This window comes from Diadema antillarum, unplaced genomic scaffold (genome assembly GCF_040938485.1).
Source record: "Diadema antillarum isolate AM-2024a unplaced genomic scaffold, OU_Dant_1.0 seq00000043_RagTag, whole genome shotgun sequence".
Taxonomy (NCBI): domain Eukaryota; kingdom Metazoa; phylum Echinodermata; class Echinoidea; order Diadematoida; family Diadematidae; genus Diadema; species Diadema antillarum.
In genome coordinates this window covers 353,008-641,365 of record NW_027271155.1, presented here as the reverse complement: position 1 = coordinate 641,365, position 288,358 = coordinate 353,008, and the positions used below count along the sequence as shown (strand labels likewise).

Genomic DNA, 288,358 nt, shown 5'->3' with positions numbered 1-288,358 from the left:
ATTCCATTTTATTTGATTACTCTTTTTTCTCCATTCCCTGGAGATGAATAACAAGTCTAGGCACAAGAATACACATAACTCACTGCCCAATGATTCGTAGAGAAAGATTTTTGCCATGGGGTCAAAGGTCAAGAGAAAATGTTCAAATGTCTCATTATGAACTTATTATGAAACTTTTTAAAGGGGGTGGCTAGTAACTGATCAGTGGGAATCAGTGAGAATGCTGGGGGATGATTGTTCCAATCGTGGTGGGATTCAATTTAGAGTATTTCATATATGTGTGAAAATTATTTGCTTCAGAATGGTCTCATATTCAAGTAATGTGCAGTTCAGTGTTTCCAGGTTAGCATGACTGTGCAGTGACGGGGTGATCGTTAATGATCACCCCGTCACTGCACAGTCATGCTAACCTGGAAACATTACTTGAATATGAGACCATTCTGGAGCAAATGATTTTCACACAATAGATCTATATAATGTACTCTTAAATGAATCCCACAAGGATTGAAACAATTATCCCCAGCATTCCCACTGATCAGTTACTAGCCATCCCCTTTATAAAGACATATATGTGTCAGTTTCCAGAATGTTTTATGATTATATCATAAAATTGTTTAGGCTACCAATACTTTGTACCTGTAGTTGCATACTTGTCAGTTGCCTCAGGAAATATATATAGCATATACAGCTGTATTGCCAGTGTAGGCCTACCAAATAACAATGTATATTATGTTGAATGATTCTGATGACTTATTATGTTTATTGGTAGAGGAATGTTAAGGGGGGGGGGGGGCTCATCCCCTGGCCTATAGATTTGGTTCATCTCGTGGCATTATTTCATCTGCTCAGTAAAGTAAGGGACCTTTTATGAACATTATGAACTTATTATGAACATTATTAAGACATATATATATATATATAACATAAATGTCAGAATGTTAAGAAGGGGGAGGGGGGTGGGCTGCTCCCCTGGCCTAGTTCTGGTTTGTCTCGTTGCATTATTTCATGTGCTCAGTGAAATAAGGGACCTTTTATGAACATTATGACCTTATTATGAACACTGTTAAGACATATATGTGTCAGTTTCCAGAATGTTTTATGATTATATCATGAAATTGTTTAGGCTACCAATACTTTGTACTTGTGGTTGCATACTTGCCAGTTGCCTCTGGGAAATATGTCCAGCATATAGGCCCCTACAGCTGTATTGCCAGTGTACCAAATAACAATGTATAATATTATGTTGAATGATTTTGGTGACTTATTATGTTAATTGATAGAGGCATTACATACTTGCCCAGCTCATTTAGGAAACACTTCCACTTAAATATGTATGTGATATTTGCCGCAGGAAATAAGTGACTTTCTGTGACAGCATATGTAGTGAAAACATGGTGTACTTGACAGTTGCATCTGAAAACACTCCAGGTATTCATTGTCTGTGTGCAAAATGCCATGTAACATCTTGATGAATCTTGCCAAATTCATTTTAATGAAGATCGTAGTTTTGAATAAAGAGAATATGAACCTTTTGGTTCAGATCATGTTAAATGAAGGTATGAATTTGTTTTCCTCTCTTTCATTTTCATTTTATGTATTTTACGAGTAAGTTCATGTGTATAATTATGTTGATTGTAAAGTTTTGGTCTCTCCCATATATCAAAAACGAGGCATAGACATCACTTTTCTGTCAATGGTGACATCAACAATTTGATGTACTCTTTCCATGAAATCTTTGAAGGTTTTTGCGGCGGTAAAACATTGGATCGTAGAAGGCTTGAAGGTGCACCGCATATTATATTTTCAAGATTATATGTTTGGCCCTGAAAAGGGCCTTCCCAGCCCGGATAAGACCTTTTCTAGAAAGAAGTGTTGCACCTTTAAGTCTTATACCACCCAATCTTCCTCCAATTTTCCACAACTTTGAGCTATTACCATAAATCCTCACACAACAGCTACATACTTAAACATGCCAGTCAAGTTCAAATATGAGTGATGTCTAACTAGGTCAAAGGTCAAAGTGAATGTGTCAGTGAAGTAGCCCTGATAAGCACTATACTCATAATATTGATGTATATTCTGTAACTTTCTACAGATCTTAGGCTTAGCTTTGACTACCAAACTCATCACAGGTGCATGACCTAAAGATACCAATCAAGTTCAAAATGTGGTTGTCAAAGTCGAACAAGTTCAAATGTCAGATGGTTGAAAAATTTTTCCTCATAGGCAAGGTACTCACAGTATTGAAGTTACATTGGTTGCCAGTAAGGCAGATAATTGCATTTAAGATTTTGTTATATGTAAAGTACTGCATGGTCAAGCACCTGGTTGTCTATCAGAATTAATATTAATAAAATCATATTCATATTCACATAATTTACGAAGTACACAAGAGTTTTAAGTTGCTTCTAAAGCAATCTCATGTAAAACAAAAGTAACTTTTGGGTATTGTACCTTTAGCTGTGCTGCTCCATAACTTTGGAATAAATTACCTGAGAAAATGAGGAAGGCCCCATCACTTGCTGTCTTCAAATCTTTGTTAAAGACTTACCTTTTTCAGAAGCATTTGATTAATTTGTTATTTATTTTTGTGTGTGTGTGTCTAATCAGTAACAATGTCAGGAGCTCTGTTACATCACAGCACAGTAGAGTATATTTACATAGTAGCTGCGCTATACAGATTTGTCTAATTATTATTATTATCATTATTATTATCATTATTGTTATTATTGAGGTGTACTCATCAATATTTTTTTTCAGATTTGAGCAATGACCACCAAACTCACAAATTAGGTAGGCTAAATAAATAAAAACTGCCAATCAAGTTGTATATGAGTGAAGTCCAACAAATTCAGAGGTCAAATTAATGGAATTAATGGTCGGTGAACTTACTTAATAAGCACTTGAAACAATATAAGGACACATTGTGGTGTACACTCAATAACTTTCCACATTGAGAGCTACGATAGCCACACATTAACACCACATGCATATCACCTGAAGATTCTGCTCAAGTTTGAATATTGGTAAATATTCTAGGAACTAGGTCAAAGGTCAGATGGTCTATGAACTTTCTCCGATTTAGTGTTATATATTGTTTGCTCTCAATAACGAATTTCCACAACTTCGAGCTATGTCCGCAAAACATGGGTACATCTGCTAAAGATATATGCCTGTCAAGTACTTGGTTAAATTGAACAATGTAAAAGGTCAGAAGTAAAACTCTAGAACTAATACACTTAAAAAACATTTTAATGACAGAGTGTAATATTTATGTGTGCGAGGACGATACATGGCTTGGTGTTTGTCTGAATTGTCATGAGTTACGTGTGAGTGGATGTTCATCTGTTATCTACAAAAACTTGTTTTTTGCGTGGAAGATGCAGTAAAATAAGGTTAAGATTTAAAAGCTTTGAAGTAGGATCCTGAAATATGTTGCCATTTTTCTCACTCTAGGGTGCAAGTCTAGTCAGTATTTGTAAGTATCAAGTTGACCTGACTATTATAAAGGTCAAAGGTCCCAAAATTGAATGATTATATACAGAAAACCAAGTATTTTTCAGTATATTTTGTAGAAATCCGTGGTTTTTTTTCTCCCCCTCCCTTCCCCCTTCTTCCCCTCTTTCCCCCTTCCTTTTTCCTTCTTTTTCCCCCTCCAAGCAGTCCATTATGCCCTGGTTCTGCTGGCAGATTGAGGGGATTGGACGGCACCCACTTTCCTAACACTTTCCTAACATTGCTAACGCTTTCCTAACACTTTCCTAACACTTTCCTAACATTCCTAACACTTTCCTAACGTTTCCGAACTTATGCCCCTGTGTCAAAACCTTATCTGCGCATGCGGATACGTCCGTCGCCCGTGAATGGCTGCATCACTGTACTGTATTTGCATATGTAAATTACAGTCTTCGTATCATCGTCGCTCTCTCTCGCGCAACCAACACGCGCGAGACTCGAAACCTGGAGCGAACTCTCGACAATCCTGGCCGCCGAGCGCCGGCCGGCGGCGCGGCGGCGGTTCCCGGCGGTGGTGGTGCACGGTGAGGCAGGTGGATCGGTCGAACCTCTGTCTGATGTTTCTTGCGAATGCCAGTTCGAGAAAAGTTACTTCCTTCTAAGGTAAAGGTGAGTAAGAATCTCATAATACTAATTGAACGTGTGTGGGGAAATACCCGGGTAATAATAGAGCATGTGTGAGGAAATGTTGATGTTGGAGTTACTTTCTCAAGCACGCGTCAACGCTTAATGTCGTGCTTTGCGTACATACAGTGGCAGTGCCAGTGCAGTGCCAGTGGCCAGGTTGTCTCTGCATTTCTTAATTTATTTCCCAAATCGGATATTGTAGAATCTAAACCACTCCGTCTTTCATCGAGTTAATCTACTGTGGTTATATTTACTGAAACTGAAACATGATTTAGTTTTGTCCTCACTACATTTCGAGGTTGATGACAAAATGTTACTCTAACGTTACTACCTAACCAAAATTCAAAAGTTTAATTTCATTAAATTCCCCTGCTAAATCTAATTTTCACGTATGTTTCTGCTGCTTGTTTAACTTAAAAATACCAGATCTAGAGTAACTGTACGTGTAACACTCCACAGTAACACAGCTAGATAGAGCACTGCACACTTTACAGTGACTAACCCATACCATGGGCATGCATTTTCCCTATTCTGTTCCCATAACTGGTTCTGTAGCGTAGTGGCCTACTTTTGTTTTGTTTTTTCAGTTGGCCTTGACAATGTTGTATTTGTTGTTTTACGTGGGCATTCATATCGCAAAATACAATGTAGGTCCCCCTCCATTCACCTCCAGTCATTTCGTCAAAGCCGGGGACTTCTTTCTTGTAGACTTTGCACATACAATTGTGTATAATTATGAACACACACGCAGAACGAGAGGGGACCGACATCACGATTTGGCCTTTACCTGTCATGTCAGACCAGAAATTTAACAATCTCTGAAAATTTGCTCGTGCAACAGTGGCCAGTGCAGTGTTTGCTGCGTTGTGATGTAAATGCAGCGTGTCTATGGCCAAGGCTTTTATATGGCATGCTGTCACTGTAAATGGAATTTTGGAGTAGGTGAAGTAAAGCAGATGATGGGTCTACCAATTTTGGGCACGTGGCAGTAACAACAACGAATTGTTGTCACTACTATCAATACTAATTTGACTTTTAGGTCAGGACAAGGGTGACGAGCTGGCTGATTGTCATTTAGCATTGCGCACAAAGTCACACAGTCTAGCCTCAACCAGTTCTCTATGACCGGTATATGACAAGTAGGGTTACTAATCTACAGACAATTTATATGTCACCGGAGTCTAATATTGTAGATTAAGTGTGGTTGATTGATGAATGTTACATTCTGTCCTTTGTCTCATTATAATGACGACAGAGGAGGAGAGCTGGGTCTGGGACCCTAGCTTTAGAAACTATTCCGAACAGATTAAGAACAGTTGTTAAAGGGAAATGTTATCACTAATAACAGAAATGCAGCAGAGAGAAGAACATTGGTGAAGAGAATTATGGTTGAGATGAAACAAGGCCAGGGTAATGTTAACAGAAATAGGAAGGATGATGAGGTAAAGGAAGTTATACAATTAGCCAGTTGGTGATCCCTTACAGTGACAAAATCAAATTGTTGTCACTTCAAATTTGAAGGTTGAGTATGGTCGTGGTAAGCTGGCTGATAGTCATCTGTCACCCAAAGTCATAATACAATCTAGCCTCTACTACATGTAGTTCTCTCTGTATGACAAGTATGTCTACAAGTATGTTTGTCAACACAGTTCTTTTCACATACAGTGTAACATCAATGTTCTGTTCTGTGTAAGGTAAACTTCCATTTCAGCATACCTTATACATAATTGTACATGTTTCTTCTTCTCTAGTCTTATTATTTCTTTTTTTGGTATCTCGTATGTTGTTCTTTGTTTCTCGTCTAGTCCCTCTCTCTCATGCCATGAATAGTAATTACAATGATGATGACGGTGATGATAATGATAGCAATAAATTGTTAAAACTATTATTATTGAATTCATTTAATTGATTGCGGCCAATTTAGGCTATTTATTCAGCAAAATAAAACACAAAAACATACAATATAATAATAGTGGCATTTACGATGAGAGCCAGGCAGCCTTCAAAGCATCTTGTGCTTATACAGTAGGATGCCTACACAGGAAAATATTTGGCTACATTACAAATAATTCTGTGTGAAATCGAGTAGATAAAACAAGACACCATCACATACACTCACACGCACAACACATACACTCACATGCAGTAAGACAGGATAGAAAGTATGTTGTCTAGTCAATCATGGGTAACTGTTAAAAAAAGGAGCACTTCAGTAAGCACTGAAATGTAGAAAGAGTTGAGCTGTATTTCAAAGCGGTACTTTTACACCTCCCCCCCCCCCCCCCCTTTATGGAATTCCTGGATCCGCTCCTGAGTAACTCAGGACAGTATAAGTATGCTATTAAAAAGGTCAAACCTTCTACCGTTTTCTCTTCTGTTGTCTACAGACTACTACAGTTCAGCATGCAAAATGACCAAGACTGGGAAGCCGTACAGCTGTTGAGACCATATTATGAGATTGTGTGCAAGAGGACAATATCGGTTTGGTGTAGGCCAATCACCAGGTGGAAAAAAAAAAGTGGAAGGAGGTGAAACAGAGGATTGACGCCTGCCACCTTCATGGTTCCATCTGAAGAAGCAAGCTGTTGGTGTGTTTGGAGCTGTGCTGGTCTGCAAACATCAATAGGCCCTACCACGAGGTGAGTTTTTTTTTTTGTTTTTTTTTTTGTTTTTTGTTACCTCCGCCAAGGGAGGAGGTTATGTTTTCGTTATGGTTTGTTTGTTTGTTAGTTTGTCCGTTTGCAACATAACTCAAAAAGTAGTTAACGGTTTGGATTAAACTTGCAGGAAAGGTTTAGAATGACACAAGTAACAAACGATTAACTTTTGGTAGTGATCCGAGAATTGTGGGGGAATTTATGAAGGATTTTTTATATTTTGACAGGTAGGGTCAATGAACTTGGGAGTTCAGGCTGCACGTATTTGAGGTTTACATGCGCGCACTAAAGTGCGTGGTCTAGTTTCTGCTAGGGCTAGGCTCGCCATGCAGCTGAGGGTTTATGACGTAACAAAGGCTTTTATATTGGGAAATCCGGCGACATTCAGCACACAATGCTATAAGTACATATGGGTGGATGGAAGAACAAGATCAGTGGTGGAAATGAGCTGCATGCTTTGCGGAGGTCTGCGCTCACAGTGCTTTTCTAGTTTTGTTTTGCTTTGTTTTTGTTTTTGTTTTGTTTTTGTTTTTGTTTTGTTTTGTTTTTGTTTTTGTTTTTGTTTTTGTTTTTGGGGGGGAATAACACCCAGAAAGTCCCCTGAGTTGTCAGATTAAATATTTCCATCCTCATGTTTTGCAAAACATAGCTGTACATGTGATGCAGAGTTCATACAGACTGTTGTAAATGTCCAATACATTATATATTAGGTTCAGAGATTGTTTGCTGGGGAATTTAAAGTGATGCAATATTGGAAAGAAGTGAAGAAAGTCTAATTTCAGCTGCAGCCTCTAGATCATATTATGTATGATGAAAAAGAATAGAAGTCAGTTAAAAAAGTCCAAATAAAACATATATTGAAATTGGTGAAATACTTTGTGCACACTAAACTGTACCAATTTTGAAGTCATTCATATTAGAAGTCATGCCTTAGACCTAATCTTTTTGTACCATCAAGTTCTTGTCCAAAATGTGTTATTGCGATTCTACATAATAAACTATTTGAATGTTGAAATTACAATTTGACTTTTGGTATGACTTTCAGCCCAGGACTGTAATAATGTATCAGAGAGATGAGAGTGATTGTACCTCGGAGTGGACATGAATTTAGTGTTAGTCTGTCTTTAAATGCTTTTTTTTTTCAGTTATGAACTAAGCTCCAAATATGCCTTTGAAATTAAATTCTGACCCTCAGCCTACAATTTCAAGCCTCCGCCACGAAGTGTCGCCGGAGGCATTATGTTTTCAGGTTGTCTGTCGTTCCGTCCGTCCGTCCGTCCTGTCCGTCATGAATTTTGTGGACAGCGTAACAAAAAAAAAAACCTTTGAGGCATCCTAATAAGACTTGGTATGTATATCATGCATGAGTGAACGAAGTTGTGCCTATTAACTTTTAGGTGCTCATGCTCAAGGTCAAAGGTCAAAAGGTCAAGGTCAAATGGCTCAAAAATTTCACTATTTTTCCCTTATGCAATGCCTGAAGGTTTTTCTTTAAACATGATGCAAACATGTGATACCAAATAAAGATTCTCCAGAGAGTTTGGAATTATGAGGTCAAAGTTCAAAGGTGAGAGGTCAAGTTAAAATGTTGAAATTTCACCCTTTTTTCTCCATATCTTGGAAATGGTTCACGGCATCTTCATAGAATGTAATTACATCTATGCATGTACTTACTAGCAGTGATCATCTAGGGAATGTAGGGATCATGGGTCAAAGGTCAGGGGTCAACGATCAAGGTCAAATCAAAATATCATTTGTTCCCTCATATTTCTGCAATATTTCCAAGATTTTTCTTGAAACTTGATATATTGCCCAATAGAGATTTTCTAGGAAGTTTCTTGCCCAAAGGTCAAGTGAAAGTGCTAAATTTCACTTCTTCTTTTTTTCCATATCTCGAAAGTGACTCAAGATATCATCATGAAACTTAGTACAGATTAATGCATGTTCTACCTGACGGTGATTCTTTCGGGAATTTTAGGGTCATAGGGCCTAAGGTCCAGGGTCAAAGGCCAAGTAAGAATGCAAAAATTGTAGTATTTAATACATGAATTACACTTTTTCTCCATACTTTGAAAGTTACTAAATGCATAGACTTATAAAAGTGTCAAAAGTCAAGTAAAGATTCTCAAATCCCCAAATACAATTGTACCTGCACTCTTAGGCAGTATAGCCATCCATCCAATTAAAGCTAGTTCAAGGAAAGTGAACATTCAACACATTTGTGACAAACCTGTCATTCTAATATTTTGCCAGTTATGTGAAACTGTAATCACACATTGTCAAGATGTTGTACTATAGACCTATTAGGAGAACGATGCATTATGGCAGAGGCATACCGGTCGCCATAGCGACATTTCTAGTTGTTGTTGTTTGTTTGTTTGTTTGTTTGGGGAAGTGAATTGTGTGCTGCAGTGTTCAGGTTTGTCCCATGGATTCAATTGAAGCTCTTTTCCTGTTAAATAGATATCAAGAAGTCCTTGTAATTTTCGACAAAGAATGAACCATCTGATTACATTAAATCAGCACAATAACAACAGTAACATACATAGCTATCAAAAATATTTTACCCATTTGAAAGATTTTTTTCTTCTTCTTTCCAGTTATCTAGGTCTAATGGTTTCAGCAGTTTGTTATTATCCTTCTTTAAATTTGAATTTTTATGGTCATGACAAGTATGTGGAGGTGTATTACATTGGAATTTACATTTATTTTTCTCACAAACAGCCGACTAAGAAAAGCAGTGAAGGCATTTTACCTGTGACAAGCATCTCATCATCTGCAGCAACAAGGCATCCAGCAACTGAGTCAGTGTCAGCATGTGCTCAGCCTCCATTACCTGCTCAACCTCAACAATCTGCTCGGCTTCAACAACCTGCATCTTCCGAGCAACAGTATTCAAACTAGGCAGCAAGAGAATGTTGCCTGTGTCACTGAAATATCTTAGTCAAAGACTTTGCAGAGCATCATGACTGTACCATGCACAGGTGTCTTGCCAGATATGTGGCAGAATGTGTCGTGTCCAAGTAGAAGAGACGCTTACTCAAGATATTGAAAAGCACACAACAACACAATCTTTGCCAGCTCTTCCAAGACATTCAGCAATGTATGGTTAGTATCATAATTGATGATTGTCTATTGGCTGATAAAGTTTGTAAAAAAGTTAAAAGTGAAACGTATCCAAATTCCAAATTTCTTTCCTCCATCGTAAATGAACATGCTTGAAATGCTTGTAGAATTGTGGGACAATATTGACATATAACAGCTACACAAATTTACCGTAAAACTTATGGAAGACAATTGATGCATCATTCATTTTGAACTAAGGTCACATGCTCATCATACAAGTGATAAACTGAATTATACTTCTAAGAACTATGTGAATTAGTGTTGACCAGATTCTTTGAGTGATGCTGTATTCAAATTCATGAACTTCCTTTGTCGAATTTTTTTTATGTGAATAATTATGCAGTACCCGCTGCATGCTATAAGGATTAGGACCACCACTTGCTGTCTTGCGTAAGCTCTGTAGTCTAGTGGAGATGATGCCTGTCAGAAAATCAGGAGGCCGTTGGTTCAAATCCTGCTTGAGTACATTATGCCCATGATTTCTATTATTATGGCTGCTGGCAAAACGCTGATCAGTTCAGACCTAGTGCTTATTTACGTCGGTGTAGGGCCATTTGTCTGTCAGTTGCAATGGAAGCATCTCGACGGAAGAATTTCATTAATTTGAATAATTGAGCAGTATCCGCTGCATGCCATAAGGATCAGAACCACCACTTGGTGGTCTAGTGGAGATGACGCCTGTCCGAAGATCAGAAGGTCATAGATTCAAATCCTGCTTGAGTACATATGCCCATAATGTCTTTTTGTCATGGCTACTACTAAAAGACACTGATTAGTTCAGTGCTTATTGAAATCAGTGTGGAGCAATATGTAAATCAATTGCAATGATGCTGAATTGTAATGTTGATAAGCAATGATTTCCCAGACATGGCTTTGTATGAATAAGTCTTAGAAGAGTGAACAAAATAGATTGTATTTTTTTTATACTTGTCAGCTGTGCGTGATACACATGAGATATTGAAATATGTGTCTGTGAAAATATTCTGCATTGTTTGTTTTGTCATGCAGGAAAGACACAGCCCCCTGCCACAGTATCCCAGCCCCCTGCGGAAGAATCTGTACCCACTGATGAAGAATCTGTGCCCCCTACTGAAGAATCTGTACCGCCTGCTGAAGATTTATTTTGACACCGCAGTTTTTCAAATTTATATTTCTTAGTACTATATAAAAAGTTAAGATAAAAAATTGCCCATTTAGAATTCATTCAAAAGTTTAGAGCTTAAAATCTGATACGCACACACACACACACAAAAGAAAAAATTATTGTATGTAACTAGCATAATGAACATAATTTAGAGAAAACAACCATGTTTTTGGAAAAAATGCCTCTTTATTCTTGGAGATTATGCGATAGGGAACATGCCTGGCAATTTTCGCCGCGATAGTTTGATGGATGGCCAAGATCTTAAGGAGGAGCCCAAACAACCCTCTCCCCCATTTTCCCCATGGTCGGGCGATTGGAGGTCAAGATCTGAGGAGGGGGACAAATAAGCTCCAACCCCACACTTGGATTAGGAAGGGTTAAATGTGAGTTGTGTATCACAGAATATTTGCATTTATATCTTATATGACAGTGACATGTTGTCATGATACCCTCATCATAAAAGATTTGGGGTTGTCTGTTCAAACTTGTTTTAGCACACTTGCATGAACTAGCAGTAATCTTTCATGATTAATATGATTAACCTGGGAAGATGAAACCTTGAGAAAGTTGACAATGGCTCTTGATATCTTTAAAGGTACTAAACTTTTTTTGATAATTTCAAGCAATAATATTCATTACCAGCAAAGTCGTGGGTTTTTCCATCAGGACAACATCATGCCAACTCGAAAGCACTGTACATGGTCTAGTGTATGAAAAAGGTCACATAATTTCACTCAGAATGTAAGGACTGATATATCCCTTAACACTTTAATTTGGTTGGGTTATTTTTCTGTAATGTATATTTGCAGATGACTTCAAGAGAGCAGAGCTCTCCCAGCCCCCCCCCCCCTTGCAATTCAGTATACAAAACTGTAAAGTTGGGTGTTTTTGTTTTTTAAAGGAAAAAAAAAACACTTTAAAAAACTGCACAAAAAGGCATATTTTTGGTAAATTTGGTTGATGAAAAAAATCATTTTTTTATGATGCCTCCACCACAAATTGTAACCAGAGACATTGTTTTGGGGTTGTCCATCCCTCCTTCCATCAGTCAGTAATCAGTTTTGTGGACAGCATTAAACTTAAAGGGAACCCAACCCAAAGAGCAATGTGGATTGAGTGATAGCAGCAACATTAGTAGAACACATCAGTGAAAGTTTGAGGAAAATTGGACAAGCGATGGAAAAGTTTTGAATTTTTAAAGTTTTGGTGTTGGAACCGCTGGATAAGGAGGCTAGAGGTTATAACGTATGTGTAGACAACAATTTAACAAATATTAAAGAAATTCCACCAAAATTCACTTTTCTAGCATAATGAAAGAGCACATGACTAACTGCTTTCAGAAAACAAGGGAATACTCAATTTACTCAGTCCACAATTCTCTTGATTCCCTTTAAGAACCATTTTAGGTATCCAAATGAAACTTGGCATAAACGGTGAGTATGAGAGAAGGGAGTTGTGCCTCTCAACTTTTGGTTGCACATGTTCAAGGTCAATGGCCATGGTCAATTGTTAAAAATTTGTCTGTATACATATTACCTGATAAAGTTGCTCTGGTAAAATTCTGGGCTATGGGATCAGAGGTCAAAGGTCAAATGAAAATGCTAAAATTCTATTTTTCCCATATCTCAGAAATGGCTCATGGTATCATCATGATATTTAGTGGATATGCATGTACTGCCTGACAGTTATTCTTTGGGATTTGGGCGACATTGAGTGAAAGGTCAAGGGTGAAAGGTCAGGTTCAGAGGCTAAAATTCCATTTTATTTGATTACTCTTTTTTCTCCATTCCCTGGAGATGAATAACAAGTCTAGGCACAAGAATACACATAACTCACTGCCCAATGATTCGTAGAGAAAGATTTTTGCCATGGGGTCAAAGGTCAAGAGAAAATGTTCAAATGTCTCATTATGAACTTATTATGAAACTTTTTAAAGGGGGTGGCTAGTAACTGATCAGTGGGAATCAGTGAGAATGCTGGGGGATGATTGTTCCAATCGTGGTGGGATTCAATTTAGAGTATTTCATATATGTGTGAAAATTATTTGCTTCAGAATGGTCTCATATTCAAGTAATGTGCAGTTCAGTGTTTCCAGGTTAGCATGACTGTGCAGTGACGGGGTGATCGTTAATGATCACCCCGTCACTGCACAGTCATGCTAACCTGGAAACATTACTTGAATATGAGACCATTCTGGAGCAAATGATTTTCACACAATAGATCTATATAATGTACTCTTAAATGAATCCCACAAGGATTGAAACAATTATCCCCAGCATTCCCACTGATCAGTTACTAGCCATCCCCTTTATAAAGACATATATGTGTCAGTTTCCAGAATGTTTTATGATTATATCATAAAATTGTTTAGGCTACCAATACTTTGTACCTGTAGTTGCATACTTGTCAGTTGCCTCAGGAAATATATATAGCATATACAGCTGTATTGCCAGTGTAGGCCTACCAAATAACAATGTATATTATGTTGAATGATTCTGATGACTTATTATGTTTATTGGTAGAGGAATGTTAAGGGGGGGGGGGGGCTCATCCCCTGGCCTATAGATTTGGTTCATCTCGTGGCATTATTTCATCTGCTCAGTAAAGTAAGGGACCTTTTATGAACATTATGAACTTATTATGAACATTATTAAGACATATATATATATATATAACATAAATGTCAGAATGTTAAGAAGGGGGAGGGGGGTGGGCTGCTCCCCTGGCCTAGTTCTGGTTTGTCTCGTTGCATTATTTCATGTGCTCAGTGAAATAAGGGACCTTTTATGAACATTATGACCTTATTATGAACACTGTTAAGACATATATGTGTCAGTTTCCAGAATGTTTTATGATTATATCATGAAATTGTTTAGGCTACCAATACTTTGTACTTGTGGTTGCATACTTGCCAGTTGCCTCTGGGAAATATGTCCAGCATATAGGCCCCTACAGCTGTATTGCCAGTGTACCAAATAACAATGTATAATATTATGTTGAATGATTTTGGTGACTTATTATGTTAATTGATAGAGGCATTACATACTTGCCCAGCTCATTTAGGAAACACTTCCACTTAAATATGTATGTGATATTTGCCGCAGGAAATAAGTGACTTTCTGTGACAGCATATGTAGTGAAAACATGGTGTACTTGACAGTTGCATCTGAAAACACTCCAGGTATTCATTGTCTGTGTGCAAAATGCCATGTAACATCTTGATGAATCTTGCCAAATTCATTTTAATGAAGATCGTAGTTTTGAATAAAGAGAATATGAACCTTTTGGTTCAGATCATGTTAAATGAAGGTATGAATTTGTTTTCCTCTCTTTCATTTTCATTTTATGTATTTTACGAGTAAGTTCATGTGTATAATTATGTTGATTGTAAAGTTTTGGTCTCTCCCATATATCAAAAACGAGGCATAGACATCACTTTTCTGTCAATGGTGACATCAACAATTTGATGTACTCTTTCCATGAAATCTTTGAAGGTTTTTGCGGCGGTAAAACATTGGATCGTAGAAGGCTTGAAGGTGCACCGCATATTATATTTTCAAGATTATATGTTTGGCCCTGAAAAGGGCCTTCCCAGCCCGGATAAGACCTTTTCTAGAAAGAAGTGTTGCACCTTTAAGTCTTATACCACCCAATCTTCCTCCAATTTTCCACAACTTTGAGCTATTACCATAAATCCTCACACAACAGCTACATACTTAAACATGCCAGTCAAGTTCAAATATGAGTGATGTCTAACTAGGTCAAAGGTCAAAGTGAATGTGTCAGTGAAGTAGCCCTGATAAGCACTATACTCATAATATTGATGTATATTCTGTAACTTTCTACAGATCTTAGGCTTAGCTTTGACTACCAAACTCATCACAGGTGCATGACCTAAAGATACCAATCAAGTTCAAAATGTGGTTGTCAAAGTCGAACAAGTTCAAATGTCAGATGGTTGAAAAATTTTTCCTCATAGGCAAGGTACTCACAGTATTGAAGTTACATTGGTTGCCAGTAAGGCAGATAATTGCATTTAAGATTTTGTTATATGTAAAGTACTGCATGGTCAAGCACCTGGTTGTCTATCAGAATTAATATTAATAAAATCATATTCATATTCACATAATTTACGAAGTACACAAGAGTTTTAAGTTGCTTCTAAAGCAATCTCATGTAAAACAAAAGTAACTTTTGGGTATTGTACCTTTAGCTGTGCTGCTCCATAACTTTGGAATAAATTACCTGAGAAAATGAGGAAGGCCCCATCACTTGCTGTCTTCAAATCTTTGTTGAAGACTTACCTTTTTCAGAAGCATTTGATTAATTTGTTATTTATTTTTGTGTGTGTGTGTCTAATCAGTAACAATGTCAGGAGCTCTGTTACATCACAGCACAGTAGAGTATATTTACATAGTAGCTGCGCTATACAGATTTGTCTAATTATTATTATTATCATTATTATTATCATTATTGTTATTATTGAGGTGTACTCATCAATATTTTTTTTTCAGATTTGAGCAATGACCACCAAACTCACAAATTAGGTAGGCTAAATAAATAAAAACTGCCAATCAAGTTGTATATGAGTGAAGTCCAACAAATTCAGAGGTCAAATTAATGGAATTAATGGTCGGTGAACTTACTTAATAAGCACTTGAAACAATATAAGGACACATTGTGGTGTACACTCAATAACTTTCCACATTGAGAGCTACGATAGCCACACATTAACACCACATGCATATCACCTGAAGATTCTGCTCAAGTTTGAATATTGGTAAATATTCTAGGAACTAGGTCAAAGGTCAGATGGTCTATGAACTTTCTCCGATTTAGTGTTATATATTGTTTGCTCTCAATAACGAATTTCCACAACTTCGAGCTATGTCCGCAAAACTCAAACAGGGGTACATCTGCTAAAGATATATGCCTGTCAAGTACTTGGTTAAATTGAACAATGTAAAAGGTCAGAAGTAAAACTCTAGAACTAATACACTTAAAAAACATTTTAATGACAGAGTGTAATATTTATGTGGGCGAGGACGATACATGGCTTGGTGTTTGTCTGAATTGTCATGAGTTACGTGTGAGTGGATGTTCATCTGTTATCTACAAAAACTTGTTTTTTGCGTGGAAGATGCAGTAAAATAAGGTTAAGATTTAAAAGCTTTGAAGTAGGATCCTGAAATATGTTGCCATTTTTCTCACTCTAGGGTGCAAGTCTAGTCAGTATTTGTAAGTATCAAGTTGACCTGACTATTATAAAGGTCAAAGGTCCCAAAATTGAATGATTATATACAGAAAACCAAGTATTTTTCAGTATATTTTGTAGAAATCCGTGGTTTTTTTTCTCCCCCCTCCCTTCCCCCTTCTTCCCCTCTTTCCCCCTTCCTTTTTCCTTCTTTTTCCCCCTCCAAGCAGTCCATTATGCCCTGGTTCGAGCGCAAGGAGAAGGTCACCAGCCTCCACACAGGATGTCATCGCTGCTATCAACCTGGCTATCTTGTAGTGAAGGGAAGTTGCTCATCGTGTGAGGGCGTGAAGGCGTGAGGAGGGTGCATAACAACGTGTCAAACATCAGGTGCGAATTCGAAAAGATTGAAGAGATCACATACGCCAGAACCTCGTGCTTTACTAAAGTGCAGTTTGAATGGCATAGTGGTACAGCGGATTGGGCTCTAAAACATGTAGTCACCGGTTCCAGCCATGCCTGCCCGGTCGCTGCCCGGTCACCTACACCCTTGGACACGTTGGACGAATTATTTTACCCAAAATGACGCTCATCGTAGAACGCGGATATGGGTTGTGTGTTAGAGGGATGGTAATAATGAAAGCAGGGCCTTATGGAAACGAGTGTTAACACGGACAAGGCCGCCCTGTGTAATTATAGGAAACCGTATCATATCATTATAGTATCAGCATTCACATATTGAGGCATTATTTCAAATAAGTATTGAAATACATTGCTTTTTAAAATGGTTTGAAAAAACTAGATATTAATATAAAAATAGTCTGTTTCCGACTTCATCCACTCACCCTCTCTCTCTCTCCCTTTTCCTCTCTTCTTTTTCCCTCGATATCTCTCACTCATACCTCTATTCTGACTGCTGCGTGAACTGTCTTTTTTCTGCCTATCCAATATGATTGTGCATATTATGACGTCTCGATGGAGGCAGTCCTGCTATAACCAATTAACCGATTTCCTATACAGGCTACACTGTGGCGATATTAGTAGAGGAAAATGCACACGGTAAGTACCGTAGTGGTATGTGGTTTGTGATGCTAATCATTGCATACTGGTGGATAATCGGATAATCTAAGGAAGATTATCCTTTCATTATATTATATCTTGCATCTCGTCCACATATACTATTTACTGGAAAAAAACCCAATAACAACAACCTGCTGGCAAAACCCAGATTTGAGAAAATTGTTTCATGGAGTATTGTTCAATGCTGTCTTCTGTTTTGTTTTGTTTTTTTCTTTCGATCTGCACTCAATTCGGCCATCTTTTGACCATGATATCACTTTAGAGGGACTTACAAGGGGGCGTGGTCAAAATGACCTGTCATATCGTCAGTTGATGACTGTGACTAGGAACAATCTAACTTGGGTTATTGTTCATCTACACGGTAATCTCTGCTGATCTGACAGCAGTGGTATTATACTACCTCAACAATTAGTTTGGAATGTTGGTTTCCTTTTTATTTTGTTACAGCGATTCCTGAGCTGATTCTGAACCACTAAGTGAATCTCGGGTAAATTTATCTAGATCACGTCGTAATGATAGTACCAACGATTATTACCCGTCTGACAGAGGATTGCTATGTCAGGCAAACTTAGATGACGTTAACATTACCTGCCTTACATATTAATCATGTTGGTTATCTGATACGGTATGATTACAATGCAAGTATAAACAGCATGGAGAAATCGTCATCAAAGAACCGAGAACTTCATTCTGCTTTTATGATCGTAATGAAAGAAGGCATCGTATAAACCATGCATACAAGTAAAGGTTATAGATGTCAAAAAAATCCTCGGATAGAAAAGTCTGAATATTAATTTACGGTAATGATCGGAGAAAATCCTATAACATCTTGGAATATCTATAATCGTATAGTACACTTTGTGGCGTGGAAGTTTTGTGATTTCATTTCAAATTTGCCTATTCAAACGATCAACCATCAATTATGTATGGGGTTTCGTTTTACCAACAGTTCAGAACAGAATTCACAAAACGGCAAGCTTGTCTTGGGGATGATTGAACATATTACCCCCAGAGAATCTCTCTCGATCCATGAGGACTTTAACCTCTCGTGGATGCAATGTTTCATTTTATTCATTGCACCATGAAGCACTCATTTGCGTTCGTGGCATCCGTACAAATATGATGTGAACCAAAGGTTGCCTTTTAGTAGATAATAAAAAAGTGCAACACAATAAAAACGTCAAAGATCAACAGGTATGTCTGCATCGCTGACGTATTTTGAAAATGCTTACCCAGGGTTCTGTACAAAGGCTATTTTCATGTCTAGAGATTGTATGACGTACTGACGAACACACAAGAATATACGCTTCAATTCTAAAGGTCATGAATCAAAAGTCGCATGAAGAATATACTGGCATTATACTTCCTTCAACAATAAGTGGCCGCCTCGCCCCTTCTCCTCTAAAAAAAGGCACCATGGTATAGAATCATTTAAGTCAGTTCAGCTTCAGTTGATGAACGTTACCCTTTATATTCAGATATCTTCTGGGATACATTTCAAATGTGAATCACCCAGTGGTCATCTTGACCTATCAACTGATTTTGTGTCACAAATCATCTGATATCAAATGACCTAACAACTTCCGTGGTTTCTCCGCATATCGGAGGCTCCCCGCGATCAACATATTTATAGTAACAGGTTGAAGGTGAGCTTATATAGTATCCAAATCGCGATTGTCGCAAGAACCACTGAAAATATCAAAGGATTCAAGACAAAACTACTTTATGGAAGAGCCTCTAAAATCAATGGGATGGACGAAATGGGATTTAAAAAATGACTCATCCTTGATTCACACTGCAATGATACCAGGTGTCCAAACACTTATCAAAGTCACGGGGTTCAGGTTACGTAAGAGAAGCGTATAGTTCAGTCCGGTTAGAGTCAAGAGGTACAATATATACTGAAGGAGATGAGCGGCTCTGAGACTGACAGATGCCGGGCAGAATATTAATCTCCGGTGTAGATATTGAGCATTGAAAGAACATCCCACTCCATGTTTAAGTTTACTTCATAAAAAACAAGAGTTTAAAAAAAAAGGAAAAACAGAGAAAATTTCGCTATAATTAGACAGGAATTTAGAAAATTATAGAATGTACATTTCTCGTGTTTTCAAGAAAAGGTAAATGTCGGTGAAAATCACGCATGCACTTTCGATGAGGCGATCATATCGCCTCAAAACTTGTTCGTTGGTTTGTACATCTTTTAAAGATATAGCACTTTTTTGTCAAGACTCAAGCAACTATACCTATTACTGCATATTTTTACCAGTGAATGATCAACGTCATCATCATCATCATCATCATCATCATCATCGTCATCATCATCATTTGTCCATTCTTCTTCTCTTCCACGCGTGGTGAACAAAGGTCCACCAAGGTGGAACCAAGGAGATTCAATGTGTTTCAAGCTCCTTGGTGGAACGGATTCATGCCCACTCACTTGTGAAAGCATCTGGTAGGCTTTTGGTATCCTGGCGGCACTTTCTCCTCGTATTTCTCGTTTGCAACGTTGTTGCAAGTATTTTCCATTTTCTGCACAAGATAAAGCAAAAGGGAAAAGACAGAAAGAACAGTAAAATATGTACCTAGCAAAAAATAACGACAACATTAGAGCACTGTGGAACAGCGAATGAAAATACCACTCTGAACTCGAAGAATGTGAATCTTCACAGAGTGTAAATATCGTGTAGGGTATATCGCCCATCCAAAATTCTTGACTTTGGTATGTAAATCATTTACGTGGGCAATGAAGTAAAAACCAATGGCAATCTTATTAGCATCACTCTTTACTCTGCACGGAACAAATTGAAGAGTCCAAACATGACGTGTAAATAGAATGTGTATTATAACCGGTGGTCTATATTGGTGATTTCTGACACAGCTCAGTCCGTGTGAGGCACATTTTTAAATTTTATACTGTAATTGAAACAGGCTGGCAAATGACAAAAATTTGATGGTAAGGCCATAACACGTTAACAGATCTCGGGACTCCCCCCTTTTCGGAATGAGTGTGTATATGGTATATGTTGTGCTTTCGATCGGATTAATAAGAGCTCACTCTGACACAAACAAGCGTAGAAGCTAACAGCGGCAAAAATTGACAGTAAATGAAACTGCAAGAAATCCGAAAAAAAAAAGGTATGCTCATCCAAGCACATTAGATATGTGTACTACCAGGGAGGTGACCTCCCTGGGTACTACCATTTAAACAGAAGACAAACCCAGTATCGTGCACTGTCTTTTAAAGGGATGGTATAGTTTTGGTTGAGATGGGGATTCAAGATTTATTTTTTTGCAAGATAATTAGAAACCACTTATATGAAATATGAAGGGGCATACAATTCAAAGAGGAAATGAAAGCTTATTTGATGAAAATCAGTTTTGAGATGGCTGAGATAAACAAGAAAAACAAAGAGGTTCTAATAAAAGGTAGGTCCCATCTTTTATCAAGACCACTTTGTTTTTCTTTGATTTTGATAATTTTGTTTGATAATGTAAAGAATATACGTATAAACAGATTTCACACTATCATGATATCCAATTAAGATATCAAAGTTTAAGAACATAATACATTTTATACTGTACATGGCATATTGCACAATCATTAAACGTCTCCGCCAACTGCTCGGTTCTCTTGACTTAAGCTTTTACTGGATTTTATTACATCATAGTTTATACCTCTTATCAATGAAATCATGTTTACTGATTGGTCTACATAGAGTCACATGTGACTCAAACATAGCATTGTTCTCTGTTCGAATTCTCGATCTGAATTCTCGAATTTCATAAAGATGAGGTGCATGGTACACGGAAGCTGCCAAAAAAAAGTACTGTAGGAGAATACTCAAAACGCAGAAAAAAAAAGAATCAGGAAAAAAAAAATGTTTTTGCTCAACATGATTCCTTTACGTCATGATTCCACATTCCTGTTTTGTCTGTCCCACTTTAACCAGAATAAATTAAGCGTGAAGGTGTCGCATTTGGTTGATGGACATGTCTCCTTGTTCGGTATATACCATTATACAAGCGCCTTTAAAAGAAATCAGATCAGTTTGATTACCTCTATTCTTACTCTTCCAGAGGGGGAAATCCCTTTTCACTCCCAACAACACAACTTCGGCTATCGACCCAGCCCCCCCCCCCCCCCCCATCAACTATTTAATGGGGTTTTGTCCTTTGTTATTTCCGACGAACATATAACCACGGATGAAAGCACACTGGGGACCCTCAATCGGTATTGAAGCACTGTAGTAGTGTTCAGCACTCTGGTGTTAAAGACGACAACAGTGGCGGATCCAGGGAGGACCGCATCGGGCCCGCAGCCCCTACCCCTTATTTTTTGTTGAAACAAAAGAAATAAAAAGAAAAAATGGGGGAGGGGTGCGTGCGCCCCCTGTAATTTTGTAAAGGCGCCCCCTGTTAACGGAATTCCTGGATCCGCCCCTGTTCATACAACATGTTCTTTTCAGTAATTTTGTTGGTATGGTGTGACGTAATGAGGGATGGGTAGAAGAGAAGAGAGAGGTTGAATATTGCCATCTCCTTGCGTTCCATGCAATGCTACACATGCACCGTATAACTATAAAACTTACTATTCGCTCATCAATTTCACGTGTAAGGCCGAGATACAGGTGTAACGAGCTACTCAATCCCACACATACAACATAGGGAGAAACTTATGGGGATGAGGCGGGTACCACCGTACTATACAGTGGCGGATCTAGGGGGGGGGTACAGCTCTTCATTTTTGGTTAAAACAAAAGAAAATGAAAAGAAAAAATGGGGTGCACCCCACCCCCCCCCCCCTTTAATTTTGCAAAGACGCCTCTCCTACGGAGAATTCCTGGATCCGTCCCTGATGAGTCTAAGAAACTACATAAACCTGACTTGTTTCGTGTATGGCAACTCCAGGACATTTCATCGCTAGAACTCTGTTCTCTGCAGGAAATGCTATCATTCTACTCCGCGATATCATTCACGTTCTTCGTGTGGACCCGAATGATATAGGCCTACTTTGAATTATTATCTGCTGGGTGACCTCGTGCTAATTTCCTGGCATAGGATATCCTCGAATACATATCCTGAATATCTTATGGAAATATCAAGAACTATACGTATTGAATATACTGATAGATTTTCAGAATATGCTTAAAGAGCAACAAAAAAGGCAAAAAGGTCCCATTTCCCCGTGAGGTTATAAGCGTGGTGGGCTTTACTGATTACAGTATAGATTCTTTAACAGTAAAAAGTATACATCTAATAACGCATAAGTAAAGCAAATTTCCTTTTCCCGTTTTTCTCCTTCGTTTCACGTGGTATAAGAATTATTCTCAGTATTCAAATTAGTAGGGGTCAGGTTCGGTATGAAGGATGCTGAATTGAAACCAAAGAATTAGAGTCAATTCTGAGAAATAACTTGATGGTTTGGTGTCAAATATCTTATCACACAAACAATCATATCAATTAAGAATGACTTTGTTCTAGTTGCGCTATTCAATTCTAATCTTAATTTCAATTCATTTCTGTAACTAATTGTTTTTTTCAAGAATACCATAAACATATAAAAATATGGAGAATTCTATGAAATTACATTTCCTACGGAAATTTATGTTTTACAAATTAAAGGAATCTTTTTTGATACAGACTGTAGTAGGCCTTAATTGTTGCATTTTCTCTTGCATGACGTGTTTTACGTTGCGGGGTTGTCACAAGGAACATTATCATCATTCCTATTACATTCAAACTCATTTTCTCCTTCGTTGTGTTATCTTGGAGTAATGATATTTTAATTCCAATTCCATGGAAGGTTTCAGCTCATTAAATTTGAGCCAGTAGATCGACGTACCGCCCAGCTCTCGTCCGTCCAGGCTGACGGGTTGCATATAGACTTGAACTGGATTTTGGTGACAGCCTCGTGAAGTATCTTACAGGCCTCACAGACGAGGATCCCCCATTCTTCGGATGCCCACACGGGAGAGTCCTGGCCTAGAAATGTGATGGAAAGGTAGGAATGGAATCATATTCAAAATGTGAACTTATACTAGTGAGTTCATTACAATAGGTTAAAAACTCATCTTCTGAAAAAAAATGCTACTTAGGTTTCAATTATGTGTGTCATAACAAATACTTTGCAATGCGGATACAGTAGAGTAATATAATAGAAGATCCGCAATATTAATATCCTTTATAATTATTATCATTATTATTATCATCATCATTATTTGTCATTATTATTATCAATATGGAATACAAATAGCAAAAAAAAAAGCCATATTGTATTAAATGAAAGCAAAAATATAAATGAATATTGTAGATCAGCAGTTGCGATCTTACAAATTTCACTTTTTTGTCAAATCAAATCAAATATTATTTTGGAAAACTTGACATTTTTAGCCGCTATGGCTTGGTAATTAAGACCAAGGCCTCTCAAACATGAGGCCACTGGTTCAAATCCCCTGGCAGCGGTGGTTCTGCACTTTTACTATAGGCAACGCAATTCATCCTCCTAGCCTGTACAGTCCTTTATAGGGAGGGCTTAAAGGTGTTGTGCCCAGTGGAAACTTGCTGAGAGGTCTCATTTACCATTTGCAGATGAAACAAAAACCCAAATTTAGTACTTCAAAATAGTTCTAAAATGTGAGCTAGGGATAGAAACAACCAATGTGAAAATTTGAATCAGTATAATCAATGTTAAGTATTGTTAAAAATACAAAATGTGAACAACAGTGTCATAATAACAATGTTTATACACTAAACCGTCTACAGTTATGGTTTATAGTTAGAAAAATTGTGATATCTCTTTTTATTTCAGGCTCTATTGTTAAATTTTTACATGGTATAGGATAATTTGTGATACAGCTGACCTACACATGAATCAAATGTGATATCTCGAACATTTCTAAAATCACTGCTCCCAATAGTAAACAGTACCCTTAATCTATGTACACTCCCCTAGTGGACACTTTTGATCTCATTCCTACTACTTCTTATAATTATTATTATTATCATTATAGTATGTTTATCATTGATGCTATTTTTTGTATGATTTTGATGATGTTAATGATTCTAATCAAATTGATAAACATGATGACCAACGTTAGGATGACGATTACTTCCGAAAGAATATACATTCAGAATACAATATATAAAATGTAAGGATTATGAAGAGAAAGAAGAAAACGAAGGAGTTTACTGGAGAGGTCAAGGCAAAAATGCGAGCCCTCAGTCTAGACAGGGAGGTGACACCTCCCTGGTCTAGATTAAAATGCCAAGACCAATCTGAAGCACTACAGTACGTTTTCCCCTTTCATTGCACTTCGTTTTTTTTTTGGTTTTTTTTTTTTTGCAAAATAACGCACACTCCGAACCATCATCGACGCTCTCGATCTTGATAACGATGACGGTTTTACGACAGTTTAAACAATATTAAAATCGCTTGTTTATGTGCAACCATGACTGTACTCTCTAAAAAAAATCGAGTGAAAATGTTTACTCTAAAAAGAGTGAATACAAAAAAGAGTGAATTTCGAGTGAAATTGGAGTGAATTTTGAGTGAAAATGTTCATTTTCACTCATTTTGGAGTGACGTCAGGGATCACTCCAAAAAATGTTCATTTTCACTCGTTTTGGAGTGACGTCAGGATCACTCCAAAATCTTCGAGTGATCCCTGACGTCACTCCAAAATGAGTGAAAATGAGCATTTTCACTCAAAATTCACTCCAATTTCACTCGAAATTCACTCTTTTTTGTATTCACTCTTTTTAGAGTGAAAATTTTCACTCGATTTTTTTCAGAGAGTAATTAAACAAAATGTAGCTTTCAATGACACGCTTATGGTTAACACTGTAATTTACATAATATTATTTCATCCACACATTGAGCGGGAGAAAGTTACCGCCATTTCTCACACATAACAATACAACGTGTATTATTCAATTTAATTCAATTCAGTACTAGTATATCTCAAGTCAATTAAATTCAGTTTCGGTTTTCTTGTACATATCAAATAAAGAACATAACAGTAAGACTAATATTGACACGCCTTACAGAGGCCATCAGATCGAATTTCATAGAAGTCGGAGGCTATTTTTTTAGACCTTGTATTAGCATCTATCACGTTCATGTTTCTTCCCGTATAGTCATAGCTTCATGTTCTTGAAAGAAATTTTTCCGTTCTATAGTGACGATACAACACTGACCAGGACAATGTCCTAAAAACTAATAAGAAGAAAATATTGTACGGAGAAATGTCTGTGGTATGAATGTAGTTTTACAATTAAATTTTTAGAAGTGATGACATTTCGAAGCAAACATTTAGAAAGTAGTTAGGAATTATTCTCTTCCATGCCTCGGTTGTATTTTTATTGAATGCTATAATCGTAAAGAAATAACAGTCGATTGTTTGACGTAAATGCTGTGCGCACGATGAACGTGCAGATACGATACAAAAATTAAACTATCAGATTACAAGTAAAAATAATTTAAAAAAATCAATTTTTACATGTGGTTTATAATAGTGTAGATCCTCATTAGTCCTCATCGAAATCTTCTAATGATGGAGAATAATATATTACATCTTGAGAACGGATGCTCCACATGTCCTTTATACTGTGGGGGGGGGGGGGCTCGGGGAAAAAGATCGCCTATTAGATTCATGTTTCACAATAGTCGTTAGCCTTGGGAATATCATACTTCTCTATATGGTCTCGACAAGTTAATGAGTGAGGCAGGATACAACGTTGAGTGTAATGTTGTGATGATTTTTTTTTATGAAATAGAATAATGAGGAGGGGAAAGTTCTCTTTTTGCTGCTGTGTTGTGAAGGGCAATGAAGTTCTCATGAGCACCTCTGCATTGCTTAAGGTGTTGCAATATTTGTTACCGAGCAACGCAAATCGGGCATGCAGATCATCTCAAGCTTATTTCTCATTACAGTAATTAGTATGGGGGTCCCAGACGAGGGGTATACCAGTGTTTTCAAGGTGGTGAATGACTCTCATAAAGCCATGCACAGTGTTAGCTGTACCACAGTGGCACCCATAGATGATTGTTCCGGTGTCAAAAGATTGAGTGACTTTCGTGGCGAATTCGTTTTCTGTCATTTTTGAGGAAGGGGGGAGGCAGTATTCAGGCATGTCATGAGTGTATCAATTCAAACGCCCATGGTAAGTATCAAATAGAAGGTACTCGTATATATGCATAGTGCTTCTCTACCACCCTAACCCGGGCTACCCCAACGCCCCCCCCCCCCCCCCCCCCGGAAAAAAAAAAATATTAAACTAAAAGTTATAATCGATTTTGAATTTTTTGACATAATTTTCAACACCAGAAAGAATAGAAGTCATGATAATAGAAGCCACTGGTAGCTTTGACCCAAGCAACACTACCGCACATATCATATAGCTATAAGAGCTTTTCGTAGCTTTTCACAAAGTGGTGAAGGAGCCACGCCTCTTGGTGCTTTTTGCCATTTGCATTCAAAACGTGGGGCCCAAAGCGAAAACGAAACCAGGAATAAGTGGTCGTCAAATTGGTGCAGACATTATGATAAGTGTGTGAAAACCATTGCAAACTTCTCTTTAAACCATTTGGGTTTAAGATGTTTTTGGTGTGTTTTTTTTTTCTTGCTTTCAGGTAATTCACCTCGTGAATCAATCATTTGGTCGGTTTTAGAATTATGTATATGTTATGTCTGTACAAAACATTAAATTTCTTTGCGCAACGATAAAAGTTACAGAAACGAAGCTCCGTTTGAATATAGCGTTTGAAGTAACTATATAAGACAAATGCTATATTTCTGCTCTATTTCTTCAGAAAAAAAAAATCACCTCACACACTGCAACAACGACAAAAATCTTCCAAACCATGATTCTGTTTATGACATCATCTGTCAATCACTTCTAGCTCAAGAGCAGATTAGGCCTAATTAAAGACATTGGAATGTACCTTCCCCTAGACGGAGCATAACTTCATGTTTCCATAATTATGAAATGTAGTTTGTCAATCCTAATCATTGGTTAATTATGGAAACAGGCAAGTTGTGCTTTATAGTTTATAGGGATGGTGCATTCCAGTGTCGTTTGTTAGTCATGCTGAGTTTAATAGTAATTTGACAGTGATTGACATAATGATGCAATCGACTTAATCTTGGTAGGAAGCTTTGTTGTGGGCGAATTCAAGTAATCTGAAGAAAACAGCAATATACATATATATATATATATATATATATATATATATATATATATGGCACGTATAGATATTCATTTGGCCATATAGGTGATGACCAGGCTTTGGGAATCATCACAAGTCAGCATGTATTTGAGTGGGCGGGTCCTTTAGATTCTGCTTGAATGAACATACACATGCATAAATTGTAGGGGAGACCCCTACGAAGCAAATCAACCTTAAAAACACACAATGGTATAGAATGGGCTCGTTGAAATCAAAGGAACAGAGCACAAACGATTTCACCAACTTCTCATAGATATAGTATTACGATTTTTTTTTTTGTTTCGATGCTCAGTGTGCAGTCTAAAGCGGTTGAGGAAAAATATTGTGTGAATTTCTTTCGTCATGTGAACTTGGCGCGCTCGATCGTTTATTTGGTATCATGTATCACGTATTATGTCTTTCCGCTGTGTTTTAAAGGAGAAATGGTACTTCCTAAGAAGGATGTTCGTGTGCATGCATGAGCAGGGCTTTGAAAAGATAGTTTAAAAAGAACTATAGCAACATATGCACAAGGAAGAGTTCACACAAACGGAGGAACAAGCATGAGAACATGAAGACTATAATCTACGGAGGTATTAACGAAAAACTTGTCGGTCATGTGTGTCATCATACAAGTCAAATGATCCTAAATTTCTTGTAATGTTTCTGCTTTAATTCAATTCTTCTATGAATCTACTGATTTTGTTTCTCTGAGTTTATGGACAAAAAAGTGCTCCTTTTTGGCATGTCAACGGTTCTAGGACAATTACCACTAGACAATTACCCCAGAAACTTCCCCTGACCCTAAGCCTAATCCTAATCCCGAATCCTAATTCTAACCCTAACTCCAACCCTTAACCTACCCTAACCCTAATCTTTACTCTAACCTTATCAATTTACCGGGGTAATTGTCCTGATACGATGCATATAACACCACCTTCCTTTCAATGAATATTCATGTGGGTACAAGAAAAGTTTTAGCGACGCATATCACCGACTCATTATCACCCCACGCAGGCCCACAGAATAGAGAGAATATAAGTTTTACATTATGTTATTAAATACATTCACACGAATAACTAGAAAGTCAGAGAGAAACATGCTGAAATCCATCTCACCTTCCATGGCACACTTTTGACAGTGGCAGGGAGTGCAATCGGAGCAGACATCGTTTCCCGGGAGCACCCGCAGACCTATGGCCTTCGAGTGGCGAGGGTTATTGTCTTCAGCCATGGTCAGCTATAGTAAGCAGCAAACCACCCACTGGCTGTAAAGGGTATGCTCTTATCGCAGCTAACTTCTTGTCGTCTGCTAATTTCAATAGAGACACATGAAACCAGAGTATTTTAGGAGAGAATGAGAATTTTACCGTCCAACAATTCTCTATTAAAGCAGCTCATACTGAGGCGCATCTAACGACTCTGTCCACCACTGTCCACACGGTTCGGCTCGGTGTGCAAATTAGCCAAATAAGTTTCCTATGGTAATTTATTTGCCACTTAGAGGGTTGCTCGGTGCACAACTTCATGATCGTCACAATTGTTGCTGAAGAAACTTGAAGACATAGTGAAGTCAGGTGGTTCAAACAGTGATGACAATTAAAAGACATTCGATATTCGATACCAGATTTTTGCGAGCTCGAAGGTTCTGGCGATGAAGAGTCGAGGCTATTCAATATACCGTGGTGATCTGTAAGCAAGAAGGGTGGGACGCAAAAGCCTTTAGCCGTTAACGTTGTCCGCTTCTCATGATAATCCACTGGTTGCAATCATCATCATCTTCTTCTTCCTCTTCTTCTTTGTTTCGAGTCACATGATACAATTTCCCTTGAGAGGGATATATTATCCAAGAACAAACGAAATTCTGATGTATGTTTCTCCTTTCCGCTGTGTTCGCAGGACAAGTTTTACGCCCAAACAAAATATATACCAAAGGGTGTTAAAGCTCCGTTGATGGGTCCAAGAATCGAAGGGTAGTTCCCCTTGCTCTGAGCACGTCGCTCTAAAGTGAATGCCACTGAACGGTAGGTAACGATTTACAGAGATAGGACCCGGACATACTCTGGCCAACTCAGTTTACAGCCTGACCGCTCATGTGCGTGGACAGAGCGAGTGAACATGCTTGGCTTGTGTGCAGGTAAACAGAGCTCTCAACACGGAAGTGCCGTGAAAATAACCCGACGATCGAGTAACAGTGTGTTTTCCAACGCTATCACGCGCCGCCGGCTGAGGAAACAACCACCAGACGAACGGTGTGCGCTCTTTCTTTCACCACGCATTTTGTCGCGAAGGGAGGCCTTTGTGAATTTCTGTCCTTGAAGCAGGAAGGATATGTTTTGCATGAAATGAATCATGCAATAGAATAACGATATAGAGATAGGTGAAAGGCCACCGATGTCTGTGGTGTTTGAATTTAAAAATCTCTTCGTAGCTTATAATGGCTGTTCCGGGGTCCCCACACTGGCGGAGAAATTGCCATAAAGATATTATATTCTAAAATCCACGCGACGTGTCTATCTCGTCAAGTGTTTCAGCAAATATTGACATGGTAGTAAACACTATTATACACCCTTACAATTTTTTTTTTTTGTCAACAAAAGTCAACAAAGTGTATCTGTTTTCTTTCTTTTTTCCAAGAGTTACTCAATATTTTGTTTCAATAACGTTTGGTAAAAGGGGGGAAATCTTTGCTGAATTTTCAATTGAGCTAAAGGTTGTGAGCGTAATGTTTAATGTACAAAATAAACATGTATTATCGAGTTCAGTTCAAACTGTGCCATGGTTAATCGACAGGGAACGAAAGCATCATTACTGGAATTCATCCATTGTTTTTATTAAACTGTATTTGTCTGTCCCACATCTTTCAAGGTAAGCAATATCACTGAGTAAAATGTCATATTTTGAAGATGATATTATCGTTTTGTAACCATATTATTATGAACATTGTTTTACATTGTGATCTGACTTGTTTTATTGAAGTTTCGCAGATGGGAAACTATTCCCTCAAATTGTTCTGTCCAGTAAAATATTTCCATCTCGCTTAAAAAGATACAAGCATATTAAAGGGACTGGAGGCAGTACTGGTTAAGGTGGGGATTCATGTTTTGAACATTCCTAAGTGAGATAATGAAAAGCCTCTTATGAAATATGAAAGAGCATGTAATTCTAAAAAGGATTCAACGTTTATTTGATGAAAATTGGTTTTCAAGTGGCTGAGATATCCAAAAAAGTGCTAATCATAAAAGACGACATGCCACAACTTTGGATCTCTTTGTTTCACCTTGTTTTTGGATATCTCAGCCATTTCAAAACCGATTTTTGTTGAATAAACTTTTGACACCCCTTAGAACTGCATGCTCTTTGACATCTCATAGAGAGGTTTCTGAATATCTCGCAAAACGTTAAAAGCTAAATCCTCACCTCTACCAGAACTGTACACACCTTTTAAGGTTCAACGCGCAGACATGTTCAAGATAATTATTGTCAAACATCAGTACAGCGCCTGTGTTAATATTTAATTTCAAAGTCAAATTTATCTGCATCAATTTTAATACTGTGTTTGTTTGCCATCAAGGTACATAATATTGGTAAAAGTATAGTTCCCATAACAGAGTTATAGGCCTACTGATCGTGAAATTATCATTAAGTAAACACTAACATTGTGCAAATTATGGACTTTTATAAACAGGTATGACGTTATGATCATGGTTCAGAATGATTTACTTTAACTCTCCTAATATACTTTGGTCGCTGATGATAATTGTGTGTAGAAGACAGTACAGTCATGTTAACTCTTTGATATTGTATATGGATATCCTAATGCAGTTCTACATAGCCGCCTACTAATTTCGATCTTTCGAATAGATAAAAGCTCTTGCTGATTGTGGTCTATGACCTGATACTACAATTCTTCATTCTTATCGCGTTCTTTCTCATATGGGTAAATGTTATATTATTGCTATTGGTTTTAATACGACCCTTCTGAAACGATGACAGACGCTTATCGCGGTGATCATAATTATTATCAATATTAGCCGAGAGTCATGTGACTTGTGGAGTCAACAAGCAGAGTATGCTCAGCCTTTCGTGGGAATGAACTCATAACCCATATAATAACACACACGCCCCGCTTTCGGTGAACATTAGTATATACTATTCTCGTGTTTTCGTAACAACACGGAGTTATAATGTAGCACTATGGTAATAAACATATCACTCAAAGACGATGCCTATAATAGGTCGTATCACTGCCATTAGTTACAGAATGTTTTGTGAAGCACTACTGTTGATACTGTATGTTATACGACGATGTTATAACATGTTATAACAAGGGTATATACAGCACATTCCCAGGCGGTCAGTGATGGACTTTGGAAGTATGTTCTGATGATCAACATGTATAAATATTGATAACCATTATATGAACGATCATTATAACCTTCATTGGAATATCATAGCTTTGAACAACAACAACAAAAGCGGAATCTCATATTCCGGTTGATAACTAATTAATACATATCGATACATACAAGTAAGTAGTATGACATATACCCTTTAATCGGAGTAATTATTCGTTTTCACAGGAGCTTCATTGAACGTGACATAGGAACTTATAAGCAAAAGCATGGGGGGGGCATGGATATTTGACAACTGTGCATGCTATATGAAGGACACAGCTTTGTGCGAAGAAGACAGCATATAAAGTATATACTATGATGATTCCAAAGCGGAAGTTGACACTTCATAAGTTGATAACACAATAGAATGGAAACTGCGATTTTCCAGTCCATGAATCTCTGGCGTGTCAATAGCCTAAACACCTCTGCTCGAAAATTCGTTCATACATAAAGATCGCCAGCTAGTGATTACTGCTCTTTATGCTTGCTGTCAGAGCGATACATAATAGGGCCTTCACGATATTCATGTTCACATCGTATCTTAAGTGAGCTGTCATACGATATCTCTATATCATACAGTCAAACCTGCCTTAGCGGCCACCTGTCTATAGCGGCCATTGAAAAATCCCCGAGAGAAAAACCCTGTTAAAGACCCTGTGTATAGTGGCCACCTGCCTATCGCGACAAGTGGGTGCATCCTTGCCTGGATCCACCAAAGTATAAAGACACAGATGGACCGACCGAGGCCTAGACTTTGTGATATAGACGTACAGTGCGATGTTTGTGATGATTGAATGTTATCATGTTCTACGATTCCCCCACACTACATTCTTTAAGTCTTGTTTACATAGGCCTATAGTTTCATGCACCTTCGAGCAATATAGGCCTACATCATTCCCATTCACTTTCACAGTAAAATTAACAAAATATTCTGTTGTGGAAACTCCAAAAGTCAAACGAAAATGAAAATGACTGCAATCAAATTGAACTGATATGTATTTTGTCCAATGCCGGAGGGACGATTTTCAATATTTCTGATGCATCAGTGCCGTAGAAGTCCCAGAGTTTGAAAAAAAAAAGAGAGAGAGAGAGAGAGAGGACCAAGCACGTGGGGGCGCTGTTTCGATTTGCATTTTGTCTTCGAAAGGGCGACATGGAGAAAATCGTAAAATTTGTAAGTTGCTTTAAATTTTTAATCCAGTATTTTTCCATTCAAGGATAATCCATGACATAACATACTTCCTCGAAGGCAACAATATAACAGGCATTACTTCATGTATTCGACAAAATACTGTAGTTCATAGCGAGTGGTGTTTGCATGAGTGGACTGAAAAAAAGACAAACAAGAAGTATTTTGATTTTATTTTCGAAGAAGATTTTGCAAACAAGGACTTCTTCCTCTCAGTCCCTCATAGAGCTGACAAAGTAAAAAAAAAAACACAGCTGACAATATCATAGCGAGAAAAAAAATGAGTGGGTATCTTCTTTATGTATTATACGACACTGTTATCCAGTAATTGCTGGATTATTCTTACAAGAATCTTGTGTCTAGACGTTTGCTGTTATCTAATATTGCAACACTGCCTGACTAGAACAGACAACTACAAGACTCCCAGTAAATACTATTTGTCAAGTTTTTTTGTTAGAATAATTCGTTGTCTTATTAAGAATTACCCACGATGTTCCTTTTTATACATGTTGTTTTGTTCTTATTTGTTTGCTGCTTTTGTTGTTTTTAAGGATAAGAGAGTGAGGGTGATATTTTCAAAACTATGGGATGAGTGTAAAATTCATATGGAGTGCATTTACATTATTCCTGCGTATACAACACTCATACACAAATACACAATTCACGCATACATACACACACACACATACACACACGCACACGCATATACAAACACACACAGCTCACTAATATCAGGATAAGAATATAAGCAGAAGTTATGAAATATAGATTTGTCTTTATTCAATGCATTAACCAACTGACCAAGTACTGCGAATCATACTGCTATAGCCGCTACAAAGTGGGTTGTTGCACTGCATGTTAAAAAGTGAATAAAACTGTGGTTGACCAGATCAAACCAAACCAATTTGTGTTCATGATATCTGTCATATAACTCTGTCAACATATTATCATAATCGTGAAAGTCTCCTGAGTATTCTTGGGGTGGTGAAAATAGTGAGGAAAATCCAACCACCCTGAGGGGTAGTACTTCCAAAGAATAGGGGGAACTGATCTGTCTTTCATGTTTCTAATGAGTTCATCTTGACTCAGCCCCCCTCCCCCCCCCCCCCACCCCGCCCCCCCCCCCCCCAAAAAAAAAAGAACAGTTGCAACGAAAATTTACACAAAGTCAATTTGAAAGCTAGAAGTAAAACAGAAGTTATGGAAAGTTACTGAAAGTTACACATAGTCGAAACTGAAATGGCAAGACACCATGAGAACCACTACAATTTAAGATCTTTACAAATTATCTGAAGTGACAAGACATTATGAAAACTGCCGGGTTTCCATGTCAGGCAATCTTCCCGCCATCGTGATCGTCTCCGGGATCCACTCCATATCTCACAGAGTTGTCCTTGGCGAAAGCCCAGGCCATACGCTGCGAACTGAAGCTTCTTGCAAGGTCTCCCGACGAACTGAGCACTATGGCCCCTCCTGCTCCACCCACCCGTCGATGCATGAAGCCAACCGCTTTGTCTGCCGCTTCTTGGGCTGATAGTCCTGCATGGAAAACAGGAAAATATTTCCAAAGTTTTCCTGACTTTGCACCAAAGAACATCGTCAATCTTGCTCACGTAGTGTCATGTCAAAATGTATCCTAAAAACTGTCATGTTTAAAATGAGTGAGGAGAATTTCTTAGATGACAGCAATTTCACATTGCTGGCACATCATTACTTCAGATTCTGAACGTTTTTGATTGGGTTTTATCCACGGCAGTCTCAAAAACAACGTCTGTGCTTGCTTTGCCGCTTGGTGGCGACACCCCGAGAATTTGCACGCCCGAAAAAAAAAAGAATAATAATATTAAAATAAAATTCTCGGGGTATCGCCACCAAGCGGCAAAGAAAGCACAGGCGTTGTGTGCGAGACTGCCGTGTGCGGTATACAGGGAGGATAAAACCCAATCAAAAACGTTCAGAATCTGAACTTAATCGCACATCATAAGCCCTAGCCTCATCTGACGTAAAGACATATCATAACTATTATCACTGTAATCACTGTCCTAATCACGCTCTGACTTTTGGAGATGTGTTGCCATATTTCAGACCTCTACAGACCTGGCCTTTGAAAACAATTTCCCTCTCAGAGTTATACAACAGAACAGTATTTCATAGAGCATCTCTCTGTTTCTCACTGCCAGCAGTGCTACAAATGGAGTGTAATACCAGCTGCTAAATGTGGGATCCCAGGCAGAACCTGCACCAACATTGCAAACTTTTCTTCTTTCCTTCAAGGATCTTCACAGATTTAGCTGAAAATAGAAATTGACTGCATAAATGCATATTTATTGATCAGAAAGCCTTTGTAATCCCTCTTACAAATATTTTTATCAAACATGCAGATAACCCCTGCACGAAATTCAGTCTGCTAAATGTTGTTGATGTGTTAACGAGGACCTCACGATAAATACGTGGATACAGTGAATGCATCAATCCGAGTTTAACACATCAGTGAAATTCAATCTCACTCTTTAGCTACCTCCTCTAATCGAAGTTCACTTTTTCGACACATAGTATGCATATGCAGGAACTTTTAACCCTGAATTTCGACATATTTTCTGAGAAAAGGCATGTTTCATTAATTCGGTTACATCCAGGCGTTAGGGTCTATTATGTTACAGGTTATAAGATCATCATTAATACTGAAAATGACAAGAAGGAAAATTGGAAAGTACAGTAAGTTTGCTTTAAAAATTAAGCGAACTGATTACTAAAGGACATAAACACCCCCTTCCGTCGGGTCACATATCCATTTTACCTCTCAGGCCCCAACAGTTTGAAAAATGCTTTTCTGCATTAGTTTGTATACTACTCCTATACCACTGGCAAGTTTAGCTTACAATTTTACTATGGTTTACAACATTAACATATCCGAAACTTTAATCAGGCAGTTAATCAATAATCTTCAGAAGTTTCCACCACGGACAACGTTATAACCTGTGGTATATTTTGCTCTCGACATTCTCATCTCTTTTTTTTTCTGACAAAGCTAAAAGTTCTGACACATGGACGTACCTTGATGCTCCATGTAGGAGAGAACTGTCTTGGATAGGTTGACTTTCATGATAGCCTCACCATGACCAGTAGTCCATACAGCGCCATATGCATTGTCACAGTAGGCCCCACTGCCTGTAAAATATTAACCAAAATCACACAAGAAACATTCAAAAGGACGAGATATATTAAAATGCAACAACAGCATGAACATTATATTTCAAATGAACATGTACTGCACTACTGTATACGCGGTACTTGTTGCTTTGCTGATATTTTTTCCCACGAATTTTGCAAGTAGACTGACCCCCCCCCCCCCCCCCGTGCCACAAATACACTGTCATCTCCAAATTATTTCCCATCAATTTTTCTCCTGAAAAAAAAAACCCTCATTCCATCACAGTGGATGTAAATATTAATTCCAAAAACGTCATACAAGCCCATTTACAAAATGAAATACTTGGTATGGCAAGTGACAGCATATTTCTCAACACTTTTACTGTAAAAAGTGAGATTAATGGCAACATTATTGACATAAAAATAGTAGATAGTAAAATCTAGCATCAACTCGTTCTGTGACTACAATTCTGAATCTTTTATGCACTGCACACTGCACCTAAGTTGCAACTGTGCAACATGAACACACACATAATGTGGTATTTGAATAGTTTAAGGTTAATACTTACCAATAACGGGTGTGTCTCCGACGCGACCAGCAAGCTTTCCTGTAATACCACCTGTTGACGTACCACACGCCACATTCCCCCACTTGTCAATAGCCACTGATCCGACCGTCTCGTGCTCGTGACCAAAGTCTGCTCTGTGAGGGAAAATACTCAGGCTATATGAGAGAAAAACTTTGTCTGATCATGGACCTACATTAATTTTGTTGTAGGTCCATGGTCTAATAGCACAAGGGTCAACGTGCGCGTACACTGACGATACCAACATACATTTGATGGAAAAGCACCACGGGCGGTATAAAAGAGAAAGAGGATAGATTTAGCATGAAATGCTGAAGAATTTGGTGAAGTGTGTTTATAGTGATGCAATTCCTGTTTTAACAAAGCCTCACACGGATGAAGAACTGAAAACACATTCACATCGATCTGGACTTTTATCATCGGGAAGATCCTAGCAGACAGCACACTTCTCAGTGAAGTTCAATTGAAGTCCAACAAACCCAAAGAGAAATTTGCTCTGTAAATGGTGCACACCTTCCGCTGATTGCAAAAGACAACTACTCATTACTAACTCTTCCAACACGCTGCAATCAATTTCGATTAATAAACTGCACTAATTGTGCTTTTTTATCATACTCAATTGAATCTTCAACAAGTCTATGTAATTTTACAACTTATTCATGATGTATGATAAAGTCAACAAGAAAAATGAGATACAAGTATTCCCAACCTATTTGTGTAGGAAACTTTAACATTCTTGTTGAATTCGCGATATTCCTCCCATTCTTTCCTCGCCATCTCAGTCACCAGTTCGCTCGGATCTACTTCATCAATTCCCATCTCCTTGGCGAATTGGTTGGCACCTTTTCCAGCAAGCAACAGATGATCTGTCTGAAGAAAAAAAAATGAACAAGAATTCTTAACAATGGATGATGTTCTTCTCTTCTTAAACAATCATTTAAAAGTTACTACCATTAATGACACAGAGGGACACGGTCGTTGTCTTCACACTTACAATTTGTGGTTATGAAAATTCGGCCTTTTATTTAAAGAGTTGAACACATAGTACTATCACCACTGTCCATAACACATTTGGAAACAGTTTCTATATGTTTACGTGAATATGACTTCATATTTCAAGTAACAATTTATTTGATACATTATTATGAAGGGTATTTATCTAAATGTTATATGTATATGATGCAGGCACCTGTAATGTATGCTCTTATCAAGAACGCCCCCTCTTGAGGGGACGTGAGAATAAAAGGCACTTCAGGTATTGAACCGTACGAAGTCGGATGATCTCTTTTTGTGCTTGTCACAAATCTTCATTAGAGAGACTTTACAGCACCTACTCATCCAGATCCAAGTTAGCCCTACGGCAATTGAACAATTTACTACTTAAGAAAGTCTGCTCTTGATGTTTCTGACGGATAAAAATGGTACCTCCATGATGTCCCACAATCCCATTGCTGACAGCTTTGACAGAAAAAAAAAATGTGGCACATAATAAAAAAATATATGCAAATATATTGAAATATATATATATATATATATACATATATATATATGAAATATATGCAAATATATTGAATATATTTCTCTCATAAATCTGACTACTACGTGTGTGCTACATGGAAATTCAAAGAGTTCCTTTAAAGGTCCTATCTACCTTTGGGAGCAGTGATTTTTTAAAAAAATGTTCAAAATATTGCTTTTGATGCATACGTGTAGGTCAGTTGTATCACAAAACATCCTACCATGTAAAATTTTTTGCAATGAAGCCTAGAAAATAAGGAAATATCATTATTTTTCTCATCAACTATTCTGGTTCAAATTTTTACATTGGTTAAATGTTTCTATCCCTAGCTCACATTTTAGAACTATTTTGAAGCGCTAAGGGTGGGTTTTTGTTTTATCTGGAAATGGTAAATCATGCCTTTAATTTTTTGTATCGCTTTTGAGGGAACAAGGTTCCTAAGAAGACAGCTTACTCTTTCCATGACCTTCCTGGCCAGTGAGATAGGATTCTTGATGTTCTGCACACAGGTCACTGCTCCTGACCTTAGCTCTTTGCCTTCCATGATGATGGCATCCAACTCGACCTCACCGTCATAGTTTAGATCCGCTCCAACCCTAGGAGGAAGTAATTGCTGGATAGATGTGTAAGTGATATACCGCAAGGGGTTTTTCCTTTACTCAGTTCACAGTTTCCTCACGCCTATTAAAACAACCTTGGATACCCAAAATGTATATTATAGACCCCTATCAGGATGACAGCTACCTATCCCATGTTTGCACTTCCTGAACTCAAATTTCAGACTCCTCATTCCTTAAAGGGGATGGCTAATAACTGATCAGTGGGAATCAGTGGGAATGCATGGCTGGGGGATGATTGTTCCAATCATTGTGGGATTCAGAGTACATTATAATGTTATATCTATTGTTGTGTGAAAATTATTTGCTTCAGAACGATTTCATAATCTCACTATATTCAAGTAATGTGCAGTTTAATGTTTCCAGGTTAACATGCCTGTACAGTGACGGGGCGATCGTTAACGGGCCGTTAACGATCGCCCCGTCATTGTACAGGCACGCTAACCTGGAAACATTAAACTGCACATTACTTGAATATAGTGAGACCATTCTGAAGCAAATAATTTTCGCACAACAATAGATCGCACAACAATAGATATATAATGTACTCTTAAATGAATCCCACAAGGATTGGAACAATCATCCCCCAGCATTCCCACTGATTCCCACTGATCAGTTACTACCCATCCCCTTAAAAAAAAAATCTAACCGTCCACAACTTGAAACAAAGGATTCTACAGACAGAAGTTAATTACTATGTACTGACTTGATAGCATTCAGGTTGTCCATTCTATTTTTAATAAATGCAACCCAGCCTGTGAACATAAAAACATGCACGGCCCTAAAACACAAAAGACCTGCATAGATTTTTCTTAATACCGGTACATGTTCAAAAGCTACTTATAATCCCTCTGTGACCACAACTCACCCGAACGATCCATGAAATGGTATTATAGAGGCAACTTCACGAACAATACAAGCACTTCAGTCACTATCTTTTTCCTGCAGAAAGTTTACCCAATCAGAAGTTCAATTAAACCAACTTAAAACTATTGCTTTTTCCCACAAAATTGTGATTTAGTATAATCACAGATGCAATCTGACATTTCAGTATTGGAACATACTGTGATAATTTCAATATTTTCCTTAAATCTGTAGTCCGATTAAAACTATTGTATTTCATTGATGTTGGAACATTTTGACTAGAGTATAACTATGCGAAAATAACCCAGAGAAGTTAGCAGTTGCCGCTCTTTTCTTCGTCGAAAACTAAATAAATTGTTGGGAAGTTTAAATTAAAAGGAGGTGTGTGTGGACGTGTAACGTTGTATAAAAGTGAGAAATGTTCGAAAATGGTATACCCACGATTTGCGTACTATCGTGGAAAACGGAGGGAAAATGACAAATTGTGTCTCCTGAATTCAATCTTTAATGTAAGGTTACTGGAATTTGAACACAGCTAGAATACCAACGCAGAATAACACCACAACACGATCGAACATTCTTCGTGCTTTTTCTGTTATTTAGGGCTTTGTAAATGTGGCGTCAGCATCAGCATGAATAACAATACTCTACAAAGTTGTAACATGCATCTGCGTACATGGACTTAATATCATTAAAGCTACACACAATAAAAGAGGATTGATTCATAATGAACAGCAATACCACTACAAAACCATGTCCGTTGTCATAATCTAGCGACGCAATCGTGTAGGCTGGCGTGACACTGTCCCGAAATTGGCACAGCATGGCCATACGAATATGGAATTTTCGATTCACGTGTTGTTGGCCCCGAACGTGGTAAAAAGCTTATCAATATAGCCAAAGCAAGCACGTTCCTTTTTTAACAGCCTAAGAAACTCCGACGGCGGTTATACGACTTAAGATGTCCTCACGAATAACCCGAAGTTTGTATCACCATCAGGGTCGAATTTAAACATTTCCTTTATGTGTCCATCTTTGCTCAACTTCGGGACAATGTGTGATGCCTCCAGAAAGGGTGGCGTCTCACTGTTTAGTTCCCGAAATTGATACAAGATGGCCATAAGAATGTGGACTTTTCAATTTCGCACGAAGTTGGCCCCGAACTCGATTAAAAGCCGCCAATCAACAGCTGAAGCAAATACGATACCTACAGAAGGTTTTACGATAACACCCGAACCACACTAGAAGGCTTCACGAAGATGTGAATCCTTGTTATAAATGAACCTTCGGGAGATCTTCGGGCTGATTTTTGGCTTGCCAAAGATTTTGCCGCCGCTCACGAAGTCGCTGCCGGATCCTGAGAAACTCCATCGGCGGTCCTACGATGGCTTGATAGGATACTCTCACGAATGACTCGAAGTTTATGCCACCAGAGCCGAATTTGAACATTTCCCTTATCGTGTGTCAATCTTTGCTCAATTTCGGAACAGTGTGACGCCAGCCTAATGAAATCCAACAACATGACGTTGTATACAGATATGTCGATGCTTCCAAAATGTAAAGGATCAGTGTGACGGACAAGCGCAGGGAAGACGATTACGAAGATGCGCATCAGGAAGGCACGCACGATCGGCGATCACGGGAAAGGAGTCAACTGGACGGAGCAGTGACGGGAAGGCCACAACGACGTCGGTGGTGAAAGACACCAAGCAAATGAACTTCGAAACTCGATGCAGCAATTAACGTCAAGTCAAGTGTCCCAAATGGAGTATAGCGTGGAAACAGGGACCAGTGTGAAGTGAATGATGTCCTCTCGTCATCTCACAAGCTCGAGGGTGTCTACACGTCGGGCTGTTACGGTGTTTATACGGTTATTTTGAAGTTATTAAGCCAAGAATAACGTTTATGTTTTACACCTAAAAAGCATTATGAATTGAATTTTCTTCAGTTTTTATACGCGATCGATGGAAACTTGCGAGGTGATGACATCATTAGTCCACTCATTTGCATATCTATATGTCAACTGTTTAAGAACTGATTTTTTTTTTATTAGTCAAACTTCACAATCTTATAGCTTCCGTATCTTTCTTCCAATTTTGATCATTTTTTTCTTTTTTACTGTTGTTATAATACAGTAACTCTTTCGTTTCAGACTAACGTACTTCTAACTGGTTGGGAATTTCCCCTTTAATTACGTGTTGTTAGTAGGCCTTCTCACGTGGTACTTGATACAATGTTGGTAGCAACATCATTATTAGGGGTTATCTTGTCACACCTGCATCAAAGACCGGGTCATCTTCCATCACTCTAATGGCAGCCTCCACAGCATCTAGAGCTGTACCTCCCTCCCTCAGGACACAGTAGCCCGCCCTCGCAGCTCGCTGGACCCCCTGGGAACGGGCTTCCTTCACCTCGTCTGGGATGGCCGAGGCACCCCCGTGGGTAGCGATGGCTGGCTGCATGTTAGGCCCACACTCTTCCATTCATTTCCAATGTCTTGAGTCCTTCCGATGAATGATCTATAGAAAATAATAATAGGAAAAAAGGAAAGACAGAATTCCTTTTTTTCTTTTACAGAAAATAACTTTTAAAGAAAAGGGTGATATTGACAACACAAAAACATAGGCGGAAAAGGTTATTTAGTTATTTATTTATTTATTTTTTGGGAGAGGGGGAAACGAGGAATCTATGCTATGAAAACTGGTGCAGTGTGGGCTATAGGCCTGCAGGTATTTTCAGCTACAACACATGCACAAAATTAATGCGTCATATATGTATCACACATATATTATCCCCCTTTAGACAAAGCTGGGGGAGCCCTTCATCAGATAGAGCAAAATTAAACCTTTTGAGTAATACCTCGATCACCTGTAACATATTAACATGGAATACATGTTCTCAGTAGAGGTTATGATTTTCTTGATTGTTTTTAGCAGCTTTGATCACAAACATCTCGACAAGAATGGATTTAGCTCGTTTTGGGATAAAATTCTACACACACACACACCCTTATATATATATATATATATATATATATATATATATATATATATATATATATATATATATACATATATATATATATATATATATATATATATATATATATATATATATAAATATATATATATATATATATATATACTGTGGCTTAGACCTCTAGTCAAAATCCAATTTATGCCATACCATCAAGCAAACTAATCACATTATGATGACAGCATGTCGACAGTTGAGTGGCTGATGCAAGTATGAAGTCACTATCATTCATTCAGTACAGTGTCACAGTCACTTTATACCCTGCAGTTTCCCAGTATCCGAATCCGTAACTTACCACCGTCCGTCTAGCCTGTTATAATAGCGTAGTCCCTTTAAATCACACAGACCGAGGGAAGGCGCAGTTCCTGTGACTGCGGGGAAACACACACACACACACACACGCTATAGACCACGCCCACTCGCTCATATATTTTACTAAACTCTGTTTTGTTTTTTCTCGGGTCGCGCGGTTTTCGGGGGTATCCTACGGAAGTGCTAGCTATACACTAGCACGAATTAGGTCTCACAACTCGCTATCGCTAGTTTTCCTGTCTTCCAGGGTAAAACAGGCTGGGTAAGGATGTCAGTTACGGTATCTTAACAATGACTAGCCGTGCTAACGAAATCAAAAATAAAATTCCACTTCATTTAGGAGCCTGCATTATATCATAACAATTTCTTCATGCCGAGTTATGTTCGACTGAAGTTTCCTGGGTTTCGACTAGTGCGAATGACCTTTAAGTTGGCATTGTTAAACAGACTGGGCCAGTACAGGGCGCTCCGGCCGTTACAACTTACACGATTATGATATAACGAAATTTCGTTACAACAAAGTAAAAATTCAGGTCCCAAAATTATCATCTTTAAAGTTTATGGTGCAAAACCCCCTTCGGTTAGAACGATATTTCCGATATGACGAAGGAAGACAGCCGGCCCCGAGGACTTCGTTATAACGGGAGAAGCCTGAATAGCATCATCGCCATCTCTTATGACGGGTATTAGACAGAAAAATCCATCACACCTCTGTTTGGAGGAGTTTTATATCTTTTTTGACGATAAATACAGACTAGTCTTTTGGTCTAGACCAGTATGTGCCAACGAAATATACCTCACTTGTCCTAGCTGAGTCTGGAAGTTAATTTGATCGCACACAATTGTTATATAACTGACGCTGCAATTGTAAACTCCAAAATATTTCAATACATTTGGAGTTCTTTTTGTTACACTTGGTGAATACGACGGTTTGTCGTGAATTGTGAATATTGTATCCTCCAAGAATACGCATCTTATTTTGATACGTGTTATGGCAATTGGAAGGACCCACTATCTACAAACTCAGCTTTTCAGTGTGACCCCCACCCCCATCTCTTAACAATTTCCACTTTGTGTGTCTTCCTTTAAACATATCTTTTATGTCATTTATGGTTGTTTATACAAGTTGTCATTGCAGATGTAGTTATGTTTGAGATGTAAAGTAATTTTAAATCTGAACTCTATTCTATTGCAGAATGATATATCACGATTGCCTAATTTTTCCAATGTGGAGCGGCTTGGACAAAGATAATAATGGTAATATTTCGACAAGTAATACATTTGTAGCTCGGCTAACGAAAAATGCTCCACCTGTCCCGGCCCAGTTAGAGTTGATGGTTATTCACATTAAAAGTACAATGATTCCCTTCATCATACTCTTCCTTTGACGAGAAATATGTTCAATTCACATCAAGAAAACCGCTAACACAATGAACAGAAACTCGGGCAAATTATTATTCTCTCACATGTATAAATCCCATTCTATCACGTCCAGCGTCATACCGCCATCTACGACGCAGTCTGAAGAAGCCACCAGTGGGAGGCGAAAGTGGAAGGCGAAGGTACACATTAATTTTCGTGATTGTGAAAGAAGAACATATTTCTATGAAATCCCCAATCAGATGAACCTCATTCAGGATCTTCTTTTCACTATTGGGGAAATGTTCCAGTGTGAATGCCCTTTAGTTTGCCAGTGTAAAACGGCCTGGGCCTGAATGTTAATGGTGCCATCCTGACTTGTACATAATAGCTTTATAGCTACCGAAAGATATCCCACTTGTCCTGGCCCACGGGGGAAAAGGTTTTTCGGTTACATGTAGCACACAAAATGCATGAAGTACATATTGCGGATTCTTATTCCAATAATCATTTTTTTTTTCCTGATGTGAAATGGTCCTAGACAAGATGGCTATACATGTACAGCTATAGTGCCATCTTGACAATCATGGGCTAATGAAAAATATCCTACTTGTCTTGGTCCTTTCATAACGATTACAAGGCGCCAAATAAATATCGACTATTAGTCACTTTCTTGAGATTCATTTGTTGTAATTTGTGTTGACTGTCCCTCGTATGATTCACTTTGGTCGTCCTGTTCAATAGATTTAGTTTGTTTTTTTAGGGAAAAGGATAGGTGACCATATTTTCAAATCTAAGGCAAGTTTGTAAAATTCATTGTGCCTTTACATGAACACTGTACTCTTATCTACTACATGCAGTATCCACCCATCATCATATGCAACCATAGAATGCACCCACGCACGCATGCACACATACGCACATACGCTAACTCAAAATCAGGACAAGAATATAGTATCGGCATAAATCTAAAATATAATTTTACCTTTATTAAGGCAAACTCAAGTACAGTACTGCCAATCATTCTGCTAGCCATTGCAATGTGGCTGCATTTTAAAAAGTGAATGAAAATACAGTATGCCTTACCTAATCAAACCAAGCCATTTTTTCACTCATGATACAGTGCACTCCCGTTATAACGAAATGCTCGGGACCGGCAGTTTTCTTTCGTTATAACGAAATTTCGTTATAACCGAACAAATACAATACATAACGAAAACAAGGAACCAGTATATACATCATATTATGTTTGCTGAATACTCATCATACACTGGAAAGCTATGTGAAATGTGATGGGATAACTGTATTACAATGATAAATGCAAGTTCCCCTCAGAAACTGCGCGTGACACAAGGAGCGAACACACAGTGGTGTGAAGCGTTCACCCATGCAGAGACGCTATTTTAAATGCTTGTTCCGCACGTATTTTCGAAAGCAATTCGCGCTTCGTTATAACGGAGCACATTTCTTTTGTTTTTCTTTGTCTGTGGAGCTCGGAAAAGACTTCGTTATAACGGAAATTTCGCTATAACCGTGTTCGTTATAATCGAATTTTGTACCATAGACTTTAATGGTGATAATTTTGGGACCAGAAAATTTACTTCGTTATAACGAAATTTCATAATAACCGTGTTCGTTGTAACGGGAGTGCACTGTATCCGTCACACAAAACTCTGCCAACATATCATAATTGATTGTGCGAGCATCTCGAGGTGATTCTTGAGGTAGTGGAAATACAATTGTACATGTAGAAGGAAACTCTTCAACCCTTACGAATAGTACTGCTGGAGGAGTAGGGGAAACTGTTCTGCTTTCTGCACTCTCGTGGCTTCATCTTGGCATACTTATTAAAGCTGCATGAGAGAACAGATTCAATCAAAACCTATTTCCTACAGTCAACCATGCTTAAGTTGACCTCGCATAAGTTGAATAATCGCCTAAGTCAAGGTCTTTTCCAAGTCCTTATCTCTTTATTCAGGGCTCCATATTGATCTTTATTTTTTGGTGACCCTAAAGTAAAATCTGGTGGCCCGAAAAAAAAAAATCAAGAAAAACATAAGAATAACTAAATCGGTCCTAATAAATATAGAAAAATAAATATTAAGTATTACGGAAGCGATACAGGTACCCATGTCTAAAATAAATGAATAGAAAATTCAATCATCTTACCGTTATTCTGAGTTCTAAGATTTAGCAAATAGGCTTATATATTGTAGATTATTATAAAAGTTGATGCCTATTTAGGTGGTCAAAACTCACATTTGAAATGATAAAGTGGGAGCATTTGCAGACATTTGTAAACATTCGACATTTGTTTTAGCATTGTAAAGAGCCGAAAGTTACCGTTATTCATTTCTGATTATAAAAGCAATCATCCAACATTTACTAGTATTTTAACACCTTATGGAGCCGAATGTTACCGTTAATCATTTTCAAATGTAAAAGCAAACAACTGGCATTCATTCTAGCATCTTACGGAGTTGAATGTTATCCTTATTCATTTCCGAACGTGAAAGCAAACATCCGCTATTTATTTTAGCATAATATTATAACTGAGCCGATTGATACCGTTGATTATTTCCAGATATAAAAGCAACAATCTGTTATTCATTTTAGCATCGTACGGAGCAGAATATTACCGTTTTTCATTTCCAAACTTAAAAGCAATCACCCGACATTTATTTTATTATCGTACGGAGCCAAATGTTATTGCTGTCCACTTCCGAAAGTGAAATGAATCATCTGGCAATTATTTCAGCATCGTACGGAGCCGAATGTTAGTTTTTCAATTTTTTAACGTCAAGGCAGACATCAGACATTCACTTTACCATCAAATGCAGCTGAATGTTATTGTTATTCATTTCGAAATGTAATAGCAAATATCCGACATTTATTTTAGCATTGTATGGAGCAGAATAATACGGCTATTCACTTCCGAACATAAAAGCAATCATCTGACATTTATTTTAGCATCTTCCGGAGCCGAATGTTATTGCTATTTACTTTCGAAAGTAAAAGCAAACATCAGACATTTATTTCATCATCGTACAGAGTTGAATATTATTGTTATTCATTTCCGAACGTCAAAGGGATCATTCGACATTTATTTTAGCATCTTCCGGAGCTGAATGTTAGTGCTATTTACTTTCGAGCGTGAGAGCGAACATCCGGCATTTATTTTATTATTGTGCGGAGTTGAATATTTTTAGTATTCATTTCCGAACGTCAAAGCAAACATTCGACATTTATTTCAGCATCTTCCGGAGCCGAATGTTATCCTTATTCATTTCCAAAATTAAAAGCAAACATCGGACATTTATTTTAGCATCTTACGGAGCCAATTGTTACCGCTGTCCATTTCCAAAAGTAAAGGCAAACATCCGACTTTTTTTTGGTAGCCCAGATCGGGCCACCAAAATCTTCATTTCTGAAATTTTGGTGACCCGACGTGCATTTTTGGTGGCCCCGGGCCACCGTTAGTGTCGAGCCCTGCTTTATCTGTTATTGATTTTAATCCCTTATAAGTCGAATTTTCTCTGAATCGAAGCTATTTCTTCAGTCCAAATAGATTTGACTTAGGCAAAGTTGACTGTACTTGAATACTTATGCTGGGCCCTGTTTAATCAAGCGAGAGTTATGATTAATTGTGACATCAATAACTCTGTTCCACCTATAATCCATTACAACTTTCAATCAACTATGAGTTTCTGTTTTACAAAGAGACTTATAATTGATTTGAACTTATACATGTAATTGATTGCCATGACTTATAACTGATTAAAACAAAATAACAACTGTTGGACGAGCCTAGTTTCCAGCACTGTTGGCATAAAGGACAATACAATACACACAAAACAAACCAAACATACAACATTAGGGTTGTTTACATTTAACTCTTGTATGCTGCATGCTGCGCTCTGGCTTTGCCATAGCGTAACGCTGCAGCCAATGCAACAGCAAGCCCATGCAGCATGTATATGTACACTGTAGTACATATCATATGCCGATGTACTGATGAACTTTACGAAGAAGAACCTCCAGAGAAATCTGCTTGATAGCGATAGAATATTCACATGGATAATCTGACAAAGAGAATTTCTCACAGGGACTGAAGGTGAAAGTCATGCTGGTTTGTTTACTGAAGAAAATGCTTAAATTTGAAATTTAAATGTGAAACACACATAGAACAAACTAAATGCATAATTTTCTGTCATACCTTTAGCTCTATCAGAAGTTGCATTAGCCCCAGAACACCATGTAAAACACCAAAACATTCAATTCATTGAAAAAATCAATAATATAAGGTACATGGACGTAAAATCTGTCCCAACTGAAATAATAAACAGAATAGTTGCAGTAATAAGAGAGCATGAAAGTTACACAAAGTCACTTCAACAAAACAAAACAAAAGTAAAATCAAACGGTACGACACCATGAGAACCACTACAATTTCAGATCCTTACAAATTATCTGAAGCAACAAGACATTATGAAAACTGCCGGGTTTCCATGTCAGGCAATCTTCCCACCATCAAGGTCATCTTTGGGATCCACTCCGTATCTCACAGAGTTGTCCTTGGCAAAAGCCCAGGCCATGCGTTGCGAGTTGAAGCTCCTCGCAAGGTCCCCCGACGAACTGACGACAATGGCACCACCTGCACCGCCCACCCGCCGATGCATGAAGCCAACCGCTTTGTCTGCCGCTTCTTTAGCCGACAGTCCTGAGAAAAAAGGAAAACATTTACTAAATATTTCTGAATTTGTATCAAAGAATATCACTAATACAGCTACGTAGTGACATGTCAAATTTTATTGTGAGAATATTGATATAATGTTTCATGAGGAGATTTCACATGTTAGGCATACACAATCAGTGGACGTAATGATACAACATAACTGCCAATTCTGTGATCACTAACCCCATCTTGTCATGACTTTTAAAGATTGTTGCCACATATCATAATTCTTATCATTACAGACTGGCTCTTTGAGAACAATTTCCTCATCAGAGGTATGCTATAAAATAGCAATTCATTCTAATACCTGTATCTCTCTCTTCCAAAGTGCAACTGCTAAAAAAAGAAATCTAATACTAGCTGCTAAATGTGTGCTCTTGTGTAGAGGTACATACATGTATATTGCAAACTCTGTAGATCTTTTCTTCTAACCGTGATCTTCATTTCTTATGGATTTAACTTTAGAAAGACAAGGCAAGTGCCATAATGTGTCTCGCCCATTCACGTACAAGAAACTGTACGCGAATGGGATATAACAGCTTAAAAAAAAGAGATACTAAAGGGTAAAAATTTATGGCAAAAAAGAAATGTGCCATAAAAACTTAACATCGGGCTCTTAAAATTTGTTGACCCCTGCCTGTGACCTTTGACCTTGTGGTGACCATCCACTCCCCAAGGGATATCTACCATCCAAGTTTGGTCCCAAACGGACCTATGGATCAAAAGTTATGACCCATAATAGAAACACGCCATAAAAACTTAACATTGGGCTCTAAAAGTTTGTTGACCCATGCTTGTGACCATTGACTTGTGGTGACCATCCACTCCCCAAGGGACATCTACCATCCAAGTTTAGTCACAAATGGAGTTATGGATCAAAAGTTATAACCCATAATAGAAACGCGCCATAAAAACTTAACATTGGGCTCTAAAAGTTTGTTGTCCCCTGTTGTAACCTTTGACCTTGTAGTAATCATCCAATCCCCAAGGGACATCTACCATCCAAGTTTAGTCACAAATGGACCTATGGATCAAAAGTTATGACCCATAATAGAAACGCGCCATAAAAAACTTAACATAGGGCCCTATAGTTCATTGACCCCTGCCTGTGAGCTTTGACCTTGAGGTGACCTTCATATATGGTAAAATGTGAAACTTTGTATGACCCCTCTTCCCTCGAAGTTTGATTGCAATCGAAGCCCAGAGTAAAGAGTTATTGAAGTTTTTGTAGCGTTACGGACAGACGACAGACGGACGACGGATGGACAGACGCCGCAGACGATCCCTTAGTCTCCCCTCACCTCCGGTGGGCTCGACAAAAATGGCTGTATTCATCTATGTTTATTGATTTGAAAGCTCTTTGAAGTCCCTCAGCAAGTTATGTTTATCATACAAACAATGTCTTCCATGAAGTTCCTTATGGCAAATGTTAATGAAAAATCACACTCAAGCTATGACGTACGATTTGTGTACATTTATCTGACTTCTAAGAAGGCTGGACATTCTCAATGGACTTTCCACGTGTGTATTTGACTTGTGCAAGGCACACTTCATGCAAGATTGACTGGTAACCTGACACTCATGTTTATGTAGTTCTGAGACATAGACCTACCTAGGTGCTCCATGTAGGAGAGAACTGTCTTGGACAGGTTGACTTTCATGATAGCCTCACCATGCCCGGTAGTCGACACAGCACCATATGCATTGTCACAATAGGCCCCACTGCCTGTAATATATGAACCAAAATCACACAAGAACATAAAGAGGAGTTATAGTGTATTTCATATGAACCAGGACTGTATTAAAATGTACACATGTATACTCTTTTTCCACAATGATTTCATTACATGTACTACTTTTTTTTCTGTTTTCTTTTTTGTGCAAATTTTGCCAGCAGATTGGCCTTCAAAATTCAGAACTTGCAAAATTTCACCTCCTGCCACACAATTGCACAGTATACACTCCCCAAGGTGGAAAATCATGAATTTTTATCTTGAAAAAAGAAGAAGAAGAAGTTAAATAATTGTAATTCAATGAATCAGCAGATTCTGGCATCTTTTGGTCGACTTGCTGCAATTCTGATTCTTGATTACATGTCTACAGAGTTAAATTGCAGCAGTACAAGATGATATCACATCTATGAAACGTTTGAAGATTTGAGGGCTGATACCTACCAATTATGGGTGTGTCTCCGACGCGCCCAACTCGCTTTCCTGTAATACCACCTGTTGACGTACCACACGCCACATTCCCCCACTTGTCAACAGCCACTGACCCGACCGTCTCATGACCAAATTCTGCTCTGTAAGGGAGAAAACATTGCTTTATGAGAGGAAAGGCTTTTGTTTACTTGGTAATAACACAAGAGTCAACTTGTGCCACACTAAAGATACAAATAGATATTTGGAAATCCCTTCAACGGGGAAAAAGAACTGAAAGACATTCACATTGGGACTTTTTCAAAATATAACAACCTGAAAGGCATTACATTCTCAAGGATGTCCATGTAAAATCAAATACTCTCAGAAGGAATTTGCTCTTCAAAATGTGGCACATCTTTTGATTATCAGAACTGTGACAGGCAACAACTCATCAATGAATCTAAATTGCATTACAAGCTCCTTTTCAATTGAACAGCACCATTAATTGAGTGACTTTGGTATACTCCACTAGATTATCCACAAGTCTATACAATATCATGGCTTAGTCACAATGTTCGATTTAGTAAACAAGACAGAGTAAAGATGCCAAACCTATTTGAGAAGAAAACATCAACGTTCTTGTTGAATTTGCGATATTCCTCCCACATTTTCCTTGCCTCCTCAGTAACTAGTTCGCTTGGATCGACTTCATCAATTCCCACCTCCTTGGCGAACTGGTTGGCACCTTTGCCAGCAAGCAACAGATGATCTGTCTGAAGAGAATGATGTGATATCATACCTTTAACAAAAAAAAATTCAGAAGTATGGTGTTATTTGCAATTTTAGTTATAACCACACATGATTTACAGCAAATGACACGGAACATTACCAGGTACAATACTTCACACTCACAATTAGCGGAAACAAAATCTTTCGCCTTTAATTTTCATAAGTGCTTGATGACTTCAACACATAGCATTGTCCATAACATAGTTGGAAGTAATCTCTGTATCTATTTGAATCAAACTACAGATGTCACCAAATATCAAGTCACAATTCAATTAATACATTTAAAGGAATTCTATCTAAATATCATGTATTCTAGTTTATGTTGATGATATACTCAGCCTTTCTAGTTAGCATCTACAGCAACTGAAAAATATACTTCATGGACTATGAAACAATAATCCTTTTATTGATGTTTCTGAAGTCGTGACTAACCTGTACAATCATGCGAAGATATCACCTACAATTAGAGTAAGCTGTCATGCCTACACATTCCAAATCTCAAATAGCAAAGTAAACTGTCATCAAACCTTAAAGTTTATGTGCCAGGGACTTTGTATAGCATGTACAATGCTATGAGGTTTTCTGTGCCAACCAGCAAAACACACAAAGGGTCTAAGTTGCTGCCCTCAAGAAAATCAATTTATACAGGAGAGTTGAATCTCAATGGAAGCTGCCATAAAACCGTGCTCCCCTCTCATATCAGATTTAATCTTATATCAAGGATTGAGTGCTCTTATAGGAGTCATATGTCAATATGTTCCCCTGAAACATACCAGTATACACATTCAGATATAAGTTAAGTAAACATAATTCCCTGAAAGTAGGGCACACTTGTTTGAAGTGTTCATTTTTTTATGTCAAAAGTGATAACTACAGTTACCAAGACAGTGATATAAACATTTAGCCTCTGTGCAAGGTGGCAATGTGTAAACAACCACCCTCCCAAACCTCATAGCTTTGATAAACCAAAGACTAAGATATTACTCTATGATTTGGACTTCAATGTAATGTGTTCCAGAGAAATCTAAAGTCTTCTTTACTCTTTTCTAGTTATTGTGGGGACAAAAATCAACTAAAAAACTTTTGATTCCCTGAAATACAAAAAGCATCAGCTCACTTTTTCCATGACCTTCCTGGCCAGTGAGATAGGATTCTTGATGTTCTGCACACAGGTCACTGCTCCTGACCTTAACTCTTTGCCTTCCATGATGATGGAATCCAACTCAACCTCACCGTCATAGTTCAGCACAGCTCCAGTCCCTAGATGAAAACATGAATGAACAATTTTATGCTGACATTTTATTATCAGTACCCAGTGTGATACTGTATGTTGTATCACACAACTTTGGAATTCTATTCCATCTTACTCAAATGACTGAGCCACAAATTCAAAGTTTAAAACTGTACTAAAAACATATTTCAAAATCAATTCAAATGAGTTAATTGTACATTTGCTATCAAAACTCTAGTGAAAACGTATTTCAGAAAGATTTCAAAAGAGTTAATTGTCATAATTAGTAGTATAATTTTTTTTTCAACCTTAAAGCACATACAGACGCAATCAGTGGCAGTCTTATGGACTTTTAAAGCACGATATTATCATTACTATATAGGCCTATCACAGGGCTACACACTAACCCATTTTTTCTACTGGTCCAACCCGTCTGTAAGACTAGTAGGTACACAGTTTTTCAATTTTTTACTGGTCTATTCCTGAAAAAGTTACTGGTCTGACAGTGATTTTTACTGGTCCTGGACAGTCGGACCAGTGCCAGTGTGCAGCATTGCCTATAATTATTTATACATTTCCCCACACCTACAGGACGAGAAAAAAAAATCATTTTGCTAAAACTTCACATCACAGTTTCTTGACTACGAGTATTATACAAATAGTATTCACCCAAGTCTCACAAGTAATCAGCAATGCTTGAGTTTCTTTGGGGAATACGGTAACGCGAATGCAAATTGTCACATTGGTATCCAAATTTACAACAGCCACTGTCACACTGGCAAAACTTCTCGAGTTTGACTTCGAGAACTCTTTGCAAAGTTTGCTCACACGCCATCCAACAGGAATTGGACTGGTTACGTGACAAACTTCACAAAGTTTCGGCTACATGCATTCTGACTGCACAAACCTTGAATTGCTTTGTGGGGTTCTTGAAATTTCACGAGTTTCAGTGGGAAGTTTTGAAAGAAGTGTTGCGAGAAGTTTTCTGTAAGTTTGCCTTCACACTGGGAAAACTTTGAGAACTAAAACTTCAAAAAGCTTTGCCAGTGTGACCACAGATAGTGTATGCATTTCTTTTTGGTATCTTGCTTCAGTTCAGAATATCAAGCAATTATCTTATCATATCAACATCATCATCATGGGTTATCTTGTCACACCTGCATCAAAGACAGGGTCGTCTTCCAGCACTCTAATGGCAGCCTCCACAGCGTCTAGTGCTGTACCTCCGTCCCTCAGGACACAGTAGCCCGCCCTCACAGCTCGCTGGACCCCCTGGGCACTGGCGTCCTTCATGTGATCTGGAATGGCCCAGGCACCCCCATGGGTGGCAATGGCTGGCTGAATCTTGGACTCACACTTTTCCATTCTTGACATCTGTAGCCCTCTAGGTAAAGATCTAGAAAAACATAGGAAGGAGGAAAGATAACAAAACTTGAAAGAAAAAATGAAAGCAACATAATTAAAAAGGTTCAATTTGACAACACAAATGAAACAAAGAAAATGGGTGATACAGGCAAAAAAAAAAACTATGTTGTAGAAACTGTTCCAGTATATTCAGCTACTATTCTCAGTTACAACACTTGCACAATGTTCATCTGCTGTATATATTTTTTCATACATCTAATAGATATTCATGTACATATAATTTCAGGATAGCTGAATATAATTGGATTTTATTCTCCTCCCAGTTCAAAGAGGCTGAGGGGGTGTGTCACACATATAACTTGTCTGTACAAGGTTCTGTCAATCTAATTCAAGGCACACCATTATACCCCCTACTGCAAGAAAGGATCTATCATATAGTAGCAATCACATACATGTACAATGTATAATATGACAATTTCTGGAAAAAATTGAATGCAATTTCTGGAAAAAATTGAATGGGCATTGCAGGTATGGATTTAAGTTAGGTGTGAAATTTAAAAAAAAAAGTGTTTTTATTATCACAACTCACCAGTTCCCCAGTTCCAGAATCAGTTACAACTTGCAAAACTCTACCAAAGACCGCACAGTAGTGAACACAGCCTGTTGTGTGTCTGGCCCGTCTTAGTGAACAGCTTCGCGATACACTGACAGTTTGAGGAAGAAAGAGATGGAATAATAAATATTATTTTATTGTGTATTTATAACAATGCTTCCCTAAGACTAAGTTTACAGAATGGATTGGGACTTCCACGAAGAGCTTATCACAATGTTGATTTAGTCCGACCTGTTACGACTTGCTGTGCAGCAACAGGGATGTGTAGAGTTACCAGGTAATCACAAATTTTTTACCTATAGTGCAGCCCCCTGTAGGATCCATGACTGATGTTATTAATAGTCTAGATCGACCCACCCGCTAACTGGTTTTTACTTGCACCCAGCAACTTTTTATCCAAGTTGTAAATTGATCATATTACTATTTGCAATATACACATCACTCCGACTCCGTCAGTTGGCCTTTGATGTCACCATGTATATCATGGTATTACCGGGTACTGGACAGCGTGGTAATACCAGAGGCGCACATTTTTGCATACTAATGACACTCAATATGTGTGGGACTTCATAGATAAGCCTCACAGAACGTTGTATGGACCAAAGTCGAAAAAACACAACATAAAAATGTAAAAGCTCTAAGAAATTCACATTTCACCTCATATTTAGGAGAAGATGTTGATTTATCAGAAGGTTTTATCACCTGAACTGTTCGAAATGTTCAAGTTAGACATTTTACCATAAAATATGAAATTTGAGCCTCATTTGCCAATAATTTTTTCTTTGCTGTCCACTCGGTAAGAATGTGTGCAGTGACTCGTGTTTATGAATTATGATTCCGGTGCAAGGACAAGGCGCGAAAGACGTCGATTATTCCATTACGAAAATCGTGTCTGGAATTAGATTTATAAATTACTGCGATTTTACACCGCCCACAAAGACAACTTTTTGGAGAGGGGTATAGATCCGACCTAGATCTATTTAAAGTCTATTTTCCAAAATAAAAAATCGGAGTGAATAATTTTTTATAATTTTGCCAATTTCATAATTTTCAGGACTTTCACTGGTGCTATTTTTGGCCGAAACTTCATCCTCTAGATTCTTTATTTCTAGTCTAAGTAAACGGAATTCAGAGCCATGGGAAAAAAAAAAAAAAAAAGGTCCGGTGATATTATAATATTCCCGATCCACTCTCCGACTGAATCTATCCCAGACCAGAGACCAGAGTCAGAGAAGGACCTACCAGACAAGCTACACCCATCATGGGTGCTGTTTGTTATTCCGAAGGTTCGCTATTCCGAAGGTTCGTTATTCCGAAGGGTCGTTAATCCGAAACACGCAAATTCCCTATACCTACAGGTTCGTTGATCCGAAAATGAAAAAGGGTTCGTTAATCCGAAAATTTGTGGCGTTATTCCGAAGGTTCGTTATTCCGAAGATTGGTTAATCCGAAAATGAAATTCGGAACAATGAACCTTCGGAATAACGAATCTTAGGAATAAAGAGCCTTCGGAATAACGACCCTTCGGAATAACGAGCTGTAACCCCCATCATTGCCCTCTGCTTGTAAATGTTAACTCTTAACGTGCCATGGTCGCCGAACGGCGACCTTAGTCCTGACGTGCCATGGTCGCCGATCCGCGACTAAGAAGAGCGAGAAAAGCATTGATCATTTAAGTTATTGTGGTACCGTAATGTGTTACACCAAGAAACTGCCAATGATATGTACTGGTAGCTGATTAGTATAACCATCGTTTCCACTGAAAATATGACCATGTTTACATTGGAAATTTTTGAGTAAATACATGATTTTTCAGCTAGATGTATTTTTTTCGCGTCGGGAAAATCCGCAGTGAGCGCACCCTCCGCAAGATGTGTATGGACCAAAAGTCTCATTGGTAAACCACGCGTGTGTATGCTATTGAATCAGCGTGTATTGTCTATGCGGTTCCACTCGCATTGTTCCACTTGGATGCTGTCCCGCGGGAAGCTGCTTTGATTTTGTCCCTGAAAGAGGGTCAGCTTTCGTTCGTCGGTCAAGTCTTTCATCCTTTTGTTTTGGTAAACGTCACTAATCGTCCCCCACGCTAGCATAGGAATTACGCGCGGACAAAGGCCAGCCGATTTCAATAGAATACGCCCGCCCCCCGTCCGCCCCCCCGTCCGCTTAGACAAAAGGAGGATTAGTAGGTTCTTCCTTCTCAATTGGACAAAAGACACTCTTCCAGGGCCAGGGACATTACTTCAGTTGCAAATACAGGATCTGGGACTAAAGAAGTCACATTTGGGAATGAATTACTGAGGCAGAAAGAGAAATTGCTAAGACAAAATAAACTGCTAGTATCTTTGGAATCATACAATTCTAGAAGGCAATTTTGTTATCATTTGAAAGAGGAGATGTTGCTCTAAAACTTTCTTACAGAGTCAAGGGAGCGTTCTATTGAAGAAAAACCGCGACTGACTCTTTTTTTTCCATACTACACAAAAATTTCTAATAATTTTTTAAAGATGTATCAATTATTTCTGCAATATTTCAGGTTCAGATAGAAATTATGGCAAACTGACTACATGACATGAAAGAACAAACATTTCTTGATATATGTTGTGTAGAACTCAATTCAAAACAGTCAATAGTTTCAGAGATATGGCGGTTTTAAATTTCATTGTCGGTCCAATTTCGAAACGTTCTAGCTTTAGGTAAAAACCTCTGGCACGTTAGGGGTTTTGGGCCGGGCACATTAAGAGTTAAAAGATGCAACAGGGGTTAGACCAGGGAGGTGTCTCACCTCCCTGCCTGGTTAGACCTACTTCTTTAAGGCTCAAGGGTAATTACAATGGTCATTCACATCACCTGCAGGCAGCTGCATCTCGTCTCGTACGATTCCACGCACGGCCGTTGAGCTTGTGCCTGAGGCTTGAGCTCTGACTCTGAGAGGGTAGCTCGCTGTAGGCCCTACACACCTACGGCAGGGAGTCGGGAGACGAGCACTTTACTTGCCACTACTGCACTGTCTGTAGTCAGTGTCGTTGAGCGTTACCATGCATGAATGTGATAATGGGATAAAGCTAGTAATAGCTCCTGAGGGGCTGGGAATTTATGGTGAGCAGACCAAATGGTCGCTACTCTGTGTCTTCAAGAAGGTCGAAGGTTGAGAGACACCACACCTGATGACCAACGTCCACATGATCGATAGCCTTGCCACGCGAACTAGCTAGCTAAGAGTCACTATGGTCACCTGTTTGGTCACATGATCCGCAAGCTGGGCAAAAGGGATTTCCCCTTTTTTTTGCACCCCACCCCGCCCCCTCTCCAACACTGACATTTGTTTGGTATACTGTATTCCATAATAGTCACTGGCTTTCACTTGCAAGGAAAGAAAGGGAAGGGGTTGATGTGTGAACATCTTTGGACTTTGAAAATGGTACTTGCTCTGCACTTCAGTGCAATATGTTTTAGTAGTTTTTATCTTTTAGTAATTTTACTACATACTATACATGTAGTAAAATTACTAAAATATTGAACATATTGCACTGAAATGCAGAGCAAGTACTATTTTCAAAGTCAAATAATGTTGGTAAATTTAACAAAATACACATCATCCCCTTCCCTTTTTTTTTTTCCTTGCAAGTGAAAGCCAGCGACTATTATGGAATGTACCAAACAAATCTCAGTTGTCGGGTTGTCAGTATTGAGATCCCAGCCGGGGCGCTCCTACATCCGCACAGATCGCGTTCGGGGCTGATCGCAGTTCTGTTGCGCGCAAATTATTTATGAGTTGTGTACACAAATGCAAGACCCTAAAAAAGTTCTGTCATTTTTTTCATTCCTCTTGGTCTATCTTACCTGATTTATCCAATAGTCACAGTCAATTATTTGCTTTATTCACATTTTGCTATGTGTTTATCAGTGCATACTACCTATAACATACTATATTACAACCACACAGACATATCACATATATATTTATCAGGTGAAGCGGGCTTGGCTATTAGTGAACATGCTGCAACGTCTGCGAGCAGTCATTCCTCCGTCACACCTATATATATATATATATATATATATATATATATATAGCGAAAACTTTGAGCAAAGAAAATGGGTTTTCATCGGGATTCGAACCCGAGACCTCCGATGAAAACCCATTTTCTTTGCTCAAAGTTTTCGCTATTTATTATTACAATTGTTTCTGGTCAGTTTTTCCTTCCTTGTTTCAAAATATATTACAAAAAGCTGCATCGCTTCGGCGATCCCTCACATTTATTCCAAAGTTGATTTTTATGTCAGGTTAATGTGTGTGTGGCACACATACACACACTATAGCTTCTGACCACACGAGCAAAGAGAGTTAAGGGTTTGGGACGAACACCGATCTAGGGCTTTCAATAGCTCAGTCGGTAAAGCACCGGTCTAGTAATCCGGAGGTCTCGGGTTCGAATCCCGATGAAAACCCATTTTCTTTGCTCAAAGTTTTCGCTATTTATTATTACAATTGTTTCTGGTCAGTTTTTCTTTCCTTGTTTCAAAAAAAAAAAAAAATATATATATATATATATATATATATGTATATGTGTGTGTGTGTGTGTATGTATGTATAAAGCTATATATGTATATATGTATATATAATATGTATATATATATATATATATATATATATATATATATATATATATATATATATATACATATCTACTCTTACTCTCTTAAGTTGATTGGTAAACAGGAAATAAAGAATATGAGAGAATTTAAGAGGTACACTTTATAAAAGATTCAGATGCAAGTGCGAGTTTTAATCAGCACATCAACATGACATTAATTGATTTTGGAAGACAATGTCACTAATATAACTTCATGTACTGTCCAATTCTAAATACTTGTATCTAAATTTGTGTCACAATGAGATTACTGGTATGAAAATAAACTGTTTCACAGGTAGAATGTTCTCTTCAGATTCAAAATTTAAGACAATAATGGTTTGCATCTCTCATTATCCTTAACATTCAAACACTCAAAGCCACACTTCAGATAGTCGGATTTCATCATCAACACACACAGTTAACAAACTTATTTCTAGTACTATATATTTCATAATTGCACAAGATATACTGGTTAAAAACAATTGTTGTAAACTTGTTTATAGATATTCATAAAACTCCAGAGTTTCTAGATGTTTGTATCCTTCACAAAGTCCCATTCACTTCAAAATCGTCTATTTCTAGCAGCAGTTTTGATGTCCAGAGACTGTATGTGGAGACTGCTGTTACAGGTCAAAATTCATAGTGTATGTACTGTATACACCATATTTTACAAGCATAATATTTCACAAAACAGAGCATAGAGGATGATTCCGCCAATATTTCATGCGGCGATGGAAAAGCAAAACAAGGGATTGAGAAACAAGAATGATTCCTTTGCAGGAGAAGTGTTAACAATTTCCTATGGTGGAGATGATGCATAAGGTACTGTGTGATGAGAGGCAATAACTTTGCATGTTCTGTATTTCCATTTCAAAGGTTGACTCGCAAAATTTGCAAAAGGACACAGCAAAATACACAGCATATACAGTAAATAATAAAATGCCAAGGCTGCCTTAGCCAATCTTGAAACTACAAACCTAGCGACGAACAAGTCTTCTGTTTGACATTAGTCATGCTGCTTTCTTCGGATTCAACAGTTTTTTATACATTTACATGATTGTCTACATACATGTATATCCTTATTTTTCTTTGGATTGTCACATTGTTTAACTTGTGAGGGTTTTGGCTGGTTGATTGGTTGTTTGGTTGGTTGGTTTTTATGGTAGCCCTGACATGAAACACATTTGCCCCACTAAATATGTATTATTGTGATGTTAATGAAGGTGGATGACTATAATATGTGACCCGCTACAACAAAAAGATCCAAAAGTCGGGGGAGGACAATTTTCTAAAAATTGCATGACATGATTACCTTACTCTTCTACTTCAATTTCATATATAGCACATCTCATAATAGTACTCAGTTGCCGAGATATCGATGATTTTTATTACTGCATGTCAAGTGGTTGAGGAAATCAGAGTTTCAAGAAAAACGCCTTCAAAGTTATCCTTCTCGACACTATCATGATCAGGGAGAGGCGAGACATTTTTCACCGCTTGACAATAGAAGGTATGCTCCTAGCAACCTCCGCGATGTTCATTCAAGCTTAGTGCCAGCAGTCTACGCACGACGAATCAGTAATCAGGATGCCACGCACTGACCAATAAGATCACTCCCTCGTTGCTAGGGGCAGAGTCTAGCTGCGGCGCTAAATCCAAATCTTCGTAAATGTTTCTGTTACGTTGAAAGTCGGAAAATCATGGCCCAGAAAAACGCTAATGTCTTGCTTTTCCTTTGATCATTTAGCTTTGAAATTTCGGCAGATGATAGACAAAACCTTGTACTGGGTCACACACGGTAGACGAAATAAAAGATGTAGTGTGATATTAGTTTAGGTGGGGAGTTATATTAGTACATGTATACATATTATCCATTCCAAAGCTTAGGTATCTTCATGGATAAGCAATGAATGTAATGAGGGCCCACATGGATCTGCTCATGTGTCGACATGTGCTAGATAAATCAACAAAGGTTCAAAATGGATTTGTCATACTTGTAAACAAAGACAAAATAAAGGCATTCCAAAATGATTATCTAAACTCCGGTCAAATGACAAGGTTTTATGAGACTTCACTTGTCACATGCTACATGACGGTGATACATTGAATGTTGACAGATGTATGACGGATGAGTGTGTTAATGCTCATAACATAGTATTGCACAATGATCACCTCCTGACTGATCCTTTAAATTGCCATGGCAACAATGAAAACACTGACTAGAACTATTATCTCCTTAAATCTATCTGCTCTAAAATATCAAGTGGTAGTTATTAGTTACCTCTCTCCACTTTGGAATGCATTTCCCCCCCCCCCCCCCCCTTGGTAGGAAAAATTAATTTCCAATTTCATTTAAAAGTCACCCTTTACCTTATATATAAGGCCAGTGCATCGTGCATTTTACAACAAGCACTCACTTTGCCATATCACACTTTCATACTCGCAACCAGGCTTATTTGTTCAATCACGCCTTGGTTGACAGATGAAATATGAATGTAGTTTTGCAATACACTTGTGTCATACATGGTTCAAATTATGTTCCCTTTCATACTGCCAATTCCTTTGGTACTCTGCATGGAAACTGATTTTTAAACTACTCCATAATATACAGTGATGCAAGTAAATATACACATCAGATGATCAAAATGTTTGCATATATCATTGATGCTATGTCAAAGACATACTAAGATGACTTTGAGGGTAAGGCATATATTGGGTAGATATAAAAGGAAAAAGACTGAAGAAATACATGTATCTCCTTGAAAGTGAAAGTGACTACTTAAATTGTTCACTTAAAAGCACTGCATTCATTACCACTTTTAAAAACAAACGCAAAATTTGAAATGCTTATCAATACATGCATTTTGAATTTGATAGTCCAACTTTGCGGCAGATGAGGATGCAAGATTTTTGCAATATCATTCAATAAAGACTGATTTTTAAAATTCTGTCATAGAAAATATACATCCTGACTATTATGAGGTATATGGACTCTAGGATTGCAAATTTGAGTACACAAGCATAAAGTAGTATACAAATAATGACTGCTATGAGGGGCACAGTTAAAATTATGGGCCCAAGGTGATGTGAAAACCGTAACTATGGTTTATGGTTATGGTTTTCACATCACCGAGGGCCTACATAATTTTAACTGTACCCCGAATATCAAGCAGTCATTATTTGTTTTATAAACCGAAAATATAGATTCCGAAATATAGATACCGAAAATATAGATTCTAGTCTCTTTTACAGCACTCGTAATCAACGCTGATCGACAGCGCGGCGGTCGTATCATTGGTGCCTACATGAGTGATCATCTATGTGTACAGTGTACGCGCGGGGTTCGACTGTCTCGAAACCAGTCCACTAGTCTCTTTTACAGCACCGGCGGTCGTATCATTGGTGCGTACATTATGAGCGATCTATGTGTACGGGGTCGCGACTGTCTCCAAACCTATTTACTAACTGTGCCCAGGCCCCGGTCACAGTAACTCAAAAACAGGGCACAGCTATTTTCATGACTCCCCTTTTAACCAATCAGATGAGAGGATTCTAGAAATGAGGTATATAATAGTGTACAATGCATGAGGATAAACTTAAGCTCACGCCAACTCATTCATCACTAAAATAGAAGTCTGTCAACTCCCTTGATTTGTTCTGTCGCATGATTAATTGAAGGGCTCCCTCTACAGCCAGGCTTCAGGTCCATGTTTGTCCTTGATGAGTGTGAATTGATCGATGACAGCACCATCCTGTATTAACAGTTCACATGAGTTGATATCAACCATTTAGCTCAAATCTTCCAATCAATTAGATTTTTCAACACAAAACAACCATTTGTAATGGCTTTAAATCATACTAAATTGTGCTAGTATTAGACATTTAGATCATGCAAAAGGCAAATAATTCTTATTTTGAAATTAGAATTTAACATTAAAATATTAATACATATCTTATTTGCATTTTTTGACATGTGATACATACTGACAAATCTAAATGTACACAGACAGACCAAAGCTTAGCACAAATCTACCATCTCTGTAGGTACATGCACATATACACACATACAAGTCAGTTTGTAGACTTGTACACTACAATTGACTCAGTTTTGACATCTTTACAAACAAGCTCAAAATGCATGAAATGCAGAAAGGAGACATTACAATAAATAATTGATGTAACTTTCTTGGACATTCAGTAAGACAAAACAGATATTGATTTTCTTTTAGTTTCTTAGAAATTATCTAACAATTTCACTTGAAATGGAAACACCTCCCTCCCGAGCCTTTGTCCTTTCTTGACTTCATAAATTCGCCATCTTCTTCAATTCCAATGTGTTTCTGAAAAACTGTCATTTTGTCCATCCCTTTCTTTTAACCCATTCCTTCCGCAAATTCTCCAAGATCCTCCAATGCCCCCAAATGAGATTCTTTTTGCCCATCGACAGAGAAAGGACATGTTGGTAATTCACATGTGCGAAAGCAGTCAAGCAGTACATGTACCTCCTTTTCACGGTCAAATGCTTGGGCCATCGAACAATGGAAATATTGATCGAGTGTGAGGTATGAATAGAGCGGGCACTGATGGGTTCACAGAATATTTTGTTATACACAAAACAATCGAGGCCCGAATGAGGTCAGCGATAACTGAAATCTACTGATCTAAGCCTTGATTGCTATTTACATCTTCATACGAGTTTCAGAGTAAAACAAGCACAAACTACATTGGTAAAAGGGTAAATAATACTGTGATATACACTGTTTTCCTACAAAAAGAAAACAAAAGCTGATAGAAGGAGCTCTAATTTTTCTATCAAAGCCATTTTTCAGGGCAGTATAGGAAAAATAAACATGAATTTAGGCCACGAATGCAGGCACTCTTGTCTACATTTTGGGAACCTGGCATGTTCCCTTATATCAGTTGCCTTCACGGGAGCCTGGTTTACCAGGTTCCCATAAGGAACGAGTTAATATAATTTTATTTTTTCCACTTCCTTATTATGTAACCTGCATATCATCATCCCATGCATCACTCTATCCTATCCTCCCAACTGCTTTCTTGCTCATACCTTATAATCACATTCTCTTCTTCATTATCCCACTTTGGTCACTTTCTCACTCTCACCATTTATCATGAAACTCTCACCTTCTCATCAGACACCTGCTCAAAGTTGATGTGCGTCGAGTTGATGATCTTCATTCGTGTGTAGCCATAGTCGTCAGATCTGAAGGCATCCCATGGTTCTATGTGCCCAAATGTGTCATGCTTCTCTCGACAGCCCTGTTCAGACACAAAATTCCAATACTACTTATTTGAGGGGAAAAAAATGTTAGAAATTGAAGGCTGACTACTTGAGCATCATCAGTATGAGGCTGTTTCGTTTTAATATACTGTAAAACATGATAATTCTCGCGAATTGGAGCCGACAGCCCTTTTCATGGCATGAAATTTTCGCGAATTGCCACTGATGTTCAATGCATGTAGTGTAGACAAAAACTTTCGCGTGCATTTTAATTTTGCGAATTTTGGCGCTCGCGAAATTCGCGAAATTAAGATGCATGCGAAAATTTCTCGTTTTACAGTATCCTTCTGGCATTCCCGGTAATCTAGAATGTATTTACTGGATAACTCTGCTATCACTTTGACACATTCAAATGAGTAAGCACGATTCTCTGCAAGTGCTTGGATCTTAATTCCTTTATAGATAACGAAAAATTACTAGAAATGGTAAAAGGCATTGTCAAATTCCACTACAGACACATGCTTATACACTCTCTCTCTCTTTCTCTTCCTTCTTTTAAATCTCTTTCTCTATCTCCCTATCTTTCCTTTTTTTCTCTCTCTCTCTTTCTTACTCTTAACCTTTCTCATCTCTCTCAAGCTATCTCTATCTTTCTATTTTTATATCTTTCTATTTCCTCTTTCTCCATCTCTCCCAAACACACACACACACACACACACACACACACACACACACACACTCAAGTCACACATAGATAAAATGTATACTAGCAGTAAATGATGTCAAGAGAAGAAGGCCATGGAACTCACTGCAGATCCAGTGACAATGTGCACAGGGGCTTTAGGGTTCGTGTAGGGCTCGCTCACACTGCCGTTATACACCGTCCTGTTGTACAGGGGCCACATGCGTTCGTAACTATGCTCATGGGCCCAGAACTCCACATCCACTCCTGTTGAAAGATTAAAATAATGTGTGGTTCCAGAAGCATACACTATCTGAAGGCCGAGTTGCATCAACAATTACTAAATTCCCTCCACTTGCTAAGCAAATAGACACAGCTGCACACTAACCCATTTTTTCTACTGGTCCAACCTGTTTTTGTCGGACTAGTAGATACCCAGTTTCTCCATTTTTTACTGGTCCAAACCTAAAATTTATTGGTCCTGGGCCCTGTTTCATAAAGCTGTTCGTAAAGTTACGAACAGCTTACGAGCGACTGGTGATCAGTTCTGATGTGCTGTACTTATCAGAATTTCCATAATTCAGCACAAGAACTGATCACCAGTCGCTCGTAAGTCACTTGTAACTTTACGAGCAGCTTTATGAAACACCCCCCTGGTCTTTTTTTTTTGACTGGCCCTGATAATGTTATTATCATATTCTTTCTTTTTTTTACTGGTCATGTTGGACCAGTAAACCTGGCAATTCCTGAAGTTACTGGCCCGACAGAGATTTTTACTGGTCTGGACCGTCGGACCGGTGCCAGAGTTATGTGTTAAATTAGAAATATTACAAAACTAGAAATATCGCTATGGCGACTGGTATGCCTCCGCCATAATGCATGATTCTCCTTATAGGTCCATACAGTAGTTCATGTAAACAATGTGTGACTATATTTTCAAAAAATTGGCAAAATATTAAAATGACATGTTTGTTACAAATGTGTTGAATGTTGACCTTCCTTGACCTAGGTTTAATTGGATGAATGGGAGAGCATGAATTTGGGGATTTAAGGACTTAAACTTGCCTTTGACCCTTTCATAAGCTTATGCATTGAGTAATTTTCAAGGTATAAAGAAAAAGTGCAATATCTGTATTGAATAGTAAATTGTTACCATCTTCATCTGGCCTTTGACCCTAAAATTCATAAGAGAATAACTGTCAGGCAGAACATGCATAAATGTGTGCTAAGTTTCAAGATAGCTTGAGCCACTTCCGAGATACGGAGGAAGAAGTAAGTTCAGCTTGATCTTTGACCTTTTGACCTTTGAACTAACTGGGAAAAAAAAAACTTCCCAGAGAATCTCTATTGGGTTATACATGCATACACCAAGTTAAAAAAAATAATCCTGCTGGCATTGCATAAATATGAGGGAATTAAAAATTTTGAAGTGTTGCCCTTGACCTTTGACTCATGACCTTTGACCCCATGAACCCCAAATTCCATAGCTAATCTCTGCCAGTCACTACATGCATATATACTATGTTCCATGAAGATACCTTGAACAATTCCAAGATACGGAGAAAAAAGTGAAATTTTAACATTTTTACTTGACCTTTTGACCTTTAACCTCATGACCCCAAACTTTCACCAGAGAATCTTAACTTGGTAATACATGTATACACTAAGTTTCAAGAAAATATCTTCAGGCATTACATAGATATGGGGAAAATAGTGAAATTTTACACATTTGACCTTGACCTTTTGACCTTTGACCTTGAGCATGTGCACCCAAAAGTTGATAGGCACAACTTCATCCCCTAATCGAAGGCATGCCAAGTTTCATTAGGATACCTCAAAAGGTTTTTTAGTTACGTTGTCCACAAAATTCATTACGGACGGACGGAAGGACCGACGGACGGAAGGAAGGACGGACGGAAGGACGGACGGACAACCCGAAAACATAATGCCTCTGGCACCACTTCGTGGCGGAGGCATAAAAAAAACAGACTTCAAGAATCAAGGATGCCTGTTTCTCTCCTAACCCTTTGTGTACCTTGAGTGCAGATAAACACACAAAACCCCATAGTATACGCACACTGTCCAAAGTCCCTGGCACTGTAAGGGTGAATAGATACATTATTCTGTGATATTTAAATCTGTACATCATTACTCCACAACCTCCGAGAGCTTGCTCCACCTTGGAAACTACAGACAACTAATGTGACATTGGATCAAGGTTGTATACGATGCTTTCTCACACTACTAGACCATCACATGATGAATGTTTACACTGTGACTGATCTTGTATAAACGCTCCTCTCAGGTAAAGCCATCCAAGTGCAAAACGGAATACTTCACTAAACACCAAATGGCTCCTCTCTAAGCTAATCAAGCTGCAATTTCTACATACATGTAGGAACAGGTTTCAGCAAGTTGTATCCTTTCTGGTTATGCCACATAACTAAAGAGAAAATATACATCAAAGAAATACAAATAAATAAGGAAAGGGTGGACCAGTATAAGTTGATAATTTACAGTGCTGTGGCCATTCTCAGAATGGGACGTCCAACATAATAGAACTCTGAATGAATTTGATGTATTATCCTTTATCATATCCATTCATGTGCTCTTAGAATGCAATAATGTCACATTTGTGTATGTGTGTAATCATGAAAAATGTTTCAATATCTATTCCATTGTGATACTTCTTATGCCAAATTTCACATATCCCATTTCTAGTTCAAATTGTACATTATCCTATATCCTGTAATATCTTCCTCAGTATGACTGCAAATGGAAGAGAAAATTTCTCCCTCATTCGCATGGAACATGTTATGAGAATATTATTCTGATATCAAAACACTTTGGCCTAATTAGTTAAACAACTTGATTATGCATGTACATGAAATACACAGCTAACAAGATAGAATATCCAAAAAAAAAAAATGATAAGCAAGGTACATCAAAGTCTAAAATACATTATCAGTCAACAGAATGTATTTCATATCATTCAATTTGAAACAGTTATCCTAATAATCTTTCTAATGGACAGATAAGGAAGATACAATCTTATTTTCCTGGACTGTGATATTAACACAGTAGGTTCATCTCAGATTTATCTGTTGATAGTGAGTCATTATTTTTTTTTTTATCTTGGTTGAAGTCCACCAGATTGAACTCTGGCCAGCAGGTCCATGATTACTGATACTGAACTAGCATGTCAAGAAGTTGTGAAACAACTCAAAAAACATTTGTAAGAGCACAAAACAAACATAATTATTGTATTGTATAAATGTGAATTCACTGCATATCTATTTCCCAGCCAACAATGGCAACTACATAAGTGTAAACATCTAATCCCTCATGTCACCGAATATATCTTTTTTTTCAACAGGTTTTACTATGCTTATTTTCTAAGTTATTCATATCATGAGATGATACTAACAAGATAGCGCTTGATATTATTTCGCTAGCATTTCTCCCAGCACCAGCCATAAATCAAATTCAAATGAAATTGAAATTTCATTCTAGTTGATCAAATAAAGTTTGCATTGTAAACACGAATGGCCTTGAGGCATTCTTTGTATCCCTGAATGTACGTCCTATCCTAGCCGATTTCCACAGATACAAACTCTGAAAGCTTTGTTGCTGTAGCTATATGTATTTGAAGAACTCACCATTTTGGTAGAAGATATCTTCAAAGGCCTTCCGGATCTGGTTGGATTAAAAAACAGACAGGAAGTGAAAGCGCAAAGTTAATGATAAAACTTTGAAAGAATTTGGATCTTGAAAGAAAGAGAGTAAAAATGAGTAGCTTGGGATCGGGCAAGATTAACCAATAGAAAAGCAGTACCCCCATCCAACTTCATAAAAGAAGGAAATATATGCTGTAGTGCATATATGTATTACCATTGAGTGGACAGAATTATGTGAACTCATTCCAACTTAATTCAGGCACTTTCACCATGTCTTTCATTATGTTGTGTCAATTGTACGTTGGCTGCCCACAATCAGTGATTTTAGGAGATTTTGACCACTTTCTTTTAATTGCAGAATTGGAACAGTGCATTTTTTTCAAATGTAAGCCAAAAATCATACTAATTCTAACATCAGCAGAAAACAATTATGCAAATCTTTCAAATCCTGCAGTTCAAAAGAAAATGGTCAAAATACCCTTAAACACCTTATGCAGGCAGCCAATGTTCGTATTTCCTGCAGGTTCTTATATAATTACATGCACCTTTTATAGCTACAAAAAGAAGAACAATCAAAATGGGCTTTGGCACAAATCCAAACAGCCTACCATATTTCCTATCTTTAAAAATTAGCAGCAGAGTCATCTCAACCTTAACTATTTTGCAGTCATCTTCATAAAGATAGATACAAGAATTATTTTACACTGGAGAACAAGAGCAAATATATGAGAGCATAAAAACTGACTTACGATGCTTTCATTCCCAGTACAATCATCAGCGTCTTCATTAGTGCAGTAGGCTGGACGATGACCCATAGTGATGATCCATGGTCGGACAGCACGGTTCTCTGGTTTACTCGCTTCCTGTAATGATAGGGATGACCATCAACTACCTGATATCCTACAATGGCATGACTCATAACAAACAGTCAAATGCCATCAGTAGTGGTAAAATCTATGGCATAGGCAAATTGGTTCCAATAGGATAGAAAAGTTGCACTCGATTTTACAGCTACTTGCATTAATGTTGTTGGGTTTTTTTCTCCATGTTTCCACTGAGAACGTTTCAAAGCCACGAAGCATGAAGTCATTAAGAGCAAGCAAGTAAATATGAGGACTGCCAGAAAGCTCAATAAATGATCTGTGTCATTAGAAATGACATGTAGGAACTAGCCTTCTTTTCCGTAATAACACACAGCAAGCATGTGATCTCATTCACAGACAGTAATAGCAAAAAGGAAACCTCTGTAACTACAAACTCTCAACAAAGCCAAATTCCTACTTCCTTATAATATTCTTAGTCTTTACTATGAATCTTTAAACAACAAAAAGGGTATGACAAATATTCATATTTGACAGTTACGGTAACAAAAAAATAATTCACAGATAAAACTTACCTCCAGATCTTTCTCCAGCCATGACAACTGCTCAAATATCTGATGGAACCCAAACTCAAGAAAGAAGTAAACCTCAGTAGAGAGGGAGACAATATGCGCTGGGCCAATGTTCCAGCTATATCATTGACATGAAGAAAACACATGATGCATGGTCAAGAGAAACAAAGATACAAGTATCCTTCACAAACTGTAATCCATAGTATCTTGAATTTGTCACTCATCTTAATCACACAATTGTGCTTTCGCTTGCTCAGAAATGCTATGCAACCAAAGGAAAACTGATCAGAAATATTTTCACATAAGGAACATGTTTGATTTGTATGGAAGAATCAGCTTTTGCTGAGTATGCTAAGTCAAATGATAGCTTTCATATGTTTTGATCTGATCACATTACAAAATTCTTCTTTATTCTTTTTTTCTTTTTTTCTTTTTGTTTTGATGGGTTCCTAAAGAGGAAAGTAAAGCTTGTGATTCTATTCAGCAATGTGCAAAAGCAGCATAACATTCATGAATTGTAACAAACATGGTATCAAACAATAATTTCAAGCATAAAAAAGTTCACAAGTACTGCAAAAGGATTCGCATAACATAAAAACTCTGAATTTCCCTAAATACTCTTCTACTTGGGCTTGGGCTTTGGTGAGTGAAACATGATATAAATTCACTGACCTGTACCACAGGTTCTCGCTCTTCTCATAGTTGGGCATGGTGAAGCGATTCTTGTAGTTTGAAAAGTTGCTGAAACATGGAGGAGAAAATCCACATTGTTAGTCTTCTACCATATTTGCTAATAGTCTGCATCTTAAGAATAAAAAATGTACATTAGGATTCTTTTTTCATTTGATACCAGGTACTCATCTGATCATTTGTATTTCTTAAGCTGCTGATTTTCAAAAGATCAATCAGTCTGTTGTAGCACTTATTACAATCAAATTAAAACACATACAAGTGTAGCAGTTTTCATATAAGTCTCTGAAACATAACATAACTGGTATGTTTAGATATATATTCAGTGTACATCTAGACACTTGACATGATTTACAGTCTCTCACAAAAAATAGTATGACAGAATATGCAAGTAAACAAGCATGCATGTAAACAAGCACGTGATAAGATCATGGCACAGTAGGACTGGGCTACCTTGGTGACACAAGCAGCATTAGGCTTATCTCAAAGCTTTATTCATTTTTTTTTTCAAGCAATCTATGTATGCCCAGCAGCACTGAGTGGCTGATGCAGCAGCAGACTTGGATAGAAAAATAGCTTTGTACACACATACACAGACATTGTGTTTTTTCTGATCTTTATTTTTTGTTTGATTGACTAGGACAATGTCCTGGTATAATCACACACACTTCATCCAACATTACAAAAACCATTACATTTCTTGCTTTGGGTTCAATATCTCAACTCTTGGCACAGAGACTATCCTTCAACTACGCAGTGAAACTTCCCTATTGTGAACTTACTAATGGTACTCATGGTTTCCGGGGCAGGTCATATAAGGAAGATATCCTGCCACTGGCTGGATCTGACGCATGAAGCTGTCTCCAGTTTCAGCGTTGTTGTCTGCGAAGTCGTAGGCAAAGTCTCCTGAAATGAGTAAAACAAGAGTTTGAAGGATGAGACTGGGAGAGAGACCAATAGGTGGAGAAAGAAGTAAGAGCACATGATGATGACGATGACGATGACGATGATGACGATGATGATGGTGACGGTGACGATGATGATGACGATGATGATGATGATGATGATGGTGACAATGACGATGATGATATGATGATGATGATGATGATGATGATGATGATGACGATGATGACGATGATGACGATGATGATGATGATGATGATGATGATGATGATGATGATGATTAACAGCATTGGTATGGCACCATAAAACTGTTTAAAAACATTCACAGGTGCAGACTCCTCCAAGAGAGTTAGCAATTAAAGGCATGGTGTGTGAGTCTTGAGAGAGGCTTTGAAGTGCTCCAACTTGTCAATTTCACAGAGAAATAATGTCAATAGAGTCTTCAAGTATACAATCATTCACAAGTCTTGTTTGCATCAAAGATTAAGATCAACACGTTAATATATCAGTTGGAAGCAGGTTTTCTCACTCTCAATATGTATAAGAATAAGTTTATTTGTTGTGAAATTGTTTATATTGATGGGTTATTCACTCGGGGCTAAACTGACATGGTTTATGAATATATCGAAAAGGTACCGATGGCGAAGTTTCACGAAATTCCTCCAAACTCAGTATAAATACACGTGAGTATTTGCTGCAACTAAAATCAACTTCTGTGTGTTATTGTATGTGGGTGTTTTGTCTTGGCATTTAGCTACGTCACCTACTTCTCTCCCTTACAAATATTTCTCCACTGACAAACACCTTTCCTTTTTCTAGATGGGGAAGGGGGTTGTGTAGGTGGAAGAAGATTCAGTACCTACAGGTCCAAATTCACAAACCTGTCTAGGAATAGGTATGGTGATATTCTCTATAACCCTGTATGCTATGCAATCTACTGTGCATGAAATGCATACAAAGCTGGAGAGTGAGAGAATTAAAAAAAAACACACAACAAAACAAGAGAATTTCGGTGGTATGAAGTCAGATAATGCATTGAATAGGTTCTGACAAAATCTGAAAGCTTAACAAAATATGAAGAAAAAAGACTGGAAAAAGACCTATGTTGATTGGATGGCGGCAAACTCGGTCAGAATCTGTTACCATCACATATTATAATTTGTGGTGTTGATTATAAATGAATGACAAGCAACTGCTAATGTCAGCCAGAAATATGAGAGAAAGCATTCCCATATCCCATGCCTAAATGATTGAAAGACATAAATATATGCTTCCACTTCACATCTCTCAGCATTTAAAGACCCTGATTTATAGCGAGACTGAAAGTAATCAAAGTAGTAACCACGAGAAGTGCCATTATAAATCTTATTCAGAGTCTATGTACAGCCATCATGCTTTGCAAGTTTTGTCCAGTTATCAATTCCGCATGGTTGTTGATAACGATGATAAAAAACTGAAAGTGTACTTTTAATTGCATTAAATATGACGGGGTTGTCACTTCTCAAGTTTTAAATATATTGAGCACCTACAGGGCATAATAGTGTGAAGTTTGCCATTGAAACATTGACACATAAATCTATCCTTGAAACTCATTCACAGAAAGTGCTTGAGAGATGAAGAGGTGCTTAAGAAAAGAAGAGTAGGAGTGACGACACGACAGATGATATGACCATAAAAAGAGTAGGAAAGTGTCTTGATACATACTTTATTATATAAACAATTTTCTGCAATTCACATTTAGTGAATTAAGCCCATTACTCAACCTGTCCAACAATGATAGGCATGCAACAAACAAGTAAAAGATCAACACCTAGCAGTGATCTGTACTTTACAAGCACTTAGAAAGTTAATCAAATCATATGGATTATGAAGATAACCTTAGTATTTCAGTTATGCAACTAATGGAGGGAATTTTTATATATTAATCATGTGTCATAATCAAATCTTAACAAATGAAAACTCACTGTCAAATAAAAATTGCAAAGGCTATCAAGGCCAAAGTTGTTTGACCCCCTATGTCTAGATGACAGGCTGGTTTAATCAACCAATACAGGGGGCAGCATTTAGTGGTCAAGACACGTCACTGTTTTTTCTCCAGACATGAGCTTGTCTGGTTTTAATGGTAATGAAGGATACTAGGACACTATTAAGTGGTGCTAGGCGTGGTTATCGTCCACATTCAATATGTTGCATAGCATTGCTTTGTAAAAGAGATATCAACATCCTGTCCACGTGTGTGATACAGTTTGGGGAGTGGAAATCTCATGCAATTTATATAGCTGTAGGAAAAGCACCAGAAGGGGAGAGAACTAGCTTCCAGAGAGCTTAGGCCCATCATCAAGTTGGCATTGGCATACTCAAAACTGGAATGTGTCATAATGTCTGTGTACAGCAATACTGTCATTAAACTTAAATACTTAGACAGTATATCCTCTGTTCTTGCCCTTTCGGTTGTCTCGGAGTTCCTTATACATTGGCCTAAAACAGAAATCAAGGCTGCATAGATTATGCCACACTCACCGACATGTAGAATGGCATCATACATGCCAGCCTGAGTCTCCTTCTGAAGACGACCAAGGGATCGTGCGTTCTCGTTGCCCATGTCACCGAAAACGGCAAATTGTGGCGACCAGTCGGTACCAGCTGTGATGGCATTGAAGGCAAAGAGATCACTCCATCCATCCTCACTCCCACAGTGGTAGGCTGCAGACAAAGATGCCAAAAAAAAAAATCAAAACTGGTGGAAGATTTGCTGCACACTGGCACTGACCGGATGGTTCAGGACCATTAAAAAAAAAAAATGGTTTAGTGTGCAGCCCTGAATTAAGGAACAAAATGTCAAATTTTAAGCAAAACATAGAACATTAGCAGAGCAAGCATATATAATACCAACACAAAATCCATACTCATCTCTTAAATGATAGCATCTGCAAACATTGACATCATGAAGTTGACTTAATGAGATCAGTTTAATGATAAATGTGGAAAACAATCATATCTTTATCCTTGAGTCTTCAATTAAGTTCCATCTTCCAGCTTATATACTGCATAGACAAACACTAAGTCCTTCATCTAAAGAGTAAAATTGAGTCTTTATTTCTATTCAATCTATTCAATTTTAATATCAATAGGGTATCGCATGGACTAAACCTAATTCTTTCAATTTGAATAGCAAAACTGAGTCAAAGGTCCAATGATACTATTCAAAGGGTAATATGTTATGTTACTAGTAATAGTAACAGACATTATATGTGCAACTGTGCAGTTGGCTTATCTCCTTTTTTGGGATTTCTCCAGGCAAAATCTCTCATTAAGCAGGAGCATTACATACAGCAAAAACATTTCTTTATTATACGGACAGAAGGGCTCTCCTAAACTTGATTTAAGGATTCAGCCATCTGTTCGTAATCTTACTGTATTGCTCCCCCGGCTTGAGTCCAGTCAGCTTCACTCGGTGGATGTACTGTGTGTGCTTCAGTTCTCCTCCATCCACAAATTTTGTAGCCGTTCCCATGGCGACCAGTGAGAGTTTTCCTGCCAGGCCGAACTCCACAGTCGACGTGTTTGTTGGGGAAAAGGTGCTCCAAGTCACCATCATTTCAGTGATGTTGCCTGTTTGACAAGGTATCGGAACGAGAGCAGGACAGGCCCTGCTGATTTCACTCCTTTCAATACTTACAAGTCATGCCTAAGCTCAGAATGCAGCTTTCAAAATACTGTACAAGTGGAAATTTTCGCGGTGTTGAAATTTCCGCGCATTTCACGCAACCAGAAACTAGTGCAAAAACAAAAGCACACGAATATTTTCACATGCCATATGTTCCAGTAGCTGATGATGCTAAACTCTTCTCACTCAGTCAAGCGCAAACAAAAATTTGTCAAGCGAAAATATCCACTTTTACAGTATGTTTCAACTGTATCAAATATAGAGTGATTCCGATCCCTGAATCCCACTTGTTTTGCTCATCTTACAGAACTTTACATTTATATCAGTGATCAAGTCTTGATTAATAACTTGCATAATTTCAATCATGAAGAACTGTCAAAAGGTTAAAAAAGTTCATAGTGGTCAGCAATGTGCACATATCAATTTATAAGTTTATAAGTGTTTCACCATCTGACTTTATCACAATCAAAGATTAGTAAATCTCTGATTATTTAGAAGAACTGCTCTAGATTGAAAAATGAGAGAGAGAGAAATTACAAATCAGATCTAATTTCATTTTCATATTGGCACACACTGCATTTATGATTTTATGATTATCTCAGTTTAGCTGTTATCACCATGATCTCAGCAAATGTGGACATTTCCTTGCATTCTTCCATCATTTGAAACAATGATAACAATAATGATAATGGTAATATAATTTGCATGTTTACAAGAAACAGACAGAAATAACATTTAGACTATTACTAATGGACAAAAAAATGCACAGCTCACATGCGTGCCTAATTACTGGAATAGGCCTTAAACAATAGCCAAAAAATAAGATACTATTTACTGCACAGAATCTCTCAATTATTCAAGACTGGGAGACAGCTAGATCAATTGCTACAACAATAGTACAAAAGTGTACAATACAATTAGATGACTACAATGACAAAGCTTCAAACTCGAGTGATGTGAAAACATCTCTACAATACAAAACAAAATGACAAAATATGATCTGGCTGTATGCAAAACGATAAAGCTTCATGCTATGTAAAGGTCGAAGTGAGTTTATAATAACATGAATTAACGCGTTGGACTCAAGAGTCAGATCTACCTGTGGCGGATATATGAATTTGTTGTGGCTGTGTATGAACGACACTTTCCCCCGTGACTGAGGTACTCGGGTTCATGTAGATCACTGCCGCTGATTCGACACGCATCACAAAGAGGAAAGTCGAAAAGGATCCGACAAGCACGGCAAAAGAAACTGCAGAATTCATTTTGTCTTCCTCTTCCCTTTTGGTAGCTAGATGTGCTAGTGCAGCGCGATCGATATCGATTACTAGTATACAGTACTCAGGTCAGCAGTCTCGCCTGCACTGCGGCGGGGGCTTCACTCCAACTGGATGGCCAAAGCTACGGAGGCAAGGGTAAGGCCCGTGGGTGCAAGTCTAGAGATGGCTGCGCTGCGCTGGCTCGATTCGGCTCCCCTTTGCGGTTGTTGTAGTTGCCGGAGGAGTCATAAAGTCATAGGTGGGAATTGGAAAGATTTTCTGCGATACCTGGACTTGAGAATAAAGTGTGGACAGGTCCTTTCACTATATTGCTGGCTGTCATCCAAAACAGGAACGCGAAATCGTAGCAGATATCTATCTAGATCGACCTACTCCGCTTGTCGTACGCCTAACTGTTTGTACGTGAACACAACAGTTTCCTACAGATCGTTACCTCATCTCTGTTTTCTACTCTGTTTCTTAGTCTTTAAAAAGCAGACTATAAACGTCTGCTTACATCTTTATTTTTCAAAATAGCATACTTTCATCGGAAACATTTCTTTGTTCATTGTAGCAAAATAATAAAAGAAAACAGTTATTATGATGCTGTATTTTGTTTTAAAAAGTAAATAAAATAACTTATAATCAAGATTGAGAGGGTCTTTTAGCAAAGTCTAGCAATGTTGTGCGAGAGCGGCTGATGGTCACATGGTTGTTGTTTGAGTTGTGTGTTGTGGTGTTGTGTCTGTGTGTGATGTGTGCATTACAGTTTGTGTTTTGTATCGCATACTGGTAATATATCATTTTGTTTTGTTTTGTTTTGTTTTGTTTGCAGCGGCGGATACGGGGGGGGGGGGGGGGGGGGGGCCGCACCGGGCGCGCGCCCCGTCAAAAGAAATAAAAAGAAAAACAATGAAATGAAACCCGGAAGTAGCAACAGAAAATATTTTTGCGCCCCCCCCCCCCCCCTTTACGGAAATTCCTGGATCCGCCCCTGCTTTGGGTGACTAAACATAGACCCGATCTGGCAGATGTACCAAATTGTGTTGTCATAGCAATTCATCGCCATGGAAAATGGCTCTAAACATCCTCACTTGGCCCAGCTGGTTCCAGACAAGGAGGTACAAAATATGCCCCTGATGTCTTGGAGGGGTGGCCACTGGCTGGTGAAGAACGCTTTGTAACGGCAACAATTAACATGTAATACAATTTTTTTTTTTTGGAAGATTGGTTCATCATCTCAATTTCATTGTTCAAAATATATTTCCATAATGTAAGCTGCTATGTATACATAGGTTAGATTTTTCTTCGTTGTCGTTTCCAGGATTGAAGCCGTGGGTTGAAATAATAATAGCTCCTGTGATAAATTAAACTTCGAAAGTGTACTCTCTTGAAAAAAATTGAGTGAAATGTTCACTCTTGAAGGAGTGAATTACAGAAAAGAGTGAAATTGGAGTGAATTTTGAGTGAAAATGTTCATTTTCACTAATTTTGGAGTGGCCTCAGGGATCATTCCTAAATCTTCGAGTGATCCCTGAGGTCAATCTAAAATGATTGAAAATGAACATTTTCACTCCAAATTCACTCCAATTTCACTCTTAATTCATTCTGTTATTCACTCCTTCAAGAGCGAACATTTTCACTCGATGTTTTTTTAAGAGAGCAGGGAGGGAGATGAGGGGGAGGAGAGGGAGACAGACAAATAAATAGACCAAGATTGAGAGACTGGGGAAAATGTACTTAGTTCGAATTAAAAAAAAAAAAACAAAACTGATCTAGTATAGAGAGATGAGTACATAGAATTGGTCATCGGTGAATCTTGGCTTGCAGCAATCAAAAGCAGATCATAGATGGCGCGCTTGCATTGTGTTTCATGTGTTTCACATTGAGTGTGTATACTATGTAATCTGTATTTTTATTTACTACATTTTTATGCCTCCGCCACGAAGTGGTGCCGGAGGCATTATGTTTTCGGGTTGTCCGTCCGTCCGTCCGTCCGTCCGTCCGTCCGTCCGTCCGTCCGTCCGTCCTTCCGTCCGTCCTTCCGTCCGTCCTTCCGTCCGTCCTTCCGTCCGTCCTTCCGTCCGTCCTTCCGTCCGTAATGAATTTTGTGGACAGCGTAACTAAAAAACCTTTTGAGGTATCCTAATGAAACTTGGCATGTATGTGTATTAGGGGGTGAAGTTGTGCCTATCAACTTTTGGGTGCACATGCTCAAGGTCAAAGGTCAAAAGTTCGAGGTCAAATACATAAAATTTCACTATTTCCACCATATCTATGCAATGCCTGAAGATGTCTTCTTGAAACTTAGTGTATACATGTATTACCCAAATTAAGATTCTCTGGTGAAAGTTTGGGGTCATGAGGTCAAAGGTCAAAAGGTCAAGTAAATATATTAAAACTTCACTTTTTTCTCCGTATCTTTGAAATTGTTCAAGGTATCTTCATGGAACATAGTATATATACATGTACTGACTGCCAGTGATTATCTAGAGAATTCAGGGTTCATGGGTCAAAGGTCAGGGGTCAAAGGTCAAGGGTAACACTTCAAAATTTTGCTATTTCCCTCATATTCATGCAATGCCAGCAGGATTATTCTTTTTTTTTACACTTGGTGTATGCATGTACATGTATAACCTAATAGAGATTCTCTTGAAGCTTTCTTTTTTCTTCTTCTTTTTTGTTTGCCTCAAAGGTCAAAAGGTCAAAGATCAAGGGAAAGTGCTGAACTAACCTTTTCCTCCATATCTCAGAAGTCGCTCAAGTTATCTTGAAACTTACTACATATTTATGCATGTTGTGCCTGACAGTGATGAATTTTAGGGTCAAAGACCAGATGAAAATGGTAACAATGAACTTTTCAATACAGAAATTGCACTTTTACTCCATACCTTGAAAATTACTCAATGCATAAACTTATGAATGAGTCAAAGTCAAGTTAAAGTCCTTAGATCCCCAAATACATGCTCTCCTATTCATCCAATTAAACCTAGGTCAAGGAAGGTGAACATTCAACACATTTGTGACAAACTTGTCATTTTAATATTTTGCCAATTTTGTCAAAATGTAAGCACACATTGTCTACATGTATAACCTATTAGGAGAATCATGCATTAGTATGGCGGAGGCATACCAGTCGCCTTAGCGACATTTCTAGTTTATTTTATACGGCACTGCTCCTTCAAATTACATGTAGGGTCCCTTTATAAAGGGACTCTACTCAAAATTAGAGTCCATTTATATATGGAAGATCTTTGCCTCCCATCAGAGATCCTTCCGATTCACATTAGAGTACCTAACTTATTAAGCTCTACCTCACATAGCAATATATTGCATTAGCACAGAGATACCATGGGATTAAACAAAATATAGGGCCTACGCATCTGTGACGGCATTTGAACTATCAACCCCATAATGTACCTTTTGAATTTAACAGTCTAGCACGTCCAGAAAGCGATCGCACATGCAAGTGACAGGTAGGCCCACCGAGTGTAGATGCCCGAGCAATAAATGATGTGTATTATATGTTTTATAAAATAATAAGATGAAAAGATGATCCTTGTCATCACTCACCCTCATCGCTATCAAATAAAACGGTCACAATCTCGATGTGAAAGTGAAAGGGAGGCAGATCCTGTAATCCTATATAAATGATTGGTTGAGAAGGTACAAGTGTGACCACCCGCAGGCATTTTATTTGCCTAATACGTAATTTTGCTTATGAGATATTATATGACCGGTCTTTAGTAAAGTATAACTGTATATAATGACCGAAATATTATCACTTCACGTCGCGATGGTGACCGGGCGAGATTTCATCGTTTTATCGAGGAGCTTTACACTGTTTATTGGTTTTATTTACTTGCAAATTTAATGGCCTTCATTTAAAATTCTTTCGACAATAAGGATCTGCTTCGTCATCAAAATATAGGTGTGCGCCATGAGAGGTAGCCCCAAACTGCTGTTCTGTGTTATGGTGGAGTTTGCTCTCTCATTCTGAGTGTGTTCGTGCCGTAAACAATTGCCAAACTGTTGTTTTTAGTCTCATTTATACCTTATTTTCTCATTTTCATGAATATACTGTTCTGTTCTGTTTGATATATTGAGTTGTGTTAATGTCATTTATTGTGATTGTTATCCTGCATGTATGTATTTACAGGGCCCCTGGAAAACAGGACATGATTTTTTACTGACGGTGCCACACTGTATAAATAAAACGAAATGATAATAATAATTATCATTAAACAAAAATTACACATCATTTTGTTCGGAAATGCACACTAATTATAAGCCATTGCAGACTCCATGCATGCCTTCTATAAGCATTCAAAACGCCCCAAAGGCAATCGCCTCGGATGTGTTACAATGATCCAAAGGTATACATTGTGTGGTCACACTGCAATGTTCTATAGGTGCATGTCACGAGTCCGACATCCACGAGTTGTACACCTGTGGCCTACGAGTTGATTCATACAACCCACGACTGAGCTTCATACCCTATAGGCAATAAGGTCCTTGAGTCCGACACTATAGGCAAGTAAGCCCCACGAGTCCGACACTATTATACGTAGGCACAAAAGCCATGCATGAGTCTATGACCAGGCAAATGGCCTAGACAAGACATCAAGGCTTATAGTGTATAGGCCTACTTTTTTTCCCTATAGTGTCGGACTCGTGGACCTTGTTTGTCTATACATTTGGACACATTAATGGACTTTATTTGCCTATAATGCAGTGTCAGACGCATGGGACTCGTGGATTGTACATGTACTGTGATTGATTGATTTTTTTCCAACGTTGAGCTCGTGGACCGTATGACTCGTATAGGTGTCGGTCTTCTTTGGATGACCCCGTGTTACTGAGGTATTCGACCCGCCATAAGCAAGGCATAAAGGAGCCCAATACCAGTGAATAGACCGTTTCTGTAACTTATTACTATTAATGGATGTTTCTTTTCCTACAAAATACAGTAACGAAACATTTCATTAACCTGCTCCCTCCCATATTGTGTTGGTAGGTAGGGCAAGCCTCCATTACAGTGCACATTACTTGAATATGAGACCGTTTTGAAGCAAATAATTTTCACACAACAATAGATAATTATAATGTACTCTTAAATGAATCTCACAAGAATTGGAACAATCATCCCCCAGCATTTGCACTGATTCCCACTGATCAGTTACTAGCCTTCCCCTTTAAGGGCAACTTTTGTGGGGAAAAAAAACCACCCATGCATTAAAGGCAAAATTATAAATGCCTTTAATTGTCACGTGCATAAAGTATTATAGCCTATAACTACTATAATCTATACGCTCTCACGATAACCCGCAATCAAGGATTTATTTCATAGATAAATATATAAAGACAGTCGCTTTGACCGTTCATTCATCATAGTCATTATTAAAGGGTGATAGTTTTGTTTGAGACCTATAACTTCAGGTTTTTAATATTTTGGGTGAGATAATGAGAAACCTCTCATGAAATATGAAAGAGTAGTAATTCCAAGAGGGATTCAACGTTTATATGATGAAAATCTTTTTTAAAGTAGCTGAGATATCCAAAAAAGAGCATCAAAAGCAGGACCCAGCTTTTATTAGGATCACTTTGTTTTACTTTGTTTTTGGATGTCTTAGCAATACTCCAAAACCGATTTTGATTTAAAAAAGAACTTTGAATTCCTCTTAAAGTGGTATAATGATTATGCTTTGTACTATTTCATAAGTGGTTTGTTGGTATCTCACAAACGGTTAATCCCCCAATAGGCCCCTACTATACAATCCCTTTAATGTGTGCTCAATAAAAAGAACGATCTTTAAAAAATGCTCACCCGAGTGGACTCAAACCGATAAGAATGATAGACATATTGGTTTATCAGACGGGTAGTAACCGATATAGAGGATCCGTCTAACCGGGAAAACAGGACTCCTATATCAGCACTTACATCTATACGCAAACACAGTATGCGAGGCGTTCGAGAAGAAAACGAAGTGACAAGCAATATACGCCGTTTTCGAAATGTATTCAAATCTATAGGTTATACTGTTTCATTCCCGGGAACATGACTTCTCGTCTTAAGTGAAATTCAATTGCTGGTATTCAATTGCTGGAATTCAGTTTGCATGTATACTTGTTGCTATGTCGCACAAACCTCGGACTAGCTCTCAAGTTGTCAAGAACACGCAGCCTTCGTTTAAAATTTGAAAATTCGAATATGTTATGAAAAACGTCTATCCTACATTAATTCAACGTGTATTTTGCCCATGAAAAACGTCAAAACAGACACCTACAGATAGGATGCAAATATGTTGATATCCGTTTAACACACGCAAGATATAGAACAATAATACTTTCGGATGGGACTCTATAACTTGTTGGGAATCGTGTGAAATACTAGTATATATAAACTATGACGAAAGGAAACGTCTCTGCTCTGTCGCCTTTTAATTTACTACACCCATATAACACGTTTGTTTTTTAAGGGTATGGAGGATAGTGCCATTGTGGTGACCACTTGCAACAGCATGCTTTTCAAAAGGCCTAAAAGCTGTGGATGGTACATGTCCGCATCCACATTGCGCTGCCAAAGAGTATTATACTGGTAATCGATATGCCCGCCACACTATAGCTTCAGAAGAATTATATTATTATTATATCCTATAGTAAGTATAGTTTGCAACTGTAGGCCTGCAGTCAGTTTTATCTATCAACTTGTGATATGCTGACATGAACATGCATTATCTTTTTTTCGCACGGATGATGTAGCCTCATCATCATCAGTCGGCATCTTCTCGATGTCAATTGGCAAAATGAACCATCCCAGACGTCTGATTACGCAATGATGGTTCAAACTTGTAACCGTGTCAGACCTACCGACACTCGGCCACCTTGATTTTGGCCTCGCCCCTAGCCTAGCCTCATAAGCACAACCCACTACTTCTGCACTGCACTGGTGGCGATCCCGGAGCCAATCTGAACGAACAACACGTATTGTACAAATTGTACGGTACGTCGGGTGGTGATTGATGATATTTTACTGCAGCATCAACAGTTGACCGAAAGATCGGTCTGTATCTGTCCGTCGGGGAATGTTCCGCGGAGACTACGTGTGGCTTCACGGATCCCCTCCGTATACAGACCGAAGTCAATGATGCCAGCTCCTGTGTGGCAATAGCGCACAGATCAAACGTTACGATTAACCAAATTTCAGGCAGCTATTTTACATTCAAACAAGTTTGACATGACATGACACATTATGCAGCAATATTTGGGGTTAATTTCTCACATTGTGCAATCGAAATACTCACAGTTACTCGGTTATAACGCAGAAATTTTATCGATATCGCAACATCGCCGTTCGCAAGCAGTAAGTCGCCATTTTTAATCTGTAAGCCATTGAAAGCCAATCACATGCGAGGTACGTGTTTTAGTAAAACAAACACGTAGAAGCTACCTCGCATGTGATTGGCTAAGAGATTCATAGTGTGTGTTTCTGCAGTTTGAACGTGACGACGCGACAGGCTGTGTTTTACGTTGAAAATTCTACTAAAATATTGGATTATTCATTAATCTGGTGAGTGTAGTCTATTCTTGAATAGTTGATTTAACTATTCAAGCTTAAATTTGCCGACCTAGGGCCGTGAATTAGACGCAATCGAGAAGGGTGAGGTACCTCACCCAATTTTCCATAGAGACAGTGGTTAAGAACATCCACACAGCAATGGGTACTACAACCTTCCGTCTGTCTACGGAGGACAGCGTTAATGGCAAAATATAAAAGAGTCCTCCGGACAGACGGATCTTTCTGTCTACATCAACAGCAGAGCGGAAGCGAAGTAAATTTAGTGGCGTTTCATTCGGCATTTTGGTCATCAACGGTGAACTCTGGTGCATCGCGATCTGTCAGAAGGTGCCATGTCCGACAAAAAGGGTTTGTTCCATCTCAACTTCTGTGTTATTATTCATGTGTACAAATATAAACCATAGACAAACTGGCGTAGTATTCTGCTTGGTTACTACTCTACTAGCTGGGTATAATCGCTGGCAGACTGATAAGTGATACTCAGTACACGTACAGTAGGGTAGGGTGGCGCTGGCTCGACCCGTCTATTCTCGGTCGGCTTTTAGCCCCGCTCTCCCCGGTATCCGCCCTGGCCCTGAGCCTGGCCTGATGAGGTGCTTTCCTATCATCAGTGTTAAAATTTCTAAAGACCAACATAACACAGCAGGGCCCAGGGTGGAAAGCAGAGCAGGACATGCAGGACATCTGATAGTATTCTTTTCCATTCACATTGCTTGGTTCAGACTTGTTTGTCAATCAGAACAAAAGTAAACAAAGATGAAAGAAAGAGATGGCATTGGGCTTGACCGAAAGATTGGTCTGTCAGTAGGCCTATCTGGTCACCGAGGATAATATTATTAGAGTCTACCTCTGCCAAGGGATCAGGTTATGTTTTTGTTAATAGTAATACCATTGATTTGTGTGTTTGTTTGTTAGGGTTAGTTTGTCCGTGTGCAAAATAACTAAAAAAGTAGTTAACGAGATTGGGATGAAACTTGCAGGAAAGGTTGAGAATGACACAAGTAACAAACGATTAACTTTTGGTACCGGTAGTGATCTGAGAATTTTTTTGGGAATGTATAAAGGATTTTAGATATTTTGGCAGGTTGGGTCAATGAACTTGGGAGTTCAGGCTGCGTGTATGGTTTGCATGCACGCACTAAAGCGCGAGCTCTAGTTTCTGCTAGGGAGGCCAGCCGCGCCGTTTAGCAGCTGAAGGTCTATGACATAAAATAGTTCATGCTTTTATATCATCCCGACTTGACTTTGGTAATGCACTCATTTTTCAGCTACCACAATCTCAACTTTCACGGTTACAAAAATTGTGAAATTCAGCAGCCCGCATTGTTACCCTTGCCAGGAGAAATACTCACATTATCCCTGTTTTGTCCTCATTGCATTGGCCCATTGGTTACCTGTTGAATCTCGCATTGTATTTAAACTATTACTATTTGTTTTTCATTACATACACGGATCTGCCCCAGAGTACAATGTTAATTTGCTGACATTTTATAATCCTCCCAGATGTTTAAGGTCATCCGATTGTAGATTGCTTGTTGTTCCAAAAACAAAGAAATCATGGGGGGATCGGTCATTTGCACGTGCTGGACCTTACCTGTGGAATCAGTTGCCTCAAGCTATCTGTTACATTTCGATTGTTGCCTCCTTTAAAGTTGCCCTCAAGCTCATTTGTTCACAACCATTTTCCAGTAGAATTGTTATTATGATTTTTTTTTTCATCATCATTATTGTGTCATTCATTTTCATGTGCATGTTTGTGTAAGGATTTTTGTATTTCATAAGTTACTTCTTCTACTGCACCTTGAGCACGTTAGCTATGTGGAATTGGCGCATTATAAGTACCCTGTATTATTATTATTATTATTATTATTATTATTATTATTATTATTATTATCATCATTATTATTATTAATATTATCATTATTATTATAACAAAAGCTTCTATATTGGGAAATCAGATGGCTTTCAGCACACAGTGGTATGGTGGTGTATCCAATTACCGGACGCTTTTTTTGTGGCTTTAAAATCTGTACTTATACGGATAAGTACGGATGAAGTTTTGGCTAAAGGATGAAATTTCGGCTAAAAATAACATCACTTATTCACAGACTCCTGGAAATTACGAATTCACCCAACTTATGTCAATTGCTCGCTCCAGTTTTTAGAAAATATGCTTCAAACATATCCCTCTAAAAAAGTTGTCTTTTGGCGCGGTGCATAATCGCATTGTATTACTGGACGCGATGTTCGTAATCGAATAATTCTCGCTATCGCCAATGACGTAAAAAGTACCCGGATGTTGATTTAAGCGTCATTTACGGTGCATTATGGGATAGTCCGGTAGCAAAGTCACTTCCGTTCGTACGCGCGTGATACGTGACTAATGCTATTTACACACACAACCGACTGTATTCTACGTGTACTTCCGGTTTTCTCGACTTGAATTACAGCTTTAATATGATTTGAAATTTCTCCATTCTTAAGAAATTGCTGTTAATACGACTATTGGTTGTTGCTGCGAAGCTGCCATGTGTTGTTCGCACGACAATAAATGAAAAAAATCTGCAGAAATAGGACCCTTACTGGCATGCGAGACGTGACGTGGCCGCGTGGGTGAAGTTTGCGGGTGACTCCACAGCGCAGTATGTGCACGCGCGACTTACTAGTAGTGGTAGTATTATAGTAGCACTAAGTAGGCCTAGTGCCTACGTACATTTGTACGTACATTGTACTTACTTGGAAGAAATTGCTTCGGAGACAGGATAAGTTCGAGATCACTGTTCGTCCCGATTGTGTTCGCGACAATTCAACAGAGAACAAATAAAAAAAAAGATGGGCATTCCATGACGATATACTGTATATCCAGGTGGGTGAATATTTTCCAGCATATTTTCAGCGTATGCTGAGATGACTGATTTGTGATGTACGCCGTACCGGTATGTGTTAGCTTATGCGCTGCGCGTGCAGTAGTGGTGCATGCTAGCAAGGCCGGCCGCTGGCGGGGACTACATACAGTGTACGAGTATGACAGGCCTGGCCACTCGCTGGCTCGGGCGGTACAGCGGCCTACTGTACTAGTATCCGTGGTCGGCGCTGCGCTATAGGTAAGGTACACGTACGCGCACGCTAGCGTTGTGCAAATTATGACCCGCGCCGGAAGTGCCCTTGCTACCAAGTGCACTAAATCTTGACGAAAAAGCCACATCCGGGTACTTTTTACGTCATTGGCGATAGCGAGAATTGACATCTTTCGCACCTAGTCCTTGCACCAGAATCACAATTCATCCCACAAATTACCATACACATTCTCATTGAGTGGATGACATAGAAAAAATGGGCAAATGAGGCTCAAATTTTGTATTTTACGGTAAAATGTCTGTCTTGAACATTTCGAACAGTTCACGCAATAAAACCTTGTGAGAAATCAACAACTGGTCATAGACTCTACTTCAGTTTACGTGCTTTGTCTATGGGAGCTGCACGCGCGGGTGATGAGTTGCGGGCCCCTTAGCGCCCAACTATTCCGTGCATCGTTCGCGTTTGAGGACGATAGCTACAAATTTCCGATATCGATATGCATCTGGCTCCCAGGAATCCCCTGAGCTCTTATACACGTATGGGACTCGATTCCGTTTTTCTACAGAGGAGAGCAGATAAAGTAAATTTAAAAGAATGATTCAAGATAATATAAAGTTTTGGTACCGGTACCGTACCTCAAAAGTTTCCCTGAGTTTCCTTGTCTTAGTTTGTGTTTCAGGTTAAAGTACCTTTCATATTTAACTAACACTGTGAGACTTATTCGGCCCAAAGTGCTCTCATGTCTTAGTAATCATGCAATAATGGTTTCGTACATACGTGTATATTGATTGTCGCGGTACCGCGTCGAGTCAAACTAACGGCTCGTTCGAATTTTTCAGAGCCCGCTCTGCTCAGGTACGAAACCATTATTGCATGATGACTGAGACATGAGAGCACTTTGGGGCTAGTAAGTCTCACAGTGTTAGTTATATGAAAGGTACTTTAACCTGAAACACAAACTAAGACAAGGAAACTCAGGGAAACTTTTGAGGCACCAAAACTTTATATTATCTTTAAAGAATCCTCCAGACAGACACATTTTTCTGTCTAGCATTGGGCATAGCATCTTTGACCGTACCCAATGGTGGCTTCTGCAGCTATAGATTTTTTCTAGGCTAGGGTCTGACATAACATGTGAGAGGCTACTCTAGACACTATATGGGGAGACCGAGAGTGTTTTGGATGGCCCAACGTCTAGACAGTGTATTGTTGATAATAAGTTTAAATGTTAAATTGTTTAGTGGAAAAATGAGCAAAAAAGAAATGGGATTCCATTGGGAATCGAACCAGAGACCCCTGAATCCCGATGGAATCCCATTTTCTTTGCTCATTTTTCCACTGATAAATTATATTCATTTCTGGTCAGTTTTCTTCTGTTTGCATTTGGTATTTAAGTTTCACTGTTACATATAAAGAATACCTTGTACGTTTGGAGGTACATGTACATGCACCACCCCACCTTTGCGCAAAACACTCGGCCTATCTGATCTGGTCTTTAGCTTTGCCTTTGGAATAATATGGTACTCAATGATTGATCTACCCCAGTTTATCTGCATTCAGGCTAAGACCTAAACACCTCCTTATCCTATGTTGATTAACAATAGTAGGTCACAAGTACTAGTATGGTACAAGATTTTGCACAAGGTGAAAAATAGAGGTGCTCTATTCAATGAGGTGAAGCCAAGTGGAGTAGTGCACCTCATCTTTCATTGAGTAGCAACATGGAACTTAACTAGTCTTATTTCCTTTTTAGAGTCCCCCAAAACATGTCACAACCTTCAAAGGTGGTGCTGTGTTTACCTCAGACGATAGAGACTTTAAACCTACACTTGTACATGACACAAAGCATGGGTTTGGAATGAGTTTGGTATGAGTCTGAGGTAAATATGCTTAAAAAGAAAAAAAAGTCATATTTGATCTAATTATGGGCCTAGAAAAATCTTGTTGGAGCCAAAGTGGGCCTTAAAAGTAAAAAGATGTTTCAAGAGAAGCACGGTGGTAGAGTGTATTAAATGCTTTATAATCTAAAGCATCATTTACTATGAAATAAGAAAACTGAGACACCTTTTCTCTACTTTTAATGACAGAAGAAACAGCAGGAGTGCAAGGAGATGAAAGTGAGGAATCTGGAGCATCTCAGAGTAAGTAGAAACCTGTAGATTCTCTCAATGGATGGGGGAGAAAGGGTTTTTTATTTCTTGTTATGGTGCATATTAATGTGTTGTGATTTTTTTAGTTTTTTTTTAGTAGCCTTTTCTGTGGTCTTATTGTAATTTGAGATGTTGTTGCACAAGAATTATGAAACGATATATTATTTTTGATCATTGCAAGCTCAATTTCTCAAGAATAAGTGATTGTATTATCATAGTCAAAAGTTGTTGAGAATGGTGATGCTGTTACATATGTTCCTGTCAATTTCTTTGCATCAGCATCTCACAGAATTCTGAGGTTACTTTGCTTCTTATTTCCTGTTCATTCATATATCTGATGGAATCATGTGGTTACAAGCTCATGATTTATGCCATTTATGATTCATGATACTTCATGCAGTGAAATACAATGCACAGAAAGTGAATACAGAAATGACATTTTTCAATTTCATTAATGATAGAATGATAATTGCTCAACTCTTGACATAGATGTGAGTCACTTCACACTCAAGAAAGATCCCCCCTCCCCCAATTTAAAAATCTTCAGTAAAGATTCTGATCTAGGTAAACGGGCTAAAGTTGTGACTTACCATCTAGTATCTACATTGACTTTCTTCATTTTTATTTGTCGTTTTGCTTATTTTTATTAGCTCTTGCATAGAGTCTGTGTATACACACATGTACAATATGTTCATCAGAGGAGACAAAAATGGCATATTGTGAGCATATTATCAATGATAACTTCATACAGTGGACAATCAAGCTACATAAAAATTTCAGTAAGGTACACCATGTCACTGACAGTTCTGGTCTCAGTGTAACAAACCCATATTATGATATATCCCCCATTATCTGTGATGTTTTTGTTGGTGTGTTACAGTGGATGCATTGAGAGAGCTGTTTGGTAGGTTTGCCCTGTATGGTCGGGATATCGGTGACCCTGCCGCAGAGCCAGAGTCCAAGCCCAAGCCAGAGCAGCTGCTGAAAGAACTAACTGCACAGGGTGTAGCAGACTACATCAAGGAAGGAAAATGTGAGTTAATGATGGTTACCATCGTAACTACTAAATAGATCACATACATCTCTATCAACCCACAAAGTTAAAAAATATCACATTCCTGTAGTTTGGCACTGTTTTGTTTGTTTTGAATCATATACTTTTAAGTATATGTATCGCTAGAGTTTCATAAGATTAAGTAAAATATTCCCTTTCATTTCAGCCATGGTCCTTCATGTACAATTTTTTGTTTCAGCAGCAGATTTTTAAAGCCTCTTAATTGCTGAACTTATAGTTTGGGGTTTTTTTCTCACAAAATTGCATATTTTGTACATTCATTTCTGAGTTTGTGCAGGTTTAATGACTCTAGCCAGTTCCATACAATTTTCCTCCAATGTAGGATATGCAGTAAAAATTTGAGGGCATGATGATAACTTCTGCAGCAATTACCCTAAGACTTAGTTATTATTCAATAAATGTCTAGTGGCAACTGATGGCAGATCGATACTGCTTGTTAGCAGGGCAAGATCTGGAACTTACAGGTGGGATAATGATATGAATAATGCTGCATGCCAGCTTCCCAGCAAGGGTGATTCAATAGCTTTCGGTGATGTCACCCCTAAGAAAGTGCAATGAAATCTTGAAGGTAGGCATCTGTATGGCTCATGATGGTGTTCTGCCCACAGACTAATAACCCGTTGAGGACAAGTCCCAAGTATACTCGGGCAAATGTCTATGGGAAATGCGTGTTGTAGCAAAATCAGCCGGTCCTCAGCGAGTTAGGTTAATTCAGAAAGAACATAAAGAACAATTACTTTTAATTGTTTTGAATTCTTAGTGAAGATTACAGGTTATTTAGCTCTTGGTAGTGTATTAATGTGTAAATGTAATCCTACATTTCATTTCTTGTAATCTATAATATACAGTGCATTCCCGTTATAACGAAATGCTCAGGACTGGCAGTTTTCTTTCGTTATAACAAAATTTTGTTATAACCGAACAAATACAATATATAACGAAAACAAGCAAGCCACACATATATGATATTCAGTTTGTTGAACACTCGTCATACACTGGAGAGCTTTGTGAACAATAAAACAAATAGTTATTCAATTTCAGATTATTGTATTACAATAATGCAAGTTCAACTTGGAAACTGTGCGTGACACACCAAGCGAACACACAGTGATGTGACGCGTTCGCCCATGCAGAGGCGCTACAAATGCTTGTTCTGCTATAATGTATTTTCGAAAGCGATCCTCAATTCGTTATAACGGAGTACATTTCTTTTGTTTTTCTTTGTTAGTGGTGCTCGGAAAAGACTTCGTTATAGCGAAAATTTTGCTATAACCGTGTTCGTTGTAAGCAAATTTTGTACCATAGACTTTAATGCCGATAATTTTGGGACCAGAAGTTTTACTTCGTTATAACGAAATGTCATTATAACCGTGTTCGTTGTAATGGGAGTGCACTGTATAGATTTTACATTTATCAAAGTAATGTTTCTGTTTTTAATGATATCATCATTACAGGCAAGAATATCATTGTCATGAGCGGTGCAGGAATCTCTACATGTAAGTATATCAGTGCAAGATTGAAATTATTATGTAGATTGTCTGTTTTGCTTTTTATACTAACATATGCATTACTCTGTTTATATCCACCTTGTGTGCATAATGAAAGGACTGCCCTTGTGTGATAAAGCATTTTTCTCTACAGAAATAGTTTAAATATATGCAATGTATATTTTGCCCCATTGTGCTTTCCAATGCAATACATTTGACAAACCTGTAAAGTGAAAACAGGCTGATAAAATTGTCTTATCAATACAGTATTTCATATTCAGATTATTTTTCCTGGTGATGATGGTCCTGATGGTTATAGTTAGTGATGGATATGTATTACCTAGCGTTATCATTACTATCACTTTTCACCCTTTGTAGTCACAGAATAGTCTTCATCATCATAAGTATTTCTAAAATTACATTAAAAAAAATTACTATGAATAGTATTTCAATGATAATTATGTTACTCCAGGGCCCTGTTTCATAAAACTTGTTATCAGTGACAAGTTGTGATAGTTCTTACAAGCTACTGAAATCCTTGCGTCTGATTGGCTGAGAGCAAATTTGTCACAGAAATGTGGCAGTTGTCACTGAAAACAAGTTTTATGAAAAGGAACCCAAGACAGGAGAATGGCCCATATCACACTAAATTCTTTCCCTCTGTTGGTTGCATTAGATTTGTTTGTGTGTTTGATGTTTGTATTCATGTATGTTTTGACCTAGAAATGCTTTTTATTTCTTGCTCTCTGACCATGCTCCGTAATTAATAGCTGCTGGGATCCCAGACTTTAGGAGCCCGGGGACTGGTCTCTATGACAACCTACAAAAGTATAACCTTCCCAATCCACAGGCAATATTTGAGATTGGCTTTTTCCAGGTAAGGAGATGTGGACTGGTGTATTCTACTCAAAGTAATTGGGATTAAATGAAGAAAAAGATGATTTTAATGGTCAACATGTCATATTGTAAATTGAGAATGTGTGTTGTCAATAAGTTCATGGAATGAGAACAGTTCTGGATAAAATTTCGTATGTGTAAATGTAAACAAAATTTTGTAGAGTGTTGGACCTTAAATGTTTAGTGAAGTGTAGACTCTTTCTGAATTCAGAGAAACCTGTCCTCTTGTTGTGTTTCTTTGATTTCTTTAGGGTTTTGTTCAGCAAATAAAGACTATTGTATCATCTTTTGAATTTGCATTCATAATCCATGCACCACTTTTTCATCATCTCTTTGTGAAACTACACAGACATGTCTTGTGTTTGCACAGTATCACATAAATGAAAATCAACCTAAAATTATGATTTATGTGTGTGTGTGTGTGTGTGTGTGTGTGTGTGTGTGTGTGTGTGTGTGTGTGTGTGTATTTTATGTGTTTGTCTTTTTATTCCTGAATTGAAACAGGAAAATCCAGAACCTTTCTTCACGCTGAGTAAGGAGCTGTTTCCTGGCAAGTTTCATCCAACACCTTGCCATTTCTTCATTCGTCTCCTCCACGAAAAGGGGCTCTTACTACGACACTTTACGCAGGTTTGTGCAACTCAGCTGTTCCATCTTCCCCCCTTAACTCTACATTCCTCATGTTTGACCAGATAGATCTGTTGTATTACATACCTGTACTCCCATTTCATGCAAACATTTGTCTCGGGTACTGGTACTGTTCCTAATAACGCTTACTAGATGCTTTTCCAATGTTGCATCATCACAAGTATTGAAATGGAATGAAAGTCAGTAGAAACACATGATTTTAATAGCTTGCTAAAAAAAAAGGGGGGGGGGAGGTATCCAACCCCTGCATACTTTAGTAAATTTAGATATTGTGGATCCGGATCCAAGCAATTGTCTTCCCCTCAATTACAGAGAAGACAACTTCCATGCCTACAAATAGAGGAGACGATGTCATTGCTTTGTCTGTATTAAAGCTTACCTTCATTTGAAAGCAGTGTAAGATTTTAAACTTGTTTAACCCATCCCAGGTTATATGGATATATATGAATAAAATGAAATGAATAAATAAATAGATAAATAGATGAATATTATGATTATTAGTTATGTCAATGTCGTTATTAGCTTTGATACACATCTGCTAATTACCGGTAGGTAAATTTTTATCTGTTGAGGATGAGCTGATTTTGCTGTAGCGCATGTTTCCCTTAGACATTTGCCTGAGTATACTTGGGACTATGCTTGATCAGGTTAAGGGACCACTTGGGGAAATCATTTAGCAGTCAACATTCAATGTTGCAGTAGTTACATAAAACATCCTTGAAAAAAAAAATTGAATCTATTTTTCAAATTTTTTCTTCAGCGCTTAGAAACGTTGTAATAAGCGCTTTATAAATGATATTTATTATTATTTATTAATGGGGCTTCAATATACAGGCACACCCATTCTGATTCAGTTGGCTTGCTGCAATATGAAGTCAGCATCTTAAAACGCAAGACTGCTACCATTGCTGCTTCATGCTCGTACTGTATTATATTCTCATCACCAGTGAAAAAAAAAAATATATATGAGCTAGCAGTTTCCATATGAATCTACATTTTTCCAACATTTGGCTCGTTTTTGTGTATTGTCTAGAACATTGACACTCTAGACAGGGTCGCGGGGGTGCCAGATGAGAAGATAATGGAGGCACACGGTTCTTTCCATGTGGGACACTGTTTGAACGCCGACTGCAGGAAGGAGTACTCAGAGGAATGGATGAGAGGTAGGAAATTGAAAACAGATGCGGACTTTGTGTCATGTTCAGTTAAAGCCCAAGGATATTTTGTTTATGAACTTGTAATCATGATGAATGGACAGAAAATTGATTTGAATTGTTGTTTTGCAGAAATATAAATTCCCATATATCATATTGGCAGTTCCTTGACCAAACTTGGGTACAAATATCGAAGAAACTTGAAACGTTAATGTTGATCTAATAACTACCAACATAAAAATGGGTATTGTAGGTTCAGAAAAATTGAGAATAAAGAAAATGTTTGATAAAAATGGGGAACTTTTCCATCACCCTTGGGCTGCGTGGCCTTAACAGCCATCTCCATGTGAGTCACTCAAAACATTTGACACATCATACAGGTCCTTGCGTGATGTTTTAAAACTAACCTCAGTGTTACTCTTAATCTTAAAATCTGAATTAGATAATTGTAAAAGAATTGTGGGCCATTATGTGGGAGTGTAATCCCATGTTGGATGTGTGTGTGAGTATATGTTTGTCTGTCTGTTGTGTGTATGTGTGTGTGTCCGCATGGCTTTGTGCTCCCTCTTTAGCTCCTTGAAAAGGGAGACAATGAGAAAACTGCAAAAGGAAAAAAAAAAATCTGATGTCTAGAGAAGAAATTTTTGTGTAAGTATGGACTGTCTCACATACATGAAGACATGATCACACATTGGTTTTGGCGTAATTCATGTAATTTAATCGTCCTGCAGACATTTTGCATTTTCTTGTCAAAGTTCCTTCTTATACAGGGTGATGTTGCTGTTCGGAGGGTAGTAACAAGTATGATTTGTACAAGAACCAGCAAGCTGTATACTACATGAATGTACACCATACGTTGTGAATTGTCTTTTGATTTTAAGTGCCTATTTCCATAATGTCTGCCATGTAAAATGTATGGAATAGGAAATATATGAATTTTCTAATCAGATTGATGTTTTTGTTTTTTTTTCTTTCAGAAAAAATCATGGCGGACTTGGTGCCAAAGTGCAAGGCATGTGAAACCGGTGGTGTAGTAAAGCCAGGTGAGTTACCACCATGAAGTCCATGCCCCTATATCAATCTATGGAATGGGTAGGGGTCATACTCATAAGCAGTGAAACTACCGTGTCCAACACCTCATTCATATGTAACATTTAAATCTCAGTGTAATTCATGGTACCCCATAGAAACCACAAACACCCCTGAATAGGTTAAGTGATTAACAAACTGCTAAACAGATACTGTATATTATGTAACTTTGTGCATGCCATATTCAAGCAAATATTAATCTTCATGACACATAGGTGGTTTGTGTGAGGTTCTCCCACAGCTTTTTCTGAACTGGCAAACACTGATAAATGTAAAACAGAGTGAAGATGAGAAAAGAATTGGAAAAGGTGAATAGTTTTTAACCATATAAGTGCATGTATAAGTAACCTGATTTTATAGTTTTGTGTCAAATGTAGCAGATATACATACTTGATATGTGATTTCACAGTTCTATGCAGAACATTTATATAATGTGGATTGGCCTTGAGGGGGATACAACATTTATTGCCTGACTAGAATTCTATCGCTTGAGTTGAAGACTAGGGAAATACAATTCTAGTGAGGGCAATTCATGTTGAATCCCCTGAAAGTAGACAGTCCATATCATTGTTATTACCAATTTTACGCATCTTGAGCGGTAACTTCGATCATTACAATGTAAACTTTCTGATTTACGGTAACAAATTTCCACTCGGCGCCAGGTCGAACCCTACACCACTGCGCTCAACTACACCAACATGCGCCTGCGTGCACACAATCCTATGCCTAATTCAGGTATGCAGTGAACGTAACAGCCGGCTCACCAAAGTGATTTTCAGCTCTCACAGTCGCAGCGATCATCCTCTATTTTTACGTGCTAACGTATGGGAATTTGCCCTCTGTCGCAAAACTCAGGTATGCTGTGCGCATAACAGCCAGCGCACACAGTCAGACGCATGCCTACATACGGTGCAGCGATCGTCCTCTAATTTTACGCGTTAACGTATGGGAATTTGCTCTACATTGCAAAACCTTTGTGTGAGAAACTCTCGTCAACAGCAAATTTTCATCACCGGGAGCTCAAGTGCCCAGATGTTAGTGGTTTGTGCATACCTTGGTGATTGACCGGAATGTTTACATGTAAAGTTAATGGTGAAACCTGCAAGAAGAAAAATACCCACTAATATTGCCCGCCGGAAACTGGTGGTTTCCTGATCAATCAAAATACCAACTACAATTGCCCAGTAAAACTACCTTGTATAGGTAATAATCATATTTATCTATGTTGGAAATGTAAAACATGGAAATACTAAGGAATACATCAAAATGAGTTTGAGAAGTTATTATTTCTAGTTTCGAGTGTTTTGTATTACAATTGTAAGTTGTGAATTTATAGTCAATTTGAGATGAGAATCACATGGATTTTATTTGATTCTGCCAACCATTTCCATAGTAGAATAATCTTGGTTTCTTATAATCTTTTTGTTTCTCCACAACACTATTTTATAGTTTAATTTATATTATGAAGAGTTTGATCACAAAATGCATCAAGCAACATTCTAAATTAAGTCAATTATCAAATAGGGCAAAATAAAACCTTTCCAGTGGTACACCATGTACCTCTTTTCTAATATAACGAGGAATATTCTCATATTTCTGATTAAAATTGCCCTTTATTTTCTTATTATTTAATATTTCTGTTAGCACTTCTAATTTGCAAATATCTCAAATCGACAAAAATGGAGTTAACTCAATTTGCAACCAAACTCTTCATATGTCTTTCTGCTTTTCATGTTCTTTGAGTAGACATCGTCTTCTTCGGTGAGTCCCTCCCGGTCAAGTTCTTCCCACTTGTGATGCAGGTAAGTCTTCCTTTAAAGTCACAACATACCATTAAAAGTGGAAATTTTTGCGCAATGATATTTTGCGCTCGGCTGCATAAGTTGAATTATGCTTGTTTTTAATTTCGCAGACAACATGGCAGTTGAGTGACTGCTTCAAGCAAGTCACTGCTGCCATACAATTGTAGCTGTTAAAGGCTTTGGCAGCATATGCTGTAAAAGGTAACTGGTCTGCATTACAACAGCATATTCACACACTATACAGGACTAGTGAACATAAAGAAAACTTCAAATAACATATTGGTAACAGTTATCCCCTACAAACTTTTAAAGTTTATGCAGTCAATGTTGCAACTACCGGTATCCCTGAATTCAGAAGAACAAAATCGTACACATACTGAAACACGAGTGCAGCCTAATCTGGCAAAAGACCTGTTGTTAGCTACCTGATTGCATAATTTAAGCGTGCATTCAGTGTGCTTGCAAAGATAACAAGCAAAAGATTTGGGAACTTTTCTTTTCGTACCAGTTCCATGTCGCAAATATATGCAAAAATTTCCACTTTTACAATGTGCTATGCACACCGTGGCCTACCATGCAGTAGTACAAAAAAGGGCTCCTGAAATAAATGTTGGAAATGGGTGTTTTTGCATGCTAAGGACTGGTTGGTTATACCATTGTGCCAGGAGTAGAGGCTATTAACCTATCTCCCCCTCTGAAGTCTCGATGAGGAAGTGTGCTTTTATTGAAGAAGGCTGTGTTATCCTCAAGAGAAAGCTATGTTGAATGAGATCAGAGCAACAGATAAGTGGCAATTTGAGCAAAATCAGTGAAGTTCAAAGAAAACTGTGACAGTGCTATTGTCAGTGAGTCATTTTAGATACCTAGGAAACCTCAGGATATCCGTCTTAGTCACATGTCCGTGATAACGCTCGTCAGAAATTTATTATTCATGTACATAGAGAGATAGATTTGTTATTTTTTACTTTAACCCGTTGAGGACAGTTTGATTTTGCTACAACATGCATTTCCCATAGACACTTGCCCGAGTATAGTCGGGACTCGTCTTCAACGGGTTAAAGACTACTACTTGTGATGACACTCTTAGAATGTTTTATGTGGATTCACAAACACAAGACAGTTTTAACAATACTGGTAGTTTCAGATTACTAGTAGTAGCATTGCTGTTGTTGTCCTGTCTCTCTCCAAGTTTGACAGCTTCATGAAAGTTCCTTTCCAACAGTCTTCTTTTCTGTGTATTTTGTTCACAAGGATTTCCCAAAGTGTGACTTATTACTAGTGATGGGGACATCACTAGTTGTGCAGCCATTTGCATCACTGATTGACAAGTAAGTAACAAATGATGCTGCTATTAAAAAAAAAGAGATGTCTGAAACTGTAGCACCTGTCACATCAGTGTCAAATGTAGAAGATGAAATACCTGGTATTAATCATGATTAAAGGCACATGGACCCGGTGGTTTAGTCGAATGTGTACGCGGGCGCTAGGCGCAAGTTTCCAGTGGAGACCTATGCTATCGACCTCTTTAGCGCTTACGCGTTGACCCATTTCCACAAGTCCGATCCACTGTAGTAAGTGGTCCGATCACAGTTCGGCTCATGATTCGGCTGAGGGGGATGACAGCTTTAGCAAACTTCTTTTGTGACGTCGTACTAAGAAGCACATAAGCATACACCCTGGCATCACTAGAGACTGTGTGATGCGCAGAGAAGACAACGAAGGCAACGTTACCTAGCAACACCTACGCGCTTTACACTTGAGGATAGCTAATCTTCAGCAATCTATGTATCAATGCTACTGTGATCGGCAGTATCATCCAACAGCGCCCCCACACCCACGGGTCTATGCACCTTCAACTTGTTGCCATGAGAGAAATTGTAGATATGTGCCAGGACTTTTGTGTTCATACAAAGAGCTACCTGTATATAAGAAGTACATGTATCCCCCAGTACGTCTTCTGGGAGGATACCTTGGATTTCAGCAGTGTTATCCTGCCAAGTCCCTTTTTTGTGCATGTTAGTGGCCATATTTCCTTACAGATTCTATTTAAATGTGGTATGATTGTTTATCATTTATTATAATATCTTCCTGCTCATTATGGTGTTAGCGCCCTCACTTGTTGTATCTTTGTCTGCCAAAAAAGTTTGATTTTATAGGGTCTGCTTATATTTGCTCTACTAGCTACAATTCTTGATGGATTTTGTACAGAGGTTTAGCATAGTCATATTCTCGTGCCCCCAATGTTCCACCTTTTATTGAATGAAAAGCCGCCACCGCGTTACATTTCTTGTGTGTGCTCTACCATCCACACTTTGAGATGGTTTTTTGTTTGCCAGTTTGTTTTGAATGATAATTTGCATCCTGGTTAAATTTTTGTTACCAAACTAAAGAACATGCTGGTTATCAGACATTTCATCTACTTGGGTATCATAGAATAAATTCAAACTAAGGTGCTGATATTGCAGCTGCATAGAAACACTTCTTTTTGTAGGATGAACTCATAAATGCAAAAGTATCTTTGTTCACACTTTGTGAATAAAGATAGAAACCAGGTGACAAACCATACTTAAAATTCCCATTCTAAGGATTTAATGGCATCATAAATGCTGTCATGAAAATATTACAGTGTATATACTAAAAGATTCAATTTGTTTTGATGTTTTCATATTACCACAGAGTGCCTGAGACAACCCCAAGGGTGCTGATAAACAATGAAAAGACAGGACAGGTAAACAACAGTACTTTTTAACATTTTAATTCAATGCATGAATACTATGATATATGTATAGACAAGCAGTGTGTGGATGAAAGCAGAGATATCTGTTTTACAAGGTTAGTGTCAGCCAGAAGGAAATTTTTCTTGAGTTGTGGAAATGGAAATTATAACTTTGATATGAAACATTATTGAGTTCCAATTAGATCTGGTAACATACACGTACATTTGATTGGTATCGTAATTTTTAATTTTACCTTAAGTGACACTGAGAAGTCTTCATCTGTGATGTACTACAAAAATGTACATCAATCCTAAATGCCACCATAGTGAAAGCATATTAATAATTGTCACGTGCCCGACAGAAGGGCCCTAGCAAGGTTACATTGTGCAAGCCTTAGGGCCCTTCTGCCGGGCAGGCAACAATATTTTTGTTCGTAATCATGAGCAATCGGGGCCCGTTTCATAAAACTTGTTATCAAAAACAAGTAATGCTAGTTGTTATAAGCTACTGAAAACCTTGCATCTGATTGGCTGAGAGCAAATTTGTCATGGAAATGTGGCAGTTGTTACTGATAACGAGTTTTGCGAAACAGTAGCCAGGAGTATTTACAAGATTTGTGATGATAATCAAGATTATGATACCTCATACATCACTCAGACTTAAACATTCTTTGTGCTCATTACACCACAGACTGATCCCCTGATGATGATGCTTGGTATGGGAAGTGGGATGGACTTTGATTCTGATAACAAGTACAGGTGAGTTTCGAACATTCAAATGCCTGGTAGAAATATATGAAATCAAATACACTCAGCAAAAAAAAGAAAGTAAACACTTTTTTGAGTTCATAATTTTCACAGAAGATTTTGATGAAAATCAATGTATTATATACCATATTAAAGGTAATTTAATTGGCTACTAAGCTCATAGGTTGATTGAAAAGAAAACTTTATGCATGAGTGAGCACATTCGTTTTTGTCCTCCAAGGCACAAAATTAAAAATTGCAAAAATTGACATGTTCTCTTTCATTTGCAAATGCCCTTCACGATAACATTAACAACAAAAGACCAGTTTAACACAATGAGAGACATGAATAAAATAGCAAAAACAAGTTTTCCTTCTCTTTATCTCTTTATAACCTCTAAGAAAAGCAAAGTGGGAAACTAAAGGGGGAAAATAAGAATTTTCTGTCAAATCAAACTTCAAATGACGTAGGGAATAATAAGCACACAGATGATTGAATGAGCAGAATGTTTTTATCTATTTCTTTTAATCTAGTGTTTTAAGAATTCATGAGACAAATTCAAGAACCAAACAATATTTACAATTTCCTAATTTGAAAAAAAAAAGCTCAAATTTTTACCATTTTAGTTAATAATCACTTCTCTTATTTCATTTGAATTTAGATTTGACATAAGATTCTTTATTTTCCTCCATTATTTTTTAGCTTTCATTAATCATTTGGGCTTTAAAAATATCATAGAGATCAAAGGTTTATTTTTGCAACTTAATTCATGTTTTGTTTTGTGTGAAATTTGTTGTTTGTTCTTAATGTTCTATAGAAGAGCACATACGCATGAATGACAACTTGTTCAGTTTTGCAATTTTTACTTTTGTGCCCTGGAAGAGAAAAACAAACATGTTCACTCATGCGTGAAGTTTCCCTTTTTGTTGACCTACCAGGTTGATAGCCAATTAAATTACCTTTGATATGGTATATAATACATTAGCTTTCAGCCAATATTCTATGAGAAATATAAACTTGAAAAAGCGTTTACTTTCTTTTTTTGCTGAGTGTATAAAGAGAATTCAACATATTTTTCACTTTTTGAGCATGATGAAAGAGCACTTGACTCTACCTCTTTCAAAAAGCAGGGAGATTGATATTGCCCTTAACATAATTATGTCAGTAACAAGTCAAGGGACTGTGTACTTTTCATAAAAAATGAAGTTTTGTTGTTTTTATTTGCTTATATCTTCAAATTTTCCACTGATGTGTTCTCCTGATATTGCGTCATTCACTCAATCCACATGTATATAAAGGTGAACTTGTCCTTTTACAGTAAAGAAAAATCTCTCGCTCCTGTAATCTCCCTCACTCATTGTATTAAATGTCTCCTCTCTCCCTCTTTGTCCCCATCGTTTTTATGCCTCCGCCACAAAGTGGTGCCGGAGGCATTATGTTTTCGGGTTGTCCATCCTTCCATCCGTCTGTAATAAATTTTGTGGACAGCGTAACTAAAAAACCTTTTGAGGTATCCTAATGAAACGTGGCATGTATGTGTATCAGGGGGTGAAGTTGTGCCTTTTAACTTTTGGGTGCACATGCTCAAGGTCAAAAGGTCAAAGTCAAATGCTTAAAATTTCACTATTTCCCCCATATCTATGCAGTGCCTGAAGATATTTTCTTGAAACTTAAGCGCTTTTTACACTTGTAAATATTTGCTTAGTCCCGTACACCGGTGGGGCTAAAGGGGGGGGGGGGGGGGGGGGGGGGGGGGGGGCCTTAGCCCCACCGGTGGTACGGGACTAAGCAAATAGCCCCACCGATAATCCCGTACTATCTGGCCCTGCAAAATAGCAGGGTTAGCACCGCAATTGCGGTGCCAAGCAAGTGAGTGTAAACAGAACGAAAAAATAATCCGGGGCTAAGCGACGGAGACGAAGTCCGACCCCCACTGACCAATCAGAAACGAGGTCATCAAGTGCTGCCGGTGCGTGCGTGTACGCGTACAGTGCACAGCGTAATCATGAATATTCATGTGGTTTGGAAAGTACCGGACTAAGAAATACAAGTGTAAAAAGGTCAATTTTCTCCCAAGATATTTTCATAGAACATAGTATATATGCATATACTGACTGGCAGTGATTATCGAGGGAATTTGGGGTTCATGGGGTCAAAGGTCAGGGGGTCAAAAGTCAAGGGCAAAACTTCAAACTTTTACTTTTCCCCTCATATTTATGCAATGCCAGCAGGATTTTTTTTAAAACTTGAAGTATGCATGTATAACCCAATACAGATTCTCTGGGAAGGTCTTTTTCCCCAAAAAGGTCAAAGGTCAAAGATCAAGTGAAAGTGCTAAATTTACTTCTTCCTCCATATCTCAGAAGTGGCTCAAGTTATCTTGAAACTTCGTACATGTTTATGCAAATTCTGCCTGACAGTGATTCTCTTATGAATTTTAGGGTCAAAGGCCGGATGAAAATGGTAACAATGTACTATTCAATACATAAATTGCACTTTTTCTCCATACCTTGAAAATTACTCAATGCACAAACTTATGAAAGGGTCAAGGTGAACTTAAAGTCCTTAAATCCCCAGACACATGGTCTCCTATGCATCCAGTTCAACCTAGGTCAAGGAAGGTAAACATTTAACACATTTGTGACAAACATGTCATTTTAATATTTTGCCACTTTTGTGAAAATGTGTTCGTACATTGTCCACATGTACTATAGACCTATTAGGGGAATCATGCATTATGGCGGAGGCATACCAGTCGCCATAGCGACATTTCTAGTCTGTAGTGTCTCCTTTCTCTCCCCCCTTACTCTCACTGTCCTGTCCCATTGCACCACATCAGGGATGTGGCCCTCCTTGGATCATGTGATGATGGCTGTAAGAAACTCGTCGAGCTGCTTGGCTGGAAGGTAAGCTTGACCTTCATTCTGAAAAATTTACGATCCTTAGCCACAAATGTCACACTCTGGTCCCAGCAATAATTCACAAGCCTATAAATGGGAGCAGAAGTTTCTGTAGAATCGACTAAAGTGACTGGATGGTACTGGCTCACACATTCATATCTTTTTGTTTTTCTTCCTTATTTAGTTTATCTGTACTGCTAGCAGAGAAAAATATTTTTCCAAAAGTGACCCACAGTTAACTGGGGAAAACAGATCATATTCAGAATTGTAGTGATAGAGTTTGGGCCCAGGTTTGTTCCTAATAAGGAAAAAGAAGTAAATGCACACAAGAAATACCTTTTTGAAGGTAATAGTTTGGTCACAGCTTATTGTTTGATATGATGTCATGGAATCAGCCAGTCTTCTTGTTCTTGCGCTCAAGACTAGGGTATTTTGCCTTATTTTCTTTCTTTTTTAAAAATCTATTTCCTTCTCCTGCCCTATGGCTCTGTTCTTATAATATGTACCTGAATCTGAAATATTATGCAATTGTTTTAATCATTGTATCCGTCATATATTTACCTGTTCTGTGATGATTTCTCTATGATCGAGAAGAGGAAAAATAGTTTTGAATGTCATAGTCCGTGATTAACTCTTCTACTCAGTGTAAAAATGGAGGATGAACATGTAGAAACTATGTACTTCTCTAGTACCATATGATGATATGATATTGTAAATTTCCTTTCACATTTTCCATCCACCAACATCCACATTACGCCATGTAGAAGGAATTGGATGCCCTGCTCAGGAGGGTTGGGAAAAATCAGTCTGGAACAAGTAATGTTGGCAAAGGCGGAGGCTCTACCAAATCAGTCACCAAAGCAATGTCTAACAAGGCAGCTACGTCTAAATCTGTTAACAAGACCTCTACTGGTGTTTCCACCACAAAATCTCCTACCAGGAGTGCCAAGAGCGCTTCACCATCACTAGCTGTTTCCAAAACAGCATCCCCCAAAGCGCCTGCCGCAAAGTCCGCCTCAAAAAATTCGGCAGATGTTTTGGCAAAGAAGTCTGGCGTGTCCACAAAAGTTGTCAAACCTTCTTCTGGTATTCCATCAGGAGCAGGGTCCGATACCAATGTGCCAAAAGTTGGTCATGCGAAAAAATCAAGCCCCAAGAAATCTAACGCTAGTGGGGGGACAAAATCTGGTGCAAAGCAAACTGCTAAAAGCGCTTCAGCCTCTCAGTCTGCCACAAAGACCACAAAAGTGGCTTCTGCATCAAAGTCGGTTACAAAGACTTCTAAGGCTGGTTTAAAGGGATCATACAGTTTTGGTTGAGACCTTATTTCAAGTTTCTAGCATTTTTGGGTGAAATAATGAGAAACCTCTTTTGAAATATGAAAGAGCACATAATTCTATGAGGAATGCAATGCTTATTTGATGAAAATTGGTTTTGAAATGGCTGAGATATCCAAAAAAGAGCAATTCTAATAGAGTGTGGGACCCACACTTTATTACGATTGCTTTGTTTTACTCTGTTTTTGGATGTTTCAGTCATTCCCAACCCGATTTTCATCAAATAAACTTTGAATTCCTCTTAAAATGGCATGTTCTGTACTATATCATAAGTGTTTTCTTGGTATCTCGCAAAAAGTTAAAAGCCCAATTCTCATCTCCACCAATACTGTACTATCCCTTTAAAAGTTAAGTCTGCTAGTAACCCAACTGCAAAATGATCATCAGAGGCACTTAGGGGAGGAGATATCTGCCAGTTCAACTAATGAAAACAAACAGACAACTAGATTGTTTGCCATTTTCAAGCATCTCTTAACTTTGATGTTAAAGTTACCACTAAAATTCATTAGGTGGCAACACTTTCTACCACAAAACCTGTAGACATTTCAGCAACAAGGTCGAAACTTGATGGATGATTTTTGAGGCTGAAGAAAGAATCAACATCAAACTTTCAGTCAAACCAAGATAAATTACTCAGTCACATTTCATGCCTTCATATCATATACCACTTCTCAGCATAAAAACACTGCTCCACTATGTGACAATCAGCACAGTTCCATACAGAGACTAGGTGAAACTACTGGAAATTTTCAATTCAGTCCTGTGTACACAGAACAATCAGGTACTTAATGGCAAGCATGCTATTAAAACCATGTGTGTGGAGACAACTTGTTGATAATGTCCATTAGGTAAATTCCTATCTCGCCAAGTTTACATGCATGATCATCGGTGAATCTTTAGGTAAAGACCACCTGCCTATTATGTATACTTGATAATAGATCTTGTGATATAAACAGTCTCCATTTTACTAGTTATACATTATATAACTAGAAAAGCACTCTGAGAGCGCAGACCTCCGCCAAGCATGCAGCTCATTTCCACCACTGATCTTGTCCTTCCATAGAGATATCAGTGATTTCCATCCATACATACTTACAGCATTGTGTGCTGAAAGTCGCCCAATTTCCCAATATAAAAGCCTTTGTTACGTCATAAACCCTCAGCTGCACAGCGCGCCTCGCCCTAGCAGCAACTAGAGCACGCACTTTAATGCGCGTGCAAACCTCAAATACGTGCAACCTGAACTCCCAAGTTCATTGACCCTACCTGCCAAAATACCAAAAATCCTTCATAAATTCCCCCAAAATTCTTGGATCACTGCCAAAAGTTAATCGTTTGTTATTCGTGTCATTTTCAACCTTTCCTGCAAGTTTCATCCCAATCCGTTAACTACTTTTTGAGTTATTTTGCACACAGACAAACGAACTAACTAACTAACGAACTAACAAACAAACCAACGGTAACGAAAACATAACCTCCTCTCTTGGCGTAGGTAAATATACATGTATATGTATGTGTATATATATATATATGTACACAGTGTATGCAGAAAAAATGAACAGGTACACAGCCACACACACAAACTCTCATGCAATAGTTGTCATGCTTTTCTCATCACATCCCTCCCATTATCACTCCACATCATGCAGAAGGAGTTCGATGCACTATGTGAGAAAGGTGCTGAGCAGAAGGCAGAGGATGCCAAGACTGCATCGGGGGCAGCTGCCGAGGCATCGTCAGAAGACACAAAAAAAGAACCGTAGAAGCTCCCGTGATTTACGGAGCAGATATCTATTTCAGAGTGAGATTCATAAAACTACTAGGTCACATCCAAGATTCATTCTTTTATGATGTATTCTCTTTTGTTGATCCTTTTATGTGAATTTTAAAGTCTTCTATAGATTTATAATGGTGCTTACTCTGACATGATTATTTGATTTAAGTGATATTTCATGTGCATCATAGAATAAAAGCTTGCATTGTTTTATGATCTTGTGCTGAGATATATTGTCAAGAAATATGAGAAAATATAAAATTGAGAGATATTTGTAGGGACAGTATTTTTTAGAATATATTTATACTCTTGCAATAATTGACATTCTCAAATGTATATTTGAAAATATCATAAAACTTGTTTGCATTCTTCATTGCAAATATAATTCCTGAAAGTCAGCGGGATGAAAAATATACTGAAATGTAGAATCAAAGTTGCCATATGGGTTGGCAGTAGGGGGCTTTTAATAGATTTGTGACACGGATGCTAAGATGACAGTCGTGTGGACTGTTCTCCACTCTCCTCCTTGTGTTGTAAAGTAGCTTTAGATTTCGCAAAGACGCAGCCTATACAAAGTAAAATGGCGCCCCCACATGTTGTTTGTCATCATTGCATCAAGTGGCTCTCTGCGTCATGAATTTCAGCCGATGTTAAAATGGCCCAGAACCGTCGTGAAAGCTATGTAAGTATATAGCTATAGCTATATAACCATATAGTGATAGGCAGTCTTGCACATGCGCAGAACAGTTTTTTTATTCCTCTTAAAGTCCACGATTGCAAATCTAAAACTTCCTAATATAATCTCAGAGAGAGGAAGAATTTTATTATATACTGTAAAACTAGGAATGTTCACATGCATTTAAATTTCGCGAGAGCCAAGATTCGCGAAATTAAAATGCATGTGATATACATTGAATGTTAGAGGCAACTCGCATATATTTGATGCTGGGAAAAAGGCTGTCAGCTCGACTCGCAAAAATTTCATGCTGCCAAAATATCGTGTTTTACAGTATGCTTCTGTTATATGAGTTCCAAAGACATTTGAGTGTGAAAAGAACATTGATTGTAAGATTATTATGATGTGTCACACATAAGTTTAGATGGATTTTTGCCATTCGGATTTGAACTTTGTATATGTGCGTGACCACCAATGATGATATGAAGGTTGTGGCCCTTATTCTTCATTTTGTTAGTACATTTTTGTGGGTCATTTATCAATTCATAACTTCTGTATTCGGTCTTCTATCAATATGGTTAGGCTGTCTCAAAATGCAAATAATGTGATAAAAAGTACATGTATATGTATTTGCATTTGTGTTTCTTTAACTGTTAGTCTTGATATTTTGTAGTAAGTTCTGTTCATATGCTGGATAGGAAGATCATGAATTGCCAATGTTTGTGAAGCTGTGGGTCAAATGGGGACACATTGTATGTGTCTCCTTTCTAATTATCTTCAACAATATTTTAGCTCAGGGATGGGGTATACTTGTAGTGCATAATTTGGCGTTCATTATCTCGGCATTTGTTTTTGTACGGAATTTGTCCCAGTGGACATTACCACGTTTGATGCCAAATTTCAGTTCTTGATGTCATTCGAAAAGAATACGAGCAAAATCAACAGAATGTAGTGATATGATGCAATATATGTAGTAAATAGTTCATATTTGACTCATTTCTATCACTGCGTGCAATAAGTGTACTCCTGCTGATAGTCAAAAAGAGATAGCCATAATTTTCTCTTCCCTAGCCAGTGCGTTTGATGTATATTGATGTATATAATAATAATAATAATAATAATAATAGTGGCTACTTGTATAGCGCACAGGTCCACTTTTCAGTGCTCATGGCGCTTCAAAAATGAAAAGATATCATATATTTACATGCATATACATATTCAAACATTTCAACAAATAAGAAAATGGTAAACAAAAACAAATATATACCAAATAAAGAATACAACATATACCAATTAAAAATACAATATTGATCCAATATTAATGACATACAGCAATTACAGTCCTCAGCATGAAAGAAATAGATAAGTTTTAAGTTTGGATTTGAATGACTCTGTCGATGACAGTTCCCTTAACTGAAGAGGTAACTGATTCCACAATTTTGGTCCCATAACGGAAAAAGCACGATCACCATACCCATGTTTTACTCTGGGTGTTTGAAGTAAGAATGCAGTGATGGAGGTGAGAATGTATAGTAAACTTTGTAGTGTCTCTCAGCACGTTTTCTTTTTTTTAAACATGACGATGACACAAATAGTGGATGGTCACGAGTGTGATGGTATAAGATTTGGCACGAGGTGAAAGATAGAGGTGTCTATTCAACGAGGCGAAGCCGAGTTGAATAGTGCGCCTCATCTTTCACAAAGTGCGAAATCTGGTTCCACTGCACAAGTAAAGACCATACACTATTTGTTTTATACAACACCTCAAATGTCAACAGATGTGGTCCACACAGATTCTTAAATTTAGCACAGAAATGGAACCATTTTCCATGGAAGACAAATGAGTAGCCACACAGTCACCACCACCATGTACGTACGTACGTGAAGCCAATTGGTTAAAGTTGTTTACAAAAATGAGTGACAAAAGTACGCGCTTGTAATTGTTGAGTGCGCGTGGCGAATGTTTGTATATTGTGACATCAGAGCCATGCAATTGCTCTGATGTCACAATAGTTCATGATGTCACACAGAGTTCATAGTATGATGGAACCTCATTTTAAAGAGGTTGGATATAACAAAACCCTCTTATAACAAGGTAGTTTTGCAGGTCCCAACTCATATACTTCATTGTTATTGTATCCCGATATGAGAACCCTGATATAGCAAGACAATTGCCATGGCTCTGAGGTCCTCACTATAATGGGGTTCCCCTGTGTTTGATGAACTCAACAACATAATGAACTTGAGCAAAGACACAGGGGAAATTTAGAAATCAGTGAGAACATTGGGTCTTTATTTCCTGAATCAAATCATCATTGTATAACCTCCATTACAATGACACTGAAAATTGAATGCATGTGTATGTTCCTCAAGTTTGCCTGGATATAGCCTGTTACAGTTTACTGTTACATGTTTGCATCATAGCCCAAGTGTAGTGTATGATGTATATTATGTGCATTTTTCTTTTTTAAGCAGTAGAGAGAGAGAGAATGGCAAATATTCTTTACTGATTCAATATTAAATGTGAAGGGATGCAAATGATAAAAAGTAATGTTGGATCATGATAGATGTAAATGTAAATAAATCATAGATAAATGTTGGAACATTTTACTTACATGTAGTCTGTAGAAAGGTTCCTTCCTTACGTTTTATTTTGATATTTCTTTTTATTCATTTTTTGATAAAGTCAGGTAATTTTTCATGGACTTATTCAGTAAAATTTCATTATACTGAAACTGGACATGGACTTTGTTGTGAACTGATTGCATATTGTTGTACCTGTGTTGATATATAACGACAATCTGCTGAAAGATGATGAAAAGTGCTCTTATTCTGGTCAACTTGAAGTACCTAGGCATACATCAGTTATCATCTTTGCTTAGGAGGTTAGTTTTATGTGAACCACACAAAAGACAACGTCATAGAGCAATTTGTAACTTCATGTATACTGTGTATATACTCGGTGCTACAAAAGACATTTCCCACTTTTGATCCTTAATAATTCAAAAACTATATATCACATTACAGTGTCATTGATATCTATAGGCAATAGCTGAAGAGTGTACAATTTTGTTGGGGTAATTTAAAAATTAAAGCATAAATCAGTTTCATTAAATTCAAGATTTATTTTTAAGCTAGGTTTCAGATTTTGCTCTATTTCCAACCCTCTGTACAAAACTTTCAATTTGCACAAGGTGTAAATGGGAGTGTGTGGTTATCACCCTGACAATGGTCCTGAACAATGGCCAGGGTTTGAATGCTCTATTACATATTCATGACTAATTCCACTATCTCAGCTAGTCTTTATTCATCGTGAAATGTAGTGTATGCAAGAACGTGAAAACATACAATGTGCTTGCTTTTTTCATGCGCCTGTATTTTACTGTTTACTATTAATTCAGACTAGCAGTGCCCAGAGTAATCCATCATGAATTATTAATCAATCATTCATGTACCTTGGAGCAAGAGACCAGAAGCCTAGTCAGCATAACTCTGAAAAGGTGGTATCCGTGGTATTCATGTTTGTTGTTCGGGATCATTGTAAGCACTTACTCACATACACATCATTGGTTCCTGTCTTTGGTTCAATTTGGTACAGAGGGTTCAAATTTGACCAAAATCTGGAACTTAACTTTAATCATGGATTTAATGAAACTGATTCATGCTTTCATATTTAAATCCCCTCCAACTAAATTGTACACCATTCAGATATTACTCATATCAATGTTAGTGTTATCTGATGTATAGTTTTTGAGCTATTGAGGATCAAAAGTGGGAAGTGTTTTTTGTAACACCTGGTCCTTATTGACATTGAATTCCTGATACGGTGATAGGATATACATGTATGTATAACGTTTTGATGTGCAAGGAGATAAACTTGGCTGGGTCGTTCGTCTGTCATGTTTATGAAGGAATCGTCTTTAAATTATAAGGATTCATTTTGCTCTATCGAGATTTTACACCTAGATGAAATCATATACCTTGGTAATCAACACCATATTGGTGTTTTTAAGTTTAAATAGTGTATAATTATGTTCATAGTAATCACAAACTCAATAACAATGATACAGTATTGAAATTCAGTGGCGGATCCAGGGAGGACCGCATCGGCGCTCACCCCCCCCCCCCTTATTTTTTTTTTTGAAACAAAAGAAATAAAAAGAAAAAAATAGGGGAGGGGTGCGTGTGCCCCCCCCCCCTCCTTTAATTTTGAAAATGCGCCCCCTCTTTACGTAATACCTGGATCCGCCCCTGAAATTGTATGGAGGCACATGGTGTAATAAAAAGTCATAAATACTGCATATGCTGTTACAGGTGATTGGATTCATTATTGCTCATGTAAACGGTTTATTTGAGTGAAAAAGTGGAGGAAAAAAAAACTCATCAGTAATGTGATAATGCACTTGTGTAACATGCCCAGCCACGACTGTACACAAGCATAAAAAATAAATGAATATTAATATTTTATCTGGTCAATTACCATGAATTTTTAATCTCATTTTCATGATTTTTGCCCAGGATAGTCTTTGGATATTGCTAATATGAATTATATATATGTGTGTGTGTGTGTGTGTGTGTGTGTGTGTGTGTGTGCGTGTGTGTGTGTGTATCTCTGTGTGTCTGTGTTTGTGTTATTGATTTGATGCTAAAAATGTTCATTTTTCGATGTCTGTAATTCTGCGGTAACTAATAATTGGATTTTATTCGCAATAGATTTTACACTTTTACACTTATGATATTAAATCGATTAATGGATTTAACAAATCACATATGATAACGTTCTAGATGGATGCGTGTGTGTGTATATATACATGCACTAGTACTCGTTTGTGCGTGTTTAGGTAACCAAGTGCGTAAGATCAGGGAGATACTCACCAGGTGCGCGTCACGAGACCGACACCCACGAGTCATACAGCTCGCAAGTCATACAGCTCACAAGACTTTAGTCATACAGCCCACGAGTCATACAGCCCATGATTCCGACACTAAGCCAACACGGCCCACGAGACCGACACATTACGCGCCGTGTTGTATCTGTCGAACTCGTGGGCTGTTTTTACCTAGTGTCGAACTCGTGGGCTTTATTTGCCTAGTGTCGAACTCATGAGCTGTATGACTCGTGAGCTGTATGACTCCTGGACCTGTTTTCAATGTCGAACTCATGGGCTGTATGACTCGTGGGTGTCTGTTTAGTGGGATGACCCCATACTCACCTCCCTGGTAAGATGTACGTCCACTATAGTTTTGAGATGGAAAGATAGACGGGCTGTTCACTATTTTTAAAAAAAAGAATAAGGGGATTGATGTGGTAACCGTGTGAAAGTCTACTTAAAGCTAACAATACAAGATGATATGAATCATGAAATGAAGTTCCATGTCATGTGATCATCCACATAAATAATTTTTCGTCAGTTCACTAACTTTTCCGTTCGGGACTTCAGAGTTTGCGGAGAATTTGCAGACTGCTTTTACACTTTCCAGGGATTCTTGAACTTCGTCGTTGCGCTCCATATTAAGTTTTTTTTTTTTCTTTTTCTTCGTTTTGTTATAGCAAATAAATCAAATCAAATCAAGTCAAATCAAGTCAAATCAAATTGAATTTATACCGGTCGTATAACTATTATGCAATAAACAGTAAATTCATCGTTAACCAGCCAAGACAGAAAAGGTTAATTTAGCTGAAGAAACAAAACTGGAGGAATTGATTTCATATTCCAAATTTCACACCTCGATATAGATAAACACAATGAAGTTTAAAACAGAGATCATGCATTGGATAAAGCTGTAGAGATACTTTTCACACACACACACACACACAAACTGTTAATTATGATATAGATCAGTTTATTCAGACTTTTGCATTTAAGCATCTGTAAATTGGTTATACCGGGGACAGAGTTATAGAATTTATAGTGATTAGAATAAGGAAAAAGAATAATTTCAAAATGCGCGATAAATCACAGTGAACGAGGATGATGACAATAATCATAGCAGCTTCATATAAGAATACAACGATTGGGTGCTCATGGCAGCAGAAGAAAGCATGCATAAATTTTACACTTGTGAAATGATTGTTAAGCTCGTGGTAATGTAGCCTAATGAAGTTGCATTGCTATATTACTGAAATATATGAGTCTCCCATCTCGTCATCCTTGTTCGGTATTAAATGTATTGGGTTTTTCAGAGTATTGGTTTGTCTGATCTAGGACCACAATAAATGCCACAAATTAATCTAGATGCTCTATCGATTTATGTTCTACATGATGTGAAATTATATATAAAAATAAAACACGTCTGGAATGCCCCTTTAAAAATACTTCCAGATTTGCAAGCTTTGATTTCGTGAGGCAAGGAGTTCCATTATATATTTATCAATGATGCACTCTTTGTTGATGTTGTTTTGGAACAGTCATATCTGATTACATTTCTGGCAAAGTGACTTATCAATGTTTCATGGTGAAACTGTTTGATGATATGGTTGGAAAATGCCCATCGAACCAAGAAAGAAATACATTTTTGTATTGTGCATAATATCATATTTTTAAATTGTAAAATATAATATTTTTATGATTTTGTATTTCAAGTTTTGCATTGAGTAATTATTTTGTACTTGATTCAATAAAATGTAATGTAAAAACAATGATGCGACATTCAAGCTCAATGAGAAGCTTACGTAATGAGTTAGAAGTCACCGTATAACAGATCCTATCTGATAATATACTCCATAACGCAAATATAAGATCATCAGATGAACATGGGTTCCAGACTATACTAAGACACCAACAGTGTTTACGACATCCACACAACCGAGATACCCGACAAAGAATAATTAAAGAGATTTCATTAAATTGCTGTATCGCCAGCAATTACTCAGATCATTCCATGCATTATACAGCTACAACCACTACTTTGGTTGCTATGGTGAAAGCAACACACTAAAATGCGGGGGAGCTTTCTGTAATTACTTGATGGCTTCGCCTAATAACAGTATAATAATTAGACCCGCGGGAAATGACCGTAGACCTACAGACACTATCCAACATGATTTATCGTGTCGCGGTAGAACACTATTGGTTTTATGAGAAGTCAATTACGATGAATTCGATCAACTATAAGAAAAGTCGTGGGGACATAATGCGTTCTCATTGATGTGAGTGCATGATTATGGCTGTATTATACAGTATTTTAAAAAGATACAGTAACAGGCATACCGCACACAAACAAACACACACACACACACACACACACACACACACATAACATACACACACAGTCACATATATATTACACATTTCTCCTGCTTCATGTTATGAACATATAATATTTATGTTGATAACTATAATCCTGTGTTTGTAATCCTGTATTGGATTTACTTATATCTTCTCATTTACAAAAGCCCGTTATGAAAACGCCTGATTAAAGTCGTCATTGTCACTATCATTACTATTGCCATTTTCTACGGCACACTTGACTTGATATATATATATATATATATATATATATATATATACGGCTGTTTGTGTGATTTTGAGATATACGACCTTATATTTGTTTTCGCAATATGTTAGTTGGAGTAAGTTTTATCCTGAAAAATGTTCGAGAAAATGACCAGCACGGCAAGAAACACAATGGCGTATCTCTATAGAGACAGTATCAGTAAATGTTACGGTTGCTTTCTTACCTGCATGGGCATCGATCTTCCCAAACTATGAACTTTTATGCAAATTGCCGGACTCGCGGAGGCTGGAGCTTTGTGTCCAAATTCTAAGAAGATTTGTCCTCTATTCTCACGACATAACAGGGCTTTTGGATTTCCTCAACACAGTCAAAATGTGATTTGGAAACGGCTTAAGCTCTGGCCCCAAGAAGTCTAGACGAAGGACCTAGTTCTTGTGAAGGAGCAGTCCAGCTGAATGCGACCATGTGTGATCTCCTTGATGTGCAACGAGTATCATTGTCGCATTATACTATTGTATAGGATTGTAACTGGATCACACAAATATTATTTCCCCACAACATTTAGGGGACAGCAAAAATTCTTCACAATATTTTGGTACCGAAAGACATTCACTCAGGTTATGTGGATGCCTACAATTTTCAATTAAAATGATTTTATTGCCATATAAAGTAATACAAAGCAATATACATAACGCTTACATGAGTACATAGTATTTTAAGGAACTTTGAATCACATAAGTTTCAACAAAACATGGATAAAATATTTTAACGATATCATCTTTGTGTTTTAGATATAAAAAAAAGGTAAGCAATACAATCTTATTTTGTAATTCACAGAGAAGCCTTTTCAACACATCTCCATCAATTGCAAACAGAAGTGTGGCTGCAACTCTTATAATAAAAAGAATGTCGCCCATTGTATGCAATGGTAGCCCGATTTTGAAACTTCGAAAATTCTGAAACAATGACCGTAATGATAATAATGGTAAAGATGTTGGTGGCAAAGACGCTATAACAGGAGATGATTATGATGAGAGATGTGATGTTGATTATCAAACGTTGAATTCTTTGTAATTAAAATGAATGACGCAGAACAAAAACGTTGCAATTTATATATGTGTGTGTGTGTGTGTGTTTGTACATACGCATATGTATATATATATATACATACATATATATACATATATACATATATATATATATATACATATATACATGTGTGTGTGTATATGTATATATATATATGTATATATATATATATATATATATATATATATATATATATATTCACACACCAGTGTAATAATTTGAAATTGCAAAAGTCACATTGTACTTTACCATGTTTATATGCAAATTTCATATTGTGTACTTTCGTCGGAAATGAAATATTTAAAAAAATGTTAATAAATGAAATGAAATGAAATTAATTGGAATACATAGAACTTGCAGCTCTAATCATTATTTTGCTTTTGCACCTAAAAAGAGTGCACAGACCCCCACTGTACTCATCGTGTTGGCATAGGATTTTTCCCCTCATGTAAAACACGTGAAATCATAAATGCAGAACGCTAATTTCGATGAGTGCTTTATGGGGGGGTGCAATGCGACTATCAAAGGCATCGTGTGAAGTCATACCATAGCGCTACACGTGTACAGTGAAAAAAAATCTTTATATTTAGCTATTTTTCTTTTTTTGTCGATACGTGCTCCCTGGATATGAAAAGCCCTACAGATCACAATTTTTACAGTTATGTCTCTCACGAGGTTATCAGCTTTATCACAGGCAGCCATTCCAATCCTAGCTTCTATAGATGTCTTTGCTCACCATGGGGTACAACATTCTGCACTACCTCAAAGTTCCAATTGTAGCTGCTGGAATGCATTAGAATTCCTACAAAGGAACATTATTTTGATTATAATGTGTGGATACAATGCGACGTCATAACCGCCCATGTATGCAGTTTGAACTATCAAGGCTTTGTCGAAAAATGCCACATGAGCTTTTAGCAGAGGCTCGATGAGGGCGGAATTGTATAGATATTTGTTGTGTTATTGTGAGCAAGAGAAAAAAGCCCCGGAAAGACCTATTATATCATTTATAACATTATTGCTTGTTGCTTATGATGGCTTACGTACACGTCAGCGTGGGAAAAGGATACACTGTTATGTGGTGGAGGTGGGGGCTTTTCGACACGTGCGGCTCGATAAGGCAAGGAATTTTTAACTTTTGCACCATACTTTTTTAAATTGGCTTTTGGGATGTTGGGATTTCTTTTTGGCTGCTGTCCATGATAGATACATCTGAATACATTTCATCTCCTTCTTCGAGTACAAAATAAGATTGGATCAAACAGGTCCTAGGGGTAGGGAATGTAAAGCATGGTCGAAGCCCAAGGAGCTCGAAAGCTCCCCTGAAAAGGTTGCCTCAGAGTCGCAATCCTTTCGAAGCTCATCCTCGTGGTTTTTGTGCATTATAACATCAATATGTTGTCAGCCTTTCAGTGACGTTAGTTTACGTGAAATGACCACCCCGCGCTTAGGTTTACTTTGATTGATTAATTGATAAAGTGTGAAAATCAAGTAGAAAGATTGAAATTTCACTCACAGCAGACTTATCAAACTAAGTTGTAATACTGAAATGTTCTACATAACTGCAATCATGTTCCACATGACTGCTATTGTGTTTTACTGAACATAACCTTGTGATATAGTTTTAATGCAACAACAGTTTTATAATGTATACCAAAGGAGGTTCCACAAGCAAAAGATGCTTTACCCCGTAAACAAATGATAGCTCGGCCACAATCATGGTTCACATTTTAGTATAGTTTTTTTTTTTTGTCTTCTTCATCTTCTTCTTTTTCTTTTTAATCACATAGGCATACCCCGCTTTTCTTATTTGGCACCATTCACTCGCCTGGTCTTATCTTCTATCCGTTCTCCGTTTCTTTTTCACAAACACTGACTACTCGGGGCCTACAGCCAAACAAGCTTGCTTTCATGTAGGTCCCATCATACTTCTCTTTGTTCAACCCCATTCGATTTCGACCAGTTATCATTTCAATTGATGTGATATTACCATGTATATTGTTCGTTTTTGCACATTGTTTACAAGGTAAAAGAAGCAGTATTATCATTTCTGATGTGACATTCATGTACGAGAAGTATGAAAATAAATAAATTGAATTGAATAAACAGTAGCATCAGTCATAACCACTTAATGATTGCTATGAGACAATTATTATCACCCTCACTTCAGTTGCTTTGTATAAAAAGGAATAATAAAGATTATGTTTTCACTTAAGAAAAGGAAATGTAGTGAATCAACACCTGTCTTATAAAGTTGATGAGAAGCACTGTGGGTGATGACAATCATCTTGTCATCTTCCTAGCACAATGGGCTGATGTCTAATATCAACACTTCGTGAAAGGGACATGAAAGTTTTAGAATCAATTTGAACAAGAGATGATTTTTTTTTTTATTTAGTCAGCATAACCTGATGCCACACCCCTGGCGGATCTCTCTCTTGAGCTGTTGGCGCTGGCGTGTGTAAACAGTCTTCGTTTCGAGCGAGACAGAAGAGTGTGTTTTGTACAATGCCACTGCACGAAATCCAAACAAAATACGTGATAGGTCACATGAATCTATATACAACATCGTCAAGGACACGAAGGAGAAAAGGGTTTTAACAACTTTTATGGTGGATTTGTGTGAAGATGGGATGCTATTGACAGTGTGATGAAACGTACATAGCAATGAAAAGGTACACATCACTATAAAACATCGCTGGTCTGATCACATTTTTTTTTTTTTGCTGGCGTAAAATATCGGCGTATAGGGTTATGGATACAATTGCTTTTCTATGGCGAAGCGCGGAAAGATAGAAGATCATGATCATCTTTCGATGAAATATTACACTGTCGGTTCGGAAGAGGAAAATAGCAATCCATTAAAGCTTCCTTTAATAAAGAGGGTGAAGTCAAGCTAATGGGATGGTGGCTGAATCATCAAAGTGAGACAAAACATGACTATGGAGTTAAATGCTGTCTCTCTACACGTCATTTTTGTATTCCTATATCTATCGCGCCCTTTTCAAGCTGCACAACTATTCCTCGATGTACGTCTGCATGGTCCTGTCTCCCCGGATGTTGTTCGTTATTCCGAAGGTTCGTTAATCCGAAACACACAAATTCCCTACACCTAGAGGTTCGTTAATTCGAAAATGAAAAGGGGTTTGTTAATCCGAACATTTGTGGCGTTATTCCGAAGGTTCGTTAATCCGGAGATTTGTAAATCCGAAAATGAAATTCGGAATAACGAACCTTCGGAATAACGAATCTTCGGACTAAAGAGCTATAACCGTTTCCGCTGTATACTACTATTCGTTTGTCTCTTCCCTTGTCTTCTCTTGGCAGTCCTGTCTTTATGGTGGGCTTGCGAACTTATTTTTGTACTGATTGCCATCTTCAGTGGTGGCCACATATTAGAAGTATCGTCTTTTTAGCCGGTCCTTCCATTTTCGGCAAACATTACCTATTGTTCGGTTAAATTTAGTGCGGTATTTCGTTATCACATTGTTTTGTTATTATGTTTCGCTATCTAATGTTTAAACTGTTCATCTCGCAATATATCGTCCAAGTCATTCCTTTGAATTGAATTGAATTTGTTACAACAAGAACGAGTAAAGTGTGTTATGATCTGTCGAAAAGTGAAATGGCATTTACATTGAATTAAATCAAATTGAATGTTATCACGAAACAACGTCGCTAATTATACAAAAGAGAATAAGGCAATGACGTATACCGTCACTCCCTCACAGCACTATACATTCCTATACAAAATTATGAAATAGTCATCTTTTCAGAGGTTTAAGACTCTGAAACTTCCAGCTCTCTTCAAAAGAGTTGAAATTTCTGTGTTATAACTTAACCACAACTTGACGCGAAAAAAAGATTGTTCTTTGTTTTGACTTTATCATGTTTGTATAGAAAAGTGGTGAAGTTAGTAACAGCGTCGTGTAAATATTGAGGGAGACCCTTTTGCCAATGGTATACTATCAACCTACAATGTACTTAGTTACAACACGACTTGACCGTCAATATCACTGAAAACATGAAAATCTAAAATCTCTTCTTATTGTAATCAAACTTCTTTTATAATCTTTAATTCGAGAGTTGATTTACATTAGCATTTCATTGAATCTATATATAGAAAGGAGATTGACAACGTCTGGAGGAAATGGATGGTGTCATTAAAACGCTAAGGCATCGCTTGCCGCTCTGATCAACGGCGAACTGCCATTCTGTAAGGAGAGGACTGAGGTGGAAACGAGAGAATAGCACACTGTCGCAACAGGTGGATTTGGCGAATTTCAAGGCAGCGCGTGCGAGATGCTGCGCGACTTGTTCATAAATAATGAAGTCATCATAGTGGTGCTCTTGTTGTTGTTTAAGTGATTTGTTGTTGTGTTTTCACTTTCTCTCCACGGCAACAAAAATACATCGATCTGGGTCCTCATGCGATTTGATTTGAGCGTACGCAGACATAATAATAATATTTATAGTCGAGGTAACGAAGGGCGAGGACGGATTGAAGTCTGTATATAGGAGTTTGATTAACTCCCCTTCAGCAATGATAACTAATCTGTGTTATTTTTTTAATCTTTAATAATTGTTGAAAGATAATAAGATCACCAACAAACAAATACACACACACACACACACACACACACACACACACACACACACACACACACAATTGTTTCCGCGACCTCGGAAAACATTTTCCAATGTATAAAGTAGGCCTATACAGGTCTTGCTTATATCATATGTGACTTTGACATGACAAAAAGAAAGAAAGAAAGAAAAATAGGAAGGAAGGAATATCTGCTCAGTACATTGATAGATATCTACCAATAGCATCTTTTGCATGATATCCTACTTTGTTACTGTTTTATCATCATTATCAAGTCTTTGCCATTATCTTAGTCTGCCGGGGTAGAGAATCATCAGCCTGTTTCACCACGTGAGTATTTCAGATGATTTTGTGTTTGACCACGTTTGAACAGAATTTCGCCCTATATACTCTTTGCAAGAAATTTGTAATAGGACTGACGGTTCCTTTATGCAGGGGCGGATCCAGGAATTCTGTAAAGGGGGGAGGGGGGCGCAGCTAATATTTCTGGTGCCACTTCCTGGTTTCATTTCATTTTGTTCTTTTTATTTTTTGTTTTTTGTTTTTAACGATAGATAAAAGGGGGGCGTGCGCCTCTTGCGCCCCCTCTGGATCGGCCACTGTTTATGTGCAGGGTATGACTCTCCTACACAAGGGGCTATACCAGTTTCCTCCGAAAGATTTAATTGACAGTGACCATGATGGATGCTTAAGGTAGACCAACTATTGCTGAGCTGGGACTCGAACCTCGTGCATGCAGGGAAACTCACAGTCTTGTCCATGTGGTCTTAACCACTAATGAGGACAAGTAGTATTGTAATGTTGTACAGTGCTATACTTGGAAATACCTAAAGTCATTGATTTTACTCTTTAAATTAAAGGAACGTGGTTGATAATGTGCGAATCTTTGTGTAGTGCAACCTTTCCAACATAATGTGTGTATAATCTGGACATTGAGTTTGAATTCTGCTTGGGTTTTAAAGGCATAATTTACCATTTGCAGTTGAAACAGAAACCCATCATTAGTGCTTTGAAATACTTCTAAAATACGAGTTAGGGATAGAAACAACCTCTGTAAAAAATTGAATCCGTATAAACGACGTAAGTATTGTTAAATACAGAAAATGTGAACATATTATAAGAATACTTCCAGATTACGCCGTCTAAAGTTTTGGTTTATTGAGAAAAATCCTGATATCTCCTTATATCTTAGGCCTTATTGCGAAAATTGTATATGGTAGGATATTTGGGGATACAACAGACCTGTACACATATGCATCAAATGTGATATCTTGAACATTTTAGAATCACTTCTTAAGGTAAACCAGACCTTAAGGCGACAGGGCAAAATAGGAATGTGGCAACCCTGGGTCTTCATCATAAAAAACAAAAAACTCAGTACATGATTACTGTGTAACACAAGCTCTGTAATCACTATACAGGTCTATCTTTGCCTAATACATTAAACGCCAGAAAAAAAAAATCCACCATCTTGAGTGAAGGTGTGCCCGTGTCTGTGCGTGGTACCTGTGTCTTATAAGAGCACCTCCTTGGTAATACTATGTACGTTTGCCCAGTTGTAATCATTGATCCGTGGCTGCTGCGCCATTTTTTTAGAGAAAATCTCGTTGCTTGAATAGGAATCCCAAGTATTGTCGTTCTTACAGCCAACCTGTTGGACAGGAGCTATAATAATGGCTTATCTGTTCCGCGCACAAAGTTCTTCCACCAATGAAGCAAGGCGGAGCCGCGGAGACGTGAATATCCGGCTTTACATAACTTCTCTCGAACGCCACGACTTGACTACTGTATTGCAAGCTAAAAAATAAAAAATAAAAATCTATTAAGGTCGAGCATACATTGATCTTCACCATAACGACATTATTATTTGTTGGACCGAGACTTGACCCACAGTTGGTTGGTCCCCATCCTATCCCGTGTCCCCTCTCCCCCTCCCCACCTCCCCCCCCCCCCCCCACACACACACACACAATCAATACAATAACTATGTGTTTGAATGTGTGTGTGCGATGGCGAGCTAGGGAGATAATTAGGATTGATTGAGCGTGGTATATGGACTACTCCTGTATTCGTATTCATTTTGTTAGCTTATTCGCTTCAGCGCACGGTAGAACAACATAGCTCTACACAGAGAAGAGTTCTGTGGGTACAAAACCAGTCAGGCCTAAAAGCGTTCTAGTACTATGGCAACCGTGTCGAGATACGATCTATTATATCGGTCGAGATAATTTGCTATTATGCAGCCATTCACCGCTCAGCTGCGTGCAAGGTCAACCGCTAAGAATAGCTGGGGAGTATCGCTTGTTATTTCTTTCTTAAAATAGATTTACTAATCATCAGACTGAAGGAAAGCCAAATATAGTTGATATATATATATATATATATATATATATATATATATATATATATATATATATATATATACATATATATGTATATATATATATATATATATATATATATATATGTATATATATATACATATATATATATATGTATATATATATATATATTATATATCTATATATGCTATATATATCCCTCTGTTCTTTTCTCTTTCTTCCTTTCTCAGTTGCCCCCTTAAAAAAGGCAGTGACACACAGTGACACACACATTTTGCTTGTGCTATAATGTGATCTTGAAAGCAAGAGATTATTGAGCAGAAGGGTGAAGATACGAAGTATGAGTCTCTTTAATTTGCTCTCCCTCTGCACAAATTAAAAAAAAAACTCACACCTCCTATGTGCTCTTGTCGGAAAGTTAATGACAAATAATAATTGAAGATTGATAAACAGAAGAAGAAGAAGAAGAAGAAGAAGAAGAAGAAGAAAATGTATTTTACACAAGTCCCTATTGATATGAATGGTTGGCACCTCTGCACCCTTGTTGACGCACAACAAGGATTGTTCATCCCGGTTTAAACGGAGCTGCAGTTTTGGGATCATTTCCACAATAAGTAGCAAGTAAGTACGGAGGGCGTTTCACTTTATGCGCATGTGCAATTAAACTTAAAACTCAATCTTTCTCAAAATATGTACGTTCACAAATCGACTGCGTTTTATCACGAGAGGAATGCTTTCACGTGAGTTGAAATCGATCAATGCATCGATCCCTATGAAATACGCCTGGCTAAAGAGGGCAGAGGTCAGTTGCAGAGGTCACTTTTCTAATCCCCTCTCCCAGTGTCCATTGATTCATTGGTGTTCCCTCCTTTGTCTGTAACAATAGCATCGTTTTCACTGGTCTAGCCAATTGATTTTAGTCAGACCTGTATACGATTCAGTGCAACGGCATATTCTTTGGGTTGACCCATCAACTATAGTAACAAGCATACTGAAACCAAGTGAACAGTACCAACAATACAACAGAAACGGGAATCTCACTTTGTGTGCACATTATCATAAACGTACGTCTATGTGCACTGGTGATATTGCCATCGAACGTTATTGACTCGTGGATGTCAAGACCATTGCATATGATTCTAACTAATCATTTGTTTTTCATTCTTTGGTGAAAATATGGTTTCGTAATTGCATCCGGAGAATCCCTTCAATAGTAGCACTGCTCTACCATGCAGACTGGCGCGCCATTCACATAAACTTACACCAGCATGGCTAACCATGCATGACATGTTGTTAGAGGCTCGCTAGAGGTTGTGCAAAACTTTCTTGTCCAAGGTTACTGTACGCATCGGGACCTCATGCTTAAAATCCAGAACCTTACCTTAAACTGACTTTACTTCCAATTGTCACAGTGTGTCACTGAGATTGGCGGTAGTTTGTGATTCATTAATCATTGCTACACAATTAAAGGATGTTACGGGGGAATGGCTTTGTCAACACTAACTTTGGCTGCTCAAAAGGTTTCCTCTTCAAATGTTTACACAGGATTTCATTTCACTCACTATCGCAAGGCTTCCAAACTATCGTAAAGAAGCTAAGTAAATCTCTGTCAGAAAAGGTAGATATACATGGACAAGTATATACAGGAAACCAATTGAAAATACATGTACATCAAACATTCATTCGCTGAATTGTGCGTGGTTTGTCTGTTTGTTTGTTGTTTGTTTCATTTTAGAAGATGTTTCTCTAAGATAAATCGGCATAATTTGCATTTCTCACGCTGTTGAAGCTCGTTCGATGTGCAGAAGAGGTCAGAGAACTATGCCAGTCTGTCACATGGACATCTCCCTCGAGTAGAGCAAATACGCTCCCGACATCCAGCTTTATTTTCCCCCATCAGAGAAGATGGCTGCTGGGAAGCCCATATTCAGCTGCACTAGCGGGTCTTCCGTGGCGTCCAGTTGGGTGTAAGGCGGGACCACTTCACCGGGGTTATGCACCCTGCTCTTTGGGATGAGTGAATGAAGCGGGATCTTTTACCATGCATGAGTAGAGTGACTCTCTCACACACGGGGCCTCCATTTTATGTCCTATCTGAAGGTTTTCTAAACATCGTTATTACAACAACAACAACAACAACAACAACAAATTAAAACAAGACATACAAAAAACAACAACCAATAAGTCAGAATTCAATCAGTAAATCTATATTACAGGAAGGAGCAGATGTTGTGCCTACGTAGATAAGGCCACTGTCTGTCGATCTTGAGATTTGTGCGAGTCCGCTCGCTGCAGCCTGATGGCTTTTAGGCGTCATCTTGATGCAATTACTTCATCATTATTACAAAATCCTTCGGAGGAGAGAAGGAGACTCACAATACGTCTTCCATTGCGTAGTTAATTGCTCATAAATATTCATATCTGCTTCCTTATTTTCCACCTTAAAAGATTGTAACCAGCAGTGTAATGGTGGTATTCTGTATCAGTGTTGAAAAAAAGTGAACAAGTACAATATTCCTTCTCTTGTTCCTGATAAAGCCAAACCTATATAAGCGGTACAATCCTTACAGAATCCTATTTTCGGATTCTTCTCTTGAATCTTCGTCTAGATCTGCAACTATTCATTCAAAAAAGAATGCATGCTATAATGTGCACCTTTTATTTCTAAAGTATCTGAACATTATTGTTTGTACACCGTAAAAACTCTCTATCCCCGATGAAATCTCTTCAAGATGCGATTGCCATTTTTACAAAAGGCTAGTAAAGGGTATTAGAAACCTGCTGGTTGACGAGACAAAATGTCCGATTTTGATTAACTCTTTTAACAAGAGCATTTTCCAAGCATCAATGTCCTGAAGGTATTGTTAGTTGAACTAATCCAGTTTCCTGGCTGTCATAATTTTATTATTCTGGTTTCTTCGATTGTCACATGAATGACTACAGTGCGCTCCCGTCGTAACGAACACAGTTATAACGAAATTCCGGTTACAACGAAGTAAACATTCAGGCCGCAACATAATCGGATGTATGTTGTTTTTTTTTCTATTTGTTCAGTTATAACGAAATTTCTATATAATGAAAGATATCAGCCGGTCCCGAGGACTTCTTTATAACGGGAGTCCACTGTACCATATAGGCTTATACATTATTTGCTCAATTCTATATATGGTATAAGCGACAAAATAATTATTCACTCACATGTCCTCACAAGATTACATACACTTTCCAGAGACACTTGTTGTATCAATTCAAAAGCGAAGATTTGTTCTTCATATAAAACATATTTACATGTTATAGTGACCTGGATATTAAAGTTCTTGTCCAATATCATTCTGTCAATTTGTGTCATGAAAATGTGCATACACAAACTCACGCACTTTATATTTGCATATATACGAAGGGCCTACAGATACAAAGTGTGTGTATATGTATAAATTATGTACGGTGTGTGTGTGTGTGTGTGTGTGTGTGTGTGTGTGTGTGTGTGTGTTAAGAGTAATTGAATTATGTAAAAGGAAAATTGTATATCTGCTTAAACAGTGGCATCATACTTATTCATGACCACAAAATATGTAACTGACCATTAGTTCCATTCTTATCTCATGTGCTTCTCAATCTATCACTTACCTGGAATATAAGAAAGGTAATGTCTTTTTAAACTAAATCTATCAATACATTTGTTAGAGTGTGTGTGTGTGTGTGTGTGTGTGTGTGTGTTTGCGTATGTGTGAAGGAAATAGCGTTTATCTTAATGAGGGAACAGTGATGTTTTGGAGATGACAATAATACGAAGAAAACTTATGCAACTTTCAATCACACCTTTATCAAGTTTTTAAATGACTGCATATTATTATAGGACAAGGCAATTAGGAAAACGTCGTACTTCTTATCTTGATTCTTTAGAATTTTCCGATTGATAATAATTGATTATGAAAATTCATAAATCTCGCAGTGATTCCCACGTACGCTGAAGAAACTGGAAGTACGTTTACATAAGTAACACGTCTAAATTGGACTGTGAATGAAATCAAGAGATTACAAAATGTATTATCAAAGCAGAGGGGTGAATATGTGAAGATTTTGATATGTTGTCTCCCAGATGTATTTTGTAACATCGCGACTGCTGATACACATTTTAACAAAACATGTTTGGACAAGTCCAAACTAACTGGACTTTGTTATCTAGACTAAGATACATCCTACGGTATCTTTTTCCCTATTTATTTACCTATGTGTATTCGTTTCCTGTGATACCTTTACTTAGAAAGTTTATCTTTATTAGCAATGGGTGTAATCACAAAAGACTATGGCCTATGTTGAATCGTTTCACACTCCGCAAATCAGTTCAAGGTTTGTGAGCATCTCAGAATTGGTTGTTATAAAAGTTTTCGTTTTGAAGTGTAAATTAATTTTCCCTGTACTGTTGTTTGATTTGTTTTGTAAGCATTTTTTTATCTGACATGTATGTCATTATGTTAAGATATACAAATATTATTAAAATCTAAATCTGTGTTGATTTATAATGAAGGAAATCGGAAGTGTACCTTCAGTTCCAGCTAAGTTTCGGTGATATTACAGTTTGATGTGAACCGTACATTTTTTAAATCTTCTGCGAACTTTGTATCAGGCTAGTGGGATTCCTGTAAGTTGATTCACTCTGTTTTTTCTTGCTTAACTTTATCGTGTAGGTTCCCCGCCTATGGTACCTGTCTAAAAGTCGTCATTCCAATTGTAACTGCATACAAACACACGTATATACCACAATCAAACACAAACGCAAATATACTGTGCACACACGTACACAGACACAAGCCCCCCCCCCCCCCCGTGTTATTGGCCCTTGTGTGTGAATAAAGCATGGCTGCATCAATAATTTCCTTCAGTCCCATTACTCTTTCATCAATAGCTCCTTCCATCAATGTATGTCCGTGTTGCTTGGTGTCTCTAGGCAAACAGCCTCCCTTCATTTGCATACTCCACAGGGTTCAGCGAACAAGCACTAAACACTCCCCACGCTGTTGCGTGGACACGGGGCGACAATACAACACAGGCGAAGTCGATTTTACTCCTCTCCGCGCCTTCGACCTCATCAGACGCGCTCCCGACACGGTCTTGGAATTTACTCACTTTCACTCGCTATCGTCTTCAGGAAAAAACTTTGATCTTTCAAGATGGCTCAAGTGCAGCCTATGCCCGGTGCTCCCCAGCAGCAGGCGCCGCCACCGCAGTATTCGCAACCCGCCGCAGCCCCACCTCCGATGGGATATGGCGCCCCTGCTCCAGCCAACAACAACAACATGATCAACAACACCATCGTTATGGCACCCCCAGCGGCCCCGGCACCGACCACCACCGTGATCGTGACAGAGAAGAAGGACAACGCATGTCGAGCTGCCATCCCCGCCATGCACATCGGTATGGCCGTCTTCTGTCTGCTCCTCAACATCTTCTTCCCCGGCATTGGTAAGTTTCACTCTTTAAAAAACTCCCATTTAAATCTCCACTTTGCTCATAAAAAAATCGCCGTTAAACTATAATAAAATCCATTCGGCTAACCACTCTTACTCGTAAAGGTAGGCCTACTGCTCACATCAGTTGCTACCATACCTTTCTTTAATTGCAACTTTACCCGGCGTCTTAAATGGTTGATCCAAAGAGCAATTTGTAACGCCATCAAGTGGTTACGGATTTAATGCCACGAACGTGTTGATCGCAGCGTTATTTGACACTCCCAAACTCATCAGAACCAAACGAGTCGAAAATATTCAGTAAAAAGAAAGTATACAGGAAGAAATGGTAGGAAAGAGGATGCAGAATGAGAGCACTAGAGAAAGCGACAGGTGGAAATAAAAATTGGTGTGGGTTCGTTGCCGTTGGTAATCAGAAGGGGGAGGAAAACCGAAAAAAAAAACCTTATAGCAAGAGTACCCGTAGTAAACTCATGACATTTACGATGGAGAAAGAGATCTTAAAGAAGCGACGATTATGTCAGAATATAACCCCGAGGAAAAAGCAAAGGGAAATTTGTGGCTGTTTAAGCGTATCTTCCATGTTGCGTTTCAATGGCTTCTCTAAATACACCTATCCCCAGCAGGGGAGCTATTCGTGTCTTTGTGCTTCGTAAAACCCCATTATGTGACACCCTTCACTCTGAGAATCCGGAGCCCTATTCATCGAAACCTAATCAATTTGTTCAGAATTACCCAACCTTATCTCAGGAGCGTTCGACGAGAAAGTGTGGCTTACAGTGTCCATAGTGACCGCGCATAAACTGTCAACACGATCGATACGGCGCCTATAGCAACCAGGCAATCGCTCGACTCGCGCACAATTGGATCGCTCCGCCATTGGCGCTACGATGACGTTAATTGGAATGCTATTGTTAAGGAAAGGTGGGGGTTGTGGGGGACTCTATAAGCTATACCAGACACTCCAGATTACTCCAATGCAAATAAAGTATTATTTCTTGAAGCAGAATTGTTACAATGTCCTTGTCCTGTAGCCCCCCCCCACCCCCCCCCCCCCCCATTTCACCCAATACGTGAATGGCTCAACCACAGTGAATGCAGGAAAGCAAAATTTTAGCTTTATCCATCCGGAAAAAAGCCATCTCTTTGAATTCATTGTCATATCAAAACGAATATGTATATTACACATTCTCGATTATCATTTGAAGAGTTTGTTCGCAAATCCGATAAGTCCATTTTTGAAGATTTTAAAGTACGGTCTCTGTCATAAAGTACAAAATAACACCTTTAAAATGATATATTGGTCGCTACATATAAAGTTATATTTTTGAAGTTATGGTCAAAAGAAGCAACAATTTTCTTATTATTCTCTTTATTTTTCTTGACCTTCAATCGCAAATATCTCCATTTGGCAAGTATGGACTTATCGGGTTTTTTTGCGTACAAACTCTTCATTTTCTTCTTTGTACACTTTTCCCGATGAAGTTGATTTATAGTTATCATTTTCGCTTTCGCTTCGTGTTTTCTGCAGGCACGATAGTGGCCGGATTCTCCGTGTTCTGCTGCGGTAACCCTGGTCAAGATGGCGCAGGCAAGGTGGGAACAATGTGTCTCAACTTCTGGGTTGGTCTCCTGCAGCTCGGCACAGTTTGGTTCTTCCTCCTCGGCTGGATCTGGTCCATCATGTGGGGAGCTGCTATGCTGGGCATGTCCGGTAAGTGTCAGCTCCGCGTCGGCTGGTTTCTCGATGCCATCCAGTCGTTACATCACCACTAACCCATGTGCTCTCATAGCGCCCTCATACGGTCCCTACCTAATGAAGAGACTTTCAATCAGAATTCCCATGGGCAACATGACTTTCTCTTGTTAAAGACGTTACATATCACGAATATATCAATTATTAGTAGTCATATTCACTAACACACCATCTTTAGTTATCTCTTTTTATTTCAGCTTGCCCATATTGATGATGAGTTAATATCAATAGTAGATCACGATGATCATCCTGGATAGGGGAACACGAACTTAATAGTTTTGTTACAATATCAATAAGATTTATCGTCAGTAAAATATGCAAACATTCTTTCAGAACTTGTTTACATTTACTTTTGTGAACCAATTGCATAAAAACATTGCAAAGATATCCCATGACACTCAACTTACTATGGCATTTCCTTTCCTTTTCCTATTCTGAAGCCGACTACCACTCCGATGGTGGCGGAACCACTGTTGTCACCACCGGGGCTGGCGGAGCAACGGTCGTGAAGGCTTAAGGAGCCAACAACCAAAGTCGTTATCTCTTCAACGCGGGATTTGGGGAAAGCAGCAAAATTAACAAGAATATTTGAACAATACATTTCGAGAGAAGACCTGACGCATTGCTGCTTCCTTCACATCCGGGTTACATGGACAGGACCAACACGAGAGGGCGGACTTTGTTTAACACTGCCATCGCGTCGATGTTCACCACTCCTTGAAGAGCACCCTTGCCACGACCTTTGATCTAGCGTCGTGCGGACACTGTCCTGTCGCTATCACCCTCTCACATCATATATACAATATTTTCATACTGCGACGAATAGTTCATGTGTGTGTTTACCTTGTATGCTATTTGCATATCTGATTCGAAGGCTGAGTGAAGATTTCAGAATGATGAGTTCATACAAGTGATTTCTGATAAGATTCTGCAAAAAAAAAAATATGTAATTTAAAGATTGCAACATTTGTATGAATTTCGTTGTCTTGCAATGCTCACTGCAAAAGAAAATACCAATTTCTCACGAGCAGACCGACAGTGCGTGCTTGTATTCCCAAGACGGACTTTTACTCAAACTTATGCAACGTAGTTATTGGTTCCATTTCATCGGGAGTGCAACATCATTCTCCCTGTGTGCTGATTCGAGCTACTGCTTAGACTGCAAAATGTAATATAAGATGAGTTCTATTTCCCAAGCATTTTGACAGCCGAGGCTTGTGATATTTTTATGTACTGGTATGTCTTTTCGTCAATGCCGTTACTTTCATGACAGTAAAGCATTAGACCGAGGCTTTGTAGGATTGTGTATATATAACATTGTAAATATTCTAAGTTCGGTATCACTTCTATGCTGTAGGCAAACTTTGAAAAAAGCTATTCCCGGTGTCAGAAATCATTTTTATTTTTCCTTTTAGAAAACTTCCCGAAGATACTTTTCATAAGTTATTGAGTGGTAATTGCCTTCATTGCCATTAGAATATATCATTATGTACCAAATACAAATACCATTACATGCTGTATAAACAATACCATTTTTAGTCTCTCCTGATCAAAATTCCGTCCACTAAATTAAATGGCACAACCTTGCACAGGGAATACTGAAATGGTTTTAATTTCATTTTTACTTTAGGCGTAGGAGCGGACGATAACAATAGGTGGTCTGGCTGTGAAGAACGGGTATAGAATACAAGCGGCCGGCGTTGTGTCCCGAACGTGTGTATATCACCTTGTGTGGCTGATTCTATTACTGCCGGAATCCCACGGCCCTGTTGTCTTTCATTTTTATTGAAGTTTGTCATGAAAATAAATGTACACTATTGTGTATTATCTTTTATGTAAATCAGACGATACATCTTTCATCATTTTGGCACGTCTGCTAGTAAAGGTGCAGTATGCGAGTGATCGTGTCCTTGCAATGTTTGAGTTTGAGGTTTTATGTTTACGTGTGAGTGTGAGGTGTATTCAAACTGTTTGTATGCACGCGTGGAGATGACTTCTAAACTTTTTTAATGACAATTTGTGTGTATACACCATGGAATGACTCAAAAATGTTTCCGCAATACTGGTGCATGGACTGTTTGTGTAACCAGCAGCCTTTCTTTTCAGATCTGGTTTTTTTTTCAGTGCTAGGTTTCTTGAATGGACAAACGCAGACAAGCATAGTATCATAAACCTATCCCGCAATACGCATAACATAATATCTCATTCAACAAACAGATCATCAATAAGAGCTGACGGTATTCAGTATGTAAACAAATCAGCTTAGGGTGTCGCATAATGTGCGTGTGTGTGTGTGTGTGTGTGTGTGTGTGTGACGTGTTATACTTGTGTGTGTTTGATTGCGTGAAATTGTTTACAATTCAACTTTATTGAGGGGCAGGGGTATGCCAGCTATGAAAAATATAACTCGGCATCAAGTAGATTAATTTAATAGCAATAACCGCGATAATGTATTGCAGTTCTGATTACTCGTCATATTTTTACGATGATGATTTTACTCGTCTCCAATAGTTATCTTTGATCACCAAGAGTAAATACACAAAGGCCACATACTTTTAAAATTGGGTATCTGACAGCTCTTTGTGTCTCCATACAAGAGCTAAGAATGAATCATAATGTGATGGCTGAAAATGGAAAAGGACAATGAATGCATCTACAGTATGTCCCAAAAAAATTACAACGGGGCCCTCCGCAATGATATCTTTAAGAATAGTGAATCAATCTAAGTACAAATTCAGGGTATGAAACTATAACTCATTGCCCACATCTTACAGAAAATCCCATTCGATTTGCTTCAGTGGTCAAAGAGAAATACGGAATTTTGTAGACGATGTCGGGAATCTCTTCTGTCCAAATTCTGTCTATTATTCACACACAAGAGCATTGAATTGCTAAAATTGGAAGAATGAGACTCATGACATGCTTTAGAACAATCCACATTTCTCTGTGACCGCTTAACCAAATTGATTGGGGTTTTCTGCAAAATAGAGCTAAGATGTTATATTTTAAGACCCTGAAGTAGCATTTAGACAGGTTGATCATATTGGGTGCTATCAATTCGAAAATCTGATTGTAATTTTTGGGGCGACTTACTGCAGTATGTCCCCCAAAAAATTACAATCAGATTTTCGCATTGATAACGCCCAATATGATTAAATTTCTAAATACTACTTCAGGGTCTTAAAATGTCACATTTTAGCTCTATTTTGCAGAAATCCCCATTTGATTTGACTAAGCGGTCACAGAGAAATGTGGATTGTTGTAAAGCATGTCATGAATCAGATTCTTCCGAGTTTAGCATTTTGATGATCTTGTGTGTTAATAATAGACAGAACTTGGACAGAAGAGATTCCCGACATCCTCTACAAAATTCCGTATTTCTCTTTGACCTCTGAAGCAAATCGAGTGGGGTTTTCTGTAAGATGTGGGCAATGAGTTATAGTTTTATACCCTGAATTTGTATTTAGATTGATTCACTATTCTTAAAGATATCATTGCGGAGGCCCCCGTTGTAATTATTTTTGGGACATACTGTATAAACTGCGTGAGAGCAGCCGCTGCTCTCCAAACGCTACAGTTCTTTGTGACGTAACAAAGATTTGACATTGTATACAACCTCTGTATGGTTAACTATTGATTTCAAATCTCTGCTTTAACCAACCTTTCTCTTTAAATCACTCCATATATATATATATATATATATATATATATATATATATATATATATATATATATATATATAATATATATATATATATATAATATATATATATATATATATATATATATATAATATATATATATATATATATATATATATATATATATATATATAGCATGTTTTAATTTTCTTTCCCTTTCATCAACCAGTCACTTTCTTTATCACAATGGAACAAATAGGTAACCTTGTTTCGTTATATAGATTTTATTTTTAAAGCGTACTGCCAACTTCCCCGCTGTTGGGGTAAGTTGTGACAGCACATGGGGGTAGGCCTATACTTTGTTGCAATTTAGAAAGTATGGATCAATCGGGTAAAAGCATATCTGATAATGAATGTAATTAACAGGGATCTATGTTAATGGATATTATGTACCTATGTGCATGTTTGTGCATATTTTTACACTGTATATGTGTATGTGTGTATGTCTGCTTGTCTGTCTTGTGTTTGTGTGTTTTATACTCCCTCACATCCTCTGATGGGATGTTACACATTAAAACGCGGATGGATATGACTTACAATCACAACATTGATCATGAATAAACGGGTTGAATTGAGTTTACTCTTCACTACAATGCGAGGATACTTCACGTCGAAGTAATGACATTAAGCACTGAATGGTGATATAAATAGTTCAATCACGCAAAACACCAGTCTTTTTATAACATCTTAATACCAGTACTCCTATAATAGATAATGATGTCTGAAAAATCCCATGACGTTATAAGGCCCTACATCAGACTTTCTGCAAGTAACAATAATTAGAGGACAATATAACTAAACTTAAATTTAATGGCGTAAGTTATTACACCTCAATAACGATCAACAGATATGGGGCAAGTTGTTACCGTCTCATTACTTGACCGATATATACGTATTTCAATAACTTAAAGAGGTGTGTTCAACAAACACTCAAACAAAAAGACGCACAACACACCTCTTTCACTCACATACCCATACTTAAAGGGGATGGCTAGTAACTGATCAGTGGGAATCAGTGGGAATGCCGGGGGATGATTGTTCAAATTCTTGTGGGATTTATTTAAGAGTACATTATATATCTGTCGTTGTGTGAAAATTATTTGCTTCAGAACGGTCTCATATTCAAGTAATGTGCAGTTTAATGCCCTGTCACTGTATACAGGCATGCTAGCCTGGAAACATTAAACTGCACATTACTTGAATATGAGACCATTCTGAAGCAAATAACTTTCACACAACAATAGACAAATAATGTACTCTTAAATGAATCCCACAAGCATTGGAACAATCATCCCCAGCATTCCCACTGAATCCCACTGATCAGTTACTATAGCCATCCCCTTTAACTGGAGATGAATGGTTTTAATCAAATAAAGGAATATCGATTATTTTGAAATTTTATCCAGAGAGGTGAAAAAGCGTGTGTGCGTGTGTGTGTGTGGGGGGGGGGGGTTTCACCACTCCATAGGGTGTTCAGGCATGATGGAATTTCGCACGCAAATATCATTTGATATTTTGATGTGATATAACTTTAAACGCCGTCTCTTGTTTAAATTTTAAGAAAATGATCATGTAACAACTTACCGGTGTAATAACTGGACCCGATCTCCCTCATATTCTTATGATTTTAAATTTCTGCATGAATTTAGAACTAGTATCCATATCAACGCTGTTTATGCTACTATTATCGAATGTACGACATTCGTTCTATTCCTGGTATGTACACTCGTTTCATTTTTGGTTTCTCTTTCTGTATAGATCCATTGCATCTAGAGGGGTTTTTCATCTCTTTTATTCACTGTGCTCACGACATTCTTGCCGCAACGTAGGGGTATTTACAAAAAGCCTGAGGCAAACATTTTTTGTTATAAAAAAAAAAATGAGTTTGCAATTGCAGTCCATCTATCATATTATGAGTCTATAGACGATAGGCAAACATTCTGACGACTGTCTGGACCAATACTGTTCCGTTGGGCCAAGTGCAAGAATTTCCTCTTGACAAGCCCATTGTGTATTGTGTGTGCGTGTAAGGGTGTGGGTGTGTGGACCAAAGAGATATATACTAATAGAGGACTCACTCACCATTTACAGTGCGTACAAAATAAAAACGGGGCCTTGGTTTCATACAGTGGCGCGCGCGCATGAAAGAGGTCAATATTATTCACAGAACCCCCAACCCGGAAGCGCCCCTGGTAATGCAACTATAAGGCCAAAGCTTTGGAGCTGGGGAAGGGCTTGTAAAAATCCTTCTAATTTACGCCTACAAGAAAAATTATATTTGTCTATGTACAGCGACATTACATTACAGAGATATGTTCCTGACATGTTTACTGTGTTTAGATAAAAAAGAGCTTGCTCTAATGTGAAATAAAAACGAGCCTTATAACGCGATGCCTTTGCCTATTAAACACACTATGGATTGTTGTTCTATCTCAGAAGAAATTTCTATACATAATAGCCACTGAATACGGTGCAATGCTAATTTCAGTTGCCCCAATTAATAATACATTGTTTTGTTTCTTTCTTTTCTATGTGATTTTACAAGCATGAATGGCGATACACATTTTCCGTGTACGTATACACATTGTCCGTATTGTATTCTTCAATACAATAACGTTGTTTAGAATAAAAAGTTTTCCTTTTATTTATTGTGTGTAGGGTTCTTTATGTTGTTCAGTCAACAGGTATTACCGTCATATTGTCAATGATATAATCTACATTAGTATTCAAGGCAATATAAACTTCAATGAAATATAAATGGACGCATAGTTTATAAGGTTGTAGAAATATTCTTTGATATTGACTACCAATTACACATGTCACATAGAAACACTACATAGATATACATATCAATGCAAATACTCACACATGCACAATACATGTTTACAGGAGACAAACATTATTCAAGGTACTCGTACCAGAAAGAAAATAAGCCATGGGATACACGCTATTATACGTCATTCTTGAGGCATATTATCATTGCATATGATGAATGCATTGTGCACAATGTTATGGACTATTAATCATGCGTGAGTCACTTGTAAATGTTTATTTGTTCTGCTTACTGCGTATATAGCAGGAACGAAAACATTAGTGAATGCTGAAAAGAATTGCATACAGAAGGACCTAGGTTTTAAGACAGCTGATGTCACCTAAACTGAAGAGTACAACAATATTTACTCAAGCAATAAGGGCAACTGAATTAAAAGTGCAAACCAAGTGGAGAAAAATCCATATCTCTCAGTGTTGGCTGCGTGGTTATATGTGCCATTTTTTTTCTTCAGATCCGTAAAAATGGAGATAACAAGAATCCTTGAAAAAAATTGCTTTGCTTTGCTTTGCTATTTGCTTTGCTTCGTTAGTTATTTCTTTGCTTATGGCGGCGAATCGTTCATTCGGCTCCGCCTCCATGCGCGCGCGCGTATTCTAGTACAGGATACAATCTCTTTGGTGTTGAAAAAGTGGAACCTCTCCTATACCTACTCCGCGCCCTGATCATGCTGTTGTGAAGACTGTTTTTCTTGTCTCCAGTGAAGACTTTTGTGACTTGTTCCTTGTCAGGTAATACACGAATCCCACCGTATACCGTCTAGTTTGCCTTCGTGCTCGCTGGAGTACAGACCTTTTACACAGACGGTGTTGCTGGTATCGTTTTGATCTTGTTTCTTTCTTTCGAGAAGATTATTTTCGTGGACAGAAAAATGGCGCAACCACAGACCCACACTGTTACGATGGACCAGCAGCAATGGCAACCAACGACACAGACCGTGATCGTCACAGAACAAAAACCAAACGCATGTCGAGCAGCGATACCCGCAATGCCTATTGCCTTGGCTGTCGTTTGCTTGATTCTTAATATATTCTTACCTGGAATAGGTGAGTACGAGGCTCTTTGGTATATGATTATATAATAATATCAATATATGTTTTTTTAATGTAAATGATGATAATGATTCATAGGATTTGTATGGAGCCATAATTCATGTCCGTTCAAAAATTAAAAATTGGCATATATTCAAAGAATATATATATGTGTATATATATATATATATATATGTATATATTATATATATAGATGATAGGTTCTCTTGTACTTTACACACAATCGTAATGAATCAAGACAGAATTACTGTCTTAATATTTCATCTTTAAAGAAATTTTAGCTAAAGTTCCAGCTTACTTCATTTTTGTACACTAGTCTTGTGAAACTACACAAAATGTAATAGATGAACACCAAGTTAACAATGAAAGTAACAAAATCAGAGAAATGTAATCTTACTCATGACATAATAGAGACATACAGGTGGATAAAAGAAATAACATATCTATACATACGTGTGAACATTTACAATGTGTATGAGACCGCCATCAATAAGCGATGTGCTTGTTTGACTCCAGAAATATTAAAAGAAACGACATCTTATTCTTTCAATATTTCGATATCTTTGTGTATAAATATTTTGTGAAAGGGACTCCATACTCGACGAAGTGAATGAATAACTCAATTAAGGGAAAATGTATTTTTCGATTTAGATAATGTGATTGATAAACCTACTGAAATGCGCTCGAAAGTAAAGATCCAAACGTACAGCAAAAATTTTCATAGAAACGTTCTGTATCTTTATTGTTTCTGGTCTGCATTCAGCTTTTTCGGTGATATTACGATACAATGTGCTCCATTAGCATGTCTATTATATACTTGCTGATATCAGGTGAACACAGAATGAAATTATGCATATCAAAATTAGAAAATTTTGCTTTCCGGCTATATCCGACAGGCAAGCTCATATAATTTTGTCTCCATCATAAAGTACACTGATGATAGCTTATGTGTGGACAATAATCCACACATTAATCGTCTTATAACGGAAAAATTTATACTGATATGCCAAAAGTCGTATATCGATGTGGTTTCATTTTTTTTAAACTTTAGTATCAGGAGAGCTTTGTTTGAACTATCAAAATGTCGTATACGAGAGTGAATGGGTAAACATGGACTTTGAGCGATTTTTATGTGATGAAAAGGGAGTCGTTTACAAGCCGTCACACCAGTTGTCCAATAAATCTACAAATGGAGTAATTGCTATTAATAGCAACGCGCATTTTACCGGTCGAGCATCAAGGCCCCTATATAATCACAAAAGATGTATAAGATAGCAGTTCTTGATGGAATGCCAACTTCCCGTAGCAACAGCCAATCACGAAACGGGATTCTTGTCTTTACCATTTATAATATTTGTCCTTCAAGCATGCAAGAATTGCTTTTGTAGAAATTGTTATCATTACTATTATTCTTATGAGGCCCGGAAGTTGGCTCATTCATTGCAGATAATAAATTTAGTAAACTATCATTGGTTTGGGTTTTCACGAAGCAGTCCAACTTTTACACAGTTCAGATTCAATACAGCGAGATCGAAGCTGTCCAGTTTGCAATGATGGATTGAGAAATACGAAACAAAATATGCTTCAAAAGATCAATTCTCTGTACTTGGCATTTTCACAATTCATACATACGACGGTGATAGGTAATTTGAAATGCAATATAGACAAACAAACAATGTTGTGCATCGGAAACATTTCGTAAAGAGAAATGGTTACGCATTTCGTTATTTCAAAGGTTCTTTATTCCGAATGTTCGTTAATCAGAAAATGAAATAAGGTTCGTCAATACCGGACGTTCGTTGATTCGAAAACGTTAGTAGGCCTACGGACCTTTTTCTTGTTCATTTTCGGATTGACCAACCACCATACTTTATTTTCACATTATCGAACCTTCGGAATAACGAACCTCATTATATTTTCGGATTTACGAACCTTCTAAATTAAGAACCTTATTCGGACTAACGAACATCCCAACGTAGTGGCGCGCTATATTCCATGCAGAATAGTAAGTTAGACATAGAAATGATTAAATGGGACTGAAGTAATTTTCTTGAGACAAGGGACGTTTGCTTAGAAAATAATACAACAAATTTAAAAAGAGCAGCAAACAAGGAAAGCTTATATAGGAATTCCACCTGAAATTACCAGAGGTGGTACCAGATTCGGCCTCGGTTGGTTCAAATGTTACAGTAATCGATCCACGATTAATTTATTGCGGATTGACTACTCCTTTCAGCCATTACTCTCCCATATCCTCGGACCATGCAAAACAACATGCAATTTTATCTTCTAGAGCTCGTTATTAAGGTTCGTTATTCCTAAGGTAAGTTAATCCGTAAATAAGATATAATGTTCGGGGTTTTTTTTCCGACTGGTCGTTTATCGGTATACAAAATGTGATTTCGTAATTCCGAAGGTTCGTTATAGTAGCTATACACACTTTTCTTTTTCTTTTTTCATTTTCGGATTCCGAACCTTGTTTGATTTTCTGATTACCGAATGTTATTTCAGTTTCAGGATTGACAAACATTCGAGATAACGAAAACATCGCCCATTTTTATCAACGCCAGTTTGATCATTTCTTGCAGGTACCATAGTGGCCGGCTTCAGCGTCTTTTGCTGCGCCAATCCCGGTCAATCTGATGAGGGCAAAGTTGGCACCATGTGCCTCAACTTCTGGGTGGGGATACTCCAACTGTTCTTGGTTCTAATTTTCTTCATTGGTTGGGTCTGGAGCATCATGTGGGGTGTGGCCTTCATCGCCCTGTCCGGTGAGTATTGGTATCCCTTTCTATGCCAATGAGTCAAATATGCACAAATTTCACACAAAAACTTGTGGTCAGGAAATAAGCATGACACACAAAGGCTTAAAGGGATCGTATAGTTTTAGTTGAGACTTAACTTCACGTTTTTATCATCTTTTTTTTTTTTTTGGTGAGATTGTTAGAAACCTCTCATGAAATATGAAAGAGCATGTAATTCCATGAGGATTTCAATGTTTATTTGATGAAAATTGATTTAGAAATGGCTGAGATATCCAAAACAGAGTGATCCTAATAAAGTGTGGGACCCACATTTCATTACTATCGTGTTGTTTTACTTTGATTTTGGATGTTTCAGCTATTCCAAATCTGATTTTCATCAAATAAACTTTGAATTCCTCTTAAAATGGTATGCGCTGTACTATTTCATAAGTGTTTTCTTGGTATCTCGCGAAAAGGTTAAAGCCTAATTTTCATCTCCACCAATACTGTACCATCCCTTTAACATACTTGGAGAGTGCATGTTTCTAGGGTGAGGAGTCAGCAATTGATCGCAGTATAGACTGGTTTACTGACATACTTAAATTTATGGACATTTCTTCCGTCCCGGCGTGCAGTGACTATAGCTATTCTATTAGCTTATACCTCAAAATTACTTGTCAGTACTCGGAATCCAGTTTGAACACATTAGTTGTTTAAAACCTCGGGCAAGTTTTCAGGCAGTCAGGTTGTCAAGAAAAATCATTGTCAACCAGTGTCAAGGCGGACTTATCACACACAAAGATTCTTCAACGAATGAAGCAGAAAACGACTTCTGTGTAACTAAATTCAATGCTTGAAACACTGTCGCCAGTAGCGACCTCAAGTTGAATTTTCATCGCAAAAATTTTTAATTCCAGAGCACATCAATGAAAATGCTTATACCATTTAACATCTTCGATCTTTCAACAATGAAATTGATTGCTATTTGGTTTAATTTCAATGACTGATAGACACGACATTCAGGGATTCGTTTATTTTAATTTGATCTATGATTTTACCAATACTATTATGGTAATTCACAGGAATTTTCATTTAAGGTTTCCGCCCAATTCTATATCGCTCTCATTCAATTTTGTGAATAAGCATTATGATATACGAGCGATTCTACATTGCCATTTTACTTTCGATTCAAACTTGCTTTCAAGAACTTTAATTTTCAGCATACAATTAGTTTGGGCAAAATAATGTATAATCATTTCTGAAGTGATATCATTCAACTTAGGAACAGATCTATTCTATTTTGCGACATAATATCTCTATTCAATTTTGCGACCTGATATCTTTTATTCAAATTTGTTTATGGCGTAAACATCATGAAAACAAGTTTCAGTTTCGTTTTCAAGAATACCTTTTTGCATTTCCACCTTTCAACTCCGTACAACATTTCTAAAGTACATCCGCCGTTTAACGTCTTGATTTCTCTTGTTCTATTTCTGCTGGGTTTTGCTTCGGTCAACTTTTGCTAACTTGATGATCATGACATCGAAAAATCAAGTCAAAAGTATCAATCTACAGTTTCAATATTGTTAAAACAGTGGTTGACACTTCATACATGAAGCCAGTATGATTCACTTAGGACCTATGAAGGCCTACTTTGAAGGATGGGGTGGAGATGTACAGTTACGTAGTATCTTGTTTGTCATCTGTCTATTTTTCAGAGTATCTTTACTAAACTTTAGCACATAATTATGACGAAATATGCTTTTTACCTCTGCCAGTATGCTAGTAATAGGTGAAACCTATATACGGCAGGCGGAGGTTGTTTTGGGTGCCCTGTGTTTGTCAGCCTTTTGTCTGTTTGTGTACATGATATCAACTCGAGAACGGATGAACGAATTTCTACAAATTTTGTTTATATTGAAATAAGAAACAATGAAAAAGAAGTAAAGAAATTATTTAATTTGGGGGTCATGAGGTCAAAGGTCATAGGATCATAAAAGACCTAAAATAAGCTTATTCTCCCAATAACTGAGGAACAGATAATCGAATTTTTACCAAAGTTTCAGGGTGTGTTTATAATGACATAAGAAAGAAACGATCAAATATGGGAGTCATGAGGTCAAAGGCCAAAGATCATAGGGATTATAAAGTGCATAAAATAAGCTTAATCTCTTAATAACTCAAGAACGGATGAACAGATTTTCACCAAACTTGCAGACTGTGTTCATAATGAAGCAAGAGAGAAATAATCTAATTTGAATGTCATGAGGTCAAAGTTCAGAGGTCATAGAATGATAAAGGACATAAGATAAGTTTCATCTTCCCATTACTGAATTGAATTGAATTGAATTGAATTGAATTGAATTGAATTGAATTTAATTTAATTTAATTTAATTTAATTTAATTGAATAACTGAAACTGCACCGGTCTTACACTCGAGACACAGTAAACAGTTCCAGCATATTTATTTTCATATTTCACATGAGATATACATTTCATCGAAATACACTAAAAAGAATACAAACCAAGCAAGATACAAGATATGTTATAAATCGGGTTATGGACAGAAGGTGTGTCAGCGTATATAATGTACATAAGACAATTCTCTATAACTTGTGAAATATGATGGAACCGCAAAAGCAAAGCTTGTAAACGCAGGTTCTAAGAAAATATACCAGTGTAAATTTGATATGCATTCAATGGAGATAGGACACAAAGTAATTATGACGAAACTATATAAAAACTAAATTATCAAGGTACAAAGGAAAAAGAAAATAAAAGAGATGAAAGAGAAAAGAAAAAAAAACAAGAACCCAAAGAATAACAACAGGGTAAAAAAAGTTAATATAGCATATAGATACACAAGTATATACACACACATATCTAGAATCAAATTCATAACGAGTTCAATATGTTACTACTGGTACGGATGCAGTGATTATATAATGGGAGCATAAACCAGAAGCAAACAATCATAAACTGCAGGTTGATTCATCATACATTAGATAAGGATACTGCAGATAACATATCAAAGAAAAATTCTAATCAGACAGGTTATATTCATTTATTAACTTTGATTTCAATTTTTGTTTGAATATAAACATACTAGAGCAATTGATTAAGTCGGTGGGAAGATCATTCCAGAATTTAGGTCCGGTAAAAACAATTGTTTTTTGAGCAAGGAGTGTACGAGTACGTGGAAGGTGAAATGAATCTCTTTGTCTTGTTGGGTAAGCATGGACGGCATAGTTTTTCTGAAACATGTGGGTAAATACGTCAGGCAAGCCGTTGGCTGATAACTGAAACATAAATGTGCCTAAGTTATATAAAAACAAGTCAGCAACCTTAAGGAGTCTGTTTTCAAAGAAAAAATGATTCGTGTGACAATAAAAATCCGCTAGATTAACTGAACGAATAGCCCGTTTTTGTAGTTTGAAAATTTTATCAATGTGTAATTTGGCACAGTTGCCCCAGGCAAGTATACCGTAACTGAGATAGGGTAAAACAAGCGTTGAATATAAATTTTTTAAAATATACTTGGGAAAAAAATGTTTTAGCTTATTTAAGATCCCAGTATTTCTCGAAAGCATCTTAGACAAATAATCTATATGATATTTCCATGTTAATTCATGGTCAATATAAAGACCTAAAAATTTGGACGATTCAACTTGAGTCAAACAATCATTATTCATTTTTATATCGCCAGGCAAATGCGTAACGGAGTTACTAAATAACATATAAACAGTTTTGTTTACATTAAGAGATAACTTATTTGCTTGAATCCACATTTGAACCGACATTAATTCTCTGTTCACTACTTCTAAAAGAGTTGTTGGATCTCGATGTGAAAAGAAAATATTAGAATCATCGGCAAAAAGAAGAAAAGATAAAACATTATTACTCAACAATGGATGACCAGATTTTCACCAAACATATTGTATAAATGTCGCTATACCTCTATGTTTGTGTTGAAGATACTGTTTTGTCCCTTAACCTTCAACCCTCACAACCGGAAAGCCAGGGCGATTTTTTAGATCTAAATCCTTCTACATACACGTCGATTGATGAAATCGTGAAATCGAACTACCACTATTAAAGACCACTTAGTGCATGTTTGTCTGATTTTCCTTCGTGTTATGAATTGTGTTTTCCTGATTATTAATGTACTCAGTCAATTCAATTAGAACTATAAAGATGGAATATCGCTTAAACCTAACGTGATTCCTTGCCACATGTTTTCCCTCACACATTTGCCTGCGTTTTAGAGAAATTTGATTTGATTTATCTGATTTGATTTGATAAATTTACCAAATGCACAGGACCTATACATAACACACATTAGTTTGTACATGGAATAATGTCATACACGTTTTGTGTGGATTGTCAAGTCTGGGTGGGTCGTCCAGTAGATAAAACTTACACATGACCTGTAAAGAAAATCTTTACAGAATTTATGCATGTTCAGTATAGGTTTCTTAGTTAGGGGTATGATAGGAGGAGAAAGAAAGTACGAGAAATTGAGAGGAAAATTAGAAGAGGGATACTCTACATCATGATAGTTAAAGGTATATACGAATTTGATAATTCTGGCAACATGGAAGATTCGTTACTGTACGTGATGTATACGCAAACAAAATAAACATGAAATTCCTACCTGGGGAGCGTTGCAGGCAAGAACCATACAACTGGTATTGCTTAAATACATTTAAAAAGAAGGGCATTTTTACCTGTTTTCCAAAACTGTGTTTTGTTTGGCACAGTTGTTATCTTGTATTTCATGTGAAAGAGAATTCCCGATATCAGGATAAGCATGTCTCATGGATCAGTGGGCAAGGGATGTTCTTGGATTTTTAAGTGCGCGTTTGTAGATGTTCTGGTTGGATAACTATGAATAGCTGAGTTCAAGTGGTACGTGCTTGACAGGTTGGTGGGGAGTTCGCGGGAATGGAATCTGTACATAGATACAGCACTTTGGAGGTAATGAATGTCTTGTATATACCGGTAGATGTTCATAATATCCGATTTGGTCTATAGATGTACACTTGTGCTTGTGTGTGAATGAAATTCAAACAAAGAACATCATCAAAAATGTGTGTGTGTGTGTGTGTGTGTGTGTGTGTGTGTGTGTGTGTGTGTGCGTGTGTGTGTGTGTGTGTGTGTGTGTGTGGTGTGGTATCTATAGTTGTTGTTTTTTAATGGCTAATTCATCTTTCCCCTATTGCAGCTGATTATCATAAGCACCCACAAACCACGACCACCGTCATCCAATCTGGTGGTCCAGTCGGCCCCCCTGGACAAATGGCGCCTCCATACAACCAACCACCACCACCAGCAGCCTACGCCCAACCACCACCAGAGAAGATGTAGACACGAGATGGATGGATCGAATCCTACGACCAAATGGGGTCTTTTAAATAATTCTTTTAAAAAAAGAATAAATCATATGATTGACATTAAATACGTGAAATACAATTTGATGTCCAAATCTCCACGAGGTGGGCTCCTTGATGAGGATATGGCATTATCCTGACTGTCATGGAAAGTTTGGAGGGGGAAAGGCAGAGATGAAGGAGAAAATTGATAAAGAATAACCTCAAAGAGGAAATATGCCTTCAATATATCAAGAAAAGAAAGTGTAAATCACTTAGATGAAGTGATGAACAGATTCAGTTGTGTTTTTAGACTTACGTGGCAGAACACTTGATACAGAGTAAATATACAGACTACACGTAGATCCGAGATGCAGTGTATTATAATAAAGTAGCAAATTTTTCTGTATGTCGGTACGTGTTTCATATCTTCCCTCTTATAACAAACACAACCATGAAGTTGTAAAATTTCTGTCCATGATTAGCTTTGCAATTGATGTCGAAAGGAGTCCCAGAGAGAGAGAGAGAGAGAGAGGGAGAGAGAGAGAGAGAGGGGGGGGGGGGGGGGGGGTGGGGGAGGGAGAGGGAGGGAGGGAGGGATATGACCAAAAGAGGAGGTGAGTTAGGGAAATCCCCAGATATGGTTGGGACCTTTTTTAACTTGAATGCCCTTTGAAATTGATATTGAATTATGAATAAAAATGTCAAAATGTCACAACAAGCCTTGCGATAACTGCCACAACGTGGTGTGTTCTTCTTTCAAAGCCATAGTCTTTCTAGCCTTGTACCCAACACAATGTTTGTTTGCTTGCTTTTATTTCTGTACATTTTATCCAGAAATCTCGACAAAACTATAGCAATAAAATCATGAAGAATACTTTGTTAATACAAGATAGTTATAAAAAAAATAATTATATCTGTACTTGTATGAATCGCAGCTTTTCGAACGAATATTCTTGCATGCTTTTATAACAGTATTTATGACAAAGTCATTTCATCTGCTAGAACAGATAGGAAAAAATAAACACACACGCAGGAGACCTTCATCATAAAGCAAAGTTTGACTGCAGATGGTGTAGCCTCTAAGCAATCGAAAATATATAAAGAAAATTCATATCATATCATTCGGTACTAGTATGTATAATATGCGCCCTATGTTTGTATTATTGTGCGTCAATTCAATTATGTGTTTGATAATGGTGGTAGAATCATTTTGTCGGTCGTTTGTTTGCAAATGAGCTAAAACGTTTCTTGGATATTGTTCTTGTTTCTTTCCTTGATGTTAATTCATTTCCATTAAACCATTAGTTCTTCCCTACTGAAGTATAGAACAAACTTCGAAATAGTCGATTAGGGGATGTAAGAACATTTCTGTGTTTTATATCTGATCAGCTGTATATCATCATAGTGTATTTGAAGAGGCCTTTTATGCAGCTTGTTGCGTATTCTATACTATAACTATGTCTTCGGTGGTCCATAGTCGTTTTCTTCTGTGAGCAATTCGTATTTGCAAGGGGTATAGCATTGTTGTAATAGAAATTTAGTTTTTATATGAACATATTGTATGCCTCATCGACGTTAATTTCAATAAGAACACTTTCCCACCAGTCTTCCTGTGGCAATAATTCATGATTTAGTGAAATTTAGTGTTGCGTCATAATTATAACATTGATGATTTCCTTCATTCTTTATCTTTATTTTTGGAATTTAGACTATTTTGAGGATTTGGTTGAGAACAACACGTAACAAAGGGCAAGTGGTTCGATATATCGTAACAAAGAATACCATTGGTATTTTTGTGACATAAAAGAAATGTTCACATTGATTGTGTTCGCAATTTATAGGCAGAATGCTGGTACAATGCTGGTAGAATGTATACGTGTTATGTGTTGTGAATGAATAAGGGAATGATGATACTGATAAAGATTTTATATTTTGATATATAGTATGATTATTTTCAGTGTCAACATTGTCATATCATATTATATTATACAATATTATGAAATTGTGTCAATATTGTAAGCTCCAACATCCAAGCGAATAAATCTCTTTTTATTGAGATCTGAGACTGATATCTCGATCTAGAAAAAATACAAAATTATCAATATTATTGCTTGGGGGTCTGCTAATTTTTCCCACAAGCGCATTTTTGTCGCTGTCCTGTATAATTCCAATAAATACATCTTCAGTATAACTTAAGTGTGTCAAACGGGCGATATTGATTTCTTTTGATTATTGTATATTTGACATCTATTATACCATCTCCCACATTTACAATTTTCAAGAATTACTGCACAGGAACATTATCCAAATTAAAAAGTGTTAGACATGCGAATGAAGAAATTTCAATGATACATAAATGTAATATTGAAATGGATATTGGGGATGACAAGCAAGAAGTAATTACAAAATAAATATATAGTAAACATTTTCACTCAGGCCCAAGCTTTGATGTTTAAAAAAAGCAGAAATAGCTCTGCTATTTTATTGTAACACTCGAGAGACACTTTTACTGAAATATCCCTCGTATACTTCGGCATAATATTCTAAAAGTAACAAGAAGTAACACAATGATGATATGAAAGACATGAACACTGTATAAGGACAAACTCGTGTGAACATCAACAAAGACACATAGTGAAGCCAAGCAAGGAACAGCTTTGAGAAATTGAACGTTTTATATGTGGTGTTATTATGCATGCCTATATTATATAGGACCTACAGTACTGGGCACGAAGCAATGAATTACAAAGTGCAAAAAAAGGGGGGCTAATCAAAAGCAGTTTTTGTTGGAATTCACGGGGTCTTTTGGCCAAACATTGGGGCACAAACTTTGCATTGTACAGATATTTGGGCAGGTATTTGAGAAATGCATACACCTGCACACACATTTTTATTTCATTTCATTTTTATTTCATTCCCGACGAAAGTATACAATATGACAATTGCTTATAAACAAAGTAAAATACAATGTAACTTTTGCATATTCAAATGAGATTTAAATGTACGTCATTTGTTTACAATGAGACAAGACATACTTTCCAAGATGAAAAAATGCATGGACAAACTGTAACTGAATTGTAACACACACACACCCACACACACAGATATATATATCATACTGCTTGTGAGTGAGGCTATGTGTGTGTGTGTGATGAACATAATTATTTTTGTTTTATCTATATGTTGTAGACAGGTATTGGCCTAACATATCTCTTCACTGTTTCCAACTTCAGGCTCCGTTATGGTAGTATGATATGCGTTGGGCATCTTGTCATGGGGTTGGGGGCACATTCCCAGTGGCCAATCCCCCTCCCCCCCCCCCCCCCCCCCCAACACTCCACACATACGCCAATGACAGCCTATGACTATATAAATCTGTCCTTGCTTTGTCTTTCAGTCGAACTGTTTTTCGGTCTCTTCAACTCTTTCCTTCTTTTATATCGGCCTTGGATCACAGATCTCTGTACTGGACAATATCCTTCCTATTATCGTGGACCCATAGACACGATAGATGCCAAGTTCAAAAAGTTTTTATGGGTGAGATTTTCATGACTCAGCGTCTCGGCGCACGAGCATGTGCGTGAACGAGGGAGCGAAGCGACTGAACGAGGGGAGGGTGTGGGAGGGGGTGTCCACCCTCCCACGGTAGGGAGCTTTGTCAATTCTTAGCTCTTAATGGTGTAAGCTGGTGCATACTTAACTATTTTTTACTTATTTTGAAAGACAAAAGGGAAATATGCCTTCAATTGCAACTCTCACGTTAATCCTTTAAGCTATACGCACCCGATGCGTGAGAAAAATGGGTGCCACGAGTGAGATCGTGAGACGGACCCTAAATGCTTGAGTCTCACGCAGAATGCGTGAGACTTGGTAGCTCTGTGGACCTAACGTAGGTCCATGCTAGCTGTTACATCTGAGAGATCAGTGCCCTCAATCCATGGTCGTTCAGTTGGTTTTTGTTTTGTTTTGGGTTTTTTGCCTGTTGATGGCGCCCTTCTCTTTCGACCCAACAAATCACATTGCTCTGGTTTCTGTTACAGCCAGAAACCCTCTCTTCACTCTATTCACTACTAGTATCAACGTTTATCGATATGTAAATGTTTATCATCATGATCTGTATTACCTAGAGACGTTCTTAAGGAAAGCTGCGCCAAAGATTGACAAAATCAGACAAAACGATCAAATTATTTCAAATACAATGCAAACAAGCAACAAAACATCAAGGAGAAGATAAATTTATTCACTGATTGTATTTCATACTCGGCCTACACCGCGGGCACCTTTCATGTATTTGTTAAACATCTTAGCAATTGCTTTTATCATCAAATAAGACCCTTTTGTACTTAAATACGTACACAGTTAGGCAAGAAAATTGCATGCAGGAAAATACAGTTTGCTGTATGTTGTCTGTCGTTAGGAAACGAGAGAGAGAGGGAGGGAAATAAGATAAAACAGTTATTTATACCCATTAAAGGAATGCGTGGTTAAAGGACAAGTCCACCTTCGTATACATGTGAATTGAATGAATGCAGCAATATTAGTAGAACACATCACTGAGAGTTTGAGGAAAATTGGACAATCCGTTAAAAAGTTATGAACTTTTGAAGTTTCTGCTCAATCACAGCTGAAAGAGAAGACTACTATAATAGCTTGTGATGTCACATACGTACAACGATATAAAGAAAATAAAAAGAGAATTTCACAAAACTTTATTTTTTTTATTTAAGTGCACGTTTCTTCGACTTGTTACTGACGTATGTTAAGGGTAATATCATTTCCTTTTGCCTTCTGAAAGAAAGAAGTCGAGTGTTCCTTTGCTATGCGAGAAAAGAGAAAATATGTTTAATTTTCTTTATACTTTCTTTATAACGTTGTACTCATGTGACATTACAAGCTATATCAGTCTTTTCATCTAGCCATGACTGAGCAGAAACGTCAAAAATTCATAACTTTTGAACGGATTGTCCAAATTTTCTCAAACTTTCACTGATGTGTTCTACAAATATTGCTGCACTCACTCAACCCACATGTCTATGAAGGTGAACTTGTCCTTTAAAGGGTCAGAGGGGTGTGCAGGGGGTGCAGGGTCCGACGTGCGTCCGATTAAATTCCCTAGCGTCTAGTGTCAACTTACATTTTTCTGTCAAGGAAACTTTGGTCTAAGTTAATGATGTGTGTTGGTCAAGGGGAGACTGTCTTGTGAGGCAAAAATGACATCTCAAATTGGGAGTGAGGTTGCTTTTGATATCACTTCGCTTAGTGAAAACATGTATAGGCCTACAGCTTAAGAACTGTTATTTCGTTTATTTGATTTGAATATATTTGTAATCATCATTTAAGAAAATGTGCACCCCCTGTACACCCCTATATGACACCCCCTTGTTTAGCCGGTACATTTATTTTCCTCTCTCTTTCTCTCGTTTCCTATACCAACAGACAACATACAGCAAACTGTATTTTCCCCCTATAAGACCAACTTGAACATCATAATTTTATAATTCACTTTGAATAACTTGAACGAAAGACACAATCTACACAGACCTCCGTCATTATTAAATATGTGATGCTTTCAGTGGCAATGGAAGTCAAGTGACTTAAAGTCCTAAAATGGATTCACAGTTCATATCAGGAAAATATGAAAAACATAACTCGATAGACGAGAAGATACGAAATTGTCATCTAAATATTTTGACTTTGCGTATAGTGACATGTCCCCTTTCTGCTTGTGTGTGTTGTGTGTGTGTGTGTGTGTGTGTGTGTGTGTGTGTGTGTGTGCGTGTTTGTTTTTTCAATAAATAGATGAAGAGTTTGTTCGCAAAAACCGATAAGTCCATTTTTGAAGGTTTTGAAGTACGGTATATATCTGTCATAAAGTACAAAATAATACCTTCCAAATGATATATTGGTCACTACATATAAAGGTACATTTTTGAAGTTATGGTCAAAAGAAGCAAAAATTTTCTTATTATTCTCATTATTTTTCATGACCTTTAATCGCAAATATCTCCATTTGGCAAATATGGACTTATCGGTTTTTGCGAAGAAACCCTTCAGATGTTCGCAGCAATAGTCCGACAACAATCAACGTTAGGGCGAAAAAGTTCCAGAAGTCAAAACCGGTGATCTGAGCATAATATCAAAACATCTTACTTTGAACGCGTGATGCACTACAGGTAGGATTGAAAACTGAAATTGCGGGTGGTTAACTATAACTAGCATTGTTGTGTTCCTCAAAGATCTCACGTAAGCAATTCAGTTTAGTGGTCTCCTTCTCCTTCCATCCGCTCTCCTTCTCTCTCTCCCTCGCTCGATCTCTGATACAGCAATCCTGGAACTTCCCAAAAACTACAACAGCTGTACATTTTTCCCTTTTTTCCCCCTAAATTTTACTGGTTGATGTGATTGCACAATCATGTGGTGAGTCCCCGTGACCTGAAGCTCTGTCCAATCCGGATCATTTCGGAGAGTCATCGATATGCTTATTGGCCTATGTATATATCATTTCCGTTGTAATTTGTGTAGACGATAGACGAAACACAAACAGGAATGTGAGGAAACTTCCCTAAATATAGGCCTGAATAATTCTAGAGCCCCGTCCAAGAGCCATTCTAGAACGGAAAGACAACTAGTACGAGACGACTTGTCATATTACTGGAACCCTCAATCAGTTCTTACAAGATAGAGCTGGAACTCATATCCAGTTAATTCCACTCTTTAAATATGATTACTGAATTGAACGACCATAAACATGAAACGTTATTAGTGATACTCTCTCAGGCGGAGGTCTCATTGTTTACTGCCTGCCTGCTCTAATAACGCATTCAACAGCCTATATACGCTGTGAGCGCTAGGTACATAAAAGGGATAACCAAACCGAACAGTACTTCCGAATGGGTGTCGTACACTCTCAACCCACGCAACATTGTTTTGGAGTGCCTACTTATACTACACTAATTAAGTGCAGGCAGGCCGTCCAGCTTATGTCTAATTTCTAGACACGATAGAAACAGCACTCAGGGTGCATGATCACCACACCTATCTTTAGCCCGAGAGTGATTTACATGAAATTGTATCGCGAGTTTCTAAAGCGTAGACTGAGGGCAAGTGCTGGAACATAAAAATGGCGCAGCAGGTACAGACAACCACGGTGTACGTTACTCCAGGCCCGGGCCAGGCTGGGCAGACAGCATCTACGGTGGTGGTGCACAAGAAGCAGCCGAACGCTTGTCGAGCAGCTATCCCAGCTATGCACATAGGAATGGCGGTTCTCTGCCTCGTTCTGAACATCTTTATACCTGGTCTAGGTGAGTTCGTGACATCTGACTCTTTTCGTCAGAGCCTCTTTCTTTATCACAGTTTTCCTCCATGTATAAATCCCATGATATGATATGCACCTTCGCTTCACCGAGATACAATTGACAATGGGACAACGCAGATGAGGAAAATACTCATAACTGAATTCTCATAATAAATTCGTCATCAGGCTAACATAAAAATAAACATATTTACATAAATCCGAGGTCATTCATAATCATTTTGCTAGCGACTTCTTTGAGACCTGGGCGTTCCCCCTGGCAAGAATGTAAGGGAACAATGTATTATGTACTGCTCTCTGATGTACATACAAATACATGTGTGTGTGTGTGTGTGTGTGTGTGTGTGTGTGTGTACGTGTGTATGGGTTGATGTAGTGTGTGAGAGAGAGGGAGAGAGAGTTTCACGGTTGGTTAGTATATGAACGACAAAAATATATTGTCTCTGGCCTTGACGTTCTACTTGACTTGCTATTAAATAAAAAATTGTTTCATAATCATATACAATACACGCACTGATCAAGCTGATCTACCCCCGTGTTATGAATTAAAGATTGCCCTGCCAGGTTGCTGGCGTTTATATCATGTTCTATCAAGTTATATCATGATCTGGATTGTCTGTGTTTTGAACAAGCTAGAAGTAATACTCTGAGCATGTCATTTAGTCAACAGGCTAATGTGATGAAAGGGCATTTTCAATCGGGAACAGAGTAAGAATGGATTGATGATAATGTGCAATGATCTCTCAGACAATATAAATATAAATATACATGTATATATATATATATATATATATACATATATGTATATACATATATATATATACATATATGTATATACATATATATATATATATATATATATATATAATATATATACATGTGGATGCTAATATTTCTAATGTACCATTTGCCTTTGTCATTTTTTCATCTGAAATTATTAGTATACGTAAATACCTATGAGAGAGAGAGAGAGAGAATCATATATTATTCCAACCTATTCAATCATTCATCTGCTTCTGCAGCTTCAGCAGTTCCATTAAAATACTTCTCTTCAAATTGACGTTCCCTTTAAGTTTCAGTGTGAAATAATAACCACATTGTGTAATGCCAGTGCCCGTGTTGTTATGGTAACGGGAAGTTTGAGAAAGACAGCTGTTTCCGGCTCTAACGAAGATCTATCTCTCCCGTATCCAGACTATGGACTGGATACTGATATTACAACAATAATATAATACTAGCATGAAAATATTCACGCTGTTGCAAACGTTACTTAAATATCCTAGTCTAACGTGCTGTATAAAGAATAGGATTATACTTTTTAAACGGAGTAAAGTTAAATCGAAAGGTAGCAGATTCATCGCAATGATTGGATATGCAATAGCAAAGTGTGGGAACTCTGAAATTTACCTCTTTTCACAGAACAGTGTGTGTCGCAATCAAGTGGAAATTATGCTGTGATGATCCCATCACCTCACTGCTCTCCCGTTAGTTAGCACACAGAATTATGTTAAACACTCTCTTCTCGTTAATAATTCAGCAAGGACAATCACTCCCCGTTTTAAAGGGATGATATATAGTGTTGGTTGAGATGAGAATTGAGCGTTTAACTTTTTGAAAGATACTGAGAAACCACTTAAATATACTATACACATATACAATTCTAAGAGGAATTCAAAACTTATTTGAAGAAAATCTCGGTTTTGAATGGTTAATATACCCAAAAACAAAGTAGAACAAATCAATCCTAATAAAAGGTGGGTCCCGCCTGTTATTAGGATAATCTTTGTTTTCCATATCTCAGCCGTTTCAAAACCAATTAACTTCGAATCCCGCTTAGAATTACATGCTCTCTCATATTTCATAAGAGGTTTCTCATTATCCCACACACACATACACGAAGTTGGAAACCTGAAACTCCATCTCAACCAAAACTATATCATCCCTTTATTGTTATTGCTGCGGGTATCTTGAAAACAGCAATAATGCATGCTATGCCAAGAGTTTACGACTTCGTTATTCGTTTCATGTCAAAAATAGAAAGAAAAGAGAAAGTGAATTATTGAAAATTTGTTTACAGGCCAGCGACAGAAAAAGACATCATCACCTATACATAATTTTCATAATGATTGCAACTGGTATCACTTCTTGTTGTTGTTTTTGTTTCCGTCTTCAGATACAAAAAATATACACAAGCTGCATATACATCATTGCATATACGTTCAGCATGAGGAATTGGGGATTGCCCGTTCAGCCATATCTGCAAAGTACATTGTACGTGTATGACTGTTCTCCCATATACATGGTCCCGCCACTGATTTGTGAGAAACTGTAAATAGGACCTCATAAATTTCTACTTTTATTATCTATTTAGAATAAACTACTCATCATCTTGTTTGGATAGATTAATTGTCATTATTTAGTGAATGTCTGTCGACATTCACTGACATTGACCTTGACCCCCCCCCCCCCCCCCCCCCCCGAAAAACGTTTCGCAGCCCCTGCGATTGTTACCTTATACTAACTACACGTATGCCAAACAAGAAATCCCAAAGGACGTATATTTATTTTTCATACAATCAGCCACGGTCACGGAGGTGAAACTCGTATCATTATCTGTGACATGTTGCAGATGTTCTTAAAAGTTGATCCGCATTTTATAGACGCAAACTAATAGTACTGCGTGAAAGCTTTAAAGGGATGGTATAGTTTTGAGATGGGGATTCAGGTTCTCAACTTTTTTTGTGAGATGAGAAACCTCTCATGAAATGTGAAAGAGGATACAATTCTAAGAGGAATTCAAAATTTATTTCATGAAACTGGTTTTTGAATGGCTGAGATATTCAAAACAAAGTTATCCTAATGAAAGGTGTGACCCACCTTTGATTGGGATCACTTTACATTACTTTGTTTTTGGACATCTCAGCCATTTCAAAACCGATTTTCATCAAATACTCAGTAAACTTCGAATTCCTCGTAGAATTGTAGTTGTACTTTCTTTAGCATTTTGTAAAGAGAATTCAAAGTATCTCGCAAAAAAAAAAAAAAATTGAATCCTCACTTCAACCAATGCCATGTCATCCCTGAAAGTATTTTAAAATCCAGGCTTCAAGTAACAATGGCAATGACTACAACCCCTGCCATGACTGCACGAATGACCTTCTGATTAATTTCCTGCCCCTATGCAAGCACTGCAGCAGGGAGGTATTCCCACCTCCCTGGCTACAGAAGGGTGATTCAGACCCTGTGACGTATCAATGGAGCGGTTGTTGTTGTTTTCCTCTCTCTTTTAATTGTTTGACTTGATGCTTTTATACTTTTTTTCGTAAGCAAAGCCACAAAGTATTCAAAGTAAGAGTTTCCTGTAAACCTTCCCAGAGCATATTGTGTCTATCGATACACTCTGAGCACCGATTGCTGTATTTTTTCGCGGATTGGGTATTGCACAATTTGTTTGAAAGATTTTGCAATGTACTATTACCTCGTTAACTGTTATCTTGCTTTATGAGAAATACATTACATTGTATATTGTGAATACGCAAATTTATTTAGCACTTAATTTGAATTTGTTTGTTTGTTGTTGTTTTTTGCCGTTTCTACGCATTCCACTGTAATTTTTTTAATAAGCTGTTGTCTTTTTTTTTTCAAAGTAATTGGTGTAAGAGTCAACACACGACTGTAACTTGCATTGACGTGTGAGCTCTAAACCACCACCACCACCACCACCACCACAACAACAACAACAACAGCAACAACAACAAATGTTCATTAATCCGAGCATAGAGGTACATGCTCCGTGATCTAAGTACATGTATACACTATATGCATTATGACGCTGCGTGATATCATTTTTTTTTTCTGTTCTGTTCAATTGGAATTTTATTTCCAATGTCACCTGAATTCATTTAGATAAGACAGGTCCTACAATGATAACAAAAAATTATAAAACAATGAACACACTCTTGTAAGCGGAAAAGAAAAAAAAGCAAGTGCATAATCAGGGGGTGTTTCATCAACATTTGTCAGCGCTGACAATCCCATAGTAACAGTCAGTGACCAGCGCATCTCAGCCAATCAAAACGAAGGATTTTGCTGAAATTGTCAGTGCTAACAAACGTTGATGAAACACCCCCTGTTTGAACAAAAGCATTATTTTACAGAGAAAGGGAGGCTCATATTTGTAACGTAGTTACAGTCAAACTTATGGTTGATATAACTCTCTAAATTCCTTATAAATTGGAAATCAATTTATGAGATTGTGGTTAGGGACAAATCCAAAATTAGACTTTAAAGTTAGATTGACTTCTAAATCTAACAGATTGATATTTTCAATCTGAATTTGGATTTGTCCCTCATCTAGATCTAAGGAATTTAGAAAGCTGTAATATATATATACATGTATATAATATATATATATATATAATGTACATACATTGATAGATATTCATGTTTACATCCCAGGCACTATCGTCGCTGGATTCTCAGTGTACTGCTGCGGTAATCCAGGACAGTCCGGAGGGGGGAAGTTCGGCACCATGTGCCTAAACTTCTGGATTGGAATCCTTCAGCTGGTTACTACTCTGATCTTCCTCATCGGTTGAATCTGGGCCATCGGTTGGGGCGCAGCCTTCATTGCTATGTCATGTAAAGACCGAATTCTGACAAACTACTTTAAATCTCCCCTTTGTGAATGAAACGGAAGGGCTTTCCAAACCTCATCACTCATACACTTAGATATTGAAATAAATTGGGTAAAGTTCCATTTGCAACCACCCCCCCCCCCCTCCTTCCCGCCCCTCAGCAACTACAACAAGAAAAATCTAAGAAGTAAATGAATGCCATCCTGGTAATAAGTTGTTAATTGAGTCTGCTTGTTGAGGTGAATTCTATTAAAAATGCACCCACTTTAAAGGCTGGACATGCATTACGTTTGTATTTAAGGAGGATATTTGGGCATTGATTCCCGAACAAACTGATCCAACAAGCAAAGAGTCATGGGGAAACTAAATAGTCTTACAGGACCGATGAGGGGACAATGAACTCGCCGTCCTCTACAAATTTCAAGATTGAAGTAAAAAGTTGGTTTACTTAGATAAAAAAAAAGAAACCACCTTTTCATAACGTGTGTCTCATAGGGCAATTGTTTAGTAGTAAACTGCACACATAGATGTATGGGGGGGGGGGGTACCGTTTTATTGCCGAGTAAAGAAATGCCAAGATCCGAATCAACAATAATAATTTATGTAACTTTTTTAACTCTTTAGTCGAATGAATTAGGAAAATGACTATTTAAACCTGACGTTAAAAGACAGAAGTGTAGGATATTGTTGCTGCTGTATGAATGTTACAAGTATCGTAACTTAATCAAATTGAGAGGTTATGATATTTTGGTCAGTGGGCGGAAGTCGAGCTAAGTCAAATTTCCGTGTGATGCATGCATCATAAAGTCAACATCGCTTTCATTATTTGTACGGGTGTTCATTGTTGGCGTTTCTGTGGTCTAACCTTTAGGGCTATATAGGAATCTTGGCTGAATACAGTGGAGGCGCCCCTCAGAGGGCTTGAGCTTGAAGAGAGAGTGCCCCCAATACCCCAATTCCATAGATATTTTTTTCTCATCGGTCACTCGTCGGATGCCAAGTTTGTTGCTTCCGGTCTCCCACAGAAGTGCATCGGATCGCAGTCGGATGTATCATGTGGTGGTCGATTATCAGGTCAGTGTCAGACATGTCGCGCGTGATCCTCATCGGACGATCTTGCCTCATCGTATCACCGCCCGACGTGTCTGACACTTGACCTGATAGTCGATCAACACAAGTCAGATTCTTCAGACTGCGATCCGATATACCTTGGTGCGTGGCCGGATGCAGAAAAATGCTTCCGACGAGTGACTGATGAGAAAAAAAATCTGTGTGGAATGGGGGTATAATCATTGTTGAGCATATTATTTCACACAAGTTGAATAACAACTCCACAGGGTCAAACAACAGCTCTAGGAAATGAACCAGTGACGTATACTTAGTATTAAACCAGGGAGGTGATTAAACCAATAACTAGAGGATCCACATGGCGCCCACTATGTCACAGAGCATAAGGAATATTTCTGCGTTAGATACAGCCCCATTGCCGAAACTTTGAGATCGATGAATCAGAAGCTGAAAGAATCCGCAAAGTTTGCCGGAAAGATGACGAGATTTGAAGTTCCGAAACCAAGATGACAAGAACACTATAGAGAGAAAGAGAGTTTAAAACATAGGACGCCACTATATTTTTAGATGAAGTGATAGTGATAAGAATTCCTGATGGCGAAAAGGAAAATGACAATGCAGAATCGTCAAGATTGAACTTTGTCGTAAAGATAGTACTATAATAATCATTCATCATTCATAAACGTGTGGTGGGAAAAAAAGACGAAGAATGTTTAACACGGTATTTTAATAATTGTTTTCATGTTTTCTGCAGCTGACTATCATGATACGAAGAAAACCACCACTGTCATCACCACGCCCAACCCGCAGTCACAGCCAATGATAGTCGCCCAAGCGGCACAACCCCAGCCGCAGCCCTACAACATGCCTCCACAACAAGGCTACAACATGCCCCCACCACAAGGCTACAACATGCCCCCACCACAGGGCTACAACGTGCCCCCACCACAGGGCTACAACGTGCCCCCACCACAGGGCTACACCGTGCCCCCACCACAGGGCTACACCGTGCCCCCACCTCAGGGCCCAGGCATGCCACCACCTCAGGGCTACCAGCAAGCCTCGCCCCTACAGGGCACCGCCCCGCCACCTCAAGCTTACGACCCTCAACAACCCGCTGGATTCGAGACAAAGAAGGGTTACCATCAGCCACCACAGCAGGACTCTTACAATGTTCCACCACAGGCCTACCCGCAACAACCAGCCTACAATCCATGCGATCCTCATGGCCAGCAACCAGCCCCCATGGAAGCTCCTCCTCCGTACAACCCGGAATATCCGCTTCCTGAAAAGTCGTAAACAACTTTTAACTGTGTCCCTAACGCTGAAATATTGTGTAACGCATTCGTGTAGTTTTCTGAATATTGTAATAGCTTTATTGGTGCTCCTTAAGTGTACTATGAGTTCTGTCGATCGCAGACTAGATTTTCTCTTGGCATTATTACGAAGGGTTATTATATTCTGACACTTACAGAAAGACTTTTTTTCTGAAATTGCGATCAAGATTCTTTGTGACGTCCTAGACGGGAATGTAGCACTCTTTATATACATGTGGCATGTAAAATTTGTTTTGTTTTCACAATACTATTGACTATTTTGACTGTAGAAGAATGACCTTTCACACCAATTTACTTATGCCTTTAGAGACATCGAAAACTAAACTACCGTGTTGGCAATGATTTGACTGTAGTGGTAGTCATTGATTGATTTTTTTACTGTTTTTTTTTCTCTTTAGAAACAACAAATATAAGAATGCATGTATGTAAAGCAAATTGTATTTCATGATACATGTAATGCCTTCTTGATGAGAAATAGATAGTTCCAGTGTGAGGGGTGTATATAAAATGTATCTTCCTCCAAAAATGTTAAACAGTGAAAATTGAACAAAATGCACGATATATTTCGACGTGGCGTAAACTGGCGTTATTTTCTACATGAGAGTTCCCCCGTTCCGTACTATCATGATATGCAATGATACCTTGTATATACTACATTGTTTACTATTCTTATCTTTGATGACTCTCGAAAAGGATGCAATATACAGCTGTACGTACCACCAGTAGTGCCACAATAAGAGGTTATTTATAGTACGCTGTCTTTCTCAAAGCATCAACTTAGCATTGCACCCTTATGAAGATAACATGAAAAAGCTTTTGTGGTTCATTTTGTTTGTTGGTTTTTATGTTAACAAATTGTAGCTCTTCGCTCCGCTGTATGACAGCCCAGCTGTATGACAGCCCAGACGGAAAACAAAAGATACACTCTGGATAGGAAACGCAACACTTATGATGAGTCAGAGTACACTGTACATACTTATGCTAATCTTTCGCCTGTTCTCGGCACGCTAAGCGTTTTGATACTATTTGACACACTGTTTTATCATTATTGTTATTGTTACTGCTACTGCTACTACTACAACGCACTGCTACTAATACTTATCATCATAGCTGTACATTGTAGTATCATCATCTGACATCGTCGTCATCATCACTATTATTTTTTTTTCCTTTTTGTAGGTCCTATACGGTTACGGTACATAATTATAAGGGGACGATCATATTTTGCAAATTGATTTATTCTTCCCACCATCTTTCCTTCCAATGTCATGGTCTCAAGAGGTTGATGTGACTTTACTACCTGTATGATAAATTTCGAGTGAACATTTTACGATAGACCTGAATAAAATTGTACAGTCTTGATAAAATGATGGTTGTACAAATAGCGCACATGCATTTTGTTTAAACGAATTGTAAAGTAAGAGTAAACATCTTTATTCCATTGTAGAAAATGTAAAGCATTGTATCACGCGTCTTTTGAAATTCAAATGTTGAAGTGAGAATATAAATGCAATCTAATTTAACCATCAATCCTGAAATAACGAAAGGAATTACATCATCCTTAATTGGTGTAGTTATCAGCGAGATAAACGTGGCGCTGTGAGTCAATGTAATACCGTTCCCGTGGACTGTTTCTATAATTCTCTGGAATAATACGCGTAATATAACGCCGTGGCTCACTGAAAGTTTCGAAAAGCTTATTTATGTACATCAGAAATTGATGTACAGTACAATCTTTCGGCACATGTGTGACACAATATCGGATACGCACTGTCAACCTAAGTTGTTGAGAATTCCAGAATTATTACGCGTTTAGATGAATGGGTTTTATAGCTATAAGCTACTTTGTCTACGATGGGATCGTGGCATCATTCGGAAAGGCTCTGAATACAGATTACAAGTCATATACTATGACATACTTTCTTACTAAATAGATGTTTAAACTGCCATATTTACTCATTTCTTAGTAAGTGTGCTTGACTATCTTTATGCAATTACTGTAAAGAAAACCATTTTCATTGTTCATCATTTGTACTTTTTTATGATCTCATCTCAATAAATGTACGTTATGCAAAAACAGCGATGGATACTGTGTGTTTATTGTCGTCTTCTTTTTCATAATTATGACACAGTGTGCCTGGTTGATACCGGTTGTTGACAATTGCTTGTCATCTGGAACGAACTATACAAGGGGTTGGCATCATTCGCCCGTTTTCTGCATGATGTGGGTATGTGGGTGGACCACTCTTGGAAATGAATAAATGAAGTAGGATCTTTTATTTGCATGAATGAGTCATGACTCTCTCTCACACAGGACCCCCAGATAATGTCTCATCCTCGAAACAGAGTGTCATTCCTCTTATTAAAGAGACCCAATGGGATCCGAGTCTGTGCCATTTGATTACAAGGCCGACGCGCTATACCGACTGAGCCTCGTCACAGCTTTGATAGCCTTGTTGATCTTCGTCGTCTCTGTCGTCAAAAAACAAACAAACAAACAAACAAAACACATCATAAGTCCCTTTTGCTCTCTTGGCATCTGATCCCAGCTAACACAAGGACGTTTTCTGAACGTTCTTGAAACGTTCCAAGTTCGTTATTTGGACTTTTGTCAAAACGTTTTCAGAATGTCTTTTTGTGGAAGGTTTTCGACGTTTTTAAAACGTTTCAAATGGATGTTATTAAAACGTTGTTTAAACGTTTAGAAAACCAATAAAAAACCTTTCGGAATTTTTAAGGACCTGCAGAAAACCTTTTGAACGTTATAGACGTCAGTAAAACCTTTTAAGAATATTCAAAACGTTCTGTGGACGTTCTGCGGACGTCCAGAAAACCTTTGAAAACCGTCTAGAACGTTCAAAAAACGTTTTAAGAACGTCTAAAAAGTCTTATGACCCGTTCCAGAACGTTTAGAGAACCTTTCATATCCGTCTAGAAGGTCCAGAAAACCTTTTAAAGAATGTCTGCTTATTTTTCATAGGGTATTTGAAAAAAATTATAATTTAGGAATTATGTAGACACAGTCTGAGATTAATGTATCCTAATTCTATATAATCCTATCCTTACCTGTTCCTAATGTCCTACCACCTACACTACACCCTATTCGTATTGATGAATCTGTATCACATTCTCTTATATACCACCAAAATGTTGTATTGCATGAAGACATGGTTACTAAAATTAGATCACACACACCTTAATTTGAATATTCCTAATTTATGCATAAATATTCATAATAAAGAAACCAATGACGAACACGCAGCGGACCAAATACAAACGTTTCTTAATCGTTCATTAAAGACGAAATTGATGTAGCAGACATAATAAAAACGTTTTGTGGACGTTTATAAAGGACGAAGACGTTGCAGACATAATAAAAACGTTTTGTAACGTCCATTGACGTTTTTAAAACGTTTTCCAAAAAAACTGAGCTGTGCAGTAAATGCTAAGTACCGACTTTGACGTTGTATGTACGTTTTAAAAACGACTATTTTATACGAAAACGTACGGAACCTCAAAAAACGTTTAGGAAACGTTCTGAAAACGTTCTGTGTTTGCTGGTATAAGATACAGTATGTTATTGGAGTATTTTACAGTGATTCAGAGAGCTACTTGGGAGTAAGAATTTTCCACTTAAGAAAAAAAAAAGAAGCGGGTCCGCATGTTTATAGTAAAATGGTGGGCGACTGGAGGTCTTGTGAATTATTTGACATCATGCATTTTGAAATGCATATACATACAAATGTAGTATATAGATGGATAAGCACGGGAAAGAATGTAATGAGAAAAGGCCGTTAATAACTAAGTAGAAAATGATACTTTAAATAATAGTAATAAAAGGTCGTGGTGACAGAATCGGGACAAGATTTCTGTTCGTACAATATACAGTTAGGCGTTATTCACGACCAAGTACAGTGTACTCTCACTGCTTTTTGAATAAACATCTGAAGTCAGTTTAATCTACTAACTTCCTCACTTATTCAGTCATAGGATGAATAGTCCTTTAATACTGTAAGTCACATTCTGATGAGAAAGGGTTGTCTTTAAATTTGAATAGAATCGTGGACGGCATTTGGGAAGTTTGAATCACATCTCTGGCGATCGAGAGTGATTTTAACTACAAATATTATGGAATGTTGTGCGCCTTTTCGCCAGCTTTGTTACAATATAGCTGCAGTGAATTGGGCACCATATCATAAAGCTCTTTATTATAACTAGTTTCTGTTGTAGCAGCCATAAAGCAACCAAGCAGATGTCGATATTGGAGTCATTACCATGATAACCGCAAGTAAAGCATCTCTCAAACATTGCAAACCCTTATAACATGGGCACCTCACCATCCCGTGACGTGTATAGGCCTTCACGTACGCAGTGCGGTGTTGCCACCCCATGAATCATACAAAGCGCCCTCAGTGTCTGTAGCCGTAAAAGGCTTGGTTGCTTTACTTCACATTGTAATTTCACTAATCTTATCCTTATTGTTATAAAATTGTTTTATCAGAATCCATGTTTGTTGACAGTGTGAACATCATTATTATTTCAATTCTAGTACATAATGAAGTTAGCATCAGTAATGTCAGCAACAACGTTCAGATAACGTAAAGATTATTCAGTGTGACATCATGCATTGCTTAGGCCCTAATTAACTTTTAAAAATATACTAGTAATTAGGCCTAATATACTCAAAAATATGTGGGTAGTTTACCTTTGAAATTTTAGATAGAAGCTGATGAGCAATCTTCTGTATGTACTCAGTAGGACAACGACACACACACACACACACACACACACACACACACACACACACACACACACACACACACACACATGTAGCTCACCATCTTTTGAACACTCTTACAATGCATCAATAACCCAGTATGATACAGAAACAAGACAAAGTTAGAAAAAGCAAAATAAAATGTTTCCATTCATCGTAAAGTATTCCATTCCAGTTATTTCATTTCCAATGCAATTGCAAATCAGACATTTGATAAGTAGGCCTACACAAAATTAATGCAAAATTGCAATCACGGAAAGGCTAAGAATTGAAGTGCAATAACTGTTGTCTTTTTTGACAAATTGGCCCTACAAATCAAATTTGATTAGAAATGGGTGGATGCTAAAAAGCAGAGCTTGTATGATTTGCAGTCTCCTCATGAATAACAACTAATAAATGATCGTTTAACTGACAAAACTACGGGTGAAATGCCAATTGAAAAAGAAAAAAAAAAAAAGAAAAAGGACAAATATGACCCGAACAGCAATTTTCATGCCCATGTTCTCATCAATCATTAAACCGCACAGCACAGAAAACAAATTTGTCAGCACCGCATCCAGATGGAGTAGCGGAGGGGCAAATAAGTTCTGTATAACTTTAATGCCCACAACCAGGTAAAAGAAATCCACCCCTTACAAACGTTCGTCAGCCCTTGTCATTAAATGATTATTTTTTCTGTTTTCTTTTCTCTTTTACATTACTGTCAAGGTTGACAACTTAAAGTTGTATAGGCCTACTTAGATATTCTACATTTTTCTTTTCTTTTGTCTGGGCTAATTTCACGAAAGGATCACCACTGCAGGACAATAAATTCATAACTCTTTTGGCCCAAACTAGCCAATTTGTTATACGACCGTATTTATATGATCATCTACCCAATACAGCTAGTGAAGAAAGCCAAGTGTGAAACCGCATCACGTGAGCAGACAGCATGCATAATGGTGTTTACATTTTTTTTTTTTCCTGACCCACCTCCAACAACATAACTTCCAACAACAGAAAAATCATACTGTCTGTGAGATTCTACTGATACTTCTGCGGGAAACGATGCTGCTCGGACGTCACCCATTTTAACTTCGGTAAGATTTACATAGAATAGGAGTTCACAAGTTTGAGCCCAAAACACTTGAAGGAACGAGGCTGCTACGAATATCAATGTTATTTAACTTGGGCACGAATTTGTAAAGCGAATTTATGTGTTCTTGCCGGATTGCTCACGGTGTGACGGTACGTATCTCTCAGTCCCACATATTACAATTTGTTGCAGCTATGTGCATTGCCAAACCACTGCACATGCCATGCATGCGACATACACCATTAACGCTAGATCTACACGCTATTATGAGAGGGAGTTTACAGATTATCTCGTGTATGGGCCGATGTAGATCTTGAATTATGCTCCATCAGTATGTAGCGTCCATGCTATGTGGCAATTGGGACAACAATTACATACCATACCATTAATTGGCATTGTTATGCCGCGAAATGCTGATCCTACCAGTATGGTAGGTGTCCAACCTACCGACCGGGTCCATAACGACCGGTCGCGCATTATAATGGCATTGCGCGTACAGAAAGAAAATGTACGCATGGGACTACGCGCAACGGTGTTCGATTCTTCACTGGGCTACGCTACCGAGTAAAATGTGGCGAAAACAACTAAGTTATTCGTATTCCCTCTAAATTACCGAAATTTAGCAAAATCGAATAAGGTTTATCGTGTAACTACATATAACTAGGCCTACCTTTGCTGACTCATTGTTAGATGTAGAGTATCCTTCCGTAATAAATTTGACGATTTTGACCGCAAAATTGTCACCGCCGCTTGTACGATCGTGCACACACGTTACACATACACATGACATAAACATTTTGTCGCCCGCTACGACGGTACGAGTTGATGCAGAAACGAGAAATGAATGTGAAAAAAACAAACCGACTCATCTAATTTATTTCAATTATGATGAAAAGTTTCCGAATGAAAATCAATTCAAATTCATCAAACAGTCCTTCATAAGTAATATCGAAGGATTCAAAATATATTCAAATATTATTGGGGAAAAAATGACGGCTAGAAAAAAACAGCGGCCTGTCGAAAAAAACGCATTTAAATGCCCTTTATACGTATTGTCAGGGTGGTCGGTTGAAATGAGCAGGGCAACTGAGTGCGGAAAAAATGACACCCCACGCGTTCGAAGCCGCCATCTAAAAGCGCGTACCTCAGATCGCATTTTCAGTGCGCGCTTGTGAATCCGGAGTATTTTCTCCACACGTGAGTAAAATTTCAGGCAAATTGTGAGATTTTTCACGTTTCTATTGATAGAAAAACGTTAGGTGTCCGGTATTACGAACACCCAACCATACCACTCTCCGCGGCACTTCACTTCCAGGCATGCTAGGCAGGGCCGCAATTACCGGGAGCCCCGACCAGCCAGGGCAGGGAGCCCAAAGAAACCAAGTGAATGTAGTTCACACACTGTACTGAGGTTTACAAGCCTATAGTATCAGTAACAATATAACTATGAACGGATGATACTGTAGGTCATAAATGAAGCTTGACCGAAAGATCGGTCTGTATCTGTCCGTCGGGGAATGTTCCGCGGAGACGAGACTGCGTCTGGCTTCACGGATCCCCTCCGTATACAGACCGAAGTCAATGATGCCAGCTCTTGTGTGGCAGTAGTGCACAGATCAAACGTTACGATAAACCAAATTTCAGACAGCTTTTTTACATTCAAACAAGTTTGACATGACATGACACATTATGCAGCAATATTTGGGGTTAATTTCTCACATTTTGCAATCGAAATACAGTAACGCGGTTATAATGCAGAAATTTTATCCATATCGCAACATCGCCGTTCGCTAGCTGTAGGTCGCCATTTTGAATCTGTAAACCAATCACATGCGAGGTACTTTATTAAGTAAAAAAAACAAGTAGAAACTACCTGGCATGTGATTGGCTAATAGATTCATACTGTATGTTTCTGCAGTTTGAACGTGACGACGCGACGGGCTGGTTGATGTGTGTTTTGCGTTGAAAATTCGACCGAAATATTGGATAATTCATTAATCTGGTGAGTGTAGTCTATTCTTGAATAGTTGATTTAACTATTCAAGCTTAAATTTGCCGACCTAGGGCCGTGAATTAGACGCAATCGAGAAGGGTGAGGTACCTCACCCAATTTTCCATAGAGACAGTGGTTAAGAACATCCACACAGCAATGGGTACTACAACCTTCCGTCTGTCTACGGAGGACGGCGTTAATGGCAAAATACAAAAGAGTCCTCCGGACAGACGGATCTTTCTGTCTAAAATGAAGCTAGCCCGACCAGACGCTGTACGCTATGCGAAAACAACCATGTACAGCGACTGGGCTGTGTATAGTTAAAATGAAGCCAACTGTGACCAACCCGCACGCAAAGCATTTGCTCCCACAGTGTGTGTATCCTACAATGCAAGGAGCACCCTGGGCTGGGTCAAAATGAAGCATGATGACATAGAAAAACAGCACATGATCAAAAAAAAAAAAAAAAAAAAAAGAAAAGAAAATAAATTTTCATGGGTAATTGCTCATTTTCATTGGTATATGATGAGACATCTGCCTGCAAGGAGATCTGAGATAAGGCAGATATCGGTGTCAATAGTGTCACATGTCTGAGAAGGATTACATGCTTGGTTACCCATGCTTGCTTGGTTTGCAGCCTCATGTAAGCAGTGTTCATACAGTCCAGAACACCCTAGATAAATATCTGTAGTGAAAGTATGCATTACATGTATGGTTGGGTGTCTAATACATCGACACCCTAGTAATATTTTTCTATCAACAGAAACTTGAAATATCTCACAATTTTCCTGAAATTTTACTCACATGTAAAGAAAATACTCTGAATTCACAAGCGCACATTAAAGATGCAGTTTGAGGTACACACGCTTTGAATGCATGGGGTGTTAGTTTGATGTGCTCATTTTTGCTGTACAAAGTTGAAACTGATATCCTATTGCCAATGTACATATATGTGAGATGCATGCTACGCTTTTCCTTCATGCATTTATAATCTATATCATAATTGTTTTGCTGTTGCTATTGTTTATTATCATTTTTTCAATAATATTTTGATATCATATTTTAAGTCCATTCCCCATTGATGAGTAAAAAACTACTGTGAGTGTGTGTAGTCTCGTGTGCATTTTGGTTCTTCTTGAAGACATGCTGTAAATAGTGGGGTGTTGGTTTCAATGTACAGTGTTGATGTGGTGGACACCTACCATACTAATGTCAGTGAGTATGATTCTAAAATAATGGAATACCTAATTATAATTTAGATCATCATAATTATATTGTCTGTGCCCGAATAAAGCTGATATAAGTTGTAAAAAGTTGAGTTCATATATACTTGGTACCTTGTGGTGAGGGAGGGTCCACGTATTGTACACATTCACATGAGGAAATGCATTGTGTTCACCATGCTCACAGGAAGTCAAGTGCTTCTGACTGGAGTTATTAGTGCTTAAAGTTAAAAGGGGGGAAAAAAGTATTCCTACAAACCCCCCCCCCCCCAAAAAAAAAAAGAAAAAAAAAATCCATCCTATAATGCCTCTAAAATGCATGTCTTGTGCTACTATTATATGAGATACTAGTAATGGCAGCACACACACACACACACACACACAAGCATGCTGACAATTCTCGTATACAGTTGTGTTCATGTAAGCATTTTTGTGTGACTTATATTCTACATGCTTGACTACCTGCAAGGGGAACATATATATCTTTGTTCAGTTTATGAAAGTGACTTTAGAGATCAAGCAACTTTTTTTTCTTCATTTTGTAGATATGTGTGTTTGTTTGTTTGTTTTTTGGTTTCCTTTGCTACCATAGCCTGATTGGGCATTCAGATTTACAATGTATGCAAAAAAAGGTGATCTGTTTTAAAACCCTTATCCCAAGATCAGTTCACTGAAGTTTTTGCTGTTGTGTCAGGGCTCCTTGAAAATCATTGTGTCTTCTGTCTTAATACATTTTCCATTTAATCATGCTTTCTATCACTCTGTTGGTGACTGTCAGATACTTCTCCAAAAGTAGCACGGCCAGTCACCATACATTACTGCAAATGATGCTTTTTAAGCTGTGGGATATCAAAAGAACATAAGCTCTTCCACTTTTGTGATGCAAAATAACTATGCGACTTTGCACAATAAATTGGGACTTGTTTTTCATTCATATAAATCTGTTGCGCAGCTTAAATATATTAAGTACCCCCTCCCCCTTAAGAACCATGACTTCCTAAAGCTTGTCTGGAAGAATCAGAGACTGAGCACTGCTTTTCCAGTCACTGATATCAACTTTGAGACCCACAGATGTATGCAGTTCTGCACTAAAAAATTATGGCAGTGGTAAGTAACTAATACACATAGTTCATTCATGTTTATGCATTATTCATAACCAATCATAACCTATTTTGACAATTCCCAAACTCCTGAGGCTTGCTTAACCAAGCACCAGTTGAAGTACACATAATACTGGTACCTTATGATATATGATCAAATAAACATGTATTTGCATAATTGCCTTTGAGAAAATGTCAAATCCAGAAATTTCTCATGTGAATGAACTGAGAAGTACAAAATGTAAGTTTTCATTTGTGTCTTACCCCTTACAATACATCTTACAATCAGTGTCTAGTCAAACACAAATTATGTACTCATGGACCTGGCATTAAATTCACCCTTCATTGATTCTGCTGCATATTACAAAATGATCATGTTCTGTGACTTAAAGTGAAAACTAGGTTTCGGTAAGTGCTTGAGAACCCATCTAGCACCATTTCATTTTTGCTTGCAATATATCGAAAGAGTCCACTAAGAAAATTACCTGGCTGACGCGGTTTGCCGGAATGATGAGTCGGTTTGGAGTATTTTGAGAAAAATAATGATAGTAGGAAAACCGACTTTTATTCCAGAAGGCTCCAGACTAACTCGGTCTCGGGGAAAAATTCGACCCTACTTCAGACAATTCACACGCAGTTCGTGATCGCCACATTCTACTGGCCACTGCATAATACCAAATGAGGCCTAACTGAATGGACAGGAAAGTGCGTGCTAACGTAATCCTGTACAAAACAAAACAAAAATGACAGCGCGCGGTCCTCAGTCGCTGAGACGCGCGGTCTTTGGAGTTTTTGTTGTTGTTTATCAAGCGCCTTTGATTGTTTTAGAGGTGCTTGATAGGCGCACACTAATTTTGCATGCGCGCAAAAGAGGTTTTTGATGTGCACGTTGTAACAACTCAGACCATTACTGCGAGTAGCCAGAACACAAAACGCTATTTTATACAGGGCCGCTCCCATAGGACAACACCGTATACAATCAAAGGGACAACCATTACAACTCGTCCCGCCGTCAAAGCGAAACCGAGTTATCCCTGAGTTCGAGTTTAGCCTGACCCCGTTCGGGTAAGTACTGAGACTGAACCTTTTTGGTTAATATTTCGCATTTTCGTCGTTACCCATCGAATATCTTATTATAACATCGTTATCCTGCACATTTCCTAAGCATACGTTCACATTTGGGAGCGAAATTTGATAACTTTTGCAGGCGTACCAGAACTTTCTTTGGGCTTTAACTTTCCAACATGCCTGAGCTGGCTACATCATACATGTAGGAAAGCTTACAACTGCAACTTGCAGATAATTTAGGATTGACAATGACTGCAGTTCAGTTCATGGATACTCTTGGAATGATGCAGTTTCTACTGTCACTCCTCTGAGCATGTACAATGTACACTGAACATCTGTCTGCTGATCAATCGAAAGTTACACACACTCGTTGCAAAGCATCAAGGCAAATCACACTAATTGTCTCCATGTGATTTGTTTGTCAGTGTTATGCATTTGTCGGCTTGTATGACACATCTTTCATCGTCAGTTTCACTTGTGGTTCTAGAGCCATGCATCCAGGTACTTGTGAGCACTAATTGTGCACTTTTGCACAGACTTCGCAAACTTTTATCATAACAATGTACTTATTGTAGGCACAGTGTAGGTTTAATGGAAATTAAATCAGTTGGAAATGGAAATCAAATGTGACCGTGCACCTCAAAACGAACATAAAGTCGCACACACTGATTTTGCGTGAGGACTGAAAATAAGTGAAATGGGTCAACCTAGCCGAACTTGACTTTTTCATATTTTCTAAAAGAGGGGGTCTTCTTTTACATTACGCTAAAATTTGGTATCATAAAACAGGCAGGAAAGTGTGTTTTTTTTAGCAGTTTATCTCGAACATTTTTGGTAGAATAGTGTGATTAGGTGTGTCTTTAGAATCCCTTTTTCATTTCTGAAAAACCTTGTCCACACTCTTCACTTTCAACTCCAATAACTTTTGAAAGGATAGTACTACTGCTTTGAAAGTTTGCATTAATTATGGACAGAATGTGTTAATGAGGCATGCTTAATTTCAGTTTAATCTGATCATCCCTTCATTGTTGTGACTCTGGTGGTTTACTTCCTGTTTTTGTCCCATTCATCACACAGCCAGCACGGTTTGGTAAAGATTAAGCGCTTGAATAGACACTGTACTTCAGAGCCTCTTTTCTCAGTTCACACTTTTCCTGAGTTTGTGCTTTCTTTCTAATATTTAGATACGGTAGGTTAGGAGAGTCAAATTGATTTGAGTTATACATCATTTTAAAGCTTAAAGTCTGTTCTTTCAGAATATGGTCTTAACTTAAAATTCATGTCTGGCGACTTTTTGTTTGTTTTGAGGTGCAGGGTCACAAATACACTTGATGTGAATGTTAAGAAAAAAAAGAAAAGGTTTTGTTTTCAAATTTGTCTGTAGAGACTCTGATTCCAACATGAATGTAACTACTGTTGGAGTAACTGAATCTTATTGCATACTCATCTTTACAGCCATGCATTTATAATATTCCTTTGACCCTAATATCATTTACAAGGCAAAACAAATTGTGTCTATAAAATAGTTATGACCTTTGACTAGTATACCTGCAACTCTCTCAATTTACCAAATAGCACTGTGTAGCTTCCCCTTAAAAGTGCTTGCATATCAAACATAATCACTTTCTAGAAACAGGAGAAAACCATTCTTTCAACAATATGGAATCCTGTGTCAAACCAGCTTTGTCAAAACCCTGACCCTCAACATTATTTTGATTTCCAAGGGGTCCAGTTAATACTCATCTCTGAGCGACATCAGTGGTTGATGCTTTTAATGGATCATCTAAGATGACACCTTCCCTAGGTCACATGAGAAATTATCGAGGGTGGCTTATTTTTCACTTAGCCTCTTTTGTATTTCATATGTAACTACTGCTGACATTATGGAAGACCCTTCATGAAAACACAGGTAATCTCACAGAAATTATAGTGCATTTGATCTTCTCGTTAGCTGTGACTTGGGATTTAGTTTTGAATTCCACATTTGTGTAGTATGGGCCATGTTTGCGAACTTGGGCAGGTAGATGAGTGGTAAAGATGAAGTGTGAATAATAATGTAAATAATATGATGTTTTTGTTGTGCATATCACTGCCACAGCATCTCTATGCACTCAAAGGAAGGAACTGAAGGATAGAAAAAATGTCATTAAATGCAAATGCAACTCATTTAAAATGATTTTGGAATAGATATGTTTGGAGGATGGTTAAATAAACTCTGGTGTCGTAAGCTACTCAGTAGATGAGTCAAATAAGATGGAATACTATTCCAAAGTGAAGGGGTGGCGTGAATAAAGATTGCTCTCCTTAAAATTGGGTCCAAATATCAGGACAGTGGTAAAGATCTTTCTCAGCAGCCAATCAAACTTCACCAGAGATTCAGTGAGATATTCCGGAGCATTAAATGTAGACACTAAAAAGTGGGAAGACCTCTTCCTGTTGATCAAATTATGTTTCTGCAACATTTATGGTGAATCAATTATTGCGTACATCACCACTGAACATATCACAAATCATTATCCAGTAATGAGATTTGTTGCCTGACCGAGCTACCATACTCAAATGATGTGACCGCGGACTCGCAAAACAGGTCGATGCAGACGAGCGTGACATATTGGCAACCTTGGCTGGCTGCAGATGCCTGATGCTTCACTGAGATTGAAGGTCCAAAAATACTTCACTCCCCACCAAAATTAATAAGGTGCTGTCACCTTCCAGTGATGGCAGACAGGATAATCATTTCCAGTCGCTCATGCTGTGTTGCTTTCTGCAGAGCCGACCTATTGGAGTTGGACTTGGAGGGAACAACTTCAGGAAATGTTCAAGAGTCTAATGGAGGACTAAATGGTCTCTAAAATTGATTCTGTTCATTCTTCAACCTTCTTTCTCTTTGAAGGGCAGTTCTATTTCCTGTTTAAGTTCCTTTGTGGAAAATTCAATTGATAATTTAACCCATTGAGGACGATCTGATTTTGCTATACAACATGTATTTCCCTGACACCTGCCCAAGTATACTCGGGACTTGTCCTCATCGGGTTAAGCAAATAGATTGATAGATATTCCAAAACAAAATGATTAAGCTATGAAATTTGAAGTTCCACATGTTTTCAAACACATTGTCATGAATGTCTGTCATATATTATTATTTATCTACCGTGTAGCTAAGTATCCATCCATCTCCATCTGTCTATCTGTCTATTCATCTATCTTTCCAACCATCTATCCATCCAGTGCACATTAGATTGAGATGATGATGATGCAATCTTTTTATTACTCTCCAATTGTTTTGACCACGGCAAAATTATGAACATTTGTTTTGACTGATGAACTACTGCCCTCTCCCCTGATATTTGATGTAGTCAGGATTTCGCAGTGCAACGAAAGTTTGATACAAACAATACAATGATTTACTTTTTTATTCCGTGTCAGAACAGGAAATTTTGTTGAGAGCTATTTTGTTTACTTAATCAATTTGAGGTTTGTAAGGTGATGACACCATTTTTCTTCTCATTCTAATTTCTATGTCAAACTTTTAGCTAATTACCATGAGTACATGTATATTGCTTTTTTGTTTATTTTGATGAAAGTTATTTTACTTTATGCTATGTAGAGCCGACGAAGTACTTTTGCAGGAGGAGTTTTGAGAGGAATTGATGAAACCAAAGCAAGATTTATTTGCAAGAGTCTGAGCGAATGTAATTGTATGTATGTCAAGCGCTGTAGTGTCTTGGTGGTTCTTTCAGTGTATAGGCAATACCTTTGTTTATGTGACCTTGATGTTGCTCACACATACGTACTTTTTCGGTACACACTATTAAAAAGAGAAAGATATGGTGATTATTATTGTAATAAATAATCATGTGTCATAGTGGACGCGTAAAAAACTAACACCATTATCCTACTCGATTGGAGTCACGAAGACAAAAAAATGGAATGAAATCAATAACATTTTGCACACACATGACAAGAAAGGGGTTATACACTGTAATTCAAAACAGCAAAAAGAGTGAAGCAGAGTTAGTTCACTGTCTCATAGGTTTAGACTTGACTGCAACTTGAGTCCAGTGATAAGTGCTGTCATCATTGTGGAAAGGCACAGCATTTATCATGTTTCATTTGCAAAAACTGTGAATGTCCCCTTTTTTCCATGCACAATAGTCACACATTTCTCTTGTTGCTGGCAAGCTACTTTATGAGAGTAGCATCCATTGAAACTAAGTTCAAAGTTCTTAGCGTATTATTTAGCAAGGAGTATTCATTCACTGGATCGGTTGTCATTTATTTCTATTTGATGCCCGAGATGTCTTTCCATCTCATTATCGTTGCATTAAAAGTATGTGACTTCGAAAATCTGTTGTTAGTCAGACTGTCATTTGAAAGAGCTATGAGCTATTTTGTTTATGTAGTACATGTTGTGTCTGTTTATACTGTGCATTGTTTGTGCTGTGTGGGTGTGTGTTTGGGTGTTCATGCTCTTTCTTTTGACTTGTTCTGCAGTGATTGCTAGCATACTGTAAAGTAATGTTTGCAAGAGTATGTTTCTTACTTAGCCAGGTAAAATGAATTTTGTGTGTGTTTAATTCTGTAAAATCAAGGAGATAAAATTCTGAATTACAAATCACACATAAAGATATCCAAATACTTATATTTTCGCACTAGTTTCATGTTGGGCAAAATGTGCAAAAAATTTCACACCATTTGCCAGAATGTCCACTTTTGCAGTGTCAGTGTTATCACCTTCAAACTCCCTGTTATCATTGGTTTACATGCTTGTACTCACACCACCCCTGTTTACTAGTATGCTCTACATATTAGTAAGTTCATTGCTAAGTACATTATCTTGATTGGACTTTGTTTTCACCTGTTGTGTTTTCTCAGTGGAACCATGCATGTTTTTGTTATGATATTAATCCAAAGTTCAGGTACATAGTATCTACTATTTGGCACCTCCTGGCTGTGCATGTGTGATATTAAAGGAAAAATACCATTGATCGCCAGAGATAAACTTGTAGACTGGTGATTCTGTGATTTCTGTTTGTTTATAATAATGAACATGTCAAAGTGAACTTTCTTTTATTTAAGATACCGCAGTGTTTTGAATGAAGTGCCTGTACATTGTGACCAATGGTGTGTGTATGATCACATGATCAGTGATTGGTTTTTCAATTGTTCAAACAGGAGCTGGACAAATAATTGGTGGAGATACTTTGTCTAAAGAAGGTTTACTCTGCACATGAATAGAACTATCTAAAATGTGAAAATTCAGAAACAAGCTGCTTGAATGAATGTTCAATATGACAGATTTGAAAGAGAATCAAATTATGAATACTCTTTCTTTTGCTGAACTGAGATAGGTGATCTTTGATGCCTTACTACAGACATTCTGAACAATATGGAACTGACATGAATTGCTTGTGTATGTTTTAGCCTGCTTCCAAAGTTGGTAGAATATCATAGTGTTTTCATGTATTACATTGCTAAGTTTCACTTTTTACTGTGACCCCAGATCTATTTGCATCACACTAATTGATTACCCTCCCCAAGTTAAGATTTTTCTTTGGATTTGTCACATTTTTGCAGAGTTCAAGAAGAAATTGTAAAACATCAGAAGAACTTTGACATCAGGCTTCTGAATTTCACAAATCCAATTGAAGTCTCAGTGCATCCTGACCTAGATGTTTGACCTTATACATTGACTCCTTCAAACTTGATCATACCTGGACATACTCAATAGTACACCTGTCAACTCAAGATCTTTCTTTGTTGGGTCATATAGGTTGTACATTTGTATCAACTTTAAATAGGTATATCACATCCTTCCATGAGTCATTTCTGTTCCAAGAAATATACACATGTAGATACATAGGAACCCACCAAGAGGGCCTTGTCCAGGAGGGTCCCATGACATTTGCTCCTGCAACAAGTGCTCCTATGAAACATCATGCACGCTCTTTAAAGCCAAACATAAATTCTGCTGACAAGCACAGCCGAACCCTACAAATCACAGCCCTAACCCTAGCCCTAAGTTCTCAGGTCAGAGAGAGTAAGACCGGAGACGGTGCAATTGTCACAGGAGCAAATGTCTTGTCACCATCCAGGAGACGTAACACTGTTTGAAGAGTTTTGAATCTATGAACTCAGTCACTGTTTGCTATCAAGGCATGTTGCTCTATTTGTTTACATACTCAGTGGCAGAGGCACAGATTACACCAATCTGTTTTATGTTGCTATTATTTTCTGTGCACATCATCCCAGGGTTTGATCACTTCCATACCCAAAACCATGACCTTCTCTCAGTGAGGCTTGAGTCTTTGCCAGCAACTTGAACTCTGTAATCCCACTATTGACTGATAGGTAATAGAGAGCAGGAACTACATACCACTGAAAGTATGTCAAGTCTTCCCTGATTGGTTAAAGTTTGATTGCGCAAGAAAGGAATAGTGAAGGAATGTGTGTCATGAGGGTCTCATGTTTTGATTTTAACATTGCAGACGTGATGGTAAGCAAGGCCTTTCCGACTTTGTATTTACCAAAGTCTCGCTGTGGCTGATAATGTTATCTCATTATTCTAGAGATTCCATATTGAGTGATAGCTGTAGATTTCTGACTCATTAAAACTGGGGCAGCTGTTTCATGTCTCATGAAATATGTTTTCAGACACAAACCCTGGGAGACTCACTTCCATAGACTTTTCAGTTTCACACCCACATGGATAGAGTTATTGCACTCTTACACCAATCATTCCCAATGTCATCCTGATACTCTCTCCATTCTACTACCCTCTCAGTCATTCTTGGTATGGTCCTTCTCCTACCCTCTCTCCTTACCCCTCCTACCCTCTCTCCTCACCCCTCCAACTCTCTTTCACACTCCTCCCCCAAGCACTACTCGGCACCTCACCCTTCTTTTCTCTTCAATGCTTTCTACTTTCCTACTTTCCTTATCCTTTCCAACCCGCTGACTTCTCCATCCTTCATTCTATTAACCCTTCCTATCCAACCCTTCACATTCTACCCTTTTTCCAAAATGTCACACTTTTCACCACCCCACCCTTCATACCCCTTGCCATTCTAACCTCCTTACCAGTCCCACTCCTTACATCTTCCACCATTTACCCTTTCCACCATGTCATCCTTTCCTCATGACCCTTCTGACTCCACTCTTCTCTTCTTCTCACCCTTTTTACCCCTCACCCTTCTCATTCACCATTTCTCTTCCATTTATACCACCCTACCCTTCCCATTCTACCATCCCCACTCCACCCTTCCCATTCCACTCTTTCTATCCCCTCACACTTATCACCCTTAAAGAAATGATATAGTTTTGGCTATGATGGGGCTTCAGGTTTCCAACTGTTTTGAGAGAGACAATGAGAAACAGTGAAATATGAGAGAGCACATAATTCTAAGAGTAATCAAAGTTTATTTAATGAATATTGGTTTTGAAATGGCTGAGATATCCAAAACAAAGTGATCCTAATAAAAGGTGGGATCCATCTTTTATTAGAATTGCTTTGTTTTACTTTGCTTTTGGATATCCCAGCCATTTAAAAACTGATATTCATCAAGTGAAATCTGAATTCCTCTTAGAATCATGTGGTTTTTAACATTTCATTTGTGGTTTCCAAGTGTCTCGCAAAAAGTTAAAAGCTGAATCCTCATCTCAACCAATTCTATACCGTCCCTTTAACCTGTCTCACCCCTTCCAATTCCTACCCCTTCACCCTCCCTCCCACTCAGCCTTTCCACCACATCACCTCTTCACCACCCACCCCTCTCTCTTCCCACTCCAACCCTTCTCTCTCCCTCACCCCTTCCAGTTTCCACCTTCCTCACTCTTCTCCCCGCCCCCCTATACCAATTCTATCATCCCTCCTCCCACCCCACTCTTTGTCCCTCATGCTAGCGCCCACTCACCCACTCACCCCCTCAACAGAGCCAAATCTGCTCTCATGATATCCCGAGATCATACAATTGTAACATGGACTTTGCTCAAGGTATATGTTGACTCGGGATATAGGATAAAATCACGCTTTGCCTTCTACCTGCATACCCAGGTTTTATTTGTGTACCTGCTTGCGTTGGCATTTTGCAATGTCAGTGTTTACTCTTTTTGTGTGTGTACCTGCAGGGCCAGCAGATGCTGTGTGTAGTCCATGGCCTAGGATAGACCAAAATCACAGATGATCTGGTGATGCTACATTGAAGGTGAACGATCAGCACTAATTAGACGAGAGTCGATCAGGTGCAGACCGCATTTGCCCTCATCACTGCGTTTGGCAGGATATTTATCGCTTGCCACATGGTGAAGGAACAGACAGTATGGCGTACTGTGGGAATTGTGAGTATATTCAAGAAGCTCTGCGGTATATTTTGCTTATCCCATTCAATTTTTTGTTTAATGAAATGATAGGATTTTGCTATGATGTATGTTGAATATGGTGCCCATTTATTAAAAAATGAAAAAAGAGATTCGAATTCTGACAATATATTAAAGTGCCCTTTCTTTATGAAGTAAAGTGACCGATTTTGCCAACCTTGGTACAGCTCTCTAACACATTTCATGTACAGACAGTCAAACCTGCCGTAGTGACCACCTGTCTGTAGCAACCGCCTGCTGTATATGACCTCGAAATATACCGGTATGTTTATATTTCTGGAAGAGACAAGCAATGTTTAAGACCCTGTGTATTGTGACCATCTGTCTATAACATCCACTTTATTTTCGTCTCCCCTGAAGTTTGACCGTATTTGAAGAATACCATCACCAGTAATATCAGTGCTGTATTTGAATATTTCTATTTCCATGAATGTGGCCCATGCATAATTGCAGTAAAAGTTAGCTTGATGCATTTACATTATCTTGTTCATTTGATACTTCAGTGGTAATCAATGTATATACCAGGGTTAGTCTCTAGTAACACATCACTGACTTTTTTCTTCACTGTTCATAGTGATATTATTCAATCTTTATGTTCTTGCCACCAAATTGATATCATTTGTAGCTGGTGTTAAGTATGGTTTTTCCTCTTTTAAGCTGATTTATCATCGAAGTTCGAAGTATTTTTGTCAAGATATAACATTCAAACAGACAGACTGAATGAGTGAATTTAAGTCATATGTAGATATGTATGTATACATGTATATAATATATATTATATTTATAAATCTCTATATACATAAATTTGATTATCTTTTTAAGTCTGAATCACATCTGATGTTGGCATATATTTTTAGATATCCTTTCTGACCTCAGTCATGATTCAAGTTGATGTGTTTCAGTTGGAAAGAGGCTGAACAATTTTGATATTGGTAAATTGAATTATAATCCATCTCATTTGTTGTTGTTGTTGTTTTTTTCACATGTCCAGGTTTAAGTGCAGATATACTGTAGCAGCTTTCCATGAAAAGTTGATCGGGGACATAATCAGCGATGGAGGCCAGAAGAAAGATACACCACAACCTGAAGGTGCGGTGGGATCGATACACCACTTGCAGTCCCGACACACAGGCTGAGGTAAAATCATCACAAAAGTCATCCACCTAACGAGCATTTTGTGACCCCATGTCATCATCATACACCCACCTAGTGCTCACTGACTGTATTTTACCCTGCCAGATGTTTGTCGATAATGGGTTCTTTACTGACTGGTTTAGAAGAATTATGGCAGTGCCAGATGGGAGTAGATTTATACATAACCAAACTGCAAATGTACTTGGAAAAGGCTAGCCAGTTAGTGTGCCCTCACTTTGAGTGCTGTGTGATCTCTGACAACTGAAAGTATATCATAGACCTCAGTAGAATAATCATTTGTATTCATTTTGTCTGCACAATATGTAGATTTGTACATGCAAACAAAGTCATAAAGAGTAATCCAAGATGTTTTCCCCCAAAAAAAATCAGTTTAGGGCATCGCTCTCGAAACCAATGTCACAAGCCATTTGTGAAGGCATCAATCGTGATATTAGTAATTGGGATATAATGATGTTAAAATTGTATTTTCAAGAAATTGCAGTGAAAATGAATGTGTTGTTGGACCTTGAAGATGCATGGGCTATTAGGTAGGAGAGACCTGTCAGGGTTTCACATGAAAACAGTCATTAAATTGCAATCTCGCCGTAGTGCTGGTTCCAAACCACTCTGTCAACGTGAGTCACGTTTTGATACAGCGTAGAGAACTATCGTGGCAAATGTGGCATGACGGCTTCATATCTCCTTTGCAAGCACCCAGGTGTTGTATCACAGTCACAGTATGCTACTAGCTCACTTGCCCACTTGCCCAACCTGAACTCACTTTGGGGCAAGTAGATTAAATAAGCTCTTGCCTATACATAGTATGGGTCCTTTCCCATACACCGGTTTGGGCAAGTTGGAGAAATATAATTTGCACTGCCCTTAGGCATATCTGTAGTTCTCATTTCAACCAGACTGGCACCTATGAAATTTTAAGTATTGTGGTCTTTCTATCAGGTGCTACAATGAGAAGCACTATTATTCCAAGAGCAAGGGCAATCAGGAAACAGGGACCTTTTCAATGATAAGATGCAGCACAATTTCCCTAATGTTTTTTTTTTCAAAATCCACTACATTTAAGAAATTGAATTGCCAGAAATACTGTAAAACATGATATATTCGCGGCATGAATTTTTCGCGAATTGGAGCCGATGGCCTTTTTTGCGGCATTAAATTTTCGCGAACTGCCACTGTCATTCAATGCATACAGTGTAGACAAGAACTTTCGCGTGCATTTTAATTTTGCGAATCTTGGCGCTCGCGAAATTTGCGAAATTAAAATGCACGCGAAAATTCCTCGTTTTACAGTAGTAATTTGATTGGCTCAGTGCTAAAGATTGCACCTTCTTTCACCCTAAATGAAACTGATGTCAAATGTCTTGCAGGTAGGAATGTGTACTTGCCTCTTTGAAATTATTTATGAACAAGGATTAAAAATTGTATGAGTTTGCTTATCTGTCAGAGTGAAGCCCAATACATGTATTCTGTGACTTATCTACTTCCATTTGTGTGACTCTATGGGTTATCTGACCTTAACTCAGCCCTGAAGCACAAAGGTCAATGAACTTTAAAGATAGAGCTATGATTGTTTATTGTTGACATTAACCAGTTTTTTACATGTATCAATCAAGGCTCTTGACCCTATCTTGTGTGATAAGAAGTTAGGTCGCTGCATGCTGATGGAGATCAGATACAGGATTTATATGTCTCTCAGTAGGGTTGAAAATGGGCAAAGTATACAGTGTAGAATAAGTGCTGACAGTTTGTAAAATTCTGCAAACATTTCAAATAAATATTTTTTTTTTGGAATTTATCTTATGATTCAGTTTGTTTAAGTATCAATTTCTTTTTTTTCTTTGAATTTCTTGAGATACTTTAATTTCAAATTTGCTGGAAATCAGTATTTGTAGATTTATTTTTGGATGGTGACACATTGGCCTTGCATAGAATGTATGTCATTTGTGATATCACAAGTCAATGTTGCCAAATGGCTGCCATTTCAGAACCTCTTCCACCTATGTTTGCAAAAAAAAAAAAATGATTGATACTTTTAAAGTCACTAGGCTGTTCAAACAGATACAAGTAAAAAGATATTGCTTACTATCAACAAATCACAGGGAAAAGAGTACTACAAGTGCATTCAAACAAAATAAGGAAAACGCATGCTGGACAAAGTCATGTTTTCCTCTTTATGTTGCTCTTTGAAGTGATGATATGAAAGTGTTCAAAAGTCACTTTGTTATATCTCTGTGCAGAAAAAGATGAATTATCTGGAGGACTTTCTACATCATCTCATCGTCATGTCAAGAAATGCATCCATCGATTCCGAGGACCTCTTTAACTTTTGGTAAGTCATGGGACAAGGGGGGGGGGGGATTCTGAATACACTGGAAGTTTCAAAAGTTCATAGAGGAGAGATGAAATTATCCTCTTGTAAGTCTACTTTAAGGTGTGAAGCCTGTTTATCACTTTTGTAATACTTCTACGATTGACTTCTTACGAGAGTAAGAACATTGTTGTTTGTAAACCAAAGGCCAAGTACTTTTGGCTGCATTTGGCAAACATGGATTCAATTTTGTTTTTTATTCTAGAAAAGAGGAATGTAAATGAATTCAGATTTCAGTGGGTAGTACTTGACACTTATTTGACCCACTGTTATCATGGCTTATCATTGACTTGAGTACATTATCCTTCACTGTTTCGTAATAGATTTGAGTTTTGAAGTGAAAGAAGTACTCTTCAGAAAGAAGATGGCATTTTAGATTTTTATCAGTTTATGATTTTGTTCGATGTGTCATATCCTATGCCTGCTCATTACATATAACAGGTAGATGAGAGGTATAACAAGGACATAGCAGATTTTATCTTTTGTGGGTTTACTTCATTCCAGGCTATTTCACAGTGGTTGCATTCTCACCAACAAAATAGCAGGATAACAAGATTTTTTTTGGGCCCGTTTTGGACGGACAGAAACATCACACTAATTGCCGATAGTGATGATTTGTCGACCAAACTGCACATGCCCGAAATATACCGAAATGATGGCCCTTGCCTTTATGTTAGTGCTCTGTTCAATCATCCATGTTTTGAATGATGGGATAAAAGATCTCAAGATTCTTTTGCTTTGGTATACACACACTCATTGCAATGCGAATTGTCACGCTATATGTCAAATTATTGCAATAATTCCAAAGTAATCACAAGATTTCTTGAGATTTGGATCGCGATGCACATTGCACTACTGTAAAACGAGGAATGTTCACATGCATTTTAATTTAGCGAATTTTGCGAGAACCAAGATTCGTGAAATTAAAATGCATACGAAAGTTCTTGTTTATACTACACACTACGCATTGAATAATGTTAGAGTCGTGAAAATTTCAGGCTGCGAAAAAGGCTGTCAGCTCCAATTCACGAAAATTTCATGCCGCGAAAATATCGTGTTTTACAGTATTTGGTGGGACTTTTATGTCCACACAGGCAAGAATCTGGAGATTTGTATCTCACTAATTCACCTCAGTGTGAATCCCACTTGTACATCCGGAGTTCTCTCCTTATCTCTAAGTATACATAACCTTCAGCCTCACCATCCTAGCCTACCTTCATTCCTCTCCGCCGTTGATTATGTAACTCAAAGTTACAAAATGTATAAGGTGCGACTTAATAACTAATCAGTAAAGTCTTTTTCTTTAATGTTTGTTTGGTTTTTCTGGTTCAAATAACTGGCTTGATGGAGGAAACTGAGAGGTGTTTGCTGAATGAGTGTGTATTCTAACTTGCCCGCACTGCTATCAGCAAGACATTCCAGACCAAATTACTCATTTTATGGCAGGTTATACACTGTTATGTAGAACACCACATGAAGTACGTTTCCCCCCCTCCCCCCCCTCCCCCCCCCCTCCCCCCCCCCCCAAGTGAGGGTTGTATTATATTTGTATTTATTTATAAATAAAGCTAAATGAAATGTGTATAACATGACATATATGATCACTCATATGTTTTGTGTGTGTGTGTGTGTGTGTGTGTGTGTGTGTGTGTGTGTGTGTTTCCTTGTGCTTAGTTTATATTCTCATTAATAAATTGTGTATTAAGTACTCAAGGATTTATGATGGAAAGAGATGTACTAACTTTAGTCATCCTTGAGTGACACCATGTGCAATGATGTAAGTGATGAGAGATTTTACGTCATTGTTTCATCACCCACTTCATTTCGAGGGCCAGTAAACATAAGTAGAAAGCAGCTTTCATTACATCAAACTAATGCTGTATGTGTGTCATTTTTATGGCAGATGTGGTCTTTGACACAAAAAAAGTTATGAAATAACAATAATGATCATAATATTATAGTAATGACAATGATAGTAATGATGATGATGATGATAATAATGATAATAATAATGATGATGATAATAATAATAATGATGATGATGATGATGATAATAATGATAATGATGATGATGATAATAATAATAATAATAACAATAATAATGATAATGATGATGATGATAATAATAATAATAATAATAATAATAATAATAATGATAAAATAATAATAATAATAATAATAATAATAGAATATTAGTGATGATATCGTACTTATCATGATCATCATGATAATAATGATGATGATTATGATAACAATAATGATGATAATAATGCAAATACAGTACTTTTGATATATACAAAATGTATATTCCTTGTGCCCTGTATCCCGACAGCAATGATGTTCACAGCGCCTTCAACATCCTAGCCCGGGAATTCATGACTGCCGTCAAGGAGATATCCACCCAGAGTTCGGCCGACTTCAACCAGACGCTGGACAGCGCCCTCTCCAGCCAGCTGACCCCACAACCCCCGCAGGCCGCTCTGGTTGAGTTCCTCATGCACGACAGGGGATGGCTGCTTCTCAACGCAATGTCGATCCTGGCCACGCAGGTAAGAGTCAACACTCTTTTCACGTTCTATCTTTGTGTATATGCATGCATGTACATACTTGTGTGTTTTGCTGTGACATATCAAAATAAGAATCATTCTCAGTAAAATATACAAAATGATATCAAATGATCTCATAAATTTCATCCAGTAAAACCAGTAAATCCAGTTAAGGAGATAAAACAAACAGTAGTGCTAGACCGTCCAGATTAGCCCTGTAATGATTATTAGGCTAATTTGGGCTAATAACAATAAATATTATATATCTTTCTTTCATTTGATATGCCTTGTCCGCCTTGGACTACTTAACATAACAATGTCGGAATTTCGGAGCTTGGGTATTTGTTCCATGTTCATTGTGTCACTGCCGGCAACCAGGGACAGCCTGGTGGTAGCGTCGCTGCCCAGAAAGCAGTAGATGACAGGTTCGAGTCCCACTGGTTCCTGTTTTCCGACATGTTTGTTAATTATACAGATCAGCAGTTGCAATCTTAACAAATTTAATTTGTAGAGGGAGACAAAGTGAAGAAACTCGCACCTGAGCCTTCACCCCTCAGAATAATATCTTTCTTTCATTTAACAATAAATATTATTGTTATCATCATTATTTTAGTGTAAATTTACAATATAAAACCTCAAGTTTGTTACACAACACAATCATGATGACAATCATGGAAATCCGGGGAGAGTAGATTTCTGTGGTTGTTACCAGAAGTGGTTTACTTGCAATAAAAGTTGCTGCAGGGCATATGCTTTTGATACTCGATTCAAAAATAAAGAATTAGTATGCCTGGTATTACCTTAGTTGTGTAAATAATGTATGATACCCAAAGAGCTTTTCCCTAGTAAGTACTAGAATGTGGACTCTTCATACGCCCTGTACTATTGTTTTGTGAGCGCAAGGGGAGCACTGGATGACAACGAGGCAGTAGGCTCACCCTCATGCTAACACGCTAGCAAACGAGCAACCGAGGAGCAGCGAAATCTAGAAGTGCGTACCTGTGTAAAAGTTCAATACTTCAAATACGTGCTGTAAAAATGTTACTTCACTTTGTAAAAAAATCCGCCATTACTAAGTGGGTAATGGCAGCCCCTATGAAATCTCAGACACCATTATATAGTTCACACTCTAGTGGTGGAGAGGAGAAAAATCTCTTTGATGATACCAGTGTTATGACATTGTCCAGGTGAATACTGCTCCCCATATCCTCAACAAAATCTTTCTTTAAGAGAAATGAACAAGTTTCAGTTTTATTCATTCTGGCTCTTACTGCACATAAAGGACTGTATTCTTGAAGGTGGTTTAGATTTAGACCAAAGTTTAAATTTAGTCCGTACAAAATAAGTGTGAGATAGGTGTACCTTTGACATGTGTGTATCAAACCTGCAATTGTTGTTGGATGTCTGTTGGCGTACGCAATGTGTCGCACGTATTTTTGCAGAAGAAATGAGCATAAACCATAATCTAACTTTAAACCACTTTGTGAATTCAGGCTGTGTGCAGTATATCACTTGTGAAATAGTATGATTGGTATCACTGCTACTTGATGGACACATGAGAGATCAAGTACACAATCCCTTGCCAAAATATTTCTGTTCATCATCAGTATTTACGTGTTGACTATTTCATGCCCAATATCTTGTGCAATGCATTCGATATAGTTCAGAGGTCTTCTTCCTCTGTATGGGAAGGGTAGTTTCAAGGAGATGGTTTATTGCCACTTGGTCTACTATCAGATGGTTTACTTCCCAGTTCGTCTTAAGCCCCAGTCAGATTGACATGCCGGATCACCCCGGATCTGATCCGGGCGATCCGGGGAGAGATCCGTGTTGATGCCTTGGGCATCCTTGGACATGCGGTAGGCCAACACGGCAACTTTTGGAGGTTGAAAATATCCGGCGTCATCCGGGGACTGCCGTATTGGTAGAGCAATCCGGGATGGTCCGTGTGGCTGCCACGTAGCTGCCGTGTTGGTCGGTGTAAGCGTTGTGTAGATGCCGTATAGATGCCGTGCTGTTCCGGCCTTATCCGTGTAGCTGCCGTGTTGATATTTTGTGTACAGTCATCAATGCTCGTCAATGCTCCATCCAGGGCGAAACTATACAGGAGCTCCCAGGATCCGTGTTTATATGTGACTGAGGCTTTACACCACTATGGCTAAACTCATTGGTCTACTTTCAATTTCATCTAATGCCCGTTTGGTCTAATCCTCACATGTTTTAATGTCCAGTTCGGCTAATTATCATTTCGTCTAATAACCAGATGGTCTAATTGCAATTTTGACTCCTTGGATTTTTTTTTTCCCATTTAATGGCTTTGTCTAATAAATTGTGGGTATTAAATGAAGTGGGCATAGCCATCTGGAGTAGACCAACAGGTAATGAGGCTAAGTGGCAATTGGACTAAATGGTCATGAGATGAACTGGTTGTAGACGAAATGGGATTAGACCATGTGGGTTGAGACTAAATGGCTTCAAACGAAGTGAGAGTAGACCAAGTGATAGATCACCAAGGAAATAACATTAGATATGCACTGCATAAGGCTTGAGAAAGTCCTCAGGAGCAGGACGAAAGCTTGCCCTCTACAATTCAAGGTTAGTTGAATCTCAGTCATTTAACTTATCATCATCCCCAGCCGATGAAAGTTTTTAGTATCATTAGATATGATTTGTTCCTAAGCACAGAAGAAGTGACCAGCAAGTCATGTTCCATGAAGAAATGGGTGGAATATCTCCACAGATCTCTTCTTACATTTTGTGCTCTCTCTAACTGCGACTGCTAAACCAGAAATATTGCGGCATGAAACTTTGACGAATTAGAACAGACGGCCATTTGCGCAGCATGAAACATTTGCATATCGCCACTGGTATTAAATGCATTGTGTAGACAAACACTTTCATGCATGCATGTGCATTTTACTTTTGGAAATTTAGGCTCCCCCTCCCCTCCCCCCCCCCCCCCCCCCCCCACCACCAAGATTCAGAAGTTTCATGCATGTGAAAATTTCTGGCTTTAAAGTTTTCTACTCTCTCATAAGGAGCTTGGTGTACATGTGCCATCAAGCTAGTCCTGGAGGGCCTACTGTAAAAGTGGATATTTTCGCGCGACTAATTTTTCGCGCTCGGCTGGATAAGGAGAGTTTCACGTGTTTTTAATTCTGCGGTATCAAGACATCAACTACAGGAACATATGGCAGGCAGAAATATTTGCGTGCTTTTATTTTCGCGCTAGTTTCTGATTGCGCGAAATGCGCGAAAATTTCAACACCGCAAAAATTTCCACTTTTACAGTATTTCATGGTCCATGTCTCACATCCATGTAAGATTATCCATTCAACACAAGCTCTAACAAAAACAAGTTTTGTAGCCCTTGGAATGTTTGACTTCCAGATAGAATGCAGTCTATTACATGCATTCCAAGATATACTACCGGTATTTACCTGGAGTCCAAGGAGCCAGCTACGTGAATTTAGTTCAAGACTCACACAGCACAAGCTTGGACTGCATATAATAGACTGCTTCCCATCTTACTGGTGTTCAGTTTAGTTGCAATATGCAATAAATAGTGACACTTTATCTCATGTTTTGCCATTTTGCTGCTGGTATATCCGATTGCGTCCAATCACAATGGGATCTTCCCTTTAATGAGGCAATAGACACAGGTAGTAATGGCAGGCTTTGATCGTGAGCCTGCCCATCTATGTGTCAGCTATTTAATGTGATGGAGAGTAGTAACATTCAATACTCTCAGACCATCCCAGGTTTTAGTTGTGCAATGCAAAACACACTTTGCCTTTGATATCTCTGTAGTCAAGTCACCATAGTTACATTCCTATGTAGACTAATCATCAGTGATAGCTGATTACGTGTACAGTATAAGAGGTCATCCCTTTGATCACAATGAGCATCCTAACATCAATCTTTAGGATTTAGGTTTCGAGCAAGAGTCCCATGCGATTGAAGCACAGAACAGGGAGGAATCGTACACACAGCAAATCTGTTTGTGTGCAAGTGTGCAGCGATACAGTGGTATACTGCATGCACATATGCTATATTTTATGTTCTTGAGGTTGACATGGACGCTAAAGGGGAATGGGGTTCATGGAGAGGTCAAGTGTCCATATAACTCTGTACATACAAGTAGGAGCCCCATCGCGCGGCTCGTGAATAGAGCGCCAGAAGAATTTTTGCAGACTTAAAAGTCTTAATTACATCGACTAATCTTACAGATAGGTCTTCATTGGGCTAAACTACAAGCTAATCATCAAAGTTTAAACTTTGAGTTCATCTTTAAGATCATTATTGTCATGTCTACCTAACTTTTGATAATGACAGTCTTCCTAAGAGAAATCATGAGATTATATGGAAGGTTAAAGTCATCAGCACATTGGCTCCTGCTTAACTGAGAGTCATCTGAAATCAAGCCTGTCTCCCGGTAAAGCAGGGCTCCCCCTCTAATCGTGCCTGGTATTGACCCAGGGGATGTAAACCACCTCACATGGGAAAGGTAACTCTCTACGTCTACCAGAAAGATGGTGCTCCAGTAAGCTGGTTCCGCCTCCCTGCTTCAACTGAAATGCAAATGTGAGTCGAAGCTGATAGCGCTTTTTATGATTCACAGCACAATGCCATTCTAAACAAACTTTGTCCCATTGCCCAACAGCAACTTTTGCACTGCACAGTGAACAAAATATAATTTGACTTTGTCAGCAAATAACACTTTAGGCAAAGAAATATATTCTTTGTAATTGTTTTTCTGGATTATAGTTATTATTTCTGGATACTAAGAAGGGAAAATGGAAGTGTTTCAGCTGAAATATGCCCCAGTTAAGTGGGTTATGGTTCTGATTACAAGAGGTGAAAATAACACAAGGAACTCTTAATACTTTGCAGTATTGTTACTCTTAAGCAGTGTTCCTGCTATTAAAAGCAGTTCCCACTTATCCTGTGAGCACTGCATCAGTTAGTTTTGAATAATTTACCATTGCTGTCTGGAGAGTGTTTGTCATGCTTATTTTCTGCTTTCACTTTGTTTTCAACATTCTGATGACAATTAGTATAACAAGGAGGATTCGGTTTATCGAAGGAGCAGAAAGATGGCAGGTGATTGATTCTTAGGGGAAAGAAAGACAATATTGTTATCTGTGACCATGCATTAATTTTGTATGAGGACTGAAAATAGGTGAAATTGGTCAACCTAGCCAATCTTGTGTTTTTCATATTTTCTGAAAGACCAAGTCTTCTTGTATAGTATGTTAAAGTTTGGAATCATAACATGAACTAGGATATTGTGTTTTGAACAGTTTTTCCTGAACACTTGATTAGGTGTGTCTGATAGAGTCCCCTTTTCATTTCTTAAACACCCTGCGCACACTCTTCACTTTCAACTCTTATAACTGTGGAAAGGATGATGCTACTGCTTTGAAAGTTAGCATTAATCATGGACAGAATATGTTAATAAAAAGTATGCTCAATTTCAGTTTAATCTGATAATCTCTTCATTGTTGTTACTCCGGTGGTTTGCATCCTGTTCTTTGTCCCATTCATCGCTCAGCTAGCGCGGCTTGGTAAAGATTAAATGCTTGAATAGACCCTGTACTTCAGAGCCTCTTTTCTCAGTTCACATTTTCAGGACTGTTTACTTTCTTTCCATGGATAGGTTTGGAGGGTCCATTTGAATGGAGTTATGCATCATTTTAAAGCTTTAAGTCTGCTCTTTCAGAATCTGCTCTTTACTACAAATCCATGTCTGGCGACTTTTTGTTGGTTTTGTAATGCAGGATCGCATATCTCCTATCATTTTGAGGAAGGAAAATGAATGTCACAGTAGCACCTGCTAATGATGTACAGCATAAGGTGATCTTCAACCTGAGCTAGATTGATTTTAATTGCCTTTCCACAGAAGCAGCTCTCTTTGTGAAACCAAGGAGGTTTTATACATGGAGTTCCAGCTGGCTGTAATTATTCAAACAGTTGTCACTCGATTTCTATTGATGTATAAAGGAATTCCACAGGTGCACTTGTGCCTTTGATGATCGATGTTCCTTGCCGCCATCTTGCTGAGCATTCTGAAGATTAATTTTGAATGTTAGCGCAATGTTGGCCATATTTTGCTTATCTATTTATTAAATGAAATGAAATTTCAATTAATGATAAAGCATATAAAACAAAAGACAATTCCGGCCAGATATTTGCGCAAAAGTGTTAATCAGAGCTGTATCATGTGAAAATGTTTAATACTGTACCATCCTGGAAAGCTGGTTTTATCACTTTTCCGCTTAGTTTCCACAAATGAAACTAATATGGAATAATCTTCAAGTATAATTCTTTATTAATAGATATATCAGATTAGTGACTGGGTATGACCAGTGGAGTATTTTTCATCTTTATTTCAGCATTTTTTGCTCCATTTCTATTCGCACATCCATGTGTCTGTACTACCTACCTTTTATAAGAAGGGATAGCGAAAAGTAATTACCATCACAAAGAAATATCTTCCTTTGAAAGTCACATAGTGGCTAGTGATTTTGCAATGAGACACGGGTCAATTGTCTTCCTATCTGCGGCAGATCCTCTTTGGCACATGCTTCAAATATTTTTGAGCGGCGGCTTCGAACATCTAGCAAAGGAAATGAGACGGTTGTGACTCCATTCTCTATAACCTCCTTGGTGAAACTACACCGTTTTACTGGTTTAATTCACATGTATGATATTTTGTGACTTGGGGCTTGCAAGACAATTTTGCAAGTGGTTGAATTTATGCTTTCAAGAACCGAATTAAAAAAAAAAAATGTTATCCCTTCTCAGGAAAATAAGAAAATGATTCTGTACTAACTCTGATTTTGCCACTTGACTGTTATAAATGTTATGTCAATTTGCTTATTTACTCTCTTATGGGAATTTGTTGATTTTGTTCTTAATCTTTTTGAATTTCATATGTACATATGCGTGATCTTGTTTGATTGCTCAATAAAAACAATTAAAAAAGACAAGTTTGGGGTGACTTCCCTCCTGGGGAATAATCTGCAGTGCATATATATGAGTCGTGAATGGGAGACCATGTTTTCTCAAGCTGTTCATTTTGCAAGTATCAGGTCAACCTGTGAACATCATAGAAATACTGCGCAATATCCCATTATCAAAATTTTGTCTGAATTCAATCCAAATTTGTGTTGGAGGGATTATTTCGTGAAATTTCCATCTTGATTCTGAATAATGTTGACAAGCTCATAATATCATGTGACAAAATTGTAACTACTGTAAAAGTGGAAATTTTCGCGGTGTTGAAATTTTCGCGCATTTCGCGCAACAAAAAGCTAGCGCGAAAATAAAAGTATGCGAATATTTTTGCATGCCATATGTTCCAGTACTTGATGTCTTGATTCCGCGGAATTAAAAACACGCGAAAGTCTTCTGACACGGCCAAGCGCGAAAAATTAGTTGCGTGAAAATATCAACTTTTACAGTACATACTGCACACCATGTACTGTATGCAAAACACTAAATCATGGATGGGTGGATGTGAGACAAATAGCCATGAATACAATTACGTATGTTGGGGCTGTGCTAAATATTTTTATTGATTTATCAATATAACATATGATATGAACCTCAGAATCTTGCTGGTAGTTTTTTTTTTTCAAAGCATGTTTATACATTTGATGTCAAAACCAAAGATTTGCTTCATATTTGAAGTGTTTCCATGAATTTTCTGAAAAATTCCACCCAGTGTTTTAGTTTGTGGTTTGGAAAATAGAGTGGAAGAAATAGTATGGCCTACAGTGTAATGTTTCTTGAATTTATAGAGATTTGTTGAATTTGAGGGTGTCATGCTCACAGATGGTTGAGCAAAGCAGTATGTCACTGAATTGGTTTGTGCATTGAAAATATTTATAAAATTTGATGATATTTGCTTACTAGCTCTTTCTCCCTTATAACCTGACATTCTGTGACTGTCCCAGACTGAAAAAACACAAATCTACACCAGTAACTTGTTTCATGAATATCAGTATAGTGCCCTCTTGTGGCAGGTCATGTTTAGTTTTCAAAGTGCAAACACTGCTACGCCAAACCGAAACTGACTTCAATGAAGAGAGTAAAATCAATCACACAGAACACTAGAAGTTTCATTCAAATTTGAGGACAAACATGGAATTTTGAATTGCCTCATGTTTTCACAGATATTGATGATAGTCATATTTATGCAAATTAGAAGAGATGATAGTGAATAACTTTGGTCTGTGAATTGAGCAGTAGATACTGCCTTTTTCTTGTGAAAATCATCATTGTTAGCATGGAAGTCGATGTTGTTAGGTTAGTACGTAACACATCCATAACTTCATGTAAAGAAGACATTTCTCAATACATTTATCTTGTTCATGTCTAATAAGAAAATTCTGTTAAGATTTGTGGCTTGATTGGTATAAACTTGTAAAGGCTATGTCATGGTCAACTCATGTAACATGCAAAATAGTTTATGAGTGTCTATTTATTGCTTTTCTATGGAAAATGTAAAACCTTGAATAGTTTGATTTTTATGTTATACTTTTATAAAATGTTTATGAGAAGAATCTTAATGATAAAACAATTTTTTTATAAATGATTTGCATGATTAATTTTGATAGAAGGCTACCATTCTCATCATTTTGTTGAACTCCAGTCATTATTGCGCAGAATCTTCTTATTTGACTGCTAGATTTGAAGTTTTGATTAATAGGATTCGTGAAAATTTGTTTGTAACTTCTGAATCATTTATTTGTACTCAAGGAATAGGAGTTCTTAAATATTTGTTCTTATAGAAAGATCTGGAAAACAGTCCCAGATTTGTTTAGCATTGGATGCACTTTTCAAGACTTTCATGACAACTAGTGTACAGGTGTGTATGTGTGTGTTTATGTGTGTGTGTGTGTGTGTGTGTGTGAAAGAGAGTGTGCGTCTGTGTATAAATGTGCAAGTGTTTGCAGCTGGGAAAGGGGTTAGAGATATTTTGGAAAGAGGTGCTTTGTGGATGGGGAATTCTCCTATCATGTGAACCCATTCAAGCGTAGCAGGCAGTACTGTCTGTGGAATTCACATGGAACTCTTTTTGCTGCAATGTAGGCTCCGTGAATAGGTGCTCAAATTATCCCATTGTACGATGCAGTAGCTGAACAAGAGACTGCACACAGGGCATTTACATACAGTGCTAACCACAGCCATCTCAATCCCCAGTGGCCGAAGGGAGACTACAGTGCCCAGTGATTCTTTAGTGGAGCCAATAGGAGGTATGAGAGACCTAATGTAGCACTGGTCTGGAGTGAAGGTTACTTTTAGACGGTTTGACCTTCAAAGGGGGAAAGTGAGTAGGCAGAGGTCAACCATCTGGCACAACATTGGCCTTGCTACTTCTAGCTGACTGAAATGTTATGACTTGGTGGCAGGCAGCTCTCAACAAGTCCAAGTACGGTACCCTTGGTAGGTATTGATTGATTTAAACCTTGCTAAAGCAAGTTTATTGATTACACGCCTCTGTGGTGGAGTGAGAAACTTTACACAGTCTAACTCCTACCATAGAGTGGTGTATACCAGCTGATTAGGCATTTGATGTGACTAGCATGATACCTGTAGCTAGTGAACAACAAGTAGGTGACCCAGCTGCCACTGCCGTGAGCTGCGTGCACTGCTAGTACAGGAATGAAAGTTTCTGATAGTTCCAGGGCAGTATTGTGCTTACATCTGTCTGTGTACAGTATGTGTGTATATATGGTATATTGCCTACCGGTATAACACCCGTATGAGTACTGGCCATTTCTTTAGTGCGCTAATACAGTCACCCTTGAAAGAAAATCATGCTATTGAAACTTTCTTGACAAATGCGGGTTACTGTGGAGAATGTAAAATATGCCTTGCAGTTAGATATGTAGGCCTAGTAAAGGTTTGTCATATATTTCTGTTAATATAACAAGAGTATTGTGTCTACATGTACATCAGCTTTCCTTCAGCATGTCTTTGGTATAAATTGATCACCATTGATTTTTTTCTTAAAGGACAGGTTCACCTTCATAAACAAGGATTGAGAAAATGTAGCAATATTAGTAAAACACATCATTGAAAGTTTGAGGAAAATCGGACAATCCGTTCAAAAGTTATGAATTTTTGAAGTTTTGTGCAGTAACCGCTGGATGAGAAGACTACTGCAGTATACGATGTCACATGCGTACAACAATATAACAAAAATATAAAGAGAATTTCACAAAATTTCATCTTTTGAGAAAAGTACACATTCCCTTGACTTGTTTCCGACATATGTTATGGGTAATATTATTCCCCCTGCCTTTAGAAAGAGCAAGTCAAATGCTCTTTTATTATGCGAAAAAATTTAAAATATGTTGAATTTTCTTTACATTTTCTTTATACTGTTGTACTCATATGACATCACAAGCTGTAGTAGTCTCCTCCTCCAGCAGTTCCAACACACACATTTGAAAAATTCATAACTTTTGCATCGATTGTCCAATTTTCCTCAAACTTTCACTGATGTGTTTCACTGATATTGCTGCATTCTCTCAACCCTTATGTTTATAATATGAAGGTGAACTTGTCCTTTAAAGTAATATTTTACCATATAAGATTGTGGTTGATCAAATAATGGCCTCTTTGAATGTTTTGTAGTGAAAAGCATTTTTTCTGTAAAAAACTAGAATCTATAAAAGACTAGAAAGTTGAATCTGTTCAGTCATGTATTTTTGCTGCCATGCAGACATAGCATTTGATGCAGAGTGTATACCATTTTCGGAATCAGTTTCAAGTTTCCAGCAAGTTGGGATTGTGTAAATAGATTAACAAATTAACTTTTTATTTTCACTCTGCTATTGTATAATGTCCTTGGACATACTTTCAATGTTTGCTTTTTAGTTTATATTCAGACTTGTGTACACATGTCTCTCATGCGTGACTTGGCCTAAGGTCGAGTACTATTGTTCCTATAATCCCTTAAGAGTTGAAATACCATTATAATAAGACTTGGAAGAGCCTTTCAGAAGTGTATACACTTGTTCGTTTCAATCAAGTGCTGTCCAAACTTTGATATTATTTGAGATAATGTCACTATTCACGTGTCTCTCATTCTAGTTCAGATTGTGTGATTTAACTCTCAAAGAGTCATGAATTTCATGATTTCAGTTTCAACAAAGAATGATAGAAAAAAAGGGGGAGACTTTAATTTCAATTGGATTCTAAAGGCAGACATGTTCAATGTAAATATGCACTGCTGCACAGTACAATGTACACTGTGTACAGTGTACTGTATCAAGTACTTCTACGTGATACACACATTACATTGTACATCATACTGTTTGAGGAAAACAGTTACATGTAAGTTGTTGCATTTTGTGGAGTTTCAAATTGATGGCTCATTAAAAAAAGATCCAAAAATCTTTTAAACTCAACAAATATTGGACTGATGACAGACTTGATTCTTGTACTGTATGTCCCCCCCCCCCCAAAAAAAAAAAAAAATACAACTGGACTCTCCGCAGTGATTTCTTTAAAAATGGTGCATCAATCTAGATACAAATTCCAGGTATGAAACTATAACTCATTGCCCACATCTTACAGAAATCCCATGGGATTTGCTTCAGTGGTCAAAGAAAAATGAGGAATTTTGTAGAGGATGTCTGGAATCTCTTCCCTCCAAGTTCTGTCTATTGCATTCACACACAAGAGCATCAAAGTGCTAAAATTAGAAGATTCAGACTCATGACATGCTTTACAACATGTATCTCTGTGACCGATGAACCAAATTGAATAGGGTTTTCTGCAAAATAGAGCTAAGATGTTATATTTTAAGACCCTGAAGTAGCATTTAGACTGGTCGATCATATTGGGTGTTATCAATTCAAAAATCTGATTGTAATTTTTTGGGGGGACATACTGTATTTTTGGAAACAGTTCCTTCATATTTTGGGACTGACCTCTTTCCAGCAACTTTGTTATAATGTGACATGTTGTGGGAGCTGGGCAACTTTGAATGCCTTTTGCAGACAAACAACCCAATATCAGTGCTGCTCACCATCACTCTCATCACTACTGAGCGTGAGAAATGATGTCAAATGATGGTCTTTCTACTCAGTGTGTTAGAATTGAGTTATCCCCAGCCTCAGATCCAAATCTGACGTGTATGTACCTCTCTGAGTTGAGGGGTCATGGAATGTAAATCCATCTTCTGCCCTCACATAAACAACGGTTCTCTGTCCTCACGACCTTGTTTACATAAGCAAGGTGACCCGCTGACACACCAGTGGAATGTCATGTACAAGCTTGCCAAGGACTCCAAAGAAATCTGTGCTGTTAGCACTCACAGACATACACTGTGTACATGTACAGTTGAACCTCTCTTATCCGGCCTCCCTTTATCCGGATCTCTCTATTATACGGACGCAATCTCGCCGTGATTTTTTTTCTTTTAAATAATTACTGGAGGAAAGGGGGATTCCCAACTCCTTGAGAACTCCTACACAAACACACATGAATTACATATACTTGATACATTTCTTAATGATTATTTAGGTAAATCATCCCAAGAATTTATAAAAGAAAATGATTTCATTCTTGCAAACACGAACCTCTATTTTGGGGTCTGGTACTGAGTGTAACAATGAAAAGGTTGCAGTATACACATTACTACATGTGGTACTACAATGGGCTACGTCAGTACATGTGTATGTACAGTATATGTACTGGTATGTATAAAGCATTGAGTCTCCCGTATCCGGCCAAATCCCTTATCCGGATGAGCCCCGGTCCCGACTTGTCCGGATACGAGAGGTTCAACTGTACAATATGCAGAAAAGAACATCTAAATTAACTTGATGCATTGGGCCTTCCGTATTGCCTACAATATGCTGTATATTTCATTTTTAGAATTAAACTTCCAACCCCCAAGTTCATGTCCACATGGAGAGGTTGAAACTTAAATGATTTTTATCAGAATTTAGGGGATGAATGTGGACATTTTGCATCCTTTTCAAGTTTCACCTTATAGTGCTGGTGAAAGTTGCAGTCTGCATTGCATCAGTTTGATTGAACTGTGAATTCATCTGTCCAGAGTATTTCGAGAGTCCTGGTCATGTGACTTGATTCTAGATATCTGTAAACAGGAAGTGCCTCCCAGAAGCTTTGGATCAGAATTCCCTTGTCTTGCTGAGATATCTGTGGCCATTTGTACCGATTTTAGTGACTGTGTGTGCAATATGTGTCAGGTACAGATTTTGGGTAAGTCATGCAAACTCTTTGTTTGCACAGTTTGGTGTGTTCAAATGATATTATAAATCTCTGTATTGGTTTCCTCAGAGTTATTAGTACTCTGTGTATATATACATAGTGATGTACATACAAAACTTTCTCTCAGAATGATTACACTCCGCCAGATGATTGGTCTCTACTTGGAATCCATTGTAGAGCTGCAAAAAGACTCAAGTTTTGAGTCAAGTAATATTGTTATTATTTATCAATCATTATTTTACTCTTTTTTTTGCCTAGGATTCTTTGGTCTCAGTCTGTTCTGATTGTGTGACAATTCATTCGAAGTTCTGTATTATGCATTGAAAAAAGAAAAGCTGATTGCACTGTGTTCTTGAGTGAGAAAAACCCTACCCTGGGACTGAAAGGTTGAGAAAAAATAAGATCATTGGTGGAACCTTGATTACAATCTTGCATACTCCTGTGTTTGCACTACTAAAATTTGTGTGTGAATTCAAAGTGGGGATTTAAGATTATTTTTACATTATCCCAAAGTATGGTAAATACAAATACCTCAAAAATCATAAATGAATATACTCATATTGATCAGTAATTTTCACTATTTGTGCTTGAGCCAGAATATTTTAACTCTATTTTAGTACTGAGAATTTGTGTTTGTGCTATAATTTTAATTGAATTTTTTCCTATATAGCTGGCTCTAGTGTTGACATGATTCTGATATTTTTTTGTAGTCAAGGTAGGGAATGAACTTGCAATCATGTACATGTAAATGTTAAAATGTAGATCAGCAGAATGTAACGATCCTACAAATTTCATTTATACAGAGGGCAGGGAAATTGAAACCATACCTCATACCTCATATTTTCACCCCTCTGCATAATAATATATATATTGCTTTCATTTGCGTTTATGTTTTTGTTGTGTATATTAGCAGTTCTAGTGATATGACATCTGCTCATGAGCTACCATATTTCTAAGAAAGTCACACTGATTTCACACTGATGTGTTCATTGTGAAGCTGCTCAAGGAGAAAAGCAAAGGAGAGAAATATACATGTATATGTCTGTGTGAAAGAGTGTGAGCTTACAATGTATGTCGCAGTAATTCATGCACTGAAGTAAAAGTAATATGATATCACTTTCATAGAGGGATTAATTTTGCATACAGTAGCATGATGGTCTGTATTAAGAAACTCTCTCCATGCCTGGGGAGCTGACAGCTGGTTAAGCTCCCATAATTCTAGAACTGGCAGAAAGGGCAAAAAGTCTTGTTCTGAGATTTTGTAGGCTCCTACAATAGATCACCACCAATGATTTGGATACCTTTCTAGAAGGTTCATCTTCACCAATCCAAAGTTTCCAAGTTCCGTGCTAATTCTTGCTTTAGGAAATGGGCTTGATTTCAAAATTGTGTGACTGTGTACGAAGGAAATGCTCATCGATCCAAGTACAATAGTCTTTGGGTGCATTTATAAACTCACTTCTCGAGCAGAGTTAAGGTTTCCAGGCCACTTTCAGAGAGTTTGGGACAGTTTATGAATGCAAAACTGTGGTTATGGGGTTTGGAATGCCTTTCTGAAATGCCCAAAAAGAAATACTTATTACACACACTTGTATGTTAATGAGAGAAGGGTACATTCTATTTTACTCTATTCAGTTGAGATGATTATAAACATGTGATATGATTTTATATCCAGGAGATAAAATAGCAAAGTATGTGTGTTTGTGGTCCATGGATGGAGGTCTGCTGCTGATTTCTGATATTACCATAGCAATGCTTTGTGTTGACTTGTGATTTTGAATGCCTAGACATGTGATTGGAAAATATGATTCTGATATTATGATCTAGGGCTTGTTTCACAAAGATTGCACTTTAGAATAGTAAGTTTGACATAACACTAGTCAATCTTAGCATGAAATCGACCAACCAAGTGTGTTTTACAAAGTTGATTTCAGCCTAAGACTGACTAAACATTTGTTTTAATAGTAATGTATGAGGCTAAAATATGAAATGAGCCATCAGCTGTCTGCTAACATTGATTTTTAAGTAGGTTCTAGGGTGTAGATTGCTTTAATTTTCCACTGACCTGACTCATTGAAATTATGGTCTGGATCTGTAATTTCAATTAGCAGGAGAACTTCCGTCTTTACAATGACAGTAAAACTTCTTTTTTTCTGAAGTGTAAACCCAAGCAAATTGTATGCATGTTTTTATATCATGCGTGAAGAACTTGTGAGTCCATGCAAGGCTTACACATGACTTAGAGCTTTGTGAAATGGGATTAAAAGTGGCAAGTAACAGGAAGACGCAGTTTTAGGAGTTATGCATGATTTGGGGACTTAAACATGTGATTTAGGTCTAACTTACTTCTTTGTGAAACACCCCAAGGAGCATTACTGCCGGGGTATTGTTTAGGTTCATGTATGCAGGGTATTCACTTTGAACTCTCGTGGTAGGACTTTAGTTTACTGACTGTGACACCAACACATGTTTCTGGCATCACGTGCAGTCGGTACAGCACGCCCAGAGATTTATGCCATAATATTCGCAAGCACTAAATCCGAAAATCAACAAGGTTGTTGTATCAAGCCTTGTAAAACATGACTTGGGCAGACAATTACCCGAACAGTGTTTGCCTAACTCTCTTCTCCACAATGATGAAAAATGTTCAACTTGGGGCAAGCATAATCAGGTCTGTGTGCTACCCAAATAATTTGCGCTGCGAGCAGAGAGGTGGACTTCCAACCTCCCTGCTGCGAGGTACCATTATTATATCTGTGGGAGAGTGAACCAGAATATGGCGTCTTATTTACAAATTTATTTACCTAGCTGATATACTCTCGAAGTCCCAGAAGCCAATTTTTCGATGGGGATTTATATTTTCGCATTATCATTTTTATTATTCATTGTTAGTGTTGTCAGTAATCATGTATTCCTTACTGTTGTTTTATATGGCTTTTTCGAGTCTGATATGTAGTAAAATCATTTTTTTTAATCATACGTTTTCCCCTCAATCATTTGGTGTAAGTAAACCCCCCCCCCCAATTGTTAGGTCTAAATGGTTATCACCATGCTCCATATTTCCCTACACCTGAGGTTATACTTGGGCCTATGACTTAAAAACAAATTTTACATTTATCAATGTAGATCCCTTCATACACTTTCTCCTACCTTTCAAAATTGTAGTCACTATTATACAATTGTAAACAGATCATTATGTTTATTTTCATATTGAGACATGTGTACATTCAAGTGAACATTCACAGACATAATTTGTACTTTGTAACTTTTTGTATACGATTGTCTATGTTTGTGCGTCATTTTCTTGAGAAATATCTAATAAAATAAACTGAAATGGCATGGAATGAGTTCATATACTGTACATGTCTGTAGTTCAAGCATGTCCATATGAGGCCTTTTTGGTTCACATAAATCTTTGTTTAAGTTGCAGATTTTTCAAGTGCACTTTTAGTTTTGAAATGATTCTTATATTGGCAAAACATGTTAGAAGATTAAATCTATGTCCCTCTAAACTCTGCGTTTTATTTCATTCTTTATTTTGTACAGGTTTGCAGATTTTAACCACATCCATCTAATCACTTACCACATAATATGATACATGCAGTGAAATTCAAAGGTGCCAATTTAGTGATGACAAAGTAATGATTTCTGCAGCAAAATTCCAGCAAGACTTACATTGTAGTCACTAATAGTGCCCTGTTGGCCACTTCATTGTATGGAAAAGCACTGCTCCTCCCTACATCTATTATCACCTTCCATGTTTTGTCGTACAATGTAAAAGCTATTATCACCTTCCATGTTTTGTCGTAAAAGTACAATGTATCAATTGTACTGTACCCATTTTGAGCACATTTGGATTGATAGGGACACCATGAGTTAAAACCATCTTGTCTGAGGATGTGAATTGTCCGTACTGTGCTGGATTTGAATCCAGCATCCCCTGTTGAGAGCACAATTTTTCATATGATCAACCGTACCCTTGTGTTTCTACTGCTCTTCTGATATGACCGTGTATTCCAACCAGGGAGGCAGCACCTCCCTGTTACAACACAATCAGATGATAGATGTCTGTCCCTGTTAGATTCCAATCTATTCTCATGGCTGGTACAACCCTGTCCTGAGTACAGTACACACTATGTGATATTTTCTGTGGCTTATCCACATTTCTCGGAATCGTCCACTGTAAAAACTATACTTCCTCCATCCTGTGTAGGGTAACAGGATAATTTAATGTACAAGAGATTAGCAGGTTCCATGCACTTTTCTTCCCCTAACAAAAAAAAGGGGGGGGGGGGAATCATTCCTTTTTTTTGCATTGTCCATGGAGCAGTTGAAGCATGTAAACTAATTGTGTGCAGATCTCAAACTACTTTGCCAGTCATGTCTGTGCAATCCAGTAAGGGGTTGCCCAGATTACACTGGCTGTGTTCACTTCATGTTCTGTGAATGAGTAACATTGGACTGTAATGCGAGGATAGTGGTCCTATTTACATGTAGCTAGACCGCATCATGCAAGGTATGACCAGAGCAGGAGAGATGAAGCTAGCCCACAAGTTACTCATTGTAATCTGTGTAGGAAGGGCATCTTAACATTTGCATAGGCATGAGTCAAAGTAATCTGTTCATCTGATTAGCAGAGATTCAACAAACAAGGTAGGTTATATTCAAACTGAGCTCACGGTTCCTAGCCAGACTGTGGCTTGTGTGGCTAACCAAAGTGATGTAGACAGACCTATATGTATTCATGTGGGGTATGATCATGCTGAGAATTTACATGTACCAGTATTGTGCTTTATTTCACAGATAAGAAAAGCTTGAAGTGATAATCACGGTATTTTCTCCCCACTTTTCTTTGATTCCATCCTGTGCCCAGGCATTATCCTGTAACGTGGAATTCATCCGACTTCTCATCGCATTGTTTGAAGAAGCCTTGAAACCGCCTTCAAGAATAGCAACTGAACACACCCAAGGTGAGCGAAGAAGAGTTTGTTATATAATCACTCCTCAGTGATACAAGAAATAGATGTTCTGGTGTTTATCATGAATCTCATTTTAAAGCCACCCCCCCCCCCCCTTTTTTTTTTCATGATTATTCCGTAGCAGAATGTTTCCAGAAAGGCTCTAAAGGATTGCAGTACAGTCTTAATTCCATTTAATGAGGAGCTTTCTGAGTGGTTTCCAATCTGAAAATATGAAATGGGCCGACATTATTTAGGTATTCTCTTACCCTCAACTACAATGTGCTTCCTTGCTAGATTGCTGCTGCAGATGATTGCCCAGTATCTTTTTTTTTTTCTTTTTTCTTTTTTTCTTTTTTTTTTTGGGGGGGGGGAGGGGTCAATAGAGTTTTCTTATCTATAGACTTTCTTGTAATCAACAGGTGTCAAAATTGGTGGTTTCATGAGTTGAAACAGATCTTGGTGCAATTCCAGGGTTCTCGCCAGGATTTTTATTGGAAGCATTGATTAAAAAAATTTTCAAGATATCACATTTGATGCATATATGTATATAGGTCATTTGTATCACAAAACATCCTACCATATGAGAATTTTGCAATAAAACCTAGAATATAAGGAGATATCACTATTTTTCTCAATAAACAGTAACTTTAGACAGTTTAGTCTGGAAATATTTTTATTATAACCGTTGTTCACATTTTGTACATTTAACAATACTTAACATTGATTATACTAATTCAAATTTTTACATTGGTTGTTTCTATCCCTAACTCAGATTTTCAAATTATTTTGAAGTACTAATGCTGGGTTTTTGTTTCATCTGATTTCATCTTATTTCAAGCAAATTATGTCTTTAATATTTATAGCAGCACAGTGCTTGTGCCGATACCGCTAACTGTCTCTTCAAAGCTCATGCTTGTAGGGGCCCGACAAGGGTGATACACCGGCAGAGAACCCTGAAGTCTGAAAGAATGTTAATGGTAGAGAAAGGAACTTCTAGGCTGGGGTTTGGTCACTCAGGAAGGGAAAGTGAGAGGGGTTTCCTGTGTATACATTCTTTCCAATATTTACAAAAGGACTTATGGCCTTGTTTGATCATTCCCTTGCTTGTGCCTGTGCTCTTTTGTTTCCTGCGGAAGACCATGACACAGGTATTCAGTTTCAGTACAGTTTTTTTGAATAGGTGCTGCTATAGCTCCATCCTCCTCCGCTCTGTCCTTATCCATAGAAATGCTACAGTAGGGATCCTTCACTGTTTGATATCCTGCAGGCGAGGTACTAGTCTGGATTCTGGACTCCTTTTATGATATCTTTACTTGAACTACTAAACTTGTACACATCAAGTGGAATGATGGTACTGTATGATCCCAAGAACCAGAGAAAGAGACTGACTGTCCCTCAGAATTTTGAGGGAGCATACACATAAATTTTAAGTGTGTGAACTTATGACCTCTATCTTCAAGCAAAGAGCAATAAGTCTGGGCTCTTCTCTCTCTGGTTCTCGGGATGGAACTATCACTTGAGACGTACAGGAAAATAGCAGCTCGAATATAGATATCATAAAAAGAGTCCAGAATCTAGACTATTCTGGTGTGCGTGCACCAACACACACACACACACACACATACTCTCTCTTTCATTGTTGTTGTTCTAATTTGAATTTATTTGGCGTTTATCATTCCTCTAGGAATATTTACGCCACTCTTTCTCTCTTTTCTCTCTCTCCCCCTCTATCTCTGAGATCTCTCTCTCTTTCTCTCTGTCTAGCCTAAGTTCCAGACTTTACATACTGCTTTTTTTAAATCTCTGTCCTGTATGTTTGGTGATTGAATAGCTTCTAGGACAATTATACCTCGGACAATTTACCCCAGACCCTTCCCCTGACCCTAATCTTAATCCTAATCCTAACCCTAACCCTAAACCTAACTGTAGTCCTAATCTGTACTCTAACCCTATCAATAACTGGGATGGGGGGGGGGGGTAATTGTCCTGATACAGATTGTATTCATATCCGCACATATTTATTCTGCATTTTATTCAAGCTTGCTGTGGTAATCTGTCTTTAGGATTTCATATATATCTCAACCAAAGGAGTACTTTTTTGATATACTGGAAACAAAGATCTGGAATCCAGATCGAGTCTATTCAGTAAGCTAGCCTCCTGACCTGGTCCCTGATTGAGCACAGACAATGCCTGACCTTAAAGACAGTCTTGTGAATGTGGAAGAGAATGGGTCCACCTTCAAAGGGCAGTTTATCCTCCGAAGGAGAGCTTTGAATTAGAGTATCGAAGCAAGGACACGGACATCTTTGATCAGGGAAAGCCAATCTACACTGGCAGAAACGCAATCTGAAAACAGCAAGCAAACACAAAAACAAACTGGCTTTTTAGATCATTGTTCACACTGGTAGAAAAATCCAGTATATGCCAACCCTGGAGGTTTGTTATGCAATGGTAACTTATTCATGTAAGTAGTGTGCATTCAGGATCATGATGCTGCCCGTTGGTTAGTAGTACACAGAATCCAAATCATTCAGTTCAAGCTTGCGGTGATAAACTGTCTTGAAAGAGGGCTTCTCTTGACCTGAGGAGTACGTTAATAACAGAGACAAAGATCTGGAAGCCAGATGAGGTTTGTTCCTTGAGCTAGCCTTCTGAAAGCTTTGTGAGAATCATGTGGACGACACATGTTGATATCTTTAAAAAAGAATCGTAGCATGTTATTTTTCATTTGGTTTTCAATCAATACTTAAAGTCAGACAACTTTTTGAAAGCCTTAAATTAGCCCCTTGATTTTTAATGTGAGAGTGAAACAGCAAAGCAATAGCAAAGCTCAACACTCCTAGGAGTAATCTAATGCCCTTCTAGCTTTAAAATAAATGCCTAGCTTTAGCTTTGGATTCTAGGATTCATGACTTGATATTAAAAGTTCATGTTAGCTCAGTCTCTGCACTTATTGATTATGGCTCTTCTTAACTCATGGAGAATTAAAGGAAGAGTACGAGATTGTTTGCTGTGATTGTCTTGAATACACACTTCACTATTCCACAAATTTAGTGGTTGTTTGCATTTAAATCAAGATGCATTATCAATGCCGAGCAATATTTTGGACTTTGCAAAGCAGACTTTCCTCTTTAACGGAGATCTTTGTTTGAGTTGGCAAGCAAAGATACTGAAGTAAAAAGTACCTAGATGGTCCACGTACCACCCCCTCTTCCCATCAAATGATAAAGAGAATAATTTCAGAGTGTGTGTGATGAAATCATACAACATCAAACTTTGTGCCCTGTGGTTACTTCCTTTTGATCATACACACTGCGACGAGTGTCAATGTTTAATTTATGAAGCTGAGCAAAGACCATATTTTATTGTTGTACTTTGGTCCCTATTGATATTACACAATAAAAAAAAGAACAAAACAAAGATATGCATTTAACTGCATATTTTGTAGTAACTGCCGTGAGCTTAGGAACATATTCTTTATGTCATATGACTCTACGGTCCAAATTTCATACTCGGTACTTATCTGTCCTTGCGCGAATGAGAGTTACAGTGTAGATGGAAGAGATCTGGACTCTCAAAGGATATCCTAGCCCAATTTTCCTTGACTTTGAGCTCTTTTTTTTGCGTGTTTCAAACTGCATGTGTGAGGGCCATCTCCCCCTAGGGGAGACCATTTCCTGGTTTCATTTTCCATCCGAGAAGATGGCCGGATAGCCCATATTCAGCCGCACAAGCTGGTATGACATGGGGTCCAGTTTGATGTGGGATGGACTCAACACTTTCCTGTGTTTTACAGCCTGATCTTTCGGATGAATGACAGAAGCAGGATCTTTTATGTGCATGAGTTGGGACTCTGTCACACTCACACACGGGACCTCCATTTTATGTCCTTTCTGAGGGATAAAGTCAAAGTTGAGTGAGAAATGATGCATCAGAATCGGCAAGATTCAAATCTTTCATGGAACAGCCATCAGTGGGCTCACATGTTTTCTGCCTGGGCGGCTCGCTTGGACTGTTAGGGAAGGAAGTCATTTGAGCGGTCTCTCTCTCTGAGGGAAAAATGGAATTTATAGGGAGTGACCTTGGTCACCTTCATGGTAGGTCATCGTCAAGAGTCATAAGTTATTGTTGAGGGTCAAAGGTGATTTGCAAGTGTCCAATGTCATTTGCTACTGCTGGGTCAAAATCAGTGTTAGACTGACATCAGATGGGGAGTGACATGTTGCTGTCAAAACTCTTGTAGTTTTAGCTCTAAGCTCATGATGATTGAGTAGTCTAACTCACTGGACAGACTTGTCAAAACTACTGTAGTTTAAGTTCAAGATGATGTTAAGTGTGCAAAGTGATAAGACAAGAGATGTATAGGCCTATATATTACATGGCTAATCAGTTGTTTTCAAAATTAATTTTTCATTGTCTGAGACAGCATGACACAAAGACGGAGATAGGTAGCCCCTTCAATGGATTGAAAAAATTAACAATTAAGGTGATGAGTATTTCATTAGTACAAGAAATTAAAAGTTTGGAAGCATGCAGGTAACCACTCCGACACAGAATCGGACTAGTCAGTGCTGTTGTGAAGTATTGAGTCTCACCAATGTTTCAATTTAAAGTTTGACTTTGTATTTGCCTGCATCGCAGAATCAGGGCAGTATTATTTCATACTGCCTCACATCATGAACAAACTTACATTTTGTGTATAGTACAGTCAGGAATACGATGTGGGGGAATTCCTATCGGTCATACGTAGAACTAAAGTATGTCTGTGTTGTGTAAGATTATTCCTTCTTCTTTTTTTTGTCTGCATCACAGAATAAGGCAATATTCTTTTATACTGCCTCACATCATGAACAAATACATTTTTTGTGTCTAGTACAGTTAGGAATGCTACAAAAGGAAAGTCCCGTTGGTCGTACGCAGAACTAAAGAATGTCTGTGTTGCATCAAATTCCTTTTTTTTTGTTCTTCTTCTTTTTTTTTGCCAGCATCATAGAATCAAGGCAGTTTTTTTTTTTAAACTGCCTCACATCATGAACAAATACATTTTGTGTGTATAAATTACTGTCGGGAGTACTACAGTACGCAGGGAAAGTCCCTTCAGTCGTACGCAGAAATAAAGAATGTCTGTGTTGTGTAGAATTCTTTGTGCTTTTTTTTTGCCTGCATCACAGATCGCAGGGCAGTATTTTTTTCCCCGTTTTTTAACACTACCTCACATCAAGAACAAATTCATTGTGTGTGCATAGTACAATTAGGAATGCTTCTGTATGTAGGGAAAGTCCCATCGGTTGTACGCAGAAATAAAGAATGTCTGTGTTGTGTAACTTGGCTCGGGTGACACACAAGTCGTATAGCAGTCAGTGATTCTGTTTGACATTTGACGTGATGGGCACAGGCCTGTATTGGGTACATGTATGGAGGATAAATCAATGATTTCATTCATATAGGTAATATTGTAATCCCCTTTGTTCATTTTAAGTCAACGAACAGTACTCTACTCTATGTTAACAATTGCAATGAGCTGTTCTGCATGAATGCAGTCATTTGTGTCTTGTGTGCACAACGCAGGAACAATAATCAATGTCTGGTTTGCACAAACTCTGAAAACTCCAGTTCCTGAGACTCTCCTACCTTAAAAAAAAAGGGGGGGGGGGAGGAAAAAGAAAGGAAAATGAAATCAACTCAAGCTACAGAAGTGTCAGTCAATAAAGAGGAAAGCTAAAATGGGGATTTAGGTAATATTTGTTTGTTCTTTGCTTCATTTTGAATGACATTTTCTTTCAATCTAACATGATTTGCCCCAAGGGACTGTGCCCTAGTGAAATTGGCTGTTCAATGATGAAAGAGCAAGCATTAGTGAGCATAATGTGTGCAGTTTATTGGATTCAAATCAAAGATGAAGTTGCTACCTTGAGACATGGCCAGTGACAAGGAGGAACAAAAACAATTGTTTGAACTTTTCTGGGGCTTGCCGTGGAAACCTCAAGAAATAAGTCATTTGCGGATCTCTTCTGGGACTTCACCACTCACAAATGAAAAAATGACAACCTTTAAATGACAGTAGACAGTAGAAACACAAAAGTGAGGGAAATAAGCAAACTTAGGTGTGGTAAAAAAACAGAGGGGGAGAGTATGTTGAACATTTGACAGATGATTGTCAAACTCTAAAGGTGAACTTGCTCTTGAGGGTTTAAAGGTAGGGAATCCCATTTGCACGCCCTAAATGAAGAGTTGTATAAATACAGTGGTATGTTGAAGAGAATATCATTTTAGAAACTCCCATAAAGTATTGAAAGTGGAAGGTAATATTTAGTACATTTTTTTGACGGTTAGATTTTGAATTGAATTGTTTTCGGGGCTCACCGTAAATTCCAGTACATTACTAGGCTACCTTTGCAGACCCATGTACTGCATGTGTGTCCATCATGTATATTTTGTGAAGAAAGTTCATCAACACTTACAAACATTTCTATATACATTCTTACCACACACTCTATATGTTATTACATCAGCTCTTGTACTTTTAGATTTGTGTTTATAGATCACAAATACAGAAGAATGCAACAAAAAGGCTTAAGTGTGGCTGACACACAGAACTACTGAGTAGTTGAGTTTTGTGCATTATTCAAATTTTAGATAACTGTTGACTTCCAAATTTCTAAGCAGTGGCCTAAGCAAGTCCCCTGAGGTTCATATTTAATGTTTTGCTGCATTTTGGGAGGTCTGTAAAAGGTATCCCCTACCTTTAAGGCTGCGTTTATCTAAAAACTTTCTGAGGCAGAATCACGATCCTTAACGCGTTTGAGGCATTTTCAGGGGTTAGATAAATGCAACTGTGTTTTCAAACGCGTTTAGAAACGCCGTTTAGAAACGCCTTTCAAAGGGCGTTTTAAAACACGTTTGAGACCACGATCGCCGTTCTGTGAGTGGATAAACACAATGCCGTTTTGAAACACGTTAAATATCTCAAGGTCAAATCCCAGCTGTTTCCGGTTGTGCTCTCTACCCATTATTTGTGTGTGACTGAGGAGGCACGTTTGGTGATATACAGTTGACCTTTACTTCTTGGGTCAAACGGCGCAAAGCAGCTGCGCAGTGACACCACTCGAATCGCGATTGTATGATGGTTCGATAAATGCGGCTCCCCGAGAATCACGTTTCAAACCACGTTTGCAAACACCATTCCAAATGCGTTTTGAAATGTGATTCTCTCTCTCAAGTTAGATAAACGCAGTTACCAGGCAATTTCACAAATGATTTTCTTTCTTTTCTTTTCTTTTTTTCAGGGAAGGCTCTGTTACCTATTGCCCATGATATGTTTACACGTACCTCCATGAGGTATACTAAAATCATACTGCAAAGCATGTGTCCTTGCAAATTGAAAGGAGATAGCTCTCTTGGGATAGCCATTAATCTTATTATCCAGAATTCATAATTCTCAGCTTAAAGGGCTCAAGGCTTATGAGAGCTTGGTGGTTTTTACTATTGAAAGAGATGAGGACTGTTTACAAAATTGAATCTTTGTCAGCTTTAAACAAGAGAGCAGAAAATCCGTAGAATATCTTCTAGGGGATGGTATGATTTTTCTCTTTTTGTCAGTTCAATTCAATTCAATTCAAATGGATTTATTTGGAATATTCTGCATTGAATATATATTACAAATGAAATGCAGTCATTTCTTTTTATTTTCAAGACAATAAATCACACAGCATGTACATCCAAACATAATTGAGATATATACGTGTACAGATTGAAGAAAAGAGTAAGAAAACCCGTCAATTGGGAACCACTCGGGATATAGTGAATCAAATGATCTGACTGAATTATGGCGCATGTTATGGGAGTGTGAAGAATGCAGAAGACTCATCAAATAAGCATATATGGCTTGATATGACAGCCTTAAAAGAGAGGAAAAAAGAAGAAGATAGACAAAACATACATCATTAATGATTATATACTTATTGAAAACAAAAGAAAAGGAAAACAACAGTGATTCTGGCATCACATTATGCGTTTTCACATCAGCTCGAAGAGGGGGTAGCCCGATTAGTTAACAACTTTAAAATAGCTAATTCGACAGCTGAGTATGTGCAAACAGCATCAGTAATGTGTGTGCCCTCTCATAAATTCCTCATGATTTGTGTGCAGTGTGCCTCGATCGATTGGGTCACACACGCTAGGCATGATGGGATTCATCTCGCTAATTTCTCGAGTCGTTTTCACATTATCAAACAGCGCGCTACTATCCCGCTATTTCAGAAATTTCCCGAGTTGGAGTCGAGAAATTTTCTCGATCAGAGCGATGAAATTAACGCGCTAATTTGTGTTCACATTATCAAATAGCGCGCTATTTCGCTATCGGGAAAATTTCGCAAGTCTGAAAATAGCGCGCTATATAGCGAAACATCGGGCTGATGTGAAAACGCCTAAAGCGACAACAAAAATTGAATAGACACTACACTGTATATGTACAGAGAATTAGGTGAGTGAGGTGAGTGCTGGTGCAAGTGAATCAGCCCAGCAGGCGCGCGATATGAGAACTTAAATATGTTTATTGAATAATTTGGTGTAAGGAGATGGGGGGGGGGGTCCATTTGGCCTCTCGATTTAAGACAAGTGTGACATCTCAGTTGTAAAATATCCTACTAGATAACAACATCTGATGTATTGACTGTGATTTGATGAAGAAGACTAACTTTGGTTGAGTTCAGACTTTCCAGTAATACTGAAGATTGCAGGGACTCAAGTGTAAAGTCAGTTTTGTCAGAAAACAATATTAGTAGTGAATGTCTGTACTGTGTAAGGTAATGGTAAGGTAAAGAATAATGGAATTTGAACTTCAGACGAAAAAAAGTTCATTTAAAACCTGCTCAGAAGTTTACCTATTTCATGCATGTATATGAAAGCAGTAAACCCTCAGATACTAGTTAAACCATGTTGAAACAGTAGAGTGCTACTGATACAGTACGAGGCTGTTTATGTTGATATTGATAAACCTCAGGATATTCTTTTGAAGTAATCATCACAGTGTAGTTGCTGGTATGATGTCCATGATGGATTTAAGCATTTGTATTCGCAATTTCTGTCACTTTATTCATGAAATTCCTTTTTTTTTTTAAATTGTATGTAATTTGCAATATAAGGCATGAAGAGTAAAATTCATAAATTCATGAAATGATGACAACATACATGTCATTATATGTGCTGTGAGAATGCTGAAAACATGACAGTTCAATCTAAGTTGACTGAGATAATGTACAGGGTATAGGGTACAAATCCAGTGTCTTTAGAGACAGTTACACAGAAACAATGTTGATCTATCCTGTTTTGTCTGAATATTTAGATGAGGATGTTTATAATGCCAACTGATGAGTACAGACAGCAGTCTACAAAAATCAGCTGATGATCCCTAAAAGTATGATTTTGCTGATCTCTCCGTGTGTTGGGCTGGTGTATACACCATATCTCAGAGCAAGATATACAATTAACACTTTAAATGTACACTGCTTATTTAATCACTAACAGCCCACAAATGCACTGTAATCACAGTTTGTGATCTGTTGCATCAAAGATTTCAAATTTCCCCCTTTTGTTTTGGTTCATTTGATAGATGTGTCGGATCTGGTGCCCCGGATGGAAATCTGCTTTCCCAAGCTAACAGGAAAGCGTGCCAGCCCAGTGGAGTCCCCCACTACCAACATGGCAGCGCACCTCACATACGATGTGTACCGACAGAAGGCCGCCTTCCTAAGAGAAACCACTTCCTTCCAGGGTGGCGGCCCTGGAGGTCGCTCGCGGGGCACTGCAGGAAGCCAACGGAAGAAGGCCACTTCTCCTGCCAACAAAGAGGACGAGAGTACCGATTCTGAGAATGAAGGAAAGAGGCGATACAGGCACAGATTTGGGTCAAACAACATCAAAAAGCATAAAGTGACAGCAGACTATCGCATGGCGTTCCTCAACTCAATACCTAAGTATCAGTGGCATGGGGGGAACCTTATTGTCAGGCCCAGAATGAGCATAGACGATGGGATGTCACTTGTGGACTTGTCCAGCACGACACCGTTTGACCTCTGCATCACTCTCCTCTCCTTTCTTGAAAAGCTGTGTTCCAGTGAAGCGATGAACGCAGCCCACAGGAACTCGCTGAGTCTCTTTCTGGCACCACACTTGACGAACCTTCTCGTCGAGATGGACCAGAAGTGCTCCGGAGAGTCGTCGCCGTTGGAGGACAGATGGGGGCCAGAGCTGTTGGGAACCCTGAAAAGGCTCATCCTTCGCGTAGTGCTCAAGGTGTGTCTGTACAGCCTCACCCACCACCAGAAGGTGGTGGAGTTGTCATCGAGTGGATTGATGCAGTCATTGCTGCAGGAGGCCAAAAGCTCGACTCAGAAAATCATGCACACATTGTCAGAGAGGAGGGGTGAAAGAGAGGATGACTTTACCAGAGATGAAGGCGATGAGCAGGAAATATCAGACTCCGTCTTTGATGGACCTGATAATGATCACAGGAAGCCTGGTGGGAGGAAACTAGTACTTGATGCTGATGCAATCAAGAGAGCCAGCATCACCTACATCAGTGACATCCTTCATGGTGTGATTCTGCTCCTCTCCTATGTAATGTACAGTTGCCATGACAACCAGGCTGTGCTGACCCAAGGGTTAGCCATGCTGAATGAGTTTGAAAGTAGTGGTGGGTACAAGCTTTTCCTGATGGTCATCGAGAATATGGACAGCCAACTCTCTGGTGGGGAAGATGATGGGGAGCGAGTCAGGAACATCAAGGCCAACATCATTGCCCTGATCACAAGTGTGAGCAAGCTTACAACAGCAACAAAGAAAGCAAAGCTGGAGTACCTCCACAAGTTTCAGTGCCTCAAGAGAACTCACAATAACTGTGACTACAGTCACTATATGCACCACCACCAAAGCATGCTGGGAATGACTTACACTGCCTTTGAGGAGGACAAGCAGAGCTTGTTGGACTCGGGTCACATGTCAAGTGGTGGACCACTAGACAGACTTTCTATCAGAGCAAATCGAAATAAGTGTTGCATCGCCTCCATTGTGGATGTGGTTCTGGAGCTAATTTCAAAAGTGCAATGTCGTGTAACCATAGTCAGACTACTTGGGATGTTAGAGCAGGGTGGCATCTGCTGTTGCATTCCACCCCATGTCCTTCTGACAAGACTCCTTCACCGCATCGAGAGCAGATCGCCAGCATTGTCAAACTACATGTTGAGCGTGATCGCAAAGCTGATTTTGGAACAACTCAGAGGTGGGGAGAAGTCTGAGGCTCTTCCAGTTGACCTCTGTCCCGAATGTGAGAGTCGACACAAGCTTGTGGGCAGTCAGGACATTGGGAGCATCACAGACAGCAGGACTAGTGACAGTGCAATCGGTAGTGACTTCAGCAACCAGGACGGAGACCTTACCAAGTCTCGATGGCAAGTCCTGGGGTTGTATTTCAGCCTCCTGACCAATGAGGTAAACGAAATCCTCAGTATCCAAGTAGCGAAACATCTTCTGCACCTAGTGAAGCATGGCAACTATGTCATAAAACAGGAACTGTACCTCCATGTGTACCTCCCTTGCTTTGAGTCTTCCAGACCAATGTTGCAGGAAGACACCCCATGTCCTGTGCCTAAGCTGCCATACCGCATCACCTCGCCAACTGTCTTGGACTACTGCTTCAGTGCCTTGCCCATCCTGCTGACCACTTCCACCTTTGCGCAGGATCTCTTCTTGAGCCAAGGTGGTCTAAACCAACTGTTGCATCTCCTGCAGCTGGAGACCACACGTCCACATGTCCTGCAAGTCTTTGAAGTCATCATCCTCTCGGGGGATGAGGAAAAACTGAGGAAGCGGGACCGAAGCAACACGGATGACAGTGTTCTCAGTGAAACATCAACTCAGACAAGTGCAAGTACACAACTCAAATCTTGTGCAGCAGAAAAGAAGCGTGACCATGCCAGTACTGTCAGTAGTGTTCTAGAAGCATTTACAGGTATTGTTCAAGAAGTTATACCGGATGATTTGCTTGTGAAAGCTGAAAGCTCAGAAAGTGGAAGTTCTCAAAACCAGTATTGTGGATTGTCTTCCAGTGGAAGATCCTTTGACAGACTCCTTTCATCATACACCATAGTAGATGAACCATTTGAAAGCATAGCACACCAAAGTATTGAATCAGTACTAGGAACAATCCAAGAAGGTGTTCCAGCCATTCCAGAGAGGAAAGAGAGCTCAACTGACTGCTACAGCTCTGATTCCTCACACACGGACGCATCAACACCCACCAGGGTTCTCATGCCCAAGGACAGTCTGAGTATGTTGTCTGATGCACGCCTGGCCATGGCAAGCGATGTCTGGCGATCCTGTGCTAATCTCATCGTCTATAGCCCTGGATTCCTGGAGCACTTCTTACAGTGCCAAGTTGCAGGAAACATCTACAAGATCCTGAACGAGTCCTTCCTGGCCTTGGCCCAGATTACCAAGGAGTGTGAGGTGCTGGAGATCAGCTTAGAGTCTGTCCAGGACACCACCAGGACCTACTCAGACAGCGACATCAGCAAGAGGGATCGCTTTCATGTCACGCTCAGCATCGTGGGATCCCTCATGAGAATACAACTCAAGCTCTGCAAAGAGCTGGCTGCAAGGAAGCTGGAGGTGAGTCCTCTCTCTTTATTCTTCCTAAAGATTACCGAATTGATGATGTCACAATCTCTTTTTCTAGCTTGGGCTGTAACCAGGTGTGTGCATAAACACTTGGGCCATATGTGAAATTGTTTAGAAGAAAATTTCCATGGCGATGAATAGCTGTGACATCGCACTTGCGCACTGTATTTGAATGTTTTATAGAGATATGTACCATACTCACATCTGTTGACTGTTTGGGGACAGCAAGTTGGTTTACTGGAACTCTTCCTTTTGTTCATGTGTGATACCAGGGTTCAAAGGTATGATCCGTACCCATCTTTTTTCTTTACAGGTCAAACAAAGTGAACTTTCAATTGATGATCAACCACCATGAAAATGTAGCATCATCTACTCAAATACTGTGCTGTCTCCAACTGCAAATTCCATGAGTATCAGGAATTAAATGTCTAGATTAGAAAAATAGACATCTATTGTCATTCAGAACACCAAATGAGCAGTAATGGAATGAGAATTCACTGCATTTCTTAATGGGAATGTACTTAACTATCCCAAGTTTTTCCACTTTCCTTCCTTTTTATTACTAGTTGCAATATATTAGCTTTCCAATAAGATTTTGGATCTAATGTAATTATTTGTGAAATGTTATCTTTTTCATTTCTTAGATTATATTATCATGTAGAGATATACAGTAGTAGGCAAGTAGGTATGGGTAATTGATGGTTTTCCCCCTATATTCATCATATTTACCTACATAGTTTGCATGGTAGTGATCCTAATGAGATGATGTAAACAATGGCACTGAAATTCAAAGGAAAACATAACCTAACCACCCACCCGATCTCTACATGCCGAGGTAGTGTTATCAATGTTTTCTAGCCATATCGGTTCCAAGGTCAGAGGTTGTCATTGGCAAATAAGGATGGTTGTAAAGTTCAAAAGCTTGCATGGTGTGAGAGCATGTTTAAAAACATTGAGGTAATAGCAAGCTTAAAGTGCAATCCAGATCATGTTAACGTTGGCTCTAATAGATAGAGCAAATTAAATCAAACAGAATGGGGGCCATGTTCATCAAATCTGGACCTGAACTCTTTAACATGCCAAGTACACCGAGTATGCACCACATAATATACACAAAATCCTGAACAGCTTAATTTGTCTGACAAGATAAGAGTTAGTTAAGAATTTGAAGTTTTCAAAATTGAAAGTAATAGATATACAGGTATGTTTTTACTAAAAAGGGATATTAGTAGCATATATGCATGTTATGATCATTTCATCAATTCTCAAGTTGCCCATTTACCCATGACCTACACACCAAGTTTTACTAAATGCACTTTTTTAAAGCAAGAAATCAAGAAAAAAAAAAAAAAACAAATTGTATCCTTTGCAGTATATTGTGTGTGTGTTGCAGACGTAATGAAATGAGCCAGAAAATAATGCACCCACTTCCATATTGTAGCATTTCATTAAGGTCACTTCAAATTGTATCCAACAAACAAACATTCATCATGGTCATAATCTTAGCCGGACTTTCCTCTGATTTTTTCCGAAGGCCTCACTTCTTTTACTAGAATGGCCTTTCCTCAGCCCTGTCACATCATCCTCCTGCAAATACTAAAATGATTCCTGGATATATTCTTGCAAAAATGAGGAAAGCAGGCTCTGTAAGAATTACTGTGCTGTTGTTGAGGGAGGCGAATTACTCTATAAAAGTAATGATTGCTTGGAGGCTGTGTGCATGTTTTTTCTTGAAATTCAGAAAGGCTTTCTCTCTTTTCTGCAGATTCGCAAAACACACACAACTGTATTGGTACCTTGTCTTTTTGAGGGATGATGCCACATAATTTCCTCTTATATGGACCTGATTTGTTCAATATGTATGAGCAAAGTTTGAGCAAAAAAAAACACAAATTATTTAGGGATTTAAATGATACTGGTCTTTGATGTATTTTATATAATCTCTTGGTGCTTTATTTTTCACTCATATCTCATGAATAATTATTTGAATGAGAGAAATCTCCAAGTATTCATCAACAAACAAACAAATGACATGCAGAACATGCTCTAACAAGAAAAAATGCCATTGTTTTTTGAGTTGTTTTTCGGCAATATCTCAAAATCTGATTTTTAGAATGGGTTAATTGTTCTTTGAGGACTTTCCCTTCATGTTTTGCTTTTATCTCTGTCCTACACACATATGTTACATTCAGGCCTCTTTCTTTTTCTTTTTTTTTTATAACTTACATAAGCATGGACCTGGGGTGTTTGTGTAGGGGTATACTTCAACCAGTACCTTTGCATGCATGCTGCCTACAACTCCTTTTGAATCCATTCTGTGCTTAGGCACCGAGCCGTAAATTGCCATGATTTTTCCATCAGCATTGAGATCAGATACCAATAATTCTTCCAAACTTAAGTCACCCCTTATTATTAGTTAGCAAGTCCACACTGGTGTAACTAGTGTGCCTCAATTCAAGAAGAAAGCTATATGGTAGCACAATAGGGATTAGAAGATTAGGTAATCTTTCTTTATTAGAAGTTTATAACCTTCTGAGAAGAGAGAATTCCTGCAGACATACCAATTGGTGAGCAGTAATTAACAAAGCGCAGTAAGGGTAAAGTGCTGTTTATAAATCTCTTTGCATCTTAACTTCAATCAGCTAAGCGTTCAGTCCTTTGATTTTTTGATTGTCCTCTCTTTCCTCCAATTCAATACCGGGTATGCATGCAATTACACCTAGCCATTATGTACAGTGGTGATTTGGTCACGCAGTCTTATCTGTCATGATTGGTGTGGTTTAAAAATACAGTCTATTCTGTGATTTGTTGACAAGCAGTCCAAAAACACGAAGATAGCCAGTAAAAAGTTAACGATATGAGAGTGAGATGAATGCCAAATACCTGGACGAATTTTGTGAACAATGCAGGGAGAAGGAATGTACCAGGTTCTATCCACTTTGAAACACCACCTGCTGGAGGCCAACGTACTCAGCTCCCACCTAGGCAGGTCCATTGCAGACACCCTACTGAAGCTGGCCCAGCTTGAGCCCCTGGACTCCTCCCAGTACCAGATCTGTCGCCTCTCACGGAGCTCAGTAAGCAGACCACTGTCTCTGTTTCCTTTTGCAGGGATTTCTAAATCCAGAGTGTATATGTGTAAAGATGACTGAATGTTTGGAAACCTGAAGAAGAGATGCAATAGATACTATTAAAGTCAAAGGACAAATTTCAGTGCTGGCAAGTGAATAGATTCTCTCTACCAAACAAAATTTGAAATCTCTAGTGGTAAGGCACATTAATGCTCTACTCTGGATTAAAAAAGTGCACACAATGTGATCCAAGCTCTTTATGCCACTAATGTTTACATAGAGAAGTCATTCATTCAACAGAAACGGTATCTTGGGGGAAGTCAGTTTGGGTTTGTACAGAAAAGTGTTTTTTCTTCGGTATGCTGGCTAGAGATAGGGAGCTAATGTGCACATGCTGTTAAAGAGAGGTTTTTGGATGGCAAGATGAATAAGGGTAGACGCTAGAGGACAATTGCAGAGTATGTAGTAAAATGGAAAAAGTGGTCGCATTAGATATGCACTGTTTTATGCCAAGAGTAAGCATAGTGTCTGGACCAACCAAACAAGGCTAGGTGAAATGACATTTTTACTCTCCCCACATAGATGTGAGAATTCTTCCTGTAATAATGATTCAATCTTAACTTCCTATAATGATGATTTTTATCTTATCTTCCTGCAATTATGATTTCAGTCTTTTGAATCTTCTGAAATATTATTTCAATCTTATATCATGTAATGATGATTCAATCTCAACTTGCTGTAATGATGGTTTCAATCTTATCTTCCTATAATGATCATTACAAACTTAGCTTCCTATAATGATCATTTCAATCTTAATTTGCTGTACTTGATGATTTCAATCTTATCTTCCTATAATGATGGCTACACATCATTTCAGTGCCACAATCATAAGAATGCGAAATTGGATGAATGTCATACTTTCTACTCTCACAATGTAGATGGGCGATTTCTTCCTGTAATGATGATTCAGTATTATCTTCCTATAATGATGATTACAAAGTTAACTTCCTATAATGATGGCTACACATAATTTCAGTGCCACAATCATAAGAATGTGAAATTGGATGAATGTCATACTTTCTACTCTCACAACATAGATGAGCGATTTCTTCCTGTAATGATGCTTCAGTATTATCTTCCTATAATGATGATTACAAAGTTAACTTCCTGTAATGATGATTTCAATCTTAACTTCCCATAATGATGGCTACACATCATTTCGGTGCCACTATCATAAGAATGTGAAATTGGATGACTGTCACCACGAAGTCGTCTCTGTCCTTGCAGGGGAGAGAGGAGGCAGCGGATTCCATCGACTGGAATCTTGAGGAGCTCCAGGAGGCGTCGGACGAACAGAGCAGTGAACTGAGCGACCCCTGGAGCACAGAGGGAGGATACGAGGCTGACAGTGAGACTGACAACAGGGACAAAAATAATGCCAGTAAGAATGCTTTATGACTTTTTTTTTTGTTAAAGGTAATGTTTACCTTCTGGAGCAGTGATTTTAAAAAGTTCAAGTTATCACATGTGATGCATATGTGTAGGTCAGTTGTATCACAAAACATCCTACCATATGAAAATTTTGCAATAAAGCCTAAAATGTAAAGAGATATCACTATTTTTCTCATTAAACAATAACTGTAGACAGTTTAGTCTAGAGACAATTTTATCATAACTATTGTTCACATTTTGTTTATTTTACCATACTTAACCCTAACTGCACTGGGGGGGGGGGGGGGCCTCGGAGGCCCCCCCCCCTCGACATTTCGCACAATTACTCTGCAACACGCAATGCTCTCGCCGCGATGCTCCATGACTTTTTTCTTTTGAGTTTCCCGCACATTTTGACACCAAATTTGTGACGCCTGGGGGTACGGTTCTGAAGTTACATGACTTTTTGTACATGCACGTGAGGCCAAAAATGGCTAAAAAATGTGATTTTGTGTACAAAGTCAATGCAAATTGAGTTTTTTCACATGGTTCATATAAATATGCTTATTTCTACTCTCAATGGCTAAAATTAGTTTGTTTTAGGAGTATTATGCTTCAAAAAGTGTCTGTGACAAATTTTGTTACAAAAAACAACAAAAACAAAAGGTCGAAAAAACAAAGAAATACATAAGAAATTCATGAAACAATAAAATAAATTAGAAATTAATTTTGATACTGAATTTCTTTTTCAAGTACATTTGCTAAGAATGCCACAAAGATTAATTATACCAAAAATGAGCACTTTTGGAGCTTTATTTACTGATTTAGATGAAAGATTCTGATTTCTTGCATAAATTATCATAATTAATCAAAATAAAATAAAAGAAGACTATTTTGGAAAATTTAAAAACACGATCTTGTAGATTACATCCCACACTACCATTGTGCAAAGTTCCGCGGCGATCGCGCGATCCACAGCCGAGATCTTAAGGGGGGCCCTTGAGGGCCCCCCCCCCCCCCCCCCCCCCCCCCCAGTCTTTCAAGCTACCAAAATAGCCCAGTCTTTTTAGGGTTAACATTGATTATACTGATTTAAACTTTTTTGCACTGGTTGCTTCTATCCCTAACTCTCATTGTAGAACTATTTTAAAGCACTAAGCTCGGTTTGTGTTTCATCTGCAAATGGTAAATAATGCCTTTAACATAGTAATGAAAATCTCTGCCCAAGGCCACATTTTCCACAGCTGATTGAATTCTCTGAATGCAATTCTGAATTCTGTGGAATCAGTGGGGCAGTTTCAATATGCAGCATTGTGCATTATTTGCATGTTATTTATGTATGCTTGCCTCTGATAAGTTAGTTTGACATTTATAAATCTCTGCTATTATCTCACTGTTTCAGGGTTATGAGGAGTGCACATTTCTATCTAGCTGTGAGGGTGTGTATGTTGTTTTAGAGGCATAAGAAGGGGAAAGCACTGGGAATTCTGACCTTCATTTATTGACATTTTATGTTTCGTCAGGAGTGTCACTCATTTGGAAGCCCTTCAAAGTATTTCATAAAGTTTCATACAAAATTTTCACAGTCTTATGACATAGTATGTGTGAAACTACAGCTCAAACTATGTTCTGGTTATTGAGAAATGATCTGTTTCTTGAAATTGCAACAACAAAGCATTACAGCATAGGCGATCTGACTTGAACAAGTCCCATGAACTCACATTCGTGTTGGTACTTTGAAATGTAACCAAACCTTCCCTTCTTAAATTTTGTGTTAACTATGCTTTGAGTCTCATCATGAAATCACTTGCACCCTGACGAAAACCTACACTGTAAGATGAAATGATAATGTTTGTTTTTCATTTAAAAAGGAGGCACTTGACAAACATATGCCCAAAACAAGATATGCTGATTAAGAAAGCAAACAATAATTTTCAATTCAATACAATTTTCAGTTAAATTCAATTATACTTAACACACATCCCCTTTCTTTACTTTAATTCACAATTTGCCTGTCCACTAAATTGGTTAAAACTGCTTTACCTGTATTCATTCCTTTCTTTTGTTTGCATTCGCTAAGCACTTCAAGAAATGGCCATCAAAATATTTTCTGTTAATTACGTTCTAATTCAGGTCAGTGAAGAAGAGAGGTCAGTTTTGTAAGATCGACTATCAACCAACACATAGACACGTGTCTTGAATTACGTTATCAGCACACTTAGAATGCCCTTTAATCCATATCAGTTCAGATCAAGAGATGAATGAAATCAGATATGATCAAACAAATACAAAAAAATCACACGCATTTGTGTGTGCGTGCAAGTATGTGTGTGTGTGTGTGTGTGTGTGTGTGTGTGTGTGTGTGTGTGTGTGTGTGTGTGTGCGTGTGTTTAAGAGTACCTCATTTTCCGGGGCAAAGGTCAAGGAAGATATTAATTATATAAGGCTGGACACTGTATATTGAAATCATGATGTTTGCAGAAGATTCTTCTCGTTTGGAAACTAGTTAATCATTGACACATATCTGATTAGTTAAATAATATTTTTCTGACATTAAGGAAATTGGTGAAGACAATGAGGAAAAGGAAACCAGCACAAATATGGCCAACATTTCCTGAATCAACACAAACAAGATACCAAGATAAGTGTGGCATTTCATAAAGTTGAAATGGTCCACACTGATGCTCCCAGATATTCTATACTTGAATATACCTTACCAGGCATGGTCTTTGACCCTATTTGAAAAGAATAGAAGGGGGAAAGGGCTTTATGCATCCCTGATATACCTGATAACAATAGGTGAATCAGGCATAACCAAACATTTTGTACAAAGTATTCACCTACGCTCAGACAGAACAATACAGGAATCTTTGTTTATTGGTCACACACACACTCATGACCATTCAAACATCGTTAGCACTTTGTGCCCCAGAATTAGTTCACACTGCAGTGACCTAATTCAGGAAGAAGGGCAAGGTCAAGGTGATGGTGGACAGGTGGCTTGCTTGAGTGACCCTCTTGTGAATTGTTATTCAAACTGACCTTTGACCTGGTTCTTTCTCGTTTTGTCTCTCTTTGTATTACAATGATACAGATAGCAAACCAGACAGAGAAGACCTAGTTTTTGCCCAGTCTCAACAGACCCTGGTCTACCCTCAAGTAAGTGTCAATGTCACATCAGTCTAATCATTATCTACATTGTATACTTTTGTGCTGTGTTCTGTGTAACATATGTACATATATCAGGGCTCAACACTATTTTTTTTTTCTGAGGGCCCATTAGGCTCTGAAAATCAACGTTGAATTTGAGATGTCAGTGGCCCAAAAAAGAAATGTAGCGGCACGACATTTGTATATAAAAGGAAACAAAGCAATCTATTTTGAATCTTAGTTGCCCGGTCAGGCCACCAATAGATATGCTTTTTGAAAGTTTGGTGGCTCGACATCACTTTTGTTTTTGTTTTTGTTTTGTTTTATTTGTCTTTTTTTTTGGGGGGGGAGTGCTTTTTGTAAACTTATTTTAGTTGAGTTCGCTTATTTATTGTGTATTGCTTAGGTTAAAGAGGGATAGTTATATCATTGTAGCGTAGTGTGTTCTATGTTTGTGTATATACATGCTCAATTTATATGCAGTTTATGTTCATAAATGCCACGGTGTGAAGGCACATATAAGTGAATGCAAATGGATTTCTATGTGAAAGATTGCTCGTGTTATTGTTTTACACACTTCTGTTTGCTTAAAGGGGTATGTCAAGGAAGGATTATAACTTAGGGGGATGTGGGGGTTTCCCTAATGGACCATAAATGATTGATAATGATGTGTAACATTGCATTGCCAAACATTGGCAGTTACCCAAGTACATCTCATGCGAGATCCAGGAAAACTTGTAAAGCCAACCGTGTTTGATACTATTGGGATATAGTGATGGACCTTGTGGAATATGATTGACTGATTTCATTTCAAAAGAGTCTCGTTCTATATGATAACTCTGTTAATGCAAAACAATGTTTGTAGCACTTTATCAATTCAGATTTCCAATGCCCAACCCTGAGGGTCAGTTACATGTGACTGACATCATGTTAGTGGGGTTTTGGGGTATTATACCCCGGTAGCATTTATTCCTGGTCTTTGAAATCTTTTGTTGCTATGTGTGTCAGTGGATGTTGGTTCCCAAGTGTCTCAAGGGTTAATTCCAACTAATACCCTATAATATTTTAGATGTGCCATATAGATCCAATTCCAATTCCAATTTCCAAACTATGTATATCATGTTATTGGAATTTGGTTTGACAACCCAGCTACCAAGCTAGCATGCAAATTTTCCATTGGTTCTTGTTGCTAGGTGTGTTCTATAATGCTAGACTTTCTGTCATGTTTCTCAAAGGTTAACAACAAGTGATATGTCATTCGGGCTTGCTTTGATTTCTCAGCTACCATGCATCCAAGGAAACTTTTAGATAGTTTCTGTTGCTAGGTGTGTTCTGTGATGATGACTACCCCTAAGTTTCTCAAAGAGTAATTACAAGTAATATTTCACTATAGTTTACTTCAATGACCTTGGTTTGACAATTTCATTCAAATCTTCTAAACCGTTCCCATTGCTAGGTCTGTCAGGTGATGCTGGAGGTCCTGGCCGCCAGTGATGCCTTCTCCAGGAAGAACGTCCTCTACTTCCTCCTCAACCAGCTCATCTCCCTGGTGAAGGCCAGCGATGCCTGCAAGGATTGCCTCACCCAGTGTGGGGTGCCTTCCATCATCCTGGACGGGTACAGGAGCATCCTACAGCAGGATGAGGAGAGCACATCAGGTTGGTGTTGGCTCTTTGTGGGGATCACCTTTTTATGCACTTTTTAGTGATTCCCTTCACCTTTTAACTTGTCTGCACATCAGAGGTGTATTTTGTATAAAGATTTTTTTGCAAGTATTTGATGTAATTTAAGTGAATTTAATTTATTTTCACTTTTCAACTAAATTTTCATTAAAAATATGTAATATCAAGTGTGATAGCACTGGCAGAATATTGTAAGTGTCAATGAGTATACTCACTGAAGCACCATCTTAGATACAGTTGATGGACTGTTTTCTAACCGTTAATCAGTGTAATTATAATAATTACAATAATTGTAATCATTGCAACATTAATAAGAGCAAACCTCTCAATGATTGTGAAATGGGCCCCAGGTTTGTTTCAGACCTTTGATGGCAATCTTTTTCTTAATTTTTCTTTTTGATGTTCTTGAATTGCTTTGTTATATCACATAGTATGTTTTGCAATATCAATGTCTTCAAATATCTTAGGCCTTTTCTATCTGTTAGTAAGGCTATACACAAAGAACAGATAGAAAACTCATTCCAGAATGAGTTTTACCATTTACTATCAAAGTCATCAATCTTCCATTCTGTTTTTTTTTTTTCCCTTTGTGTGTGTGCATTTGTGCTCAAAACAAAGACCTGATACTGTAGCTCATAAGATATTCTGTAGCGATTGTGGATAAAAACTCACCATGATATGAATATGATGCAGCTTAAATGCAGTTTCCTTTGAAGGATGTAATGGAAGTTGTCATATGTCATTATCTGCCTGCAAGTGAACTCCATGATCCACAGTCAAACGGGTTCAATCTGTATTACTGTACGAGCTGAAATTTTCGCAGTGGTTTTATTTTCGCGAATTTCACGAGTCGCCTTTGAACCACGAAAATAACAACATGCAAAAATAACAACGCGCGAATGATTAAGTTCAGTTAGACCCTCGCAATTGCGAAATTAACAACTCATGAAAATGTCCTCCAAGTAGCAATTCGCAAAAATATCTGAGCAGGAAAATTTCAGCTCGTACAGTATTGCTTTCATTTTGTAAACTGACAATGTCTATGGCATGAGCATTCTTGTCACATTGTCACTCATGTGGCCATACGGTAGAATTGAGTATATGAATATAAGAACGACCCAAGTCCAATTTTTGACCAAATTTAGTTTGACATGGGAAATTGTAGCTTATGCATGGACTCATCTTGTGTGTAAATGATAAATCCTAATTACCCCCGGAAGTGTCTGAAATTGATGAGTTAAATCTTATATTAATGTAAGAATGAAGGACTTGGGTCATTCTTACATTCATATAATAGCGCCCTCTCTCATCCTTCTCCCATCTCTATAGCAGAATATTATGTATATGAATCAAAGAACGACCCAAGTCCATATGAATCAAAGAACGACCCAAGTCCACCGCACAAAATGGCCTCTCCACAATTAATGTAAATGTTAATTGTCATAATAATATATGTTCTAATTTGTATATACAATGTTGCCTTCCCACCACAGTTAAATAGAATATTATTGGACAAATAAAAAAGATATGAAGTTTTTTTTAGTTTACTCGAAATGATCTTCCATGGACTTGGGTCGTTCTTATATTCATATACTCAATTTCATAGTTACATGATGATGCAGAACTGTCATAGAATTCTGAATATCTATGTATATGCTGAAAACATATTGATCGCATCTGAAATAACCATACCAGCAGCCACTAACAGGGCCATGTGGCCCTTATGATATAGAGGTAGCCAGAAGCTCTCTTGGCACGTTCCTTGCCCCTTGTTGTCATCGAGAGATTCCCAGGAAATTCATGAGCAAAGATTTCCAAGGGAGAACAGTACAAATGACTGCATACCGGTACTTGAAATGTGGTCCCCAAGTATAGACCTACCAGTATTCTGTTTTAAAACAATGTAACTTGTGTCGGCCATAACTGAAGGGCTTCCAAAATACTTGTGGGAAGAAAAGATGATTCAGGGGGTTATGCAGTGAGTCAGGTGCATTGCTACATCAGTGGATATAATAGCAACTATTGGTACACATACTGGAGCCCCAAAGTTGTGGCTAAAATAGACATTAACATAAAAAAAAACCTCACTTGAACCGAACCGGTCTATAGATCCCTAGGGAACAGCTTTCATTGCCAAAGTGATTTCCATCGATATGAGCTACCCTGCCTCTCATCAGTAATTCATATAATGTGTTTGTGCAATATGTTTGCTCATATATTAATTCATTAATTTATCCATTCATGTGACACAATGGCCCGAATTCACGAAGGTGGTACAAATGAAACCATGGTTTAAACCATGGACAAAAACCATGGAGCGTCAAGTGTCACATGGAATATTTCCTAACGAACTCAGTCATTTCGTCGTTGAAATGAATATTTTGTAACGAAATGACAACATTTTGTAACTAACTGAACAAATGATAATTTTATGAACGAAACGGTCATTTTGTCGACGAAATGACCAATTTTGTAACGAAATGTTCCGTGCGACACTTGGCGCTCCATGGTTTTTGTCCATGGTTTAAACCATGGTTTCATTTGTACCACCTTCGTGAATTCGGGCCCTTATCTCTGGTCTATACTGTTTGCTGCTAATAAGCCAGGTGGTAGTTTCACTTTGCGCATAAACAGAAAAAGGTCACCTGTACTATCGGCATGTTGGTTTTTAGATTCACTGAGATAAGCAACTGTGATATGATTATTCATGTAATCATTGATATAAAAAGTGCTTGCCAGCACATCCACCAAACAGTACACATGGTATTTGGCAATATTTGTAGAAAAGGGCTGGTAATGCATTCAATGCAAAACAAAGACATTGATGCTTCCCCATGTGTTAATTGACAGACCATTCTGGTCACTTGGTCTATGCAAGGTCATTCTTTGTTTGAACATGATTTATGAATTCCATAAATTGTTACTTCGGGCAAGCAGATAATATGCATTATGTCGTGTTGAAAACGAGTGAAGTGGTTAAACCAATTGAGAAAAAGGAAGGGTAAATTGTACCATCATGCATATGAGCTGTAAACTGGTTTAATTGCAAGTACCAGGTAACCATGGGCAAATCACAGAGGGTCAGTAGCATCCATCCATTTTCTGTTGTGCCTTTGGAGTGGACCGTATAGCTGTGTTAGCTCCATGCTGTCTGAGAGGAAGTAAAAACCTGTGTGAACAGGAGTTTAGATCCTGTATGTACAGGAGCTTTAACTCTCTCACACATGGGATCTCCATTTCCTGTCCTCTTGACAGAGTGTTCTGGCTACTTTCCGGATGGGATGGCCTAGTAACACACAACATCGCCATGTTACCCTCTGGGCCTTGATCTAGAGCCGTTTGATGGCGAGGCAGACTCAATTCTGATAGAGCCAGCCACCTTTCTGCTCCACTTAAAGGTGTTGAGACATACAAATGCATGTTGATTTGTGTTGATTCATGATACCCTCAACATCACTTTTGCGGTGAAATGCATATCTAGAAACTTTCCACGTATTTTTAGATAATTTTTCTTCTGTTTTTCTTCAGATTACTTGGATACGCCCTCAAAAAACTTTCCAAACCAAGATTCTGGTTGTGACCTCATCTGTCAATCATTGCTAAAGTACTTGGACCCCGTTTACAGTGCGGGGCTGGGCCGAGCCGCGGCCGAGCCCCGCAATTTTGTCCATTTACACTGCCGGGCTCGGCCGCGCTCGGCCGCGCTTTAATTCAAACCTTTCAATATTTTGTCGTAGTGGCACTCTGCTTGTAAACAAACGCAATTTGATATAGTCTGGTTTTCAGACCCTTTGCCAGCTGGATTCCATGGCGACGAAGTCGCCATTTGGGCAAAGGACTTTGCCGAAGGAAAAATCCTTTGCAGGACAAAACCACCTTAAACTATACTAGTTTTCAACGTTGAGGGGGGTTAATATCCTGAATAACGAAATACATGTAGTACGGGCAGAGGGTTTGGAAGCCAGACTAAAATTGGCTGCGCATTTGGCCCAGTTTGCGTTTACACTGAGAAAAGGCCGGGCTCGGCCGCGGCCGAGACCACCTCCAGAGCATGGCCAAATGCGCGGCCAATTTTGGCCCCGCATTTGGCCTTTTGCGCGTTTACACTGAAATGAAAGCGTGGCTCGGCCGCGGCCAAGCCTCGCACTGTAAACGGGATCTAATATGATTAACGAAAGACATTGGAATGTATCCTCCCCGAGACCGAGCAAAATTTACATGTTCCCTCACCAAGTCTTTTGGTTATTCACATTAAAAGGGATAGCTAGTAACTGATCAGTGGGAATCAGTGGGAATGCTGAGGGATGATTGTTCCAATCCTTGTAGGATTCATTTAAGAGTACATTATATATCTATTCTTGTGTGAAAATTATTTGCTTCAGAATGGTCTCATATTCAAGTAATGTGCAGTTTAATGTTTCCAGGTAAGCGTCCCTGGTCTGTGACGGGGCATTAATCTGCACATTACTTGAATATGAGACCGTTCTGAAGCAAATAATTTTCACACAAGGGTAGATATATAATGTACTCTTAAATGAATCCCACAAGGATTGGAACAATCATCCCTCAGCATTCCCACTGATTCCCACTGATCGGTTACTAGCCATCCCCTTTAATATCACAAAAATGTGCAAGTAATGCTGAGTCAAGGGGAAGGTGCATTCCAATGTCTTTTGTTAAACATATCAGTACTTTAGCAATGATTGACAGATGAGGTCATAACCAGAATCTTGGTTTGGAAAGTTCTTTGTGGACCTATCCAAGTAATCTGAAGAAAAATAGAAGAAAAATTATCTAAAAATATATGGATTGTTTCTCAATATTTGTTTCACCGCCAAAGTGATGTTGAGGATATCATGAATCAACATAGATCAGCATGCATTTGTATATCTCAAAACCTTTATATCAGGGCAGTGATTTGGCTCAGTCAGTAGTACATCTGCCTCCCAATCCAAATGACCTGCTATGATTCTCGAGTCTAGTTGAACAATGTTGTGTGTAATCATACCGTCCCCTCTGGTAGGAGGCAAAAACGCTCTGTCCCTCGGGTAGGACATACATGGAGTTCCACGATATTTGCTCTTGCAACAATTGCTCCCATGATATATCAGCACACTAAGCCAAGCACAAATTCAACCCACAAACATAACCCTAACCTAATCCTAATTCTCACATCAAAGTACACCTAAAACCCTATCACAACTTTAACCTTAACCCTAAGTCCTTGAGGAAATTAGACCAGAGCAATTGTCGCAGGAGCAAATGTCGTGTCACCATAAATGGAGGTCCCATGTATGAGAGAGTCACAACACATGCACCTGAAAGATCCCATTCCACTCATTCATTGTAAAGAGCAGAATGTTAACCCAGTATGTGGCCCACCTACACGTACCTACCCACACAAGATTATCTTCTTGATAAGCTACATGTACATACATGTAGGTGTATGTATGAAGAGGCACATGCCTCCCTCAAAGCAAGGAGCCATTCAAAGCAGACAGCTAACATGTAGAATTTGAAATTTGATGTGTTTGAGTGGCTAAGGATCTCACTTTTCTTTTCTTTTCTTTTTTTTCTTTTCTTTTCTTTTCTTTTCTTTTCTTTTCTTTTCATGATAGGAATATAGGAACATGTAGGTGATATGATATAGATGACATGATGTAGGAACATAGTTGGGATGTTCTTTAATAAAACAGGGAAAGATATGCAATATCAGACTACTTCAACAAATCATCAGGAAGGATCTAACATAAATTTTATCTTCAATGTGTGGAACACTGTCAAACTTGATGTCTGTAAAACTTTTCAGATGATGACTTTAGTCAGGGCTCGCACTAACGGTGGCCCGGTGACCCGGGGCCACCAAAAATGAAAGTCGGGCCACCAAATTTTAAAAAAGGGCAAATTTGGTGGCCCGAGCTGGACCACCAATTTTTTTTTGAAAAGTATGTCAATAAATTCATAACTTTTTTTGTGCCGGAAATGCATAAATGCATGCAGTGGGTATGTGACTCATAAAAAAAAAACAGGACTTTTAATGTTTTTCATTGTTTGTTTTTTGTTTGTTTTTTTTTGGGGGGGGGCCACCAAATTTTTCTCTCGGGCCACCAAAAATTTGAAATTGATGATTTTGGTGGCCCCATCGGGCCACCAAAAAAAATTAGTTTGGAGCCCTGCTATAGTAAATACAAAATATTGATTTTACTGTGTATCCTCCTAATCATTGATACAGAGTACATGAGCTGTATTTATTTTTTGACTTTTTTTCAGAATTTATGTTTTGTGTATCTAGAAATATGACAATTATTTTTTAGTGTTTTTGCAAAAAAGAAGAGTATGTACAAATTTGTTAAATGTTGATATTCATGTAAAATGATGTTCAAGCCTTTATAAGCTGATGACCATATTGAAAATCATGGTGCACTTTCTTGAGATGACCACTAATTGTGCAGTTGTTTGGAATAACTTGCTTGAATTCACAGTATAGACCTAAGTCGTTTGAAATTTCCATAGTATCAGAGCGCTTGACACATTGTGTATACCAACAGACATCCAAAGGTGATTGCTTGCTTACATGTGTGTGTGCAAAGTAGGCCTATTTGTGCTTGTTTTATTCCATGAACTGAATTTCAATCGTTGATTTCATTTAAACTTCCTCCGTGAAGTCTTTACTTTGTAACTGTTGTGTGTAGATACCTGCTTTGCTTTGAATCATACTTACCATTTTGTTGTTAAAATATGACATGCAGAAGAACTGACATTAACAGAAGCAGCTCGGTATTCCTCTTTAACAATACTGTAAACGTCAATATTTTCGCGCGATTAATTTTTCGCGCTGAGCGGCTCGAAAACGTATTCGCGGGTTCTTAAATTCGCGCTCCGCAGCAGGTTACTTTACTGTAGTACACATTCACTGCTTTCATCCAAAGCCTCTGCTACATAGCTTGCTATGCCAGCGTACGACAAGCGACGTAGCGAGCGGCTCGACTGCGAGTACAAGCACTCAAATACGTAGTACAGCTGTGACTCTAGTACCGTAGTCACGGGGGACTGTAGCATCGATACGTGCGGTGCACACATGCATGCTACAGTACACAGCAATCTAGGGTATCGTCTCTTCGCACAGTACTAGTAGCGTTAACATGCCTGTACATTGTACTACGTAGCAGTATCATCGATGAAGCGCACACAATTCATCCCGTTCAAAATGTGCGTAGAAAATTGTGAAGATATATTCGCGCGTTTTTGAATTCGCGCTAGCCGAGCGTAGCGCGAAATCCGCGAAAATTAATGTACCGCGAAAATTTCCACGTTTACAGTATTAGATCATGTTCCAGTTGTGAGTGTGGTCGTAACTATTTTATTTGTTGTTGTTGGGATTTTTTATTTATTTTTTTTTGGGGGGGATCTTTTTGCGTATATCATTTTAAACTTGTAAAAAAAAAAGATACATTTTCCTTGATGGACTTAAATAACTCTTATTAAATTCGTTGTTTTCTGATTAGTGGAGAGGGCACTTCTTCTGGAGCTGTTCTCTGAGTTGGTGGAGAGTAGCATCACGTCGGCCCAGCTACGAGGCTACCTCACTCTCTTCCAGGCACCCTCACCTCCAATGGTAAGTTCCCAAGAGCCCTCCTACATCCAGTCAACTTTACAATTCACATAAACAAACATTTCACATGAGACAAATATTTCACATTAGGTGTCAATGTACACGTGAATTTTTGTGTCATTAATTTCATTCTGAGGTTCAATTCTATTCGATTTCACCTCATTTCGCTTCATTTCTTTCATTGTTTTCATTACATTTCAATTCTTTGAATTAATTCTTTTTCATTTCATTCTTTTCCAATCCGTTCCATTCTACATTATTTCTTTTCATTCTAAGTCTTTTTTTTTAATATTTCTTTTCAATTCTTTAAATTCAATTTGATTTATCTTCATTTTATTTTCATCTATTCCATTCCTCTCATTTAGTTTTATTTAATTCCATTATTTCTTGTCAATCTTGTAATTTCAGTTCACTTTTCATTTTACTTTATATCTTTTATACCACTTTATTTCAATTGATTGTTTTACTCATTTCTGCTGGAAAGTTGTGTATGGCATTTGATAATGGAGAGAAAGATCAACAAAATTGCAGCAGTTTTTGTTTTTTCATGTTCCCTTCCAAATTAACTTCCAAATGCGCCTCTATAGTGGTTTGCTATCATGCCAAATCAGTGCTCCACTTCCAACACAGATGAAGGTTCACCTTTATTTGGGTCATAACCATTGGGATTGCACCTCTTATCAGTTCAGCCTGTGTCGTTAAACAAACATGAATGATCATTGAGGCATCTTTACATGACAAGAGTATGGTTTTGTTTGTTCAACTATACAGCAAATAAAGAAAAGTTTGAGAGGCACAAAATTTCATGACAATGGATGATTGAGGACAATGTTTTGAGTTAGACACACCACTAGTAAAAGGCTTTAACTATGCCAGAGTCCATCTAGTACAAATACTTCATATCCCAGGGTTCATGACCACAAGAGCTGTAGCAGGAAGTTGGATTTTGCTGCCTCATGATCAAACTGTTGCCTTGTTATCCAAAGTTTGGCTGAATGTCACTTAGTGTTAAACTGACATCATACAATAATGAAGCTGATAATGCTGCACTCTGGATCTTGCCGGTTGTCTGCGATGAATAAGATGGGAGCTCACAAATGAATAGATCTGCTTCCTTTCTGCATATATCCCACTGGTTATTGTCAAGGTAGATGCTTCTTCATGAAAAAAATAGAGCATAGTTGTGGCTGCACAAAGTGTTATAATGCATAGAAACTTGTGATGTAAATTAGATGCTTAGGATTTATGTGCAATTAAATCAAATTGGTACAGAGTGCATGAATAGCTGGACAGTACTTGTGAGCTCCAAATTTATTCTTTACTTCTAAAAAGTGAAACTCTTAACAACCATTGTATGAGTGACACTTTTTTGAAGGTGGTGGACACATGGAAAGTATAGTCTTACGTCATTATACAGCAGCAGTGGCCTGAAAAGGAAGCTGTAGTCACTTCAGAAATGAATTACAGTATGGCTGGAATATAGATTGCCATGAATTTTTAAAGAGTGTGCCAGGGTGTTAATACATGTCAGTGTAATCCTCGTCTTGGGCAAAGCATTAGCGAATTAATTGATTACCTCTGGTAGTAGGCCTTGAAGAGTACATGTACAGTGCACAAAATGACTGACTGACTGAGAGCATAGAAAATATCATGAAACCAAGGCATAGATATTAATCTGAGGCATGGCATCAAACTAGTATGTGTAGAGAGAGTACTGCATGAGGTTTTCAGGAAAGATTTTACTTTTAACCCTTTGGTTACAAGATATTGTAATTGCTTGGAGGATTAATGCATGGTAAGTCAGGTTCTGGTAGGCAGCATGTTAAGACTGGGAATAGTGTTCTTTTAGAAGTTACATTCAAGAGAAATCTTGTGCCTACTGTTCGAGGAGAGGAACAAAGTGCACCGGTTGTTATACTCTGCGTGCCTTAACCCATTGAGGACAAGCTGATTTTGCTAAACTATGCATTTCCCTATACACACCTGCCTGTTTATACTCGGGATTAGTACTCAACTGGTTAATATTGACCGATTCTGTGACGCGCTATGTGTATTTTTGGCATGGGCAGCACCATTGCGCGGTGTCTTAGCCGACCCCCCCTCTCCTCTCCCCCACCCCCTTCCGCGCACGGAATGAAAAACTGATGCATGGTTGTTTCAGCCAATGGGCATGTCGTACTGAGTGCGCGAATGCTTGCTTAGTGCGCGAACCTTTGTTACAAGTGCACGATAAACATGTTGCCCAGGGGGTGGGGGAGAGGAGGGGGGGTCGGCTAAGACACCTGATTGGCTGCACCCAGTGCCACAAATTGTCTGCTGCCCTCAACGAACCCGAATCGGTCAATACACGCAGGATATTCCGTTGATATAAACACAGTATGTCCTGTTGAAATAATGCATGGTGCTGCAAACTTCTAGGTCCAGGGTTTCGTTGTACGCACATATTACATTTCAATATCACCATATTGATTTATGGACTTTGACCTTGTGCAGAACTATAAAATGTTGATATCAGTCATAAAGATATCTTAAAGGGATCGTATAGTTTTGGTTGAGACCTTGTTTCTGGTTTCTAACATTTTTTGGTGAGATAATGAGAAATCTCTTGTGAAATATGAAAGACCATGTAATTCCATGAGGAACTCAACTTTTATTTGATAAAAATCGGTTTTCAAATGGCTGAGATATCCAAAACAGAGCGATTCTAATAAAGTGTGGGACCCACATTTTGTAACGATCGCTTTGTTTTACTTTGTTTTTGGATGTTTCTGTAGTTCCAAACCCGATTTCCATCAACTAAACTTTGAATTCCTCTTAAAATAGTATGCTCTGTAATATTTTATAAGTGTTTTCTTGGTATCTCGCAAAAACTTAAAAGTCGAACTCTCGTCTCCACCAATACTGTACCACCCCTTTAATGACAGACAATTTGAAATGTTTAAGAGCCAGGATGCATTTTTTAATAGTCTTTGTCAGGGGGATATAGAGTCATGTGCTCAGTATATACTCTGTAGGACGTGTCAATGTTGTATGCCAAAATAATGAACTCCGATAAGACAGCTCAAGCATGATATGTATGACTTGATCATAGGGTTGCTTTGTTTGCCTACCATGGAGGTTATAGCTCCTGAAAGACAAGGTATATAACAAAAAAGTTGTGTACTCCACCTTTCATTTTGTAGCATGATGTGACTGCCAGTATTTGACTTGTTTTCTATTGAAATTCAAATCATAATGTATTGTTTGAAGAAAATGAAGATAATTTCCATAACTTGATGTGAAAGTATCTTATATTTGTATCCGCCTGTCAACACAAATACAGTACCGACAGCGAATTATTTTCCACGCGAACATTCGGGAATAATTCTGAATATTTGCGAATTGCACATTGGCGAATATTCTGGAATATTCTGGAATAATTAGAGCTTGATATCCGAAGTGAAATATAGTATATACATAGTACATAGCACATTGCAAACGCGCAAAAATTTGTGAATTTACGATGCGCATATGCGTGCAATGCGCAAAAATGCACAAACATTCGCGAATATGTGGAAAATAATTCGCTGTCAGTACTGTAAGTGTTTCTCACCAACACTCTGTGAGAAAACAGAATTATCTTATTACATATGGTTAATTTTTAGGTTTATGTCTTCACTTTGTTGGCGTTTCAGGATATGAAATGATATGATGTGAGGTAAATATTATGACCCTTTTATGGGAATTCCAAATAAATCTTGTTATTACAGACATGGATGTTTCTCTGTGACATACTATTAGGAATTTATGGTTTCATCCATCAACTAATATGTTTGGCATCTCCCTTTTGATGTAGAACGGCCTTCTGACCACTCTGCTGAACATTGTCACCAAGACTACCAATCAACCAGCCAGCTACATCAGTTTTCCTGCCACCGCCACTCAGCCCACCCCTCTGCCCGTCAAAATGGAACAGACCGGTGGGATGGACACCAATCCGTGGGCTGCATCGGCTGTGCACCTCCCCCTAAAGGGTAGCCTGTCATGGCCTGTTCCACTCAGCAAGGGGTTTGGCATGGCAATGTGGGTGAGGACTGATGATAGGAGGAGAGGGGAGATGTCAGGGGAGAAGGTGAAGAAGAGCAAGAACAGGACAAGATACCTACCACACTCCTCCAGCACTTCTTCCATCTCAAGCTGTGAGTAATATATCAAATATCCCTCGTCTGTCAAACACTTGTCAATTTTGTAGACAGATGAATGATGAGTTACGGTCACTACACCTACAGGTATCATCTAAACTTTCACCATTTCCATAAGATGCAGTGCTCCCTTTTTATTGAACCTACTCACACGAAATCTTGTGAGTTGTACCCATTGATACCATATTACCATACAGACACTGAGTATGCAAGACTTCAGAAACATACATTTTTTTTTAATATACTTCAAAGATGTATACTTTGTGTTCTTGCTTTGATATATGATTTGAAAGGTATAGTTTCATGCCATAAAAAGATATTTGTGTAAACAGGGAGGAATCTCAACATTGTTTCTTGTTTGTTTGTTTGTGTTTGTTTATTTAATTGCTGTTTTTTTCTGGTTATATGTGAAAATCTTCTGAGATACTCCAATGCACCTTGCATGTGATGATCCAAGTGGATTGTTAACCTTTATTAAGATGGATCCGTATGCTGGGGGGGGGGGGGGACCCTGAAAGATTACAAATTCAGAAGTCAGTCTGAGTCATTAGAAAACAGAATCTTTTGTCCAAGGAAGTGAGATAAACCAAAGATTTTCACTGAACCTGTCTGCATGCAGATTTCATGTTTTGTTTGTCGTATTTCTCTGAAATTACAGTCAACTTACCCAGAAATCATTCTGCGTCGTCGTCACCCACCAAGGCAGTAAAAGGTCGACAGCCTGATCTCCATATGGTGACTTTAGCTGCACGTGACACGACCTTTGAAGTTTGGCTGGAATCCAAGAATGCCAGGCTGGTGTTCAGGTACAGTGAGCCAGACAGACTGTCTAACCATCAGGCCTATCACATAAACAAAAAGGCTGCATGTTGCCTTAAACATGCTAATGAAATGTGGAAGAAATAAAATGACATTATGTTAATGGAGAACTTCTAAATACATATTGCAATTTAAGAAAAAAAAGAAGATAGAAATTACTTTCCTAAACTTGACTTGAATGCAGTATATTATGTAACTTAGATACCAAAAGCTAATATTTGAGTGAAATGACTTATGGTATGGTTCTATGTAAAGTTACTAAGTTGTGAGATGCCAGAGCTCTGTAGCTTAGACATTTGAAACAGAAAACCGAACCAAAATTTATCAGATGTGGATTATGATTGGGCACCAGAATGTGATTTGTGTTTGCTAATTTTCATATTACGTTGCTAGTGGGCACCAAAATGTGATTTTTGTTTTACTAAATTTGATATTATGGGACTATGTGTCTTATAGAAAACAAGTGTCCCTTCCTGTCACTGAAAGTTTAGTATGGTCATGTTCACACTGGATAGTAGCCAACACTGTAAACCAGATAAAAGCATGTGCTGCTTAAAAGAGACAGCATAGATAGGCTGGTAGGCTGACGTATGGGCAGTGGAAACACCTATACTTGTATCTACCTAATAGTGAATTGTGAAATGGGGTTGTGTTCACACTACAGGATAGGCCACAGTGCTGACCAGATTAAGCATGTGGTACTCTCAGAGACGGTGTGTGCTGGCATGCTGACGTGTGGGCAGTGGGAACACCTCGCCATCACTTACCAGGAGAAGAAGGATGACTCACAAGTACTTGGAATAGTAAGTAGGAAAAAATAAACCAAGTCCAAGTAATACAGAGCTATTGAAAATCAGAGTGGTTGTTTATGTACATTGGTGAGGATGTTAACTTGACTGTTGACCTAAAGTGCATGCAGGATAATCATATGTGAACAATATGTCAAGATGTTCTTAAGGTGTGAATAGGTGCATGCATACTTCTGTGTTAGTTGGTGCAGCTGTGTGTGTTTGTGTCTGATCTTGCAAAGATTGGTTAATATTCATGGGAACTGTTTTCAGTTTGATTTGAAAATGACTTGGGTATTCCACAAGAATGGTATCCTACTATTTTGACCGTAAAAATTGGTAGGCAGTGATAATTCTTCTTGCTCCCTCCTTACAGTTATAAATGCAAACTTCTTACCAAGGACTAACATAGACAAAATACTCTGAAAATTTGCCCTAGGGTTCTTTTAGTTGTGAGTCACAGAGTTATGATTGATTGATGCAATATGCCACCCAACCTTGTGATATGCACAATACCTGATACCAGAATACTTGTAAATTAGACATTTTATATAATATATGGATGAATGGTTGACTGGGGAAGGGCAACAAAGAAAACACCCATTATCTTCTTTGGCTGGTAGGAGAAAGATGACTTGTCTACATCATGTTCATCTACCAACGATATCTATAAGTTTGTTATTTTATGTAAATTCTTCATAGATTTCAGTGACTGTGAATGGCCACCGGCGCAAAGACCTTGTTGTTGACTACACTCACTCTCCAACATCATCACGGCCCGTGAACCACCCAATGCACTGCCTGGTTGGACACCAGCTCCCTAGTGGACACACCCAGGGGGCAGACACCAAGCCCCTTGGATCCTGGAGGCTGGGACACCTACACTTGTTTAATGGTTAGTCAGCACAACTCCTTTTCCACATGCTCATTTGTGTTCTAAGCTATTTACCTGGTATGTTAATATTTAGCAAGATTGTTTCCATCATCAGAGAATATTGCAGATAAGGTTAAGGTATGGAATGCAGGCTTTAAGATACTTTAAGGACAAATTTTTTGCTGAAATTACAGCAGCACTTTTAACATGTGTTAAAGTTGGACATATGGTCAGAATGTATTGTTGAAGTGAGAGTTTGTGAGGTTTTGTATGGGATAATCTCAGAAGTAGTAATAATATAGTATGGAATAGTGGTTTTGTTGGTGATTCGATCCAAAGGCAGTTACAGTTTGAGAGTACAATAAATCAATACAGTAGTAATCAAATGTGATGATCATAATGAAATTGCTGAGGTAAAGTTGATAAATGGTCTAGACTTGAACCCGAGCAGGCATGTACAACATACTAAAGATGTGTAACTTATTCATCTCCTTAGGCCAAGGTGTATGAATGAGCTCTGGCTGGAGCTACTACAGTCATGGCAAGGTCCTCCGGAAGAATTTTACCTACAATGAGGAGAATCTGCTTAGTTGATAATAATCTTTTGAGAGAACAGATTTTACACTGAAGAGGCCATGTTACATGAATGATCAAACATCATTTGTATCATGTGTAAAATACAATATCAAAACAAACGTCGATGTAGGGCAATTTGTCAATCAGTTGCAAACGCAATGCATGTTCAACTCAATGTATAATGGGCTGTAATATCATAAAAAGCAATGCATTGTGGGTCATTAGACCCCAAAGCTGACGAGTCCCATGAAATAATCTTTGTCACCAAATGATACCTGCCTGCTCCTAGACGCCAGTGCTCTACAGAGGGAGAGTATCTTCCACCTCTTCTCCATGGGGCCTAATCTCTACTCCCTCAGCCAGTGTGAGAACAGCAGGAACGCCCCTCTTTACAGCAGGCACATCACCAAGGATACGCTCATCGCCTGCGTCAAACAAGACATCCTCCTTGGGGATGGGGAGGTTGACGAGAAACTATTGCGGGTGAGAAGCTCAAAAAGAGAATGAATATTAATGATTGTATGACTAAACACCAGATTGTGTTGGGGATTTTAAGCTTTGAAGGTCACACTCCTTGTGTCTGTACACCAAGGAGCTGCCAAGAAAAGAACGAAATTTAAGATGTTGCTTATACGTGTCAAAGTTATCGCCAAAATGTGTTAAGATTTCTTTTTTTGTTATCAATAAAAATAAGGAAAAAAATGCAGCAAACTTATAACCTTGTATAAGATGCAAAAAGTGTGACAGTCATACTGAGAAATAGACTACTAATACTAATGCAAAATGAATAAGTGACTGCAGATCATTTGCCTTGTGACATGATAACAAATCACTGATTGTTCAGAAGTAATCTACATAGATAAACAAGTCAAAAATGATAAATGCTTGATTGAAGAAGAAATACCAGGTACTCTGGTATGTTTGAGGTAAATAGTCACATCACCTGCCATGACTATGGTATAAAGCATCACCATCTTTAACTGACCACTTTGACTCCTTCCCCGACATCCTCACCCTACCAGGAGAGTCTTGTGGCGACGTACTCCGCCCTCTCCCAAGCCTCCTTCAGCCTCTACCAGGCCACGCCCTCTGGCACCCTTAGCAAGGTCCTCCCGGGCAAGATGGTCCCCCCTGCTCTGATCCACTCCCCTACACCCGTGGCAGTCATTCACCAAGCCATCCCCACAGTTACACAAAACATGGGACTGCACAAGGCTGTCTATGAAATAGGGGGCATCGGCGTCTTCCTCTATCTGTTTGCCAAGGTATTTCCTTCGGGACACACAAGTACCGTGTGATTTCTTGTGATGTTTCGCCCCTCTCTGTTTCATACAGAATTCTTCCTCAATCTATGAATCTTGATATCTTGTGACATTTTTTCTTCATTTCTTGTTAGTTGTCAAATTCAGTGTCATTTCAAAAAGTTTTCAATCTCGTTACAGTGAAGCCCCAGTGTGGTATCATACTGATAAGGGCCATACAAATTTGCAAATTTTTAATAAAAATCAGTTAGATTGATCATAACTTTCATTATGATTTAGATTCACAATTGGAGGAGACTTAAAATTTTGTCATTGCTACCCCCTATTCGCCATTGTTAGGGTAGTCCTGAATTAACAGATTTGATATCTTGCAATTAAATGTGACCCGCTACAACAAAAGGATCCTAAAGTCGATGACGGCTGAGCCGAGAAAATCGAGTTTGAAGTCACATCATCAAAACTGGTCAAAACAATCAGATTTCTGTTTCTGGCATAATTCTGTAATCTAATGTTTTGTCTATCATCTCCTGAAATTTCAAAGCCAAATGATCAAAGGAAAGGCAAGAAATTGGAGTTTTTCTGGGACATGATTTTCCGACTTTCAGTGTAACAGAAACGTGTCTGAAGATTTGTATTTAGCGCCGCAGCTAGACTCCGCCCCTAGCAATGAGGAAGTTATCTCATTGGTCAGTGCGTGGCATCCTGATTACTGATTCATTGTGCGTAGACTGCTGGCGCTAAGCTTGAATGAACATCGCGGTGGTCGCTAGGAGCATACCTTCTATTGTCGAGCAGTGAAAACTGTCTCGCCTCCCCTTTATCATGATAGAGTCGGAAGGACAACTTTGAAGGCGTTTTTCTCGAAACGCTGATTTCCTCAACCACTTGACATGCGCTAATAAATCATCGATATCTCCGCAACCGAGTACTTTTATGAGTTGTGTTATATATGAAATTAAAGGAGAAGAGTAAGGAAATAATGTCATGCCATTTTCAGAAAATTGTCCTCCCCCCGACTTTCGGATCCTTTTGTTGCAGCGGGTCACAAATGTCTTTGTTGCTGTGTTTCCTAGGGTATTCCTTCTCAATATCCAAATATAATGTCTTGTGAATATATGTCTCTCTCTCATTAGCAACAGATGATGCCTGACACCAAATTAGCTTAAGTCAGATTCATCACTCAAAGCTCTACTTGCTTTGCATTAAAATACTACACAAGTATCTGTTTCTGGTATTCCAAAGCTTATAAGGGTATGTCAGTCATTCTGAGGTAAGAACAGGTAGTTTTTTAATGAAGAAGTGTCTGTATGACTATGCATAATTTGTTGCAATACATCAAGGAGCCTTCATGGCAAAATGTACACAGTTCATCAATGTTCAACAAGAGTCAATTACTGTTTGCAAGTGTAGAATCTCTCCCTGTTACCGATGACTAGAATGTCATCATGTTTTAAATTTGTTGCATGGACTTAGAATAAAAGGTATGGAATGTAAACTTGCACAAATAGCCTTCAGACACCACCTTGCTTTGGGGTAACTAGGCAAAAATGGAAATTGAACAAAAATTTTAAATGGATTGATGTATCCCTTGATGTAGGTGGTGGAGGTGAGCATTGATGAACAGCTCCAAGCCCTGGCTCTTCAGCTCCTCCTCACACTCCAATACTCCAGCTACGAGACCGCCCAGGAGTTCCGGGCCATGTCCGGGCCTCTCATGGTGGCCAACGTCCTCACCACGGACAGGTGTCTGGTGGGCCCACACATGCTGAAGGTGAGTTGGGCCTACCGAGTCTAAATGTATTACAGGAGGGACAGAGTTTGACTCAAGGGGTTAAAGATGTGACCCTAGGCATTGATGAACATCACATGTGTTCCTTACAGGTTTTTCCTACCAACCGTGGGATATGAAGAAGATGGAGCTCCATTAATTTGTAGGTAGATGACTGACCATACTCAGACATTGGTGCAGGTCACATACCCTTAATGGATTGGTCTTAGCAAGTATGGCAATAACCTTATGGTTGAATAAGTCTCTTTTGGATGAAAATGAAATGTAATATTTTACTTTTTTTGGGAAAAGCACACACTGCACACTTCAAACAGCATTTGCTGCTATGTTACCTCAGAGTTGAAATTGACACTGGTTTGAAACAGTTCTAAGTCTGGGATGCAGAATTAGTCAAAATCCCATTATTACTTTTCAGCTTTATATGCTTGTGATATACCAAGTGTGATACTCTATGAGTTTACAGAAATTGTCCACTTACTTTGTCAGTAAAGTCATAACTTTAATGATATGTCATACCTCTTATTCACTGATTTGTTTTTGATAAGACATGGGATATTAGTTGTCAAACGTTTTCCCAACTGAGCTATTTTGGTAACTTAGAATTAAATCTCTGTACACATATTTCTCCGCAGGTCTTATTTGATGCATGCTGTAGTGAACCTGTAGTGTTCCAGTGCACCCTGGTTCATCACTACAAGGTCAACCAGGAGTCGACGGCCATTCTCCAGGACACTGAGTTCTTCAACCGGCTCCTCCTGAACTGGAGGGTGTGGGAGCGGGCCCAGCGGGGAGTCTGGAAGATTCTTCTGGAGGCGATTCTATCCCTCATCCGACCTGACCACCCCTTCTGTGCCTTCAACACCAACCAGATGTACAGGGTAGGGCTGGTCCAAACACTGCTTACCATCTGCAGGGTGAGTGTGTAGGGGTCTTGCTTCAAGTAATGGGAAAGATCTTTAGTCGTCATCAATGTAGTGGTTCAGCATTATTATTGTAATTATCATCACCATTGTTGCATAGTCATTACCTCCACCTATTATCATCATCATTATCATCATCATCATCATCACCATCATCATCACCACCATCACCACCAGCATCACCACCAGCATCATCATCATCGTCATCATCATCATCATCATCATCTTCATCATGTTTTAGTAAGTCTCTATGGATAGATAGATCAGTCAGATTTTGTTAAGACCACTTTTTTTTTTCACTCAGCCCTGATTAATCGTATCCATAATTACACCCCTTCAATGTACAAGTGTATGTTTCCCAAAGTCTCATTTTGGATTTCACAGATTGTTAGGCTATGAAGAAAGATAAAGTACCAGCTTTGTCTTCATAGGTGCCAATATACATTGTTTCCCTCTGCTTAGACTTAGTCATGAAATGCTCCAAGTTCGATAGAGAAACATGTGTTACCAGAGTACTATTAAAGAGAATCGTAGACAGCAACTACTGTAGTAATTTGCACCTGGTGCAAGGAGCTTGGAGTTGAATGTTGGCTTTCTCTCCCCCTACCACCCTCCCCCTCCCCCACAGGAGAGGCACAGTGAGGACCTGCCCACTCTGCCTGCAGACTCCTACCCCGCCCTGATAGAGATCATCCAGACGATGGTAGGGAATCCCCCAGACCCACACCTCATGGCTGAGATTGATGACTTCTTGCTGGCCACACACCCAGCTGTCAACACGTTCGTCTGCCACGCCCTCTCCAGCTTCTACTTCATCCTACACAAAGGTGCAGTAACCTCAAGAAATAACAAGTATTCAGATCTTTAAAGGTCCTGTTTATCTTTGGGAGCAGTGATTTAAAAGAATGTTCAATATATTACATTTGATGCATATGTGTGTTGTAGGTCAGTTGTATCACAAAACATCCTACCATATAAAATTTTTGCGATAAAACCTAGAATATAAGGAAATATCACTATTTTTCTCATCAAACCATAGCTGTAGACGGTTTAGTCTGGAAACAATTTTATTATAACTATTGTTCACATTTTGTATATTTAACAATACTTAACATCGATTATACTATTGCAAATTTTTACATTAGTTGTTTCTATCCCTATGTCACACTTAAGAATTATTTTGAAGCATTAATGCTGGGTTTTTGTTTCATCTGCAAATGATAAATTATGCCTTTAAGATGAGTTGATCAAAACTATCACATACTCTTCACAGCATGAGATATTTGTTTTGAGGAGGAAATTCATTGTCTTGTAAAGAGCAAATTTTTCTGCAGTAGATTTTTAATACTTCTCACCTCAATAGTCAAAGCAGGTGTAGTTGCAGCAACATTGGCAGTGGTGGATGTGTTCACTTATTAATATTTTCAGGAAAACATACAATTTGAACATACATGGTAGTAGAAATTTCATCTTGAAACATATAGGACAGTACCTTGTCTTTTAAACACAAACTAATGCAGAACATTGTTTGATACATGAATGGGGAAAAAAGTGCTAGGTTTCAGTATATTTGGGTCTAAATGATGTGACTCAGATTTGATTCTCATCAATTTGAAAGCAAAGGAATGCTAAGAATGTGCAGAGTCTATCCGATTAATGTCCTGGTGCCGCTGAACTGGTGATTGGTTCAAATCAGTTTATCATGTGCTCTGTTCTGCAGGGAAATGGTACAAGTCCCGGTCCAGCACACCATCAGAGATCAGCATGACTGACCTGGATGGGGCATCCCAGTTAGGCTTCAAGCTGGGCAAGCCCCCCGCCTCCAGAGCAGAGATGAAACACAGAGGTACCAAAACTCAAAAAGATATACGTCTCATACATCACATTGGATTTTATTTGTGAGCATTACTACACTGTGTAGGAAATATATTTGTTGCTCCATAAACTGGATTTATGCAGACCAAATTTTCTTGTTAGCTTTAAGAAACCTTGAGATCTGATTACTCTTGTTTGAAGTATTAACAGAATTTCATCTTTGAGATGACATTTATCTCACTCATACTGATATTTATGTATCATTGACAAATTGGACTCTTGTGATTTAAAAGTGATCATGATTGCCTCACCTCAATTCAAATAATGGCTATTATAATGAGCCGAGACAGAAGCATGTTATATAATGTACATTCGTCTCCTCATGAGTCCTGCAATGACTCGTAGATGATTATGATCTTTGAGTAATTAATAGTGAATGATGAAGGGGATGAAGAGGTAGACACATAGATAAAAATTATAGTCGATTAAAGAGAACAAATCAACTTTAAATTTTGGAAACGAAAGCAGTTTTTTTTTTTTTTTATATGATACGGAAGTAATGACATTGATGGAATTTTCCTTTTTGTCATTGGATTGCAGGTAGCAAGGACATTGCTCTATCACCGCTTGATAATTCAGACCAGGGCAAAGGAGATACCAATGCTGCAGCCTCCCCCAGAGAGATTCTTCCCAAGGAGAGTGGCTTCATTCCGAGGACCGACAGGAATTCTGACTCCACAAGTCCACTGGCAGAGGAAAATGGCAAGGATGAGGTTGATGCGGTTGACAGACATATCGGTGGTAGATTGCAGCGGGACGGTGGAGGAGGAGATAAGGTTGATGGAGGAGATGAGGTCGATGGAGGAGGTATGATCGATGGAGACACTGACACCAGCGATGAAGTGTCGTCATCACTATCATCCACCATGAGGTCTGATGACAGTAGGAGTATCTCAAGTGGAGAGGAGGGGAAGGGAGAAGGCATGGAGGTAATTAGCAGATTTGAAATTGACAATGATGATGAAAATGTTGGCAAGGAAACAAAACTTGATGATGGGGAGAATGTGGAAGATGCCAATTCACCAACCACGCCCGGAAAAGGTGGAGATTTTCATGGCAGAAGGACTAAAAGGGCTTCCTCAATGTTGGCCAGGATTCCGGAACATGAATCGGTGGATATCTCGCCCGCTGCCAAGGATGGCGAGGAGAATCCGGTTTCCCCCTTTGAGGAGCTGTCGGCCGATCTGCCTGAGAAACCTGCACAGGATGGAGGGGATGAGAAGAGCCCGGTGGTGGAGGATGGGGGTAGTTTGGTGGTGTCCAGCTACGACAGCTTGGATGCCAGCCGCAGGGACATCTCTCTCAACAAACTCTGCTCGGGACTCCTGGACCTTCTCGCTGACTGTGTCATATTCATCCCGGAATCCCGCCTGGACAAGGTCCTGGGCATCGTTCTCAAACCAGAGACGTTGATCGTCATGGCGCACCATCACTCGGAAGAGATTCGCACCAGTGTGGTCAAGGTGAATCCACTCACTTTCCTTTTCCCGCTCTGTCACCCTAGCTCTATCTCTGAGTAATCCATCCAGACACCTGTCTCTATATTAATTTACATGTTGCTATCTCAAGATGTGTAGATTCCAAGAATTCATATTGATGTTGTCAATCAACTTTAGATGGGATATTAACCTTACCTGCTGCCTTTGCTGGCAATAATGAGTTGTAGAATAGTTATGCTGAGACACCACCTTGCAATTCTGCAATCTTGTCTTCTTATTATAGAAATTAATCCTGTCTTTTAAAAATGGTTGTGTGTGAAAACAAGAAAATGTTTGCTAATTTGCAGTATCATTCAACTAATCTTCAGTGTTACTATAAAGTGAAGACACTCTGATTTTACAAATCTGTCATGATGTTGTTACTTAGAATCACTAGTATATTTTCTACCATTCAAGTTAAATTGGGTAGATATCTGAACTATGCTGTATAATTCATGTCATTGTGTCAGTCATAAGGGTGACACATACCAAACTTATATTCCCCTTAGCTCTTGGATGTGTACTTCCACCGCGCCAGCGAGACTCAGCTGGCTAATTTCCTGCGCATGCAGGGTTTCCACCAGCTGGCCAATCAGCTCCACCAGTACCCAGCCAGCGCTGGGCTAGCTGAGGCCTGCCTCACCATCACCTTTGGCAAGCCAGTCAGCCTTACTGAAGAGTGAGAATCATGTTAATAAATCCTCGTACTAGATACGCAAGTGTTAGAAATGTAAAACATAGTTCTCGTAAGGCTCAAAATTCATCTTCCACCATTCGGAATTTGTTTGCAGTACATCCAGAAAGTTTACCAAGAAACTTGTTTGGCTGACGCGATTTGTATTTTGAGGTCAAAGATGTGAAATAATTTTTTGTAGACCGGAGTACCAGACTTTTATTCCGAAGCGCATGATCGATCATGCCCTAACAGCAGTATTTCCAAACAAGTTACGTGCAATTCGCTCTCTCGCAGAAGATTAATTTGTAATTGATTCTAAAGCATTAAATAGCAGCCATAATTGGATATGTTCTCAGATTGCAATACTTTAAAAGAGGTTATACACTGTTCACTGAATGTTTGAAGAGATTAGCAAGCACTAGATATACACTGTAGCAGTATTGTAAATAAATATTTTGTGTGTATTTGTGGTCACTGAACATTCTGCAGCATTGTGCTTTCATCAGTGTTCTTATTTATGTATGGAACACATAACCAAACATACAACATGAAACTCTTAAATGTCTTCTAATTCTCAAGTTAATTGCTGTTTTTATCCTGTTTGTTCCAAGATCTTTCCAGAAGATTCTTGAAAGCACATCAAAAATGATTATTATGGGGATAATAGTAAGTTATTCTTTGATCCAATGACAATGATTATGGGTGTTAATCATCACTCTTGTCAATTCTTCTCCTCAGCCTTGACTTAGCCTTGATTCAAGACTTGCCCAAGTTCAGGCAGCTCTCCGTGGTACTCATTTGCTCTCTCCTAGAGAACTCCACCCACGACAGTGTGCTATGTCACAACATCTTTTGTGTCATACTTCACGTAAGTGTCTCTATTTATCTGTTCCTCAAGACACAGTAGGAGGAAATTATTTGCAAAGACTTACAAAAAAATAGGACTTCCATCAGTATTTTCATAGTATGTGATTTTCTACATTTCTCCAACACAAATTAATATGTTTTTAAACAAATTGTTCTTTGGGTAATTATGAATATCTGAGGGTATAACAAGAGCTTCCAAGTCTTCTTGACTTTTTTCTCACACCCCAGTTCAGCTGTAATGGAAATCTAAGTTACGCTTGTTGGTTCTCAGAAAATCACTGTCATGTGTGATGGCAACTTTTAAACACTGCAGCACATGGAACTGTAGTATTGCCCCCATAAAGTGGGCTAGTGCGGCTGTAATGGTTAAAAATGTGGGGTGATTTTTTTGATGAATTTTGTTTGTCTCTCTGGTTAGTTGTTTGAGGGTTGCCCTCAGCTGGTACCTGCCATGCTGAACAATGGCCTGTTGCAAGCCACCACCAACACACTGGCAACGTTGTGCACCGCCTCCATGGAGGAGCTGGACTTTGAATCCCTGACCGTCCTCCTGGACGATGTCAGACATCTGCTGGCCTGCATTGGTAACAGGGTCTTCAGGTAGGTCTGTGTTATGTAATACTGGACCTCATCAGGTCATTTGGGAACATTGTATATCTGGCCTCCACTACAACTTCAATAATTAAATCTAATATCTATGTTCAGTATATTGGTATATGTGTATTTGAAGTGTACATAGTTTACATGCCTTGAAGTGGGAAAATGATATGAATTGATTGAGCAGTGAATTTCATTCAAAGGAGGAAATCAAAGGTGTCATAGTATCTGTAGTTTTGTGACTTTGTAAGTGGATAGGTTTGCCTGTTGTGTTGAAAAGTTGGCGTGGTATTTCATGTTTCTTCAATAATCCTGGCATATACCTAACTGAACCAGCATTAACTTAAGCACAGTGCAGTTATTAAAGTCTCTATACCCTTTTGAATGAACTAGAAAATAGCAATTACTTGCATGTATTTGTGTTTATCCAAACTCATTATTGTTATCAGATTTCACTAGAAAATTATGACCCATACAGAATGAGAAGAATATTGTAAAATATGTATGAATAATTGAAAACCACAGAGGGACACTTTTCTGCCTGGTCCCATGTATGCAATTTTGTGTCATGAGGTGATGATTGAATTTTACACACCCCTATTTCCACCATTACTTCAGCATGTCTGGTGAGCAGAACTTTCAGCATCTGGAGGACATGCTGACCATCCTTGGCGGGCTGGAGGAGATGTTCCGCCGCAACTACGGCTCCAGCTCCGCCGCTTGCCGCCTGGTCCAGGGCACGCAGTGCTACGTGGTGCGCGAGATCCTGGAACACTTCCACAGCACTTCCAAGGCCATGGAGTCCACCCTATCAACTGGGACTAGGACCAGTGGACTGCATAAGAGTGTCAGCTACTCTGGTGAGAGAATGGCCCAGAGATCTGGACCTGTGTGAAAAGTTTAATCGCTTTGCTTCACATGAAAAGAAAAACACATGCACATTGTATTTCAAAAACATATATCTTTGACTCTGAATTACCTCATTTGCCAATATATTAAGTCCCCCAAACTAAAAGATATAAGATTGAATGAAAATGAAATGTTCATTTCAATCCAAACTAAAAATATCCGTCAAGTCTTTAGCCATATTATTTCTCTTGTTATAAGTGTCCATATCATTTGATATGATATTGCGTGAGAATATTTCAGATTTGCCAAACTTTTCATATATTATTTTTGCCAAAGACATGGAAGTCAGTAGAATAACATCTTGTTAAAAGAGGTGACTTTCTTCTGACTGTGTTTCAGTATAACTTTGACACTTTCCACAACTTTTGCATAATAGAAAGCTTTTCTTTGTGTGTGTGTGTGTGTGCTTGCAAAACACAAAGCAAACTACATACTTATAAATGGTTACACCAGTCAGGGTATTACGCTATGTTGAAGTCACCTGTTGTTTATTTTTTTCTTTGTTTTCACCAAGATTTTCATAATTCTCTAAGTTTGCAGCTTAGCACATATAAGTTCATGTTTATCCTGCAGTACCACAGTCATCATTGGAGACATTGCAGTGGATGTCCATGTTGCTAACAGCTATCAATGACTTTAACATTTATCAGCAGATTCATCAAAAATATGCATTGTTGAAAAATACAGCAATGCAAATTTACCTGTGAATATAACAAATCTTGTATGCAAGAGGACTGTTTTTTTTTTTATTATTTCAAGACTGATATTTGCATATAAAGCTCCAAGGCAGTATTATGTGCGGGGGGGGGGGGGGGGGGGGGGGGGACATTAAAGCATTTGTATTGAAAATGAGGTAAAAATTTCACATACATTCATATTTGTCCTTTGATGTAGAATCAGTACAGTAAGATTTCAGATAAAAAGAGGTATATGAGTTGGTACAAAAAGCACAGCACAACTATTGAGTTTCTTAACAAATTGCATGTGTTTACTTCTTTGTTTCTTTATGTATTTTATTATGCCCTGACAATGCTGCATTTGAATGCTTAAACAGATACTCAATAAGAAAACATTTTCTGTTCCAATTTGTGTGGAATGGGAGTTTGTGCTAAACTCAATTTTTATTGAAAGATTTTGTCCTTGGGAATAGTGGCATTACTGATCTATCAGGACATGACACTCCCAGGTACTCTAAAGGGCTTTTTACACTTGTAAATTTTTGCTTAGTCCCGTACCAACGGTGTGGCTAAGGGGGGGCCTTAGCCCCACCGTTGGTACGGGACTATCCTTAGCCCACTTTCTGTTTACACTCGTTTTTGCCAAAGTGGGCTAGCCCCACCGATAGTCCGGTACTATCTGGCCCTGCAAAATAGCAGGGTTAGCACCGCAATTGTGGTGCCAAGCAAGTGAGTGTAAACAGAACGAAAAAATAATCCTGGGCTAAGCGACGGAGACGAAGTCCGACCCTCACTGACCAATCAGAAACGAGGTAATCAAGTGCTGCCGGTGCGTGCGTGTACGTGTACAGTACACAGCGTAATCATGAATATTCATGTTGTTTGGAAAGTCCGGGGCTAAGAAATACGAGTGTAAAAAGGTCATTTTTCTCCTTAGCCCTGGACAAGAGATAGTACGGGACTAATGGACCGGTGTAAAAAGCTGAAAAAATTGGTACGGGACTAACGATAGTCCTGGGTCAGAGAAAGTCCGGGGTTAAGAAACACAAGTGTAAAAAGCCCTTAAAAAGCCCAAGAAGGTAGGCATCAAATCCATAAAATAGACACATACATTGTACTGTAGGGCATTATTAGTCTTTTATGGTCTCATACAGCCTTGAAGCTGTTGTGTCATTGTTTTGTCTACAGATTTATTGGCCCTTTGTACGTGTCAGTTTGTATGCATTCTTAAACTCAAGAAGCATTACTGACAAAACATGTCATGCTACAATATAATCATTTATGAGAAATCATTATTCAATTTTGTCCATTGATATAAACAAGCCATGGAAATACCAGCCATATATTTCCAAAATCAATGGAAACAATTTCAAATTTCATGCACATTCCTCAGCTTACACAAAGGAAGTGGAACTCAAATAATGTTTTTCAAACCCATTCAAAAATATAACAATCCATTTCACAGGAAGTTGAATTCAGCAGTGAAATGTACAGAGTTTAATGCACCAGTTATGTATTTTTCAGGAAGCGATTGAAATGCCAAGCAAAGTTCACTTTCCACGACACTGTATCAGACCTTCACATACACATATACAAAAGAATATGTTGTGGTCAGGTGACCCCCCCCCCAAAAAAAAAAAAAAAAAAAAAAATGGCAGCCAAAATGTCCGGCAAAAAACGGAGTGAAATTCCCTTTCGTTTCCTTCTAAAGGGAGAAATTGTAAGCATTGGTTTAACCTATTTCGAGGGTGGTGAATTCGAATCTGCATGATGCAACTCTTGGCCAAAAACGGAAATTCACATGTACTTCCTTCTAAATGGTTGACAAGTGAAAACAATATTTTTACCCTATGAGGGTGTTTAAACCGAATCTGAATTATGCAACTCTTGCATTCCAGAAAGTTTTGCAATGTCGATAGTAGCCGAAATGGCCCTTAGAAATTAAAATTGCAATACTATTTTATGAATATTACCTTACAAATCTTGAAAAATTGAAAACAAATAATGTTGTTAATGGTTTTGCCCTATTTCGATTGCGCTTAATTTGAATCTGGTTGGGGCAACTCTTGCATTCTTTAGGGGTTTTGAGATATTCAAGATTACAGCCAAAATGGGCGGGCCCAAAAAATTAAAATGGCATTGTAACTGTTTACTTTTATATAGATGGTGAAAAATTAACAGTAAATGATGGTCTTCACGTATATTTTCCGGATGAATCCAAGGGGGAATCCGGATCTGGTTGATACTATTCCTGCATCCTTGAGGGCTTTGATTTGGGCTACTCAAGTGGAGCGAATTTGTCAAATCAGCCAAAATGGTATGCCCCCCCCCCCAAAAAAAAGCCTCAACAATATTAATGTATACACCAAAATATTCCAATAATGTGCTCCTCAAAGGATGTTTTCACCCGTACTTAAAAGGTTATTTTTAACATTAATTCTCTGGAAGAATTGAAAGCCTGACACTATACGAATTACACAACTGACTGATGGTTTTATCTCCTTAAAAAGATATGAAAGCTGGTTTGCGAAAATTGGCCAACAATATGGCTCTCACTATCTGATTACTTACCTATATTGGCTTGTTTAATCGTTTTAAATATTATTTTTTTCCCACAAAGTAATCACTGATGACTTGGCAACAGATCTCTGTTTTTGATAAAAACCCTTCTTACATTCTGATTAATTTAGTTGAATAGTAATGACTGTTTGTATGACTATCATTCTCTAGATGTGGAATAATCCGCGGAGTGGAAATTTAAATGAGTTTCGTGCTCCATATAGAACTATCTCGAAATGAGAAAGATATTTTTTTTTGTTTATATCAGTACTTGACAAAGTTATGCTCTCATGCGGAGATTGTTAAACAAGTGGATTTCGCTAAATTGGCAAATCGCTAAAGTCAGTCTTCTTTGGTTCATTTTGTTTTGATCTGTTTGATCATGCTCCTCCATCTCGATAAGTCCTTGTCCCTCCCTAAAGGCTAAACTTTTCTACAAAATGATATTCATGATGACGCTCATGAGTATTGAACAGATAGGTGTAATACTCAGGGTATTACTATATAATATCCATATATACAAGTATGATTTCAATATCATCGACATGTAAAAAAATCCATGCCAGACATAATATTGGAATATCTCAGTATATTACCATTGTGACGGTAATTTTGGATGCCATTTGACAAATTTGACAAATTCGCTCAACTAAATTGAATTAAAAAATATACGAATTATTGCTTTTCACCCTGGGTTCAATGTATTACCCCGCTTCACTTTCATAGAGCACAATATTTCGCCATTTATAAAAAGATATTAAGGAATTTCCGGTTATACAGGACATTATCAATATCTCAAAACATTGAGCACCCTCAAAATGGGGTAAGACCATCAATTCATTTTCAATTTTTCACCAATTAGAAAGAAACATTAATATTGGAATGTCAATTTTTGACAGTTATTTTGTCGGTCATCTTGAACATCTTCAAAACCCTAAATAATGCAGAAGTTGATTCAACCAAATTGGGATTCAGCACCATCAAAATAGGCTTAAACCATCAAAAAACATTGGATGGACGGTAAAACAAGGTTCAGCCTCTGGCACCCAGATTATCGTGAGGAAGTGGGGTATCTCTCTATAGCCACTCCTCCCATATTCTCAGAATATTACAATTCTCACTCTTTTCATAGAAACAAAACAATATCTCATGAAAAGTGTGCACCATATCTCTGAATTTTAGGTCTGAAAAATGCAAAATTTATCTTGGGGTGCACGTCACGAGACCGACACCCACGAGTCATACATCCCACGAGTCAGGTGCGCCGGAAGCAGTTTTGGATTTTTTTTTTTTTTTGGGGGGGGGGCAAATATTGCAGGGGGCTCACGATAGACCATACATATGTTACACAATATACACATACACACACACACACACACACATCTATATATATATATATATATATATATATATATATGTGTGTGTGTGTGTGTGTATATATATATATATATATATATATATATATATGTAAAGTGGCGTACGGTGGGTCGAAACATTGGGGGTGGGCACCTTGTGGAAAAGTAATTTTGACGGTGTGTATGCTTGTGCGTGTGTGCGTGCGCAATAATGGGACTACAATACATTACGGAATGTGATACACTCAACAACGCAGTCATTGAGCAACATTGTACGTTTTCCTTACATGGATTATGGAATGACGGTGTGAAACGACAAATTATATAGGCCTACTGTCAGCAACATCAGGAGAATTGCATAACGATAAAATGCGAGCGAGCGGAGCGAGAGAGCTTGAAAATTTTGCCATTTTACAGTCCCAAAACTGCCGTTTGTAGCTATATCTTTCGCTTTGGAAATTAAGGGGGGGGGGGGCATCGGGCGCAACTGCTGGCAATTACTGGCGGCAACATTAGGAGAATGGCATAACCATTCAATGCAAGCGAGCGAAGCGAGCGAGCTTGAAAATTTTGACATTCTACAGTCCCAAAACTGGCGTTTGTAGCTATATCTTTCGCTTTGGAAATTAATGGGGGCGCATCGGGCGCAACTGCTGGCAATTACTGGCAGCAACATTAGGAGAATGGCATAATGATTCAATGCGAGCAAGCGAAGCGAGCGAGCTTGAAAATTTTGACATTCTACAGTCCAAAAACTGCCGTTGTAGCTACGTTTTTCGCTTTGGAAATTAAGGGGGAGGCGCACCGGGCTCAACTGCTGGCAATTAGTGGCTCCAACGTTTATAGGAAAATGGCATAACGAATAAATTTGACGATTGATTTTGACATTTAACAGTCCCCAAACTGCCGTTTGTAGCTATATTTTTTTTTTTCGCTTTGGAAATTAAGGGGGGGGGGGTGTTGGCGGCCCAGGCGCAACTGCTGGCAATTACTGGCAGCAACATCAGGAGAATGGCATAGCGATTGAATGCGAGCGAGCGAGCTTGGAAATTTTGACATTCCAGTCCAAAAACTGCCGTTAGTAGCTATGTTTTTTCGCGTTTATTCATTTATATACATATCTATCTTATTTTATCTATTTTTATTTTTATTTATTTTTTTTTGGGGGGGAGGGGGCTTTTTTGGGGGGCAAAAATGCGTTTTGCCCCCCCCCCCCCCCCCCACACTTTTTGGATGGGGGGGGGGGGGGGGCCGCCCCCCTGCCCCCCCCCCCCCCCACTTCCGGCGCCTATGCCACGAGTTGCATACAGCCCACAAGTCATACAGCCCACGGTACAGCTCACAAGTCATACAGCCCATTATAGTTATACAGCCCACGAGTTCGACACTGTAAATAAAACCACGAGTTCGACATCAAGTAAAATAAGCTCATGAGTTATACAGCCCATGAGTTCGACACTATGCAGAAAAGGCTCACGAGACCGACAGTACGCAAACAAAGTCCACGAGACCAACACTATAGGCAACGAAGGCCCACGAGACCGACAGGATGAACAGTGCCAACTGTAGACCTATGGTGTCCAGATACTGTGTAATGGCATAAGGTAGATATATGAGAGCTGGAAAAGGAGAGGTGATTAATATGGTTTCACCCCCTCATTTGCCCTCCCTCACCCCCTGAAATGTTCAAGATCTTTAATTGCGTTTGCGTGTGTGAGTGTTTGTTGAAAAAAATAAACGAAATTCAGTAAAAGTTTGCTTCAGATCTTTCCACATTGATTTAAAAAGTGCCAAAACACCTTCGTTTAACTTTCCGCAAAACGCGTACACTTAGAAAGAAAAAATGAAATGTGGACATTCAGATCAACCAACTAGAAAAAAATACCCAGTTGTGAAGTGAAGTTTACAAGGAGATATTTCACAAAATAATCAATGTTGCAGTGCACACCTGCTTTACATGATCTGAAGGGGGCGTACGTCATCTGCCAAGGTGTTGATTTAGTAGAAATTCACAGAAAATAACGTAATTGTCTTTTAAGGTAGAGCGTTAAGGATTCGGAAAAGAAGACGCATCCATGAAAACAGCAACTCTATATTATCATGAAATATACACGGTTTTGAGAAGAATATTTTTACAAACACCAGCCACAAATCGAGGTGAATCCCTGCGATAAAACGTTTTCATCCATTGAATGTCATGCAGTCTATAGTTACATTTATAATTGCAAAATGAACTCTAAAACGTCTCAGCAGGCGGGTAGGATAATGAGGCTTACTTAACTAGTGAAGCGAGAAAGAAAAGGGAGAAAAAACTTACATCCTGTCCATCTTCTAACTTGAAATCGGAAAAGCCTAATAAAAATTACACAATGACATTATCATGGCAAAGATCTAAAATTAACCAAATATTGTTTTTGTCCTCTTTCATCTATTCTTTTTTTTTTGGGGGGGGGGTGCCATGGAGAGTATACAATTTTATTTAAAAAAACAATAATCGGTAACAATGTCTCTCCCCTTAGTGTGACAGACTGCCCCGACACACGTGTAGAAATACATATTTGATGTCGCTGATATGTAGAAAGTGTTATTCAATTAGTTAAAATCTCTTTGCTCGATAGTGTGACGAAATTGCACCCGCTATGTGTTATTTTTCCCTTCGTGCATGGAACACCCTGTACAGGTATAACTTGAAATTGACATGTAGATGGCGCTGTTCATCCTGTCGGTCTCGTGAACGTGAACTACTAGTACTTTGCGTAGTGTTGGCTTCCCTTCCAAAAGCCCTATAGGGGGTTAAAATCACAACCTCTGTATCTCTGTAGAGTTTCTTTGGTAGTTGAGTAGTCCGCAAGGTCTGTTTTGTTACACTTTCCCCAAACCACAGAGCAATAATCTATGTGAGGAAGGATAAATGAGTAATACAGCTGTGCCAGAATCGTTTCTGTTAGAAAAAACTTTATCCCCCTGATACATGCTATTGCTCGATTAACTTTTCTAGTTATATTAGATACGTGTAATGACCAGTTTAAACTCTGATCAAGAATTACACCAAGATACTTAATATTTGTAACGTTTTCAAGGTAATCTTCTTCATGAGTAATTCTTAGGATCTGATTTCTAATTTTACGTTTGGTTCCAAAAACCATAACTTTCGTTTTTGTGGCATTGATTTTCATTTGATTAATTCTGAACCATTCACACAATGAATTATATTCCTTTTGCAGGGTCATTTGAATACTAAGAATATTTTTCCCTTGCAAAACAATGCCGTGTCGTCAGCGTAAAGGGTGATTTTAGTTTGATTTTCAAAAGATAAATTACACATATCATTGATAAATAGACATAAAAGTAAGGGCCCCAGAATGGAGCCTTGGGGAACACCAGAAGACAAACCTTCTCAAATGCACTCTGGGCGCCTTGAAAAGAAACACATTGCTGTCTGCTACAAAGATAAGATGAAAACCATTGTAGTTCAGTAGTTTTTATGCCATAGTAAGGCATTTTTGATAAAAGAATTTCGTGCGATACAATATCAAAGGCCTTTTTTAGGTCTAAGAAAATTGCACCTGTTATAAGGCCAGAATCAAGGTTATTCAGCCAAAAATCAGTAATTTTGATTAAACATGAAGCCGTTGAATGCTTTGGGCGAAAACCTGATTGCCTCTGCGATAGCAGTTTGTTTTCTTGCAAGTATTCGTAAAGTTGTATGTGGACCGCCCTTTCAAGAATCTTTGACACACAAGATAATAAAGATATCAGACGAAAGTTGCCCAGTTCACTTGTATCACTACCTTTGGGTGCAGGAACAATCTTGGCCTTTTTAAAATCACTCGGGAATTGCCCAGAGTTTAAAGATTTGTTTAAAATACATGTAAGAGGTTCCGCGATGTACGGAGCTGCGGATTTCAATAGCCTTGGATGTAAGTCATCTAAACCGGCAGCTTTTTGACGTCTATTTTTTGTAATTCTTTTTTGACAAACTCTATTTCAATTTCTTTGAATTTAAAAATTGATTTCACTTGTGACAATGTATTCAGGGAGTTAAAACACTTTTCGGATCGAGTGAAACCATTTCCGACATTAACAAACATCTGATTAAACGCTTCAGCGATTTTATACTTATCTGAAATAATGTCATTGCCTATTTTGATATTTGAATTGATTGTAACTTTTTTCTTTGGCAATAAATCTTTCAGCACTTTCCACGAGTTCTGCATATTGCTGTCGCATTGTCGTAACCTGATGGTATAAAAATATTCCTTCTTAAGTTTCTTATTCAAATTATTGACTTTGTTTCTAAGATGTTTGTATTTGTCCCAGATAACGTTCAGATGACTTACATCCTCTTGACATGGTGTTTGACCTTTCTCAGACGATCTTCTTTTCAGTTCAGTGAACTTTCTCGTATGGTAATCACGATCTCTGGCTATTGCTAGATAATCATTAGTAATCCATGGGGCACCTCTTAACTTCTTTCGGACAGAGACAGTATATTTTGTAGGTTTTGCTCAATCTTTAAAGTGTACCTGCTTACGCAACGAAGACACAACTACTCCCTCTTATGCTCACTCGACATGGGGTGCTAGATCTTGGCTGCATTATCTGACAATAATCCTAAACTAAATGGATTTTGCAGTTTAATGAGAGTTGACACAGCTATTTTCCTCTAAAATTGTGCTCAACCAACCAACCAACCAAAAAAAAAAAAAAAAAAAAAACAAACATGAAAAGTGTCACAACAGATGTGAAGGGGTGAAACGATGGATGATGAAACAAGAGCGCTTAGTCACTGTATACACAGAATACTTCACCCCCCCAAAAAAACCCACAACAACAACAACAACAACAACAACAACAAATACAGTAGTATGTATACATTTAAAAAGTAACCAAAATTTGCGTTTGATGTGTGCTCACTCATGCACGATTCCATTTCAAGAAATCATTCCAATTTTTATACTGACGTTAGTCAATATACGTGCAGACATATCATTGCCATTTTATTTTTGCAAATTTTTTGTTTTCGTTGAATAAATTGCCCCAAATTGATTACTCCTTTTTTGTGTGTCTGTGTAATGGTAATGATATGTATGAGAATATCTAACAATTTATGATACAACTTTCAGTTCATGACATTATAAACAAATGACTTATATATACCTTACAAAATAATGCTAATGAAATGCCTACACAATCATACAATATTTACCATTTAAAAATGGTAATCTATAGATGCAAGTTACCACCTCGCGGACGATCTGCGAGTGAAATAAGGGCAAATGCGCAAAAAGAAAATAAGCAGAAGGGAAGTGAAAAAGTTGATCCCGATCAACACGATTAAGCAGCACGATTAAGTGAGGTTTGTTGCGTTTTGATACGATCTAAGATAATCTGATGCGATGATCACGATCAAAAATTAATCGTGTTAATTGTAGAAAATTTTTGAACCGTCCAAAAATTGTCTACGATTAACGCGATTGCCACGATTGACCTCAAGATCTGATGCAATCCGATACGATCTAATAAGATCACCATGATTGCTTCACGATTAAGTATTTTGTATTCCGCAGGGTGGTAGACTGCATCTTTAGATTATTATTTCCAAACGGTACATTGTATAATTGTGTGGGCATTTCATTAGCATTAATTTTGTAAGGTACATATAATTGATTTGTTTATAATTTCATGAAATGACAGTTGTATTATAGATTATGAGATATTTTCATACATTGTGTTAATGATATTATCATTAATATGTTATCATTACCATTATACAGACACACAAAACAGGAGTAATCTCCCGTAATCAAAATAGGGTACTTTTTTTAACGAAAACAAACACTGAGCAAAAATAGGATGGCAATTGTATGTCTGCACGTATTGAATAACTCCAGTATAAAAATGAGAATGATTTCTTTGAATCGTTCATTAGTGAACACACATCAAAGGGAAATGGTTACTTTTTAAAAGTATATACTGTAGAGTATTTCGGGATCATCCCACTAGACCGACACCCACGAGTCAAACAGCCCACGAGTTCGACAGTGAAAAGAGGTCCGTGAGTCATACAGCTCACGAGTCATTATACAGCTCATGAGTTCGACACTAGGCAAATAAAGCCCATGAGTTTAACACTAGGTTAAAACAGCCCACGAGTTCGACAGATACCACGGGGCTTAATGTGTCGGTCTCGTGGGCCATGTTAGCTTAATGTCGAACTAATGGGCTGTATGACTCGTAAGCTGTATGACTCGTGGGCTGTATGACTCGTGAGCTGTATGACTCGTGGGCTGTATGACTCGTGGGTGTCGGTCTCGTGACGTGCACCCGAGTATTTCGGGGGGGGGGGGGGAGGCAGTGTGAAGTATTCTGTTTCTTGGGTATTGTACATAATGATTATCGTTTGACCCCTTTACATCTATTGTGACACTTTTTTGGGGGGGGGGGGTAGAGGAACTGGCTATCTACCTCAGGGATCACTCGAAGATTTAGGAGTGATCCCTGACATCACTCCAAAACGAGTGAAAATGAACATTTTCACTCAAAATTCACTCCCATTTCACTCTAAATTCACTCTTTTTTGTATTCACTCCTTTAAGAATGAATATTTTCATTCGATTTTTTTTAGAGAGTAAATATTTGTCATGTTTTTTTTTTCTGGGGAAGAGGGGGCAATGATCTGATCTTTTGTATTCTCTTTTTTTTTGGGGGGGGGAGGGGAAGGGTGAGCATGTTGATTTGATTATATATCAATTTCTTTAGGTTAAAAATTAGAGGAGGAACTATCTGATCAATTTCTTGAGGTTAAAGATTAGAGGAGGATCTATTTGAGGTTGTGGCTGGCCTATACGTGCTGCTTTCTCTCTGATGGTATGCTAATTGTCATCATCCTCAACCTGTCAACCCTTGCCATCATCAATGGTCGTGGATAGTCAGCCGGACTATAATATTCCTATTCGGGTTCAAGCTCACCTTAAATGGGGGTCGCTTTTGATCACGATCGTGAAAGATATCGTATCTTATCTCAACAGCCCGCATTGGTTCTCGGTATTTGTATTGGAACGTATCAGAACGTAGCTGCACGTGCCAGATAGGGGATCCCGATCGTAATGATCTTGTTAGATCGGAACCAATCGAAGACTCAATCGGGACAATCCTATCGGATCGTATTTGAACGGGAGACTAGATCGTGGCAGATAGTGTTGCTTGAAATAGATCATCGTGACCATATCGCATCTATTGTACCAACACCTCGTATCCAATCGTGAAGTTTCAGACAAGTTCAGCAAAATTTCCACGATCAGTTCGTAACGGATCGCGCCCGCACGGTAGTGGGAACGCCGCTTAAACTGGAAGACTATTTAACAAAAACAGAGTAAGTAATTCACAAATTTTGCAAAAACTCTTTAGAGTACGGAATTCAGAGCTCCAATAATAATAAAAAAATATGATAATAGAAAATAAGCGTCCGGTGATACGATCCACCCTTCTACATTAAGAGCAGTCTTACAACTAATTACTTCATCATCTATAGTCCAGTCAAAATAAGAAGAAAGTGGCAAAAGAAAATGCAACAGATACCACTCCACATGCATTTAACTTGGAAGAGCTATCAAAATAACATATTAAAAGTTCCCTAAAATTCGAGTGGTGCATGGATCAATGCCTAATGTACATAAATCCAAAATGGTCGCCATGTAACCCATTTATGCTTATATCTTCGGGCATAAAACCTACGCTCTTAAAACATCCGAGTCAGAACTGACCCGGAACTGTGTGGGTCCGTTGGGGTCATACACCGTTCCGGGTCAGAAATGACAAGGATTATGGTCAGATATGACCCATTCAGAGTCATGAATCGGGTCAGGATGACCCCATTTTGGGTCTTCATGACCAAATTCCAAGTCATTTCTGACCCGGAACGGTGTATGACCAAAACGGACCCAGTTCCGGGTCAGTTCTGATTCGGGTCTTTTTAGAGTGTATAGAAAGTCAATTCTGGTAATCTAAACCTATGGTTTTTTTTTTGGTTATTTTTTGTTTTTAGGTCAAGGAACACAATTACGACTTCACTAGTAACTGAAAAGTATTTCTTTGTACATAATTTGCATAAATTTGCATATAAATGCATTCAAAATGGCTGCCATATAATTTCACTTTTTCATTTCATTTCATTTCAATTTATTTTCATATTTCTCACATAATATAGCACAATATAAAGTAAATTGATACGAAAATTATACAGAACATGATTCAAAATAGAACTTCACCGGAATGTTCAAAAGTTTGTCTTGGTATAAACACAAGGTCTGTATACATGCGAGTTAAACTGTCCGAGATCATAATGCGAAAAATATAATGGGGCCTGCGTAAAAGCAAGCTTGATCAGAGCCGCAGGTCCCGTGATAAAATCAGATTAGGGGAAGCATAAGTACAGATATTTTTTAGACCATACTATATAACTGGGGGATCCGATTAAAACGAACAAAGATCAGATCAAATAAGTGTAATAATAATGGCCTGGTAATATCTCAGGAAATACAACATGTATAGAATGTATAAATTCTGGTGTCTAATATAGCACCTGCATAATGATGTTCTTCAGGTCAAGGAACACAATTATGATATCAATATTGTAACTTAGAACCATTCCTATAATTTGCAAATCATAAGCATTATGGCTTGTGCACCTAGTTGAATAGGAATTTGGAAGTACTGTACCACCCATAATCTCCTCAAAATAAAGCCTCTCAACATTAATCAATATAAACAGTATCAAACAGAACCGATTTTCATTCAACTTTAACTTCAAATTACATTTATAGCTTCCAAGTGTGCTCATATAAGTACACAAAAATCGAAATCTTTGAATTGTTTAAAACATCTCATAATTGCATAAAATGTGAGAATTTGTCTTTATGTTTAATGCATGCTTGTATCTATAGCGCAATATATGTATATACATATTTTTTGTTTTTGCGAGAGGAAGGTTCATCAATTAATTACGAGCATGTTTATACAATAATATATATGAGTTGATGTACAAAAGTTACATGAGTTTGGTACAGAAGTTGTTTTTGTCATATTTTGGTGCCTTTTGTCACTCAGTGACTTTCTGAGCAAGAGACCCATTTAGAATTTACCCGAGGATCTCAAGTTTACCTTCCATGCAGTCTTGCAGACTATTTCCAAACAGAAGATCAAAACTAAAAACTGGCCCGCGGCCCCAATTATACATGATAGATTAGTCCCGGCCGCGGCCAAAAGGGGCACTCCTCTACCATGAACAAGCGCGCCGGAACACTTTTGGTTTGTTGTTGTTGTTTTTTTTTGTGGGGGGGGGGGGGGTGGGCAAACTCTCGATGGGGGCACATTATGTGACGGTGTGAAATCCTCGGCGAGGGAGTGAAGCGACCGAGCGGGGGTACCAAGGTAGGGACATTTTGTAAAAACAGAGTCCAACAGTCGCATTTATAGAGCATGTAGAAGCAAATTTCTAGGAAATTAATCAAAGTGGAAAAAATTTAGTGAGAAGGACTATGATTATAACATACGGGGGTACATTTATGTGACGGTGTAAGATCCTCGGCGAGGGAGCGAAGCGACCGAGCAGGGGGCAGGTGTGGGAGGGGGGTAACTGCGACCAGCCCCAACGCGTAGCGTTGGGGCTGGTCGCAGTCAGGAGGGGGGGGGGGGGGATACCCCTCACACGGTAAGGACTTTTTGTAAAAACAGAGTTCAAAAGTCGCGTTTATAGAGCATTTAAAAGCAACTTTCTAGGAAATTAAACATAGTGAATTATAATATAATATAAAATTATATAGTGCGAAGGATTATGATTACAGTTTAACATACGGGGGGTAAATTTCTTATGTGATGGTGTGAGATCCTCGGCGAGGGAGCGCAGCGACCGACAGCGGATGGAGGGTGTGGGAGGGGGATACCCCCTCCCACGGTAGGGACTTTTTTTTTGTAAAAACGGAGTATAAGTCGCGTTTATAGAGCATTTAAAAGCAAATTTCTAGGAAATTAAACATGGCGAAAAAAGTAGTGTGAAGGAGTACGATTATAACATACGGGGGTACATTATGTGACCATGTGAAATCATCGGGGAGGGAGCGAAGCGGGGTAGGGACTTTTTGTAAAAACAGAGTGTAAAAGTCGCGTTTACAGAACATTTTAATTCAAATTTCTAGGGAATTAAACGTAGTAAAACAAACATCACTTCAAAGGGCTATCATCATAACTTATGAAAACCGGCTGTTCATTTTACTATACGGGTGGAGCGAGCGAGCCACTTTCACTTTGCCATTCGTCTGAAATGTATTCATTTAAAGCTTAAACGTGATCGCATTGTTCGAACAATAAGAATTATGCATATTATTGCTAAAAAGCATAGAAGAAAGGGAAAATGTGTAAGGTTTACTAAAGGTATGTTTCAGGGGGCACACTCGAGGACGCGAGGCTGCCATCTACACACTTACTCATAAGTAAATATTAGTGTGTATAGATATTATAATGTATATTGATAATGAATTATGATTTTACATTTTCAGTTATGAAATTGACAACTTTTAGACAAGAAAAGTGCCTTTATTGTTCACTTTGGTCTTTAAATAATTGATTAATTATTTATCACAGGGGCACGGGGGGGGGGGGGACAAAAACTCGTTTTGCCCCCCAAATTTTATTGGGGGGCCCCTGCCCCCCCCCCCCCCCCCCCCGCTTCCGGCGCCCTTGGTCATAAAACACTTGAAAGTACCCTTAAGATTGTAGGGTCCCTGTACTCATGGTCTTTATTCTTTTCCCCATTCCTGGATATAGAGATTTTTTTTTTCAAAGATTCTCTAATTTTGTATATCAACTCATATGAACATGCTCGTAATGAATTGATGTACCCTCCCTCATGCAAAAAAAAAAAAAGTATTGCAGCATATGCATTTAACATAGAGGCAAATTCTCACATTTTATACAATATATGAGATGTTTTAAACAATTCAATGATTTCAATTTTTGTGTACCATAATATGCACTAGGCCTATGCATCAGCACACTAACTTGGAAGCTAATTTGAAGTTATAAAGTTAAATGAAAATAAATGTTCTGTTCTATACTGTGTACATATTACATTAATTTTCAAAGGCTTTATTTGAGAAAATTATGGATGGTGCAGGGGCGGATACAGGAATTTTGTAAAGGGGGGGCGCAACTAATATTTCTGGTGCCACTTTCGGGTTTCATTTCTTTTTTTTTCATTTTATTTCTATTGTTTTTCACGAAAAATAAATTCAATTCAATTCAATTCAATTCAATTCAATTCAATAGTAAAGGGGGGGGGGCGTGCGCCGGTTGCGCCCCCCTCTGGATCCGCCACTGTGGTACATTACTTGAATTTGAATTGAATTGAATTGAATTTATTCGTTTAATATCCATTTTTACATTGCATTGTTGTTTACATATTGACACATAATATGACAGTAACATATCAGCATGAATTGACAGAATATAGGGTACTTATACAAACAGAAATGGGGTGACCCAACTAAAAGCAAAGCTTGTAAAATTTGTAGGTCACCATGACGAGTAATATTCATAATTATGTACAGAGTATATAATTGAGAGTAACATATATACAGACTCCTGAAACATATTTACATAATTTGTGCTATATTTACATCTTAGTAGTAAATATGAATGAGAAAGAGAGGGAGAGAACGAGAGAACGAGAGAAATAGAGGAAATAAAGCGAGAACCGAAGGGGGGAGAGAGGGGGAAGAAAAAGAAAGAAAGAAAGACAGAAAGAGAAAAAATAAACAGTGGAATTAAACTGAATAGGAATTCCACATGAATAATATACCATGTAAAAATTGATATAAGATTACCTTATAGGGTAAAAATGTCCAGGGTATAGGATTATAAAGGCTAGTTACATCGTAACATATTTACTCAGAAGACTTAGTTTTAATTCGTATTTGCCATTGTTTTGAGGCTTATGGTTTGTTGAAGAGAATAGGCTAAAGAGTTCCAGTATTTTGGTACTTGCAACTTGTTACGGAAATTCAAGCAACTATACGGGTGTAAAGCTAAGCATATAGGTTGTGAAATGTAAATGTTCTTTGCCCTTGAATTACCGGTAATGCATATTACACAGACATCACAATCAACATTGTGCAGGTTGTATGTATACTTAATCTTACAAGTATTTATAAGTGTGTTCATATTAGTAATTTGAATATATGATATTTGTATAAGAGTGTAAGAGTGAAGAGACACAAGGGGACCCACTTACAGATGTATAGATTATTAAGATATGGGCATGCAATAAGCCATATGGCGGCCATTTTGCATCGATGTGCATATATGCAAATCGTGTATAATAGAAATGCTTTTAAGTTACAACTGATATCATTTTTGTGTACCTTGACCTTAAAAAAAAAAAAAAAAAAAAAACACACACACACACACAAAAAAAAAACCCCCACAGGTACATGTATCTAGAAACCAGAATTTACTTTCTACAGGTTTTTTTTTGTGCCGAGACATTGACCGCGTTATGGCGGCTAATTTGGATGCATTTAAATGCAAATTTGTGCAAATTATGTACAGAGTAATACTTTCAAGTTATATTACTGATGTCATAATTGTGTTGCTAGACCTAGAAGAACTGGACACCAGAATTGACTTTCTATGAGTTTTGTCATGGCCGGCGCGACGTTTTTAAAAGTGTGTGTGTGTGTGTGTGGGGGGGGGGGGGGGGCAGTTTATATTTCTGGTGCATGGCCACTTCCGGGTTTCTCAGCTATAACAAAGGTGGTGAAACTACTAGTAACAAGCTGATGAAAACAAGCCTCCCCCTCCCCTAGCTCCCCCCCCCCCGTTCCGCCGTCCCTGTTTAGTCCCAAGATAAGCATAAATTGTTACCGCGATTGTTACATGGCGGCCATTTTGAACATTATGCTAATTAGCATTGATCCACCACTCGAAATTTAGGAAACTTTTAAGTTTTTAGCCCGATTCAATTATGCAATTAGTGGAATGGTTTCTAGCTGTTGCACTTTGTGTTGGGTTACTGAGTATTCCATTTTGGACTGATCCATTAAAATCTGCGCATCTCCAGTACCTGCAGCGCAGTCAGGGAATTAATTGAAGTGGTCGCCGGCGCCGCGCGCGCGCGCGCGTGCAGCTTGCCGTATACGCGCAAACTTAAACACACGCATACTCTTTGGATATAATACACGTACATAATTGTACAAGTGTGCGTGCTACACCAGCCTAGCTAGCTAGCTACCTACTTGCTACTTAAACTTTAAGTGTGGTAAAGAAACGTACATGTAGGTTACGTACCATAAACAGGGGCCGAAGAATTGATTGTAGGCCTAGAACCTCTACATTTATTTTATGATATGAATACGTACCCCCGCGCAGTACGATGTGAATTGTCGTTTTGATACCCAAGATTCAAGAACTAAGCAAATGACCCACAAAATGTTCCCTGATGACTGTGGAAATTGTGGCAGAGCCAGACACTACTGGCCCAGACTCAGAGACAGAGGAAGAAGAAAACAGTTCGTGTTCATTTTTTTACACATTTTTACTTCCCTTATCGGATTAGTGGTTCTACCATCATCATGCAGAGCAGGTAAGTAAAAGTAGCTCTTTTTTTTTCTTCTAATTTACTGTATATAGACCACTTGGAACACCACTTTGTCAGCGTAACGTTAGAGATTTAACGATTAGACCGTCTACATTTGTCATTGTTTCGTGGGGATAATGTTATTCATATTGTTAACCCCAGCGCGGGGCCCTCCTTCACACAATTCACTGTGGTCTGTGGGAGCTTCGCATTTGAGGCGGCATCTAGTTTCAACCAGAGGCTGAGGAGAGCCTCTCAAAGTGACTCAGCTAGGCCAGGTTAAATATTAATCATCAAATATGACCTGTGACACTTTCGACAACGGGCTGTCATCTTTCTCAAGACTCAAACGATGTCAATGGGCAACTGATGATTTATCATTTGGCACCAATTGGCAATCGCTGGGGCCCGTTTCATAAAACTTGTCATCAGTGTGACAGTGACGATTTGTCATAGATTTGACAAGCTACTGAAATCCTTGCATCTGATTGGCTGAGAGCAAATTTGTCATAGAAATGTGGCAGTTGTCACTGATGACAAGTTTTATGATGGGTCAGGTGTGACATATGAGTGATGGCGCCATCGTATGTCAGAGGCAATTACCAGGGATGTCAAGTTCAAAAAATTCTTATGAGTGAGATTTTCATGACTCGGCATCTCGGCGAGCGAATGTCCCCTCCCCCCCCCCCCCCCCCCCCCCCCCCCCCCCCCCCCGTGGCCTCCCACGGTAGGGAGCTTTTTCAATTTTTAGCTCTTAATGGTGCGATCAGGTGCATACTACTACATTAAGTGACTATTTTTTACTTATTTTGAAAGACAAAAGGAAAATATACCTTCAATTGTAACTATCACTTTAATCCTTTGAGCTATGCTCCTTACTATGGGCAGAGCTACCAAGTCTCACGCATTCTGTGTGAGACTGTGGTTAGGGGCCATCTCACGATCTCACGCATGTCACCCATTTTTCTCACGCATCGGGCGAAGTCTGCAACTTGGGCCTATAATTATAGGCATACTAGCTCAAAAGAGTGAAGTGATAGTTGCAATTGAAGGTTTATTTTCCTTTTGTCTTTCAAAATAAGTAAAAAATAGTCACGCATGCACCTGATCGCACCATTAAGAGCTCAAAATTGAAGAAGCTCCCTACCGTGGGAGGCCACAGGGGGGAAAAAAACCCTCACACACCCTCGCTCACGCGCACATTCGCTCGCCAAGATGCCGAGTCATGAAAATCTCACTCATAAATTTTTTTTAAACTTGGCATCCCTGTATGGGCCCAAATTGCAGACTTTGCCCGATGTGTGAGAAAAATGGGTGCCATGCGTGAGATCGTGAGACGACCCCTAAATGCTCGAGTCTCACTCAGAATGCGTGAGACTTGGTACAATCTGTAGCTCTGAATTACGTTTACTTACTCTAACTTGTACTGCGTAGGCCTAGATCTAGGGTGGTATTCTGAAAATCTTCCCAAATTTCTTCTTTAAGTTTCTTCCTAGCATAAGTCAGAAACTTAGGAAGTGCCAAGGAAAGACAGAATAGGTATTCTGAAATTTCTTCCGAGGAACTTCTTAATGCAGATTAGGCTATCCTTATAATATATCCCCACCCACGTCCGTGCTAAACTCAACTTAAGCCGATACGAAATGCCGTTACCATAAGCAGGGCTCCACACTAACTTTTTTCTTTGGTGGCCCAATTTGGCCACCAAAATCATCAATTTCAAATTTTTGGTGGCCCGAGAGAAAAATTTGGTGGCCCCCCCCCCAAACAATAAAAAACATTAAAAGTCCTGTTCTTTTTTTTAATGAGTCACATGCTCACAGCATTTCTGGGCAAAAAGTTGCAAATTTATTGACATACTTTTCAATAAATTTTGGTGGCCCGAAGCGGGCCACCAAATTTGCCCTTTTTTAAAATTTGGTGGCCCGACTTTCATTTTTGGTGGCCCCGGGCCACCTGACCACTGTTAGTGTCGAGCCCTGCCAAAAGGAACCAACCAATGACAATCAATCATGTGTTACTATTATGAAGTATGACATAGGGTTAAATACATGTGCGTGGCATGTCCCCTTCCTCATGCCCATTTCGCGCAGCAAAGTACAGTTGTGCGCAGTGTAAAATGGCAAGCGCCTATCACAATGTGCAGCTTGCTATAAGTATCTAAACGTAGTTAGGACAGGGGTGGAGCTTTCCTAAATATCTTCCTAAAATTCTTTCATAAGTGCATTCTACTAGAATACCAACTTCTTCCTAAGTCAGAAATTTGCATATCTCATCCCCATTTGTGTATCTTCCTAAGTTTCTTCCTAAGTTAAGGCAAAAAGTTTATGGGAAGAAACTTTGGAAGATTTTCAGAATGCCACTTAGGAAAAAATCCTGACTTTAATAGGAAAAAATTTCTTCCTAGAAAGAATTTCAAAATACCATGCACCCCTAGAATCCAGTAGGATTTTCAAGAAACGTGCCATCTCTGCAGCAATGAAACCATATGCAACAAGCTTAGAGACATACTGCGCTGGTTCACCCAAAGAACAAAAGTGTATCCGGGCAATTACCCTCCCCCCCATATTTACCTTAATTTAATTTCACGACATACTACACTACATACTACACTACATATATGGCAGAAAATACCACAGATTCATATCCCAAGCTCAGATTGTTGACTTGTATACTAGAAAGCCCTAGTGAATGGCAAAGACGTGTTATCATCAATTAGAAAGTATCTATCCAAGTATGTGTATCATTATTTAATGAGGATTATTTTCTTCAATTCTTTTTCTTCCAGTTTCCTCATGTTAATATTTACCTGTTCCCTCATTTCTTGTGATTTATATTGGGGTTCGAATATTCTAGTGTATTGTGCCTGTACCATGTGTGCTTTTGATTTTATGCGCACGAAAGACTTTGCGTGAAAGTGATCAATCTAGAAATAGGTGGTCGATGAGTAGCCTCTAGTTAGACTTACCATAAGCATGCACAAGGTCTAAGTTTAATAAGTTTAACCTCAGATCATGTCTAAAAATTGAAATGAGAAATCTACTGCATTCGAGAACATCTAATAGCCTAGGCCAACTTGCATCTAGACAGAAAACCCCATCTATCTGGAACAGTTTCAGACCCTCTTAACTAGGCCTAAACTAGCTAGCTATTTTACAAGAGATCTTCAGTTAGTATCCTGTGCTGTCTTCTACAAAATTGTGATTTGCTTCAATAGTAATAGGCCTATTAAAGTGAAAACATAGTTCTGGTAAGGGTCTGAGAACCCGTCTTGCACCATTTCATGTGTGCTTGCAATATATATCGAAAGAGTCTGCCAAGAAACTTACCTGGCTGACGCGATTTGCCGAGTTCAAGTTAGCCTGACCCCGATCGGGTAAGCTCTGAGATGCGAACAATTTTGGTTACCGGTAATATTTCGCATTTTCGTTGTTACCCAACGAATATCTTGTTATTGTACAGCATTATTTGACACAATTCTTAGGCATATGTGTATATTTTGGAGCAAAATTTGAACTATGTTTTGCCTTTAAAGGCATTATTTACTATTTGCAGATAAAACAAAAATCCAGCTTTAGTGCTTCATAATAGTTCTAAAATGTGAGTTAGGGATAGAAACAACCAGTGTAAAAAAGTCCATATTAATCAGTGTATACAAAATGTGAATAATAGTTATATTATAACTATTATTCACATTTTGTATACATTGATTAATATGGACTATTAAATAGAATTGTTTTTAGACTAGCCATCTATAGTTATGGTTTAGTGAGAAAAACAGTGATATCTCCTTATATTTCAGGCTTTAATGCAAAATTTTTATATCGTTGGATGTTTTTGTGAAACAACTGACATGTACACATATATGCATCAAATGTGATAACTCAAACAGTTTTGAATCACTGCTCCAAATGGTAAACAGTACCTGTAATATCATTTAGAAAAGAAAAGCTAATATTTACAATCTTTTTCTGAATTATTATTTTTTGACTGAAAGCATAGATATGAAGTTGATACCTTACCCATTGTCATCTGTTGGCAAAATTTATGTGTTGTGGTAATGAAACTTGTCTCCCCATGTGCAGAAATCAATCACATAAACTGGCATCAGAGACTGAGTAATTTACCATCTACTGTAGATCTAAGCTGAAAATCTGAACTAGCCCAGATTTAACAAAAGCTGGTACAAGTGCTCTTCAGAATAAAGTCTGAAATTGATTGAATTTCATCGTATGTTCTTATTTCTGTTAGTAATTAGTACAAATTCTGAGTGCTTGCATAATGGAGTTTTTTGTTTGTTTGCTTTTTTAAATGACAGACTAATTTGATCTGGTAGTATGATTAATTAATCTACTACACAAAAATATGACAGTTTTGTCAGTCCACGTAAATTACAATTGTATGTTCACCACTAAGTCTAGAAATGGTATTCCAAACATGGTGTTCAATGAAATTCAAGGGCTGTTCTTATCTTTTATAATCAATATTAGTCCCTTCAGTTGAAAAGAATGCATTTTCATTGAGCAGTTATTATTTGACTATGTTAGCACATAGGCCTATAGATGTCAGTCCAGTGTAACATTCTTGAGTTCAAAATTTACAGGAGGTTTCCAAATAGTGTTTCTTCAATACCGGTACCTAAGTGTTCTCACCAATTTGTCAAAACTTTGCATGCAAAAGGGATTGGCTATTTTTAAAGTGTTCTCAAAGATCATATATGGGGGTTATGCACACTGGAAACAGAAAATAACCTGGCGTCCTTGAAATGTACCTTTTTACCTTAAAAATGGCCATTTCTGAGTGTACTTTCAAGTTTGTTTATATGGCAAATCCAGAGGTGGCCCTTGTGGGACTGTGACCAAATTGGGGGTCAGTTCATGCACATTTTGATCTTCTTTTTGAAAGCACATGGTCATATTTTCTACAAACCTGGCAGGTAATATTGCCAGTGTGATGAACCACATATGAACCATGCCCCATTGGAAGCCCCAAATTCCTGAAATTAAAGTTATTTATTTCTTAGGTAGGTGTCTGCAAGGATGTGTGGAAGGTGAACTTGTGATGGACGAGTGTTAGACCTACTGGTCTCTTGCTGTAATTCTCTATTCTTGAGCGATGCCAATGTGAGATAGTAAGTGTTTTGAAACCAATCAAAATTATGCTTCCATACATGTCTTTTACCTCTTAATTTAGAATGTCTACCATGGTACTAATAACAAAACTTAATTTGCTTCCTCTGCAGACACAAATTTCTATGCCATCATGTATACTATAAAACCATAAATTTTCACATGCATGAAACTCGCAAATTTTTGCGAGAGCCAAGATTCCCAAAAGTAAAATGTACAATACATGAGTGGATGAAGTTGTGCCTATCAACTTTTGGGTGCACATGCTCAAGGTCAAAGGTCAAGGCCAAATGCTCGAATTTCACTATCTATGCTATGCCTGAAGGTATTTTCTTGAAAGTTAGGGTATAAGTATGTATTACTCGAGAAAGTTTTGGCATGTGAGGTCAAAGGTCACATGGTCATGTGAAAATGCTAATATTTCATTTTTTTCTCTATATCTCGGAAATGGTCCTAGGAATCCTCATTGAACTTAGAGCATGTGCATATACTGCCTGACAATGATTCTCTTGGGAATTTTGGGGTCACGGGGTCAAAGATCAAGGGTTAAAAGTTTCAGGTCAACTACTTATTCACTATTTCCCTCATATCTATGCAATGCCTGGAGGATTTTTCTTGAAACTCATTGTACACATGTATTATCAATTGGAAATTCTCTGGGAAAGTTTTTGGCTTAAAATGTCAACAGGTTAAAGGTCAAGTGAAAAAGCTACATTTCTCTTCCTCCATAACTCGGAAGTGGCTGAAGGTATCATCATGAAACTTCATATGTATCTATGCATGTACTGCCTGTCGTTGATTCCCTGGGTAATTTTAGGGTCGTGGAGTCAAAGTTCAAATGTCAAAGGCCAGGTCAAGATATTAAAATTGTACTATTTAATGCTGAAATTTCAGTTTTTCTCCATACTTTGGAAATTAGTCAATGCATACAAAAGGTTCAAGGTCAAGTAACAATCATCAATTCCCTAATACCTGCTCTCGAAACAGCCATTTATCCAATTAACATGTATACGTATTTCAAGGAAAGGGAACAATCACCACATTTGTGACAAATATGTTATTCTGATTTTTTGCCAATTATGTGAAACTGTCATCACACGTTGTCAAGACGTACTATAGATGTACAGTGCTCACCCGTTAATCGGGAACCGCTTTAGCGCGAACCCCACTTGAGTGCAACAAAACTTGATGCGACAAAATTTTCACATGTTATATCCACCGCTTAATCTGAACCAGGAACTGCTTTATTGGGACAAATCTGGCTGAAACACTTCCATTGTCGGTGTATTAATTTCTGAAAATAATACTGTAAAACATGATATATTCGCGACATGAAATTTTCGCGAATTGGAGCCGACAGCCTTTTTTGTGGCATGAAATTTTCGCGAATTGGAGCCGACAGCCTTTTTTGTGGCATGATATTTTCGCGAATTGCTACTGGCATTCAATGCATGTAGTGTAGACAAAAGCTTTTGCGTGCATTTTAATTTCGCGAATTTTGGCGCTCGCGAAATTCGCGAAATTAAAATGCACGCGAAAATTCCTCGTTTTACAGTAAGTAAATCCTTAGAAAAATGCAGGGATTTAATTTCCTTGCCAAAAGAATTATTTTCTCACAAGTTCCCGATAGATTATGTTGACTGCAGTCTAAACATTTGCCATTACTATAGACAGGGAGACGTAGTGAGGTGGTCTTATCGAGCGTCATCTTATCATTCGTCGTCAGCTGAACTACTCACAAACGTACACTTAGCAAGTTCACTGATCTCATTCTCACCAACCAGCCAGCTACATGGTCATGTAGCTGTGAAACTGAGCTCTCTTCGGCTTATCCCTCCTGCATACTGCATGCTCTCACCAACTCGTGTGTGACTGTGTGTGTGTGTGTGTGCCATACCAACACATGCCACCCACACACACACACACACACACACACAGTCCACTGTGTGTGCATGCCAACACATCACGCAGTACACTGTATGAAACCAAGGAGGTTCGAGAGATGGAGTTACAACTGACTATAATTATTCAATCAGCTGTCAGTTTTCTATGGATGACAAAAGAATTCCACAGGTGCATTTGTGCCTTTGATGTTTGATGCTTGAAGCCGCCATCTTTCTGAGCAATCTGAAGATTCATTTTTAACGCTAACATAATATTGGGTATATGCTGTTCGTTTATATATCAAATGCAATGAAATTTCACCTAATGATAAAGCTTATATCAAAAACAATTTAAGTCAATTCCGTTCGAAAATATGTGCAAAAGTGTAAATCTGAGCTGTATTTTGTTAAAGTGCTTGAAATTTTACCCTCACGGAAAGCTGGTTTTATCACTTTTCTCCTTATTTCTGCCAAATGAAACTAATATGGTATCATCTTCAAGTATTTTAGTTCTTTATAAATTAGTATGTCAGATTAGCATACAGACACGTACAGTCGAGTAATTTTGATATCTATTTCAGCAATATTTGAGCAATTTCTATTCGCGCACCCCTGTGCCTTTACCATTGTCTACCGCCCATCGTTTGTAAGTAGGGAAAGCGAAAAGTAATTACCATCACAAAGACATATCTTCCTTGGAAAGTGGCTTGTGATTATGCAATGAGACACGAGTCAATTGTCTTCGCATCTGAGCGGCAGATCCAGTTTGACACATATTCAAATATTTTTGAGTGGCGGCTTCGAGCATGGGATCAAAGCGAATAGGACTGTTGTGACTCCATTGCTTGAACCTCCTAAGTGGTGAAACTTCAGCTTTGAGATTGCACACATGCTACACAGTCGTCCACTGTGCAGGGTCTGCTTATCACCCCTTTCCCAGGGCATACATACTCAAGCAGGATTTGAACCTACGACCTCCTGATCACTGGACAGGCGTCATCTCCACTAGACCACCGAGCTTTCGCCCGACAGCCAGTGTTGGTTCTAATCCTTATAGCATGCAGCGGGTACTGCGTAATTATTCAAATTCATTAAATTCTTCCATCAAAATGTTTTCATTGATGATTTCATGTTCTTGACACATTGCCCTACATCGACGTAAATAAGCACTGAATTGATCAGTGTTTTAGTAGTAGCCATGATAAAAATCATGGGCGTACATACTTGAGCAGGATTCGAACCTAAGACCTCCTGATCACTGGACAGGCGTCATCTCCACTAGACCACCGAGCTTTCACCTGACAGCAATTAGTGTTGGTTCTAATCCTTATAGCATGGAGCGGGCCGGTACTGCGTAATTATTCAAATTTATGAAATTCTTCCATCGAGATGTTTCATAGCAACTCGATTGACACATTGCCCTATCGACGTAAAGAAGCACTGAATTGATCAGTGCATGGCTATGAAAACATCTCGACGGAAGAATTTCATGAATATGAATAATTACGCAGTACCCGCTGCATGCTATAAGAATTAGAACCAACACTTGCTGTCAGGCGAAAGCTCGGTGGTCTAGTGGAGATGACGCCTGTCTGGTGATCCGGAGGTCGGAGGTTCGAATCCTGCTCAAGTATGTATGCCCATGACTTTTATCATGGCTACTACTAAAATAATGTGTATGATACACAAAGTTATGACTACCTCTTCCCATATACCAGTTCACCTCCACCAGTCAATGACCCCTACCAATACTCTCCACCTCATCCAGTGAGTCATCGACCTTCATCATCCCTTGAGTATACATTGTTCATCTAGCCCCATCTAATTTATGACCAGGCTAAGCCAAACCTAAACATCCTGCCCTTTCCCCATTGATTACTTAGAATTGTTGTTAAGTCCAAATCCAAGAATACTACCTCCTTAATAAAACTAGTCCCTCCTTTGTTCCTGTAACAACCAAAGTTTTGCCCAATTAAAACCCCTCTTTAACACAAAGACTCCACCCCCATTCACCCATTCATAGTGTGTCACAAAAGTGTAACCAGTGACCAATGTGTAATCCTCGTGATTGAATGTATGAAGTGGATTACAAGTTGTAGAACATGCAGAGAACGAAGACTCAGATTCTGACGCTCTAAGAGAGAGGATCGCTCTGAGACGCCTCTCAAATAAAGTGCACATGGAAACTTAACTGAACTGTGTCGCCACTCATTTCTACTGTGTGTATAGGTTACCTCTCAAAATTATCAACCGATCCCAAGCAGCTAAACACCGCGACACAACATGGCGGAGAACCCGGCTTGATAGGAACAATTCATCACCAACATTGTGGAGCTACTAGTATAGTTGTGGAGCCCTGCCATCTCTAACCAATAGAAGGAGCAAAGTTTCATCTTCCCAGGACCAGGCAATTTTTGTCTTGCTGTGGAGGTCGAAGACTGATAAACTGACTAAACTTATCACTGCACAATTTGCCAGCTCTGTGACCACCCTTCACTAGAACCACTGCATCAACATTTGGCAACCACCAGTTTTGCCTGACTGAACTTAAATTTCAACAAAACATTGCCATTCGATGACGAATCATTTTCCAGAAGCTGAGATGACTGATAAACTATGCCATACAACACCGTCTGCCATCAATGTCTTTATGGGACATTGGATGATAACATGTTTTGATTGATGTGTTCTCCTCTGGCCTGACCGAAACCAAGATGACTGATACCGACGACCCCGACGACGAACTACCATAACAGGATCGACTGATCACCCCACCGGCACCGCTGACGACAACCAGACCTGCCAGATGACGCCCCACAATGTAGCCTGCAATGACAACTGTACGACATGGACGCCGCCGGCCATAACCAGCATTGCCTAGACATGTGACATGCGACAAACTCAACCCAACCTCAACAGTACGGACGACGACCAGCGCGACCCACAGAAATTTTGTGGATGATAAAGACAATTAGAATTAATGATTCATCCCTGAAATTCATTTTTGGACAGTGACACTTCAAATTGGACACATGCACTTATTCCTTTGTTTATTTGCGTGAATGTTACCTTGTTTGGACAGCTCCTTGGCATATCTTAAGTATCAACATTAATTTGTGAAACCCTTTGGCCTTCATTATGACCGGTAAGTGAAACACACTTTCATTGTTCCAATTTGAATGAGAGCAAGCATGAGAGTGGAATATGGAGTACATTATCTAGAATTTGGCTATGTTATTGGCAGTCTGCACTAATTTTTAAGATAGGCTGTACTATTGGATGCTGCACTCACTAGAGATAAAGTCAATGGTATAATTTTACTCTCTTTTTCAACAATCAAGAGTTTCTCATTCTGTTATTAAAAAAAAAAAAATCACTACCAGCATGGTTCAACAACATGCAAAACTAATATCCTTTCATTTTCACCATGTAACAATGACATAAAAATGTGTCCTACCATAAAACTAACAGACCCAATTACGTTTCCACTGAACCCATACTTGACGACAGACAGAATGGAATGCAAGTGCCCCCAAGGTCCATTGCCGAGCGAAACAGTACTTGAACTGTTCACCCCTAACACTCCTGACCATACATAAATTGTATACATGGATATTGTAGCTGGACAGCTCAAAACAAAATAAAGTCAACAAGACCTAATTAAAAAAAAAAGAAAAAAAGACAAGACAGGTTGACCAGTTCACACAGCCTCCACAAGCAAAATTAACATTACTTAATCTACAGTACAGTTTGGACATAAGACACTACAAGGGTTATATACACATCTAAATAGAGAAAACAATAGAAGACTGACCAATTCTCGTGATGATTGTATAACATGTAAATAGTCTCATGTATCTTTTTTTCAGTAGCATATAGAGTTCCAGGTGAACGAAAAAAAAGTATTGTTATGCTTTGTTATGTTTTGTTATGTTGTGTCGTGTTATCAGTTATGTTCTTACATTACGTAACTTCCTTTTAGTGTGAAACATAGGCTATGTTATGATAGTCATCCTATCCATTAAATGTTGACTACGATTATCTTTTGCAAGACAGTATGCTCAGTTTTTGAACGATATTAATCATGGCATCAATTTGATGTGTATCAAGCTTGAATATGACTCGTTTATGATACTAACAAGTTTGAAAGTACTTGTTCAATCGTTCATCAATTTGACATTAGTATGGATGAGTATGGAAGGAAACCTTTGCTTGACAGGATAGGATTGATAGTGAATTTATTCTATGTTGATACTTCAATATGAAGTATATGGGCCCCTTTTAACATAGACGCTATGAATACCTTGAGTGTCCTGTTGACCTTCCACCATATTGATGAGATGTTCCGTAATGATTATGTTCCATTAAATTTGAAGTTATTTCCGCATACTCTTTTGTGAAAGATTTGGCCAAATAGTTAAACATGGATGGATGGATGGATGACATGTGACTCAATTTGATTGTTTCTAGTAATTTACATGTGACATGAATACATACAAGTTTGAAAGTACTTGTCATTGTAAGGGGATCGCAATTCAAATAAAGGATCTTGGGCAAGTTCAAGTTTGGGTTCTCAGCACCGTTGGGTATAAGGCCCACTTTATTTTGTGTATAAAATCAACTCCAACAAAAGAGGGCAGAAGATGCTGCTTACATAACCAAACTAAAGGTTCTCCCTGTCCTCCACAGACATGAACAAATTATCACAACTGGAGCACTTGAGTTGTACACCTTGCAGTCGCGAGCTCACATAGCAAAAATGAGGGTATGAGGACAATGCCAATGCAGTGGCCAGCATGAGTAAGGGGACAGCTCTTTGTTTCCTTAGTTTGATATGGCTGGTCATAAACTTCAGGGTCACAATATAGACATTGTTTGGCAATAAACTTCATGGTCACAATAGATGCATGGACATTGCTTGCCCCCTTCTTAATCCAATACCCACAGTGCATGTGTTGTAGGTATGGGTAGGGACTAAAATTTATCTCTACCTGTATTCCACATAGAGACCTACATATTATATGAGTACAAGGGAGATATGTTATAGTGACTTATAAAAGTGACACCATATTCCGGGCATCTAATCAAAGTGCTATGGCTGAAATAAAGTGAAATTATTTAGGTGAAAGTGCATTCCCTTACATTCTCCTCTGCTTTTTCAGAAGTTTGTCCTCAAACTTACACTTTTCTTCGATCAATGTTGGAAATTTGCTCCATTTGACAACAAACCCCAAACAATCATAGTGACACTAACCCATTCACACAAAATTTTCCTGACCAGCCCATAAACATGCACTAAAAGAACCAAAATAATTACAATAGACAATAATAATTATGTACACTATTTACAAAAACAACAATCCACGCTGAAATGGTAACACTATCCTTAGGATGTCAGTGCACCTACCCTACGACTAAACGTAGATCACCAGTCATCCCATTTTACTTCGCTATCAAGGCCTCGCTGAAGCCTCTTGATTAACTCTTGACTGTTGACTTCACTTGAAATTACTCTGTTTGTTGAGGCATCATCATCTGCATCATCTGAAAGGTTTTTAACAGCTGAGCGTGGAAGATTGAACGGATTACTATGGTTTCCCTTCCCAATTCTTGCACTACGACGGAGAAGATATGGAGAATGATGACATTCATCACTAGAAGTACCACTTTCGTCTACCAGAGGATCATTAGGATACCTTCCTACTGCCACTAGATCTGGCCAGGAAGAAGAACTGGAGTCATCTGATGTGACATCCGCTTCTGGGCGTGTGTGGGCCCGACGTGCCTTTCTTCGCCTGCTGGGATCAGGAGGGGCTGGATCCCATCCCTGGCTGGTGGGACACTCTCGGAGTTCTCTGCGATGGACAGTCCGTTGATCGCCAGCGCCGTCTGCTCTCTCTACGACATACACGGCTCCGTCCCCGGGACGAGAAACAACCTTATACACGGTGGGTTGCCATTCATCTGCTATCTTATGTCTGCCTTGTGGGTGGTTTTTTAGGTACACCCTAGTTCCTATTCTCAGGGGTCTCTCTCTAGCAGTTTTGTCAAATTGTGACTTTCGATTGTTGGCCTCTTGGATGAGCTTCTCCCCTGCCTTTTGGTACGCCCAATGAAGAACCTCAGTATGGTCGGCAACCCAGTCATGAACATTGGCGAAGTCTTTGTGTGCTTTCTCCCCTAACAGGAAGTCAACTGGGAGTTTGGGATCCCTTCCAAACATAAGGTAGAATGGGGTGAAACCTGTAGAAGAGTGAGTGGTGGCATTGTATGCATACAGGACTTCTGGGAGGAACTCTGACCACTTACGTTTCTTCTCGGGAGGGAGTGTCTGGAGGAGATCGTGTAGTGTCCTGTTAAATCGTTCTGCCTGGCCATTTCCTTCAGGATGGTATGGAGTGGTATGAGACTTGTGTACTCCATACTGCTTGCATAGAGAGTGAATAAGTGCCGATTCAAAATTCCGACCCTGGTCCGAGTGGATTCTCTGCGGCACCCCAAACTTGCTGAACCACTCTCTCATGAGAACCCTCGCTGTTGTTTCTGCAGTTTGATTTCTTGTCGGTATGGCTAACGAGTTTTTTGAAAATACGTCAGTCATGACAAGGACATTCTCCCTGCCTGTTGAGTCGGGTTCCAGCATTGTGAAGTCCACCGCAAGCAACTCATTTGGGCGAGTTGCTATCATACCTCTGAGTGGCTCACGAATTTTTGGTGGGTTCTTGGCTTTAATGCAGCGATCACATTGGGCACACCATTCAGTAATATGATTTGTCATCCTAGGCCAGTAACAGCGGCTCCTAACCAGGCTTGTTGTTCTCTTCACGGCCTGGTGTCCTGCTTGATCATGGCAAGCCTTCAGCACATCACCGACCAGGACCTGGGGTAACAGTATCTGCCAAAGTCGTCCTTCCCCGCACACACGATAAAGTAGCCCGTCTTTCTCCCTCACCTTATCCATTTGCCTCAGCAGGAGGATCACATCTTCCTGCTCGCTAGCTCTCTGCTCGGCATCAGGTTTCCTACCTTGCTCCCAGTAATAGCGTAGACGGCTTATGGCTGGGTCCCGATGCTGGAACAACTGTAGTTGGTCGTGTGTGTAGTTTGGGAATGGCGCCTGTGTATTGCTGTCATCTGTATTCCCCCATGCACTCTGGGCATTAGACTCGGCTGTGGTATGTTTCAAGTCATCTGGTAACCGGGTAACTCCAACCATCTTGCAGCAGGTCTGTGAACCGTCTGTGTTCCCGTCTGGGAGGTGTGGTCTGCGAGATAACCCATCTGCTACCTTGTTGGCGACACCTGGTTTGTACTTGACATCAAAGTCAAATGAGGAGAGGGCACCCACCCATCGTTGCTCGACTGCTCCCAGCTTCGCTGATTTAAGGTGGGCCAGCGGGTTATTGTCTGTGAAGACAACAAATCTGCTGCCAAGAAGATACTCGCGAAATTTCTCAGTAATCGCCCATTTCATTCCAAGCAGCTCAAGCTTCATACTGGAGTACCTTTCCATATTCCTCTCCGCCCCGCGCAGTGTTCTGCTGGCATAAGCGATGACACGCCGCTGCCCCTCCTGTCGCTGGAAAAGAACTGCTCCGAGACCTTGGAAGCTGGCATCCACTTCGACTTCAAATGGCTGGGTGTAATCAGCGTAGCCCAGGACTGGTGGCTGGCACAACTTGTGCTTCAGCTCGTCAAAGGCGGCCTGGTGTTCTGATCCCCAACTGAAAGGAACAGGCCTCCTACTCTTCAGCTTCTCCATGTGTTCACCTACCAGCTTGTGTAGAGGTCCAGCTATTTGTGAGAAACCCTGCACGAACCGCCTGTAGAAGGAACAGAATCCAAGAAAGGATCTCAGCTCTTTCAGATTGCGGGGGGCAGGCCAATCCCGCACCACTTCCACTTTGTCTGGATCAGTCATCACTCCTTCCCGGGATACTTTATGACCCAAGTATTTCACCTCTGGCCGGAACATCTGGCATTTGGAAGGCTTAATCTTCAGTCCGTGCTGCCGTAGTCTGTCGAATACACGCTCCAATCTTTCAAGATGTTCCTCAAAGGTGCGGGAGTAAACCAGCAAGTCATCAAGATAGCAAAGAACAGATGAGAAAAACTGGTCTGCAAGACAAGCTTGCATCAAGCGTTGGAATGTTCCAGGCGCATTGCATAGTCCGAATGGCATGCGGATCGATGTACTCGAATAAGCCGAATGGCGTTGTGAACCCAGTCTTGTGACGATCCTCCTCATCCATTGCTACTTGATGATATCCCGATAGCAAGTCTAGAGAGGAGAACCATCTAGCTCCATGGAGGGCATCCATGGACTCATCAATCCTTGGAATTGGGTGAGCATCCTTTCTCGTCTTCTGGTTTAGCTTGCGATAATCGACGCATAATCGCAAGGTGCCGTCAGCTTTCCGAACTAAGACGATAGGGGATGCATAGGGGCTGGTACTTTCCTTGATTATTTTCTTCTCAAGCAGTTGTCGGATATGTTCCCTCACCTCCTCGAGCTGTGATGGGGGAATCCTTCGGTATGGGAGTCGGATTGGCTCATTGTCCACCGTTCGAATTTTGTGGGTAACTGTCTCTGTATAGCCAAGGTCATCGTCCGAACAAGCGAAGACATCAACATTTTTCATCACCAAAGCCTCTGCCTGCGTTCTCTGTTCCTGGGTTAAGCCATCCCACATCATACCAGTAGTGTTGAGGATATGGTCCCCCGCGGAATTCCCCTGGTGAGCTGTCTGAACCTCCACTCGTTCACACATAATGCTATTATCGTCGATCATGGTGGCACGTTGGATGCATCCGACTGGAGTTCGACCCGGTATGAAAATGTCCTCTGCAGTAGAATTAACCAACTGTACTGACATTCGACCTTTGGTAGAGAATGTTACCGTGGGGTTGATAGTGAGGCCCTTTGGGGTTTGCGCAATCCCGTCAATCACTACGGCCGTCTTATCCGGGCATGTAGGACCTGTCACCTCGATGACTAGTGACGATTCTGCTGGAACTCGTACCTTTCCCATTCCAGCGACACGAACAAGGCCTAATATATGGCGGCTCCCCAGTGTTATCTCTGCTTGGATTTGTGAGACACTGGAGCCTATTTTAGCTGACAATGTCTCAGTCGGCAACTCTCGAAGGACATTCATTCCAAGCAGCACTGGATACTTTGGACTGTGCGCTGTTTTGGTGACAAGAATTCCTCTCTTCTCCGCTTTCCTGTTGGCTATCACCACATCAGTCTCAAAATATCCAGAATACGGGATTTCTGTTCCATTGGCTGCACTGAGGGTTAGCCAGTTGATTTTATTCAAGACTGACTGCGGAAAAGATTGCCGAAAGCACTCCGTTGTGATAGTGGTCACTTGTGATCCGGTATCTATCACAGCCCAGAGTTCTACTCCACCAAGTGTTATTCTTGCTGTGGGGCACTTCCCGACGATCTGCTCCGGTCCCTCATTTCTTGAGCCATCTTCCCTTCTCTCTGAATCCACACCCAGTGCTTGGCTCTCAGCCCTGGGCAAAATTAGTTTCCCAACTGAGGAAACTGCTGTGTCCCGGCAGTTGCAGCTGGTGGTTGGGTGTTTGTTAGCGGTGTACGGCACATTCTAGCCAGGTTGCCTCTGTTCCCACAGCGGTAGCACTGCACCTTTTGCATGTCGAATGGTTGCCGTACTGTGGGATTTTCCCTTTGTTCTTCCAGCCTCCTTAGCCTTTCATGAAGCTCCTCTTGTTGGCATCTCATCTTTTCCAAAATGTCCGTCTGACTTCGGATGGCAGCCGACAGAGTTTCAACGACTGTCCCCATTTCTCCTTGATCATGAACCTGGCATACCCCACCTCGCTTTCTGTGAATGGGAGCACACCCTTCTCCTTCCTCCATTTCCATTGCCCAGTCTCGCACTTTAAGGAAGGTCAGGTCTGGTTTCTCCTTCAGCAGCCGTTTCACCTCTCTCCTCAAGTGCGGGTCACGAAGACCATCCTGGAACTGTTCCTTGATGGCATTCTCTGCATCCGGAGCACCTGTTTTCCCCACCAACCGGGCACTTAGTGATAAAAGGGCGTACCCATACTCGGCCACCGACTCACCCTCCTTTTTGTGTCCTATTGTACACCTGTCGCAAGAGTTGGCCGCTAGTCAAACGATCTCCAAAGGTTTCTTGGAGGAATTTGAATATGGTCTCTGCGTCTTTCTTCTCCTCAGCAGGGCGATGTTTCATCTCCTGTCGTGCAGCTCCTTCTAGGTGGGCAAGGACGTAATCCACGGCATTTTCATTGCGGAGTTTCCTCAGCTTAATGCCAGCACGCACATCGTCAATGAAATCACCCACTGATGCACCATCTGTACCGTTGAAAGGCCGGATTTTCTTCTCTTTCGGTGGCAAGTACACCTCCCTGTTCCTCAGTTCTGCAGTCAGCTTTTCCAGTTTCTCCTGCAGTTCTTCCATCGTCGCCATCTTTCTACCCTCTTTTGTTTCTGGCACAATCCAGTT

General features: G+C 38.4%; 7 protein-coding genes, 1 long non-coding RNA gene and 2 pseudogenes across 8 annotated transcripts; 6 read left to right on the top strand and 4 right to left on the bottom strand.

The window, feature by feature from the left end:
- The window catches only part of LOC139725477 (uncharacterized), a 72,694-nt pseudogene extending 43,573 nt beyond the window's left edge, over positions 1 to 29,121 (bottom strand).
- On the top strand, positions 4,058 to 9,886 carry LOC139725481 (uncharacterized). The gene is made up of 3 exons (XR_011710551.1): positions 4,058 to 4,125; positions 6,531 to 6,782; positions 9,525 to 9,886. It is a non-coding gene; the product is annotated as an uncharacterized lncRNA (long non-coding RNA).
- Positions 29,122 to 34,469: 5,348 nt separating the features above from the next.
- On the bottom strand, positions 34,470 to 42,338 carry LOC139725476 (isoaspartyl peptidase/L-asparaginase-like). The gene is made up of 6 exons (XM_071636552.1): positions 42,150 to 42,338; positions 38,850 to 39,008; positions 37,586 to 37,746; positions 36,859 to 36,992; positions 36,194 to 36,307; positions 34,470 to 34,678 (listed from the first exon to the last, which is right to left on the bottom strand). The coding sequence occupies exons 1-6, from the start codon at positions 42,336 to 42,338 to the stop codon at positions 34,470 to 34,472; spliced, it is 966 nt and encodes a 321-aa protein (XP_071492653.1).
- A 6,756-nt stretch (positions 42,339 to 49,094) lies between these two features.
- Positions 49,095 to 54,844, bottom strand: LOC139725475 (isoaspartyl peptidase/L-asparaginase-like). Its single transcript, XM_071636551.1, has 6 exons — positions 54,637 to 54,844; positions 53,366 to 53,508; positions 52,072 to 52,232; positions 51,493 to 51,620; positions 50,931 to 51,044; positions 49,095 to 49,303 (listed from the first exon to the last, which is right to left on the bottom strand). The coding sequence occupies exons 1-6, from the start codon at positions 54,842 to 54,844 to the stop codon at positions 49,095 to 49,097; spliced, it is 963 nt and encodes a 320-aa protein (XP_071492652.1).
- Positions 54,845 to 63,737: 8,893 nt separating this feature from the next.
- Positions 63,738 to 77,665, bottom strand: LOC139725468 (acid phosphatase type 7-like). Its single transcript, XM_071636545.1, has 11 exons — positions 77,445 to 77,665; positions 76,093 to 76,290; positions 75,199 to 75,381; positions 72,558 to 72,681; positions 71,758 to 71,826; positions 71,089 to 71,203; positions 70,442 to 70,555; positions 69,675 to 69,711; positions 66,143 to 66,282; positions 65,237 to 65,371; positions 63,738 to 63,843 (listed from the first exon to the last, which is right to left on the bottom strand). The coding sequence occupies exons 1-11, from the start codon at positions 77,608 to 77,610 to the stop codon at positions 63,778 to 63,780; spliced, it is 1,347 nt and encodes a 448-aa protein (XP_071492646.1). The 5' UTR covers positions 77,611 to 77,665; the 3' UTR covers positions 63,738 to 63,777.
- Positions 77,666 to 85,418: 7,753 nt separating this feature from the next.
- On the top strand, positions 85,419 to 108,026 carry LOC139725474 (NAD-dependent protein deacetylase sirtuin-2-like). The gene is made up of 15 exons (XM_071636549.1): positions 85,419 to 85,531; positions 90,349 to 90,402; positions 91,292 to 91,444; positions 92,941 to 92,982; positions 93,744 to 93,850; positions 94,375 to 94,500; positions 95,552 to 95,681; positions 96,650 to 96,715; positions 98,508 to 98,563; positions 99,815 to 99,891; positions 101,240 to 101,291; positions 101,971 to 102,038; positions 104,866 to 104,932; positions 105,691 to 106,053; positions 107,913 to 108,026. The coding sequence occupies exons 1-15, from the start codon at positions 85,516 to 85,518 to the stop codon at positions 108,024 to 108,026; spliced, it is 1,491 nt and encodes a 496-aa protein (XP_071492650.1). The 5' UTR covers positions 85,419 to 85,515.
- Positions 108,027 to 129,379: 21,353 nt separating this feature from the next.
- Positions 129,380 to 131,990, top strand: LOC139725473 (protein SPEC3-like). The gene is made up of 3 exons (XM_071636548.1): positions 129,380 to 129,671; positions 131,208 to 131,390; positions 131,873 to 131,990. Exons 1-3 carry the CDS (start codon positions 129,380 to 129,382, stop codon positions 131,947 to 131,949), a joined length of 552 nt encoding a protein of 183 aa, XP_071492649.1. The 3' UTR covers positions 131,950 to 131,990.
- Positions 131,991 to 138,654: 6,664 nt separating this feature from the next.
- On the top strand, positions 138,655 to 147,501 carry LOC139725467 (protein SPEC3-like). Its single transcript, XM_071636544.1, has 3 exons — positions 138,655 to 139,009; positions 141,604 to 141,786; positions 146,984 to 147,501. Exons 1-3 carry the CDS (start codon positions 138,835 to 138,837, stop codon positions 147,124 to 147,126), a joined length of 501 nt encoding a protein of 166 aa, XP_071492645.1. The 5' UTR covers positions 138,655 to 138,834; the 3' UTR covers positions 147,127 to 147,501.
- A 6,582-nt stretch (positions 147,502 to 154,083) lies between these two features.
- On the top strand, positions 154,084 to 161,543 carry LOC139725472 (uncharacterized; annotated as a pseudogene).
- Positions 161,544 to 167,258: 5,715 nt separating this feature from the next.
- On the top strand, positions 167,259 to 252,606 carry LOC139725470 (lysosomal-trafficking regulator-like). The gene is made up of 27 exons (XM_071636547.1): positions 167,259 to 167,344; positions 180,852 to 181,061; positions 182,092 to 182,237; positions 184,490 to 184,581; positions 186,953 to 187,169; positions 205,300 to 205,396; positions 214,999 to 218,054; positions 220,973 to 221,140; positions 222,422 to 222,575; positions 225,660 to 225,724; positions 227,172 to 227,373; positions 234,903 to 235,012; positions 238,845 to 239,191; positions 239,862 to 239,996; positions 240,674 to 240,812; positions 241,500 to 241,692; positions 242,537 to 242,730; positions 243,270 to 243,512; positions 245,107 to 245,280; positions 245,931 to 246,212; positions 246,847 to 247,045; positions 247,939 to 248,064; positions 248,634 to 249,556; positions 250,081 to 250,250; positions 250,986 to 251,115; positions 251,533 to 251,714; positions 252,330 to 252,606. The coding sequence occupies exons 3-27, from the start codon at positions 182,154 to 182,156 to the stop codon at positions 252,604 to 252,606; spliced, it is 7,959 nt and encodes a 2,652-aa protein (XP_071492648.1). The 5' UTR covers positions 167,259 to 167,344; positions 180,852 to 181,061; positions 182,092 to 182,153.
- Positions 252,607 to 288,358: the final 35,752 nt, after the last annotated feature.

Excerpts from the sequence above, each read along its gene's own strand:
- LOC139725475 (XM_071636551.1), bottom strand. The coding sequence starts at position 54,844 with ATGGAAAAGTGTGAGTCCAAGATTCAGCCAGCCATTGCCACCCATGGG. Across the intron at positions 53,509-54,636 it reads CGACCCTGTCTTTGATGCAG|GGACTGGAGCTGTGCTGAAC; the intron begins GTGTGACAAGAT and ends GTTTTCATCTAG. Across the intron at positions 51,621-52,071 it reads GATGTTTTCTTCTCAAATAG|AGCAGAATTTGGTCATGAGA; the intron begins GTTTGGCATCTT and ends TCTCCCTTACAG.
- LOC139725473 (XM_071636548.1), top strand. The coding sequence starts at position 129,380 with ATGGCTCAAGTGCAGCCTATGCCCGGTGCTCCCCAGCAGCAGGCGCCG. Across the intron at positions 129,672-131,207 it reads CATCTTCTTCCCCGGCATTG|GCACGATAGTGGCCGGATTC; the intron begins GTAAGTTTCACT and ends TGTTTTCTGCAG. Across the intron at positions 131,391-131,872 it reads TGCTATGCTGGGCATGTCCG|CCGACTACCACTCCGATGGT; the intron begins GTAAGTGTCAGC and ends CCTATTCTGAAG.
- LOC139725476 (XM_071636552.1), bottom strand. The coding sequence starts at position 42,338 with ATGCAGCCAGCCATCGCTACCCACGGGGGTGCCTCGGCCATCCCAGAC. Across the intron at positions 39,009-42,149 it reads ACCCGGTCTTTGATGCAGGT|CAATTACTTCCTCCTAGGGT; the intron begins GTGACAAGATAA and ends ACATCTATCCAG. Across the intron at positions 34,679-36,193 it reads CTCCTACATGGAGCATCAAG|GACTATCAGCCCAAGAAGCG; the intron begins GTACGTCCATGT and ends TTTTCCATGCAG.
- LOC139725467 (XM_071636544.1), top strand. The coding sequence starts at position 138,835 with ATGGCGCAACCACAGACCCACACTGTTACGATGGACCAGCAGCAATGG. Across the intron at positions 139,010-141,603 it reads TATATTCTTACCTGGAATAG|GTACCATAGTGGCCGGCTTC; the intron begins GTGAGTACGAGG and ends CATTTCTTGCAG. Across the intron at positions 141,787-146,983 it reads GGCCTTCATCGCCCTGTCCG|CTGATTATCATAAGCACCCA; the intron begins GTGAGTATTGGT and ends CCCCTATTGCAG.
- LOC139725468 (XM_071636545.1), bottom strand. The coding sequence starts at position 77,610 with ATGAATTCTGCAGTTTCTTTTGCCGTGCTTGTCGGATCCTTTTCGACT. Across the intron at positions 71,204-71,757 it reads AGCGAGAACCTGTGGTACAG|CTGGAACATTGGCCCAGCGC; the intron begins GTCAGTGAATTT and ends TCAATGATATAG. Across the intron at positions 70,556-71,088 it reads GGCTGGAGAAAGATCTGGAG|GAAGCGAGTAAACCAGAGAA; the intron begins GTAAGTTTTATC and ends CTATCATTACAG.
- LOC139725474 (XM_071636549.1), top strand. Across the intron at positions 96,716-98,507 it reads CGGTGGTGTAGTAAAGCCAG|ACATCGTCTTCTTCGGTGAG; the intron begins GTGAGTTACCAC and ends TTCTTTGAGTAG. Across the intron at positions 98,564-99,814 it reads TCTTCCCACTTGTGATGCAG|GATTTCCCAAAGTGTGACTT; the intron begins GTAAGTCTTCCT and ends TTTGTTCACAAG.
- LOC139725470 (XM_071636547.1), top strand. The coding sequence starts at position 182,154 with ATGGAGGCCAGAAGAAAGATACACCACAACCTGAAGGTGCGGTGGGAT. Across the intron at positions 184,582-186,952 it reads GAGGACCTCTTTAACTTTTG|CAATGATGTTCACAGCGCCT; the intron begins GTAAGTCATGGG and ends GTATCCCGACAG. Across the intron at positions 240,813-241,499 it reads ACTCACAAGTACTTGGAATA|ATTTCAGTGACTGTGAATGG; the intron begins GTAAGTAGGAAA and ends AATTCTTCATAG.